Genomic DNA, 288,358 nt, shown 5'->3' with positions numbered 1-288,358 from the left:
TTTTTTACCCTTGTAGATGACTTTGTTTGAAACAATTAGTGAAATAGTCTGTTTCATATGGACATACCTTCTCTCTGTAGCCTACCACATGTGTAAGGCAATTGTGCTGTGTTAAAACCCTAATCCCATCTTTAATTAACTTCAGGGGCTCTTCCAGGAAAGGAAAAAGACATTTAGTTATTATGTCTCTTCTATCTTACAGCATCTAATTGTGCTAGGCAGGTAGCAGGGTCTCACCTATAAAATGTTAATAGAACTGAAGACTTTATAAGCTATTTCTGAAATTAACACTTAGATTCAATGATTTAAGATCCATTTTTTCTACAGTGAAAGGAACTTGTCACATTAAAATAGAATGTGCCAGAACTTTCAATAGGCTACTTTGTTTGTAATATGTAGGTTTATACTAAATATAATTTAACCTGTTATCTTTTCAGAACATTTTCCTCTTATCACATGATATATGGAGCAGACTGAGAGAGGAACAAAATGCCTGAAATTAACCCATGCTCAGATAGAATAATTAGCTTTTAAGTCCTATATTAATGAGAACATTTGCTTGTATGTTTTTAAAGTTGGGAATTAAATACAATTTTACTTTTAAAAAGCTACAAAATGCTAAGAAAGATAATGAGATTGAACCTATAACTTCTTGCTATTGTTTTTATTATACATATCCCCAGATTTATTTTGTACAGTGGAGGAGTGATGGCGCTCAAATTTAGACCAAGACACTTTGGCTCTCACTAATGAAATATTATATATATTATATATATATATTTATATATATTTCAAATATATATATAAATATTTGCTCATGCTCTAGGGGCAAAATAGAGTTGTAGAAGGAACAGATTTATGAAAATATTTAAAAGGCCTGCAGTAATATTTTATGGACAATTGTGGTATCATTATTGTCAATTAAAAGAGCTTAAACCAGGAAGGAGAAATTCTTGGCCATTCTTTTTTACTCCTCAAGAGACAGGAAAATGTACAGTGTGCTTGAACTGCTCTAACATAAGATCCTTACAGAAAGTTTCATTAAGTGATCTTACTAAGACAGAGTGTCTGTTTCTGTCATTGCAAGGAAAGCAATGACCTGTTCCTGGGTAAATCACATTATGATCTGAGTAATATGGAGAAATAATAACTTGGTAACTCAGGGTACTTGTGATGGATGTTTGCTAGTGTCACTCCAGGGGTAGAAAAACATTGATTGAATGAGAGTCTTTGGACATTCAGACATATTGTTTATGAATTACACAGTAAAACAAGAAGGATAGAGCTCTTGTGCTGCCTAACTCTGTTTTTGGAAAATTATCTCTAACAGTGTTAAGCTAAAGCTGGAGAGGAGTTCGCTTATGTTAGAGCAAGTGATATTAGAATATAACCCAAGACTTAGAAAATATTAAGAGATCCCTAGATGGACAATTAAGAATTTTAGTGAATTAGGACATTATGGCCTATAGCAATTATCAGGCTTCCCATGGCTTTCCGTAAGCTCTAGCCCTGTCAGGACATTGAAAGAAGTTACTTCTCAGGTATTTACATCCATTTTATCTTGTTTTTATAAGGTTATCAGAAGTGACATTACATTTAGTTATCAATGGTGACTATTTGTTTAATTGCATCTGGAACAAATTTTCCATTTCTCTTCTCGGAGGCCACAGATGAATCAGTGTGTTTAATATCTGATTGCCATTGAGGTAATTGATTTGAACTAGAAGAATGAGATCACAACCTACTCAATTATGAATCCATTTTTTTTTTATTAATGAACTACTGGTAGAGAAAATTACGTAAAAGTTTAAAGGCATGTAAAAGTAACACTGTTGTGTATTATCAAATTACCTATGTTTAATCGTATTGTCCTCATATGATTTGGTAAATCAATAATCTTAATCTGGTCTTTTGGTTCATCATGGAGAGTATATTTCTTCAATATCCACCCTTTTTCCTAAGGATTAAAATGAGCCTTGTAACCACAGGAAATTCCTGTGACTATTGTATGATTTGATGAATTGTTGAGAACTTTGTAAATGCAGCAGCAATTTGTCTCTGCATTCTGGACTTGATTTAGCTTTATCCTTTTTCTCACAGGCTTTCTGAAATATTTATGATGGTATACAGTGGTAATCTGATGCAGAAGTCCTGTGAGAAACAAAAAGAACTAATTACTAACCAATTTACAAGCCTTGGCACATTCTTCCAAATTCTGTTTCGACTTACTATAAAAGAAGTGGAATAATGGATTAAATAATATAAGCTTAATGCTTTGAAAAAATTCTGTTATGGTTTTCTCTCTCACTTCTTGCCTATTGCGTCATTGATCATTAACCGATCATATTAGTCCTTTTATGCAAATGTAGTGAACACCTGCTTTGGGTTTAGAGGAATTAATCATACAGTGTTGAAGATAAGTAAATTTGGCCTTGACTGATCAGGTGTTTTATGTACTAGTGTTTCCCAGCAGGCACATTTCAGTTATAACATCACAGTGAATAATCAGAAGCCAATTTGGGGTAAGTACCTTAAAATTAAATAGCTTTTGAATGAAGTACATATGCAATAATATTGATCATGAGTATTTAATAGAGCAGGGGACTGGCATTTCAATTCACTTTGATAGCAGATCTTATTTAAATTTATCAAATTAACACATTACTTTTATTCTCCTTAAATAATGTCATTATAAATTTGAAGTCCTATAAATTCTTATAGGACTAGTCATTATGTTGTTTAGTTCACCAGTACTTCATGCTTTCTAATGAGATCTAATGAGATAGGATCCAAAACACAATGAGGTTAAGTGAACTTTTGAAAACATTTCGTGTGTGTGTGTGAGATTATAATTTGTTCAATGCCTAGAAATTTTCTGGGAGAATTAGATGCTCAAATAATATAAAGTTTTTTTTTGATGTTTATTTATTTTTGAAGGAGAGAGGGGGAGACAGAGCATGGGGGAGGGAGGGGCAGAGAGAGAGGGAGACACAGAATCTGAACCTGGATCCAGGCTCCGAGCTGTCAACGTGGGGCTTGAACTCACGAACCGGGAGATCATGACCTGAGCTGAAGTGGGACGCTTAACCGACTGAGCCACCCAAGCACCCCGATGCTCAAATAATATAAATTTTAATTATTAAGATTATTAGTATAATGAGAGGATACCCCTCAGATTCTACCATAAGGAAAAATTTGTATCCTTCATAGTATTGTTTATTATTGTATTACAAACCAAATACATAAAGATGTACCTAAAGAACTACCACTTGATGACTTAAAAGTACTAATAACATTGTGACTACTTATATATCTACAAACTTCTATTTTTAATCAGAAATCTTCTGAGATAGTGAATGTATTCGAAAATGGTACATAGGGGCACCTGGGTGGCTCAGTTGGTTAAGCAGTCTGACTCTTGATGTCTGTTCAAGTTATAATCTCATGGTTCATGAGTTCAAGCCCCATTTGGGCTCAGCGCTGACAGCTCAGATCCTGCTTAGGATTCTCTCTCTCTCCTCTCTCTCTCTCTCCCCTCCTTCCTCTTACATGTGCTCTCTCTCTCTCTCTCTCAAAATGAATAGATAAACATTAAAAAGAAAGAAAATGGTAAACAGAAATTAATTTTTGTGTATAAAACTTTTCTTACTCACTGGCTTTTACTTTTGTTGCACTTCCACTCACAACCTTATGTACTAACTTAATCCTCAATAAACCATTTGATAATATATATTTATATTTGCAATTTACCAACATGCTATTTAACATTTGTTTTAAATTGCATTTTGAAGTCTTTTTCCTTTGCAAATTGTATATCTAAACAAATAGAGTTTAGCTACAAATATTAGAAGGCAATTTGAAGTAGCTACATAATGACTCCACAGATTAGCTTTAGAGAGTATTTGACTATTAGTAATCTTTATATGTAATAGTGACTGACTCTTAACCCACTTATGGGTCATGGTGACCCTTCCAATGGTCTGGAAAAGCACTTTAGAAATATAGTTCTTCATTTTTAAGGGTAACAATATATTGTTCTGGAGGCTTTCATCTTTACCCCCAATGAACAGTTACTTCCCAGTAACCTATGAAACTAGGAGTTATTAAGAGTTCCTGAAATATAGTTTTTGCAAGGTAAAATTAGCATTACTAAAATTTATGAGGTTTTGGGGTCAGTATTCCATGAAGTCTAATATTGCAAAACTCATTCTCAAGACGTAATCAGATGGTTGAATTTCCTGTACTTTTAGTGGAGGGCACTTGAATAAGGTGTCATTAGTGTTGTGACTTGGCTAAAGTTTTCAGCTGCAGCTTTCTTACGTGTTAACTTGTCAAATTATTTTTGGTTTCTTAGAAAGTGCTTTTTTCTTTTGTTATTGTTGTAGTGTTACATTTAATTGCATTTCCTTAAAGGTTTTCTGAGTTTTTCCTTCCTTTGAAAAAGTACAATGTGAATTTTAGGGTATTTCACCCTCTAGAAGTAGGAGTCCACAAAGTATGAAAATTCATACCATGAAAACTTTGCCAGATTACTCAAACTGATTTAGAATACATTAACTTTGCACTATTATAGGTTCAAAACCACACTGGAGTGTCTTCATATTTTATTCCATTTCTCTTTTCATCTATAAACCATTTTCGAGTAGTGTGGAGAGAGGATTCCCTTGATAAAGAGTTACAGGTATCTCACTTAAAACCATGGGAAAGATAGGAAAAAGTATCATTTAGCTATTTAGAGATCATATTGCTATTGACGTTGTTCCAGAATTATAATTTCTTCTTTGATTTTAGAAGACTGCCTTATGTTTTGGACTAGTTCTTGAAGGAATATAAAAATGCCATTTGCACATGCTTATTTCTCCTAATAGATGAGGCTTATTCTGCAAACTGGCATGAGAATCTCCTTGTAATAATGTTTGACTTAAGACAAAGAATTCTAATAGGAAGAAGGTTGTCAGTTGAGCTCACTATGGTCACCTCTGGTTATTTTGAAAACTAATGAATTTTAAATTAATGCACAGAAGTCAAAATGGATAAGATCTTGTTGTGGAGTCTACTGTTGATTTGTTCTGGAAGTCAAGCCTCAAGACCCTTGGCTCAAAGAAATATCGAATTTGCAGTGGATCTTTATCAAGCTATTTGTTTATCTCATAAGGACAACATTATATTTTCCCCCCTTGGAACAACGTTGGTTCTTGGGATGGTACAACTGGGAGCAAAAGGAAACGCACAGGAGCAGATAAGACAAACGTTAAAACTTCAGGAAAACTCAACTGGTGAGATTCTTACATATAATTATTAAAATTTTTTTTTAATGTTTATTTATTTTTGAGACAGAGACAGAGCATGAGTGGGGGAGGGGCAGAGAACGAGGGAGACACAGAATCCAAGGCAGGCTCCAGGCTCGGAGCTATCAGTGCAGAGCCCAATGCGGGGCTCAAACTCACAGACCAGGAGATCATGACCTCAGCCGAAGTTGGATGCTTAACCAACTGAGCCACCCAGGTGCCCCATTACATATGATTATTTATGCTGGATAAGATCTGGCCAAATTTATTTTTAAAATTAGAAGTTCAGGGTGACACAACTTAAATCAATGGAAAATGTTATCAAAAGTGTAAAATTACAATAAAATGGAGAATTGTATATAATAATCATTTTGTTTCCCAATGAAAATGTTACCAAAAGAATGTATTATTTTTAATACAGATATAAAGCTGTGAGTGTGACAGTATATTTTCTTCTGGTCTGGTTTAGCCAGATTTAATTAATTGAGATCGTGTTGTGTGCGTGAATGTGTGTATGTATGTGTATGGTTTTCTGTTTGTTTGTTTATATTTCCACTATCATGATGCTATGATCATTTTTCGCATCAGTTTCAGAATATGGTTCTTAATTGTTGCATTTCATGGCCTCTTATGGAACTATCATTACTTACTAACCCCTTCTTCATTAGGTTGTTCCCAGTATTTCTGTTATAAAAATGCTTCAACGAGCATCCTTACCCAGAAATCTTTGTGTGCATCTCTCATTACTTTATTAGCTTTCTAAAGTTAGTTTTCTAAATAAAATTTAACTTTTTCACTTAACTGAGACCAAGAAGAAGTATTAATTTATACATTTAAAAAGCTTGTTTGGTTAATAGTTTTTAAAGAAAATCTGAAAAAAAAATTACATAAACCATCCAAGACCTTTTGACGTTTGAGGGGTTGCTGTCTTAGAGTCTCCCAAAGGCCTATCTGAGCTACTGTAGAGCTTTGGTGCTGGTGTCCTGTTTGAAAGGGCAGTTGTCCCTTTCTCGGGCTATCCTGTATTCTCGATTTCCATAATAATTTTAATTTTAAACTTCTACATCACTGTCAGATAATATGTCCTAAACATCAGAGCAAATTTCCAGATTTTTCGATTTGGAAATGTAATCACTATATAACTATAACCAATTTCAGTATGTTTGCCTTAGAACAGAGCACTTATATTTGGGAATTTGCCTTTCTGTTTTTACAAAGTCTCATTTGCTTCATTTTAAATAAAGGCAATTTTATGTAGAAAAGAAGTTGGTGATAGTGAAGTTAATTGCAAGAATTTTCCTTTGTGAATAATGTAAAATGAAGCCACTGTGTTCCAGATTTAGTCTTGACTGTCTAGATTAATTTCAGCAAATCCCATAAGAGAGTCGCAGAAGCATTTCATCACTTGATACTGCTTTGAAAAGTAAAAATACATTTATAAAGATATGTAAAGTTGACTCTAAGATAAATTAGCAAAATTAGTGCCTCTGAAATCTAAATTACTCTAAATGGGTATATCTTGTAGAGAAACAGAAATGTTAACAACTCTGGATTGTGAATGTAATGCTAATCATAGCAATAATGATGATGACACTATCAAACATGTATATAGTGTAGCAGACACTTTTTTCTGTGCTTGATATCTGCTCTCCTACTTAATATTTACAGTTACTCTGTGAGGTAGACATAACCCTGCTGTTTAGATGAGGACATGGAAGCAAAGAAAGGTTAAAGTAGCTTGTCCAGAATGAATTCCAAAAATGATTCAGTAAGAATTCTAGATCAGAAGAGCAATATATTATATTTTCCTTGGGAAAATATAGATGGGCAATTAAACATTAACATTGTAACACATGTAACAAAATCTATCAAAATTGCTTTCTTTTTTTTTTTTTTTTTTTTAAAACCTGAAATGGAGGAAAGAACAGGGTTTTTTTTTTTTTAATTTTTTTTTCAACGTTTTTTATTTATTTTTGGGACAGAGAGAGACAGAGCATGAACGGGGGAGGGGCAGAGAGAGAGGGAGACACAGAATCGGAAACAGGCTCCAGGCTCTGAGCCATCAGCCCAGAGCCCGACGCGGGGCTCGAACTCACGGACCGCGAGATCGTGACCTGGCTGAAGTCGGACGCTCAACCGACTGCGCCACCCAGGCGCCCCAGCTTTCTTTTTTTTTTTTAACTTTTTAAAATCTTTGTTTTTGAGAGAGAGACCGAGTGTGAGCAGGGGAGGAGCAGAGAGAGAGGGAGACACAGAATCTGAAGCAGGCTCCAGTCTCCGAGATATCAGCACAGAGCCCGACGCGGGGCTCAAACTCATGAATCGTGAGATCATGACCTGAGCCGAAGTCGGATGCTCAACTGACTGAGCCACCCAGGCGCCCCTCAAAATTGCCTTCTATTATGCTTTGTGAAGGAGAGAGACACAGGGACACAGTTGGAAGGTTATTGCAAAAGGAAAAGGAAGATGAGCCAGAGAGAGAGAGAAAATATGAAAAAATAAACTCTGGAGAAAAAAAGGAGGAGAGAATTAAGGAACAAAGAAAAAGGAGACAGAGTTAAGGAAGGGAACAGAGTGGAAGAGAGCAAGGAAATGGAGAAGAGGCCCAGATGGTCTAAAGAAAGAAGAGCAAAGTGGTGTGAAGGGCGGAACAAGGTGTAAGATCAGAAGGTGGTGCCTGGTAGGGCCACCTTCGAACCCAAGAGGAACAGGAAAATCACTAGTAATGATCCTGTCTTCATTGAGCATTTTTACAAATGTACCTCATGGATTTCTTTGATTAATACGGATTTTTACTGTTACAGTAAAATATTATCTTGATTATTGAGTCTGCTGGCATCTCATTAAATTTCATGCTCAATATAAATGCCTCCTTGACTCATCTTGGTCCTGGCCCTACCTTCCATTCCCAGTGGTTATCAAAAGTTACTACCTGTCATACTAGGCTGTTTTATGTTAACACCTGGCTTATTCTACAGATGGTCATACAATTCCTGGCATCCTAACCCCGCAGGGCTCTCAGTGTCCTCAGTTTTCCTTTTTCCCCCAATTGTCAAAACTTCTGCTCAGAATTTACCTTCTCTAGTCTACCGAGCATCTGATAATTCTCCGTTTTGCTTTGCCTCTAACATGCTGCTTACTAATCAAAGACTAACTGGGGTGCTTGCTATTCTAAGAGTGTTATGGAAAGACGGTCAGCTTTGCATTCTGATCCCAGTTCCAAAACCAAATAATCTTGTGATTTGGCACCTCTCCAGTGACTGTACGTCTCTGGATTTTAGATTCCTCACTATAAAAAGAAGAGTTTTAATAAATGATTCATATGGACCTTTTGGCTAAAATAATCTATAATCCTATGACTGCCTTTGTTTTCATCTTTAGATCGCTCATATTTCACACACAGTTGGCCTTTGGGCTCTTAATAGCAGGAGAAGTATACATGTACTGAATTTTAGAACATTTTCTGGAGGACTAGTACAATCAAACCAAAAGTTATATTCACCCCATGGCCTATAGGTGTTCTATGACTCTGTTTTAGGAAATGAAATAAATTTATTCTCACTACTTATTGGGAGCCATGTATACATATTCATTTTGATCTGTGCTAGAAGAGGTTATTAATCTGAAATTAAATCAAATTTATAAGACAGATAACTTTATATTCTCCTCCAAACTTGTGCTACTTGATGACATTTTTCATTGACTTCTGAGTCCAGTGATTTATCAAAGGGAAACTGACTGTTTGTCACACAGTCTTGGACCTTAAGTACATGACATAAATCTATTTGCTCTGACAAATGAGTTGGAACTATTTTTTCTCCCCTTCCCCTCCCCCCCCCATTCCTTTAAAGATGTTCATAAATTACAAACTTCTGAAGATTGGTTTCAAATTCTGCCACTTCATTTCTGACCTTAATTAATTCTTTTGAAAAAACTCACATGCCTTAACTCAGAAAGGCTCTGTAGCCTGCCTTTATTGAGATATTTCCTCAGCTTCAAATAGCAAATGATTGCATCTAAAACCATCCCAGAAAACAGTTAAATAGATTAACTTTCATTCCTTCCTTATGTAAGAATTCTAGGATTGTAAAGACTTAGTGAAATTCTTCTAATCCAACCAAAGGGAAGTAAGTTTTTAGGGCTAAGATTGTTTATATCTGTATCTATATCCCCAGAATGCAGCATCATGGAGTTTGAAACATAATGAAATATACCTCCCAGAGCCTGCGATATGGTTATGTGGGTTGTACCTGCATAAGAGCAGGGGAGGACAAGGAGACAAGTGGGAATGGAAATGCAGGCTCCACTCAGCTAGATGAGATATGAGGCCACTGGGCTGAAACCCTCCTCCTCCCCCACCTGTGAGGGAAGCTGTTCTTATTTATACAAAGATGCCCATTGACTGCTAGCTCTCTGCTAAAGTGCACAGATGCGCGCATCTCCCCCGGCCGCCATCACGTTTCAAGTGGACAACTCAAGACAAGTTCTCAGTAAAAATTTTCTCTCTTTATTCAGTGGGTATATTCTAGTGATGAATGATTTATATTTTCTTCAATAAAGATTAATTAGGCATACTCAACTTTTAAGTTATGAAAGTGGTATTTTTAGTATGTAACTCAAAATATAACAATGGCCCTGAAAGAAACTTTGATTTGAAATAGAGTTCCTAGACTTAATGATTGAGTTCCAGGAGTAAGCCAGATAGGAATGAAAAACATTATATTTTTGGTAATGGATAGGAAGCCTCTGAACAAAGATCAAACCTGAATTCTCTCATAGGCACATGTATCTTCCCGACAATCCATGGTGGTCAGAATAATCCAACGGTAAATAAATAATAGGCCAACGGTGATTCTTAACTGACTCTACTGGACTCAGTTGACGAGTGGTGATAGTTGGAATGGTTAAGACTGGTACTGTTCATGTAGACGGTCACAGGATATACATTCATGAACCTGAAGAAATAGGCAATTCTGTTCTTGCACATCTCTGGATTACAGGGATTACCTCATAAATTTCAAAACTTGGACAGGTGCCATTGCTCATCTCTTATGAGAACTTTCTTAAGCTGAAATAAAAGCAATAATGAAAAGGATTGCTCATCACTGTCATACCACCATCAGTATTCATTAGTATTCTCCTTCCATAAATATCGCATGTTATGCAAAGAATGAGGTTCTAAAGATAAATTTCCAACAAGTAAGAATGAGCTAAATTTGACTATAAAAAGGGAATTTCCTTCAGCCTGTTTAAATGCACATTCTTGTTTTTGACACATTTCAAATTTACATGGACATTCTTTTTTTTCCTATATAAGAACTGAGTTCTTTATAAAATGCATATTGTATGAAGATAAACGCTTAAAATATTTATACTAACTTAGAAAGGATCGTTAGTTTTACCTAAGGGTGCAAAAAATGGTGATATGAATCAACACTTAGAAGTAAAGCTGAAAAGCTGTTGTTTTTATGTTGTTCAATATGTCAGTATACATTATAATTATTTTTTAGGAGAAGAATTTTCTGTGCTGGAGTCATTTTTCTCCGCCATCTCAGAGAAAAGGCAAGAATTTACATTTAATCTTGCCAATGCCCTCTACCTTCAAGAAGGATTCACAGTGAAAGAACAGTATCTCCATAGCAACAAGGAGTTTTTTCAGAGTGCCATAAAACTGGTGGATTTTCAAGATGCAAAGGCTTCTGCAGAGACAATAAGTACCTGGGTAGAAAGCAAAACAGATGGTAAAGTTTCCCATTTTCGTAAAATCATTATTTGCCATTGTATGCATGGTTTTTAATATCCTAAAGTAAAGAATGGTTGAATATTTTCCTGTTAAACTGTGGCTCAGAGGAATCAAACCTCCCATTTTGCTTCCCTGTTATTCAAATTAATACTAAATTGTAAAACTGAGAGAAATTGTCAGCTGCTTTGAAAAGCATACAGATTTTTTTCAGCGACGCCTATTTAGAGAATTTTTAATGGAAAACTTTTAATAATAAGTTTTGTTTAAGCATAGGTTTTTAATCTACGGCAGCCGAAGTAATATCTTGGGCCAGGTAAAAAAAGAGATCAGCCTCAACTGCCTTCTTTCCCACATATACTGTAAATAATTAACACATCTCAGTTGGATGGGTTAATGTTTAATAATAAATGTGGATAACCCTATCATAAACATGGTAATCTAAACTTTAATCTCAATATAAGCTAGCAAAAATTCCTAAGGGATTATGGAGTGACAGAGTAGAAAGAACACAAGCTTAAAGTCCTTCAGATCTGAGTTCAAATCCTAACCGGTTCGAAGCTATGCCCTATCTAAGATGAGGATACTATTAAAATATTTCAGGATTATTAGCAGGTTTGATAATAATGTATGAGAAATAACAAGCATATATCAGGCCTTGATTAACAGTAGTTTGTTTCTTTGTTCATTCATTCTGCTACCAAAAATTATGATGATATATGATGCTACCATATTCTTGATAGGAAGCGTCATTCAGGGAGGCATGGTTCAAAATGTGAGATGGGTGTTCTGAGCAGCGTTCACAGGGAAGTCCCATTGATGGGACACAAAATGAATATCCCTAGACAGCTCCATGGCACTCATTCATGCTTTTATCTCTTAACTGAACTCGTCACGGGACATAGAAATAGCCGACTGGTTGTTTAGAGGAAGAAAATCATACTAACAACTCCATTCTTGTCCGTTCCCAATGGTCAGTGGCTGTAGCCACAGGAATAGAAGGTTTGAGTGTACCACTGACTTATTAATTCTGATTGACCTGCTGGAGAAACTTGAAATAAAGTTTGAAAATCATCAATAAATATGCAGGAAGGGACATTCTGTTTTCATTCTTTCTGGCTGAAAAATGATTTAGACAAACAAGCTCGCCGAAGAGAGTCCAATAGCAGGTCTGTCCAGGTTTGCCTAAGACAATCTCGTATCTCCGGTTTCCTAGTGAGATCTCATTTGTACCTGTGTCTAAGTGAAATAAGTAACAGTGCTCCTCTTTACTCTCAAAATTGCCAAGGCTAGATGATAAAGCACCCCGTTTATAATGACCTGCAAAAGAAATTTGTGGTTTAATTCTATTTAAGGCATTCCACTGAGTCGCTCTTGCACATCTCTTTCTGCCTCCTCCTGCACCCCCTTCACAGGGAAAATTAAAAACATGTTTTCCGGGGAAGAATTTGGCCCTCTGACTCGGCTCATCCTGGTGAATGCTGTTTATTTCAAGGGCGATTGGAAGCAGAAGTTCACAAAAGAGAACACACAGTTGATGAATTTTACTAAGAAAGATGGTACAGCAGTCAAAGTTCCAATGATGAAGGCTCTTTTGCGAACAAAATATGGTGAGATGAGAAATCCTGCTTTGAAGCATTAATTGGGGAATTGCCAAGAATATTTAATATTTTATTTCTCCGTTCCAGGCTGTTTTTCTGAATCCTCCGTGAACTACCAGGTTTTGGAATTACCTTATAAAGGTGACGAGTTTAGTTTAATCATCATACTCCCTGCAGAAGATGTGAACATAGAAGAAATGGAAAAGCGCATTACTGCGCATCGAATCCTGAAATGGTTCTCTGAGATGCAAGAAGAGGAAGTGGAAATCAGCCTCCCTAGGTTGGTAATGTTATTTTATTATTTCAGTTCTTAGGTTTTCACTCATGGAGGAATTTGAATAGCTGGCTAAAAGATAACAAATATTTGAAAAGGCTATTGTCGAAAAGAAAAATGCATTTGGAAGTGTAGCTCCACTTTACGGAACCACTGTTCCATAAGCACTGTTTTGCCACGTGGGGGACTGAATTTAAGCACCCAGTATTCTCTGCAATAGATGAAGAGTTGTAAGTGTTCAAGCTAGAACATCAGGATAAAAAGGACTTTTTATTCTTTTTAGTATATAAACGTACCTTTCTCTAATCTCTTAATTGGAATTTTAAATATCTGTCTTCTGTTACATTTAAGGGAGATGAAATCCCCCAACCACTTAAGGTACCACAATTAAAAGATGTGTTACACCAGCTTTGACCACCGGTGCTCCAACAGTCATTGAATTTAAATAGAGTCCTATGGAGAGTTTTAGGTAGTTAATTCAAAATGGAAATTGCAAAGGCTTATCTCAGGAAACAAGAATATAAACACTGATTTCTAAATATCATGCTTCTAGCCAACAGGAGAAACTTCAGAGTAAGTTATGCCCAAATAACTCAATTCACATTCTATCTCAACTTTTTAAAAGAGGCAGATGTCTAATAGATGATATTCTGTTCTTTCGTTTCTAAAATTTTCTGCAGACTCATCAAAGCCTGGATGGTCTGTGCACCCCTCTCCCAGGCCTTTTGCCACTTAAATGTCTTGGCTTTTCCTGCATTTTCCACTAAGCCGGGATCCAGTCAGTCATTGTAATCATATTCGCAGATAATATTTTTTAATGCTTTTTGTTATTTTGTCTTTATTCTGCTCTGATTTCTCCCTAATCATCCTCAACCCCAAATCTACCCCAAAAGCCATTCCTGCTCCCCAACTATTAATTTTGTTAAGCAAAAACCCAGGAAGCAGTCCCTTCTGGCATCATTGAGGCTGGAGCTGGGGACTCCTTATTTCTCTTCAAAGAACTTCCTTTTTTAATACTCACACACACCACACCAAAATTTAACTTCTGTTCCGCAGGCGCTGCTTTATGTTGATTTCTCTTACTCTCAACATATGTCTCAACTTCCTGTTCCTTAAAGAAAACATATCATTAGGCAAATCTGCGTCCCTACCCTTCACCTCAAAATTCGTCTACATCTTTGATAATCTTCTCTTCCTCTACCTTCCTTGTCATCCTGGAGAAAGAGGTACCCTATGCTTTTCTCACCCTTACTCTAGGTTCTTGATCCTAATATTATTTACTATTTCCTTTTTCTTGAAAAATCTTTCTTTCTTTAACCCCTGGAGCACTCCTCACTTCTGTTTATTTTTCTCTCCATTGTAAAATTGTGCTGTTCCCTGACCTACATTTGTTTTTCTTTCTATTCCCAGCTAATATTTACTAGAATTGTTTCTTCAGAATTTTCTTCTTCTTACTCTCTTTTATTTGTCCCTTTTTCTTCATGTCTCTAATATCTGAATTTCTCCCCCAATCTCTCTTCTAATTCCCTAGCATCCCTGTATATCTCTACCTGGATGTGATTTAGTCTTTCAAAGAGTTTTGGGTGTTTTGTTTTTGTTTGTTTGCTTGTTTTGTTTTGTTTTTGCTCCTATTATGTGTGAAACATTGGAGATAAAGTGATGTGACCGTTTATCTTCTAATAACAGTTTGGGGGATTAACTTATTTATTTTCAAATTTATTTTTCTCTCTCTCTTTTTCCTTTGGAAAGATCACTGTTTGGGGCCAAAAACACTGAGTTTGAAAATTGTTCATGCCTTGTACTACAGTGGTGTCTTAGGAGAGTCATCAGCTGTCCTGAGTTGTGGTTTTATTAGTATGAAATTGGAATAATGACACTTGTAGCCAAAGTGGCCCCAGCATCATCAGCCTAGTTAACAAATGCCTAGATAATAATGCATAAGTTTCAAACTCAGTTGGCAACAGCAAATACAGGCTTTTTTCAGAATTCCCTTCTCCAACATTTTAGGAATCTTCATAAGAATGCTGCCCAGACGACAATTCCACCCAGGCTACTACATTCTGGACAGCAGACTCTTTGGTCTTATTATCAGCTTCTCCAAACTGGCCACACTTCTCATACAACTTCTCTCATAGTGTGACACAGACTTCTCTTTTGATTCCTCCAAGAAAAACGGTTATGGGTTTGAGTTATGTCCTTCCTGATTCATACGTTGAAGTCTTAACTTCCACTCCCCCCAAAATGTGTGACCTTGTTTGGTGGCAGTCTTCACAGAGGTAATCAAGTTAAAGTGAAGTTATTAGGGTGGACCCTAATCCAGCACGGCTGGAGTCCTTATGAAAAGGAGAAATTTGGATAGAGAGATACACAAAGCAGGAAGGCTACATGAAGAGACAGAGGGAGAAGATGGCCATCTACAGGCTGAGGAGAGAGGCCTAGAACAGACTTCTCCCTCATAGTCCTCAGAAAGAACCAATGCTACCCACACCTTAATTTTAGACCTCTACAATTATGAAACAATAAGTTTCTGTTGTTTAAGCCACCTACTTTGTGGTAATTTGTTGAGGTAGCCCTTGGCAAACTAATACAAGAACAACTTCAATGTTTAGCCAAATTTTACTGACAGCTTTATGTTAACAAAAGAGGCTTCTAAGGTGGAAAGTAATTTAAAAACCAGGTGCCAGGGAAGAGTGTTCTGGAGTCCAAGCCATGTCTTGTAACCAGGGAGTCTTCTCCTGTCCACTGCTGACCTTAGCCTACCGCTGTCATGGTACCAGAACCCACCCTCACCCAGAGTCTTTTTCATCTCCCTCCAACCCAGCAGTTGGAGTCCTCCAACTTTTCCCAGCAGAAAGAAGCACAGATTTTCTCCCATCTCTGAGGCCAGATTCCCAGTCATGATCAGAATTGACAATAGCAGATTCTGACCTTCAGTGGATACCTTTTCATACCATGTAGAATAAATTATACCCTCATCATTTCAAACTTCACTATTTCCATCCCACTGGTTCTATTTGCATAATGGAAATTTCATCATGTTGCTTTTCCCAAACAAATAAACACTTTGTCTTAAACGTGAATGTAGATCTTTGGTGATATGAAAGCAGAAACATTAAATGGCAGTTGTACTCCCTCCCTTTTCTCAAATAAATTCCAGGCACCAAAGATTTTTAAAAATTTTTTTTAAAGTTTCAATTATAGTACCTCATTACATAATTATATTCATAACACAAAGTCTGGCAAATAGAAGATGTTAAATAAGTGATGACTATTTTTCTTTCTTTGTTAAGATCACTGCCCAGCCAGTACCAAAGTAGAAAGTCTTCTCTGACTTCTCAGTCTCTCTTACACCTGTCCCCTCTGTCTGGCAGGCCCTTCTCCATGGTATCTACCCAGGAAATTCTCATTCATCCTTCATCTTCCCCTCACAATTAACTTTTCAGTGTACATTTCCCCAACATGCTCACATAGACTCAACCATCCCTTATCTTTATTTCTAGAACATTTTATACAAATTTATATTATAACACTTATTACATTACATTTCCATCTCTTGCTCACATTCTTGTGTATCCTATTAAAATGTGAGCTCTGGAACAGGAGATTATGTCTCCGTCATTTTGGTTTCCATAGTCCTTGGAGCATTTCATAGTATATAGTATGTGCTAAATGAATATTGTTGAATTAAATTATATAAATAATTTCAAAGAAACCAATTCTATGTTATTTCCCTTTATCTAATTTTAAATACCTCAAAACCCAGAATTCAACTTTCCAATTACACTTTAATTCATTCCCTGTGAGGATCCTGTTGAAACTTTCCCATATGTGCAGCATAATGAAAGATAGAACATCAACCATTTTCTTGGAAACCTCTCTAGAGAGATAAAATGAGTGTTTTAAATTCACAATATTGAAAATTTTGTTATTAATTATTCAATCACATTAATACAACATTACATTTAAAATACGTTCACTTTTGGGGCACCCGGGTGCTCAGTCGGTTGAGCGTCCGACTTCAGCTCAGGTCACAATCTCACAGTTTGTGAGTTCAAGCCCCGCGTTGGGCTCTGTGCTGACAGCTCAGAGCTTGGAGCCTGGAGCCTACTTCTGATTCTGTGTCTCCCTCTCTCTCTGCCCCATCCCCACTCATACTCTCTCTCTGTCTTAAAGATAAATAAAACATTTAAAAAAATCTTAAATGCATTCACTTTTCACAAAAGGATGAGTCTTCTGATTGATTAAAGGAATGATTTGATTATTTAAGTTCACAAACAATTTTAGTCCATGAGGGCACATTTATTGAATTAAGTTTCCTGAGCACTAAGATCATGGATTGGAAGTTCTGACATACATTTTCTCCCAAATGAATAATTTCCTCACAACAAAAAATACCCACTTAATATCTGTGTTCAGTACAGAGAGAGAAAACCATATAGGCTGAGTAAATACTTTAGGGTGGACTGACAATTTTAGATTTTGTTACTCAGTGCCATGGTTCTTTTGTATCTGGATGAATCCATTATGCTTTCAAATTGGTAACTAAAGACTTTAGTAAAACTGAATAGTTTAATCAGCTGTATTAGTTTCCTAGGGCTGTTGTAACAAATGACCACAAACTAGGTGGCTTAAAACAACAGAAATTCATTCTCTCACAGCTCTGGAGGCTAGACGTCCAAAGTCAAGGTGTCAGCAAAGCCACCCTCCCCGAGACTGTGTGGAATCCTTTCTTTTTCTTTCTTTTTAAAAAAAAAAATTTTTTTTTACATTTATTTATTTTTGAGAGACAGAGAACAAGTGGGGGAGGGGCAGAGAGAGAAGGAGACACAGATTCCAAAGCAGGCTCTAGGCTGTGAGCTGTCAGCACAGAGCCTGACGCTGGACTCGAACTCACAAACTGTGAGATCATGACCTGAGCTGAAGTTGGACTCTTAACTGACTGAGCCACCCAGGAGCCCCTGTGTGGAATCCTTTCTTGCCTCTCTGCCCAGTTTCTGGTGGCGATCCAGAATCTTTGGTGTTCCTCTGCTGATAGATGCACCATTCCAATCTTTGCCTCTATTGTCATATGCTATCTCTCTTCACATGGCATTCTCCTTTCTAATAAAGACACTAATGATATTGGATTAAGGGCCGCTCTATTCCATTAGGACCTTGACCTAACTAATTGTATCTGCAATGACCCTATTTCTAAGTAAGGTCACACTATGAGGTACTGAGAGATAGGACTTTAACATATGAATGGGGGAAGGCACAGTTCAATCCATTACACCAACTATGCTAAGTTCTGTTAATGTAACACAAAATAAAAGCCTCTTTGGTGGCAAAATTTAGTAAATGCCAACAAGAGAAAAATTAATCGTAAGAATGCTTGTATATTAGTAACACTAGGAAGGAACATGTGAATGACTATTTAGATTATAGTTACTATTTAAGAAACATTTCTTTTTCTTTAATGTATGACTAGTTTAGAATCAAGGTCAATAAGATATAGACTAAAAATGCTAGAGTGCTTTCTAGTGTTTATTATTTGTAACATACCAGATATCTAGTTTTAGAATTACCCCATGTTGGATAGCAGCTAAAATAATCATGTTACTTTGTCTAAATGTATACGGGATCCTGAAAACATGATAGCAGTCAAAATTCCTCAGATTGAAGAGTCTGACACACACTTTCTATATATCAGATCGTCTCTATATAAGAAACATTCTGAGAACATGTTCTTATGATTATGTGTATGGGCAAAAGTGATTATTTATACATGCAAATAAGGTAAATGAAGAAGTACCTTTCATTTATATAGCATTTTAACTTTGTAGGGCATTTAAAGTAGTTTTTTAAGTTTATTTATTTATTTTGAGAGAGACAGAGACAGTGCAAGCAGGGGAGGGGAAGAGAAAGAGAAAGCAAAGAGAAAGAGAATAAAAGGAGAAAGACGAAAGATGAGAGAAAGAGAAAGGAGAGAGAAAGAGAAGAAGAGGAAAGAGAAGATAAAAAGAGCCAGGGAGAAAGATAAAGAATAACGATGAAAGAGAAAGTAGAGAGAGAATTCTTAGCAAATTCCACGAAGCCAGTGCAGAGCCCTATGTGGGGCTCAAACTCAGGAAATTGTGAGATCATGACCTGAGCTGAAACCAAGTGTCGGATGCTCAACCAAGTAAGCCACTCAGGTGCCCCTAATTTAAAGTATTTTAATACTTAATGTTGTGGTTCTACAGTCTGACTTGGTTACATCTTGCATTTTACAGAGAAGGAAACTGAGTCACTCAAAAAATAAATTGATCAACATCCAACTAAGTGTTGGGAGACAGAATTAGCTCTTATGACTACTGTCTTACAGCCTTATGGTTTTATTGGTTCGCTACTTCCTAGAAATTTTATCTCCTGTTCAAAAGCAGATTGATTGGGACCCCAGTATGGACAAGGAACTGGAAAAGATGCGAAGTGATGGACATGTTCCCCACTGATAAGATGGTTACCACTTAGATGGAGTGGGCAAGATTTGTACAAGACATTTACTAGCAATATACAGCAGTACACAGTAAATATCAAAAGAAAGGTCCAATCAGTAAGCACTAAGGGATTCACGAAAGAGAGAGAGAGAGAGAGAGAGAGAGAGAGAGAAAGGAAGGGAGCACCAGAAACTGGAGTTATAAAAAAGGGCTTTATGGAAAGGGAAGAACTTGAACTGGGCTTTACAAGAACTGAGGGGCACCCGGGTGGCTCAGTCAAGCTAAATGTCCGACTCGACTTTGGCTCAGGTCATGATGTCACAGTTCGTGGGTTCGAGCCCTGCATCAGGCTTTGTGCTGTCAGCACAGATTCGCTCCCTCTCTCTCTGATCCACCCTCACTTGCACACACACTCTCTCTCTGTCCCCCCACCTCAAAATAAATAAACTTAAAAAAAAAGAAGAAGAATCAAGAGGGTTAAGTCCCATATGGAAAGGGGAATTATTGAAAATTTCCAAGTAGGATAGTGGAATGATGAAGGCAGTGTTTTAGAGAGAAGTATGTGGCAGTCACAATGCCTTTGTTCATGCTGGATAACTTGTCTGAACCCTTTCCCTATTTCCCACTGCCATCCCCATGTTTCTGGATAACTTCTATTGGTCCTTAAAACCAAGTTTGGGTCTTAGAAAGCTTTTCTGATCTTTCCATTCAAGGTAACACATCTTCCCATTTCCCTGCTGGGAAAACTTCTCCGAGTATCTCATGTTTATTGCTGCATAGCAGTTATATTAACATTATTATTTCACCTCCCTCACTGGACAATAAACTTCTTGAGGTCAGAGCTACGCATATTTCCTTTCTGTGACCTCAGCACAAAGCGTGCATCTGAAAAACAGTAGTTGTTCAATGAACTTTTATTGCTTTAATCTGAAGAGTAGTGACATTCAAGATGTGTTAGAGAGGGAAAGACTGAAGCCCAAAAGATCAGTTAAAAAACCACTGCAATTATATGTGGCACTAAGTAGTAAGTGTTTAAAGGGCACAGACTCATTGGGAACAGCAAAAAAACGGTGAAGTAGAAAGACATTTAGTGGAGTATTGACTGATGAGATCTGGGTTAAGAAGAAATAGATTGATTTGAGGTTCTAAGTTTGACTTACCAGGAAAATGAGAAGATTGATTTCTTATTGTTTTGTGGCAGTCCTTAGCTGGGCACCTTGGACTTCTAGAGAGTTCTGTGGTAGACTTCTGAGAGTCCTTGAAGCCCTTGACACTATTAGCAAATGTATGCATGGATCGTCATACATCTGTTTTCTTTGGGGGAGGCTTCATAGTTATCAATGAGTTTTCGGTGTTCTGGGTCTTTAAACTTGTTAAATACTACAGTTCTATTCAAGAGTATAGTAATAACTAAATAACCTCTTTGTGAGAAGTATCATTCTTCAAAAATATTGACTGATGTGGCATCTCACAGTACCTTTAGCAACTGTTGAGACGAGATCATGGCAAATAGAATATAATACTGAAGATGAAGAGCTTTGCCACCGTTTTACTGTGTAACTTTAATGAACTTTCCTAAGATTTTTCTTTAAATGTTAAATGGGACAATGATAATACACGCCTCACAGAGTTATTTTGAAGGTTACATGAAATCCTGTTTATAATGTTTTTAGTACTCAATATCTATTATTATTTTTATTATTATTCTCACTCATTTTAATACATATCAAACATCCCTTGGAGTGCCAACACTGTCCTAGATGCTGCCTCTCTTTACCACATCTCATTTAATCCCCCAAATAAATTTGATAAATATCAATTTTTATATGCACATTACAGATGAGGTACAGACAGGTGAATGCCTTGCCCGTGGTTACACAGCTAATACATGGCAGAGCCAACATTGTGAAAGTCAGAAAACAGGTGTAATGTAGGCAAGCATGAGGGAGAGCACAGAACAGAGCAAGTGTCCGTGATACAATGAGCAGCATGAGCTGTAGAGAGGCAGTGCCCAGGAGATAACACCTTCCACAGGACATGAAGTATGTTCTTACTGGGCTAGAAATCAGTCCCAGCTTTGGCCAGCTTTGGATCTCCAAACAGGTGAATGTGAACTGTATGGGTGAAAGAAAGTGATCTCAGGGTAAATGAAGCTGAATATGAGAATAGAAATGTCATGACTAACTGCAGTAATGATTACAAAATGTTCACTTACTTTAACCTTTTGGACACTGATACCAATTGGAATCTTGACTTTACATTAAACAGTGTCCACATATGTCTTGTATGTGACAGAAGGTATTTTTAGGTCAGTCCTTGAGATTAACGGAGTATTTCATACATAGACACACACAGACACAGACACATAGATACACACACACACACACACACACACACACACACACACAAAATATACTTCAGGTGATTGGTTAGAAAGTGACCAGAAACTGCCATGTACTTATATAATAATCTAGGCTCACTACTGTCCAAGAGTGGGATTTCAAATGTTGAGGATAGGGACCCCAAGGGAGACCCATCCAAGGCTTTGTGTCAATAACCAAGAGTGCTGGGTGTAAAGGGTGAGGAAGGGACAACACCAATCCACACTAGGGCCTGCAGACCAGGAGTGGATCCATCTTAAAATGGAAATGCTAATTTTTTTTCCTTCATTTTCTGCACCTGTTACCTATGTTAAACCGCTTCAAGCCCAGTGCTCCTGCCTGGCAGTAACTGTTGGCTTTTAAGCAAATAGACAATGTTTACATCTGCTGAAATATTCATTTCATGATTACTTAATTGTTAATTGTCTATCCAGTCTTTTTGCTGCTGCTTCTTTTTTTTTCTTTAGATGCATCTTTTGACAATTTTAGATGAGGGTCAAGGAAAAGGGGAAATGAACCACATCTAAAATAAATATTACGACTCACAACATTTGGAAGAGGTACATAATGAATGCTGTATCTATATTGATTGAGATTATGACTTCAAATTATATTTTGATGAGAAGGCAACGTGGGTTAGCACATTAACTTTGATTTGGAATGGACCTGAATTTGAATCCCGGCTCTGTGTCCTATCTTGAACCCGAGCCTGGAAATCCTCCTCCTCTATCCTCCACTTTCTTAATTAATGGCAATACTAACTTTCTCAGATTTTTGTGAAGATTAAAAACTATAATCTATATTAAGTGTCTAACACAAGGAAGTGCTGCTTCACACCTGGCTATTCGTGGCTCCAGTAATTATGGCTAATTAGAAATTGGCTGTAGATTATACTTTTATTAAACGGTTGAATGAGTTTCTATTGCTGTAGGTTTCATTGGGCTATATTACAGGTAGGACCGTAGCTTAAATGACTCTCCACTGATAATTAGGCATTATTAAAAGTTGTAATAAGTCTTGCAGTATTCTTGTCATTATCCTAAAACTATTATACTAAAAATAGCCTTTTTTTAGGCGAAGCAGAACATTTAGTTTCCACCTTTTAGATGCCTATCCTCCATTTAGTTGTCAAAAAGAATGTGGTAATAAAAACAGGAAAAAAAATGAAGACTTCAAACCCATCATGTTGCATATTATCTTTCTTAGCTGGAACTGAAAAGAAAGAAGCTGATTTTAAATCACTATCGGTAGAATTTAATGCCCATGTTGTACCCCATACTCAGGGCTCTGAATAAGTTAATATTTTCCAAAAAGTATATCGTATTTTACCAAGATGTAATTCAGGCCCGGTAAATTTCTGACATATCATGTTCGTTGTTTTCAAGAATTATAATTAAAAAGACTGCTGAATATTTGGCAACTGAAACAATGATGTAATCGGACTGACTGCTCAAGCTAATTTCTAGCTCCTGGTACGGGCCTACCTATTAGTTAAGCAAGGATTCCATCCTTGACCAGCCTTGTCTGTATCCAAACTGGACAGCACAGGGGCAAATGCCCATCAGTTCACAGACTGAACTCCTCAGGCAGGACTTGCTCTGGAATCTCACTGATGTAAGACATATACAGAACTTCCTGTTTTTTTCTTTCATGAAGTTTCCAACCTGGTTTTAAAAGGCACATCGATGCTTCTGGCATCTATAAAGTTGGTAAGTACTAGCTTTTCTTTTTGCTTCCTTTTTAGTGAAATGGTAAAGTGAGGGTCAGTGTTCTGTTAGCTTGGAATCACAGATCAGCCTGAGAGACTCTTTGAGAGTCTCTGGTTAAGGTCTTCACATCAGGCAAAGCGAGGTTGGAAGACTTGAGTGGAAGCTAGGGTCCTAACTTAGGGCCCTGCATTGGAAGAAGTGGCCAGCAATTTTTTTCCTCCTATAATTTTTATCTTTAATTTCCTTTCTCTGTTTTACCCCTTTCACAGGACCTGTTGGGAAGACATTAGGTGTGTCCATAAAGTGAAGGAAGTCACATCAGCTGTGACAATAGATGGGAAGAACAATAGATTATTAATGCCTCTCTGTACTTCAGTAGCCAACAGTCTTCTCCAAGGGCTGTTGGCTCCTGCTCCCTTTCCACAGTATTTTGGATGTATGCCAGGAGCCATCTTTGATGGTGTGAAAAAGAGTATATGTAGTTGCTGGAGGGAAACTTTACATTTCTAGGGAAGGAGCCAAGTAATTGAAAACTTAGAACTCTCACCCTGTTTCATTAGATAATTACAACTTCAAAAAGTATAATATTTTCTTCCCCCTTCTCACCAACCATTTATCTGGGAAGCAAGTTATTAGCAGCCTCAGAACTCGGGGAGCTCGGGGAAAATGGTATTATATATGAGAAAATGCAATTGGGATAATGAAAACAAAAGATTTCACATTATATTCTCTTCCAAGTCATCCATTTTATAGAAAACATTTTGGTAGCATAAAGGTGCACGGTTTTTCAAGACTTTTCCTCTTCATTTTTTTTTTTAACAGATTTAAAGTCGAACAAAAATTAGACTTCAAAGAAGCTTTGTATTCTTTGAATATAACTGAGATATTTAGTGGTGGCTGTGACCTTTCTGGAATAACAGGTAGTATGATAAGTATGTCTTATGTTATTATGTTAATATGTTTTCCTAGTAATTCTGTTAACTGACTGATCTGAAAGAGCATTCGGCCTCAGAAAATACATGCATGATAACTAAATGTCATAGTCATGTTGAGCCATCTGTAAACAAGCACTTTATTTTGCATTTAAGTCATTTTCCTTAATGAAAGTCAGAAAGCATTTTGGAATGTTAGCTAAGCCTTCTAACCATGCTTGTAATAAAACTATGTAGGTAAAGTATTACAGGGGCTTTTATTTCAGCCCTGTTTGGATTTCCTTATCAGAATAATGGAAATTACAACGTTGAGTCTCTCATCTAAGCAGAGCTAATAAAACTCTTATAAAGCAATTTGCAAATGTTAATTTGGTAATATTGGAGCCCATGAAATAGGCATCCACAAGCTGCTGGGTGATGAACGTAACCTAGAAATTGTGATGAATCTGAAGCTTGCAGTTTCAGCTTAAGACTAACCACACATCCCCGGGGATGGAGCTTTTGTGCTAACTCACACCTGGGAAACTGCACATGGCTAAGATGCTCACTCACACAACAAAGCCCAAGACACTCTTTTATTTTTTCTTGTCCTGGCAGTACCTGCTAGTTCAAAAATTACCAGCTAAAAAGAAAAAAAAGTGGACAAAGAGGGCTGATGTGTCCCCATTTTCTTACCTGCTTTTAAATTCAGTCTTCTGTTTTATAAAAAGGGGCCTAACCTTACAAGCTTGTCTGTCTGATGGAGTTTTGTATCATCACATGGAAATATTGTGTATTCCTATGTAAATTTCTGGGCTTTGGAGAAGTATTCATTAATCTATTCACTCATCAATTATGTGGGTAAATGAACAGAATGAGTGAGCTTTCCTGGTGGAGGAGGTGGGTGGGGTACTCTGGTGACAGATGTTCATTATTACCTTCACACATGATTTAGCTACTTGTTCTCACACTGACAGATAGATCTGACTTCTCTGACAATTTCCTCAGCATCAGGAATGAGGCAGTGAACGTTAAATACTGCAACACGATGCTATCTAAGTGTGCCCTGGAACACAGCCACCTTGCCAACCTAAAATAAACCAAGCCATTTGTCAAGCACCTCTTCCTGTTAAACTTCTTTCTGGCCTTCAGAAGCTCACTTGCTGTACCTCAGACATTTAAAACAGCCACTCACCCTGCAAATCCCCAGCAATTTGTGACTTCTATAAAATTTCCTTTCATAGGCAGATTTATCACAAAAATACCTCCAAATGCTATATAAAAGAATTTGTGCAAGACGATAACCTTAAATAGAGAAAAACAAATATCCAACACTTTCTTCTCTTTCTCTCCTGAGTTGCCTATTTGAGTTGCTTTAACTGCTTGGGTTCTGTCTTACTGCCTGAAATAAAATAGCCACTGGCCCTACATCTGGACATTAAGAGAACACTACATTCCCTGCTATCCCTACATATCATTTGTACAATAAACATTCACTAAAAGCTACTGTGAATCAGTCCAACACCAGTGCCTTGGGATATTTACACAAGAGCTACTATCCTATACTCCTGTAATTCACAAGCTTTGGATGAAATGTTTTCAGACAGTTACTTTGGAAACCTTGAGATGAATGTTTGGCTTCACACTGTTATTACTTCTTGTGTTACCTTTAGTAAAATATTTAACCTTTCTGAGCCTCAACTTTCTAATTTGTCAAATGAGATAATAAATCCCGGTGGAGGAAAAAAAAAAAAAGAAAGAATGGATGTAAATCTCCTCGTTCAACATCTGACACAGAGTAGATGCTCAATAAATGTTAAATACAAAAAAAAAAAAAGTGGGGTAATGGCACATTAATATTTATTTGGATGTTTTCTAGCAAAGCTGTAAAAGGGTTCTCATCCTCTTAATTTGACAAAGACATAGTTGGAATTATCATAGAAAAGGAAAAAAAAATATTACAAACCTGAGAAATCAGTGAGTTTATAGAGTCCAGATTCCTTATTTGTCCAGATTCCTTATTTGTCTATTATCTGTCAGGTCCCGTTCTTTTCCCAAGATCAGGCCTACTTTGTGGTAAGACAGGATACATGAGTCCAGAGGCCCAGTCTACTAGCCATGCAGTCACTTGATCTGGTACCAGTGCTAAAGTGGGTGAAATTCTCCACTCCATCCCAACATGCTTTTTGTTCTTCACTCTTGCCTTGGTATGGCACCCTAGGTCCTCTACTCTGGGCGCCATATGTGAATCTTACCTTATTTTAGGTAGTCCTTAGGAAAGAACACGCTTATTTGCCTGACCTTTTAATAGACCATTCTCTTGCATTTCAAGATATGCATGCCCCCTCTTTTCCATCTTATGTGTCTCTGTCACTGGACATGTTCATATCCTTTGATTTATTTGTTTGATAAGTATTGATTGTCTACCAATGACGTGCCAGGCAGTTTTCTAGGGATGCATGAAATGGACAGAGTTCCTCTTCTAGTGAAGTCTACATCTACTGATGAATAATTAACAAGTAATTAGTTAATTAAATAGTGAGGTGATGGATGCTGTGAATTAACTAAAATACCATCATGGAATAAAAGGGGATTAGGTCAGATAAAAGCAGACTTAGGGTGGGAAGGGAATACTGGATTGGGAAGTAACACTTTGGGGGGACCTGAAGATCAAGGGAGCCAGTCAAGGAAAATTCTGGAGAAGGGGGTATTAGGCAGGAGAGTTAGGGCTAACGCCTTGATACCTGACCTTGAGCTGGAGCTACTGGCTGAGGAGAGGAGGGTAGCAGAGGTAATCAGGGCCCCAGATGAAACATCGCAAGCGATTTGGAGTTTATTTTTAGGAAGCCATTTTTTATGCAAATATCCCTTTGATGACTTCTATATCTTACCTGAGGGGCTCTGCCTTTCCATAAGCTGTCAGAGCTGGTTACCGTTAGTAAGGTATTTCTTCCTGAATCCTTCTAAATCTGGTGGTTTGGGTGGAGTCTGCGTGATCACATCAGCTTTCTCTCCCAAGAGAGATAAAGCTCTCTTTTCTCCTTTCTCTTCAAGATTCCAGGCCCATGGTCCTTCCTTTACCTTCTGGCCACAACTGAACCCATGACCATGTTTCCGTTGTCTCTCTGGGGGACACTGTCGGATCTAAGTGGTCCTGACACAGCAGGAATGGCTGATGGCTTCTGAACTCGTGGCTTCACTTCCCCATTCTCAAGGAGACTATCCCCGCAGGTCACAAGATCAGAAACGCTTCACACACACATCAGTTCCACCAAGGGGAGATGAGGGGCATGTTCTCTCAGCTTGTATCCACACCGGAACAGAATGTTGTAAGACACTATCTTACACTGAGAAATTTGACAGGTTTTAAAGCATAGCTCTGAAGTGATTTTGTAACAGATGACACAAAAGCTCTTTAGACTTTCATAGCCTCACCAGTCTTGAAAGAAAGTAAATTTTGTTTTAAAGTCAGATCAAAACTGAATACAGAATTTGAAAGGCAAGTTGGCTTTGAGGTTGAATACATAGGGTGGGATTAATTTAAATCTGAAAAGCCTTTTTCATCTTGTCTGTAGACCATAGCTAAGGGGGCAAAACCTTCTGTCCATACAAATATTTCACTTAGTGGGATACCTGATTTGAGGCTTATCCTCTTCTGTCTTTTCTTTTGTATCTGGGCTAAATTTGATCTCTCTCTATGGGTCTCCGTATCATTTTTGCAAGAGCCAAACCTAAGCCACCGTCATCTCTAGCAAATTAAGTAACTTGGAGTAAGTTTTTTTTTTTCCTGTTCTTTGTTCATTTGAAAACGTAATTAACATGGGACCCAATAAGTAATGGCTCTGACATTTTAATCCTTAAATACACTTTTCTATTTTCCAACAGATTCAGCTGAGGTATTTGTTTCCCAAGTCATGCAACACGTTTTTTTTGAGATAAATGAAGATGGGAGCGAAGCTGCGGCATCAACCGGTAGGACAAATGGTTTTGTCGCGAGAAAAGACTCGGGGGAGAATTCGCGACATTAGAGCACTGGCGTTTCTGCATACCCAGATCTCCTGTTTCCCTCCTGCTGTCTAGTATATTATAGGAAGAAAAGAGAAATTGGCTATTTTTGCATCTCTGCAGCCGCAGCTTAATAAAAAAGGGAAGGGAAGGGATTTGGTTAGGAGATGAGGCCCATCTACTGATATTTGCTTATTTGTAAATGGGATTTTACCTGCCAATTAGGAGATAGGACCTGTGGAGGAAACTGTAGGCTGGCTCAACCAAGAAATTCTTATTATCCAGGAATGCTTACTTTTAAGGGACTGAATTAATTTCATCCTTCTATTACACCAGGCAAGTCCCTACTTTTCTAATATGGTGTTTGTCATTATCTCTATTCCAGTGGCTCTCAAACTTAGCTGCACGTTAGAATCACCTGGAAAGCTTTTTAAAATGCTATGCCCAGTCTACCTCCCAAAATAATTAAAGTAGCATCTCTGGAGATGCAGTCCAGACTCTGACATTTTCTTATGTTTCCCTAAGTGGTTTAAATGTGCATCCAAGGTTGAGAACCATTGCTTAACGGTGGCTTCCAGCCACCTGTTACTCCAAGTGTAGTGCATAGACCAGCAACATCAGCATCACTTGGAACTTGTTAGAGATGCAGACCCTGAGGCCCAACCCCAGACCTACTTAATCAAAATCTTTGTTTTCCAAGGTCCCTAGGTGATGTGTGTACACATAACAATTTGAGAACCACTCCTTTTGATGGATTTCCTTGAATTAATGGTATTTTGAATAATATCTAGGCTGCACACAAGTAATACTCAAAAATCATTGGAGGAAATTTCATTAGAAATGCAAAAGCCACTTTCATGAATGTCTCATAATTCCTGTTTTAATTCCTTAGACTACTCTGATTGTAGTCAATATGTCAAAGACATGCACCCTTTACACCGTCTTATTGATAAATTTCTGTAAATTTACATCCATGTCATTAATTTCTTGGTTAATTTGTAATGCTAGGTAGTGCCAATGGATTTTAATATCTGGGTGGGTCACACCAGACTCCCACTGCCATTCTGTCATCTCCTGAAGGACTTTGCATTACTGTGCTCAAGGAACGTAGATTGGAAGAGATGGGTTATTTCAATATAGGAGAAATAAATAAGTTGCATTGGATGAAGTTGTTGGCCTTTGTAGACAAATTTTCCAGCTGTTTTGACGTAAGAGTCTTTACAGATCATCGCCTGATCCTCTCACTGTATTGGTGAAGAAACAGGCCCACAACGTGAACTGGTTTGCCAACGGTCATACTATTAATTGACAGCAGAGTATGAACTCTAATCAGGTTCCCTGACTTCAAGTTCAGCGCTCTTTCTACTATCACCCACGGCTTCTAATGTTTAGAGTTCTCTAAGAGGCCATAACGATCACTAGGGGATCAGCAGGCCCCCTGATGTATTACACATCAGAATAGGTTTAAGTGTGAGCATTTTGACTTTCAGGCATCTGCTCAGTGGATGCTCAAGAACAAAAAAAGCTCAAGCACTCACCCAAATGAGAACGAGAGTGACACTGACTATGCTTTTTTTGTATTCTATCATCAATTCAGACATAATTTGCCTGAATACTTAATTACCTGTATTTGCTGGTAATTTGGGCATCACAGCCCTGATATTTCAGGTAGGAGAGTGCCTTGCATTTTGTATTTTGCACTTAATTCTGAAGGGCATCAGAATCAGCCACTTTGTCAGAAGAGTTGTTTTGAGCTGAAGAAAATTGAGAAACAGCACATAAAAAAGAGCTCTCTACTCTCCCCAGATCTGCCTAAAAGCAGGACGTGCGTTTCCTTGTGAAGGTGTCTCTCTTCTCTCCCACATCGGGAGAAGGAGAACAACTTTTACCACAGGACGTGAAAACTGGCACTGAAATGAGTCTGCATAACAAACCTTACTGAATAACCCTCTCATACCATTGATTTCCCCTATGTATTTACCTTCCACAAGTTATTGCCCCAGAAGCATGCCCCCCTCCTTTTTTTTTTTTTTTTGGTCTAGTCACTTCTCCACAGTTTGTTAAACAGGTAGATTAGCTCTCAAACCTGACATTTTTGGGAATATTTACTTCTTTTCCATGAAGCTTCTCTGGGGATATGAAATGAACCATTTTTTCTGTTAATGTCTTTTGTCAGTTTAATTTGCATACCCCAGTCACAGTGTAGAGGATACATTTTTTTCCTTCTCTACCATTATTTTCCAATTCTGATCACTCATGTGATATTTTTTTAATGACTTTTTCATGACTCAGAAAATTGTGTGAAATCATTGCGGTATTGGTAAAGAACACATCTGAATTGAGTGTAGACACAGGAAAAAAAATCCAGCCATTTAAATTTACCCACTCTAAATGTTGGCAAATGCTATAATGGAGCCACCTGATATACATTATTGTAGTAAATAATAATTAAAGGCAGCAAATCTCTGTTTCTAATCATATAATAAAAATCCCATACTCATTCACAGTACAAAGCCTAAAAGCTCTGAGCCCACAGAATGATTTTGGAAAAGTTAAAAAAAGAATAAATTTGAATGCAGATGTAATTACCACAAGCCTGAACAACAAAAATGAAGTGCAGACATATCTGGATAGGAATTAAGAGTTAAAACATTATAAGAATAAATCATATAATGTAAATACAAAGTGAGTGGAAAATTACTGTTTAAAAGAAGAAAATTTTCAGCTGCTTTCACTAAATTGAATCAAGAATCTGGCTTTCTTCTTCATTGAACATAAATGTGGAGTGAGAATAATTCCATGAATAATCCAATATTTGTTCTTCTGCTCTTTGATTTTTAAATTTATTCTAAATTTCCCTGTATTTTGAAAATGGTTATTTTTCTACACGTTAACTCCTGAAACAAAATGACTTTTCCTGTTTACAAAAAAGTATTATGGATATATTTTCTTTACTCATCTTTTAATGTGAACATCTAAATAACTGTTGTCTCTGTTTCATAGGCATGAACATCCCTGTGATCATGAGTCTGGCTCAAAACAAATTTACAGCAAATCGTCCATTTCTGTTTATTGTGAAGAATAGTCCAACAGGTATCTTTTTGAGAATTCTCTGGGGCAACTGCTTATGTTAAACAGACCCAGTTCTAGCTGCTATTTAGTTTTTATTTTAAGTTTATTTATTTATTTTGAGAGAGAGAATGTGCCCGAGACAGGGAAAGGCAGAGAAAGAGGGAGAGAGACAATCAGCACAGAGCCTGATATGGGGCTGGATCTCATGAATGGTGAGATCATGCATGACTTGGGCCAAAATTAAGAGTCGAGTAGAGTGCTTAACTGACTGAGCCACCCAGGCGCCCCTAGCTGTTATTTGTAATCTATATATCTGAAATCATTTATTCCTTCAATTTATTAAGTTTATTGCAATTTTTAAATTTATTTCTTCAGTGGCTATTTGTGGAGTGCCTCTTTTATAACAGATATTGTATTTTAAAGGTGACAGGGGCCTAAAAGTGGTAGTAATAGCTGCCAACACAGCTATTAAATATGGTAGCCATTTTAAATCCCCATCTCTAAAGCTAACACCATTCCAGTAGCTTAGATATTTGACAAATAACAACACAGAAGCTCAGAGAGAGGTTATATAATTTGTCTAAGGTCATACAGCTGGAACACAGCAGAGGGGAAATAGCACCTGTTTGTCTCAGAAGGTAACTCTCTGTGATGTTACAATGGGAGTAGAAATTGGGAGTTGCACAGTTGTGAAATTGGGAGTTGCACAGTCACTTTTTTGGGTAGATTCCCAAAGAAGTGACTAGCTATGGGCTATGAGTGGGATGGAGAGGTCACATATATGCAAATATATGCAAATGTATACAAATCTCCAATGTGGGCTGTTGGTGAAAGATGATGCTGTTATAGTTACAAAAGGTAGAGGTAGTAGTAGATTGGATTGCATTTGACACAATGGCAACAGGTGGAGTATTTGGCCAAGGGCTCTGCACACAATGTCAGTATCCCTAGAGACTGACAGTGTGAACGTGGGTGTCAGAGTGGGCTCAAGTCCCAGCTCTGTTAACTAATAGTTGTAAGACAAGTCAATTAAACCTCCTAAGCCATATTTTCTTCACCTCCAATTAAAATTTTTTTTTTCAACTTTTATTTATTTTTGGGACAGAGAGAGACAGAGCATGAATGGGGGAGGGGCAGAGAGAGAGGGAGACACAGAATCAGAAACAGGCTCCAGGCTCTGAGCCATCAGCCCAGAGCCCGACGCGGGGCTCGAACTCACGGACCACGAGATCGTGACCTGGCTGAAGTCGGACGCTTAACCGACTGCGCCACCCAGGCGCCCCTCTTCACCTCCAATTTAAACAGAATATTAGTACTCATCTCCTAGAGTTAAGTAAAAGAATATATGAAGACTGTAACACTGTGCCTGACACATAGTGTTCATTATGAATAAATCAATAAATATAAATGAGTGAATGAATACATGAAAGAAGGAAGGAAAATGGAAAAGTTGCTTTTTATAAATTGTTATATGGAAAAGAGACATAGTTAATTTCAGATCTGAATCTGTTAGATTAGCTCATGATGGTGCTCATACTATCGACCCCCTAAAGGATATACTAGTGTCTTTTTTTAGGCTCCATGAAACCAGTGCTGAGTGATCCTTTCGAAAGTTATATCTTGGAAACAGTGAGGCAGTTTTAGATTTGCTGAGATTGCATTAACACAACTTCAATTCCAGTGGATGGGTCAGTGTTAAAAGATATTCTGAGAATGTCATTTGATCTATACATCTTTAACCTTTGGATAACTCTAATTTCTTACAATTAGTATGTAATTGTTAAGTACGGAGAACAGAAAGAAATGGACCGGCATTGGACATCAGTGCATAAGGAAATAATTTAGAATAATGATGTTTGACTCTCAGTTTTCTAAGTTGAAGAACAAAGGCCATGTAATTGCTATCTGTTAAGCAGCAATGAAAATTCAAAACCCCAAATAATCCATTTATTTATTTATTTGTGATAATGCTTAACCATCAGACCTTAATGACAATTTCTACTGTTTCCTGATCTTTATTGTAATGAGACTTTCTAAACTAGGGTTACTCCCTTAAAGTATTGTTTGAAATGAATAGCGACTCATTCATCGAAGGCTGTAAATTGTTGCCATATAAAATGTAGATTGGGCTATTATGTTAAAACAATATACATTCAGTGATTTATTTATTTTCCTCTCACAAATGAACTGAGGAAATCATTGAGGTTGATTAAAATGGTGCCTTAGCATAGCATAGTAAACTACTAAGTGGCTTAACACTTTATATAAAATATATTCATTTGATGATTTCTGAAGTATGAGGGATGGATGATTTTAGATTTAGTGCAAATCAATTTTTATTTAGATTTAATATTTTATTTCATTCAAACAGTCCTCTTGTGCAAAATACAAACATTATTTGTATTTTTCTATCATGTTCGTCTTATATTTCAGTATATTCACCCGAAGCTCCTATTAAGCCAAACTTGCAGGGAAACGAAGAACACTTTTTCTTCTTTTGGGCTGAGGGTGTAGGCGAGTGTTAGAGACTTTCAGAAGAAAATTGTGAAAGATGCTACACGAAATGTGCCATTTCTTAGAGAGTGAATGATGATTCTGAAACTGACAGTACTCCACACACAATAAAATATATATATATATATATATATATATATATATATATATATATAGTGCGTTTAAAATTCTTTCAGGTTTTGTGTTTGAAGAAGCAGACTGAAGGATGTCTATTAAGAAATCCTTCTTCTGGCTTTGGTTATGCTATTGTACTTAGTATTGTATTAGGTGGTAAAAGTTGTTTCTATCTGATGGAGATGTATGAATATATTGCTTAAATATGGGGGACACCTCTTTGAGAAGGGGAACTGTAGAGAAAAATGGAAACAATAATTTCTGTTTCAGCCTACCTCTAGATCCATTCCTGTTATGTCCGGGAAGAGTTTGCTAATCCATCCAGTTTAGTGGAGAGTAGATAGGTGACTGCATATGGACTCCATTCAAACTGTGGTTCTCCGTGGTCAAAGAAACAGATCGAAAAGGCTAGGACAAATGGCTTTTATGTAATGTCTTCTGCTTCTGAGCATTTAAAATTTTAAACAATTGTCTTCAATTATGAGGTTAGTGTCCATAAAAGTGACTTTAAAAATATCTGAACAATTCCAATAAGCATTTTAATGCTGTAGAGTTATAAAGATACAACCATCATTGCTGATTCCTATTGTCACAAAATCCTGGGAAAGTTATTTATGTGTCTCCATCTATTTGAAAAACAGGAGTATTTGTTTTCTTTTTATTGGAGTTATTTTGAGATTTTTGAGGCAAAGTATTATTGATTATAATCACAAAAATAAAAAATCTGCTGGAGATTATGTCTATTTCCATGTTACTGGTTCTTCTAAGAGTGACTGTCTTTGGACTGAACACTAGAGTTAATGAAAACTCTCTATTATTTCAAATACATTTCAGTGTAATTTTCATTAGCTTTAAACTTATGTAAAATTTATTTTATCACTTTTGAAATTCACATTTATTTGTTTTCTTCTCTCTCTCTCTCTATATATATATATATATATGTAATTTATTTTCAAGTCAGCTAACATACAGTATATATAGAGTGTGCTCTCGGTTTTGGTGGTAGAGTCTCGTGATTCATCACTTACATATAACACCCAGTGCTCATCCCAACAAGTGCCCTCCTCAATACCCATCACCCATTCCCCCCCCTCCTCCCCCCATCAACCCTCAGTTTGTTCTCAGTATCCAAGAGTCTCTTATGATTTGCCTCCCTCTCTGTTTGAAACTATTTTTCCCCTTCCCTTCCCCCATGGTCTTCTTTCAAATTTCTCAAGTTCCACATATGAGTGAAAACATGATCTTTGTCTTTCTCTGACTTATTTCACTTAGCATAATACCCTCCAGTTCCATCCACGTTCTTGCAAATGGCAGGATTTCATTCTTTCTCATTGCCAAGTAGTATTCCATTGTATATATAAACCACATCTTCTTTATCCATTCATCAGTTGATGGGCATTTGGGCTCTTTCCATAATTTGGCTATTGTTGAAAGCGCTGCTATAAACATTGGGGTACATGTGCCCCTGTGCATCAGCACACCTGTTTGGATAAATTCCTAGTAGTGCTACTGCTGGATCATAGGGTAGTTCTATTACATATGTCTGTAAGGAACGTAAAAGTCAAGGCAACGCTTGGCACTGATCCATTCAAGCCACTTATCTTACCCTAGTTTAAAAGAAAGGTGAATGGGTTTTTGATACATCTTGTATTTCTACTTTGTCCTCTAGTTCTTAGTTCCCTTTCACCTGCAAACACAGAACAGCTGGACTCAGGTGTTTACGTGTGTGCTGTGTACAATATCACCCCAGTGAGGATTTGAAAGCACTAGACAATAGAAAATATTGTCTTTTGCAGTAAGTTTTGATTCTGAGCTGAAGGAAGACATCTGAGAAGCTGCACTCTTAACCTTAAAGACTTATGTTACATGTATAAAAAGATGACTGCAAATGCCTTAAATTAAAAACTCCACCATGCTCGTCACCATTTCATTATATTATGTTTGCCTGAGTCTCTATATTTAGAAGAATACCTCTCCACCACTTTATTTTTGCCTTCCTGTATGAAAAACAGGACTAATGCATTTTCCATGACAAGCTGTTGTCGGTGTTAATTTACTTCATAAATTACCAGAAAATGATTAATACTTATATAATTACATATTTTAGACAAAGGAGAGGGTTTCACTGTTCGACATGGTCTATTTATCTTATAGATAAATAAAATATTAAATGATTTGTTAAAATATTCAGAAAGACTAATTATTATCAACTTTTTTCTCCAGTAGTTCCTAGGTTTTTTTTTTCTTTTCCTAGACTCAATTTTATTTATGGGAAAGGTGACAAATCCTGACACCCAAAAGATGAAGGCAAGAGATTTGGATTCACTGTGAATGAAAAACACAGCCTCAGAATATAAGATGATTCCTGAAAAATAGTTGATCAGCAAAATAGCATCATCTTGCAAATACTTCCTACACATCTTTTTCTGTTTTAACTGTATCTGTATTAATCTGTACTAATACAGACATGTACTAATGAATAAGGGAAATTATTAATAAATGAAATTGTGCATTTAATTTTTCTGGTCTTTCTGTATGTTTTATAAAGTCTATATGAATCAAAAGCGGAGAGCTTACATAAAATGTTAGTGTGTTAGAACAATCTCATCAAATTTCTATCTTAGATATCAAAGTCTCTGTATTCCTCAAAAACTGACCATATGACCTCCAGGCACAGCAGCATTATCCAGACCACGTAGAAGTAAGGTCAAGAGAGAGAGTGGGCCTGGTGTGTGTCTCTCCACGTGCCATTTAATGTACAGAGATCTAGTATCTATGACTGTAGATGCACTTTAAGTATTTTGCAAATCTTAATCTTGTTTTTTTTTTTTTCAGTTTTTATTTTAATTCCAGTTAGTTAACATACAGAGTTGTATTAGTTTCAGGTGTTCAAATAGTGATTCAACAATTCCATACATCACCCAGTGCTGGTCATGACAAATCCACCCCTTAATCCCCATTACCTATTTTACTCATCACCTCACTCACCTCCCTTCTGGTCACTATCAGTTTGTTCTCTATAGGTGAGAGTCTATTTCTTGGTTTGTCTCTCTCTCTCTCTTTATCTGTCTCTCTCTTCCTCTCTTTTAATGAATGGATAAAGATGTGAGATATATCTATACATAAGATAGATAGATAGATAGATATAGATATAGATAGTGGAGGAATATTATTCAGTCATAAAAAGAATGAAATCTTGCCATTTGCAATGACATGGATGGATCTAGAGAGTATAATGCCAGGTGAAATGCGTCAGTCAGAGAAAGACAAATACCATATGATTTCACTCACATGTGGAATTTAAGAAACAAATGAGCAAAGAGAAAAATCTTAATTGTAAGTCCATGTATTACATTTACTATTTGCCATTGTTTCAATACCTTTTGGGGTATATCAATTTTTTTTCTTCTGATTTATGCTTTAAACATGTATAAGAAAGTAAAATGAGAACTTTTATAAAATTTTCCTATGCATGAAAGTGGCAGCTAAATTAGTGTGATTTAGGGAAGCTGACCTTCCAAGACTTTGTAACACTGAATGACAGATGTATTAGGGCCAAGATTGTAATCTATAAAGATTAAATGCAGAACCCTTTCTCTGCCTACTCTCAAATGTCAGATCCAAATATTCAAAACAATGCTACATTCCAATGATTTACTAGAACACGTTTCATTGTTTTTCCATTTTGATGTTAATACTGTAAAGTGTCCTTTTGTTTGTTTGTCTAGGCAGCTCTTGGTAGAGAATTTAATGATAATGGCAACCCATTGTTGAGCCTAATCACCTGTTAGGCACCGAAATAGGTATTTTATCTACATTATGTTAAACATACTAAAAACCCTGTGGAATAATGTTACCCGTGTTCCAGATGAGAAAACGGAGGCTCCAAGCCAGCATATAAATTAGTCACAGAAATAAAGCAAATAAATATGGTGGCCTTTAAAGTATTTCCAAGTTTGAAGACAAGAGTATCTGAACTAGAAGCTTGTGACCATAATCACTGAGTCATATTCCCTTCTACATAAGTCCTTCCAAGTAGTACAGATCTTCCCCCTAAAACATTGTGCTGACTAGTCTCCGAAGTCTAGGTTTCTATCTACAGAAGAATCTAGAACAATACTCAAGACATTATGAAGACAACTTTATAATTAATTATGATTGCGTAAAACTATAACATAATTGCAAGCAATGTTCCTTTTTCTAGACTGTCAACTTGAGCTTACTTAACCTATAGCACAGTAAATGCTAATCTATATGTTAATGATATGCCACAAATTTGTTGCTCATCATGGAGCTGGTTTAAAAATACGCTTCCTCGATTAAGGAAGACGAGAGTAATAAGCTGTTAGAGGACAGTGGTTGTCTTCAGGTCTGTCCACATTCCTGTTTCCTTTGGATTGTGTGAGCCTTAGGATCCTCTTCCATGTGTAACATGTCAGGTTGCTCTGGAGATTGATCTGTTCTTTCCAGAACTATTAACTGAGCTTCCACCCTGTTCCGGGCACTGCTCTGGGTACCAGGGATATACTAGTGAACAAATCTAACGGGGTCTCTGCCTTCATGGAGCTGACATTTTACTGATGGCAGAAAACAATAACCAGTGAACAAATAAAACAGGGTAAGGAAATAAGAAGGATTTTATAAGTGAGACTATGTAATAAGTTGACTGCCCAAGTTTTAAGTTAAGTAGATATTTTCATAATATGTTTCTAATGTATTTGCTTTTCTTGAATAAGATCTGCCAAATGTCTGCCTCAGGTTCCCTCCTATAGAGCCTGATTTTGCACTGTCAAATGTTTTTCTTCCCTGATTTCATGCTCTGCATCTGGTAGGTGTTACTTGGGTTTCAAAAGGAGAGCATTTAAGCTCCTTATAGAAGAGGGAGTAGCTTTCTGGTGTGGATTCAAGCTGAAAATCCCCTCTTTCCCCACTTCCAGGTTCAAGGAACATAGTTGCCATAGCACTTTCAAGATTAAAACCTGTAATCTTTACCTTCAGGGAAATTAACTCAGTAGTTATTATAGGTCCATATCACAAAGGTTAGAAATTTCTGGAACATATTTATAAAATATAAATATATATATATTAAATAACATAAGTATGAAATCATTTTCTTTGCCAAGCTATATACAATCTTTAAGATTCCCAACAGTCCATAATCTATGTGGGATAAAAATATTGTCAAATAAATACCCCTTGAAAAAGTCTAATGAATCACATACATATCACATATACATTTTTTTTTCCTCCTTGAGGCAAAATGGCCATAGTAGTATTTGGGGGGAACTTTGGAATTGGCTTTCTTGACTTCACATAGTTATAATTCATGGTATATTTTAGGGTGAAGAGTATACTATATTGGGCAGTGGGACCTAGGGGTCAAAGACCTGAGATTTCTGTTTTGGGGTGAGATTTATAGAATTTCATAAATTGCGTAATAATGATCTGGAAAACTTGAAATACACAGAGAAAAATTAGGCAGATTTCATTAGAAGTCAGTGATTTGGACTTCTGGAAATAAGGTATTTTCTCACCGGATAGCCTCAGACCATTGAGATACACCCAGTGTGCGGCTGACCCCTGAGCTGGGGATCCTGAGACTGACTCCATGCATAGGATGGAAAAGTGGGCCTACTATAATCTGTTTGTTTGTAAAGCAGGTTTTTTGTTGTTGTTGTTTCTGTTGTTGTTGTTGTTGTTGTTGTTTTCCCCCCTGCATTTCTCTTTTTCTGGCTTCATGTGTGATCAACTCTAAATAAAGTCTGAAATTCTAGAGGTCAAAACCTGTTTTATTTTCTTTCTCTTTTTGATGCTGATGGTATAATATAAAGGAAATGAAAGATGAGACATTTTTCACTTTCTAAAATTGTATTTTTAGCTTGTCACCTACCTCAATTCTCTGGGGCTTCAATGTCCTCACCAGTACAGTGAAGGGTTGGACAAATCTTATTTTAAGTCTTTATTCCAAAGTCCTATGTTTGTAAATCTTAGAGTTCTCAGTGAAGACACATTTCTGGAATAATGTCTTTTGATCATCATTGTCCACAAGCGGTTAGAGTTTTCATAAAACAAAAATTCCAGGATGTGCCTCTCACTAGGATCTTGCTCTGTTACCTTGTCCTTAATGTATTTACAGTTGTCTATTTATAGGTTTGAGATTCAATTTTTTTTTCTTAATGTTTTTATTTATTTTTGAGACAGAGAGAGACAGAGCATGAGCAGGGAAGGGGCAGAGAGAGAGGGAGACACAGAATCGGAAGCAGGCTCCAGGCTCTGAGCCATCAGCACAGAACCCGACGCAGGGCTTGAACTCACAGACTGTGAGATCATGACCTGAGCCGAAGTCGGATGCTCAACCGACTGAGCCACCCAGGCGCCCCGAGATTCAATTTTTAAAAACAGAATACATATAAAACATTTTACTCTTGTGGCAGAGACCTGTATCTGGTGATTTTTTAAAGTTTATTTATTTAGTTTTGAGGGGGAGAGGAGGGGCAGGGAGAATGAGAGAGAGAGAAAGAGAGAATCCCAAGCAGGCTCCCCATTGTCAGTTTGAAGCCCAATGCAGACTTTGAACTCACGAAACATGAGATCATGACCTGGGCCAAAATCAAGAGTCGAACATTTAACCGACTGAAGTGCCCTAGTGAAGATTTTTGACCATGACTTCCTCAGTGTAGAGCTACTGCCGGACAGTGGTGGACGAGCTGGGACCACATTTCATCCATCATTGTATTTATCTGAGTGGGCCCTTGCCATTGGTTCCCACCCATGGAATTTGAGTGGAGGTGAGTGTTTCACTTGTGAGCCCAAATGATTAAGAAACAAGTGCCCCTCTTTCACTGCTCTCTTTTGTACCATCTAGACCTCAATGCTGAAGATGTCAAGCGCTGACCCTGGGGGCTTTACTTAGGTGACAGAGCCTTTGTTAGCCTGGGTGCCTGTTACTGTGTGTTGCAGATCCTCTCTGCTGCCCAAGCAACCAGGAACACCCACTGGTATTGCAATGTGACATGAACAAGAGTTACAGTCTCACTGACATTGAAGGGATGGTTAGTGACAATAGTAAGTTAATTTGGTATTTTTTAATGGGGTGTTTCCATAACAAGACCCAAAGTATGTGGAACAATTTGAAGTTGATAGCAGCAGCAGCAACACAAACACAGCAGGCTGGAAGGCAGGAGAGTTTGTTAACCTGTGGAAATATTTAGTACAATGGTTGCCTGTAATAACTTCAAAAGTAGACCATGTGTATACTGACCCAACAGCCAGCCAGAGACTACATTCACATCTCTCTTAAACTTGGTAGACTGCTTGGTTTATTCTCAGCATATAGAATATGGGCAGAAATGCCATGTGTTACTTCTGGTTGCGGTAGTTACAAAGCAAGTTTCTCTCCTTTTCTTTCTCTTCCATCCACTCTGCTGCCTGTATATCAACACTGTATATGACCATGAAAGTCTTATAAGACATCTGGAAGATGGCAGAGGCTCCATCAGCCTGGGTTTCTGAATGATTGCATGGATCACATCTGTCTTATCCTCTGATGCCTGCACTGACCATGGATTGCCACACTGGACTCTACTGGGAGCAAGAGATACACCATATAGTGTTAAGCCATAGGAACTAGGTAACTAGGTATTTCACTCCGTGAAATAATACAACTTTGCTCTTAACACATGTTTTCCATGGATTAGCCTGTGGTGTATGTTTTCTCATCCTGGTGCCTGACACCTGGTAAAGTTCTGGAATGCTATTTCAATTTTCTTCGTTCTGTGAAAGAACTTTAGGATTGATGTTCCAGTGAATTTTGCCATGCAAATTGCTCAGTGTCATAGTAAAAATATATCTTCATCAAAAGAGAGGAAAGGATGTAAAATTCAGAATGGGGTGCTTTGCTGACTGCTACACAGCTGTCTTGAATGAGACCCTTTCCATAATAAAAAAGCAAAAAAGCAGCCTTTAACTTCTAGTTACTGTGTGTGCGTGTGTGTGTGGCAGAGGTGGGGAGCTAAAGGTTGAGGGTATCTTCTTTAAAGCTTTGTCCTAAACAGACTTCTGACTGATATAAAAATTATACCTACTTGTAAGGGATGAGGGCACAGGCTTGCTAATGATCTTTAAAAGCATGTTCTCAATGCTTCACAGAAAATGACAGAAGAAAAGCTGCTCTGAGGAATTCTCCGTAGACATTTGTGGAGACCAAAACAGATTTTTCTTTTGGATTATATATGCGTATTAAATTTGAAGTATTTGTGTACCATTATTCATATCCTTATGTCCATGAAAGCATACAAAGAAAAATTGGGGCCAGTTAAGTTCCTATTTAGTAATTAACTACAGCTTACATTTATAGAGATCTTACTGTCACTGAGTAGTGCATATACGGTATTTTATGTAATCCTCCTATCTCTGTCCCACCCTTTATAAAATGAGACATTTGGAATCAAAAGGTGAAGAAACTTTGCTTAGGATACTCATGGAGTATAAATGGTAGAATTAGTACCTGAACTCTGATTCTCTGACTCCAGATCCCACCTCTTAGTCGCTAAGCCAGCAATTCTCATACTTTTTTTTTTTAATTTTTTTTTCAACGTTTTTTATTTATTTTTGGGACGGAGAGAGACAGAGCATGAACGGGGGGAGGGGCAGAGAGAGAGAGGGAGACACAGAATCGGAAACAGGCTCCAGGCTCCAAGCCATCAGCCCAGAGCCTGACGCGGGGCTCGAACTCCCGGACCGCGAGATCGTGACCTGGCTGAAGTCGGACGCTTAACCGACTGCGCCACCCAGGCGCCCCATCAATTCTCATACTTTAACGTGCATCAGATTCACCGGGAGGGCTTGTTAAAACAGACTGGGCTCCACCTCCGAAGCTTCTGATTTGGTAGGTCTTGGTTGGGTCCTAAGGATTTGCATTTCTAACAAGTTTCCAGGTGATTCTGATGCTTCCAGTCAGGAAAGCTACCCTGCGAACCCCTGAAATAAGGTAGACTGCTTCTCTTCTGTGAAGGTTTCTTTGCTAATGTTCAGAATAATCTGATATTCAATAAAACAGTATAGAAGCTACAAAAATACAAGATTCAGTGAAGAAAGAGGCCAATGAGAAAACATTATGTTAAAAATTCAAATAAAAAAGGTAAGTGAGGGGTGCCTGGGTGGCTCAGTTGGTTAAGCATCCAACTCTTGATTTCAGCTCAGGTCGTGGTCTCACGATTCGTGAGTTCAAGCCCCCCATCAGGCTCTGTATTGACATCGTGGGGCCTGCTTGGGATTCTGTCTCCTTTTCTCTCTGCCCCTCCCTTGCTTGCTCTCTATCTCTCACTCTCAAATTTAAAAAAAATAAACTCCAAAAAAGTAAGTGAATTATAAAGATGATGTCTCCTTATTGCATTAAGAATAAAAGCGAGACTCTGGAGCCAATATTCAAGGTCTTCCATAATTGAATCCCACATTTCTAGACTAATCTTTACTCACCTGGTGCTTGGTTATGCAGCACATCTCCAATCTCTCACTTTGGGTGGGTGACTGTTAAATCTGCTTCCTCTACCTGGAAATGTTTTCTATCCCCTCCTGCAAAATGTCTGTCAAAGGTCTAATTTTGCTTCAAGACCTAGTTCAAATATTTCCTTTTCTAAAAATGTCATCCAAGTTTCTCTCAATTGCTACTTCTTTCCACTAACTCTCCCCTTATATCATAATAGTTCACCATCATGGAACAGCGGGCCCAGGAAGACTTGCATAGTTTTAATTGTACCATAATGGAGACTTATTCATCTTTACGTTTCCCATAGGACCTAGGACTCTGTTGTATTCTGGCAGTTGCTCAATGAGGAGACCTCGAACTGAAATAAATAAAGAACTTTGTTAGAGCCAACAATTCAGGTATGTTTGCCTTATCAGTCTATATGAGGTCCCCAAAGTTGTAGATAATTGTATACAGTAAGATGTGTTTTAACTGTAATAGTGACAAGCAAAAGTGGCCTAAGATGACAAAAGTTTATTTCTCTTTCAAGTAAAAGAAGTTTGGAGGTTGCCAATTCATGGTTGAGATAGGGGTTCCATGGCTTTATCTCTATGGTATTGTGTCTTAGCTCAGGCTGCTACAACAAAATGTCATACATTGGGCAGGGCGGTGGTTAAACACATTTAATTCTGACAGTTCTGGAGGCTGAGAAATCCACCATCAAGGTGTCTTCTTTGGTAATGTGATTCTGTTCTCTACCGGCTTGTCAGCAATTTTATTAGAACATGCTGTGGTTGTATTTTCGCTGTTTTTATCATGCTTGGGGTTGTTGTCCTTATTGGACCCATCAGCTAAGAGTTAATATCAGATTTGAACATTTTTGGCCATTATTCTTCAAAAACCATTTTCTTTCCTTTCTCCACTTCTGTACTGGAATTACAGGCATGGTACACTGTATCACATCCCTCCACAGGACACTGCAATGTTCACGTTTTTCTGCAGGCACTGGTTTGCATAGTTTCCATTGTAATGTCTTTGAGTTCATTAATCTTTTCTTCCATAGAGTCTAATCTTCACTGAGTTCCATCCAGTAAGATTTTTCATTTTAGATATATTTTTTAACTCTAGAAGTTTCATTTAAAAAATATCTTCCATTTTCCTCCTAATTTTATTTAGGTTTAATATTTAATATATTTATTTAAAATCTTGAATGTATTTTCATAGCTGTTTTAAGTCCTTGTCATCTAAATCTATAATCACTGTTGTTTGGGGGTCTGTTTTTTTATTGATTGATTTTCCTTTTACTTATGGATCACATTTTCTGCTTTTTTTTTTTTTTTTTTTTTTTTTTGCATTTGTAGCACTGTGATTGGATGCTGGGCACTGTAATTGTTGTTAGTATGTTGCTGTGATTCTGGATTTTGTTGTCTGACTTTAAAGAGAATTGAATTTTAATAGTCATAAAATTACTTGTAGGTCAGATTGATCTTTTTGAGATCAAAGACAGAAAATTCAACTATATACAGATGATAATAACATGAAAGTGGAGAATATGATTTGTATAAAGAAGGGTTCAGTCTTGAAAGAACTTCTGGAAACTGCTGACCAATTGCTTTTTCTGCTGGTTGTTAAAGTCATTATAAATATTTACATATTTAATTCTATATCCTCATTTTCTTTCCTTGTCTTTACCATGCCATCACTTCTTGGAAGAAAGAAGCAAAAATATGCAACTTGGTAGTGAAAGTATAGATACATATTCTCTCCCATTGCCTTGTGCAATGATTTGCTGCAGTTGAGGCAGCCTCATCCTTAACTTGATTTCCTTACTTTTATATCACCTTGAAGGGTTATACACGTGCATCCTGGAGAACAAGGAGATAACTTTAGATATCTTTGTAAATATTGAATTTAGCATGGAGATAATCATTTAAGAATAGATGGAATATGATTAAGTGAGTTCTGCTCTGGTGCCTTTTCAAAAGATTATAAGAAGAACCTTTTATTTGATCAAATTATCTAGAGATTATGGAAGAAAGAATTTAAAAGTTGATGTGTTTGAGCTTTCTCAGATATACCAAATCACAGCATATATTCTCAGCATACATTCTCCTCCTTTTAGAGATTTGTAGAATTCTGTGATTTGAATTTGACTAGTATATTTACTTACATACTTATTATACCAGTAGGTTAGGATAAAAATATATCAAAACTAAAAAAATGCTGAAAACATCCATTTCTATATGTAGGTGTTCAAAGGAAAAAGTAATGTTAGTCATCTAAGGCATTTAAGTAAGTCACTTACTAATTTATTCATTCTACCTACGTGATGATGAAAAGTTAACAGAGCAGGTTACCATAGGAATTTAAGCTTTTTCAGATTCAATTTAAATTTCCCCAAAGTATTTTATGTGTCAGCAAAATTAAAATAAGAATGAGATTTTCCCTTCAGAAGTTATTGGCATAGGATGCCCTGAATATGTGAATTTGGTTGGTTCAACTAAAAGCCACAACAAAAAGGTATTTTTTGTTAAAATATTTAGTTGTTTACTTCTTGATTGTTAGGTTAATGTTGCAATTGTATAATTCGTAGCAATACTTCTCCAAGTGGCTGAGACTCTATGAAGTCAAACTATTTTCATAATAATATCATGAAGCTATTTGCCCATTTCACTCTAAGTCTCTTATGAGTATACAGCAAAGCTTCCATGGGCTATAATATGTATGCCATTGCAACAGATTGAACAAAGAGGCAGGTATAAGGCTATTGATGTCATCAATTAATAAAGGCATAAAAGAAATATGAAAAATATAAAGACATACTACTCTTCTCTGAAACTCTATTTCAAATTGGAAAACGCAGTTTTTAAAATAAAAATATATTATTTATGTAAATGTGTAATAATTTTATTACTGCCATTTTTAAATGAATTTATTTTTAAGTGCCCAGTTTTATTTCCTAAGATGACAAATATCTAGCTCTTTGGTATGCTAAACGATTAAGTATGGAAAGATTTCTTCAGACCAAAAAGTTTGAGAACCCCTCGTATATATTTATATAGGCCATAATGGCATAAGACAGTTAAACATTAAACAACAACAAAAAAAATCTAGGTGACTAATGGGAGGGAGATGGGGAAGCATGAGTCTGGGAAAACAGGAGTATATGACACTGTGAAAAAGACACATCACAGTCAGAGATATGGTCACAATGTGGATAACTATTTCAAGTATTTCAGTCCCTCCCCAATATTTTTCTCACATCAGAAAAGGAAACAGAATAGCTCTAAAGTCTTTTACATGACAGAACAGATGTACTATAGAGCAGAATATAGCCGTAGGGAGGGCTATGGAGAATCAACGTAAATTAAAAACAAAAAACAAAAAACCATCCATATGTGTGTGGATATGTATGTGTGTGTGTGTGTGTGTGTGTGTAGATTGATCTACTATCTATCTATCTATCTATCTCCCCCTCCTGAGAAATTAGAAAATAGAAAATGTTTTTTAACAGAACATGCATTAAGAGAAAAGCAAAACTCATTTCTATTTTCCCAGTGTTTGCAGAGATCTTTGCAAGGTAAATGAGAAATTCATGAAATTCAAGTAATGTTTAGTCAAGGCTCTTTGGCTATAGAAATCTACCATGCTGAAACAGCAAAGGGGATTTATTTGAGAATACAGGGATATTTTGGTTACCCAGGGAGAAACTGCACCCAAGTTTCTGGAGGGACCAGAACACAGAAGTGACCAACATCAAATCTTCAGGACGTTATTAAATTATTCTCCTTCCTTTTAAAACGTTATGGTTCCACATCTTTGCTTCTCTCTGGGATCCTAATAAATTCATGTGTCTGTAGATTGGTGTTTGTGCTGTCTCATGCATGTGGTTAAATAGGTCTCACATAAGTTCTCATGTTTACAAGCCAAGCCATCATCATTTTAGTCCAATTCCAAATGCTTAGAATAATCTGGTTGGCCCAGTTTAGGTCATATGCTGAGCTCTGCTCAGGATAGTTATTGTCTAGAGTTAGTTACGAGCTGCTGCTCATGAAAGAATATGTTAGCTCTCAGAAAAGTGCCTTATAAACTGGACAAACACTGCTTTTCAGCGGAAATGAGATATGTAAATATATCTAGCAGATTTCTACTTATCTCTAGGAAACTTAGTTACCCTACTCAGTATTTCAGCCAATCACTCAGGCAATCACAGTGCCTCATGATTTCAGTACATGATCACCACAATTTTAGTAATTGGTGTAAAGACTCTTTTCACAAATAACATTGTAAGTTGACTGTTTTGATAGAAATCTCCTGGACAGTTTTCCTTATGAAGCTTGAAGCTCTCTAAGCAATTGCTACATTGTAATGAAATTTATTTCCTTGGGCCCCAGACTCTAACCTAAGTTAATCAAAACATATATATATATATAAATGGGTGCAACCTGAGAAAATAACCGTGGATATCCGTAGGTCTGCACTGGAAGCATAGAGTTGGCTTTTAGCCCTAGGATCAATTTCTAAAGTAGTATTCTGTCCAGAATGCTCTCTGTCAGATCATCCCATCACTGTTGGTGATGTTAGAACTACATTCAATCACACTCATAAAATGGAAAGCCTCAAGGCCACCCCTTCCCTGCAGACTGAGTCAGTGGGACATGGACCATCTGGTCTGACATGCAATGATGGACCTCTCCTAGAACAGTCAAAACACGGATCTGTTTTCTTGGTAGTACGACCCACTCCCTATGAGTCCTACCTAGAGGGTGCTGAGAAAATGTGTTACCCAGCTCTTCTTTGGCCACGTACTCTGTCTTTTATTCCTCTAGCTAATGGGAGAAATTAGAACTAGAATTCAAGGTTGACTGTGTCTGATGAGTACTGTCTCACGTGTGTCTCTATGTAAGTTCCCACTTAATTAAAGGGGAAAAAGTAATTTCTGTAGGTCCACTCTTGGGATTAGAAAGTTAGATCTTAATTAGACTAATTTAGTAAGTAGGGCAATATGATGTGTGCTGCAGTTATAGTTCTTTTTATAAACAATTCATTTGAAATCTCCACTCTCAATGCTTATCATGGCTATACCCAGAAATGATTTCTTCTAGTCTTTAACAGATCCTGAGGTCCTAATTTGATGTTCTCAAATTCCCTGCCATCATCTAACATAGCCAACAACTGATGTACTCAAAAGAATACTTACCTAAATGTTGAAATTGGGTGGTGGTATTAGGAAACAGGACCCAACTCCCAGAACTTCTCCTGGCTGGTTGCCTATTGCTGCCCTAGATTCAATATCACCCTTAGAACCAGGCAAGAGAGTTTGGGTCCCCTGTTATAAACCTCTTCTGTCTATGCTATCTCTCCAAGGAGTCAAAGTCTGCAAAACCAAGGGTTATGCCCATCCAAAGCTTGGGACTCTATCTTCTAAGCCAAGTTCTGGATACCTGAAAGCCCACAATTCACTTTCTAAACAGCCCAAGCCCACTTTCAACATATATGTAGGGCATTCCTAGAGTCTGTTTTCCCTGGGAAATAATGCACAGCTATAGGGCCCACTCCAAAACCCAAGGAAGGGCCAAAGGACTGTTTTTTGCAGGAACATAGATGGAGCTTAGATTTATAGATTGAGATAAGCATGTAACCAGATCCTTCCTAGGGTGCAGTAGAGGCAGGAATAGAGGAAAAAAGGAATGGGTTACCTCCTTTAGGGCACAAGGGACTGGCTCTCCTTATGCTGTCATCTATTGTTACAGAAACCCAGTGAATTCAAGTATTGTAAACTCTAACCTGACCTTTCAGGTTATTATGAAGGTTTATTTATTGCAGTAGGAGAATAGACATATTTTCTTTAAATTATTGGCTTGATTTACAGCTTTATTACTTGGGCATATGGTATGTGGGCCTCCATTTATATTCTTTCCAGGGACTAACAAATGTTAGGGGTCAGCATGCCTAGATTCTTAGGAGTTTCCAGAAAAAATGCAAATGCTTTTTTAAGGTATGACTTTTTGCCCTAACTCTAAAGTATTTGTTTGAGAGGCTAAGCTGGACAGGAAGAGACAAAAACGAATTCCTCTGACAACTTAAACTGGAATCAGATTAGGCAGCACAGCCTGTTTATGTCTCTTCCAAGCCCAGAGCTACATTTCTTCTCTTTATAGTCAATCTTCAAATGCAAGGGAAGGTGAATCTAAGGAAATTCCTAAAGAAGGGGAGTGGAAGATAAAGGGTTCACTTTAAGACTCAGAGAACATCAGACTAAAACCATCTCTAGGATTCTTGTATCTGAGACTGACCGTGGGCCCTGAAAGACATTTTCTCTATCTACACCTGGCTATGGTTTCTTAGTGAAGAGACACAGAAAATTACCATCGAGATATTATTTGTATTTCTTGGGCATTTATTAGGTTAAAAAACTATAGGTTGAATATTTTCTTCCATGACTCATATTGCTGTTATAATTAAGTCCAGAACAAAAATCACTTTCAAGAGTTGTCATAGATTGGCACCTAAAATTGGAAGACCTGAGGCTAAGATTATTGCGCACGAGTAGATTGAGAAATGTTCTCGAGCAGTGCCCTTTAGAGAACCATGCTTCGGTGAGATCAGCGTGTGCCCAGGTGTGCCCTAGCTTATAAACACAGCCTTCAGTGATGCATCAGCCAGAGCCAGGATTGCTGTTTCCCAACATTCAAGTAGCAGCATGAATGCTAAAAATTCAAATTTCTTACTGTCCTTCAACTGGTAAATTAATCCTGCAGTATTTCTTTATTATTATTATTAAGCGTCTAGGTATCTCACCATTCATGGAATTTTATGGAACCTAATATGAGAGTACAGTTCTGATGTTAATAGTTTGTAATGGCAATATTATTCACCACTGATCTGCTGATCAACTGCCATGTTTTCGGGCAGGTCAAAATGTGGGAACATTAGCCATATGGTCTGTTTTCAAGCTTGACCTTATACCCAGCTATGTGGCAATGTAAGTCCTCATAACGCCTGACCTTTACAGGACTCGCCCTGTGTGTAAGCAGGTTAGGTGGCTGCCTTGGACACATGATTTTGGAGGCTGCAAACCCTCCCTATTTCCAATATTTTTAAACATCTACTCTGCACCCACTATTGTACTAAAACGTTTGCTGAATGGTAGAGCTAGGAAGACGTAGACTTTGCTTTCTAGCTCATTAGTGCTGTGAAAGTTGCAGACGTGGTTGACTTGCCAAGGTTGTGGAACTCTTGTAGGAAAGGTGCTCTTTGTCATTAAGTAACTAGGTCTCTATGCTGCCTGTGTTAAAAATGCAAACATGGAAGATAAAACTCACTGGTCTATTAATATCTATATTAGTTAGGTAAAGGCTAAGCTGCTATTAAAAATGTAGGTCCCAAACATAGTGGCTTTACAAGATCCGTCAGTTCTTAGGACATGTCATTATCTGTATGAGCAAAACTAAATGGCAGATAAGTCCATGTTCTGGCTCGAGGCAAGGGAAAAGAACACGTGTTGGGGACAAGCGATTTTTTTTTAAACCAATGAAGTAGACATTGCACTTACCACTTCCACTCACATTCTCTTGGTGACAACTAAGTCACATCCCAGAGTCAGTTGCAAAGGAGGCTGGAAAATGTAGTCTTAGCTGTGTAGCCACATACCCAGTTTGAACTCGATTACTATAGAAGAATATGAGTGTGGATTTTGATAGACAACTAGCAGTCTCTACCACAGAATCATTCAAAAATGTCAGCATTTTCTGCATAGTCCCTTCAATGCAGTAGCTATTGCGTTAGTAAAATCTTGAAGTTATGGGATACAGAGCAGGAATATTTTTAACAGGGAGAGGGTGAATAAGCACTCTGCAGACTACTTGAGACTGATTGTGAGTTGAGCGTGCAGACAAGACTACAGTTGCCTAAGATAAACTTGGAGACACTCTGAGGGATCCCGTGGAACAAAGCAGAGCAGGTAGTAGGACAAGGTCAATATTTTCCCAGAGCTGTCTGCCAGCACATCAGTAATGATAATACGCACACATTCACTTTTTGCAAACCATGTTATACCTATACTTGCCTTTCCGATTGGGAAAGTAATATAGGTACGGACATTACTTTTGGGTGTTTCTTTATGTAAAATTGTTTTAGTGTTATCAGAAAAATCATTTTAAATTAATGTATTTACACTTGAGAGATTTCATACTTTTTTTTCCCCTTTTTGATATCCTTATTTGGATTTTTTTAAGAAAAATTTAAACTACACAATGAAGATTATAGGCATATATTTATACTTACTCATTAAAGGTTTTTGAAATGCTTGTTGTTTCTGGGATTCGGTAGTTATGTGATGATCTGGCGCCACCCAGCAGACCAAGCAAACATTGACTTTGTTCCCTCTTACAACACAAGGCTGAGAGCGGAGCTAGCAGACAGGAAAGCATTCCTGGTGGTGAACTGAAGCAGCTTCCACCAAAACAGCCTGTCTTGCCTGGTCCACTAGGCAGTCAGGCCATTCGGAAACTACTAGGAGAAAACTGATCTTTTGAATTAGATTATTATTATTTCTTTTTTACTATTTTTTTAAGTGTATTTATTTTTAAGAGAGAGACACTGAGTCAGCAGGAGCAGAGAGAGAGAGGGGGACATTGGATCTGAAGCAGGCTCTGTGCCGACAGCAGAGAGCCTGATGTGGGGCTCAAACCCACGAACCGTGAGATCGTGACCTGAGCCGAAGGCAGATGCTTAACTGACTGAGCCACCCAGGTGCCCCACATTCTTATTTTTTAAATGCCAAATTCTACACCCCAAATTAGAATTTTCCCACCTTTTACAATTTCCATTTCTCCCCTTCTTTTCAAGAATAAAGTTGGGATTTGGCTCTTTATTGCCACAACTTAAAGTCCTTCTTTAAGTCCTCCTTAAAGTCTTAAGGATAAACATCTTATTTATGGCACTGTAGTTTAGATTTCCCTAATATTTGCCTCTTTTCCACACACCCTTTCAATCTCCTGAGTTCCCTGGAGGGTACCTCCATTGTATAAATTATAAAGAAAAGTGTATTAAAACTTTCTACTCTTTGTTGTGAAAAATAATAAGTAGGCTTTTGCCCAAATTGCCTTTAAGTATCATTGCGTTCTTCTTTATAAATGTATCGCTTTTCGGGGCGCCTGGGTGGCGCAGTCGGTTAAGCGTCCGACTTCAGCCAGGTCACGATCTCGCGGTCCGTGAGTTCGAGCCCCGCGTCAGGCTCCGGGCTGATGGCTCGGAGCCTGGAGCCTGTTTCCGATTCTGTGTCTCCCTCTCTCTCTGCCCCTCCCCCGTTCATGCTCTGTCTCTCTCTGTCCCAAAAATAAATAAACATTGAAAAAAAAAATTTTTTTTTAAATGTATCGCTTTTCTAGACCCTTCGCACAGTGCTATTGATCACAACATAGTATCAAGGGCTAATTATCTCTGAAGATGTCACTTAGGCCAAAAATCAACATAATACAAAGGAAACTATGATAATCACTCCAGTTGGGAAGAGTTTATTGGCCACTTAAATTGAACAAAGGGCCTGCTCATCTTTCTTATAGCTTGTAGTAGACTTTTTAATTGTTGGTGACACCAGTTATTGATTTCAAGTCAGAAGTTCCTATTCAGAGTAAAAGTCAAGGTCCCCGAAAGGTTAACTTCTATTAACTTTTTCTTCACCTGCACTTCTCATTCAGTCTTCAATTCAGTATGATCAGGTTTCCATCCCTTTTCTTCATGAAAGTCATTCTGTTAAAGAGTCGGGAGAAATGTTCCATTCTCTAAATACAAGGAATGTGCTTCAGTCTCCACTGTCTTGTAACATTTAGCTCCCCTGAGTACTATCCTCTTTTTGAATTCATGTCTCTCCTTGGTTTTCTTGACATACTTTTTTCTGATTATTATCCCGTCCTTTCCTTCTTTGTCTCCATCACAGTTTCCTCTTCCTCTACCTACTGTTTCTGACACAGAGTTCAAGGGTCTGTATTTGGCCTTATACTTGTGTCTTGGTATCTTTCAACCATTCCATTGACATCAGTCACTGTGACTATCTCTGACTTTAACTATTCAGTTGCCTATGGACATTTCCCACAATGTCTCACAGATAGCAAATTATCCAAAGCGAATTCATTGCCTTTCTTGTCAGTTGTGATTCTCTTCCTTACACTATTTTGATGAAAAGCATCCATCCAGTCTCCCAGCAAGAGTCCTTGAAGATTCTAGGAGTCTTCCTATCGCCACTTCCTACCTGTACCAACCATCCAAGAACTAACTAGTTTCTATGAATGTTAGAAACTAAATACATCTCCAGTTTATTATCTTTTCTCTACCCCACTTCTTTCTTCATAAATTCAGCCCATTATCATCTCTTACTAGGTAACTGTAATAATTACTAATGAACAGTCAATCTCTCTCTCTCTCTCTCTCTCTCTCTGCCTCCTTCAAAACTTCTTTGACAATTCCATCAGAGCGGAAACTGCAAATCTGATCTTATTATTTCCTTATTATAAAGTTGTTCTATTAATTATTGGCCAAAGGATGTTGAGAAATATCCTACTAAAATTATAAATTCATCCATTTCTTTTTGCAAAAATGTTATAGCCTCCTGTGAATTTGTGTATATTTCTGTAAAGTTGTGCTTCACTTACTTTTAGGCTCCATTGTTGGGAGCATGCACATTTAGACAAATTAGATCTCTTTGATTAGTTGACTTAGTTATCATTATGAAAATCTCTATCTTTGGTAATACTCTTTGTTTTGGAGCCTACATTATCAGATATTAATATAACCATACTAACTCTGCTCTGATTGGGGTTTACATGGTATGTCTTTTTCTATCCTTTTACTTTCAAACGATCCATGTTGCATTTAAAATGCAATTCTTGTAGAGAGACCATTATTAGTATTAGTAATTGCTTTCTTAACTATTACTAATTACTATTAGTAATCATTTTTAATCCCTCTGACATTACCACTTTTTATTTGGCAGGTGTATTCCATTTACATTTAATGTAACTATTGGTATGGTTTTTATTTTTTAACACATTTCTTTACTTTTTAAATGTTTATTTTTAAGAGAGAGAGCACGGGTGGAGGAGGGGCAGAAAGAGAGAGAGACAGAGGATCTGAAACATGCTCTGTGCTGACAACAGCAAGTCCAATGCGGGGCTCGAACTCACTAATCTAAGTCATGAACCCTGAGATCATGACCTGAGTCGAAGTCAGATGCTCAATGGACTGAACCTCCCAGGTGCCCCACTATTGGTATGGTTGCTTAAAGTTTAACATCTTACTTTTATTTTCTATTTGTTTTTCCTATTTTTCCTTTGATCTTACTTTCCTGCTAAATTAATCTAGCATATTTTAGTATTCTATTTTATCTAACCTGTTGGATTTTTATTTTATCTTGTATTTTTTTAAGTAGTTGCTCTCGGTATACATCTTTAACATATCATATTCTATCTTAAATTAATGTTATTTGGAAGCTCACCAAATTATAATTCCAGTATCCCCATTTGATCATTTTTGTAATTCTTATGTATATTACTATTACATCTTACACCCCACAATATGAATGTTGTTTTGCTTTAAGTAGGCAGATGTCTTTCAAAGAAATCAGAGGAGGAAAAGTAATTAGAGTCATATTTATCTCCTTATTTATCATTTTTAGCATGCTTCAAGTCTTCCTGCAGATCTGAATTTCCAAATGGTTCATTTTTTTCAATCCAAAGAACTTCTTTTAGCATGTCTTGTAGTGCATGTTTTATGGCAACAAATTCTCTCAGCTTTCATTTATTATTTATTTATTTGTCTAAAAATATATGCAATTTACCTTCATTTTTAAAGGCTATTTCTGCTAGACATAGGAGTCTAGGCTGACACTGTATTTTGGTTGTTTTCTTTTAGTACCTTAAAGATATCAATCCATTGTGTCTGCCTTGCAGTCCTTCTAATGAGATTGTTATTTCTCCATGTGTGTTATACATTTTACTCTGGCTCCTTTTAGAATTTTTCTCTTTACATTTGGCTTTCAGTAGTGTGACAATGATATGCCTAGGTGAACTTTCTGTGAATTTTTTCTGCTTGCAACTCACTGAACTTCATGGGTTTCTAGTTTATGTGCTTTTAATCATAAGAAAAGACATTTCAGTCATTATTTTGTAAGTTTTTTTTTCCTGCCCCATTAATTCTTTCCTATCCTTCTGGGACTCCAATTACACATATATTTGACTGCTTGATACTGTTCCGTAGGTCAACTAATGCTTCTGTTTGGTGTATTTTTTTGCTTTGCTTTTCTTTTTATGCTTTACTTCTCAGAAAAGTGAGAATTGAAAAATAATACTTTTTTTTTTTTTGAAAAATAATACTGTTTTTTGTTTGTTTGTTTGTTTTGGATCCGGAAACTTTCATTTCTTCTCTCAACTGTTGGCTATAGTGAGGAGATTGTTCACATGTCAGCAAGGATTCATTTGACTGGGACTGAGTTGCAGCTCACTTCTGGTCAGCCCAAGCCCCAACATTCAGTTTCCTAAGGAAGGGCTAGTATCTTCATTCTTACCAGGATTTGATGTGGGATTTCAGGTAACTTCTTTGGTTTCCTCCATTTCAGGCATAGGGAGAGTGTGGGAGATGGGACAGATTGGTATGTTTTGTTTCTCTTTTTCAGTCCTGCCTTCACTTGCATCTTTCTTAGTAAATGTGGGAGGGGGTACAGATAACTTGCTGTGTTGAGTAAATCATTACACTTGATAGTTTTTCAGACTCCCAAACTTCCCACCATTGCCAGTAGCTCAGCTGGCTTTGTGTCCACCCAGTTAAGTTCTGGATCTCAAGCAGCTGTCTTCTCTCCCTTCATCCAGACTACCCAGGACACACTATTCTCTTATGAAGGAATCTTTCTCTGGAAATCAGTTCATCAAGACTTTCATGTTTCCATTGTTCTTTGATAGTCCCACAGAAGTATGGTTTTTGAATTATCTGTATATATATATATATATATATATATATATATATATATATTTTTTATGTTTCCATGGGAGCTAAGGTTTTCTATGTCATACTTGGAAGCAGAAAGTGCCTAGAGAAGTTTTAGGTATTTTTTTGAGACTCTACTCAAGTGTTACCTCTTAGAGATCTTTACTGAACTTCTCTTTTTTTTTTTTTTTTTTAAATTTTTTTTTCTCAACATTTATTTATTTTTGGGACAGAGAGAGACAGAGCATAAACGGGGGAGGGGCAGAGAGAGAGGGAGACACAGAATTGGAAACAGGCTCCAGGCTCCGAGCCATCAGCCCAGAGCCTGACGCGGGGCTCGAACTCCCGGACCGCGAGATCGTGACCTGGCTGAAGTCGGACGCTTAACCGACTGCGCCACCCAGGCGCCCCTGAACTTCTCTTTTGAAACCAATTTTTCTGTTGTGGCTCCTGTATATCATCCTATATTGTCAGCTGTGATTCTTTAGAATACCTAGTGGTTTATAGGATCTATCCTTCTATACGATAGTAAAATATTTGAGTCCAAAGCCTCATTTTGTTTATCCATTTAATGCCAATAAATAGTGTAGATTCTGCCTCACAATAGACACATAATGCATGTTTGTTGACTATACCATATTTTCATATATATATATATATATATATATATATATATGTATAACTTCTTATCAAATTGGTTTCCATACAACACCCAATGCTCATCCCAACAGGTGTCCTCCTCAATGCCTATCACCCACTTTCCCCTCTCCCCCACCCCTCATCAACCCTCATTTTGTTCTCAGTCTTTAAGAGTCTCTTATGGTTTCCCTCCTTCCCTCTCTGTAACTTTTTTTTTATTTTTCCCCTTCCCCTCCCGCCCTGGTCTTCTATCAAGTTTCTCAGGATCCACATAAGAGTGAAAACATATGATATCTGTCTTTCTCTGCCTAACATTTCACTTAGCATAATACTCTCCGTTCCATTCACATTGCTACAGATGGCCAGATTTCATTCTTTCTCATTGCCACGTACTATTCCATTGTGTATATAAACCACAATTTCTTTATCCATTCATCAGTTGATGGACATTTAGGCTCTTTCCATAATTTGGCTATTGTTGAAAGTGCTGCTATAAACATTGGGGTACAAGTGCCCCTATGCATCAGCACTCCTGTATCCCTTGGGTAAATTCCTAGCAGTACCATTGCTGGGTCATAGGGTAGATCTATTTTTAATTTTTTGAGGAACCTCCACAGTGTTTTCCAGAGCAGCTGCACCAGTTTGCATTCCCACCAACAGTGCAAGAGGGTTCCCGTTTCTCCACATCCTCTCCAGCATCTATAGTCTCCTGATTTGTCCATTTTAGCCACTCTGACTGGTGTGAGGTGGTATCTCAGTGTGGGTTTGATTTGTATTTCCCTGATGAGGAGTGACGTTGAGCATCTTTTCATGTGCCTGTTGGCCATCTGGATGTCTTCTTTAGAAAAGTGTCTATTCATGTCTTCTGCCCATTTCTTCACCAGATTATTTGTTTTTGGGTGTGGAGTTTGGTGAGACTATACCATATTTTCGATAGCCTCCCTGATCGTGAATATGCTGGAGTTTTCTTGTAGTTGTTCTTGTTGTTGTTTGTTTTGTTGTTGTTTTTCCCATTATAGGAAATTCTCTTCCTTTCCTTTACCTAGGAAACTACGGTTTATGCTTCAACATCCAGCTCAGTCAATCTCATTTTAGTCAGACTTTCCTGATCTTTAAGAGCACTTACCACATTGTATGGGAATTTTAATTATGTCCCCATCTCCAGCCCTAGAGTGCAAGCTATAGAAGGTACTAAAAGGAAGTAACTTAGTATGGTTGAAAGAACATTGGCTTCAATTTCAGATGGACTGGGGTTAATATGGACCAGGTTTGTCCTTAAAATTTTTGAAATCTTTACCTAATTTCTTAAGTTTTCTGAAACTGCCTATGTACTATGTAGTATAATTTTGCTTTCTTTCTGTTTTTCCCCCTCTGTTTCAAGTTTTTATTTAAATTCTAGTTAGTTAATGGGGTGCCTGGGTGGCTCAGTCGGTTGAGCGCCCGACTTTGGCTCAGGTCATGATCTCGCAGTTCCTGAGTTTGAGCCCCACGTCGGGCTCTGTGCTGACAGCTCAGAGACTGGAGGCTGCCTCGGATTCTGTGTCTCCCCTCTCTCTGCCCCTTCTCCACTCATGCTCTGTCTCTCTCTGTCTCTCTGAAATGTATAAATGTTAAAAAAAATAAATAATATAAATCCTAGTTAGTTAACATATAAGGTAATATTGGTTTCAGCAGTAGAATTTAGTGATTCATCACTTACATACAACACCCAGGACTCATTACAACAAATGCTCTCCTTAATACCCATCCCTCGTCTAGCCCAATTCCCCCAACCTCCCTCCATCAACCCTCAGTTTATTCTCCATAGTTAAGACTTTCTTGTGGTTTGCTTCCCTCTCTCCTGTTTTTCCCCCTTCTCCTATGTTTTCCTCTTCCTCCTTAGACAGAGTGTTGATGATTTCCTCCTTCTTGGCCTGGAGCCACTCTTCACAGCCCTCGTGTGCTTTCATGGTCTTAGATCTGTGGGCCCCAGCCTGGTCATCCAGAAGCTTCTTGCAAGCCTTGTCTGCCTTCAGCTTGTGGATGTGTTCCATGAGAATCTGCTTGTTTTTGAACATGTTACCCTTCACTTTCAGGTATGGACTCTGATACATGTGGCGGTCAACCTTAGACTCATGGTATCTTCTGAGCAGGCTGGCCCAGATTCTCATCCTCTTCATCAGGTTACCTTCTGAGGCTTCTGAGCATTGGCAGTGCCTTTTCTTTTAGAAATGCCCATATGCCTGCCCTTCCAGCAGGCCGAAGTGTTTTTCCAACACTGAGCTCAGGAATGGACGGCTGCAGGCTTCTGGATGACCAGCCCATCTTTGATCAGTTTCTGGATCTGATGATGGGACTTGGCATTGACAATTGCATTGGTATCATTGGGGTCCAACCAGTCCTGCTTTTTGCCCACAGTGGAGGACACTGGAGGCAAGCCTATTCTGAAGCCTGAGCATACTTATGGGTGCAGCTGTAGTGGCAAAAGGAAAGCTAAACCACATCTTCTTTATCCATTCATCAATTGATGGACATTTGGGCTCTTTCCATAATTTGGCTATTGTCGATAATGCTGCTACAAACATCGGGGTGCATGTGCCCCTTCAAATCGTATTTTTGCATCCTAGTAGTGCAATTGCTGGGTCATAGGGTATTCTATTTTTAACTTTTTGAGGAACCTCCATACTGTTTTCCAGAGTTGCTGCACCGGTTTGCATTCCCACCAGTAGTGTAAGAGGAGTGCCCTTTCTATGCATCCTTGTTATGGCCTATAATTTTAAAGTTCATAAAAATCCAGACTGAATATTTTTCTGAAGGATTGGGGACTTTTTATTTCCCACAGTAAAAACCTCTTATTGACTATGTTATCCACTTCAGAGAATCTTATTTTTTTATGTTTGTTGTAGACTGACAATAGTATATTTTACATGGCAAGATAAAATTAATTTGCATTTCTCAGTTGTAGTCAAGTCACTTCTTCTCTCTGTGATAAAATATTGAAAGGGAAAAAAAAAAACCCACTAGGACATCCTGACACATGCATACATTTCTGAAACATAAACAAAATGAAGAATTTGAGAATCCACAAATCAATTTTTCAGTGTAGATATTCGTTATCTGCTCTCTTGCTTGACTGAACAGCTCTACGACTGAACGAGAATTAGAGCTCATTCAGTTTTTTGCCACTTCTTCTAGCACATTCATGAAGCAAAGTGCCAGGATGAAATGGGCACACGACCAACTTTGTGGATTTGTTTCTCCTCTACATCAGGATGCTACCAGCCCAAATGTGCTTTGTTTCTTTTCTCTGCGACCCTTGTGCTTGATTTTCCTCATCCTCAATTTGCAATTTCCTGAGCCTAAAGTCATTCTCATCTTACGTGCAACACAGCCTTTTTTCTTTTTTTGCCAGGGCGTTTGAGTTCACTGTTTTGAAAACCACATAAGATTCAACCCCCCTCCCCACCCCAATACACCCACCACCAAACTCTGCTGACTCAGCAGGGCATTTCTCCTCTTGAAAGGCAAAGCCATTTCTAGGGAAAGTTCTCCTAAAGATGATTTGTTTTTTCTTAGCCTTATAAGTTTTGTCATCGTCTGCATTTCTCTCCGCATAAAAGGCTCCCTCCTGCCTTTCCCTTTTATTTATTGGCTGCTGTACTAACAATAGTTTTCCTGGAAGCAGGGGCATTTCTTTCCTTCTGACTTCTTGCTGGTCAACACAACTCTTCACTTTGACATGTTACATTTGGGAATGAAATATTAATATATGAGACTGGGCAGTGTTTCAAGAAAGATAAAATAAGGAAATAACATATATTTGATAATTTTTTCACATGGAAAATGTGTTGAGTGCGTGCACACGTGGATCTTGTCATGGGATAGGGAGTAATTTATTTATTTTTAAAACAGCATTATGGGGGTGCCTGGGTGGCTCAGTGGGTTGAGCCTCCGACTCTTGATTTTGGCTCATATCATGATCTCAGGGTCATGGCCCCAGGCCCTGTGCCAGACTCTGCTCTGAGCATGGAGCCTACTTAGAATATTCTCTCTCTCGCTCTCCCTCTCCCTCTCTTTCTCTCCCCTCTGTCCTTTTCCCCTGCTTGTGCTCTCTCTCTTTCTCCCTAAAATTAAAAAAAAAAACAAAGAGCATTATGGACCATCCATATAGCTTTTATGACATGACTTTGTATCTTTGCAAACCTAAGGTAATTCTCTTGCTTATCCAAATGGAATTTAGCAATTCAGTTGGTAGCTGGAAAAACAAAAAAAAACCCTGGAAAATGCAAAGGAATTGGAACGAGGGAACACAAGTGAGAAGTAGAAGGCGGTGATGGAAAGGAGCCAAATTTCTACCACTGAGAATCTTTGTGCTTAACTAATATCTCATCAGTTCTGCAAGCAAGTCGCTGAATTTTTCATGTTTATAAATGAGATACTCAAGGATTTAATGATTAGGAAAGGGGAAAAAAACGGTAAACAGTGTTGTGCTTACCATGTGAGACTGGGGGACAGTGCCTTTCTCCCTGGTCTTTCTTCTACAATAACAACAACCAGATCTGACATTATTGTGATATTTTATTTAAGTCCTGTGAAAAGCAGAGACAAGTGATGCTGGCTTAAATTTCCTGGAGATATTTGTGATATCTGTTTTTCATCATCCTTTGCTCTTATCAAGAAAAGGGCAAGAAAAATTGTTCATGTAATTTTTTCCGATTAAAATGCTCATTGACAAAAACTTGAACACTTTAGTGTGTCAGCATCATTGTGTTTATTTTGAAAGAACTTTGTCATTTGCACACTCTTATTCATAAAGCATAAATATTTATAACATGCCCAGGCATTCATGACTAGTTTCAACAAAGCAGAGCAGAATAAAATGAGCTGTTACTTCTTAATAATAAGTCAAATTGGAGTATAAAAAATAACAAAAATCTCTAGGGTCGTGATCCCAATTTTACCCACTTATTTGAAACTGTATAAGAGTCCATTTGGGGGCGCCTGGGTGGCTCAGTCGGTTAATCATCTGACTTTGGCTTGCGGTCTGTCAAGATCTCGCAGTCTGTGAGTTGGAGGCCGCGTCAGGCTTTGTGCTGACAGCTCAGAGCCTGGAGCCTGCTTCGGATTCTGTGTCTCCCTCTCTCTCTGCCCCTCTGCAGCTCACACTCTGTCTCTGTCTCTCTCTCAAAAATAAATAAACGTTAAAAAAATAACAGTTCATTTGGATATCATTTTAATATAAAAATAAATATAGGGGTGCCATCTGGGTGGCCCAGTCAGTTACATGTCCGACTTCAGCTCAGGTCACGTTCTCATGGTTCGGAGAGTTCGAGCCCCGCATTGGCTCTGTGCTGACAGCTTGGAGCCTGAAGCCTGCTTAGGATTCTGTGTCTCCTTTTCTGTTTGCCCCTCTCCTGCTCGAGCTCTGTCTCTCTCTCTCTCTCTCTCTCTCTCTCTCAAAAATAAATAAATATTAACAAATAAAAACATAAAATATATGAATAAACATATATAAGTAATATTCCTTTGTTGTACACATAAACTATGCTTGAAATGTGATCAAATTAAGATTTTCTTGGAACTTAGTAGCATATTTCTTTGAAATTTGGTTTATGGAATATATGAATCAGAATTATCTAGGTTAGGGCTTCTTAAACTATTTGGGAGAAAGGTCTTTTTTATTTTTTATTTTTTATTTGTCTTAACCCGTAGAGAGGACTGAAATTCTTGTCCTATGCTCTGTGCAATGAGACGAGTCCACTAATTATGGGGGCTTGGATGTTGCAACAATGTCAGATTGTTCATGAAGTTTCTAGTCCCTTATTCTCATTATCAGTACTTCTTTCTTCCAGGAGGATAACAAATAGTTTGGAAACTTGTGCTCATCTTCAAAGCTCGTCATCGAGTAGCACTGAGTTAGCAGGCTCGTGAAAATCTGAATCAGACCCTTGTGAGGTTGATCTTAGGGATCAGCATATCTAACAAGTCCCTAGGTGATATTTATGTAGCCTAAAGTCTAAGACCTTTTGCTTTCAGGTAAATACAAATATCAACATTGCTGTCAATCACAAGCCCATGCAACCTAGTGTTAATTATGGTACTTTATGGGGCAAATCCGTCTGTAACAGGGAATTTACTCCACAGCCAAGCACATGGTCTCCCTACAGTGTCTTTACCGGTAAATGCCCAGGGACTGCATTCATTTTTCATCATCTGAAGACCCCTACCCTGTCCCGTACACACGTTTGGTCTTTTTTCCTGCCTTGACTTTCAAAGGATTGCACCAGATGATTCATCTCTCCTACTTCTGCATTTCTTTGACTTTTTTTTCCTGCTTATTCTGCCCATTTGCCTTGCTCCAAGTTCAGTGTTATTTTTGTTATATATATTTAAAAAATTTTTTTTAACATTTTATTTATTTTTGAGACAGAGAGAGAGCATGAACGGGGGAGGGGCAGAGAGAGAGGGAGACACAGAATCGGAAGTAGGCTCCAGGCTCTGAGTCATCAGCCCAGAGCCTGACACTGGGCTCGAACTCACGGACCGCGAGATCGTGACCTGAGCTGAAGTCGGACGCTTAACCGACTGAGCCACCCAGGTGCCCCTGTTATATATATTTTTAAATGTTTATTTATTTATTTTGAGAGACAGAGAGGTAGAGAGCAAGCAGGGGAGGGGCAGAGAGAGAGGGAGACAGAGAATCCCAAGGAAGCTCCACAGCTGTCCGTGCAGAGCTGGACCTGGGGCTTGAACTCAGGAACCAGGAGATCAGGATCTGAGCTGAAATCAAGAGTCTGACGCTTAACCGACAGAGCACTTAGGTTATATTTTTATACATACTTTCTTCCTCAGTGATTTTACTCATTGTGATGTCTTCCTTCTGTCATCTAGATATTATTAACAGTTCCAGTTTGGGTGGTTAAAATTTTTTTTATGTTAATTTATTTATTTTGAGAGAGAGGAAAAGCACAAGTGGGGTATGGGTAGTGAGAAGGTGAGACAGAATCCCAAGCAGGCTCCACACCATCAGCGCAGAGCCTGATGCGGGGCTCCAGCTCATGAACCGTGAGATCATGACCTGAGCCGAGATCAAGACTTGGGTGCTTAACTGCACCACCCAGGCGCTTGCAGGTTTGGTGATTTTAATCCAGTGTTTTTTCTACTATTCCACTCTGCCTGTAAGATTATCATCCATGAAACTCTGATCCCATTCATTTCTATCTCTGCCAGTGCTAATAGCCTTTTGACTCATGCCTTGAAAATGGCCACAGAAGCTACATTCTGCACAATTGTGTTTATATGCCATTCAGTCGTACTTCAAAGTGAATGCTGTCCCCTGGAGTTGTGCACCATAGTAGTCCCGATTCTCCCAACCACCCTGGCTTATAACCATGCAGCCAGACTTCTTTACATTGTTTACATTGTCATTTATTTCTACATTCAGCAATAGAGCACAGCTGGGAGCGGCTGACACAGAGCCAGGGAAATGCATCCATCAGCAGTCAGTTCTGCACGACAGCACAGAATAGAGAACAAAGATGGATCTGAGGGCAAACAGACCCAGGATCACCATGCCAGGATACCTACATTCAGGAAATGTATTTTTGTGTGGGTTAGCGTGGGATCTATTAAGCAGAAATTTTTCCAGGAGGGGGAGGAGTTCTGAAATCATGCCCTGGCAACTAACTTCCTCTTGAGGGAATCCCTGAGTAAGCTATAAAGAGGTAAAGCAAGACAAAGGAATACCTTATTTTCACTGAGGTTTGGACACCAGTCTTCAAGTAGAACTCCAGGAGGTGGGGGTGAGCCATGCAGAAGGCTCCTTTTATGTCAAGTGAGCCAAACCCTCAAACCAGAGTGGGCCACATGGCTTTCTCTCTTGATTCTACACTTCTGCACGAGCTCTTCCAGATTTGTGACTTAGGATATGTATGGGCAAAAGGGCAAAGCGGGCCAGAATCAAAGAGAGATACAAAGAAGATCAAGAAAGTGTGTGCCCTGATATGAGACAGCTGGCTAATGTTGCCTCTTGAGTGTGGCTCAGGCCAGGCCATAGATCTAGACTTAGCTATCATGTGGTAAAGGAACGATGAGACACGGTAGGGTCGCAGTAAGGGAGCAGGCCCTGGCCTGCTGAGTACAGCCCAGCCTGTGCTGAGTGGAAGAGAATGGAAAAGGGAGACCACCCAAAACAACGTGTTGACTTGCAGCCCTTTCAAAACCTCTTACAATGTGACTCAAGTCCATCGTCTACCCTCTAGATTTGGGGAAGGAAGTGCAGTTCTGTCTCTGTGCCAGAGCAAAGGGGGCACAGAGAAAAAGGAGTCATGGTGCCTGCTCTGAGGAGGCTCACACATGTGACTGGAGGAAGCTAACCTGTAATTATTCCTCTTCCCTTCTCCAGTGTCTGTCATGAGCATGGCAGGTGCTTTAAAAATGCTAACATAGGTTGATTGATGTCATAAAAATAAGAAAGTAAAAAGCTTCCTGCTTTTTGATATTTACCAATATGGAAGCACATAGAAGTGTCATGCTAGCCAGACCAAATATTAACCTGGAATTAGACACTTTCATCTTTTAAGTACATCTCTGCAGCATGACTTTGAGCAAAGGCGTCCAGCATGTAGCGTTAATGTACATCATTACAAAACTCACCAATTATAGTGCTTGCTGCTATTTCTTGTATGCGACTTTGTCTTCCCAACTCTTTATTGATTGAAATACCAATAATATAATTGAAAATGTGAACCTGAGGCACCTGGGTGGCTCAGTTGGTTGAGCAACTGACTCTTGATTTCGGCTCAGGTCATGATCACAGGGTCCCAGGATCCAGCCCCGTGTTAGACTCTGTGCTGAGTGTGGAGTCTGCTTGAGATTCTCTCTCTCGCTCTCCCTCTACCCCTCCCCTGCACATGTGCATGCTCTCTCTCTCTCTCTCAAAAAAAAAATTTTTTTTCAAAAAGACAAAAAAATAAAATAAAAAGTGAACTTAACCAGTGTTAAAGGATGTTCTCTGAGCGATACTTTCATCATGTAGGAGTTTGGAAAAAAAGTTTCTTAGAAACAGTTTCCCAGGCTTCTTCTGATCATAACAATATCTTTGCATTTATTATAGAATACAGATTCTCAGGACTCTTGGAGATTCTGAGTCAGTAGATCTGATGCGGGGCACCAGGAAATTGGAGTTTTTAGCAAGTATCCCATGTGAGTTTTATGATCAAGGAACACAATTGTAAGGTGTCTGTCTCTGAAATCTAATATTCTATAATTCTATTGTAATCTCTTGGACCACAATGAACATATCTCTAATGGCTGTATCAGAGTCAGCATTGCACTGAGAACAAAGAGGGTGTTCAGTATTGACTTAATTGATCATTGGTGAGCATTTGACAGATTCTCAGCCTTCAATTCATATGCATATTTTTTTCAATATACAACATTTATTGTCAAATTGGTTTCTACACAACACCCAGTGCTCATCCCAAAAGGTGCCCTCCTCAATACCCATCACCCACCCTCCCCTCCCTCCCACCCCCCATCAACCCTCAGTTTGTTCTCAGTTTTTAAGAGTCTCTTACATATGCATATTTTATAGTCAGTGGCGTTTGGATGGTGACTTGCAGGTGAAAATGGATCATTAGAAACAAGGTTATTGTGATTTTCAAAGCATTTCACATTTCACAATGTCTTTTTATTATGGGCGCTCTTGCAAACCTCATTACAACCTGATAAAGTACTGATATTTTGCAAATGTAAAAGTCCTGAATTTTAAGAACCTCCTCCCTTTTTCCTCAGCTACTGCATATGGAATTAAGATTCAAATTCTTATCTCAGGGTTCTTTATGATCTTTAAGATCTTTCTATCAGGCTACTCTTCTAACACTGGCAATCTCGCCTGTTCTTGTTGTAGACCCAGCAGAAGAGAATTCACTACTTTATTGTTGCATAAAAAGACTGGCATTGAAAGTGAAACCAGCTAGTACCAAAAGTGATAACTCTTATTATGTACAAAGCATGAGGCCAAAGTGGAATATTCAAGAATGTTATTGCCTCTCAAAAAAAGGACTTTAGTAATTTCTAATGAGCTCAAGAAAATGCCCATCCAGTCCAATCTATACATCTTCATATGTCATCATTTTCCCACCACAATATTGACCTTCATTCTTCTAAGTGATGTGAGTACATGGTGTACTTTTGAGAGGGTTGGGGAATGAGCCCTAATGAGTTAGCAAGAAATTTTTAGGTCTCCCTTCAGAGGATAAACTCAAATTAGAGGGATAATTGAACATCCATTGCAGGTGCTTGTAAAATGTTCAAATTCTTGAGGTCCACCTCAGACTGACAAAATCAGAATTTCTATGATTGTGTCCTTTATGAGATATTTATGCACAGTTACAGCAGAAATACTGCTGGAAAGAGCTTGACCTGATTATGTGTATAGCGGCAAATCTTTTTTGAGGAGCTAGTTCCCTAAGTATATGTCAAACTTGTGGCAGCTTTCTGGGGCACCTCTAAGAATAGATCAACACCAATGAAGAAGGTGTTTGTTTGGGGCACATAGCATTTTGTCTCAGAGGAATTAAAATATCAGATACTTTACCTCTCTTATTTTTTTTAATGTTTATTTATTTTGAGAGAGAGAGAGCACGAGTGGGATAGGGGAATAGAGAGAGGGAGGGAGAGAATACCAAGCAGGTTCTATGCTGTCAACACAGAGCCTGACACAGGGCTCAATCCCATGAACCGTGAGATCATGACCTGAACTGAAATCAAGAGTTGGACGCTCAGTGGACTGAGCCACCTAGGCTTCCCTTACCTCTCTTCTTGATAGCAGAAAAAAAAAAAAAACAAAAAAAAGAAACAACAACAAAAAAAACCCCATGAGTTTGAGAGATGAAAGGACAGGGCAGCATTTTTTTTTAACCAAGTTAATTGTTATTTTCTATTTAATCTCATTAGTCTGAATATCTTTGGGGAAATAAGCAACTGTATTCTTTGACAGTATTATTAAATCCTAAATTGTGTCCATTTGTAGGTGGCTTGTATTTATACAATCAGAAAAGAAAATAATTCTCAGGTCAGCCATCTCCAAACGATTTCCATTGGAAATAAAATATTTTAAAAATCTACGGATAGCAAGTGTTGTTTGGCCATGTGCTCTATCAGAGCTGGGGGAAAAGTTAAAACGAAAAAGTTGAGAAACCCTGAAATGTTAAGTTATAGTACAACTCCACCTGATGGATATCTGTTGAATTTCACTTGTGTTGAGAAACACTATATATATGAGATGCCATCTGAATTTATATTTGATCACAATTATGTGACAGTTAAATGGTTAGTGATATGGATAGAGAAAGGGCTGGAAGACAAGACATCCAGATATAAACAGCTTTTGATATGTGTACAAAACTTGCAGTGAAAATATTTTGTATATTTAAAATTTTTCCATATTTTCATCTATATCTATATCTATATGTAAACTTAACAGTGAAAAAGGTCAGCAAAATACATTTTTTAAAAGTAAGAAACATTTTACAAAGTGCCGACAGGCAGTTTTTGGGGGCTGTCTCCATGATAAAAAGGTTATGCTGCTTAGCTCTTGTATCCTGTTTTTAATTGGTTGTGACTTGTAATCCAATAGTTCAATAAAAACAGAAGTGAGATAATTGCATTTTACTTCCACCTTTTCCACTAACTTGGTTTGCTATTATGGGCAAATAATTTAATATCTCTGCTTCGGTTTTCTTCAGTGAAATGAGGACAACCACATTAGCTTTTTTCTAAACTTTAGCATCAAGAATTAATTGAGGCAATGACTGGAAAGAATCGCTAGTACATGAAGAAAATGTTCATTAATATTCTGCGAGATAATATCGTTATTTCCTTGAGCAGTTTAGTAATACTAGCAACCTAAAACTTTTTTTGTCAACTAAACCTAAATAAGGAATGACAAAAAATAAAAAAAGATTTTGGTAAAATCAATAAAAATGAATAAAATAAGTGGAAATGGAGATCTGTTCAACTGAGCATAAAAAAATATTGGATATGCTTCATAAATAAGTTAACCCTAGGCTGCTAAAAAATCACATTAGTAGCTTAAATAAGATAGAAGTTATTTTTTTTTAAGTTTATTTATTTTGAGAGAGAGAGGGAGAGAGAGAGAGAGAGAGAGACAGTGCAAGTCATGGAGTGGGGGAGGGGGGGAGAGAGAGAATGAGAATCCCAAGCAGGTTCTGTGCTGCCAGTGCACAGCCTGACATGGGGCTCAAACCCACAAAACCATGAGATCATGACCAGAGCCAAAACTAAGAGTCAGATGCTTAACCGACTGAGCCACCGAGGCACCCCAGAAGTTAATTTTTTTTTGTAAGAGTCTGGAAATGGGCATCCAGACTGGTAGGGGCACTATCACTAACATTCCCTTGAGTGATAAGAATTTAGTCATAAAGACACATCCAACTTTTAGAGAGGCTTAGAAATGTAATCCCTAAGTGTTTACTATATTATTAGGGAAAGGGGTTAAAATTTTTTTTTATGTTTTGTTGTTTTGTTTTAGGCTAACTAGCATTCGGTTCATTATAATTACACTTAGCTTGGTTTCTGGTAACACTTTGTGAAATCATTGCATCATTGTAAGGAAACCATATCCTACATTTACTCCCTCCTGATCTCATCCCATCTGATTGCTTTAAATTATACCAAATGTAATTTATATTTCCAGCTTTGATCCTTGATGGAAATATACCAGAATGGTATAGTGAACATCCACTTGGACACCTAACATCTCAAATTTAACACGTTAAGTCAGTTAATGGACCAACATTCACCCAAAATCCAGAAGTTGGATTTCATTTCTCCCCTTCACGTGAAGTCAATCCCTGACATTTCCATTTTGTCTTTCTTCAACTGCTAATAGAAACTCTGAGTTTTAGATAGGCACCTGGCATCCCAGCTACAGACTAGTTTTCCAGCTTCCTTTGCAGTCACATATGGTCACATGACTAAGCCCTGTTTTATGGGATAAAGACTGAAGCCACCCATGTAATTTCCAGATCATGCTCATAAAAGAAGTGATGGCAAATGGAAATCTCATACTTGTACACAAACATTTATAGCAGCTTTACCCATAAGAGACAAAAACTAGACAGAATGAAATGTCCATTAAAAGATGAATGTATAAACAAATTGTGGTATATCTATTCAATAGAATAGTTCTCAGCAACAAAAGGGAATAAACTGCTGATACACACCAAAACATGAAAAAATTTCAGAAACATTAGGCCGAGTGACAGAAGCTTTACACAAAAAAGTACAAACTGCATGTTTGCATTTATACTGAATCCTAGAACAGGAAAAATTATTCCATCCTTCTTCCATAGTAGCAGCAAGGTTAGTGGTTTTCTGGGAGTATTCACTGCAAAGAGGCAAATAGGAACTGTTTTGAAATGATATATATTTTCCATATCTTGAGTTAATTGGTAGTTATACAGGCAGATACATTTGTCGAAATTCATTGACCTGTAAACTTAAAATGTGTATAATTTATTGTACGTACATTATATATGCCCCAATAAAGTTGGGTAAATGAAAAGATAGCCTTATTTGCAGTAGAAACCAAATGGTAACAATTAAAAATTAATCATGTTGAAAAGAAACAGTTCTCAGAAATAGAAATACAAATGGCCATTAGAAATGCTTAAACTCACTAGGAGTAAATGTAAATTGAAGATATGATTTAGACATATCAATTATCGAAAAAACAAAGAGGATTCCAGTTTCTGATCGGGCCTCTAAGCTTTGGAATCACCATTCATTCCTAACAAGTGAAAAGTTGAACAGACTGAAAACTCAACAATGCTCCTTAGATCTGTAAGAAAAGTATGCTTACCGGGCAAACCACTGCCTCTAAATTGTAGACACCTATAGGCAAATACAGAGAACCACAGCTTGCTGGAACAGAAACTTGGGAACCAGTGCCAGGGTAGAGGAACTTGAACTGTGATTGAGGAATTGCTGGAGGTGCAGTTTAACTCAGAGTTAAAAACTCCAGAGAGATGCACTTATTGGAAGGATGCCACACTTTTGTGAGCTTTGCCTCCTGAAATTCTACCAGGTTCTCACAGAGAATATTGGGTGAACATGCCCTCATGCCTCCAGTAGGGGGAGGGGAATTTTTTTTTTCAAATACATCAAAACATTCTGTTCTAAAGAAGGTCTACCCACAGGGGTTGCACCAGGGTGTCTCAGTTAGTTAAGCATCTGACTCTTGATTTCCACTCAGCTCAGGTCTTGATTTCAGCTCAGGTCATGATCTCATGGCTTGTAAGTTTGAGCCCTGCATCAGGCTCTGTGCTGACAGTGTGGAGCCTGCTTGGGATTCTTTCTCTCCCTCTCTTTCTCTGCCCCTCCCCTGCTCGTATGCACATATTCTCTCTCTCTCTCTCTCTCTCTCTCTCAAAATCAATAAATAAATCTGTGTTTTTTTTAAAGAAAGCCTACCTGCAGGAGAAATTGTTTAACCAAAGTCTAACCTGATGGCATTTTTAATAAAATGGTTTAATAAAATAGGTTTTAATAACCTAACTGATGGGAGTGAAGGGAAATGCCCAACTTTAGCTGGCTTTAGTCATCCTGTCCCCCTTAAATGGGAAGCAAAACAACTGAGAAACATATGAGAAGTCAAAGTCCAGAGGCACAGGCTCAACAAAGGACTGAAACAATTATAGGACTTGATTGTTTCCCCTCCTTCCACACTTTCTACCACATTACTAAAGGCATTACAGCAATTCCTTTTACCTAGTACACTGTGTCCAGCTGTCAAGAAAAAAGATACTAAAAGGCAAAAACAAAACGAAATAAAACATAGTTCTAAGAGACAAAGCAAGTATCAGAACCAGACTCAGATATGGCAGACATGTTTTGGCATGATCAGCTTGAGAATTTGAAACAACTATGGTTCATACACTAAAGGCTTTAATGGATAAAGTAGACATCATGCAAGAACAGATGGGCAATGTAAGCAGAGAGATACATATTCTAAGAAAGAACAAAAAGAAATGCTAGGAATCAGATATGCTGTAGCAGAAATGAAGGATGCCTTTGATGGGATTATTACTGGACTGCATATGGCTGTAGAAAGAATCTCTGAGCATGGGGATATCTCAAAAGAAACCTAAAATTGAAAAACCAAGGGGTAAAATCTGAAAAAAAAAGAACAGAATTTCCAAGTGCTATGGAGGTGCAAGATACATGTAATGGAAATAACAGAGAAGAGAAAAAGGAACAGAAGAAATATTTGAAGCAAGAGTGACTGAGAATTTCCCCAAATTAATGTTAGATACAAAACTACAGATCTATGAAGCTCAGAGAATACCAAGCAGAGTAAATACCAGTAACTATACCTGGGTATATCATTCTCAAATTATAGAAATCAAAAACAAAGAAAAAAAGCTTAAAACAAGGCAGAGGCAGAAACACCTTACCTAGAAAAAAGCAAAGACAGGAATTATATTGATTTCTCCTTAGAAACTGCAAGCTAGAAGAGAGTAGAGTTAAATATTATATTTTAAATGCTTATTTGTTTATTTTGAGAAAGAGAGAAGGGGAGAGGCAGAGAGAGAGTGGGAGAGAGAGAATCCCAAGTGGGCTCCACACTCAGTAGGGAGCCCAACATGGGGCTGTCAGAGACCCCATGACCATAAGATTATGACCTGAGCTGAAATCAAGAGTCAGACACCCAACCAAATGAGCCACCCAAGTGTCTAGATTTAAATATTTAAAGTGTTGAGAAAAAAAATCCCACCAACTTAGAATTTTGTATCCTTAAGAATTTACCTACTTGTGATTAGCACTGTTGTATGTAGTGATGAATCACTAAATTCACTTCTGCAACTAAGATTACACTGTATGTTAACTAACTGAAATTTAAATAAAACTTTGAAACTAAAAGAGAGAGAGACAGAGAGGGAGAGAGAAGCCTATGGAAAAACTGTATGCCAAAAAAAAAAAAAAAAGGTGGTTACCCAGAATCATCCTTCAAGAAGGAGAAATAAAGAATTTTACAGGCACACAAAAATTGAGGAATTTGTTTCTAGTAGACTTCCCTTGAAATAAATGTTAAAAGTTCTTTAGAGAGGAAGAAAATGATATAGGCAAGAAGCAGATCTATATAAAGAAAAGAGCACTGGAGAAAGAACAAGTGACAGTAAAAGAAAAACTTTTATTTTTCCTTTTCTTATTCTAAATTGAGTTAACAGTTAACAGTTTGTTCAAAATGGTAAGAGTTAACTTTGCAAAGTTACAGTACATATATATGCTTATATATGTATAGTATATATGTATATATACATGTGTGTATGTGTGTGCGTGCTTATATATAAATAAAATGAATGACAGCAATGGTACCATGAAAGTGACAGAAGAATTAAGATTATTTTGTTATTATGAGGTACTCACACTCCCCATCAAGTGATATAGTGTTATTTGAAAGTGGACTGGGATGAGTCGTGAATGTATATTACAAGCAGTAGGACAACTACTGAAAACATTAATTTTTTTAATGTTTATTTTTGAGAGAGACAGAGACAGAGACAGAGCACAAGTAGGGAAGGGCAGAGAGAGAGAGAGAGAGAGGGAGACACAGAATCTGAAGCAGGCTCCAGGCTCTGAGCTGTCAACACAGAGCCCAACATAGGGCTTGAACTCATAAACTGTGAGATCATGACCTGAGCCAAAGTAGGATGCTGAAACAACTGAGTCACTCAGGAGACCCTAAAAAACATTTTTTTTTAAAAAGGCATAACTGATATGCTAAGAGAGGAGAGACAATGGAATTCTATAAAATGCTCAATTAAAACTACAAAAAGAAAAAGTGGAAGACAAAAATAAGAACAAAGAACAGAGTAACAAATTTTAAGAAGAACCAGATGTTATAGATATTAACCCAACTATATTAATAATCACTTTGAATTTCTGTGGTCTAAATGTACCAATTAAAAGACAGAGAATGTCAGAGTGGATTGAAAAACAAAACCTGGGGAGAGAGGAAGATGGTGGCAGCAGAGGAGGATGCTAATCTCTCCTTGTCCCACTAACACAACTAGATAACTATCAAATCATCCTAAATATCCTAGAAATTGACCTGAAAACTGACAGAACAAACTCCACAACTAAAGGAAGAGAAGAGGCCACATTGAAGAAGGAGCAGGAGACATAACTGGCTTTTTTTAACATATGAAAGAAGGCAGAGAATTAGACAAAATGTGAAGATGGAGGAATTTATCCCAAATGAAAGACCAAGATAAGGCCACTGCCAGAGATCTAAATAAATAGATATGAGTAACATGACTGATGGATTATTTAAAGCAATAACCATAAGGTTACTCACTGGGCTTGAGAAAAGAATAGAAGACATCAGTGAGACCCTTACCATAGTGATAGAAGAGTTAAAAAAGAATCAGAGATGAAGAGTGCAATAAATGAGATTGGAAACAGGCTTGATGCAATGAACAGCAGACTGGAAGAAGCAGAAGAACAAATTAGTGACCTAAGCCTCTTGCTCTGGGAACCCAAGCTGGTGCAGCCACTCTGAAAAACAGGATGGAGCTTCCTCAAAAAATTAAAAATAGAACTACCCCATGACTCAGCAATTGCACTACAGTTACTTACCTGAAGAATACAAAAGTACTAATTCAAAGAGAGACATTCACCCTGATGTTTTATAGCAGCATTATCTACAATATGCAAGTAATGGAAACAGCCCTAGTGTCCATAGGTAGATGAATGGATTAAGAAATGTGATGTATATCACAATGGAATATTATTCAGTCATCAAAAATGAAATCTTGCCATTTTCCACAACATGGATGGAACTAGAGAGTATAATGCTAAGTGAAATATGTCAGAGAAAGACGAATACCATATAGTTTCACTCATACGTGGAATTTAAGAAACAAAGCAAATGGGCAAAGGGGAGAAAAAGAGAGAGAGGGAAACCAAGAAACAGACTCTCAATTATAGAGAACAAACTGATGGCTGCTAGAGGAGAGTTGGGTGGGAGGATAAGTTAAATAGTTGATGGAGATTAAGGAGTCCCATCGCGATGAGCGCCGGTGCCCTATCAAGTGTTACATCACTATATTGTACACCTGAAACTAATATTACACGGTATGTTAACTAACTAGAATTCAAATAAAAACTTAAAACAATTTAAAAAATAAAAAAGAAAGACAAAAGCCAGCTATATGGTGAGCTGTGCCAACAGCTCAGAGCCTGGAGCCTGCTTTGAATTCTGTGTCTCCCCTCTCGCTGCCCCCGCCTTTTTGCTTCTCTCTCTCTCTCTCTCAAAAATGAATAAACATTAGAATTTTTTTAATTAAAAAAATAAATGTAAAGACCCATACAGATTAAAAGTAAAGGGATGGAGAAATATGAAACATGCTAACCTACTCAAAATAAAGCAGGAGTATTAAATTCAGACAAAGCTGACTTCAAAGCAAGGAAAGGTATTGGGAATAAGGAGAAGCATTACATAATGATAAAAGGGTCAATTCTCCAAGAAGATGTAACTCTTAGGCATTTATGCGCCTAACAACAGGGTGACAAATTATGTGAGGGAAATACTGGTAGAACTATAAGCCAAAATATATAAATCCACTATCAGTTAGAGATTTCAACACCCCTCTGTCAGAAATAGATAGATCCAGCAGGCAGAAAATCAATCAGGCCATAATTGAACTTAACACCATCAATCAACTGGATATAAAGGACATCTATTGACTACTTTATCCAACAACAGCAGAATACACATTCTTCTAAAATCACATGGAACATTCACCAAGATAGACCACATTCTAAGCCATAAAACACCCATTAACAAATTTGAAAGAATAGAAATCATATAATGTTTGCTCTCAGACCACAGTGTAACTAAACTAAAAATCAATAAAGCATGATCGCTGAAAAATCCCCCAAATACTTGGAGATTAAACAACACTCTTCAAAATGACACATGGTGAAAATAGAAATCTCAAGAGAAATGAAAAAAATATTTTGAACTATATGAAAAAGAAGACACAACTTATCAATATTTGTGGGATACAACAGTGCTTTTGGGGAAATTTATAACATTGAATGTACACGTTAGAAAAAAAGAAAGATCTGAAATCAGTCATCTCAGTTTCCACCTTAGGAAACTAGAAAGATCAAATTAAATCTAAGGTAAGCAAAAGAAAAGAGATAATACGAATTAGAACAGGATTAATGAAATGGAAAATAGGAAAACAGTAGAGAAAATTAAGAAAATCAGTTGTTGGTTCTTCAAAATAATCAACAAAATCAATAATTCTCTACCCAGGCTACCTAAGGTAAAAAGAGGACACAAATTTCTAACATCAGAAATGAAAGAGGGGAGGATCACTATAGATCTACTGGACATTAAAAGAATAATCAATGAATACAGTGAATACAATGAACAACTCTAGGCCTACAAACATCATAGCCTAGATGAAATGGACCAATTACTTGAAAAATACAATGTGTTAAACACACATGAAGAAATAGACCATCTGAATAGGCCTGTATATATTAAATAAATTGAATCAATAATTAATAACCTTCAGAAATGGAAAGTACCAGGCCCAAATGGATTCACTGGTAAATTCCACCAAACATTGAAGGAAAAATTATACCAATCCTGTACAACCTCTTTCAGAAGATAGAAGCAGAGGGAATCCTGATTCATTCTATAAGGCCAGCATCACCTTAATACCAAAACCAGACAAAAACATTGTAAGAAATCTACAGACCAATATCTCATGAGCATAAGTGCAAAAATTTTGTCTTCGTTTCCATAAATTGTGGGATCACCCTTCATTCCTCAGCTTTTTATCTAGTCAATTCCAAGTCCACTAATGAATTTTTCAGTGTGAATACTGGATCCTTTCACTTTCCCTTTAATATTTCTTCTTATGCCCAGGCCTGGCCACTAGTATGTAATTGACTTGACTATAGCAATAACTTCTAAATCAGTCTCCTTTTGCCAGAGTATGACTCCCACTTCTTTTCTTCCCCCTTCCCCACTTACCCTAATCCCTTTTCATGTTTCAGTAATGCTGGAAATTTTTAAATTCTTTAAACTTACCATATTTTAACTCACTGTGGGGAAGTTTGCATGTTCTTTTTTCTTTCTACCCAGAATGTTCCCTAATTTCAGCATCCCCCCAGCCCACCCAAACCAGTCTGGAGCTCCTACTCAACCATCTGGGCCAAACCTAGCTAGGACATCACTTGCGTTAAGAAGCCTTTCTTGAGCCTCTACTATTGGGTTAGTGTTCTTCGTCTGTGCTCCCACAGATTCACACAGTTTTAGCAGTTGTTATTCTGAATTCTTCTCTGTGTCTCTCATCTAGACTATTTTTTTCCCTGTAAAGACAATAAAATTCTGTCTTGTTTATGTTTGTAGCCACTATATATCAAAGGACCTGGTATGTAGTAGATCATCAGTAAGTATCTGGTGATTGTCCATGGTTTCACATTAGATGTATATGGTTTTCTGAGTTAGTGTGAACATGGGTACATAGATCATGTTAACTCAAAGTGGGCATAAGAATAGTAAATCTAGTTTGCTCTATACGGGAGAGAATTGTGACAGCTCCTTTGGAATGTTTTGAGAGCAACTTCTGCAAAGGTAAGGTGGTTATAAAATGTTTCACGAAATCTGATGAAAAATCTGCCCTTGGGGATGAGAACTGTAGGAGAATAAAGTTGATGAAAGAAAATTACTGTTAGACATCTCATGTCAAACAAACCTTGTAACTCTTGTTTTGTGCCTCCCAGCTTGAGTGCATAAGAGAAAAATGCAAATTTTCCAAATGAAGAACAGCTAACAGTGCATAAATCTCCAGAAGACAGTAGGATACACTTATTAAAACTTGGCAAGGATCAGAAATGAATGACTTTTTCTCTGAAATGCCAGCTTTTTTCTTTTTAAGATTAGCTTTTCCCTAAAGCTACATCAATTATAAATAATTGTCTGCTAGAAAAACGGGCACAGCTAAACTTAAAGCAAATAAACTAAGAAATGAAACTGATTAAAAAATAAACAAGAGATTTTAGCAGTTTTTGAGAGAATGGCTTCAAAAGAATGCCAAATGGCTTTCCTATCTTTGCATATATAGCAATATTAATTTAAAATTATGAGAGACATGGATTAATATTCTACAGCTGTTTAAAAGAATTCTCTGGGAATCTACACTTGGACTTGACTTATAAAGAAAGTTACTTTTTATTGCAATTCTTCTGGCACTCATTGCAGTCAAATTTCTTTGTTCTGAACAACCAAAACCAACTAGTTTAAGTTACAAAGGAGAATTTATTTTAAGGATACAGGGGTGTATCCTGAAACCCAAGGGCTAGGATGTAGCTACTCTTTAGGAAAAGGAGAGCCCCCAGAGAATCCCCTCTTCCTGTCTTTTCCCCCACTTTTGTTTTTTTTCTTTCTTTTCTTTTCTTTTCTTTTCTTTTCTTTTCTTTTCTTTTCTTTTCTTTTTCTTCCTGTGGTCCAAATGGCCAAATATTGCAACCCTAAGAATTTCTTAGTCTCAGTTTCACACTCTTGCAAGAGTGAATCTGACTGGTCTAGTTTGGACTCCTGTCTGCTAAACCATTCTAAGAGTGGGTTGGGTTGTGCAGTAAAACATGGCTGCCACGGGGCACAGATTACTGCCGGGCAAAGGGAGGGGGATGAGTAGGGGATTATTGGTGTGCACCAGTATTGTTTATCAATCCCTGGATGGAAGCAAGAAATATTAACCTCATATTAAATTAGAGGGTGCAGCAAAAAAAAAAATGAAAGAAAATAATGTTATGCTCAAATAAAGTGTCTTTCCAAGTACCTTATGACATGAGTTCTCGATTTGCTTACTCTGGGACCTATTTACATGAATTGTATGTAAACTCTTCCTTTATCTTTGGTTACTCTCCATGTGCTGATGCCACTCTAATATATATGACCAGCCCAATCACTTTCCCAATATCAGACCTATATTTTATTTTTTTATTAATTCTTATTGCTATCACAGAAGTAAAAACTTCAAAACGGAACTACTTTCTACATCACCTCTTTGGTCCCTACTCTCTGTGAACTGTTCTCTATTCCTTGACAAGCACATGTCTTCAGTCTCCAAGTGCTGTTAGAGTTTACAAAATCTCTTGAATCTGTCTCATTTGGCCTGTCACCTCTGTATTGACTTACTCTACACTCACTGTTTCTACCTTTGACTAATATAGCCGTATTTTAAAATTGTCCCTTTGTTTCCATCTTCTCCTTTTGCTCTGTCCTCACACTACCACCAGAATTAGCTTTGAAGGATGCTGCTATAAGCATAGTAGGATGATTATTTTCTGTTTTAAAAATAATTTTGGGGTTTCCATTGTGAATTGTATAATGTCCGAGATGCTTTTAAATTTGACCACAGCACTTTTTTTTGTATCCTTACCTCTCTGCCATATATACTGTGTTTGAACGACCCAGAGATTCTGGCCATGCCACAAACATGTCACGACTCCCTATTTTGTAAATATGATATTTGCTACATTACATATCAATTGTCTGTAAACTTTCAGGTCTCTCATTAGATAGTGGGTTCCTCCAGGGTGGAGATGCTGTCTTTGTTCCTCTTTCTATCCATGTTCGGGCAGTGCCTGGGATAGAGCAGGTATTGAATAAAGGCTGACTGAATGAAGCTGTGCCCGTCCAACAAGCCTGTACATTTATTTTTCAACTGGGAAAGAACTGCACACTGCAGGAAGCAGAAATTTATCCTATGCCCTGATGATTTTCTTCTACTTGTGAAACATCAGTAATAATTGCCTTGTGTTAGGGAAATTTATTTGCTGAAGCGTTCTGTGTCATTGGTGACAGCCAGAAATTACAATGCTGAGAAAAGTTATAAAAGGACAATGTCACCTCCCAACTACATGTTTCTTCTTCCTTCTTTAAGTTGAGCCCTTCAGATGCTCTTAAATATATTTATATCATACTAATTCAGGGTTCTGAGAAATCTTTTTGTAATTTTATGTTGCCTCTAAAGCTCACTGTCCTTGACAATTTGAAAAATCCCATCCATATGTAATAGGATTTATTATATTCAGTGCCTGCCAGGGCTTAAAGGAAGAAGATGCTCCATTTCAAAGTAAGGTTATACTGCAGGACTTGTACAGTGGAGATGGGAGAAAACTTGTAGTCCTGAACCGACTACCAACTCCTGCCTAGAAAAGAGTTTGAGGAGCCAAGAAGTAGAGTGAAGGTTGAGAGTACTTTTGGAAAGCTGCTTGTATGCTGTGTCCCATCTCTCTTCAAAAGAAAAAGGCCTGGTAATATCAACGTGCAGTTATAGTAGATAAGAACATGTTCCATAAATCTGGAATGTATATGCTCCACAGTTTATTTAATTCACTCCAAAAGAAACCACTAGAATGGTAAAGCTGGTTCAAAAAATTTTGAGAGGCTGGGGTGCCTGGGTGGCTCAGTCAGTTGAGCGTCCGACTTTGGCTCAGGTCATGATCTCACGGTTTGTGGGTTCGAGCCCCACATCAGGCTCTGTGCTGACAGCTTGCTCAGAGCCTGCAGCCTGCTTCAGATTCTGTGTCTCCTTCTCTCTCTCTGCCCCCCCTCCGCCCATGCTCTGTCTCTCTCTGTCTCTCAAAAGTAAATAAATGTTTAGAAAAATTTTGAGAGGCTACCTATATATAGACATCGACACAAGATATTGGTAGAGGATTTCTAGGTTAGATTTCAAACTAGTTAATGTACTACAGGGCAATGAAACCACAACCTCTGGAATTATTTTATCTAAAGTAAGGATCTTATCTGCATCTAGATGCACATGATATGAAAGATATAGATGAAAACACCTACCAATTAATGTGTAACTTTACCCAGGCTTATGAATAGAATAGTAAATGATAAGCACACAAAGGTTTATTTTCCTAGAGAATAAGGTTATCTTTGAGTGGGCTCTTACAGTGGGCATTGAAAGGACATGTAATTATTCCTTCACCTTATTTTCATGTTTTGGACATGTCTGTTAACAGTCCCTGTCATTTCAGATCTGGTTAAGACATGCATCACTGGGGTCCCCGCAAATGGAGATCCAGCAGACTGATTTTTGACTTCCATCTGTGGAGTCATAAGTGCAACTCTTAAGCTTGCTGGTTGTTGGTAGTTGAGCTAAAGAGAGGGGATTGTGTTGGCTGTCCTGTGCACTCACAGGGTGGCGGGGCAAAGTATGCAGGAGGATTTCCTGTAGGTCAGACATGGAACATGCAAAAATGTAAGCGAAAATGGGTCACTTAAAATTCTGTCCAGTAGGATCACTGAGACCCCGCAGGGAGAAGCAAGAATGATCAGTTGAGGCCTTGGGGCTCAGTAAGCAAAGGTGTTAGGAGAAGGCATCACCTGCCTCTAGAGGAATGCAGGTGAGAGGTCCTCCGTCGATGGGGGTGGGATAGTCTCTGGAGAATGGACTACTCGTAACACCTGGCAGGCTCAGTACCATTCAGGTTAGAACTTTTCTGCTTTAAACCCTTTCCCGTGATTTCAATGTAGGTAATTACTAAGGCCCAAGCAAGAATGGATGATGAGGAACAGAGACACAAGCCTTTTGTAACCATTCTTGACTGCAGGCCTCCCTATATTCAGAAGGCCCAACCACCGCAAAGGGGAAGAACCTTAACACTACATCACATGCAGAGGTTTGAAGATTATATGGAACTGGACGTTTTTGTAACTCTTCTAAGAACGTTTATCACCTGTGAGTGACCAGAAAGTTCTGAAGCCTGCCACAATTTTCCTCCAGACAGCAGCCTACCAAGTACAAAATAAGGTTACTTAATGAGCGGGGCTTGCTTAGCGCAGGTGTGTGTGTGTGTGTGTGTGTGTGTTGTGAGAGAGAGAGAATATTTTTTTAAACATGACCTTGTAGATGCCCTTTGAATTCAGTGAGTCTGTGTCCTACCTAGGTTTTATCAGTGTGGGTAATTTTTATCTTTTTACATCGAATATCCTTAGTTCTGAAAACTTGCGTTCAAATCTTGTCTTCACACTGGTGCAATAGGCATGAATTTGCAAAAACCCTCAGGAATACTGTGCTCCTGATATAGATGTGGTAAACTTTTGCAGAATTGCCGGTGTCAGTTAAATGCACTCTGCTTCAGCAGAGAGGAAATCCTATCTCTAGAGGTGTCATTGTTTTTACATGTTTCATTTCATTTTGTCACTAATCATGGTTCTGAAAGACAAGCTCTTCAGATTTTTCATTGTACCCTGTAACTTGGCATTAGCTTATTTTTTGGCTCTGCTTTGTTTTGCATAACTGTGCATAAGCTAAGCTATTTCTCTAAATATAAGTAAGCTAATGTCTTTCCAGTGCTTTTGACAAGTACCAGAATATTGTATACATTATTTTTATGAGTTTAATTTTACGATTGCACCAGTAAGTACATGGTAAGAATTCCTTTTTAAAGTGAAAATGTGCTGTACAGAAGTGATCAGAGGTTTTATGCAAAATACTGCTATTGATTGGGTCCAGACTGAAGTTGGTTTGCTCTTCCCTCTGTCTGGAATGTTCCTGGCCCTGATTGTCCCATGTCTTCCTCTCTCCCTGCATTCTGGGACTTCCCTGACCATCTAACCTAAATGTGAAATCTTAATTATTTTCTGTTTCTTTATTCTGCTTTGTTTTTTTCAAAGCACTTGACATACATTTGTATGATTTTATATTGTCTTTCTGCCCCTACTAAATTACAAGTTTGATAACAGGGGTGCTATGTTTTCTTCGCTGCAGTATTTCCAAGGTGTAGAAGAGTGAACTTTTTTTAAAATTTTTTTTAACGTTTATTTATTTTTGAGACAGAGAGAGACAGAGCATGAACGGGGGAGGGACAGAGAGAGAGGGAGACACAGAATCGGAAGCAGGCTCCAGGCTCTGAGCCATCAGCCCAGAGCCCGACGCGGGGCTCGAACCCACGGACGGCGAGATCGTGACCTGGCTGAAGTCGGATGCTTAACCGACTGCGCCACCCAGGCGCCCCTAGATGTGTTCTTAAATGTGTATTGGCAGACACATTAATGTGGAAAACAGTGGTGCAAATTTAGTATCTTAACCATAATAGTTGAGATTATTACTCCAGTTACAAGATAGATAACACTGTGGATGAGATAGAAGCTTTTACACCAACTGACTGCAGAACCAACCACATATCCTACTTGAAGCATATAAAATAGAGATTAAAAAAAAAAAAAAAAACTACAGCATATTTAGGAAGCAAAAAATTTCACCACAGGTGACTGGAACAGAAAAGTGTGAGAAGCATGGGTTGATTATCTCTCTCTCCCTCTCTCCCTATATATTAGATTCGCACACACCATGGGTCATATATTTGGGTATAAAGAAAGCTCTTGAGCCCTAGATTCTAGTATTGGTTTTACCTATTGTGACCTTTGATAATCAGTTGAACAGAGCACATATGTGGGAGTTCTAAACTGCTTGGGTTATTCTTCTTGGGTCTGCCATTTTCTAGTTTTGTAATTTTGGGTCGTTATTCAAACTTTCTGTGCCTTGATTTTCTTAGGTATAAGCTGGGCCGTTAAGAGGATGAATTAAATATTACAGATAAAACTCTTAGAAGAGTGGTTGGAATGTGGCAGGAGCCCTTCCAGCAGGAAGCCTTCAAGGCCTGCTGGGTTTCTCAGCCCTGTCCTTTCTGAGAAGGTCCTTTCCCTGTCCCTGCTCTCCTGCATTCTCTTCTCTCTCTCCTCTCTTTCTTCTTTCAGCTCCTCTCCCTGCTTCCCACTCGCGTCAGGGCTCCTTTGTGCCCTCTGCTGGTCAATGGCGGCAGGACCAAGTGTTCTGGTTGCTATGGCTACCGAGTCAACGCGGTAACCAAGGAGACCGAGGCGGAAGCTCCGGATAGCTCCAGCAGGCGGTGGTGACGCAGGCGGCTGGGGTCTCCAGGTGGGTCAGCAGGTTGCAGATGACTATGGTGGGCGGGCGGCGGGGCGGAGTGGCGACCGACGGGTCCGCCGGGTGCGGGGAGCATGGCGGGACGGCGGGAAAGTAGACCGGGTTCCGGGTGGGGCTGGGGCGCCGGCCCTGTAGGTGTTTGCTGAGCGCTGCCGTGTGCCCGACACAGTGCCAGGCCCACGGGCTGCAAGACACGGCCTTGGCCTCAGGATAAAACTCTTTTTCTATTAACAAAGAAGTTTCCAGCCCATGAGGTGAACCGAGAGTGATCCCCCAGGCAAGAAAACCAGGGCCTTGTCAATTATACCCCCTCTACAACCTGACCTTTTCAAACGCTACCCTTTTTTTTCCATCCTTTGAAGTCAGGGGTGCCTTATGGGAAATTTGGTTCTGTGGCAATCCAGTAGGACGTCCCCTTTTGTAGCTTGCTTTCTGCCTGGGTGGCCACAGGCACCCGCTGTATTATAGAAGTCCGTGCTTCCCAAGGTGAGGGGTGGCAGATTCCTAAGAAATCTGAAGCTGTGGGAGGTTTTTTTTTTTTTTTTCTTCTGTCCCCAAATCGGCACTAGAGGTGCTCATATATGGGTTCAGTTATGTATTTTTTTTTATAGCCTGACTTTTTTTTTTTTTTTTTTACAACATTTATTTATTTTTGGGACAGAGAGAGACAGAGCATGAACGGGGGAGGAGCAGAGAGAGAGGGAGACACAGAATCGGAAACAGGCTCCAGGCTCTGAGCTACCAGCCCAGAGCCTGACGCGGGGCTCGAACTCCCGGACCGCGAGATCGTGACCTGGCTGAAGTCGGACGCTTAACCGACTGCGCCACCCAGGCGCCCCTAGCCTGACTTTTTAAATCCAGAGTTAGCAAGACTCATTAAAAAGAAGTCGTATATATTTGAAGCTACACAGGATTAAAACTATGCAAACTGTATGCTTATGGAAAATGAAAACAAAAATAAGAACAAAAACCTCACCTTATTTTGTATCACCTTATTTTATAACCTGTACGTAGAGGCCTGCCTGACCTCCCATGATATTTCCAGTTGTATTACACATTTATTTGTAGGTAGCTAAGTCTTTTGTCTATTTCTTTCAATACACTTCGTACTTCCCACAGTTATTTTATTTGCTTTTTAATTTTTTCTTACTCTTTTCACCAGACTACAAGTTCAGTGAGGATTGGTACTATACCTGTTTGGCTCACCTTGTTTTTCAGAGCTTAATCTGATACCTGGCACAGAAGAGGTGTTCCTATATTTGTTGAATGTTCACCAGAGTCTGGTAGGATACATGGAAAAAAGAAAACAAAAAGATTTTGAAGTGGGAAAGAGGGTGTTTGTTTAATTTTTTTTCATAAGATTGTGCAATAAATTCAAAGCAGTAGGAAAAAGCTAAATATTTAAAAGTTAGCATATTATTATTGGCAGTATGTTGTATGTAGGCACTCTTCTAATTGCTGGGGATTCAAAGATCAGTGGCAGGACTGCCCTCAAATATTTGGGATGCTCACGGAAACCACACCTATAAAAGCAAAGCCGAAAAAATAGCACAAGGAAGCATATAATAGCAAATGAGTGTAATACGCATGATGTTCTTACAGAAAGAGAAGTTTACTTTTGATGGAAGAAATCTGCATCGTAGAGGTGGCCTTCCAACCTGGCAATGAATGGAATAAAACTTGGTGAGCAGAAAAGTGGAAAATAAAGCATAATGCTTAGGAAAATTAGAATGCATAATTGAAGCTCTCAAGTACCAAACAGAGCAGATGAGTAATTTCTTTTTTTCCTTCTAGGTAAGGGGAAAAGTTTTAGAGAAGAAATTTATAACCTTGTATTACATAGAGGCAATTTGAAACCCAAAAGGTTTTCACCGGTGTTTAAAAACATTACTGTAAAATTTAGAAGGTAATCTGATGCCAAACAGTTCTTTCTCTACATTTCCTTTTAATGACAGGTTAAGAATATGAAAGGGAGAAGAATATGAATGATATGAATTCATCATTTTAAGGATGTAGAACAATTTAGATTTCAAGTCTTAAGAGCTAACAGGACTGGGAATAAAATTGTACTTTCTGGCTTTGTCACCAATCTTTCCTTAATTTTCCCATTTCTAAGATATTCAGAAGAGACCACTTAGGATAATAGTGGATTGTATGAGAATGGGTAGGATAGATAAATATAAAAGAGCTTAAGGTTCTGAATTTAATTTATGAATTAAATACTTTCATTGCTATTTGTAATCATATGAAGTTTTCAGTTTATAATAATTGTGTATTGATTTACGTTGTGCCTTTAAAACATTTTTTAAGCTATTGAGGAGTTTCTTTATATTAAATCTGACTCAGAGGCTCCTTATGAAAACCAATGAAGTCAGAGAAGCTGTGGTTTGAGAAAAACCTTGATGTTCCCTCATTCCCTTCTCAGGGTAGTTTCTAACGCTGCCCCTTCTCTGAACCCGGAGCTCTCTGGTGGCCCTTAAGGAGCCCGCTGATTTACAGACCATAAATTAGAGTCCTTTTGTTTGATATCCTGCAAATTGGGTGGGGGTGGAATTCTTATCATTTAATACATGGATAAACAGGCTCAGAGACCACTCTAACACAAAGGTCCTCTGAACTTAAACCTAGCATCTTTTAACATTACTTATCATTTTTAGTTGACAACTATTTTAAAAAGATACCTTGCCCCAGGGGCGCCTGGGTGGCGCAGTCGGTTAAGCGTCCGACTTCAGCCAGGTCACGATCTCGCGGCCCGTGGGTTCGAGCCCCGCGTCAGGCTCTGGGCTGAGGGCTCAGAGCCTGGAGCCTGTTTCCGATTCTGTGTCTCCCTCTCTCTCTGCCCCTCCCCCGTTCATGCTCTGTCTCTCTCTGTCCCAAAAATAAATAAACGTTGAAAAAAAAAAATTAAAAAAAAAAAAAAGATACCTTGCCCCTTGAGAGTGAAAGCAAACTTTCTTAATTGCTCTCAATGGAACCTTCACGTATAAGGTAAAAAAAAAAGAAAATGGGTGCCATGGGCACTATTTAATACCCTGAAGCAGCGTTTATCAGCTGTGTTGGTTGGCTGAAAGGTTAAGTGCAGCTGAGAAGTCAGCACCTGATTTACTTTCATGGCCTGTGCTAGTAGAAAATGGCATATATTTATTTAGTGGGCCACTAAAGCACAGGACACGCCAGGGATCATGTATTATCAGTCTTTTTCCTTAGATTTTTAAAAATATTTAAATATATATATATATTTAGAATAAGGATACAATTCTTTTTAAGAATTTAAAACTACCATTTTTATTGAAATTCATTTTTATTTAATATTTCTTGCTTGGGTATCTGATTTCTAAGTGCTATGGCAAACATATTAGTCCATCCAAGAGAGTTGGCTTTTGGACCTTAAAATATGTGTCGAAGTAAGGAAAAATTCTTATTTATTGGCTTTTGAATTTTCAAGTCTAAGATGATTTCAGGTCATTAGACTAATCAGCTAATCTTAGATAAGTTTTCAGTTACAAAAACTGTCCTATCTTGAAAACAGTGGTTTCCCAAACCTCCCATTCTGCCAGTGGTGTCATGGCAAATTCTAGAAGACTATGGCAACTCTTGATAAATACTCTGAGTTTCTACGAGTATAAATCATCATAATTTCCTTGTTTCCATTCTGTGGTAGCCGGCCTTGATGCTTGAGTTGCATTCCCAGGATGAGAACTTATGTAGAAGGAGAATCAAACCATCATGGACAATATTGGGTCATAGTATCTGTACACATGTGGGGAGAAACAGGTTGGGGACAGAAAAATGATGCAGTCTAATAAGTCAGTTAACAAGAACATTTTCCAAATAACTATTAAACCTTTGGTATTTAATTATCAGAAAAAAAAAATTGAGTCACCTAAGGACAAGTGGAACTACAAAGTTTGCATAATAGGGAGTTTATCTCTATTTCCCTGATTCCATTAAATGACTAAAGTTTTGTGCTTTGCTATTCCTCCTGCTGACATTATTATCTCCTTGCTGTCCCAAGAAAGGTGACTAATTCTCTGTTGGTTTTATGAAAGGAAACAGGCGGAACAGCATGACTCACAATTATAATCTTGCTTTTCTCTTCATACGAGAAAATTGGCTTATGTGTGTGACTTAATAAAACATTTAACTGAGAGGGAGCCTTACTAATTGCATTCAATGAAGTGAAATGCCCCCAAATAAGACCATTTATTGGTTAAATCACATTATCAGCAGAGCTATAAATCTGAATCATCTCATCCTAATGAAATTTACAGACTTTTTTTATTCACTTCAGTCTTCATGTGTACGTTCAGCTTTATGCATACGTACATATACAGCTGACCATTGAACGATGTGGGGGATTAGGCGCACCAGCACCCCACACAGTTAAAAACCCACGTATAATTTTTGACTTTATTTTTTGATAATGGTGGCAATGATAACAGTATGAAAGTCTTCTTGAAAAATTTATCACAGTAGACTTAGGGTCCAGCAGTTGGATTTCCAAATAATGATCAAAAAGAGATAGAGACTCTTTTTGAGTAGGATTATTCCTGAAGTCTTTTTTAAGTGAGACAAAGTTTTTACCTACAAGGAAGGGGTAGAAGATGATGTATCCTCCCTCTGCAAAAGCAAACCAAATCTTAGTTTTCCAGGGGTTATCTTTAGTTTTCTTTGACATTCATTTTAGCTTTGAGAGAGAGGACTTGGTACTTAAGAAACGAGTCCAAGTTAAATGTCCCTCCTAAGTATTTCCTTCTGTTGGAATGTTCCATGGTATTGTCATCGTGTGGCTTTCCCTTTGATTTTGAGTTCTTTGAGGGAAAACACTGTATCTTATTTACTATTGTGATATCAGTACCCATAAACAGGTCAGGAAGGAGTAGCTACATAAATGTTTACCGGGGGTGCCTGGGTGGCTCAGTTGGTTGAACATCCAACTTCAGCTCAGGTCATGATCTCGCGTTTTTGGGAGTTTGAGCCCCGTGTCTGGCTCTGTGCTGACAGCTCAGAGCCTGGAGCCTGCTTTGGATTCTGTGTCTCCTTCTCTCTCTGCCCCTCCCCAGCTCTCTTTCTCTCTCTCTCTCAAAAGTGAATACTTAAAAAAAAATTAAAAAAAAAAAAACAACACAAGTGTTTATTGAAGGCACAAATACACTTAGTCTTATGATGCATCTACTACTTTTCTTACAATATAAAATTATTTTGTATAATTCTATTTGAAATTATCGTCAGAAATAAATTCCTTCAGAATTTTCTCCAAGGTAGTAAAAATCTACCCTTTCAGGGTAGATTTGATTTTTTGGAGGTAGAATAACTTGAAACTAGATTTGAATGAATAAAGTATTCACTCCTGCCAAACAATATATATTTTTTTAATTTTTTATTTTTTTAAATTTACATCCAAATTAGTTAGCATATAGTGCTATAATTTTTAGTTTTAAATGAGCCACAACAAAGTAGATTTGTATGTTTGTTGGGTATATGACAGACTTTGCAGGAGGTTTCAAAGAGGTATTCCAAAAATGTCTTGATCAGTGGTTGCATCATTGAAATTATGATATGGTGTCCCAAAGAAACAAAACTGAAGAATTGCACATTTGATTATATAGACTTCTATGTGACAATAACCTTCCACTTGGTTACTCCTATTCTAATGCCTTCTCTCCTTAAGTTTTCGAGCAAAGCTTCTAGACTTATTTTCTGTTCTCCCTCTAAAACTTTCAGTGCCTCTTATTAGCTACATATTGAATTCCAAATGCCTTAACTTGGCATTTAAAGCCACTCATTATTGAGCTGCAGCCTAAATGTCCAAAGTTATGCCTACTTTTCCCCTTCCATGTAACCCGAATATCAACCAAATGGAGCCAGTCATTAGTCCCCATTCAAGAGCTGTTCTTTCTCATAGTATGAAGTGTTCATCCAGTCCATATCTTTTTATATAAGCCCCCATTCTCCTCAAAATGCCACTTTAAATGCTAGCCAGCTTGAATTCTCTCTCTCTTCTTATATTATCACATCTGTAAGTTTTATGGACTTTATAATTTCTACCCTATTTTGTGGCTTTTATATGTTGGTCTTATATGCCCTTTTTGACTCTATGCCATTTGAGCCAATCAACAGATCTCCTTGGGCCTTGACTCCATGCCTCTTAACACAGTGCCTTGCATATAGCAGAGCTTAGGAAATATTTATAGGGGTTTTAAGTACATAGGAAACACATATAAAAACCAGCAGTATCAAATGGTTTGTCCATTTAAGACTATGGACTCTATGGCAATGGCCCTTATATTTCTTTAAGGGCGTTCAGAATTTGGAAATTTTTATTCGTATAAAAACCTAATGGTTGTGCATGTGATTCAGTAATTCAGCATTACAGACTAAATTATTATAGAACCATGAATAATTGGGATACTCAGGAAATAGGGTGTTCTGAATAATTTAATTTTCTGGTTAACTTGGAGTTAGGCAGAAAATCTTCTTTGTTCATTTCTTGTTGAAAAATTCTTTCTAAATATGCTAATTTCTGATCTTAGGCAAAGAGCATCATTAAAATTTTCTTTGATGAATGAGGATATTAGAATGCCTCTGGGTAATTATTACATACCTTAATTCTCATTTTATATTACCACATGTGAACAAAAAAAGGTTTTGAGTTTGGATTGTATCTCTAAGGTTCTTTTCTTTTTCCTATATTTAGCCTTGGATATTATTTTTGGATGAAAACAAAACCTGATTTATATTTTTATACTCTTCACCATAGAAAGAGACAGAATATGTACTTGTCTTAATGAGTACATTCTTCACTTTCCTTTTTAATTTTTTTATTTTTTACATTTATTTATTTTTGAGAGACAGAGCACGAGTGGGGGAGGGGCAGAGAGAGAAGGAGACACAGAACTGAAGCAGGCTTCTGGCTCTGAGCAAGTAGCAAGCATTCAGCAGAGCCCAACATGGGGCTTGAACCCACGAACCATGGGATCATGAACTGAGCCGAAGTCGGACACTTAACCGACTGAGCCACCCAGGCACCCCACATTCTTCACTTTCAATCGACTATTTCCACAGTCTTTTGCTACATAATTATTGGTAAAAATTTAATTACATCATATATGCTATATTTATAACTTCATTAGTATATCAATATTTGTCAAACTTATATATTTAACATATGTGTATTTATTGTTTAGCCTTTGATTTAACTTTTTCCCTTCATAACAATTTCTGTTTTTAAAACCTGTCTGAATTGTATGTAGTTTTGAATTTGTAATTTAACTGCTTTACTCTGACATTATTCTTTTTTCTGCTACTTTTTCAGATGTTTTTGCAAATCACAATAATTTTTAGATAATATCAAGACGGGGGGGGGGGAAAAGGCAGTAATCATGAACACCAAAGATTTTGTAGTTCTTCCATGGGGGAAACCTGGAAATTCCGTAAAACTAAAATACAAGTAAGTGTATATATATTTATTACTTAAATAAAAATAATTGCTAACATTTCTGTAATTTAAAGTATTTTTTTATATGAGGCTGTGTAGAGTTGAACTTAAATTTTTGAGTTCTTTCCTCCATTTTCTTTACATCAGTGCATTTTTATCTATAAGAGAGTAGGTTTGAAATATTTTAAATCCCTAATAGTTTAAAAAATGAGGACTAAAATTATTTCTGCCACAATATCAAAATGAAAAGTGATAAATGAAGTTTGGGTTTATTGACTACTGAAGCAGTCAAACAGAAAGTTACAAATAGTTTTGTGACACTTATTCAGAATTAAAAAGAATCATCCTAAAGAAACTGAAAGACCCTGAAATTTACGGAGACTGTTGGGCTGAGAGACCTTTAAATGGAGAATAGAGGGTACTAACTATCCCTGCACTTCACCTATTAAGGAACAGTATGTTGAATTCATCTTTGTCTTGGAAGGGTACCATCTGTCTTGGATTGCCTTGTGAACGCATTCAGCTAGAACCAGGCAATTCTGGTATCTTGGGAATTTTATGACATGGCAGGGGTATGGGAAGTTTCAATATACTGCTTCCCTTTGAGATCATCTAGTGTCACTGGAAATTCCCAAGGCCTTCCTCTCAGAAATCAGTAAGGGTCAGTCAGTCTGGGTTGGGGACAGACTGTCAATTAAAATTTTTTTTTAATGTTTTTATTTTTGAGAGAGAGAGAGAGAGAGAGAGAGAGAGCAAGATGCGGTGGGGGGAGGGACAGAGAGAGAGGGAGACACAGAATATGAAGCAGGTTCCAGGCTCCAAGCTGTCGGCACAGAGCCTGACGCGGGGCTCAAACTCACAGATGGTGGGATCATGACCTGAGCTGAAGTTGGACGCTCAACCAACTGAGCCACCCAAGTGCCCCCAGACTGTCAATTTTTAATCTGTTTTGAGTTCCCTGAATCAGATCAACAGTCCTGTGGTTATTCAGTGTCTTCAGACTTTCCTAATTCTTCCTTCACTTTTGAGATAACTGTGTGTAAGAGCATGTGTAAGCTGGAAAATGTTATACAAATATATGGCAATCTCAGTACAGTTCACCCTTGAACAACAACAAGGATTGGGGACACTAACCCCCTAGCACAGTCAAAAATCCACACAGAACTTTTGACACCCGCAAAACTTAACAACCAATAGCCTACTCTTGACTAGAGACCTTATGGGTAGTATAAATAGTCAATTAATGCATATTTTGTATGTTATATGTGTTATATAATGTATTCTTACAAAAAAGTAAGCTAGAGAAAAGAAAATGTTATTAAGAAATTCATAAAGAAGGGAAAAGACAATACCGTACTGTATTTATCAAAAACAGTTGTGTGTAAGTGGACCCATGCAGTTCAAACTCCTATTGTTCAGTATCATCTGTATTATTTTTACCATTTTTTGGTGGGAGGGAGAGCAATCCCATTGCTACTATTACCAATTTTTCTTTTTTTGTGTAAAAAGAAAAGGGGACGTACATAATTTGATTATGGTCATATGTTTCAAGTCTGTGTTTATATACTTATAAACCATTCATCCAGCAAACATTAATTGCATGTATTCTACACACTGTGATAGGGAATGGTGGACATTAAAGTAAGAAGACACAACCTTTGCTCTCAGGTAGCTTGTGGAGGATGTGAATAGATAGAATCACATTTACAGTATGTTGTGAAGCATCGTATGATGAGAAAGCATAAACTGCTGGGGCAGGGGTGAGGAGGTCACCAAGCTTTGCCTGAAAGATGCAGTTATTTGGGTAGTTACTGGGGAAAACTTGTGCAAAGGCACAGGGGCCACATACTTTGGGAACTTTCAGACACATGCAGCAATTTATGGGACAGAGAACAGAGTTGGAGAGAAGGGAAGGATTGTATAGATAGTAAATTAACCTCTATGCCACACTAAGGAGTTTGGAATTTATTTTGGAAGGGAGGGGGAATCACTGTTTCATGGCCTTTAGGTCTCTGATCCACCCATGATCAGCAACCTACAAAAGCTAGGACAGGAACACCCACTCTATGTTAATATCTTTGGAGTTCCCTTTCTTACCCTTTCCTTATTCCAAGCCTCTGCTCATTTGATACTATCTTAATGATTATCTTGACCTTGTCTGACATTTTGGTGTTCTCCAACATTTGTCTTCCTCTTTCCCAGCCCTCAGCTCATTTCAGTAGGTTATTTCTGGCCCTTGCATTTGTTGGGTTGACCTGGTTTCTGCAGGATCAACCTTAGTTTTCCTCAGTGGCCTTACCTGCACCACATGCCCCCCCCCCCCCCCGCTCCACCCCACTCTGTGTCTGAAGCTGTTTCCAGGAGGAACGCATGTCTTATTTCAGACCCATAGCATCCCATCAACTTGAACACTTGGTCAGTAAGCTGGCTTTTTCTTTTTTTTTTCCAGTCTCATTCCTTTCCTCTACCACAGTGGGGACTTCAAAAACATTAAAAGTTTTCTAAGCAAGTGAGTAACACAATCACATTTGTACTCTTCAAACTCTTCCTCTGGAAGCCATGTGAAAAGTGTTGTGGGCCATTGAGACTTTGGGAGGGGAGACCAGCTCAGGTATCAATCCTAAACTATTTCCCCATTCCATTGCAAAGTGATCTAGGCATCATTATCCTCCTGGTTGCCCGAGTAAGAACCCTATGATTGTCTTAGATTCTTTCCTTTCTCTTTCCTGGTGAGTCCCCTGCTTCTGGTCAGTCTCCAAGTCCAGTTAATTCTATTTCCTTAGAGTTGTCAAATTCTCCCATTTTTCTCTCCATTGTCTCTATCCAGTCAGACCAGCATCATCTCTCTATTATTAGGCTTCTTGAAATAGTATCCCAACTGGCGGCCTTGACTTGCCTTTCAGCCTTACACCCTCTAATTTTCCATTCTGTAGTCAGAGTGATCTTTCTAAAATCAATTCTGTTAAAAACCTTTGATGGTTCTCATCACTTACAGAATACAAATCCTCATCATGGCCTACATGGCCCTTCATGATCTGGTCACCCTCCACATCAGCAATTCCATTTCTTGCCACTTTCCCCTCCTTCACAGAATGCCTGGTCACGTGGAACCTCTGGTGCCTTGACCCACATATCACCTGTTTCTCCCTGTGCCCACACTTTTCTTTCTTCTTAGAACATTGCTCTCACCACTTCCCTTTGACTTCCCCAAGGTCCTTTCATCCCTGAGGCTCAGCTCAGACCTCACTTTCTCCAGGAACTGCTCTTGCCATCAGCTGGGCATGTGCCCTGTGTGTTCGGGTACCTCCAGGTACTTCTCCAGTGACAGCACCATTATAACCATATTTCGTTTACCTTCATGTGTGTCTGTGTTCCTCTCTGTACTGGAATCTCCACTGGGTCTCATATCCTCTCACCTCCTATTACATGTCCTGTCAGCACAGTCCTTGTTTGTACTAAGGGCTGAAGTACTCCTTATGGAATGGATAAAGTGAAAATAGTGCCTCTCCATCAGTATCTTTACCAGCTTCTCTGAACCCACTGGCAGAGTGGTTTGCCTCCTTTAACTTTCCATGTACCTCTCTGGATTGTGTCCGCTTTGGTGCTTGCTTTTTGGTGACTGTTTATATAATTTAGTGGCCTTTTCTCATTTCCATTATTCTTATTTTGATTGCTTGTCATTGAATCCTTGGGGACGCACACTACTTGATTATAGTCAAACACTGATGTAATAACGATGAAAGAGATTTAAACTCATGATAGATAATAAAAGCTAGAGAACTAGGTTGGCATAGACCTATTGAACACAGTGACTAATACTGACAAGAGACCAGAACTGTCAAATGAAGAAAATGGCTTGTGTCAAATGTTCGATGAGCTTCAGGTATTATTATCAAAATCTCTTGCACAAGAATCTGTAAGAGGGCTCTCCTCTGTCCTCAAAAAGTTCTTTTTTTACTGCTTTCTTTCAGAGGAAACAATAGGTGAGACTTGGCCCAGTTCACATTCAATCCCTTTAATGTAATAGCTCCTGTACAGAGGCCCTCAATGGGTGCTTTCTCCCTAATAGGCCCTAAACAGGCTCTGCTTTCTCCCTTTCTTTTTCTTTCTTTCTTTCTTTTCTCTCTTTCTCTCTTTCTCTCTTTCTTTCTTTCTTTCTTTCTTTTCTCTTTCTTTCTTTCTCTCTCTCTCTCTCTCATTCTCTTTCTTGCTTTCTTTGTATTATACAACATAGAGGTAGAAATTTATTGAAGGTTTCTAAGATGATCAGGTCAGCAAAAATGTGTATTCTGTAGAGAAAAGATTAGATACTTTAAACAGTATTCTTCCAACTACTTGAATTCTTTAGAGGAAAGACAGTATGAAAATTAGAAAATGTTTTTTCTTTTGCTTTCTATTTATATAGTATAGATATTTGTGCATATACAAAGACAGAGTTCATATGGAAAGTGAATTATGATTTGAAATCTCTCGCAGTGTAATAGGAAAAACAAAAATCTGACATTTGAAGAGTTACATACCTTAAGGAGAATGTTAATGGGAGGTAAATGCTAACTTTAGAAACTGTATTTCACAGAATGCAAAGGACGTAATTAGGATACTCCATCACTTATTTACTATTCATAATTTTAATTAAGGGCAAAAGATTATATAAAATTATTTTGCCTTGTTTTTGTTTGTTTCCCACAAATGAACATTCTGTGTTTAACTAATACTCAGAAATGCTCAGGAACTGAGGATGGAGAAGATACAGTTAGAGTTGGAGAACCAACAAATGGAAAAGAAACTACAGGAATTCCAATCAATTTGGAGCAGAGAAAAGGAAGAAAGAGGGTAAGTGACATTTTTAGGGGATTTGAGAGGAATAAACTGAGTTGTGTAAGGAAATGTTTCATATATCCTTGTCATTTCAACAAAGATCTGCCTTGAATGAATGATTTCTGGCTTTTCCTGTTGAACAAATAGTATTAAATTTCTCCTACTTTTTCTATTTGTGTCCTTTATAGAAGGCATGCTGCTTTTTAAAATTACCATTACTTGTGTTTGTTTTTTTGTTTTTGTTTTGTTGTTTGAATGTTCTTTGGTCTTACACTTTCTTACTTCTCTTCTTACATGACTCTTCTGAACCATTTGTAGCCTGAGATGTTTAGCACAGCAACACAGCCTTTACTGTCATAAAAGTGCCATCCGTAGGAGATCACCAGTTTATGTTTAAGGTCATTTTTATTTATGAAAAACTTTTGGGAGGCAGGAGTTTACATGTTCGTATATAAGAATCATTCAAACCCTCAAGTATGTTTAAAATATTTTTAGATGAATGTGCTTTAGCTGAAATTTTATTAATGAGCACTCTCCAATATTGTGCTTTATATCTGTGCTCATCTTACTGAGAATTGTCCTTTATTACACAAATAATAAATCTATATGACACAAATCAAACAGAATTGATAGTTATGTAATGGAAATGATATCTTCTTTGCTCTGGGCTACTCCCAGCCCATTTGTAGCACTGCTTTTAATAATTAAGGTTTTTATCCCCCCCACAAATATCTTATCTTTGTATAAGCATATATGTATATATATGTGTCTGTATGAATGTGTGTGTGTGTATATCTGACTTGTCATTTATGTTTGTACAAGTGAGGTTATCTATAAAATGATTCATACTCTATTTTTTTTTACTTAATATATCTTAGTGCTGTTGCCACATCAGTACAAAAGTGATCTCATTCTTTTAATGGCTATGTAATATTTCTTTGCATATTTTTGATATCTTTATTTAAATATTCCCTATTTTATAATTATAAATGCTGCCATGAATATGCTTCTATATATATATTTTGCTTACATATGCAAGAGTATCAAAGGGTTAAATTCTTACCTGTGTAATTTTAGGTCAAAGTATATATGCAGTTTAGATCTTGGTAGATATTGGAGAAATTGTCTTTCAAATAGGCTTCAAAAATGTATAACTTTTTCCTACAGAGAATGACAGTTCATGTCTCATGTGCTTTGGCTGGTACTAAATATTGCCAGGCTTTTTGTATATTAAATTTGCTTTGTTTGGTGCTCCAAGGGATGATCATCAAATATCTATGAAATATCTTCTGAACCATTAAAGAAAATTCAGAATTTACTATATCTCCAGTAGTATTTATCTTTAAAGTATGACTCTTTGGAAAATACTCATGACACATACATACACTCCCTCTAATAACCAGAACATTGATTTAATCAAGCATCTCAATGTCATATGTCATCCCAGGTGACAAAGTATATTGTATATTTTGTTGCTGTTATTATAATGATCTGATGAGCTTAGTTTGCACTTCTCAATGGATAATGAAATATCTGTGAATCAGAGTTCCTGAAATCAGACTCAAGAGTGTGTTTTCATTAGCTGGGGATGTTTTTAAAAATGTTCTAAAGCTTGATGGAGTTTTCATAAGAGTTAAGTGTTTTTCTAAGGCCACAAAGATAATAAATGTTATAGCCAGAATGAGAACCTGCCACTCATTGGTCAGGAAGATAGAAGTTCAGTGTTCTGACCTTGACTTTATTATTTATTGTCTCTGTGACCTTGGCCAAGTTTTGTCTCATTATTTTTTAAGTGAGAATTGGATTTCTGCCCTGTTGACTTCAAAAAATTCTGTGAGACTCAAAAGTGCTTTGAAAGCCATCAGTAAACAGTTCGCCTTCTTTGCCTTCTCTTTACCTTTCAGTGTGGGAGCTGATCTGTAGTCTTAAATACGGGATTCATCACTTAGTACATCTGCTGTTTTCGGTATTGTTTTGCTTCCTTTTCCTCTTTATACCTGTGGACCCTTAGCTTTTAAAACTGCATGGCAATCTGCAAAATTTCCTATAAATCAGTAAAGGTATCGTTAGTCATTGTAAATGTCTAAAAAATGAAATTCTTCATCTGTGTTTGGACATTTTACTTTTATTCATTTCTTCTCAAAAGTTCCAAATATGGTAGAGCTATATTTTAGAATTACCAAGGCTATCGTGGCATTATTGATATTTCATTTTCCTTTTGTGGTGATCTGTTACATGTTAATGACTGAATTTCATTTCTTCAAACAGGGAAAATATATTTGTTTTCATTAAAAGGAGAAATGTATTTAGTAATTACATTTTGTCCTCTATTTATATATACTGAAGGTCAAGTGGATATCACTGGAAATCTGGGCAAGTGGGAAAATGGAGTAATCAATCACACATAATGTCACAAAGTAAAGGAAATATTATTAAGGTAAGAAAATACCATTTGATTCTCAGGGAATTTACCAAGTAAAGAGATATAAATTAATTTTTAGATCTTGTATTCCCTTCCATACTTAAGAACCTACTAATCTTATTTTAACAACTTCACATATTATTGGATTGTGATTAATTTTTATGGGTTAATATGTAGCTTTCATTATTCAGATATATTTGTTTCTCATCTACAAGTTGATTTTAAAAAATTCATATTGAGTAGAATTTTTCTAAACTGAATTTTTTTCATGCAGTTCAGTTTTGGTTTCAAGTATGTGAAATACAACTATGTGGTTTTATATTAAAGTGAAAGCTAGGTTATTTGATGTAACGAAGGACAGACTTTTTTCCTGCCTTTTTATTAGATCACATTTGTTTCATGTGTTTATGTTCTACTTGAATAATAATTATTATTCGTATATTGTTGATTCCATGTGTGGAGATACCTGAGGAAAGACTGCCTTCAGGTTTCCCAGCTGTAGAATTCCTTTTTCTTAACTGTGTGTCGTAAAATATAACATTAGATTATATGTAAGGTTAAAATCAGATGAGTGACTTTATGTAGGGAAAGCTGTTTTGTTTCTGGATTGTTTAGCACAAGATCCGTGACTTTATAAGTTTTAGCTTATATACTCCTCTTTATTTTTTATATACCTGTCATCCAACTTTCTTTGGGCCAGTTGGCATCTACAAACATCTTACTTGGTGCTTCTAACGTTTTCGGCTTCAAAAAAGCATTTTGTTCTTTACTGTCATTCTCTTACTGAGATATGTTTCTTTAATTTTTGGATTAAAAGTTTTATAGTCCACTTCCCATTTTTCATTATCTTTCTGAGATAGCATTCCATGTTTCAGATATTATTGAACTATAACATATTAAAAATGCTGACTTTGTGATTATTGACTTATTTATTCAATAACATTTGTTAAGTGCCTCCTTTGTCATATAGTGCATTATCCTTGTTCACAAGGAGATCCTCATCCAATGTGAAAGATAATGTGCATATGAAAATATTTATAGATTAAGTCAGTATGTAATTTTTGTCATAACTATTTAGTATATGAACCATCTGTGCTTGGGAAAAAATACTTTAGTTCTACAAATATTTGAGAGTCTCCTAGATGTCTTTGTAAGGAAAAAATGATGAATAAATAATAATGCCAGTCCCCACAAAACTAATAATTGAGTCAAAAGATGTGGAAACATGGGGTTTGGAGAGCTGTAGAAGGTGGGTGTAGAAAGTGAGACTGGGCAGGAGGGAAGGTCTTGAATACCAGAGTTAGGAGTCTTGACGTTTTCACTGTGGGAATGGAATTCCTGGACAGTTTTTGAGCAGGAGGATAGTTAAGATTAAGGTAATGACTTAAGGTGGCTGATCTTGTTTAAATATGGAGTGCATTTGGAGTTTATAAATACAGAGTATAGAACAAATGATATCAAAACTGTTTTGATCATGTCCACATAAATCAAGAATGTATTTTGAGCATGGACTTTTCTATACATGAACTTTTTATTTGTTTACGAATAAAATTTATTTATATACATAATAGTTTACTAATATATCATGTGCATTATGAGACAAAATATAGACATTAGTTAAGGATGAAATAAACATAAATAGAAATTCTCTTCTACTTTCTGGATTTTTCTTGAGCTCCCTCAAGCATGCATACATACTACTTTGGAGGCCACTACTATAGAGGCCAATGGACTATTTAGAAGACTATTAAAAGAATCTAAAGGTCAAATGAGAAGAGTCTGTATTTGAATGTAGCAAAAGTAAAATGAATAAAACTATGGAACCAAAAAAGCAATGAGAAAGAAAAGGAGGAATTCAAATGTATAAGTGATATTCCAGGCTGGATTGACTAGGAACTAGAGTAAAGAAGGAGGTTGGAAAACAGTTTGGGATTTAGAGATCCCTCCCTCTCTCCCTCCTTCTTTCTTCCCTCCTTTCTTTCCTTCGTCCATTCTTTCTTTCTTTCCTTCCTTCTTCTCCTTCTTTTCCCAGATTTATTGAGGTATAATTAAGGTAATTTAAAATGTACAACATGATGATTTGATGTATGTATATATTGTGGAAAGATTTCGCCCATAAGGTTAATTAACACGTCCATCACCTCACCTGTTTAAATCTCTTTTGTTGTTGTTGAGGACATTTAAGTTCTGCCTAGCAATTTTGAAGATTTAGGAATTTGTTTGAATTTTCATGTGTTAGTTGAAGCCAAGGGAGTAAATGTGCTTCTTAAGAACTTATAAAAAGGAGAAGAAAGGTATAAAGGATAAAGCTCAGAAAGGGCATGTGGGAAGGATAAAGCTCAAGGAATATGGAGGTAAAAGAGAACTTTAATATTTATTCACTATTTTATACCAGTCAACAGTTTAGCTGCTTTTCCTGTTTTATCTCATTAAGTGCTTGTATCACTCTTAAGAGGCAGTTGTTATTTTTCCAATTCCACAGATGAAGTAATTTAACATCAAAGAAGTTAACTTGCTCAAGGTCAAGTGTCAGGGCCAAGATTTGGAATGCAGGCTTTCGGGCTGGTTCTAAGTTAATTTGCCAGCTCTCCAGTAAAGGGAGCCTGAGAAGAGCAAGAATGGTAGCAGTAGAATCAAAGTAATGTGATTTCATAAAAAACGAAGGTAAAGGAGGGTGCTTTTAGAAAGTATGGAGATGTCAACATTGTTCTATACATTGTGTGGTGAGAAAAGTTTTGACTGTGATTTTAGACCAGTGTTTCTCAAAAGGGGACAGCTTTGCCCCCCAGGAGATGTTTGGCAATGTCTGGAGACATTTTTTTTATCACCACCAAGAGAGTTTTTGGTTTGTGGTTTTTGGTTAATGATAGGTAGTAGCTACAGGCCAGGGGTGCTGCTATTCACCCTATAATACACTGGGCAGCCCCCCAACAAAGAATTATTTGTCCTAAAATGTCAATGGTATCAAGGTCAAGAAATCCTGTGTTAGTCTATATAGATTAAGATCCTGACTCATTTCATTAGCTCTATGATTTTAGGCAAGTCACTGAACTTTTCTGAGCTCCTGTTACCATATTTGTAAACATATATAACAATACTTGCTACTTCATAGAGTTTTAAGCAATGTTGAAGTTATATGTCTGAAACCAATTGTAACATTGGCTGAAGATCACACTAAAAAATGTTTATGGAGAATGAAAATTAAAAAAAAACCCACTGATTTGATATTTGGGTTATTAGATGGAAAAATACATTTCAAGCAGTTAAAAAAAGAAAGGTGGGTGATAATGAGTAAAGACAAATGTTGCCCTGAGAATGAGAACAGAGCGCACCTCTCAAGGATTTAACAGGATCAAGGAAAGACTTTATTACAGATGACCTTTGAACAACACAGATTTGAACAGTGCAGGTCCATTTGTATGCAGATTTTTTCAATAAATGTAGGTACAGTACTTAAATGTATTTTTTCTACGTTATGACTTTCTTAATAACATTTTCTTTTCTCTAGCTTACTTTATTGTAAGAACACAGTATATAATACATATAGCATACAAAATAGGTGCTAATTGACTGTTTATGTTATCTGTAAAACTTCCAGTTAACAGTAGGCTATTAGTAGTTAAGTTTGGGGGGGATCAAAAAATCGTGCCCCAACCCCCATATTGTTCAAGAGTCAACTGTGTATTGTTTTTCAGAATCAGAGAGATGTAGCCAGTTGAGGGGCTAGTTGAGGGGTAGTTGAGGGATGGACTCACTAGTGGAGGAAAGATTGAAGATGCAAGAGAGAGAGGTGCCAATTGCTGGAGGTTAGTCTTTGAAGAGACAGCTCATTAGGGAGACCTTAACCAATGGAAAGAGAACACATTTTATCTGATTAAAAAGATGGAAGAGAAAATAGGTGGCAGTAAAGGTAAATTTTTAGAGATTGCATTTGACAAGAGGTAAGGCAGGGAGCTGTGGAAAGATTTTAATGGGAAGATCTCAACATTCTTAGTAAATTTGAAGGCAAGATCATCTGCTCACAATAAGGAAGGGAAATGGGGTAAATGTGAGTCTTTTGGAATGAAGAAAGTTTGACATAGGCACTGTGGGAATCATGATTGAGATTTAACATGAAATGAGTAAGTAGACTGCTGAAGAGCCATAAGAGCGTGGATTTGTGGGGGATCCAGTCAGGATTATTTCATCACAATGGTTGGTAGATATGGGAGGTCTAAGAGGAAGAAGGTAAGGTGATCATGGTTAGCACTGAGAAACTCTGAGTTTTGGGCTTTTAAAGGTGTGACCCTTCAGATTGCTGCTTAGGTTTAAGGTTTGGTCATAATGGTCAGGTGGCCGAAGAGGGACTCAGATGGTCAGAGTAGTCAGCATATTGGAGGGTTTTGAACATCAGGATGTCAGGTGAACATGAACATTGAAGTCTTCACGATCATCACCCAGAACTGTGATGGAGAGAAATACTGAGCAGATTGCTGAAGTTACGGTGGAGGAGGATCCTGGATGTTGATAAAGACAATAAACGAATGGCGAGGAGCTTCAGTAGAGGCAGCTTTGCTGAATGGTGAGATCAGAGCAATATTCTGGAAGCAGCACTGAAGAGCAAACAGGGAGAAAAATTTTCTTCTCTCCTGATGAGTGAGAGGGAGTAGAAATGGAATTAAGTTCCTCTGGAGAGTTCTCTGGAAAAAAGTTGTGTCTGAGGAAAGATGCGTCCGGTTAACGTGAACTTTTGCAAGAGATGTTTTTAGGAAGGGTTTAAAACATAAGACAAATGGCTATTTAATAAGGGCTCTATGCAATGGCAGGATGGAAGGACAAGCAATAGAAAATGGCAATGTTTAAGTAGCTAATTAGATTACAAATGAGAATATTTGATAAGGTGGCTCATGGGAGGAGCGTGGGACCAGCATGGCAGATTAGGACCTTGGTTGTGTTTGGAGGCATTTGTCAATGCCAAGGAGGCTGATGGTGACAGCATAGCCTGAGTCTGATGGCCCAGGTGATATGTCTGTGTGGTACTGCCACTAAACTGCCCTGTACCCTAATGGTACCCCTTCAGCATCTACTGGTGGAGGCATAAGTGGTGAATACCGCATAGACTTCAGTATATTGGATTCCTGATGTTTTGGATATACACGTATGTGCATATACATATATACATACATGTATGTATGCACGTGTATATACATATGGATGTGTGTGTGTTATGTGTGTATCTCAGGTCCAGCCCTACTCTATCCTCAACTCTTTCCCAAACAGATAAAAATCAGACTTAGGAGGAAATTCTACTTGCCTCAAAATAGCAGCTATCAGTTTGTTCACTGAAATATTTTTATGCAGTTTGAATCATTTGGAGTAAATATGGCCATGTTTACAGAGCAGAAAAATATTCATAATAATAAAAACAAATTATAAAATTTCCCTAATAATGGATTCAATTTGCTTTGGCATCTCCATTCTGCCCAGGTAGTCTATAACCATATTGATCATGTTGCAATTCAGACGTACCACTAAGGTAATAATATTGGCCAATTTTGCTATGAAAAATGAGATTAAATTATCTGTAACTTGTATAACATTTCCAGTTTAGAAGTAAAAGTGTGATTCACATAGAAATTGATTATTTCAATCCTGTTTTCTTTTCTGCTATGTTTGGTACATAGCATCTGAGCAGCCACTTAAAGAATGTGAACAAAAAAATGCCCTTTCGAGGCAAAACCACTAGATTCACTGAGAATAATTATGCCTGAATTTTCAAAGATGACTGCAGTTGGTACAGCCATCGACATAGAGGCAGCCGTTGTTCTCGTATTCTCATGGACAAAGTGGGCAATTGAGCATGCAAATTGCAAATTGAAAACTAGGCATGAATTGCCAGTGTCTGTATCAGTGTGCAGCATCCCTCCATGCTCGTTTGTGTACTTTGAATGTTGGTTTTCAACAAGACCAAGGCAAGTACGTACACTTGGTGAGTCTGTTTTATGTCTTAAAATCTTAAGATCCAAGGATTTTAAGTGACTCTTTGAAACACGTAAAGCGAACCTTATTTACTCAATATTTTGGCTACATCTTAGGAAAGTCAGGGATCACAGCAAATATATTGAAGGTTAAATCTGTGATGCTTAAACATGTGGTTCTCTGAATTAGACAAATAAGATAATATTGGCTTCTGCAGTTATGTAAGCAGAGCAGCTCAGTGAGAATTCAGTTTAGATTTGGTCTACACAAATATTAGACTGTATATGTTTCAGAAAAGTACCGAAATAGAAAAGGCTTACTGAACCTTTACAATATTTGAATATTAGTGCCTTTCTAAAATAATATTGTGATGATATATAAGGATTTTTGTTTAAAACATAATATGGCATGTTTTAAAAAATGGTTTATATATTTCCAACATTGGGAGAGAGAGAGCATGTGCACACAGATGCGAGGGAGAGGCAGAGAGAGAGGGAAAAAGAGAATCCCAAGCAGGATCCACGCTATTAGCACAGAGCCTGATGCAGGCATTAATCCCATGAACTGTGAGATCATGACCTGAGCCAAAACCAAGAGTCAACCGAGTGAGCCACCAAGGCACCCCTTGAATTTTCTGTTAATTAAAAGTTCTATATATGCTTTAATAGTGATATTCTATTAAGATTGTATTATTCTTTCAAAATGTTTGCTTCACTCAAGATGCACTAGAATGTTACGGCTTTCTAATATTTCTAATGATAGTAACTTAAACTTTCTTTGAATAAGAGATCGTATCCCTGACAAATAATATGTATTTCATTAATTTAGCTTTCTGCTGGAAAAGTGAAATTAAAATTACTAAAGGAGCAACTTCAAGGTAAACAGTTTACCACTGTATTATTAGATGCTAAAGATAGAATTTATTTTCTTTTACATTTGGATTGCATAGAAAATTAAAATGCTAGAATTGCTCATGCAGTATAAAGATTCTAAACACCAAATGATGAGTCTTTATTTTTGATATTCAAATTCATTTTGTTTTCTGGGGGAGCAGCCTTATTTTATGTCAAAAACATTAGAATATGAATATAAGAAGAACGTTTTTCAATGGTGAGGACTTTGATAGCACTGTTTCTTAAACTTATATAATTTTATTAATTTTTTTAACATTTATTTTTGAAGGAGAAATATACAGAGCGTGAGTGGGGGAGGGTGGAGAGAGAGGGAGACACAGAATCTGAAGCACGCTCCAGACTCTGAGCTGTCAGCACAGAGCTCCACGTGGGGCTCGGAACTCACAAACAGCAAGATCATGACCTGAGCTGAAGTCGGATGCTTAACCGACTGAGCCACCCAGGCACCCCAAACTTATGTAATTTTTTAACCGGGAAGATATTTTAGCAATGTAAGACTATAAATTGAAATTTCATCCTGGGAATGTAAAAGACTATTGAAAATGGCTTTATATTTTAATGAATTATTGCACAATAGCAAAACCCAAAAATCAATTTGATTTCTTAGTAATTCCAAAAGGAAATTTTTTTTTATAGAGGATAAGTACCTTTAACTTGAATGGTTAAGATAGTTTGGCAGAACAGGTTCTAAAAATATATATAACATTTATTATAGAAGTTGTTCTGTATGAGGTTCATTTAGTTTGATCTGAAAATGGGACAGGATGCCATAGGGATTCTATCAAGAGCATAGTTTTTAACATTCTGTAATTTCACGTGTCCAGTTCAAGTGAGTTTTAAATAGAATGGGTGTGGGCAGAAATGTGGGGCCCCGTGGTCACAGGGGGCTGGGAGGGGAAATGTGGCCTTCCCAGTTTCCTGGAAAGAGTGGACTTGACTACATACCATTGTTATTGGGCAATTAATACTGACATAACATTTGAGAATTTAGAAATGTGCACAATTTCGGTACTTCATGGTGCACAACTTCATTACATTCATAAAACTGAATATCATATTTTGATATGATTGGCCTGACCTTTTTTTTTTTTTTTTCTCTTCCAGAGCCAGTGAAACAACCACTTAATCATAAAATGGCCAGTTCTTCTGAAAGTGAAAAATCCAAGATAAAAGGGAAGGTTTGTGGACAGTGTGAGAACAAAGCTGCTGTGCTGGTATGTGCACTGCAATAACATAGGGGCGCGTAACGTTCACATGGCCTCATTCACCTCTCCCAAGCCAGCCTGCTTCTGTAAGCCAGATGCTTTTCCTTGGCTACCGTTGCTAAGTGGGAAGTGTGCATGCTGCCCCATCCGGTCAGCACCTGTCCAGAGAGCTGTATCTCACCTTCTCATTCCCGTTTAAGGATAACTCCTAATTCTTGTCCCCTCTCTCTAAGGTCACGCCCAGCAGCACACAAATATGCTGCAGTACTTTCCAAACCAAAAATACAACAAAAATTCTTCTTTGACCCCCACATCGCCCTCTGCACCCTTATTAGCAAAACTTCTGAAGTGTTGTCTACACTTGCTCTCACCATGTTCTCTCCTCCTGTTCTCTCACCTTTTTTTTTTTTTTTTTTTTGCTGAGGCATAATGTACTTTCTATGAAATAGATCTTAAATGTATAGTGAGATGCCTTTTGACAAATGGATACACTCGCATCAAGATAATAGAATACCCCTGAAAGTTCCCTTGCGCCTTCTCCAGTTAATTCCCACTACAAAGCCAACTACTGTTCTGATTTTCAACATGATACACTTAGAGTTCTATTTATGTACATAGAACAATAGGGTGTATATTTTTCTGCCTAAGGCTTTTGCTCCCCATGGAGATTCACCCATACTATTACATTTATTAGTAGTTTGTTCATTCAAATTACTGGATAGTACACCATTGTATTAGTATACCAAAATTTGTTTATTTATTGACATATTGAATGACATTGGGTTGTTCCCAGTTTTTTACTACTGTATTTAAGGCTGCTGGGACATTTGTGTGCAAGTCTTTTTGTTTGTTTGTTTGTTTTTAAGGCAAAAAAGTTGTAAAGGGAAATTGAAGACCCCAAAAGATGGGTTCTGACAGTTCTCTAACTTCTCATTGCTGATTTCGTGAACTTTAAAAAAAAAAATGATGGTTGGGGCGCCTGGGTGGCTCAGTCGGTTAAGCGGCCGACTTTGGCTCAGGTCATGATTTCACGGTCCGTGAGTTCGAGCCCCGCATCAGGCTCTGTGCTGACAGCTCAGAGCCTTGAGCCTGTTTCAGAGTCTGTGTCTCCCTCTCTCTCTGATCCTCCCCTGCTCATGCTCTGTCTCTCCCTGTCTCAAAAATAAATAAACGTTAAAAAAAATTAAAAAAAAATGATGGTAAAATACACCATAATTTAAAAGTTACCATTTTAGCCATTTTAAGAGTACAGTTCAGTGGCGTTAAGCACATTCACATGGTTGGGATGCCATCAGCACCATCCATCCACAAAACTCTTTTCATCTCACAGAACTGAAACTGGGCTGCTTGCACCATGACTCCCATTCGCCCCTCCTGTCGGCCCCTGGCAACCAACCTTCTACTTTCTGTCTCTATGAATTTCACTATTCTAGGTGCCTCATGGAAGTGGAATCATTCAGTATTTGTCCTTTTGTACCTGGCTTATTTCACTTGCTCTAAGGTTTTCAGGTTCCTCCACATGGTAGCATGTGTCAGAATTTCCTTCCTTTTTTAAGCCGAATAATACTCCATTGTATGTAAATAGCACGTTTTGTTTATCCGTTCATCCATCGCTAGACGCTTGGGTTGTTTCCACCTTCTGGTTTTTGTGAATAATGCTGCAATGGACAAGAGTTTAAATATCTGCCTGGTTTCTACTTTCAGTTCTTTTGAGTATATGCCCAGAAGTGGAATTGCCAAATTCTCATTCTCTCTTGATTCCTCTCCATTCAGAATTGGGTCTCCACTATGCCAGCAAGTGCTCCTATCAAGGTCACTAGTGACTTCCATATTCTTAAATACAGTGACCAGTTCTCAGTTCTTATATTAATCTATCAGTAATATTCGATGCACTCTTCCTCTTCTGTGACTTTTCACTTAGCTTTCTCTAGGACACAATTCTGTCTTGGTATCATTTTACTTTGCTAGGTGCCCTTTCTCAGTCTTTTTTGGCTTTCTGTATGCTTGACCCCTGAATGTTGAGTGCCACAGGGCTTAGTCCTTAGCCTTCTTCCCTAGTCCATCTACTAACTCTTTATAGGTAATTTCATCTACTCTCTTGGCTTTAAAGACCATCTCTACATGGATGGTTCCCAAATTTACATCTCTAACTCATCCCTCTCCCCTGAACTTTCAACTCAGACTGCCTATTTAGCACCTCTACTTGGATGTCTAACAGTAATCACTAACTTACCATGTTCAAAATTGCACCTTTAATATCTCTCCTCCCCACCCCCAACAGTCTCATAATGAGGGTCGATTCAGATGTCCCCTGCCCTGGCAGCCCTTTGTAAAGGACCAGCAGCTGAGTTGGCCTCTCCAGTTTTTTTGGAGCTTCTCCATGCATCCACATGTTTATTACTCCATAACATACATATGTGTGTGTGTGTGTGTGTGTGTGTGTGTGTGTGTGTGTGTGTATTTTCCACCCACCTGTGTAAAGTTCATGAGAGTAGAGATTTACTTTTGGTCAGTGCTGTGTGCCCACCACCTAGAATTATGCCTGCAATTTAGTAGGCACTCAACAAACATTTGTTAAAGGAAGAAAATTTTTTTTCTGTAATAAAACCTTCAGATATATCTTCCTTTTAGTTAGTATTAAAGTACTCCAGTATCTTTTGCAATTTAAAATATTACACTTAAGAAGCAGTTTTCCCCCCAAAGAATTTAATGATTATAACTAATATTTGTAGATTACTATAACTGATATTTGTTATAGTTTCAGAGAATTTGGCCATGATCATTTCTGATTTGAGACTATGTTGCTATCCTTATTTCATGGCAGTTTTAGCTGGTCTGGGAGAGTTAGAATAGCATAAGTCTAATAAAGAGCTAATTGCAATATTAAATGTAAAACCCTGTCTCTTGGTACAGGGCTCTTATATTACAACATGCTGTTTTCTTATCTTATTTGATCTCTAATGATGGGCACTAATTTAAGAAATCTTCACAAATTATACCTATTTATAAATGTTTAAAAAATATAAACAATGTTAATATTCCTGAAGTTGGAAATATGAAAGCTAAAAGGGACTTACTGGCTGAATTGAATTGTTGGGGTCCACTGTTCATGATGAGAACAAAGCATTTATGTAGAAGCTATCAATACTTCTTGTGAATCCTGTTCTATGTTGAGTACTGTTTAAAGGCTCTGGAATTTGAACAATATGACATCCATAGGTCAAACTTGAGCTAGAAACAAAGGATCTGTTTTTCCAAAGAGAAGGAAAATCAAGAAGAGGACATTCCAGATAAGATAAATGGCGCATGCCTTGGCTGGAAAGCAGATGAGAGTGACAATGTGTGTAGTGATTAAAAGGCCGATTTGCCTGAAAACTGTTATAAATAGAAGCAAGGATTTAGACCCTATACATTCTTAAAGAATTTCGCTATGATTTTAAGGAAGGAGGAAGGGCAGAGAGAGGGGAGAGCGAGAATCCCAAGGAGACTCCACGCTGTCAGTGCAGAGCCCAAAGTGGGGCTCGATCTCACAAATCACGAGATCGTGACCTGAGCCCAAATCAAGAGTCAGATGCTTAACTGACTGAGCCACCGAGGTGTCCCACAACAGTAAATGAAATAAATTATTAAAAAATTCAAGTTAGACACATCTAGTGAAGTGAAACGTGGTGGTAAACCCTTAAGTTACCTTGTGTTCTTAGCTTCCATCATTCTAGATGGTAATGCTGGTTGTGTGGAGTAAACCTTCTTGTATCTGACAATAGGGTCTTCGTCAGGGAAAACTGTTTATGGGAGGCAAGGGTTAAGAGCTGGCATTTTGGAGGTTTGAATCTCAACTTTACCTGTGATTAGCTATGTGACCTTTGGAAATGGCTTAATTCCACTGTATTTTTTGTTTTCTCATTTGTGAGAGTGGGACAATATAGATAACAGTAGTCTATACCTCGGAATTATTGAAGATAACGGTGAATGCATGCAAGTATCAAGAGTAGTTAGCGTTGTGCCTGGCACATTGAGAAGAGACAGGAAATTGTGTGTGTTTCGTTGTTGGCACATTTTCATATCTCTTAACGCATTCACATACATTGATGGTAAAAATAAAACTCCAACCTTCAAATTTTGTATTTTTAAAAGAAATTCCAGTAGCTTTAGGCTGTTTGTACATGGTAAAAGCGAAATGGATAGTTAAAAATTACATATTAATTTGGCAAATGTAGATAATTTAATTAAACTCAAAGGGATTCTGAAGGCTTAGCACAACTGATCTAGGCTTGATCAAATTAAAAAGATATTTGCTAAAACTGCACTTGGGTATTCCATCATTGAAGAAGCATCTGTGGTGGAATGGAGTCCTTATCTACATTTTTAGTACATTTCTGCCAGTTATACACACTGCCTAAAAAGATTTTCCAGTTGGCGGTCATTTTAACCCAATTTAAATCCAAATATGCTTGTATAACAAAATATATAAGCTTACTCTGCAATTCCAGCTTTGATCTTCTAGTCTACAACATCCGTTTGGCTACTTTCATTAAAAATCTGTTGTTAACAAATACTTGGCTTAGAATTCTATGTTGAAGCTGATTTCCAGTCTTCTATATTACCTTGTGAAAACAGTGCCAAGTATTTCTAAGAAATTTATTAAGATATTAGCAAATAAATGAAAATTATGCAGAATACATTTTGAAATCTGCATTAATATGATAGTATGCCATGTATGTATGTGAAATTATAGCTTTTTATTTGATTTTACACTTAAATATTATGGATCTAGGTAATGTTTTAATCATCATTTCTGTAAGAAACTAGTTCTTAAAACGTGAGTTGAAAGTGTAGGACTAATTCTGATATTAGGGGTAGTGTTTTTTTTTTTTTTCACTTGAATGAAAAATCCAGTTCTGTATAGCTAATCACATTTGAAAAAAAATGCATTTGATTTTGATAATCATTTGACATACTGGATTTTATTTAATTGCTGATATTATCAAGGTTTTTCAATAAATGATCAGTGCTGCAGTTAATGGTAAATGTGATTTTTAGTAATTTGGTTCATGGGTGAGAGCTTGAGCTCTGAGCCAGACTGTGGGATTAAAATCCTGGCTTCATTAGCTGTGTGACTGGGCAAATTCTCAATCATTATGTTCCTTGGTTACTTCATCTTCACAATGGAGACACAATGGTCGCGTTAACCTTATTATAGGGTTGTTGTGAGAATTCAATGAGATGAAACATACAAAGCCCTTAGAACGGTGCATAAATGCTCAGTGTGGATGTTGTTATGTGGTTCTAACCTTCCTTTTTAGTTTTGTTTACCTGTATATAATTTCTTGCTCTTTTAACCTTTGGTTGTTATTGTTAATGTTGTGTTAATCATCTTATATTTAATAAATCTGGCCACATTGTAGGTAACAGAATCATCAAATGGTGACTTGTAATACACTTTTAAAACATTAATGGACTCCTGTTTTTTTTTTTTTTATGTTTATATTTGAGACAGAGAGAGAGAGAGTGTGAGTGAGCGGGGGATGGGCAGAGAGAGAGGGAGACAGATTCCAAAGCAGGCTCCGTGCTGTCAACGCAGAGCCTGATGTGGGGCTTGAACCCACGAACCGTGAGATCGTGACCTGAGCCGAAATCAAGAGTCAGATGCTCAACTGACTGAGCCATCTAGACATCCTCCTGTTGGGTTTTTAATAAGAGTTTAGTCTACTTTTCCACGTCCTATACATTCTAGTGCCTGTTACTTGACGTGTGGTCTGCACACCAGCAGCTGCGTGGACGTTACCTGAGAGCTTGTTAGAATGCAGGATCTCAGGTCCCATTCTAGACTTCCTGAACCCGTCTTCACAGTAACAAAATCCCAGGTGATTCATATGCACAGTACAGTTTGGGAGGCATCACTGTATTGCACATTTCAGTCAGTCACTCACCAGTGCAAGGTAGAAGAGCTTGGTCAACCTCTCCCCACTCTTCCCTAGCTGCTTTCTGCTTAGGATTCCTTGATAGGTGGAGAGAGGAAGGAAGGGAAGAATGGTAGTGGGCACGCTAAGTGGGGAGAGGGGAAATGAGAAAGGATAGAAGGGAATGTGGGCTCTGTGACACAGACTTTCTGACATCATCCCTCCAAACCCTCACACTTTCTTATTTGTGCTGCTAGCATTCTTAACCTAGGCCAAACTCAAGAAAATGAGGGGTCTTAGACATTTGGACTGCTTTTTCTCAGGTCACAAAGGGTGTTGATGTGGCCATACAACTGCACAGCAGTAAGTGCACTTGCAGCAAAAATTCCATTTTCTTTCCTCTTTAAGTCTTACTTGATGCCTTCGTAGGTATAGGGGCATCACATCAATTTATCCATAAACTTAAAAAAATACAGTTTAACAGTGTACAGATTTTGAAAGATAAATACAAACTTGTCCATAATCATTTCACTAGTCAGAAATATTGCTGATGTGTTGATGTAGTTGCATCGAGGTCTTTTTCTTACACTTTCTTTCCTTTGAGGAATCTTCTGAGAATAATTCAAAAAAATTTTAAATGTTTATTTATTTTTGAGAGAGAGAGACAGACAAAGTGCAAGCAGGGGAGGGGCAGGGAGAGAGGGAGACACAGAATCTGAGGCAGGCTCCAGGCTCCGAGCTGTCAGCACAGAGCCTGACACGGGGCTTGAACCCACGAAACGTGAGATGATGACCTGAGGTGAAGTGGGACGTTTAACCGACTGAGCCACCCAGGTGCCCCTCAATTACATCTTAATGGGGTCAAGTGGTTGTTCCAGTTTCCATGAGCTTCTCAGTTCTTATGACATCTAGATATGTCATTGGAGAAATAAAGATGAGAACGATGACTTCTTTATGCAAACGTTTTCTCAAACTCACATTTTTATAATATTGCATTATGTTTTACTGTCTTTTAAGGTATGCCTTGAGTGTGGCGAAGATTATTGCTCAGGTTGCTTTGCTAAAATTCACCAGAAGGGGGCACTGAAGCTCCATAGAACAACTCTTTTGCAGGTATCGCTTTTTAAAATGCTTTACTTGTAGTGTATTTATAAAATGTTTCAGCACGAAGACATTTAAAACATGTTTAGTTATCTAGAATTTAGGATGATTTATATTAATTTCTAAAATTCTATTATGTACAGTCTTTACATATATCTTAAAATTATTTTACTGAATGCTAATCTGGGTTCTATTTTGCTATTTAAACTGTGTTTTAATATAGTTCTTGAAACATTCGCTTGATTAGAGTTTTTAGATCATGCATTTTATCTATGAACTTGACATTTAAAAATTAGACAGCATTTTGTATCTATTGTGGTTTCAAGAGAACATATGGTTTCAGTATTATTTCTATATAGTTTATAAAAAGAAATCTCTAATATTTTCTTTTCATGTTTTTTTTTTTTATTTAGTCTTTCATTTGTCCTCATCCATTATCATTTAAATAAGCTTATCTCTCAGGTTTCTACTTTTCTTTCTACATAGTAGAAGCTTTTATTTTTCCTCGTATAATCATTGTTTTTAAACTCAAACTCTGTCAGATGGTTTAAAAATTCTAAGATTTAAGTGATAAACATGGCTAAATATATATATGACATATTATGCCAGTTACATTTAACAATGGACTGTTATGTCATAGATTTCATTCATTGCACAGTAATTTACTCAACAAATATTTATTGAATGCCTTTTAGAAAGCAGGGGATGTGCTAGGCAGTACCTTAAACAGAAGAATAACGCTAGGATCCTACTCTTAAGGACCCGAGGATAAAAGTGGTAAACCAGGACCTAGTGTAATGGGTTAAAGATTTTAATATCTTGTAGGCAAAAGGAAGGAGATGATCAGATCTGTATTTAGAAAGATCACTGGTAGATTTCAATTTTTACATGTGACTTCAGTATAAATACTGTATTGGTAACTCTCAAGGATACTGATAACCCAAGTCATAATAGCCACAAAACATAAAATAGACCTTACTCATATCAGTATTTACCAAATTCAGTTACTTTTGAATGGCTGGCTACTCATTGGTAGCCTCCTGGTAGAATGATGAAGGAAAACAAAACTAAAAAACGCCTACTGCTTCCTGCCTCAGGAAGTTTTGTACAACTGGACAGTTAAAGAAATGAAAATTAATGTCTATAAATGTGAATGTGATTATTAACATACAAATAATATAGATTTTAAAGGCATGCCACTTTAAAGGTGAAGAGTATACCCCTTGTGAGCTCATATTAGGAATTGTCCATTCAGTGATTTTTTTCAGCATGTTTTCTGAGTTGTCACTCAGTGGATTAGGTACCGTGCCAGCTTGTATGGAAGAAAAAAAACAAAACAAAACAAAAAAGAGAAACGGCTCCTTCTCTCAACTTCAGTATTTGACCTTCAAGATTTATCTATGTCTGATTCTCTTCTCTCTCTCCCTCCCTCTTCCCCTTCTCTTTTCCTCCCTCTCCCTCTCTCTCTGTCGCATGTACATCACACAGACACACACATACTCAAAATCAATTTCAAAAGGCAGTCAAACTTTGCTGTGATATACCTCATTGTTATCCAGAGACAAATGGGATGATAAGTGTCAAGTCATGCTTACTAACACAACATAGTGTATGTTTTCTAAACATTTAGCATTTTTCTATTCCATATTAATGTCATTAAAATGGATGTCTTCTATATCTTAAAAAGGAGAACATCATCTTTGTAGATGAGATTCTTATATAATTCTAAATACAGAATGGATAAGGAAGAGAAAATTAATATTTACTGACTAAATACTTTGTATCCTATACTGTTATATACTACCAGCATCATATTTACAAATTTCGATTGCAGGGGAGGAAAGACTGGTAAGTCAGAAATAGTAAAAATGTTATTTAAGTTCTTAGTGAATCTCAAGTTGTAGAAGACACGTTCATCTCTGAAAGTTAACATAGTGAATTTTATAATATGTATACGAATCAAACAGCATAGCAGGTGACAATGAATTCTTGAGAGGTTTCAAATACAGGGGTTCCTCCCTCTTGCACTGTTGGTGGGAATGCAAATTGGTGCAGCCGCTCTGGAAAGCAGTGTGGAGGTTCCTCAGAAAATTAAAAATAGACCTACCCTATGACCCAGCAATAGCACTGCTAGGAATTTATCCAAGGGATACAGGAGTACTCATGCATAGGGGCACTTGTACCCCAATGTTTATAGCAGCACTCTCAACAATATCCAAATTATGGAAAGAGCCTAAATGTCCATCAACTGATGAATGGATAAAGAAATTGTGGTTTATATACACAATGGAATACTACGTGGCAATGAGAAAGAATGAAATATGGCCTTTTATAGCAACATGGATGGAACTGGAGAGTGTGATGCTAAGTGAAATAAGCCATACAGAGAAAGACAGATACCATATGGTTTCACTCTTATGTGGATCCTGAGAAACTTAACAGAAACCCATGGGGGAGGGGAAGGAAAAAAAAAAAGAGGTTAGAGTGGGAGAGAGCCAAAGCATAAGAGACTGTTAAAAACTGAGAACAAACTGAGGGTTGATGGGGGGTGGGAGGGAGGGGAGGGTGGGTGATGGGTATTGAGGAGGGCACCTTTTGGGATGAGCACTGGGTGTTGTATGGAAACCAATTTGACAATAAATTTCATATATTAAAAAAAACAAATACAGGGGTTCCTTTATGCATATGTTTTAAAGTTAAACACCGATAGAGAATATTTTCCACATTCATATTACTTCTCTGTGTTGCCCTCCATTCTGTGAAGGCCAAAATTGCAACTTGATGCTATTTCGAGGATAGTTCTGGGAAGTTCATTGCCTACTGAGGAAATCAAATGAGGAGGCTAAACTTAGAAAAAAAGTCTAGAGAAACTCTGCATGTTGGGAGCTAAACGTATATTGTTACTCTTTTTATATAACATGATTTCGCTTACCCAGATTGCTAATTAATGAAATACTTTGCAGGAGATTTTCTCCAGGTAATCATGTAAATTTGACCATTTATTTATTCAGAAGAACTTAAATTAAAAAAGGTTTTTTTTTTTTTTGAAAGGAAGCTTTAACAAAAAGTAAAACATAATCCCTCCCTTCTTAGTAAAGAGTACAGTGAACAACACATCCTCACTATATTTTGGTGACACCTTCTGGTTATTTTGACCACCAGCTGTTACGACAGTAAGAGGCCTCGACTAGCTGATGTAGTATGGGTAGCTACACCTTCCTCTAAGAGATTTGCTCCTCTGGTTAGTACTTCACTTTTCTTCTTTAACATGTCTTACCTATTCTCTGCTGTCACTCCTTGACTTTAACCAACTGTCCCATTAGCTGTCTGCCATTTTCTTCTTATTTCTGTTCTCTGTTTGGCCTTTAATTTTTTGCAGTCATCTTGTTTCTTTTTCTCCTTGTTTCTATCATTCTCTCTGGTCTTTCCCTAGGAGTTAAGATTCTTGATGCTGCTTTCTGCCCTGGCCTGATGACCACCGGTCAGCAGTGAATGGTGTCTCTCTCTTGTTTAGCCCTCAATAATAAGTCATACAGTATTTTTAGCTTCCCACTGTTTTGGCAACTGTCAAAGTCATGAGATTATTTTGTTGTTGACTGCTGAATTCATACCAAATTTGAGAAGTTAGAGCAGGCATTTGATATCTGACTATTAAGCATTGCTATATCAAAAGCAAGCATTCTGGGGCGCCTGGGTGGCTCAGTCGGTTGGTGTCTGACTCTTGATTTCAACTCAGGTCATGATCTCATGGTTCGTGAGTTGGAGCCCTTCACCGGGCTCTGTTCTGACATCGTGGAGCTTGCTTGGGATTCTCTCTCTCCCTCTATTTCTCCCCATCCCCTGTTTTCTCTCTCTCTCTCTCTCTCTCTCTCTCTCTCTCTCTCTCTCTCTCTCAAAATAAATAAATATTAAAAAAAATAAAAAGCAAGCATTCTTGGCTACTGGCTGTTCTACTTTATATTCTTTATGCTGACATTTCTGGATATTTTAAAGCATAGCCAAATTTGATTGCTATGAACTGTTTCAGCCACCATCCTACAGTCCAGTGAATCTTTACGAAGTTCACGGTCAACAGAGACCATTTTGTACTGCATGCCTTCTTTTACTTAAGAGGTAAATCCTTGAAAAAAATTAAAGGCAAACTATTACCATTTCCATGTTGACTGACGTAATTTCAAAGGGCTTATCTTTTGATTTATGATTGATTTATACTTGGCAGTGATTCCAACACAAGTTTTTTTGTTTGTTTTTGCTTTTTTTTTTTTTTTTTTTACCTCTCCAATCTCTGTTACATAGTTAATTATCTACAAAATAAACTGTAAATGCAGGAGAGGAATTACTAGGATGAATCTCCTATTTCTATAGTTAGAATGATTTGTAACACTTTAAGGGTTGAAACGATAGTGTTTTTCAGTGAGTAAGCCTCACATTGATGAAAAATAAGGTCTTAATCTATCAGGCATTTCTGTTTCCTTTTAACAACAATCAAACTGAAGAGACAAGGTTAATCAGAGATAATAGAAGATGGGGGAGAAGGCAAACAAAACATATTCCATTATGAAATATGACATGCGCAAAGGCAGATTGGATTAGGTAAATCATGAATAGATTCTGGTATGTATATTTTCTCAATTGAAATGGAGATTTTTCATAACCATAAAGGAGAGACCTTGGGAAAAGGGGTGTTCTCATTAAGAGAGAAGCGATAACTGAGGTAGAATTTTCCATGTTTTCTGGTATAAAGCCTTTATACATAGCCTCTTTACTTTTTTTCAAATCTCCAAAGAAAGATATGCCTATATAGATATAAATGGGGATACATGTTTGCTTGAAAATACTTATGGGAACATCTTCAGATTACTACTTATGCTTACTGACTTTACGGTAGTCTTTTTCTTTTAGTTGACAATGACTAATATCAGCTCTTAGGCTCACACTACCATTATTCTGTTAATGTTCAGAATAATACAGTATTTTTAGATCATAGCTCGTCACTTGGATAATATCATGGTTACCCTCTTGGATGATCTCAGTGGACCCATTACAGATGCTGTGTGTACATGTATTATAGATGCAATGGTGTGTCACTGATTTCTTCCTCTTGAGAACTGAGATATTCACTTTCCCAGCTGCCTGGAGTGCTGCCTGCAGATAGATGGCATTTGGATCTCTCCTCCAAGCTTACACTCCCATTCTGGGGCAGCCCATTCCGTGGTCCCGTATCTGGTTTGCGTGAGGGCACAAACTTCAGCAGACCCCTGCCTCGATTGAGAGCAGCTCTGACAGCGATCACAGCTCCTCCCGTGGAGCTGGCAACTACATCAAACCCAGCTTTCCCTTTTGCCCACATCTGCCTCTGTTTTACATCACGCTTTTTCTCCTCAGAGCACTTCCCACTGAAAGGCAGGCAGGTAAACCTCAGAATTTGTTTCCTGGGGAACCTGACCCATCAATAATGTCATTCAGAGTGGGGTTATAGATAATTTTTGGCCTGATTTCAGAGTGTGCTGCAATTTTGGAAGGTCAGTGTATAATATCTCTTCCTTCATTTTTCAGATTCTGAACCAAGGGAGAAATAGATATTAGCGTGAAAACGTAGAAATCAAAATATCAATTTTATTATTGCTGCAATCAGAACCGGTGGTTGTGGTGTGAATGTCCAGACAAATTCAGCTTCCTGATTCTTCCTGGAATTGAACATTTTTTCAGCCCCACCCCTAAACTGCAGACATTTCCCTTTGGCGTGGCAGAGGCAACCCAGTAAAACCTCTTAATGGATATCTAGATTGGAAGGTATCCTCCTCTGGACAGGCTGTGCTCAGAGGGAGAATGAAGGAGGGGCCGAGGTGAGCATGCTCACCTCCTTCTCCAGAGTCTCAGCAATAGGAGAGATGTGTAAGGACGGGGAGTAAATGTTCCCTTCACAAAGAATTATCATAAGTTCTCATGATTTTAGAGTCCAGGTAATATAAATATTTTGTATAAACTTGCTACTTATAAATTAGTTAATATTACACTAAGAAAAAACAAAAAAAACATGTATAAACAACTGATTTATGGCATGTTTTTCTCCTATTTCTTAAATATGAATCATGTTATTAACAAATATCACTTGTGCCAACAGTCTGTGTTTATTGTTTTTCGGTATGATTGTCACTTCATACGTCCTCTATCAAAGGGTTTTTTTTTTTTTTAACTATGTTGTTATTGACTATTCATTCTTTTATATCTTCTGATAAGTTTCAAATCCTGTGAGGAAAGGGTCTATTTCTGTTTTGTTCATCACTGTATTCTCAGTGCTTAACATTGTACCTGACACACATATATCAAATTTTTGAAACATGAATGAATCCCTAATAATCTGATCAAGATCCTGACATAATTTAAAACTATATTTTCACTAGCAAAGTATATTTTTCTCTGAATTTTGAAAACCAAAGACTGGGTAATTAAAGGAGTTTATGGTATGTTTTGTGTTCTGTTGGTGAAGGACCAGCAAAACCCTTTCCTCTTAAGTCTGAGAATTTGAACTTGAGTTCATTTTTTTAGCTCTTTTCCTGGGAAAAAGATGAAGGTAGTAATGTCAAGTATGTCCCTAGACAACATACTAACGGTAAACACGAGTCCTGATTGCCAACTTGCATTCAAATGTGAGAACGTAAATACTTGGAGTAAGCCATAGGTCTCTGAGTGTGGTGAGCTTTGTACTGTGGCTTCTGCTGTGGGACTCTGGATGCCGCGCAGATGAGGATTGACCTGGTGGAAGATAAGGCTTCTAAGACGACGTCATCCTCATGTTTTCGAGCTGTACTTGTGCATGAACTGTGGCAAGACTCCCACTCAAGAAGAACAACTGATGCTGTCCTGTCAGCAAACTGTTGTCCCTGTTCTTATCCTTCGCAGTGGACTGATGCCAGGACTGCTCCGATGATAGCCTTGTGAGACTGCAAATTCATTTAACCCGGGCAGACTTATTGGTAGTCACTGCCCACCAGGCAGTTTCAAAACACAAAATGGTGGGATACCTGAAAGATAAATGAAGACACTTGTGTAAGCACCATTGGCAAGAATATTTTTAAAACAGCTCACGTACTATCCATTTATCAATTCAGTTGAGTGGATTTTAGTATATTCACAGATAGTGTGTAAGTATCAACACGATTGGTTGTAGAACATTTTCATCGCTTCATACCCTTTTGCTACTACCACATGTCCTGATACCCTTCTTTCCCCGATCCTCTGGCAACCACGAATCCATTTTCTGTCTTTGTAGATTAGCCTGTATTTAATATAAACTGAATTGTATAATATGTGGTCTTTTATGACTGACTTCTTTTACTCAGTAAAAGTAAAAGGTTTCCAAGGTTCATCCTTGTACTTTTATGTTTATGGCTAAATAACATTTCATTGTATATATTGATACGCCACATTTTGTTAATCCATTGTTGGATGGACATTTGGTTGTTTACCCCCTTTGGCTATTATGAACAGTACTGCTATGAACACATATGTACAGGCTTTTATATGGACGTATGTTTTTATTTCTCTTAGCTCTGTCTCTAATAGTGGAATTCCTGGCTCATATGATAACTCGGTCTTTAATTGTTTGAGGAGCTGCTGGAGTATTTTTGAAAGTGGCTGCTCCATTGGACACTCCAGTCAACAGAATTTGAAAGTTCTGATTTCTGTGTGTCCTAGCCAACACTTTTTTTTGTCTCACTTTAAAAAAAAAGCATGCAGTGTTATATTACTTTCAGGTGTATAATCTAGTAATTCAACACTCCCATACATCACCATGTGCTCATCAAGACAAGTGCACTCCCTAACCCCCATCACCTGTTTTACTCTTTCCCTCATTCCTCTCCCCTCTGGTAACCATCAGTTTGTTCTCTATAGTTAAAAGTCTGTTTCTTGATTTTCCTCCTTTCCCCTCCTTATGTTTGTTTGTTTTGTTTCTTAAATGCCACGTATGAGTAAAATCATATGGTATTTGTCTTTCTCTGACTGACTTATTTCAATTAGCATAATACTCTCTGCAAGATTTCCTTCTTTTTTATGGCTAACATTCACATCTTCTTTATCCATTCATCAGTTGTTGGACACTTGGACTGCATCCATATCTTGGCTATTGTAAATAATGCTACAGTAAACATAGGGGTGCAGCTATCCCTTTTAATTGTTATTCTTGTATTCTTTGGGTAAATACCCAGTAATGTGATTGCTGGATCATAAAGTATTTGTGTTTTTAACTTTTTGAGGAACTTCCATTGTCTCACTTTTTTGATTCTAGCATCATTTTTAAAATTTATTTTTAATTTATTTTTCAATGTTTGTTTATTTTTGAGAGAGAGACAGAGAGACAGAGTGTGACCAGCGGAGGGACAGAGAGAGAGGGAGACACAGTTGATTCCAGCATCTTACTGGGCATGAAGTCATATCTCATTGTGGTTTTGATTTACATTTCCCCGATTACTATGCATATTGAACATCTTTTTATGTGCTTATTGGACATTTGTGTATCTTCTTCGGAGGAATATTGACAAGAAGTTTTGAGAAGCCCTAGATATGGGACAGTTAATAGCCAACACTTCAGTGAAACCACATCTGTGATGACTTTTTCAATGCTAGTACTAAGAGAAGCTAGAGAAAAGGAAAAGATGACATTTGAAAGAGGTATGGAAAGGGAGAGTAGGGCTTCTCTTATCATCAGTGAGGAGTTAGAAGAACATAAATGGTTTAGGGAGTGTATTACAAAACCAAGTGACGGATGGAGCAGCAGATATAGTGCAGAAGGTAAATACAGTGTGAAGGTGTAATGCAGATGTGGTTCAAGTCAATCCCAACGGGAAATAAGGGCGTTTCTGTAATATTTATGCAAAGGGGATCTGTAAGATAAAACTCATATATGCGAGCTCAGAAACTTGCGGGGTGGTTGTGAGGATCTGATTAAGTGACAACAGATATAAAAATATTCAGCTTATAGCAGGTGCTCCAGACATTAGGTTTTATTAGTCAGGCTATTGTATTTGAAAAAATTCAACACCAATCTAAATGTAGAACCTAGAAAACAAAGTATATTAATGATCATGCATCTAAAGAATTAATGAAATTGTTACTTTTGGTTTTAGGGCTGTCTTTGAAATTATTGTAGTAATATATATTTTGGAAAGCTTATGTGAAAAAAAACAGTGAACTGAAGTTTTAGAAAAAATACAGACCTCCTCATTATCCAAATAGAGAATAATAGAATCTCAATTTTGGAGGGGACCATAAAATTTATTAGTCTAACTACATGTCCAAAACTTTAATCAATCACATTGTTGTTGGATATTTGCAGGTGCTAGTAATACTATCTTAAAGTTTTTTCATGGAATCTGACAAGGTTTATAGCAATTTATGTTCACTGGTCTTTATAAAAGAAAAATGTTCAATTGTGATGTAACAGCATTACTATATATAAAAACCAAATATGACAAAGTATTGATTGTTATTTGTTAGGGAGTTTATTCTGCTATGTTTCAAAATCTGTTATTCAGAGCACTGCATAGAAAATCATTTCTTTCTCATGTAGCTCAAATGTGAGTAATTACTGAAAGCAGCTAACTCATCTGGATGTATACATGTAACATTAGTTGAAAACAATAGTAAGGACTTGCCAAGATAATTAATATAGTGCATAATTATATGGCATCAAAACTGCAAATGGAAAGATTGCAGGTGTGTATTTCCTATGTTATTTTTTTGTTCCTAATCTGACTTTTAAGATTGCTCTCTAAATAGAATTTTTTACTGTTGTAATAAAACTTGAAAGGCACAGCTATTTAGACCAAGATCATCCCATTTTATTATTTTTCTGGATACTAAGTGATTTAAAAATTTTTGACAATATGTCAAATATATATATATATATATACACGCACACACATGCTTTCTTGTGTGTGTGTGTGTATATATATATATATATGCTTTATTGTCTTATTTTGAAATATTTTTCCTGTGTTAAGTGTGTTTTATTTCATTATTTCATATTTATCAAGTCCAGATTAGTTTTATTTGACATTTACTATCAAATAGTAAACCACATTTATTTTTATTTTTTTTAATTGAGATAAAATTGGCATGTGACATCATATTCATTTCAGGTGTAGAAAATAATTCCAGTTTTGTATATGCTACAAGTGATCACCACAATAACTTCTCATTTTCACCGTGAAATTAACCACCTTCATCCATTTTACCCAACCTTCTTCCTCCTGATAACCACCAATCTGTTCTCTGTATTTATGAGCTTTGTTTTATTTCATTTGTTCATTTGATTGTTTTTTTTTTTAGATTCTACATGTAAGTAAAATCATACAGTGTTTGTCTGCCTGACTTATTTACTTAGCATCAAACCCTCAAAGTCCATCCATATTGTCGCAAGTAGCAAGATTTCCTTCTTTATGGCTGAGTAGTGTTCCATTGTGTGTGTATAATATTACATATATGTATATATATACATATACATATACATTTATGTACATATATGTGTGTGTATATACCACATCTTCTTTATCCATTAATCGATCAGTAAACACTTAGGTTCCCATCTTTTGGCTATTATATGTAAAGCTGCAATGAATATGAGGGTGGATATAGCTTTAGAAATTAGTGTTTTCATTTTCTTTGGATGAATACCAAGAAGTGGAATAAATAGCTGGATCCTATGTTAGTTATCTTTGTAATTTTTTTAAAAAAAATTGTTATTCATTATTTTGAGAGAGAGGGAGGGAGGGAGAATCCCAAGCAGGCTGAGCTGGCAGCATGGAGCCTGGTGCAGGACTTGATCTCACAAACTGCAAGATCATGACGTGAGCAGAAATCAAGAGTTGGACACTTAACCGACTGAGCCATGCTGGTCAGCAATGTAATTTTATAATTTTTAAAGAACGCTCTCTCTTTGTAATTTTTAAAGAACCTCCATACAACAATGTATGAGGATTCCCTTTCTTCTACACCCTCACCAACACTTATTTTTTGTCTTTTTGAGAAGAGCCATTATAACAGATATGAGGTGGTATCTCATTGTGGTTTTGATTTGCATTTCCCTGATGATGAGTGATGTTGAATATCTTTTCATGTGCCTGTTAGCCATCTATATGTTTTTTAAAAAGTATCTATTTAGATCTTCCACCTTTTTTACCCGATTCTTTTTTTTTTTTTGCTACTGAGTTTTTCATATATTTTAGATATTAATCTCTTACTGTATATGTGCTTTGCAAATATTTCCTCCCATTCAGAAGGTTGCCTTTTCATTTTGCTGATAGTGCCCTTTGCTGTGCAAAAGTTTTTAGTTTGGTTTAGTTCCACTTATATACTTTTGCTTTAAATTTTTTTTTTAATTTTTTTTTCATGTTTATTTATTTTTGAGACAGAGAGAGACAGAGCATGAACGGGGGAGGGTCAGAGAGAGCGGGAGACACAGGATCAGAAGCAGGCTCCAGGCTCTGAGCTGTCAGCACAGAGCCCGACGCGGGGCTCGAACTCACGGACCGAGAGATCGTGACCTGAGCTGAAGTCGGAAGCTCAACCGACTGCGCCACCCAGGCGCCCCTAAAATTTTTTTTAATATTTATTTTTGAGAGAGAGAAAGAGAGAATGGAGAGGAGAGGGCAGAGAGAGATGGAGACACAGAACCCGAAACAGGCTCCATGCTCTAAGCTGTCATCATGGAGCCCAATGCTGGGCTCAAACTCATGAGCCATGAGATCATGACCTGAGCCATAGTCAGATGCTTAACCAACTGAGCCACCCAGGTGCCCCTTTACTTTTGTTTTTGTTGCTTTTGCTTTTGGAGTCATATCCAAAAATTCAAAACCAAGACAGGTGTCAAAGAGTTTACTGCTTGTGTTTTCTCTTAGGACTTCTAGGAGTTTTGTGGCTTTGGGTCTTATTTTTAATCTACTTTGTGTTACTTTTTGTGTATATGGTAAGGTAATGGTGTAGTTTCATTCTTTTGCATATGGCTGTACAGTTTTCCCAACATCATTTATTAAAAAGACTGTCCTTTCCCCATTGTTTATTCTTGACTTTGTTTTATAAATTATTGACCATATATGTGTGACTTTATTTCTGGGCTCTCTCCTTTTTATTTGATGTACAAGTCTGTTTGTTTGTTGTTTGTTTGTTTTAATTTTTAAATATTTATTTTTGAGAGAGAGAGAGAGAGAGAGAGGGGCAGACTGCAAGTGGATGAGGGGCGAGAGAGAGAGGGAGACACAGAATTCAGAAGCAGGCTCCAGGCTCTGAGCTGTCAGCACAGAGCCTGACGTGGAGCTCAAACCACAAACTGTGAGATCATGACCTGAACTGAAGTCGGTCACTTAACTGACTGAGCCACCCAGGCGCCCCTACAAGTCTGTTTTATGCCAATACCATAATGTTCTGATTAGTGTGGCTTTGTAGTTTGTTTGAAGTCAGAGAGCATTATATCTCCAACTTTGTTCTTTTTTTTTAAGAATGCTTTGGTAAATCACAAATCTTTGATGTTCAGCGTCTTTTGCTGTTCCATGTGAATTCTAGAATTATTTATTCTAATTCTGTGAAAAATATCTTTGGTATTTTGATGGGGATTGCATTGAGTCTGTAGATTAGTTTGGGTAGTGTGGACATTTTGACAATGTTAATTCTTTCAATCCAAGCACAGAATATCTTTCCATTTATTTGTGTCTTCTTCAGTTTCTTTCGTGTTTACAGTTCTCAGTGTACAGTTCTTTCACTTCCTTAGTATAAATTTATTTCTAAGTATTTTATTCATTTTGGCACAATTCATTTTGGTATAAAAGGGATTGATTTCTTAATTTCTCTTTATGATAATTTATTATTAGTGTAGAACCACAACAGATTTCTGTATATTGATTTTGTATCTTACTCCTTTCCTAAATTCATTTATTAGCTCTAACAGTTTTTTGGTGGAGTCTTTAGGGTTTTCTATATATAGTACGGTGTCATCTGTAGATAGTGATCATTTTAGTTCTTCCTTTCCAATTTGGTAGCCTTTTATTTCTTTTTCTTGCCTAATGTTGTGACTAGGATTTCCAGTGATATGCTGAATATACGTAGTGAGAATGAGCATGTTTGTCTTGTTTCCAATCTTGTTTTCCAAGAAAAGCTGAAAGCTTTTCTTCTAAGACTGGAAAGATAATCTTATTTCAATTTTCATTCACCATTGAGTATGATGTCAGTTGTGGGTTTGTCATGTATGATCTTAATTTTGTTGACATTCTTTCTACATCCACCTTGTTGATAGTTTTTATTATAAATGGATGTTGAGTTTTGTCAAGTACTTTTTTTGCACCTATTGAGAAGATTATAATTTTTATCCTTCATTTTGTTAATGCAGTGAGTCATGGTAACTGATTTGCAGATATTGAACCATTCTTGCATCCCTGGAATAATTCCCACTTGATCATGTTATATGATCCTTTTAATGTGTTGTTGGATTTGGTTTGATAATATTTTGTTGAGAAATTTTGCATCTATGTTCATCAGGGATATTGGACTGTAATTTTCTTTTTTTGTGGTGTCCCTGTTTGGTTTTGATACCAGGATAATGCTTGCCTTATGAAATGAATTTGGAAGTACTCCTTCCTCTTCAATAATTTGGAAGAGATTGAGAAGGATAGCTATTAAATCTTTTTTTGAATGTTTGGTAGAGCTTACCAGTGAAACCATCTGGTCATAGACTTTTGTTTGTTGGGAGTGTTTTAAATTACTGATTCAATCTCTTTATTCTAGTAATCTGTTATGATTTTCTATTTCTTCATGATTAATCTTTTTTAAAATAAAATGTTTATTAGTTTTGAGAGAGAGAGAGAGAGAGAGCAAGTGGGGGAGGGGCAGAGAGAGAGGGGGACAGAGGATGCAAAGTGGGCTCCACACTGACAGCAGCCAACCTGATGTGGGGCTCTAACTCATGAACCGTGAGATCATCACCTGAACTGAAATCCGACACTCAACTGACTGACCTACTCAGGAGCCCCTCTTCATGATTAATCTTGGAAGATTATATGTTTCTAGGAATTTATCCATTTCCTCTATGTTGTCCAATTTATTAGTGTAAATTGTTCATAGTGTTCTCTTATGATCCTTTGTATTTCTGTGATATCAGTTGTATCTTCTCTTTCGTTTCTCATCTCATTTATTTGAGTCCTTTTTCTCGTTGGTGATTTTTAGCTAGAGGTCTGCCAATTTTTTATGTTTCCAACAAACCAGCTTTTAGTTTCATTGATCTTTTCAATAGTTTTTCTTCTCCCTATCCATTTGTTTCTGTTCTGATCTTTGTTATTTTCTCCATTCTACCAACTTTGGGCTGCTTTTGTTCTTTTTCTGATTCTTTTGGGCATAAAGTTAGATTGTTTATTTTATATTTTTCTTTTTTCTCGAGGCATGCCTGTATCACTATGAACTTTTGTCTTGGAACACTTTTTATGTATCATAGATCTTGGAATATCATTTCAGTTTTCATTTTTCTCAAGGTATTTCTGAGTTTCTCTTTGATTTTTATCATTGTCCCATCAGTTCAGTAACATGTTTTTAAATCTCTGTATATTTGTGACTTCTCCAGTTTTTTCTTGTAATTGATTTCGAGTTTTATACCATTTGGGTGGAAAAATGCTTGCTATGATTTCAGTCTTCTTGAATTTGTGAGACTGATTTTGTGGCCTAACAATGTGATCTATCCTGGAGAATGTTCCATGTGCACTTGAGAAGAATGTTTATTCTGCTGCTGTTGGATAGAATGTTCTGTGTATATCTGTTGTCTATCTTGTCTAATGTTTCATTTAAGGCTAAGGTTTCCTTATTGATTTTCTATCTGGATGACCTATCCACTGGTGTAAGTGGGGTATATTTCATCACTGTCAATTTCTTCCTTTAGGTTATTAATACCTGCTTTATATATTTAGGTACTTTTATGTTGGGTATATAAATACTTACAAATATTCTCTTGTTGGATTGTCCCCTTTATTTTTATGTAATGCCTTTATCTATTATTAGACTTTTTAAAGTCTGTTTTGTCTGATATAACTATAGCTACACCAGCTTTTATTTTTCATTTCCATTTGCATGGAATGTCTTTTTCTATCCCTTCACTTTCAGTTTGTATATGTTGTTAGTTCTGAGGTAAGTGTCTTATAGGCACATATAGATGGGTCTTTTGTTTTAATCCATTCAATCATTCTATGTTTTTTGGTTGGAGAATTTGGTCCATTTACATTAGAATGATTATTGATAAGTATGTGCTTATTGATATTTTGCTGTTCTTTGGATTTTTTTCTAGTTTCTCTCTGTTCCTTTCTTCTTCTATTGCTTTCTTCTCTTGTGTTTTGATGACTTTCTTTAGTGTTATGTTTAGCTTCCTTGTTCATTATCTGTTTTATATCTACTATAGATTTTTGCTTTCTGCTTTTTGAACTGCTACTTTTGCAATGGGTCTTAGGGTGAGTCTGCATGCAAGCCCTTTAAGAGTGGACTTTCTGTTCCCGTAACCTTTTGAGTCTCCTGGATGTAAGCCCCATTGATTTTCAGAGCCAGACATTTTAGGGGCTCATCTCTCTGGCTCTGAAAAACAATGGGGCTTACATCCAGAAGACCCAGGGTTTGAGATGCCTGATGTGGTATATGAACCCCGTTACTCCTCAGGGAAAAACTCCATAGTTGGGAGATGTCTCCCGATTGTGGGTCTGCATGCCAAGGATGAGGATGTTGGCAACACTGCCTCTCTGTTCCGACTACTTGTGTCATTGTGGCCCTTTTATCCTTTGTTTAGCTAGTTTTCAGGTCTTTTTGGTGGGAATTGATCTATACGTAGCTCTAGATTTGGTGTGTCCATGGGAGGAGGGGTGAGTTCAGGATCTTCCTAGACAGCCATCTAGAACTGCTGTCTCAGTAAACTGCATTTATAATTAGGAGCATGTGTCCCGGTCCTCATTTCTCTTTGTTCTCTATTTATGAGTCAGGGAGGAATGATAATACATGAATCTTTGATTAGCAAAATTTGTGGTTTTCATTAAATTTTGAGGAAAAGTAAATCTAGGGGTCCTTTAAGTTCTACTTAAAGTAGAATAAGCAAGAAGTTCCACTTAAATGATGCTGGAATAAGCAATACATTTCAGCCACATGAATTTCACACTTCCAGAATTTGATTTTTATCTCGCTTGCAATACGCAGATTTTTTATACCATTGATATTTTTGTCCCACTCATGCAAATACCATATCTGTTTTTAGAAATATGATGAGCAGAACTGTATTTAAAACATGATTCTGTTGTGAGTTTCCCCCTTGCAACATTCTTTCACCCTGTAAATATTTAGTTTTCTCCTGTATCTTCATGTATTTATATGGGAACTTCTACTCAAATTGTTCTTCTTTTCCGGTTTCTACTATATGGAAATTCCTATCACTTGCTTCTCTGTCTTTCTAGTTGCCCTAAAGTTAACTTTCTTTTGATCCTAACACTAGATGAAACCTTTGATGAAATCATTTGTGGATGTTTTCTTCTTTGACTTTCATAGAGAATTCATAGTTGGCTCTATGGTAAAGCCTATATTTTTAGGGAACAAACTTGAACTAAGACAATCTGTAAAGATGGATTCACCAGAGAAGCAAAATAACACTTTTTTTGTAAGAATAGAAGATATATTTTAGTGAGGTGGAAGAATTGAGAGAAAAAAGCTCATCTTTTTCATTTTTGTTTAATGGATTAGGACATCCAAACTTAGTGTAATTTTCATAAGTAAATTTTTACTTTGCAAAAGTATTTTTACTATTTTTACTAAATTTAATGGATTTACTACATATTTTCATAGATCCATGATTTTCTGAGGAATTTATCTCTTGTTGTAGTTACTAGTCCCTCCTTTCTATGTAGCTCCCAACTCAAAATGATGTAATCTGATTTGTTATTGTTGACTTTAGGAGATCCTTATACTGTCATCACGAATGTGTTCGATGCAATGTATAAAGAGAAATATGATGGCAAAATAACCTGTAGAAGTTTCTTTGGATAAATAAATCTTAGACAAACATTTTTATGATTTTTAATGAAAAAGTTTATTTTACTACAAATTATATTCAGTGTACATGCACTTCTGCCATAATATATGATTTCTGAAAGACTTTCCATTATGGAAAATTGCCCACTTAACTTCAGGAAAAATTAGGGTTAGGGGAAGGCCACTCAAACCCTATGAGATTTTGTAACCAGAGCCCTAGCAAAAACAGTTAACGACACCACTGACACATATACGTCGTGGACTTGTGCTTCCTTCTCTGTGATGAAGATCCTAGTAGCAATCCACTTCTAACAGAGATCATTTTCATCCAAATGGACAAATCTGACTCAAATTGTTGACTCCTTAATAATCCATTGTTTTAAATCAGTGGGAGTATCTTTATAGCTTCTTTATCTGCACTCATGTTTTTCTTTTTTTCAGATAGCTTTACTTAGTGGGATGTATGGTTGTTAAAGCCATTAAAATAATTCTTCACACAGGGGTGGCTTTATATAGATTTTCAGCTTTTTTCTTAAGGTCTTCCTATACTGCTTAGGTTTTGGCTTTAATTGTGAGACCGCTTGACCATGATTGTCTCAAAACAGTAATGTGCTGGGAAAAAAAAAAAAAAAACTTAAGAATCAATAAAACTCCATAGTTATACTGACATCATTCCCCTATTTACCATTTGAGTATGAGGTAATTCACATCAAAGAAACCAGAACAAGTTGTACTTGGGAAAATATTGCTGATTTGGGAGGAAATTGTTTTCTCAAAAGCCAGGTCAAAGAAAAAGCTATATATGTAATATGATATATAGCATATACAATTTTTAAATTCCTTTAGTGCATAATTTTGTGTTTCTGAAATAATTTAATGGTTAAAAGGTATCCAACTTCCACCTCTATTCCATGGTCACTGCAACCAATGAATTCATAATGGTTCTTAAGTTCTGCTTAACACAACATTTTCTCTGTTTGTATGTGTGTATCTCTATAACTACATGCCTACCAAATACAAATGAAATAACAGGCTTTAATAAAAGCCTGTGGTTGCAATAAATCTCTTCTACAATTTTGCAACTGGAAAATCAATGGAAGTTAACACCATGAAAACAGACATTTCAGCATTTTTTCCCCCCAAACTGAGGAAGTAACATAGGTCTACCTTATATGTGAATTTCTTTGAGCTGATACTTCTGGATCACATAAGGAGGCATGGATATGTCAACATGATCATTAATATTTATTGCTGGATGGCCAGGGTTTGGGATGATGATGGTACTTAAGAGTTTTGAAGCACTGACACTACCATAAAGTATATCATTTTTCTAACTAAACTAAAACTTTTACTCTTAGAGGTAAACTTCTACAAGGTGCCATCCATTCCAAAATGCTATAAAATATCAACCCTCTTTACTTTTGATTAATGATACATTGTCAGAGTGATGAATTCTTCTACAGTGTAATTTGAAAGATAATATCATTCTAGGGAGAAAAAAGTTCAGGTGAGAATTTAGAACAGTTACCAGATGAAATCCTACCATCACACAGTGTAGTGAAGGATTGGGGGGTGGGGATCTGGAAATGCTGGCAGTAAATCACATTCTTTGGCTTTAGTTTAAGCTTCTATCCTACAGTGAGATATGTGATTTACTATGCGCCCTGAAGGCTGTTTTGGTTTTATTTTTAAACATTTTTAGCATGTAGAAAAGTTACACAGGTAATTTTATTCATTTCAGTCCCCCCCCTTTCCTGTTGCTACCTATTAGTACTGTTATGTATAAATTTTAATATTTAGAGGATGGAAATATAATTATCTTTGAGCTTTAAAATTTGATGATATCTTATTAATAGATATGGTACAGGGTTTGATACTTAATATGCATAGTTCTCTATTTTTCATATTTTGTTGCAATAACTTTACCTTTTGTTCATTGGTTACTTATTAAGATGATATTTGTTATATTAGTAAGTGAAAGGTAATGTGTTTTGTGTTGCAAATCTAGATGTAACCTTCTAAGCAGAGACAAAAGGCTGCAGGGATATAGACCAAACTGTTAATAGTGGTTACCTCTGTGAAGTACTACTCATTAATTGGAAGAAATGTCTGTTTATTACGTTGAAATTATTTTCTTAATTTTTTAAGTTTATTTATTTTGAGAGAGAGAAAGAGTTTGCATACCCACAAGCAGAGGAGGGACAGAGAGAGGGAGAGAGAGGATCCCAAGCAGGCTCCGCACTGCTGCAAGCATCAACCATGGACTTGATCCCATGAACCATGAGATCATGACCTGAGCTGAAATCTAGAGTCAGATGCTTAACCAACTGAGCCACACAGGCACCCGTGTTTATTACTTGTTAATATGACGGCATTATGATTTCTTTTTACTGGGTTTCTGTAATTAAAAAAAAAATGTTGCTAATTGAATGCTAGGTCTGTGTTAGCTATTTCTCGATGGGGATGCTCTTGAGTATTTTGGGCAGGAACTTTTTTTCTTGAGCTCCACCATCCCTCAGATTTCAGAGTACTGATTGAACCTGGTTATCGTCGATTAAATAGTAGTAATGCTCTCCAGTGAGCATGAAAACCCAAACACCTCCCCACATTTTCAGATTTTCTTGCCGCAGTTAGGAAGCACTGATCCTTAGTTAGATTTCCTTGCACTAGCTTTGGCAACAAAGAATTTTTCCTGTTGTTAAAGGCCTCACAGATGCATGGGAGTAGGGGTGACGCAGCTGAGTGATACTAAGAACCAGGACTAGAAATTAGAAAGCTGTTGAGAGCCAAGGCACACTTCTTCTTCCACTTTATTTTTTTCCTGTGTATCTACTTTATTCTTTTTTTATAATTAACAAGTTGTGAATTAGATAAGAGAATGTCAGTGACAGAACAAATGTTGCTTCGTTGATTCCAAATCTAAATTTTCATGAACTCAGTGAAGACTAAGTGGTTACTCCTTGTTCAATGAACCGTGGCCCTGAGGACAGAAATATGTTGAATAATTTGTGTCTCCCATGGTGGGGCCGGTGGGGATGAGCACCACTGTGGATCAGGGAGAAATTACCATGGAAGGGGACATTACTTGGAATTGAGTATTCACTTTAATACAAGTCTCTGCTGCAGTTAGACATAGTGATGCAGAAAGCTACTTGTTCACTGATTTATTTTTTAGTCCAAACTCCTTTTATTGAGGTTTAATTTACATACTATCAAATTCACATTGCAAGTGTGCATAATTTTAAAAAAATGTTTATTTGTTTTTGAGAAAAAGAGCATGAGCGGGAGAGGGGCAGAGAGAGGGAGACACAGAATCTGAGGCAGACTCCAGGCTCTGAGCTGTCAGCACAGAGCCTGAAGTGGGGCTCGAACTCATGAACCATGAAATTATGACCTGAGCCAAAGACAGATGCTTAACTGACTGAGCCACCCAGGCACCCCCCCCCCCCAGTGTATACTTTTTAAAGTAAATTTATAAACCTGTGCAACAATCACCACAATTGAGTGTTAGAACATTTCCATCACAACAAAAAAATCTCCTGGTGCTTTTTTGCAATCAACACTTGCTCCTACTTCTAGCCCAAGGCAACTACAGGTCTGCTTTCTGTTGGTATAGATTTATCTTTTCTAGAAATTTCATAAAAGTGGAATCATTTCTATGTAATCTTTTGTGTCTGCCTTTTTTTTTTTTTACTTAGCATAAAGTTCTTCCATATTATTGCATGTTCATTGTAGGAGTTTATTCCTTTTTAATGCTAAGTAATATTCTATTGTGTGGATATATCATATTTTGTTTATCCAGTCATCAAATGATAGATATATAGATTGTTTAGGCTTTTGGTGTTTCGAAGTTTGGGCTAAAACATAAAAGGAGTTTGGTCTAAAAAATAAAGCAATAGGCAAGCAGCTTACTGCATCACCATAGAATAATGCTGTTATGAATATTTATTTGTGTACAGATCTTTGTGTAGACTGTTTTCATTGCTCTTAAATATCTGGGAGCAGAATTGTTGACTTCCAAAATAAGTATTTGTTAACTTCTTAAGGAAATTCCAAACTATCTTCTAAAATATCTGTAACATTTTCCATTTCCTGCCAGCAACTTATTAGGATTTCATATTCTCCACATCCTCACCAAAACTTGGTATTGTCAGTGTTTTGCATTACAGCTATTCTAGTATGTGTCTAATGCCATCTCATTGTGGTTCTAATTATACTTCTTTAATGACTAATGATATTGAACATCTTTTCATTTGCTTATTAGCCTTCTATATGTCTTTGATGAAAAGATTATTCCAATCTTTTGGCCATTTTATTTTATTTTATTAAATGTATATGTATTTTGAGAGAGAGAGAGAGAGAGAGAGAGAAAGGGAGAGAGCATGAGTGGCGGAGGGGCAGAGAGACAGAGTTAGAGAATCTCAAGCAGGTTCTGCATTGCAGTGCAGAGCCCGACTGAGGCTCCATCCCACGAACCATGAGATCATGATCTGAGCTGATACCAAGAGTCGGACACTTAACCAACTGAGCCACCTGGGCACCCCTTGGCCATTTAAAAATTGCCTGGTTTGTCTTTGTGATAGTGAGATTTAAGTGTTCTTTATACATTCTGGATGTAGGTCTTTATCAGATACACGATTTTCAAATATTTTCTTCTAGTCTATGGCTTGACTTTTTAAATGCATATTAAAAATATTAATTCTATATTTTTTGCATTTCCATGTGCATTTTAGAATAATATTGTCAATTTTAGGATAACAGTGTCAATTATTACAAACACACACACACACACACACACACACACACGCACACACACAAACCAAATGCAAAACCTGAAAGAATTTTGATACAGAATGTATGGTGTTCACAGATCACGTTTGTTTTGACAAAGCCTTAATTTATCAATTGTTTATTTTATGGATCATGTTTTAAGTGCCACCTCGAAATATTTTGCCTAAAATGTTTCTCCTGTATTTTCTTCCATGAGTTTTATAGCCCTAGCCCTTGGATTTAGGTCTATGATACATTTTCTTTTGTATTTGGTATGAGGTAGAAGTCTAAATTCATATTTATGCCTATGGCTATCTAATTGTCATAGCACCATTTGTTAAAAAGACTGTCGTTTCCCACTGAAGTGCCTTGACATCTTTATTAAAAATCAATTGAACATAAGGGCTTATTCCTCGACTCTGTATTCTGTTCTTTTGATCTATTTGCCTAGCCAATACTGCACTCTTGATTACTGTTGCTTTACAAGAAGCTTTAAGATTAGGGGATATAAGTTTTCCAACTTTGTTCTTGTTTCAAATTATTTTGGCTCTTCTAGATCCTCTATGTTTCATATACATTTAAAAAATTTTAATTATAAAATATACATGAAAATACTTACCGTCTTAATCAATATTAAGTATATATAGTTCAGTATGTTCACATTATTGTACAATCTTCAGAAGTTTCTAATCTTGCAAAACTGAAACTCTATACCCATTAAACATTCTACTTTGTATCAATTTGACTACTCTAGAATCTAATATAAGTGTAGTTATCGAATATTTGTCTTTTGGTATCTGGCTTATTTCATTTGGCATAATTTCCTCAAAGTTCATTTACATCGTGGCATGTGTCACTTTTTCTTTTTTTTTTCTTTAAAGCTGAGTAATATTTCACTGTGTGTGTGTGTGTATATATATATATATCTATACACACACACCACATTTTGTTTATATATTCATGCATTGATGGATGCTCGCATTGCTTCTACCTCTTGGCTCCTGTGAATAGTTCTTCTATGAGCATGTGTATGCAGACACTTCTTTTGAGACCCCACTTTTCATTATTTTGAATATGTACCTAGAAATGGCTTTGGTAGTTATGTTAAGCCCATTTTTAATTTTTTGAGGAAATTTCATGTTTTTAATGGCAGCTAAACTATTTTACAATCCCATTAATAGTGCACAAGGATTCTAATTTCTCCACATGCTTATCAACACTTGTTATCCTTTGTTTTCTTGTAGTAGCCATCCTAATGGGTATGAGATGATATCTCATTGTGTCCATATACATGGAGGGTAGGCTTATCAAGTGTTAAAAAGAGATATCCTGATGGGATTTTGTTAAAGATTTTGTGTGGTATACAGATTGATTTGGAGAAGATTACCATCTTAACAATATTGAGTCTTTCAGTCTATAACATTATTTTGTTCCATTATTTACATCTTATTTAATTTTTCTCATCAGTGTTTTATACTTTTTAGTGTCAAAGTCATATACATTTTTTGTTAAACATTTTCTTAAGTATTTTATTCTTTTGGATATTACTATGTATAATTCTTTCTTAATTCTATTTTTGGGTTGTTCATTGCTGGTATATATAAATAAAATTGATTTTTGAATATTGGTCTTGAATCTTGTGACCTTAATAAACTCACTTATTATAGTAGCTTTTTTTTGATACCTTAGGATTTTCTACATATGGAGAATTCATATTCTCTACAAATAAAATAGTTTTAATTCTTCCTTTTTAATCTAGAAGTTTTTATATTTATTTTTTCTTATCTTCTTGTGTTAGCTAGAATAACCAGTAAAATGTTAAATAGAAGTGGCAGGTGTTCACATCCTGGCCTTGTTCCTGATTAAGGGCAAAACATTTAGTCTTTTCCGTTGCTTGTGATGTTAGCTGTAGGTTTTTCATAGATGCTCTTTCCAATTTGAGGAAGTCCTTTTGTATTTTCTGTTTTTCCCCCTGTTTTCATTGTCCCAACATTTATCATGCTTTTTTTTCTTTTATTGATATGGCTTTTACAATACTTGATTTTTAGATGTTAAGATTGCATTACTGGATATAATTTCACTTGGTTGTGATTCATAACTTATGTATTTGTGGATCAGATTTGCAAATGTTTTGTGAAGGAACTTTACATCTATGATCATATGGAGATTAGTCTGTAGTTTTAGTTTCCTGAAATGTGGTTGTCTACTTTGGCATTGTGTTACATTAGCCTCATTAAATGAGTTAGAATTATTTCTTCCTCTTTTTTCCTGAAAGTGTTTGTGTTAGATTGGTGTAATTTCTCCCTTAAATATTGAACAAACTTTACCAGTGAAACAATCTGAGTCTGGGATTTTTCTCTCATGGGAAGATTGTGAATTATTACTTTCTTTACTTTATTCACTTCTGATTTCCTGTTATTTAGTGAGTCAATTTTGATGATTTCTGTTTTTCATTGAATTTATCCAGTAGATCTAAGTTGTCTAATTTATTGGCATGAGATTTTTAGGTTCCTCTAACTTCTGTAGGCCTGGAATGATGTTCTTTCTTTCATTATTGATTTTGTTAATTTGTATTTTACTCTTTTTTGTTAGTCAGTTTAGCTAAAGGTTTATACATATTCAAGTCTTTTTAACAAACTCAATTTTAGTTTTATTGATTTTTTTTCAATTTTGTTATATTTCATTTATTCTGATCTTTATTTTCTGATTCCCACCTACTTTTGGACTTTTTCTTTCATTTTTTTTCCTACTTTCTTGAGTGAGGATTAGATTTAGACTATTGATTTTATGCCTTCCTCCTTTCCAAAACAAACATTTGAAGCTATAAATTTCACATTAACCACTGCTTTAAGTATCTTATATATTTTGATATGTTTAATTTCTAATCAATTTAAGGTTCTTTCTTTTCAGGTTATTTTCTAATATCCCTTGTGATTTATTTTTTTATTGTAAGGTTATTTAGAAGCAAGTTGTTCGATTTCTAACTATTTCGTGATTTCCCAAAGTTATTTGTTGCTAATTTCTAATTTTTTGTTGTTGTTGAGGTCAGAGAACATACTTTGTATGACTTCAGTTCTTATGAATTTATTAATACTGGTCTCTTCTAAAGAATGTCCCATTTGAACTTGAAAAGAATTAATATTCTGATATTGTGAAGTCAAGGGTTCTTTCAATGTCTCTTAGGTTAAGTTACTTCATGGTGGTATTCAAGTTTTTATATCCTTACTGATTTTCTGCCTAGTTATTTCATTAATTTCTGAGGAGGGGGTTTGAAGTTTCTAATTGGACTTTTTAACTGGCCTTATCTCTTTTTAGTTGTATCTGCTATTCCTTTATGTATTTGGGGGCTCTGTTGTTACATATATAACTGTTGTAGATATAATTGATCATTAATATAACTGTAGCTTCCTGTTTTGTTGACTTTAATATTATAAAATATCCCTCTTTGTGCTATTGCATTTTTTGTTCTATTAACATAGACTCTCCAGCTCTCTTATGATTCTTAATTTCAAAGTATATATTTTCCATCTTTTTACTTCATTTATTTATTTATTTTTAATTTAATTTTTTTTTAATTTACATCCAAATTAGTTAGCATATAGTGCAACAATGATTTCAGGAGTAGATTCCATAATGCCCATTACCCATTTAGCCCATCCCTCTCCCACAACCCCCCCCCCCCCCTAATCCTCTGTTTGTTCTCCATATTTTCCATCTTTTTAGTTTTAACCTATTTGTCTTTGAATCTAACTAAAATCAGGCTCTTATCAATGGCATATAGTTGGGTCTTACACTTTTTTCCTACCAAGTCTGACAATTTTGGTCTCTATTGTGTTTAGTCCATTCACATTCAATATAATTACGATGTAATTAAATTTACATCTTCCATTTTGTTATTTGTTTTTTATATGCCTTTGTCTTTTTTGTTCCTTTTTCCCTTACTACTTTCTTTTGTGTTAAAGATATTTTTATTGTGCCATTGAAATTACTTTTTTGAGTGTGTGTGGGTGTGTGCATGTATGTGTGTCCATGTATTTATTTATCTAGTGGCTGTTCTGGGTATTACACTATATGACACTACTTCATGTCAATACTAACTCTGGTAAAATATTGTAACCTGACTCTATTTGTAGCTCCATTTTCTCTCCATTTCTTTGTGTGGGTTATATATTATATATCAATGTTACAAATCCACAATATAGTGTCAAAGTTACTGCTGCATGTTACTTTATGTATTTAAAAGAAGTTAAAAAGAGGAAAAAGGAGATATTTAACTACGTTTTATATTTACCCATATATTTATGTTTCTGGAGATACGTCTTCTGTTGGATTTAATACCTTTCAGCCTTAAAACCTTTATTTAGTATTTCTTATAAGGCACATATGCTTGTAATGAATTATCTCTTACTTTGCCTATTTGGGAATGTCTTTCTATTTACTTTCATTTTTAAAGGACAGCTTTCCTGAATATAGAATAATTTTTGGCAGTTTTTTCCTTTCAGCACTTTGTATCATTATACTGCTTTTTGCTCTCCCATTTTTTTTCAGATGCAAAAATCAGTTTGTTATTCATATTTATGTGCTCATATATGTGATAAGTAATTTTTCTCATTCCTTTCACGATTTTCTGTTTATCTTTGACTTCCCATAATTTAGTTATGATGTGTCTTGGTATGGATCTCTCTATATTTACCTTTCTTAGGGCTTGTTGAGTTTCTTGGATTTTTAAGGTAATAGTTTGTATCATATATGAGAAGTTTGGGACAATCAATTTTTCATATATATACATTTTTTCCCTCATTTCTCTCTCCCTGATACACTCACTAAATATATGTTGGATGATTGATGCTGCCCCATAGGTCTGTAAGACCCCATAGGTCTTTAATCTTTTACTTTTTGCTTTTCAAATTAGATAGTTTATCTCTATCTTTCTTCAAGTACATTGAATTTTTCTTCTTCCTTTTCAAATCTTTTGTTACTCTATTTAGGTCATAGTTAAAAATATTTATTTGGTTCTTTTTTATGATTTCCATTTCTTGAGTAGCCCTAATATATAGCTTTCTCATTTTCAGAATCATCCCACTAAATGTTTGACTGGTCCATTTCCCACCCTAACTGGGACTAACGTCTCAGGCTGTCAGAGCTGTAGGTTCATTTATAACCAGATTTAATAGCTCATTGATAATGCCACTGTAATTTTAAGATTCTGCCCTCTGCCAGGAATCAAGCATGTTTCCTGTTTAGCAAGGCCAGTCTGGCCCTGGCAACATTGACCAACTTGGGAAGGGAGATACAAGATAGGAGTGACCCCATGTAAAGAAGATCTTTGGTATTCTCCAGTAATGTCATAGTAGTTTTTCTTGAGAAAATACTTTTCAACTTGGTGTTTGCTTTCGGTTGATTTCAGAGCCCCGAAGCAGTTTTTAAAAAAAAAAATTATCCAGTTTAACATTTGTCTTATGGGGATAGACTTATTTACTGACCTCTTCACTATACCATAGTCATAAAGTCCCACTTCTGCCTATTGAATTGGATAGAGATTGTTTTCTGGATGTTTGAACTATTTCTCTTACTTACAGAGAAGTGGTATATGGTGATCTAGATAAAATGGTAGCAATCATTTGAATGCATTACTTTGTGTCATCGCTCTCCTAGGTGATTTTCATACAGGATGTATATTTTTCACAACAGTTCTGCAAGGTAGATATTGTCTTCATTTTATAGGTACAGAACACTTAGGCTTAGAGAGGTAAATGATTTTCCCTTTTGTGCTATTATTAACAGTGCCATTGATTTTGCCTGTGTTGACATTGACTTAGAAAGCTTGAGTATATGGAAGGAATGTTCAAATAGAACTTTTAGGCACTTTTATCTCAGTAAGTCAGCAAAATTTGATTCAACCAACATTTCTCAAGTACTTAACCAGCGTCAAGCAATGTTCTAGTTGCAAAGTGTGAAGGATAGGGCCGCAGGGAGAAGAATCAAAAGAAGGCGATATAAAGTATGGTATATAAGGCAGAATAAGACATGGTCCCCTGTCTCAAGGAATTCATAATCACAAAAGGGAGGATAGATGTATTCAACCAATTGTAACACGACTGAGTGGTAACTATTCTGACACAATGATTATTAAACCTTAATGAGCATTCAAGTTGCATATTAAATGGCAGGTTCTGATTCAGTGATTCTGAGTGGTACCTGAGATTTTGTATTTTCAGCAAGTTTCCAGTTGATGGTGATGCTGCTGATTTATAGATTACACACTGAGGAACAAAGTTCTAGTACTGACGTGCGGAAGGAATTATAAGGGCACATAGAAAATATATAAATTCTGCTGCTGTTAGTTGAGGAAGAAAACTTGTTTCAAAGAGATGAAATAATTTGCCCTTCTGAACTATTTTTTATAATTCCATTGATATACATTGCAACTGGATGACATTTGATCTGGACCTAAAATGCTAAATAGAATTATAATAGGAAAGCTAGCTTTTCCAAGGAGAGAGGAAAATTTTGGCAAGAGATAGAAGTAATATATTTATGTGTGTTTTTTAATAGGAAACACTTAACAATTTTATCTTTCCCTTTCCTTCCTTCTTTCCTTCCTTCCTTCCTTCCTTCCACTAGCTGAAACAGAATATCCATTTAGGAGTGGTTTCCAAATATTTAGCTACATATTAGGGTAATGCTTGCTGAAGTAGAAGAGCCCAATCTCAGTGGCTTAAAAGAGTAAAAGTTTAATTTTACTCACCTAGAGTTCAACACGGATGTTCCTACAACATCTCATTTTAAACATCCCCTCCCTCTGGTTTTGGGGACTTTAATATGTAGTACAACCGTCTTAGATGTGTTACTTCCAACATCACTGTACATCCATTTACAAAGCTTGCTGAACAGTAAAAGGGGTACTTTATTACTGCCTTGCCACTGGAAATGAAATTCATCACTACTTCTCACATTCTGTTAAGCTATCACAGAGTTCCACCCAGATTCAAAGGGAGAAACTGTGTTTGTGGAGAGATGTATCTAATAGTTAGTTGTAGATTCTTCTCTAGAGTATGTATGGGAGACTAATCTGGGTAATAGGAAGTTGCAAATCATTAACATATATATGACATATTTTTCTGATACTTAGGAAGTTATAAGTATTATAAAATGGTATGTTATAGCACTATGGTAAATTTCTAATGTTAATGATGTTGTTAAATTTTATGCCTCTTAAGAGATAGATGTTTTATAGGATAAAATTACCCTATAATTTTACTCTTCTAGAGTACTTTTCATTTTGTTGTTTGTAAGTTTTGTTTTTGCAAAGTTCACATGGCTCCCCACAAGTAAAGAAGAATCTGTTTTTGCCTTGAGTTTCCTAGTGCTTAGCAAAACATGAAAATAAGTAAGCAGAATAAGTTAGAAACAAAAAATATAAGCAATCTAATACCTGCATAAGCAACTATGTATAGATTTATAGTTTTTTTAAGTTAAAAAATTTGTTTTTAAATGTTTTATTTATTTTTGAGAGAGAGAGAGAGAGAGAGAGAGAGAGAGAGAGAGAGAGAGAGAGATTCCAAAGCAGGCTCCATGCTTTGAGCTGTCAGTGCAGAGCCTGATGTGGGGCTTGACCTCATAAACTGTGAGATCATGACCTGGGCCTAAGTCAGTTGGCCCAACCAGCTGAGCCACCCAGGCACCCCTGGAATTATAGGTTTTTTTAAAGGAAGGAAAAATGTTCATATCTATTGAGAACTATTAATATATTGTAAGTCTCAGGAATTCAAAAATAAAACACATTATCTGTGTTAGTGTAATTTAGAAGAGAGAAGGAGGCTAGAAGAAGACCTTGGTTCTAACTCAAGCTCCAATATTTTGTATCCATTTGGCTTTAACATAATCATTATGAGCTTGAATTTCCTTGTCTATGTAATAGGGATCATATCTGTTCCCTTTCTGTGCATATTTATTTTAAGAATAAGAAAGATGACATATACCACTCTAATAACTGAGAAAATAATATTTATTTTTATTTATTTATTCGTTCATTCATTCATTCATTCTTTAAATCTTTATTCATTTTTGAGAGAGGGAGAGACAATGCGAGTGGGGGAGGAACAGAGAGAGAGGGAGACACAGAATCCAAAGCAGGCTCCAGGCTCTGAGCTATCAGCACAGAGCCCAATGCTGGGGTCAGACTCACAAACCGTGAGATCATGATCTGAGCCAAAGTTGGATGCTTAACTGACTGAGCCACCCAGGCCCCCCTGAGAAAAGTAATATTTAAATGTAAGTTACTCTAGGAAAGAAAATTCCCATTTGTTGGCATTTTATTTTTACCAAATTAACAGAACTTTAAGATAATCAATTGTAGCACTTTATTTTATTATCCATGATGTTAATCTTATTTTTTATCAGTAAATTTAAAAATGAAATATTTTTTTGTGTGTGCCGTTTCAGAGTCCCTTAATATCCTACCTGAAAATGTTATAGCAATTAATTGAAACATTAATAGCAGGATTCGTTTTAGGACAGGAATAATCTTTGTTTTGTGTTAATATATTTGGATAATTCTGCGTTGATAATTTTTTATAAAATCAATACTATTGTTTTTACTACTTTTAAGAATGTGTAAAATGAAAACTAGACATTCTAATCATCTTTGAAATCAATAGATCTCTATTCTAGGGAATTTAAAATCAGGCTTATATTGGATTACTCCTTTTTAAAAAAAAATTGTTAAAATACAGATGTTTCTGTAAGGGTAAAGCATTACCTTTTTGAATTTCTTTTAAAAATAAGGATTATATAGATCTGTGTAGGCTTTTTGATGATCATTGGGAAAATTTGGAGCAGATGCCACAGGTATTTATACGTGTGTGTGTGTGTGTGTGTGTGTGTGTGTGTGTGTGTGTATCATGGATCACATTGGTCATTTTTCTTTTTTTAATGTTTACTTATTGAGAGAGAGAGAGAGAGAGAGAGAGAGAGAGAGAGAGAGACTGCATACATATCCATGCAAGTGGTAGAGGGACAGATGGAGAGGGGAAGAGAGAATCTCAAGCAGGCTCTGCACTATCAGCACAGAGCCCAATGCGGGGCTTGATCTCATGAACAGTGAGATCATGACCTGAGCTGAAATCAAGAGTTTGACACATAACTGACTGAGCAGCCTAGTGCCCCCACATTAGTCATTTTTCATATATAATTCATTAATTCAGTGTGAAATAACACTAATTAATTTTATCTTAAGGGATTTATTCCAGAATGAGATTGCAGTAAATTTTAACAGATCTAAAAAGGTCATAACTGGAAAGTTTCAGTGTAATCTTAGTTATTTAAATAGGTAACTAGATGAAAATTTAAAAATAGGAATATTTCCATGGAAAGGTAAAAAATAATTATTTCTAATCCTTGCTGAAGTTATTCTCTGTCTTGAGGACATTTGCTAATGGAGTAAGACCTATTGCTTGGTTTTCTAATACCAGATTTCCAGAGAGCCTCATCCTGGTGAAAAGTAATATTTTTACTGGCAGTTGTTTGGTTCAAGCTCAGATGGGATCCAGAATCCTGCAGACTCTTTGGGCAGACCAGGGTAGTTGCTGATAGGAGAACTCTCAGAGACTAGGGTCTTTCCAAGAGTTGTCTGTTCCTTTTCAGTTACTCTGAAAGCATGTGGAAAGGTTTCTTTTTAATCTTTTTCTCAATTACATATTTTATTCTGCAATTCTTCCTCTCCCTCCTCCCACCACCTCATTTTTACTGTATGTCATATGCCAGGCACTGTGATCACCATGGAAATATTTAAGGGAACCGCTTTTGCGGGCGAAGAGAGGACAGAGACTCCATAGAAATATTTAAGAAGACGTTATTTTTTCCTTTTGTGAACTTATGTGGTATGATGTAATAGATAAATATCAAAAGGTGATGTAAAATCAGTATTGTGTGAGTTGGTAGAGATCTACTTTGGGTATGAAGAGGGTACAGAGGATGGGCACCTCACACAGACAGAGGGAAGAAGGCAAGGCAAGGTTCCTGGACCTTGAGAATAACTTGGGATGAATCTAGAAGGAGAAGTAGGAGTCTGCCAGGTAAAGAAGATGTAGAGGAGAGAAGCCCTCCTTGGTAAGGGAAACTCATGAGCAAAGATATGATATGAGGAACAACTTGGAGTTTACTAGGGAACCTACAGATAGAGGCACTTCCTGATGTGCACTTTTGAATACCTAATACTTGCTAAAGATGTTTTATCAACAAGGGATGCTCATTACTGCTTATTCAGGCTCCTATTATTAGCTATATTTAGTTCTTTAGCTATGTTGTGCACAAAATAGCACATCTATCTATTTGGGGTTGGCCTAGGGGAAAGGCTATGAGTCATTAGAATTATACACACCTGGGGTCATTTCCCAGCTCACCATGCCACCCACTCACCATGTGACCAGTCCTAAATTATTTAAATCATCAGAGCTCTTATTCCTCTACCTTTAAAACAGAGGCAAAAATAGTTATGCTTTAGAGTTGATGTGAGGATTAAATGACATGTTTTTAAGATCCTTAGGATAATAAGAGCACAAACTAGCCCCTCAATAGATGGCAGTTATCACTATTATATTGGATGATATCAATGTTAATTTGTGTTTTGAAATATTAAATAAAATGTATTGAATTTTACTAATCCTAGAATAATAAAAATATGATTTAATGTATCTAAGTTACTTAGGCTGACATATTAGTCTTTTAAAGTCATATTTTGCTCCTTTTTTAACAGGCAAAATCTCAAATATTATCCAATGTATTGGATGTTGCCCATCAGTTTATCAAGGATATTAATCCAGATGAACAGAAAGGGGAGAATAATTCTGTAAAAGAGATTAGTAAAAGTCAGCATAAACCCAGATCTCTTCCTCTGCAGGGGAGCAATTCTGAGGTAAGCTAAGTAAAATATAGTAGACATTTTCATGTCCTACATGATCATGGAGACTGTCAGTTATAGACGTAGCTAGAGCTACGGAGTTTTGCAGATTATTTTACCACATTGTTATTTAATGTTTGAATTTGTTTCTTTTTACAAATGAAAAATATCTTGACTGTAAAAATCCTTTTAAGGGGACTACTTTGATTCCACTGAATAGTGATTTTTTTTATGAATGATTCTTTGACCATGTTGCTTTCTGGGCATTTCCACCATGTCAGGAAATGAATGAGTATTTGGGAGAAACACACACACACAAAATGCAATATAACAATTTTATTGTAGTCAGGATTTCAAAGAGGCTAAAAATACAAAACATTGCCAAGTTTTAGATGACAGGCAATTTATACTTATTTAAAATTGGATTTATGCCAATTTCTTAGTCATTATTCAGATTGGCTACTGATCCCATGATGTACTAGGTAAGCTTTCATCAGCTCATTTCTGTATTTTATATTAGACTTGTATTGATTCTTTAGAGAAACAAGCTTCCTCAAACTTGAATCTATGTAATTATCCTCACTCTTATAGATGCCACTCACCTTTGTTTCCACTGTAGTTCAGAAATAGTGAGAAACTTGGCGAAAGTCACCCAACTGTTACTTGGTGATAGAGTCAGGCTTGAACTTCAGTTTGTTGAGTTCCAAACCCATGCCTACAGAACATGAAAGAAAACATGCGTTATGCTAGTAGGACCTCTCTCCCAACAAAGAAACAGTGTTTGAACTGTCCAGGAAAGTAGGTGTTTTTACATTGATTTTACTTTCTAGTAGACCTGTCACAGGTGATTGTGAAGAATCACTGAACAAGTTATAGCTTCATTATTATAACAGTAATGTGTTGAGGACTGACTATGTGCCAGGTACTGTTCTACATATTTTACATGTATTCTCTATTTCTCGCTCTCTCTTTTAATTTTTTAATGTTTATTTTTGAGAGAGAGAGTGTGTGTGTGAGCAGGGGAGAGAAAGAGAGAGAGGGAGACACAGAATCAGAAGCAGGCTCCAGGTTCTGAGCTGTCAGCACAGAGCCCAACTCAGAGTTCGAACCCATGAACTGTGAGATTGTGACCTGAGCTGAAGTGAGACGCTTAACTGACTGAGCCCCTCAGGTATTCTCTCTTTTTGTCCTTTCTTAATTTTTCTTTCTTTTTTTTTATCAGATGAGAAAATAGTGACAAAGATCAGTTTTTATAAATTGCCTAAGTTCCATTGATAGTGGAACTTAGATTTAAATTTAGGCTGTCTCCAAATTACTTGCTTTTAGCCACTACACAGAGGCTGTGGTTTTGAGGGTTTCTCCTTCATGCCTGCCATTTTATCTAATTTATCTTATCAACAAAAATGGTGATAAATGAACAGCTAACATTTGTTAAACACCTTACACTAGTCATTGTGCTTAATCTTTTAATTTATCCAATAATCACAATAATCATATAAGTTTTCCATTATTATTTCCCCATTTAATGGGCGACAGAGGCAGAGAGGAACTAAGTATCTAGCCCTACTAGAAAGCTTACTCCTATTGTCCCCATAGGTGATGTATATGCTATGAAGGTCCTCCACTTCTTGTCCTAACTTAAAAGCTGTCAATTCAATGATTTCATCCAGATGTGTACATCAGAATTAGCTGGAAAAACATTAAAGAAACACACATGACCAAGGTCAGCCACTTCTTGGGTGGGTCCAGAGGTGTGGTTTTAACAACTGCTCAGTAATCGTGATGTGAGTACTTCTGGTTGGACGTCACTACTCTCAAGCCTTGGGTGTGCAGCTGGACTCAGTGCACACACTGAAGAGATAATTCCTTTATGTGCTTGATGCCCTTCTGGGCCAAAGAACAGTGGTTCTCTAGCTGTAACAAACATCAGAAGCACTGGGGGAGTTTGTTAAAATGTGGTCTTTCATCTAGAAAGTGGGGATAGTATAACATATCTTGCAGGGATATCATGTGGCTTAGAGGGATAATGAATACACAGCACTGGGTTCCATATGCTCTTTCTTTTTTTTTTTTTTTAATATATATATATATATTTATTTATTTATTTATTTATTTATTTATATATATATGAAATTTATTGACAAATTGGTTTCCATACAACACCCAGTGCTCATCCCAAAAGGTGCCCTCCTCAATACCCATCACCCACCCTCCCCTCCCTCCCACCCCCCATCAACCCTCAGTTTGTTCTCAGTTTTTAAGAGTCTCTTATGCTTTGGCTCTCTCCCACTCTAACCTCTTTTTTTTTTTTTTCCTTCCCCTCCCCCATGGGTTCCTGTTAAGTTTCTCAGGATCCACATAAGAGTGAAACCATGTGGTATCTGTCTTTCTCTGTATGGCTTGTTTCACTAGATGCTCTTTCAAATTTCCTAGTCTCTTCAGAACTGGGCAGAGTCGTGTTGGGCTCTGAGTGCAAGTGGCATAGGGCAGTTCTGGGCTCAAACATTTATTTATTTTTATTTTTTACATTTATTTATTTATTTATTTATTTATTTTTGAGAGACAGAGAGAGGCAGAGCACAAGTGGGGGAGGGGCAGAGAGAGGGGGACACAGAGTCCGAAGCAGGTTCCAGGCTCCGAGCTGCCAGCACAGAGCCTGACGCGGGGCTCAAACTCACAAACCGGGAGATCATGACCTGAGCCGAAGTTGGGCACTCAACCTACGGAGCCACCCAGGCACCCTGGGCTCAAACATTTAAAAGCCAATGTCCAATCCTCTGACTTTTCTTATCCTGCCACTACTGTGAGGAACCCAAGTATTCCGAAGGCTTAGCTGTAAAATAAAAATGTCTTATGTCTCCAATTCATTGGTTGGAAAGAAGCTGCCCTGGAGGAGACTTCCTGGAATCACTGCATATTTAAACCATTTTGTAAGAAGCACTGAGATTTCAGGGTTTCTTCATTAGTGCAGTACAAATACATATACTCACATACTGATTACTGGATTCTCACTTCTAAAATTCAGTATTTTCTTTTTTTTTACATTTTTTAATGTTTATTTTTGAGAGAGAGAGAGAGAGAGAGAGAGAGAGAGCGAGCAGGGAAGGGGCGGAGAGAGAGAGGGAGACACAGAATCGGAAGCAGGTTCCAGGCTCTGAGCTGTCAGCACAGAGCCTGACGTGGACTTGAACCCATGAACCGCGAGATAATGACCTGAGCCAAAGTCAGAAGCTTAACAAACGGAGCCACCCAGGTGTCCCTAAAATTCATTATCTTCACACTAAATTTACCTCTTCTCCGAAACCTATATAAGATGTCACCATGGGTGACAGCATATCTTCTAGCTTTCCAGGTGAGCCAAGAGCTCTGATCTTCTGTAGTCCCTTTTCTTCTTCCTCTGCATGTCCAGTTGGTTACCATGTCTCATATAGTTTAGCATCTAAAAACTCTCTTGAATATTTGGTTACTTCTGTCCTCATTTCTATGCCAAATACTGAAATTAGCTTTTTCTAGAAGTGCAATAGGCTTATAATGTGGAAAATGGATTTCATTCTCTCCCTTTCTAGAAATCAATAATGATTCCAATTTTGTTTTTATGTATTTCTTTACACAAATATTAATATGTTAGACGCTGCTCTGAAAATATACTTTCTACACTTAACAATGTGTTTTTTTTAATATAGGTACATTCTATAGCCTTCTCATTCCATATAGTGGTTAGAAAACACCCCATTTATTAGATATTAAAATGACTTTAAAATCTAAAAATTTAAATTTTAAAATTTCAAATTAAAATATATAATTTCCACTGACCAACATTTATGCTATTTGGGTTTTTTGCCAGAGCAAACTATAGCATAAAGAATAATTTTGAAAAATATTGTTTTGCACGTGTGTGTGTGTATGTGTGTGTATCCATATGATAAAATCCTGAAATTCCTAGTTGGAGAGGGTCATACATTTGTAATGTTGATAGATATTACCAATTAGCTGTAACATTTTAACTGGTTCCCTTGCATCCAAACTCACTAATCCTTGATTTCTCTCTCTGCCACACTACTGTGTAGGACTCTTCTGTGGCTTTGTGTTTTCATTATGTGTAAGTCTAATTTCCTCTGTCTGGCAGCAGGATCCTTTACGATCTGCCCCAGAGTACGTTTTACACTTTATATTTTCTCATATCTTAATTTTTACTATTGCAGTGAAAACTGGTAACAGTTCCATGCCACTGTGCTGTTTGACTCCATGTTTTAGCGTATATACCATTTCCTGTCTCTGGAATACTATCCCTGCCACCTTTTGCCCGTAAAAATCGTGTTTATCTGAATTAAATACCCATTTCTAGCACCTGTTTCTATTGTGGACTTTTTAACTTGCGTTTCTGTGGCCAGCAGCTGGCACAGTGTCCTCAGACTCCCAGATGCTTTTTGTTAATATTTAAAATTTTGGACACATATTTAATACTCTTTTCTCAATTATCCTCTAACAGTCTTCCCGTTTATTTTGCAATTAAGGGGTGAACATAGAGGATTCTACTTTTGTATCTAGAAGACACAGTGGAGATTTAGTAATTTGATCAGTGTAGGTAAATCCACGTTGCTAATTTAGCATCGGTGTGGACTTTATTTTGCTTTATTTTCTTAATTTGGCTGTTTTCTCTGATTGACTGGATAACTGCCAAACGCTGCCTTTATTTTCTTCTGTGTGTTCACAGAGGATCTCTATTTTGTACGGAATTCACCCTTTCCTCATCATTATGCTAAGAAGCATGCAATGTTTCATATACATTAATTAATTTGTTCATTCAACTGACTTTTAATGAGCATCTATTTCGTGCCAGGCACTGTTCTTGGCACTGAAGAAAAAGACAAAGGGCTGGATCTCATTACATTCTAATGGGAAGAGACAGACAATAAGTAAACATATAGAGTAAATTCACACAGAGATGCTGTTGGGAGAAAAATATAGCAAATAAGGGAATTGAAACTGGGGGACACCAAGGGGGTATATTTGTAGGGTCATCACCTATTCTCTGAGTAGGTGACAGCTGAACAGAGACCAGCTGAAATGAATGCAATGGCTATGTGAAAATATGAAGTATCATTCCAAGTGTTAGATATGGCTAGGGCAGGCCCCTCAACAGAGTGTGCTTCATGGGCTCCAGGAGTTGCAGGAATGTAAATTTGGCTACAGCCCAGTGGAATGAAGTGGGAATTGAAGGAAGTGAAGTAAAAACAAACAAACAAACAAACAAACAAACAAACAAACAAAGGTTATGAGGTCCGTATGGTCTTGTAGGTCCTAGTAGGAGGCTTCATAAGAGTTTCATAGAGTCATTGGAAGGTTTTGAACATAGGAGTGACACGATCAGATTCACATATTAAAAAAAAAAAAAACTGCTCTAGGGGCGCCTGGGTGGCTCTGCTCAGGTCATGATCTCACAGCTTGAAGGCTCGTGGGTTCGAGCCCTACGTCTGGCTCTGTGCTGACAGATCAGAGCCTGGAGCCTGCTTCTGATTCTGTGTCTCCCTCTCTTTCTCTGCTCCTCCCCTGCTCACGCTCTCTCTCTCTGTCTCTCTCTGTCTCTCTCTCAAAAATAAATAAGCATTAAAAAAAATCTGCTCTCTCTCCTGTGAAGGGGTTGCAGAGAGCAGATTGGAGGAGTAGAGGAGTGAGATTCATGGCTATGCCGCCTTCCAGGGAGAACACTGGTAAATGACATGATGATAAATCCTCAGTTGAAAGCTCTAGTTTTTAACAATTTTTGAAGAGACCATTTATAATTGCTGATACAGTTTTAAAGAAATCAGTAAAGCATATAAATAAGTACAAATTAAAAACATTCCATTTTAAGTTTAAAAGTAATCTATGATTCAAAATGCCTAATAATTAACGCTGCCTGTATTTTAAGATACAGAAAATTTAGTAAAGCACACTTAGATGGACTTTTAATTGGTTTAGGTAGACGTTCCAACCACAAAAAGAACAGAATGTTCAAATCCAAGAGATAGGCTCCTGTGTGAAGGGTCATTTGATGAAGAAGCTTCTTCCCAGTCCTTTCAGGAAGCTTTAAATCAATGGAGAACTGGACACCATGATGACAACGAGAGTCAGAACTTATGTGCGGCAAAAGCAGGTACAGCTATTTTTATAAAATGAATGTTATAAAATAAAGCTGAGTTTGTTTTACTTATCTCCATTCTCTGTTAGTATAACTGCAGTGTTCAAAAACTATTAGAATTGGGATAACAGTTCGCTATAACTCCTTAAAGGAGTATTCACGGTACAACCAGCGGTTAGTGGTTTAGTATTTATGGAACCCTGACCTGAGCACTGGGGAGATTTGCATTTGTTTCCTGTGTAAATTCAGACTGTCAGATGAGTGGAGAATTGAATGCTTTCAGCTCCCCAACTCCTGGAAGAAAGTTTTGTCAGGACAACTGTTCCTTTATTGAGCTGTAATTATACATAAAACAAGAGGATCTGTGAGATAAAGAAGTAAATAACTTTTTTTATATGTGTCTTGAAAAAATATATTTCAAGGATTCCTATAAACTTAAGATTTATCTTATTTTTTTTTCTGTTTGAGGGGATATTTCTTGTTTTTATTTTTCCTTGATGATTTTTGCACCCACATTCTAGATATCGAAAATTGGATGACTGAGGTGCATACTGTCTCTGCTTTACATTTCCTGGTATCTCTTGAGGAACATCATACTTTTAAGAGTATTTGGTTTATTGATTTTATTACTCAGAATCTTGTAGAGACTTCTGATAGCTTTTCACTGAAAATAAAATGTTAGGTAATAAATTTCAATCAGCTTTCATCTTCATTGACAGTATCCAATTTTATTATTTTTATTTCATTTTTTTTCAGGGCAGGAATTCTCCTGATTATTCATTCTTTATGTCAAGGTGTCACATACCACCTTCCAATTAAAATTGGACTTTTTACTGAGTAATGTTCTCCTTGAAATATTTTCCCCACACTTGTTCATGCTACATCAATTTTGTTAATATTTCCAAGATTTTATTTATATACTCTCTTTGTAGCATGTACCTTAATATAACTTTCATTGCCTATGTTATTTTATGTGCTTCTTATATGAACTTTCATATTTTGATGTATTTTTTACTTTTCTACTGTGAAAGGGACTAAGTCTTCTATAAACGTACCTTTCTGATTGTCTACTTTGAAAGACATAGAGCTTAAAATAATAAAAGGACTGATCTGATAAATCAGATAAGGTCAAAGAAGAAAAAAAATTTCATAGTGGATATAACTACATTATAAGAATAATATAATGATTATTTTAAATGATTTGGTTAGAACAAAAAGTTAACCAAGAAAAAAATGAAAATAACCCAATCCAACCATCTAGAGATAATCAGTGTTAACATGTTGTTACATATTTTTCAATAGACGCAGTGGCACAAACACACACAAGTATAAATGGGGTGACACTATATATGTTACTTGTAACTTTTTTGCTTAGATTCTGTCACAGATGACTTTACATATAAATGCAATTATACATCAATTATAATTGTAACTGTTGTATAATATTCTGTATGCCATTATGTATTTAATCAGAATTTTTTTTGATGGATATTTTGTTTCTGATTCTCACTATTGTAAAATAAGTTATGATCACCATATCGGCTATTCATTCACTTGTACAGTTACCTTAAAATAAATTTATAAATGCAGAAATGTTGTGTCAGTGGTTGCTCAGGAGAAATCATTAAGATGAGGACTTTTGTTGATAGAAGTGATTTTTTTTTTGCCCCAGAGTATTATATATGACTATGTGTTTATTATATGTATATGCTTATAAATGCTTTTCTTTTTCCAAGACATTAAATGGATACAGAACAATAAATATTTACAAAATTTGTATAGCTTATGGAGAAAAACAAAGCAGTAAGCACCATTCTTTCTCTTCTTTTCTCCTAAGAGATTGTCACTGATCTGGATTGAGTATTTCTTCTTCTTCTTTTTTTTTTTAATTTCCTTGTAGTTTACTGCATATGTGTATCTCTAAACAATATATTGTTAAATTTGGATGTAGCAAGCAGAAAGCTAGTATATGTATTCTTTTGCACCTTGTTTATTTCACTATTATTTACTGAGATTTATCCTTGAAGATGTGCATAGTTGTATTTTATTCATTTTTACTATTTGATAGTTTTCTTTTATATGCAAATACCACTATTAGTTTAAATGTTGACGGTTTGGGGAGTTGATTCCCATTTTTCCATTACAAACAATGCCGTTATGAATATTTTTGTACAGGTCTCCTGCTATGCATGTGCACACATTTCTAGGATGTCTGGTCCTGGGATTGAAATAGGTGGGTCATGGGATGTATATGCCTTCGACTATACTAGATAAAACTGAATTATTTACCAAAGGTTTTATATTGGTTTATACTTCCCTGCAGTATTTAAGAGGTTTGGTTGCCTCCCGTTATCATCAACACTTTGTCAGATTTTTTAATTTTTGTTGGTCCATTAGAGATAAAATGGTATATTTACTCTGTGTAACTCAATACAAGTGTTATTGAGTATCTATTTATATGCTTCTTGGCCATTTAGCTTAGTAACACGTTTTGAATTCCCAAGTTTTCTAGTTATTTCTGTTATTGATTACTAACTTGAATTCATTTTATGTGAACTCCCAAGGCTCATTTCCTTCAGTGTGTGGAAGGCATGTTCTTACAGTGGCCTAGAAGGTTCAATGTAATCTGAAGTCCATTATCTCTGTGATCTCACTTCCTGTTACTCCCATCCTGGCTTACTCTGTTTCAGCTCCACCGGCTGCCTGGCTGTTCCTCAAACACCTCATCAAACACATCAAAACATATGTTCACCTTAAGAGTTTGGCACTGTCTATTGAGAAAAACACCCAACATCCCGCTAATATGAACAAAGGGGAATCTCACACAAATTCTCACAAAAGGTAGCTAGAGAACCATGAAACGAGGGAGCAAACCAAAACCTAAGTTACGTATGTGGCACTTTTCAAGGGAGATGAGTTTCATAGATCCATGCGTTCTAGATTTGTTTGCTATAGGCAATTCTAAACAATGGCTATCCTGTTAAATGCATTAAACAGATAATATTCTCCATACATATCATTAATCTATTTGCCGGGTGCCCCGTTATTAACATCTTAACAAGCAAACTAACCCTGGTCACCCACCGTTTTTATTTCCTGGGAATGTACCGTTGATAATGGGAGAAGGGTGAATCCCAGGCCAGATGCTATACCTTCTTCCTACTCATCACCTGACAGATCTAGGGGATCATCTCTCAAGCACAGTGGCTTTTCTCTATGACTAAACAAACAAACAAACAAACAAACAAAAAAGCAAGTCCTCATTTTTAGTTTCAGCTATCCTGTCAAGAAATACTTTGTTTTGCCCTGGAAAGGGGGACCTGTAGTGGAGGGATCTCCTTTTGTTCATGTCCTTAACTTCTTTTCTTTCAGTTTAATGCATTCTGATGGTGTTTCTCAGAATTTCCTCCGATTGCTTTCTTCAACACAGCTCTACTTTGTGGGGAGAATAGGGATAGTGTGACTTACATTCTTTTGGTTTATTTCTCTTGCTGGTATTAGGCTATTTCTGGAAGCTATTCACTAAAGGCTATGGTATGAGGTTGGGACTGTTCTCTAGGTTCAGTCTTCGAAAATAATTTTTCCCATCCTTACTACTTCTCTTTCTTCTCCTCCAACAGGATGGTCAGTTTGGAGAGATGGGTAGTATCTAAGAGGGTGGAAAGACTGGTAATCCTGGATTTATAGTGCTTTCTTTCCCAAAAACTCCATCAGTTTTAAATATCTCTGAATAATGGTTTTAATTTAGTAGTACTTCAGAAACATCTTAAGCATCTGGAAGCGAATTGCCATGGAGTTATAAATTCATGAGGACAGTTGTCTCCTCCAGGTGCCATTCTGAGTTATTTATTTTCCATTTCCCATAATGTGTAAATATTATTGTCAGTGGCTATGATACATACCTTTATGTGTGTGTGCATTTATAGAATATATAATGAATCTGCTTGTATTTATCTTTATCATTTAAAATAATTAGTTGCTTTTAAAAATGTTATGAATCATAAGATTCTTTCATTTCAAGGGATTATTGAAGAAAAGTGTCTATACAGTCCTTTAATAAATTGCTAACATTTAATACTTGTGCATTTATTAAGCCTAGAACTATTGATTACATAGATAAATATCAAAGCATATTTGCTTTAAAATTGGTGACTGGTATATCTTGAGAGACATGGTAATTTATAGACAAGTTTACATTAATTTTGCACATTATACTTATTTTTATAGACTCGTTGGGAGAATGTGAAGTACAAACTAATCTGAAAATTTGGAGAGAACCACTCAATATTGAATTTAAAGAAGACAGTCTTTCGTATATGGAAAAATTATGGCTTAAAAAACACAGAAGGTATTTTCTGAAATTTTGCATTATTAATAAGAAATATAAAAGCTGTTTCTGTTCCTGGCTTGTGTGACATGCTTTTTTGTAGCAGTTTTATATGTGTGCTTCACATTTGCATAAATAATTTTAAAGCAATATTAAATCCCTATGAAGCTTCTACTGTTCTAATAAGGATTTAAATTTTATTTATGTATGTGATGCATCATTCATTTAGAGTTTGCTATAAACAATGCAAATGTGTATGTGAGAAAAAGACACAAATATGGTATAGAATTTAAGAATAATAGCAAAAATAATGCAATAAATGAAAGATTACTTTGAAAAGGTATTGCTCTCATTTTTTTACATTAGCATAGACCTGTGAGGCTCTATTTTTCAGAATCTACTTTTAATTATACCTTTAATATTATAGTGTTATTAACAGTATTCAATTATTTTACTCAAAGAGTATATCATTAGCTGTGACATTTCACAAATTGTTTAAAAGTCAAGCTATTAAATATTGGACTAAAATTATTACTAATTACATGTTAGAGTCATTCATAGTTGTTTTATGGTCATATAAGATCTGTATTGGGAGGTACCTTTAAAGGCTCACTTTGCCCTATAGTAGTACTGTTCACACTTCATTGTGCCGATGAATCACCTGCCGACTGTGGCAAGATACAGATTCTTCTTCCGTAGGTCTGGGTGGAGCCTGGCACTCTGCATTTCTGAATTTCTAACAGCTCTCAGCTGATATTTGTGTAGGTAATTCTGCATTTTGAGGAGCAAGGTGTTGGAGGACCAGTCTAGAATGTACCTGAGGAGGGGTCATTAAGCCCTTGCTTCACCTTCATTCATACAAAACTATCTCCTGGAATGGCCCATTCCATTTTTGGAACATTCTGCCTGTTGTAGTATCTCCTAGTGAGCTGTAATTTGTTTCTGACTAGTTTCTAAACATGGTCTCAATTCTACCAATTAAGCCAATACAGAGCAACTTGAATTCCTCCTCTCCGTGGCATTCCTTCAGATTTTTGAAATCAGCCCTCATGTCTTCCTTGAAGTTCCTGTTTGACAGGTTAATATATGCCCCCATGCCCCTTTAACTGTTTTTCATGTGGCAAATTTTTTAAAAATTTATTTCGAAATAGGGCATACAGAAGAGTATGTTCATAAAACAGTATGAAGATTTCCCACATATTCATTCAGCTTCCCATAATGGCAACATCTTACATATCCATAGTGCATGTATCAAATCCAATAAATTAACGTTGGTACAATATTATTAACTAAACTACGGACTTCATTTGTATTTCACCAGTTTTTCTACTGTTGTCCTTATTCTACTTCAGGATCCAATCCAGGATCTCACATTGCCTTTTTTGTCATAGCTCCTTATCCATTATAGTTCCTCAGTCTTTTCTTGTCTTTCAAGACCCTGACATTTTTAAAGAGTACTTGCCAGATTTTTTATAGAATATACTCAACTTGGGTCTATCTGATGCCTTTTCATAATTAGATTGAGGTTATGCATTTGGAGGAAGAATAACACAGAGAGGATGTGCCCTTCTCAGTGTGGTATCACAGGATCATGCTGTCAGTGCATCTTATTACCAGGATGTTAACCTTGAGCCCATGGTTAACGTGGTGCTCACTGAATTGCTCCGCTGCACACTCATTCTTTTCCTTTTGTAATTAAGTTCTTGGGCTGTTATACAGAATACCATAGACCACGTAGCTTATAAACGCAAACACTCATTTTTCAGTGTTTAAGGCTGGAAATTCCAAGATAAAGGTGCCAGCAGATGCAGTATCTGGAGAGAGACAGCTCCCTGGTTCATAGATGGCCATCTTCTCACTGTGTCCTCACATGGCAGAAGGGACAAGGGGTCTCTTTCAGATCTCTTTTACAAGGGCACTAATCCCATTCATAAGGGCTCTGTCCGTATGACCTGATCACCTCCCAAAGGCCCACCTCCTGATACCATCACTTTGGAGTTAGGGTTACAACACTTGAAACATTCAGAACAGAGCTTTCTGCCCTGGCCCCAACAAGGTTCATGAACTTCTCATATGCAAAATATGTTCATTCCATTCTAAGAGCCCCCAGATTTTCACTTATTGTAGCATCATCTCAAGTCTAAAGTTCATAGTCTCATCTAAATATCATCTAAGTCAGATATGAGTGAGATTCAATGTATTATTCATTCTGAGGCAAATTGTTCTCTAACTGTGAAATTATGAAATCAAACACGTTATTTGCTTCTAAAGTACAATGGTGGGACAGGCATGGGTAGATATTTCCATTCCAAGTGAGAGAAATAGGAAAGAAGAAAGGAGTAGCAGATTCTAAGCAAGTCTAAAACCCAATAAAGCAAATTCTATTTAACCTTAAGTCTTGAGAATTAGCCTCTCCATTGATGCTCTGCACTCCAGGGCCCACTGAGATAGAGGTCCCACCTTCCAGACACACTAGAGCAGGGGTCCTGCCTTTCACACACACTGAGGCAGTGCCCCCACAGCTTTACTAGGCAAGGCTGGGACCCCAAGGCTCTGGGTGGCTTTGCCCCCATGGCTTTGGGTGGCCCCATTCCTATGATGGTTCTGTGTGGGGTCACATGCTTGTGACTTTCTTGGGTGGGAATCATGTGGCTTGGCTAGCTTGGTGTTACAGGGGCATCCTTGCCCCTAGAGGTTCACTGGGCATTGCTCTAATGGGGTCTCCCTGCTGTGTGGCCTGCAGCTTTCTCTGCCTGGGATGGGAGGTATAGCCCCGATGAGTTTTGAATTGCCTTTGGAGGTCATTTTTCCATTGTCTCTGACAGTGGAAAATGTGCCTTCTATTTAGATGGCTGATCTTCCTATCAGATGACCATTTGGCCATACACTTCCTGTTCTCTCCTGAATAGGCCCTCTCATTCTTTTCAATGTGTAAATTCTGATAATATTCCAAATATTTAAGTTTTGTTTCTCTTTTGACTAACAATTCTGTCTTTAAGTCATTTCACCCTTGCGTTTTACTATGAGCAGACAAGAGAATCCAAGCCTTTCCTTCAATACTTTGCTTAGAAATTGCCTTAGCCACATAACTAATTTCATCCCTCTTAAGTTCTATCTTACATAAAACACTAGGACACAAACACAATTCAGCCAAGGTCTTTGCAACTTTATTAATTAAAATTGCCTTTCCTCCACTGTCCAATAACATGTTCCTTATTTCCATTCGAAACCTCAGCTGGATGGTGTTTACCATCCCTATTTCTACTGATACTCTGTTCAGGATTACTTAGATATTCTGTAAGAAGATTGAGGCTTTTCCTCAGTTCTCCTCTTTTTGGAGTCCTCACTGGAATTGCCTTTAAAGTTTCCTTCACAGCTATATAAGTTTTTTTTAGTATGAACTTTAAACCCCTTTCAGCTTCTACCCATCATCAGTCAGTCAGTTCCAAAGCTGCTTCCACATTTTTAGCAGCACCCCACTTCTGGTACCAGCTTCTTTCTTAGTGCATGTGGGATGTTGCAATGGAATAACATAAACTGGATGCCTTGTAAACAACAAACGTATTTCTTCGAATTCTGGAGGTCGGAAGTCCAAGGTCAAGACACTGGCTGACTCAGAGCCTAGTGATAACCTGCTTCCTGGAGGCATCTGTTTGGCTGTGTCCTCACATGGCTCTTTCGGAACTCTTCTATAAGGGCATCAGTCCCACATGGGGGCTGTGCCTTCATGACCTAATTACCTCCCACAGACCCCACCTCTTAATGCCATCACATTATGTATTGGGATTTTCACACATGAATTTTGAGAGGGGGCACAGACATTCATATCAGAGTGATTAATAAATGTCTTAGGGGAGATGCCTTGAGATGATACAAAATCTTCTTTTTACCTAAACTCTCCTCTACTAATTTTAGTATTTACCTGTGGAATTTTCCAGCAGCAGAATAACTAGTGATTTTCTATTTCCTTCATTTCTTCTATATTTATTAATTAGAATTCTTCAAGGAAGAATATCCCTACTTCCCCTTTCATTTGTTTATTCAGTTGTTTATTTGTGTGGACTCATGGATATGCATTTTTTAATTAATATTAAACACTATTGTTATTTATTTTGTGACTCAAATAGTTCCTGCCTTGACCCCTGAGAGCTGTTTCAGGTTGACTCCCCTCTTCTTTCAATGCATCCTCATCCTTTTTTGTTTGTTGATTTGTTTGCTTTTAATATACCTTCATTTTACTGGCACCCAACATGCATTTCTGTGCCCTAGCCCGGAAATAACTTCTCCAAGTAATCTTGATTCCTTTTTTTTGAAAATGGTGTTAAGAAACCAAGATCTAGATTATAGAGGTGCTCATGGCTACGCAGGTAACACAGAGCCTATTTCATCTCAGAGAACATCTAGGAAATATATGTATGTGTACTTACCACTATACTCACATAGCCAAATTTATTTCTGTATCTATATACCTGGGTATCTATTGAGGTAAACATGAAGTACGCTCCTACTTGACTCCAAACCAGCATCACATCCTTTCTTTGCTTATTTGTGGTTACTTTCACCTACAATGAGAATCCTGGCTCTCGTTATCTATGATATATTTACTCATTTATCAGCCCGTGTGTGTGTGTGTGTGTGTGTGTGTGTACAGTTGTTCCAGAATTTCAAACTAATATTACTGTGAGAAACAAATTTACCAACTAGAGTGAATTATTTGTATGTAGTGTTTTTTATATTTAGCCTACAGTATCTAGTCAAAAACTTTTTCTCCAAAGTTTCTGAGGCCATGGTGCTCATTTCTTTCCTACCTCCATTAGAGTAGCTCTGCCATTCCCTGGGTTATGTCCACATCCTGAGTACTTTTTAAAAATTGAATAGCATAAACTTGTGTACAGTTCTATGGATTTTTACAAATGCCTGGAGTCAAATATTCATCATAGCACCAAACAGCACAGTTCCATCAGCTCCAAATTCCCTTTGGCTTCCCCTTTATAGTCAACACTTCTTCTCCAACACAAGGCAACCATTGATCCATTTCCATCCTTATACATTTGCCTTTTTCTGAATGTCATGTAAGTGAGATCATACAATAATGTAGCCTTGTGTGTCCTTTATTTAGCAAAATGCATTTAAGAGCCATCCGTGCTCTTCAGTGAATCAAAATCCATTCCTTTTTATTGTGGGCCAGAATTTCATCATCCTGATGTACAGTTTATCCATTAATCTGTTGAAGAACATCCTGCTGATTTCTAGCTTTTGACAATTACGACTAAATCTGTTAGAAACATTTGCAAATGGGTTTTTGTTTGAATATCAGTTTTTAATTCCTTGGGTAAATACCTGGGCCAGGCTGGCTAGATTGCTATGTGTATATTTATCTTTATAAACATACCGCCAGACCCTGTCTGCAAAGTGACTGCACAGCTTCCACACCTTCCTGCAATGTATGAGTTCTAGTTACCCTCCATCTTTGCCAGTGCCTGGTATCTTTGGGGTTTTTTGTTTGTTTGTTTGTTTGGTGCTGGTCATTTTCCGAGGTGTATGGTTGTATCCCGTTGTGGCCTATGGTTCATTCATATACTGTTCTAGTCTAGTTATTCCTATGGAACTGCTGTCTAAGCTGTCTATAGCTCTTATAAAGTGTCATGCCCATACCAGTCTTTTAGGTCTGAAGCTCATTAGTGTGTACCTGTCAGTTAGTCTGCGTTCAATAAATACTTGTTTACATTTTCAGGAAAATCTGGTGAGGGAGTCTTACTCTAAGAGACATTTCATCCTTTTATTTACATGGCATGATCTTTCGAGCAAGCACTGGTGCCAGGGTCCCAATATCCAGAATACAGACTTATTTCATTGAGTAACTAGTTGTTTGTTCATGGGCAGATCATTTAAACTCTCTTGGTCTATGTTTTCTCATCTGCAAAATACTGAATTTAGAATAAACAGTCAATAGTTCCAGTACTCTGTTGCCTAGATTCTATAAGCCTTTGGTTCAGGGCTTTGCTCATGAAATTAAATAAATTTTTACTTCACGAAGAAGGAGTATCTGAATAATAGTAAACTTACGTGCATCTATGATTGAACTTTTTGTATACTATATCCATGTCAAACTGGAAACAGTTTCCTGGTGGCCACGTGCCAGTTTGTTTTGACCTTTACTCTTTATATTTTCCATTACTTAATTAAATTATAGATGTAAGATGGAACGCTCATGAAATTTGTCAAGACACAAAGCTGAGTAATATATAAATATTTTGGAGTGTTCTGATATATACATTATATATATTGGGAAAATTCACATAGCCATAGATTGTCAGATTATCAAATCTTACTGCCTTTGCAAATTGTGAGAGAGGCCATACAGAGTAATGGTTAAGAACATTGACTTGGGGAGGCGGACTCCTTGGGTTCAAATCCTCTTCTGTATTTACTACCTAAATGATTGTACAAGTTGGTTTACTTCTTCGTGCCTCAGTTTTCTCATACGTAAAATTAAGATAACACGCGTGCCTAATTAATATAGCTGTTAATCTTTAATACCCCAGATTCGTTAGAACAGAGCCTCGTACATTTTAAGCTTTGTGTCAATGCTACCTGTTAATATCATTAAGAAGGTCCTGACTTTTACACGGGGACTCCATGAACTGGCATGGTCTGGAAGGGCTGTAGCTATTTATATTCTTGACTAAAAGGTGCCACCTTACCAGGAATTGGGGAATAGCCTATGAAACCAATGCATAATCCTGACCTCTGACCTCTGAGAATTCCTGTGTTTTGTTGCCTTCTATACGAGATGGGCCATATCAAACTTCATTAACTGGGTGATAGATGCCATAGCTGGAACACACTACATTAATATTGGGAAAGCATATTTTATCACCCTGCTGGCTTGGTTAAAGTTCAGGAAAATGTCTTTAGTTTGCCTTGGGACCTATCAACATAATACCTAACGGTGATGCACAACACACATTCACAAATTAACTTTTTAAATAGTGTGGTATGTCAGGGACTCCATGTGGCTTGTAGGAACACTTACTTTTGTCTTAACTTTGATTTTCATCTAAATGAAAAACAGTAGGACATGCAATTGAAAACTCTTATATGATGTTAATTTGATTTACGAAATTTTTTTACTAGATGAAGACTCTGTTACACAGTCATACTTTTCTTCCATGAATCAGAAGTATAGCTTTGGTTTCATCATTAGTTTTGTATGCTCATTCATTTGTGAAATAAATCAAGATCTTGCCTGGGAAAGTTTCAGGTAATGTATTTTAGTCTTTTAATTGCTTCTCGTTCTGTAGAACTCCACAGGAGCAACTTCGAAACATGCTGCCAGATGCATTCATACCTCAATGTAACACTGCTGGTGAGGCACAGTGTTCCCAGAATGAAAGTGATGAAGACAGTGATGGTTAGTTCAGTCTTGATTAGATATTTTCTCATTTATTATTTCAAATTTCAAACACTAAGCATTTGTTAGCATCTGCTTTTTTGTTTTGTTTTGTTTTGTTTCGTTTTACTATATTACCCTCAACTGGACTCTGCACCCTTTATCTGTAGCTCAAAATCAAGCACACTCTCCTTCCCATTTGATAGATTTACTTTGCCTTAAATTAAATAGTTGGTTTTTTTAAGTTTATTTATTTATTTTGAGAGAAAGTGTGAACAGGGGAGGGGCAGAGAAAGAGGGAGAGAGAGAATCCCTAGCAGGAGAATCCCTCTGTGCCTGGTGGAGCACGGAGCTCAATGCAGGGCTCAGTCCCCGACTGTGAGATCATGACCTGAGCTGAAATCAGGAGTCAGATGCTTGATTGACTCAGCCACCCAGGCATCCCTAAATGGTTGTACTTAAACGTTGAATGTTAAGAAAATGTGTGTTTTACTTGAGCTCGGGAAACTGACAGCATATATGCATTAGTGTGGGTGCACAAGAGAACGTTATTTTCTTATTGTTGACTATGTTATTTGAAGATAGGGAATTATCAGATGAAGTATATCCTTTAATGACATTATTTCCTAATCTTATTTCCTAGTTGAGGAGACCAAACAATACCCAGCACTTTTTCTGCCAGTAGAAGAATTTAACATAGAGAGACCCGAGCCATCTCTAAATATAGTTGAACTGGATGATGTAAGTGTATAATGACTACCCTATTACTTAGCAAACAAGAAATTCAAAACATATAGTTATAACTACATATTATTTTCAACAATATTTTTTAATTAAGCATTGTTGGGGAAAAATCTACAAGAGTTTGAATTTAAACATGCTGATAGGAATAAAATGGTATGGTTTTTAATGTAGGCAGTAAATTTGTGAGCTGAATTGATATTGTGCTATTTTTGGAAACATGTAGTGTGGGAGATGAGAAGACATTTTATTCTCTTAGCTTATAGAAATGTAGTTTAGTGCTTGTTTTATTTAGCCCTTTATGTTATCAGTCTTTTAAACAAAAATTGGTCTCCTTATATGGTGTCTATTTAATATAATTTGTATATATGTAGTTTCCTGAATGTCATCTAGTATTATTTTTTATTTAAAGAAAAAATAGTACTAAGATTTAAGGGATTTAGTGTAATAACTTGAATATAAACTTTAGAAGACACAAAATAGAATCACCTGAAAGTTGAGCCAGTCAGAGCTGGAGCTTTAGGATGAAGGTTTAAGTTGGGACAAACTCAGCACATTTCTGATTTTCCAGTCATCTAGTAGCTGAATGTACTACTTGTCCTCGATATTCCTCTTCCTGTGATTGTCACAGAAAAAGGCTAGAAGGGAGGAAGTACCTCTCTAAATACTACTTTCTTCTTCAGGTTAATAGCTTCTGCTGTGTGTGTGTGTGTGTGTGTGTGTGTGTGTGTGTGTGTGTTTGTGTGTATGCACGCACGCTCCTAGCCACATTTTTATTTCCCCTCTGGATAAATTGTTAAGATACTGAACAAATAAGCACACATGCTTACATATGTGTGTGTGTTCTTGGCATTAATTAGTTGATGCACAGAGTAACCTTGTAATATGCTGGCCAGAGAACTAAAAACACCTCAGTCACTAGCCTACTTTGCACTCAGTAGTTACATAGTAAAACACCTGTTAACTGTTGTTTCTAGGTGTGATAGTAGTAATGACATGACTGACACAGCCAATGCCCCCAACAAATATTTATTGCGTTAGTTCTCCTGGAATTGTTCTATGGTACATAGTCAGAAAGCACGTGACATTGCTTGTAGGGAGAAAATTCTCTAAATATTATGTACAAGTTAGATGGTTAATGTATAATACATTTATTGAACATACTAATATTATACTACATACATTTAATAAGACTTATGAAGAGGAATTTGAAGAACCAGGAAACACAGTGCCCTACAAAGTTGAGTTAGCAGATGTAGACAGTCAACAAAGGTAAGATCTTTCTAAATCGCTTTTGATGTTATTAAAAACCTACCCAAGAAATCAACTATCTCTTTACACTTGATCTTAGCCAAAAGGCCGAGAAGCGATTCAACTATCTCTTTAAATGAGAAATTCATGGTGTAAAAAACATGACTTCGATATTAGAATATATTTTACTAAAGCCATGTTTAAATTTGTGCACAATATTTCTAACATTTGCCAATATTCAATAATTAGAAAAGTGACTATAATGATATGTGTATACTCTTACCTAATATCTGGATTATTTAATAGATACTTCTAAATTTAGCATTATTATTTGAAATGGCTTACCAAGGATGATATATTTCGTATGAGCTTTCTTTGTATTTCCATTTTCTATGAACCCTAAATAAAAACAGATATATTAATGATTAGTTTGAGAGATAAAAAGATGTCCCAGACTATAGATTACTTTCTAGGTAGAGTTTACTATGTGATGAATTAAATAAATGAAGCATGAAGCGTAACAGTTCACTTTGTAACTATTTTTATAATTTTGTCATTTCCAAGTGAAAAATAACATCTAGCTCCGTTAGTAATGTTAAAAAGTACTCCAAGTCTCCTTTGCTGTTGAAATCTTAGCTAGAGTTTCATGTATTTTGACTACAAAGTATTAAACTGGGCAAACAGCAGAGTGAAGTTCCTACTAAGTAGCCCCAACCCCATTTTTTGTTTATATGTTCAGATCAACTTAGAGTCTGTCAGCATTTTGGAATAGCAGTGGGCCTAAGTGATGCTCTTGGACCTGAAAAGCCCCATGTTTGAACACATAGACTCACATATCTAGAAGCAAATGTGCTTTTGGCAGGAGACAACCTTTTGGTCAGTAGATAAGAGATTTGTATGGATTACCTAAGGAAATGAATGACATTTATGCTCTCTAATTTGATTCCTTTATATATCCTATCACAAGTTCTGCTTTGACCTCCATGTTATAGAAGCCAGAGAAAGTTACTGATGATGGTTTGGCAATAGTTTTGCACTTTGGGTTTGGAGGTGTCCATGGAGTTTCTTCTTTCCTAAGAAGAATCATAAAGGATCATAAGTGGCACAGGAGCATAATCCAGGAGCTTTTATGGTGGTGCTATGTAAAGCTTACATAAATATCGGGTATTATTAAATATATTATTCAATTTATAGAAAATGTTTAAATTGTACATATGTTAGTATATAGTAATCATCATTAAAAACTGAAAATGTGACTCTGATAGTTCAAATGAAAAGTTTATGTAAGTACTAAAACCTTGATTTCATCAGATTTCAATGAGCTTGAAAAGGTAACTCTCCATTTTTAGAAGAAAGAATATAAGGAACCAAACATATTTCAGAATGTTTGTTTTAAAGAGAGAGAGAGAGAGAGAGAGAGAGAGAGAGAGAGAGAGAGAGTGTGTGTGTGTGTGTGTGTGTGTGTGTGCACGCAAGCAGGGGGAGAGGGGCAGAGGCGGGAAGAGAGAGAATCTTAAGCAGGCTCGACACTCAGCGCAGAGCCTGACATGAGGAGCTCGATCCTCTGACCCTGCGATCATGACCTGAGCTGAAATCAAGCATTAGATGCTCAACTGACTGAACCACCAGGTGCCCTAGAATATTTTTTTAAGGAAGCTCTTAATTGACATTGTTGACATTGTTCAGTTAAATCTGATTTGGTCCAGTTACCTGTGTCTTTAAACCCAAATACTATTTAGTTACTTGTGGTTTAGAATGTGTCCACAGTAAGGTTAAAAAAATATTGGGGCGCCTGGGTGGCGCAGTCGGTTAAGCGTCCGACTTCAGCCGACTTCAGCCAGGTCACGATCTCGCGGTCCGTGAGTTCGAGCCCCGCGTCGGGCTCTGGGCTGATAGCTCAGAGCCTGGAGCCTGTTTCCGATTCTGTGTCTCCCTCTCTCTCTGCCCCTCCCCCGTTCATGCTCTGTCTCTCTGTGTCCCAAAAATAAATAAACGTTGAAAAAAAAATTAAAAAAAAAATTAAATTAATGTAAACAAACCTATTCCTTAAAGGTTGTATTGTATTTGTTTTAATAAGCTGGGACTTTTTACTTTCTTTTTTTATCCTTTCTTTCAACTCTTTTCTTTTGCTGTCCCTAAACATGAAAGTTGCACGTTTCGTAATTATCAGAATACTTTTCTATATGAAAATGACATTCATCAACATCATGTTTTCACCAAGGGAAAAGCAGACCTCTTACATCTTCATCTGAACAACAGCTCTTCGTCCTGTAAAAATAACTCAAAAGGTAACTTTTATTTTCTTATGGATCAACATGATTAACAATGAATGTTGGTAATTTAATAAAACCAGGTAGGTATTTCACTATGTAAAAGCTTTACCTATTTTGCTGTTCATGTAAACCCCACAAGATTTGGTGCTTAGAAAACCTTGGTTGAAAATATATAGTTTTCTAGCAAATACCCTTTTCAGTCAATGGACAACAGTGTTTGTATCCAGAAGAAAAAACTGCCTGTGTTGGTTGCTACCTCTAAAAGTTATTATGGACTGAGAAAGCAGCATTTAAAAGATTACATGGATATGCCTTTAGTGACAAAAATCTAATTGGCATCCTGTTGCCCTCCCTTGTGTTAAATCTTCTCCCCAAATATTCAGTTTTGATGTAAAGTTTTACATAAGTGATAAAACCAAACCAAAACAAACCATCCTGTTTATATATCTACATTATTACTAGTAGTTGCCTTAGAATTTATAGATTAGGATGCTGTGTGCAAATGTCTGGTTTCAATTTCCAGATGGTGAGAGCACCATTTAAAGATAGTCACAGTAAATTATCCTGGCTTGGAAGTCAGATTTCATTTCCATTTCTGCCTTAAATCATTGTGTGACCTTGAACATGTCACTGCTTTCTTAGATTGCATTTTCCTAAGCTAAAACATAGGAATTAGATTACTTCTAATCTGCTTTTCAAATATTATTTCTAATCTATTTAGTATTTTCAGAAAAACTAATAAATATATCTTGTGTGAAGGACTTGAGAGATACTTGAGAGCATTATTTAAAATAGCTAGTTATAAAACTGATGATTCCCTTCTGATTGGGTAGTAGATGGTAGAGAACTGTGATTTGTGGTCATCCTTCTGGACTTGACATCTTCAGCCAATAAGCCTATAAATTATTATGACCAACTATGAGCTATATCCACATGGGAATTTAGGACTTTACAGGGCTCCAGACCTAGTCCAGAAAATATTTTTTGATCTACATGGAACATTGTGTCCCAGTTACCTTTGGGGAAATGCTGAATATAAATACCCATTAAGTGTTACTTTAGGGGAGCCTGCGTGGCTCAGTCAGTTAAATATCCAACTTCAGTTCAGGTCATGATCTCGTGGTCCGTGGGTTCGAGCCCCACCTTGGGGTCTGTGCTGACAGCTCAGAGCCTGGAGTCTGCTTCAGATTCTGTCTCCCTCTCTCTCTGCCCCTCCCCACCCCTGCTCTGTCTCTCTCTCTCTCTTAAAAATAAACATTTAAAAAAAAGCGTGACTTTAAAGATGCTTGATTTATTTATAGACTTTATTTTTTAGAGAAATTTTAGGTTCACAGCAAAATTTAGCAGGAAATACAGATTGTTCCTACACACACACACACACACACACACACACACACACACACACACACACTCTGCCTTCTCAAACTCATAGCTTCTCCCACAATCAATGTCCCAACCAGAGTAGTACATTTGTTACAATCAATAAACATGCATTGACACACCATTATCACCAAAAGTCCATAGTTCACGAGGGTTCCCTCTTGGTGTTGCACATTCTGTGGATTTGGACAAATTTATAATAACCTGTATTCATCATTATAGTATCATAAAGAAATAGTTTTAGTACCTTTAAAATACTCTGTGCCCTGCCTTTTTATATTACCTCCCTCCCACCTAATTCCTGAAAACCACTGATATTTTTACTATCTTTATGATTAAGCCTTTTCCAGAATGTCACATAGCTGGAATGATACAACATGTGATCTTTTCAGATTGTTTTTTTCACTTAGTAATATATACTTAAAGGTGACTCCGTGTCTTTTCGTGACTTGATTGATCCTTTTAAAAAAAATGTTTACTTTTCAGAGAGAGAGAGAGAGAGAGAGAGAGAGAGAGAGAGAGAGAGAGAGCCTGAGTGGGGGGAGGAGCAGAGAGAGAGGGAGACATAAAATCCAAAGCAGGGTCCAAGCTCTGACCTGTCAGCACAGAGCCAGATGCAGGGCTCCAACCCAAGAACTGTGAGATCATGACCTGTGCAGAAGTCAGAAGCTTAACTGATTGAGCCACCCAGGAGCCTTGATCCTTGTGTGTGTGTGTGTGTGTGTGTGTGTGTGTGCGCTAAGTAATATTTTATTGTCTGGAAATACCACAATTTATTTATACATTCACTTACTGAAGAACAACTTGGTTAATTCTAAGTTTTGGCAATTATGAATAAAGCTGCTATAAATATAAACATCCATGTGTGAGTTTTTGTTTGAACATAATTCTCAACTCATTTGGGTAAATACCAAGGACCGCAATTGTTAGATCATATGGCAAGAGTATGTTTAGTTTTGTAAGAAATCACCAACCTGTCTTCCAAAGTGGCTGTACCATTTTGCATTCCCACCAGCAATGAATGAGACTTCCTCTTCTCTACATCCTTGCCAGCATTTGGTATTGTCAGTGTTTTGGATTTTTGTCATTCCAGCAATAGTGGAGTGGATTTCATTGTTGTTTTAACAACTTACAATTCCCTAAAGGCATATGATGATGAGCATCTTTTCATATGCTTATTTACCATCTATTTATCTTCTTTCATGAAGTGTCTATTAAGTTCGTTGGCCCATTTTCTTATTGTTCAGATTTTAGACTTTTTTAATGTTTTAGATAACAGTACTTTATCAAATATGTGTTTTGCAAATCCTAAGTCTGTGGCTTGTCTTCTCATTCTCTTGACAGTGTCTTTTACAGAACAGATTTTTAATTTTAATGAAATTCAGCTTATCAATTGTTTCTTTCATGGATCCTGCCCTTGGTGTGTGTCTTAAAAAGTCATGACCATACCCAAGATCATCTAGATTTTTATGTTTTAAGAGTTTTAAAGTTTTGCATTTCACATTTAGGTCTACCATTCTTTTGAGCTAATTTTTGCGAAGGGAGTAAGGTCTGTTCCAGATTAATGTGCGGGCATGCAAATGTCCAGTTCTAGCACCATTTGTTGCAAACACTGTTCTCCATTGTTTTGCCTTTGCTATTTGGCAAAGATCAGTTGACTATATCTATGTGGGGCTATCTATGGGTTCTCAGTTCTGTACCATTGATATGTTTTTCTATACTTTTACCAGTACCACATTGTCTTGGGTACTATAATTGCACGGTAATTCTTGAAGTTGTGTAGTGTTGGTCTTTGACATTGTCCTTCTCCTTCAATTCTTCTCCTTCTTCTCCTTCAACAGCCAATGTGTTGGCTTTTCTGGGTCTTTTGCCTCTTCATATAAACTTTAGGATCAGTTTATCAATATCCACAAAATAATTTGCTGGGATTTTAATTGGGATTGCATTGAACCTATAGATCAAGTTGGGAAGAACTGACATTTTTGCAATATTGAGTCTTCTAGCTGTGAACATGGACTATCTCTCCATTTATTTAGTTCTTTGATTACTTTTATCAGAGATTTCTAGTTTCCCCTCATATAGATCTTACATATTTTGTTAAGTTCATTCTTTTAAGTATTTCATTTTTGTGTGCTAATGGTATTGTGTTGTTAATTTCAAATTCCACTTATTCATGTTGATATATAAGAAAGTGATTGTTGTATCTTGACCTTGTATCCTGCAACCTTGAAATAATCACTTATTAGTTCCAGAAGTTTTTTTGTGGATTTGTTCAGATTCTGTACATAAACAATCATGTCATCTGTGAATGAGATTAGATTTTTTTCTTGCTTCCCAACCCGTATACTTATTTCCTTGTTTTATTGCATTAGCTAGAACTTCTAGAAGGATTTTGGAAAGGAGTTGTAAGAGGGGATATCCTTGACTTGTTCCTGATCTTAGGGTTAAAGCATCTAGTTTATCATCATTAAATATGATGTTAACTATAGGGCTTTTTTATAGGTAGTCTTTATCAAGTTGAGGAAGTTCCCTTTTATTTCTGGTTTGTATCTATTTTTTTTTTTTATTTTTAAATGTTAACTTTTATTATCATCATCATCATCATCATTAGTTTTCTCATTTATTTTCGATAGAGCATCTTTTGGTGGAAATTGGATAAAAGATACTACTTTTCGATTATAATCCTTCTCAATAATTGATGGTATTTCTACTTATTTGTTTTCACACACAGCATTCTTCATGAGGAAACGAAAACAGCATTGGACTAGAAAACAAAATGAAAATTTGCCCTCTACACTGTTTGAAAGGCTAACCTTGGCCTTAAAGTCTGTGATTCACTGATTACATTCAACAGTAACAAAATGAACAACATTTAGATGCTTGCAGGTTAACCTCTTATGGAAAGTTTCTCAATTAAACAAGATAGTGAATTGCTTTTCGATAATCTGAACTAGATTCTTCCTGTCAGTAACACTTAACTTCAGCCTTTAATTGAATGAAAACATATATCTTGTGTCAGCTAAATGAAAAAAATTTGAAATATATACATTAAGTCAGTCATTATTCTTAGAACCTCATTTACTGTAACATTATCTAAAAAACTCTACAAAAATAAATCATTTTTTTTTTATGAAATTTATTGACAAATTGGTTTCCATACAACACCCAGTGCTCATCCCAAAAGGTGCCCTCCTCAATACCCATCACCCACCCTCCCCTCCCTCCCACCCCCCATCAACCCTCAGTTTGTTCTCAGTTTTTAACAGTCTCTTATGCTTTGGCTCTCTCCCACTCTAACCTCTTTTTTTTTTTTTTCCTTCCCCTCCCCCATGGGTTCCTGTTAAGTTTCTCAGGATCCACATAAGAGTGAAACCATATGGTATCTGTCTTTCTCTGTATGGCTTATTTCACTTAGCATTACACTCTCCAGTTCCATCCACGTTGCTACAAAGGGCCATATTTCATTTTTTCTCATTGCCACATAGTACTCCATTGTGTATATATACCACAATTTCTTTATCCATTCATCAGTTGATGGACATTTAGGCTCTTTCCATAATTTGGCTATTGTTGAGAGTGCTGCTATGAACATTGGGGTACAAGTGCCCCTATGCATCAGTACTCCTGTATCCCTTGGATAAATTCCTAGCAGTGCTATTGCTGGGTCATAGGGTAGGTCTATTTTTAATTTTCTGAGGAACCTCCACACTGCTTTCCAGAGCGGCTGCACCAATTTGCATTCCCACCAACAGTGCAAGAGGGTTCCCGTTTCTCCACATCCTCTCCAGCATCTATAGTCTCCTGATTTGTTCATTTTGGCCACTCTGACTGGCGTGAGGTGATACCTGAGTGTGGTTTTGATTTGTATTTCCCTGATAAGGAGCGACGCTGAACATCTTTTCATGTGCCTGTTGGCCATCTGGATGTCTTCTTTAGAGAAGTGTCTATTCATGTTTTCTGCCCATTTCTTCACTGGGTTATTTGTTTTTCGGGTGTGGAGTTTGGTGAGCTCTTTATAGATTTTAGATACTAGCCCTTTGTCCGATATGTCATTTGCAAATATCTTTTCCCATTCCGTTGGTTGCCTTTTAGTTTTGTTGGTTGTTTCCTTGGCTGTGCAGAAGCTTTTTATCTTCATAAGGTCCCAGGAATTCACTTTTGCTTTTAATTCCCTTGCCTTTGGGGATGTGTCGAGGAAGAGATTGCTACGGCTGAGGTCAGAGAGGTCTTTTCCTGCTTTCTCCTCTAAGGTTTTGATGGTTTCCTGTCTCACATTTAGGTCCTTTATCCATTTTGAGTTTATTTTTGTAAATGGTGTGAGAAAGTGGTCTAGTTTCAACCTTCTGCATGTTGCTGTCCAGTTCTCCCAGCACCATTTGTTAAAGAGGCTGTCTTTTTTCCATTGGATGTTCTTTCCTGCTTTGTCAAAGATGAGTTGGCCATACGTTTGTGGGTCTAGTTCTGGGGTTTCTATTCTATTCCATTGGTCTGTGTGTCTGTTTTTGTGCCAATACCATGCTGTCTTGATGATTACAGCTTTGTAGTAGAGGCTAAAGTCTGGGATTGTGATGCCTCCTGCTTTGGTCTTCTTCTTCAAAATTCCTTTGGCTATTCGGGGCCTTTTGTGTTTCCATATGAATTTTAGGATTGCTTGTTCTAGTTTCGAGAAGAATGCTGGTGCAATTTTGATTGGGATTGCATTGAATGTGTAGATAGCTTTGGGTAGTATTGACATTTTGACAATATTTATTTTTCCAATCCATGAGCAGGGAATGTCTTTCCATTTCTTTAAGTCTTCTTCAATTACCTTCATAAGCTTTCTATAGTTTTCAGCATACAGATCCTTTACATCTTTGGTTAGATTTATTCCTAGGTATTTTATGCTTCTTGGTGCAATTGTGAATGGGATCATTTTCTTTATTTGTCTTTCTGTTGCTTCATTGTTAGTGTATAAGAATGCAACTGATTTCTGGACATTGATTTTGTATCCTGCAACTTTGCTGAATTCATGTATCAGTTCTAGCAGACTTTTGGTGGAGTCTATCGGATTTTCCATGTATAATATCATGTCATCTGCAAAAAGCGAAAGCTTGACTTCATCTTTGCCAATTTTGATGCCTTTGATTTCCTTTTGTTGTCTGATTGCTGATGCTAGAACTTCCAGCACTATGTTAAACAACAGCGGTGAGAGTGGGCATCCCTGTCGTGTTCCTGATCTCAGGGAAAAAGCTCTCAGTTTTTCCCCGTTGAGGATGATGTTAGCTGTGGGCTTTTCATAAATGGCTTTTATGATCTTTAAGTATCTTCCTTCTATCCCGACTTTCTCAAGGGTTTTTATTAAGAAAGGGTGCTGGATTTTGTCAAAGGCCTTTTCTGCATCGATTGACAGGATCATATGGTTCTTCTCTTTTTTTTTGTTAATGTGATGTATCACGTTGATTGATTTGCGAATGTTGAACCAGCCCTGCATCCCAGGAATGAATCCCACTTGATCATGGTGAATAATTCTTTTTATATGCTGTTGAATTCGATTTGCTAGTATCTTATTGAGAATTTTTGCATCCATATTCATCAGGGATATTGGCCTGTAGTTCTCTTTTTTTACTGGGTCTCTGTCTGGTTTAGGAATCAAAGTAATACTGGCTTCATAGAATGAGTCTGGAAGTTTTCCTTCCCTTTCTATTTCTTGGAATAGCTTGAGAAGGATAGGTATTATCTCTGCTTTAAGTGTCTGGTAGAACTCCCCTGGGAAGCCATCTGGTCCTGGACTCTTATTTGTTGGGAGATTTTTGATAACTGATTCAATTTCTTCGCTGGTTATGGGTCTGTTCAAGCTTTCTATTTCCTCCTGATTGAGTTTTGGAAGAGTGTGGGTGTTCAGGAATGTGTCCATTTCTTCCAGGTTGTCCAATTTGTTGGCATATAATTTTTCATAGTATTCCCTGATAATTGTTTGTATCTCTGAGGGATTGGTTGTAATAATTCCATTTTCATTCATGATTTTATCTATTTGGGTCATCTCCCTTTTCTTTTGGAGAAGCCTGGCTAGAGGTTTGTCAATTTTGTTTATTTTTTCAAAAAACCAACTCTTGGTTTCGTTGATCTGCTCTACAGTTTTTTTAGATTCTATATTGTTTATTTCTGCTCTGATCTTTATTATTTCTCTTCTTCTGCTGGGTTTAGGCTGCCTTTGCTGTTCTGCTTCTATTTCCTTTAGGTGTGCTGTTAGATTTTGTATTTGGGATTTTTCTTGTTTCTGGAGATAGGCCTGGATTGCAATGTATTTTCCTCTCAGGACTGCCTTCGCTGCGTCCCAAAGCGTTTGGATTGTTGTATTTTCATTTTCGTTTGTTTCCATATATTTTTTGATTTCTTCTCTAATTGCCTGGTTGACCCACTCATTCGTTAGTAGGGTGTTCTTTAACCTCCACGCTTTTGGAGGTTTTCCAGACTTTTTCCTGTGGTTGATTTCAAGCTTCATAGCATTGTGGTCTGAAAGTATGCATGGTATGATTTCAATTCTTGTAAACTTATGAAGGGCTGTTTTGTGACCCAGTATATGATCTATCTTGGAGAATGTTCCATGTGCACTCGAGAAGAAAGTATATTCTGTTGCTTTGGGATGCAGAGTTCTAAATATATCTGTCAAGTCCATCTGATCCAATGTCTCATTCAGGGCCCTTGTTTCTTTATTGACCGTGTGTCTAGATGATCTATCCATTTCTGTAAGTGGGGTGTTAAAGTCCCCTGCAATTACCACATTCTTATCAATAAGGTTGCTTCTGTTTATGAGTAATTGTTTTATATACTTGGGGGCTCCGGTATTCGGCGCATAGACATTTATAATTGTTAGCTCTTCCTGATGGATAGACCCTGTAACTATTATATAATGTCCTTCTTCATCTCTTGTTACAGCCTTTAATTTAAAGTCTAGTTTGTCCGATATAAGTATGGCTACTCCAGCTTTCTTTTGGCTTCCAGTAGCATGATAAAGAGTTCTCCATCCCCTCACTCTGAATCTAAAGGTGTCCTCAGGTCTAAAATGAGTCTCTTGTAGACAGCAAATAGATGGGTCTTGTTTTTTTATCCATTCTGATACCCTATGTCTTTTGGTTGGCGCATTTAATCCATTTACATTCAGTGTTATTATAGAAAGATACGGGTTTAGAGTCATTGTGATGTCTGTATGTTTTATGCTTGTAGTGATGTCTCTGGTACTTTGTCTCACAGGGTCCCCCTTAGGATCTCTTGTAGGGCTGGTTTAGTGGTGACAAATTCCTTCAGTTTTTGTTTGTTTGGGAAGACCTTTATCTCTCCTTCTATTCTAAATGACAGACTTGCTGGATAAAGGATTCTCGGCTGCATATTTTTGCTGTCTAGCACCCTGAAAATCTCGTGCCAATTCTTTCTGGCCTGCCAAGTTTCAAAAGAGAGATCAGTCACGAGTCTTATAGGTCTCCCTTTATATGTGAGGGCACGTTTACCCCTTGCTGCTTTCAGAATTTTCTCTTTATCCTTGTATTTTGCCAGTTTCACTATGATATGTCGTGCAGAAGATCGATTCAAGTTACGTCTGAAGGGAGTTCTCTGTGCCTCTTGGATTTCAATGCCTTTTTCCTTCCCCAGTTCAGGGAAGTTCTCAGCTATTATTTCTTCAAGTACCCCTTCAGCACCTTTCCCTCTCTCTTCCTCCTCTGGAATACCAATTATGCGTATATTATTTCTTTTTAGTGTATCACTTAGTTCTCTAATTTTCCCCTCATACTCCTGGATTTTTTTATCTCTCTTTTTCTCAGCTTCCTCTTTTTCCATAACTTTATCTTCTAGTTCACCTATTCTCTCCTCTGCCTCTTCCATCCGAGCCGTGGTGGTTTGCATTTTGTTTTGCATTTCCTTTAAAGCGTTTTTCAGCTCCTCGTGACTGTTCCTTAGTCCCTTGATCTCTGTAGCAAGAGATTCTCTGCTGTCCTGTATACTGTTTTCAAGCCCAGCGATTAATTTTATGACTATTATTCTAAATTCACTTTCTGTTATGTTATTTAAATCCTTTTTGATCAGCTCTTTAGCTGTTGTTATTTCCTGGAGATTCTTCTGAAGGGAATTCTTCCGCTTGGTCATTTTGGATAGTCCCTGGTGTGGTGAGGACCTGCAGGGCACTTCCCCTGTGCTGTGGTGTATAACTGGAGTTGGTGGGCGGGGCCGCAGTCAGTCCTGATGTCTGCCCCCAGCCCACCGCTGGGGCCACTGTCAGACTGGTGTGTGCCTTCTCTTCCCCTCTCCTAGGGGTGGGATTCACTGTGGGGTGGCGTGGCCCGTCTGGGCTACTTGCACACTGCCAGGCTTGTGATGCTGGGGATCTGGCGTATTAGCTGGGGTGGGAAGGCACGGTGCACGGCGGGAGGGGGGGCAGGCTTAGCTCGATTCTCCTTAGGTGATCCACTTCAGGAGGGGCCCTGTGGCAGCCGGAGGGAGTCAGATCCGCTGCCGGAGGTTTGGCTCCACAGAAGCACAGAGTTGGGTGTTTGCGCGGAGCGAGCAATTTCCCTGGCCGGAACCGGTTCCCTTTGGGATTTTGGCTGGGGGATGGGCGGGGGAGATGGCGCTGGCGAGCGCCTTTGTTCCCCGCCAAACTGAGCTCTGTCGTCCGGGGGCTCCGCAGCTCACCCTCCCTTTGTCCTCCAGCCTTCCCGCTTTCCGAGCAGAGCTGTTAACTTATGACCTCCCAGACGCTAAGTCGCGCTTGCTGTTGGAACACAGTCCGTCAGGCCCCTCCGCTTTTGCAAGCCGGACTCGAGGGCTCTGCTTGGCTGGCGAGCCACCCCTCCGCCCCGGCTCCCTCCCGCCAGTCCGTGGAGCGCGCACCGCCTCGCCGCCCTTCCTACCCTCTTCCGTGGGCCTCTCGTCTGCACTTGGGTCCGGTGACTCCATTCTGCTAATCCTCTGGCGGTTTTCTGGGTTATTTAGGCAGGTGTAGGTGGAATCTAAGTGATCAGCAGGACGCGCGGTGAGCCCAGCGTCCTCCTACGCCGCCATCTTCCTGCGCCCCAAAAATAAATCATCTCTGGTTTGTATCTATTGATATGATCTTGTGATTTTTATTCTTTAGCCTGTTGATGTGACAGATTAGATTAATTTTCAAATGTTGAACCAAGATGTCTAGTTTTTATGACTTAGTGGGACTTCCATTGAATAGACTAAATTAAATCACACCTCTATTTTTTGCATCAGATTTTAAAGATTAATAAAAAGGCTGCTTTGTTACCTCTTCAGCAGTAGTGGAATTATGCAATCTTGCAAAAATATTACAGAGGTTAGTTGTAGACATTTACATATAGAAAATGGCATCTCTTGGGGCGCCTGGGTGGCTCAGTCGGTTGGGCGGCCGACTTCGGCTCAGGTCAAGATCTTGTGGTCCGTGAGTTTGAGCCCCGCATCGGCTCTGTGCTGACAGCTCGGAGCCTGGAGCCTGTTTCAGATTCTGTGTCTCCCTCTCTCTGACCCTCCCCCGTTCATGCTCTGTCTCTCTCTGTCTCAAAAATAAATAAACGTTAAAAAAAAAAAAAAGAAAAAGAAAATGGCATCTCTTCGTACCATAAAATCAACTAATTTCTATTCAAGCTTTCAAGGAAAATAGAAGAACCTTTATAAAATTTTTCTTGTAAAAGTATTTCTGTGTTGTATAAGTAACTGCCTTTCTTATAGTAATTGTGTGATTTAAGAAGTGATAGTTGTTGGAAATGGAAGTTCTAAATACTATGTGTAATTGCCCAGCTATACAAACATTTGATTGCAACGAGTAAGTCCTTTGAGCAGCAAGGCAGAATTTACATCACTGGAGAGTATTTTAGTCATAGCCTTTACTATTTTATACCATCTATTTATAGAGATAAGATATTTATATTGGAAAGAGTATAGGGACAATCAGATGAAGCTATATTCAATCTGGATAATGATATACATATTTTTATTTAAAATGAATGCAGTATGATATAAAAATTATTAAATAATTTTTATTTTTAATAAAATTTAGACCAGTGTTTCACAGTCCTGGCTGCACATTATGATCACCTGAAGAATTTGGCAGGGTGGGGGTGGGATGGGGGGAGACAGAAACAGTGCCACTCCCAGTGTCTGATTTAATTGGTTGGGGTCAGGTCCATATGTTGACAATTTTAAAGAGTACCTTCAAATGCTTCCATTGTGCACCCAGGTTGAAAACCAATGCTCTAAACCAAGTCGATTACTTAAAGCAGACATAATGAGGTGGTGACTAATATAATCTTGCTCATTTTGTAGCTTTCCCAGAGGCAGGTGTCCCAGCTTAAAGGTTTTTTTGTCCCCTAACTGGTACTGCTCTTGCATCTGGCACATTTCCCTTTGCCCTCACCTTATCACTAACCATTCTAAGGAAGAGAAGCAAAATGTGGAAATAAGGTTCTCTCTGTATTATTTTTCATAAATTGCTATTGTAAAACTTGGCTGAGAGAGGATGTAGGAAAGTGGGAATTGAGCCACAGGCTGAAATAAAAATGTGCATCAATTTCAAAATTTCATTACAAAATAAAATCATGCCTCCTTCCATTAGTCTAGCTCATCAAGGTTTGAATGTATCAGTAAATTATGATTATCATTCATGAACATAAGCAGAGTAAAAGTATTTTAACACTGATATGTCAGTAAAGAGATGTTGACAAAATAGTGCTTATTGATAAGAGTTTACACCATAGAAGTTTTCATTTATTGACAGTTTAATCAATTTATTTAACTTCGTAAATAATTGTTTTCAACAGCAGTAACTTCAGATACAAAATTTGACACCATTGTGGATCCTGATGTTTATTCTCCTGACACTGAAAAGTTAGGGGAAAGCAGCTTTTTTGAAAGAAATTTCAAGGAGAAAACTATAGATATGGAAAGTAATCAAAAGTCTGATGATTCCTGCATATCACTTGAGAGCAAGGATTCTTTGCCAAGTATAGGTTTAGAAAAACCTTCCATTAAGGAGCAATTATCTCAGGACATCAAAGAATCCTTGGAATTTAGCAATCTGCATGAGAGGCCAAACCCTGAAGATTCTAAAACTACAGAGTCACCACTGGTAAGTCTCTATTATGTTTATTATATTAAAAATGCTGTAAGAAATGTCATAAGACAATACATTCTTAAACATTACTACCTATTGAAGTTACAATGTGCTACCTTATATTATCATGAGATAGTTGAAGAATGACTCATATGGGAAAGAATGCTAATTACTTACAGGACAAATTCTAATATGGTAAATGCCATGATAACAAACGGGTTTTCTATGACAAATAACACTCTAAGGCCCACCTCATGCACCATAGTAAGAGAGCTGTTACTTTTCTAAATGAAATTTATTATTATGAATAATTTAGTACAAGAAATCCTTTCTAGCTTTTTACTGTATAGTCCCAGGTTTAAATGAATTAAATGCAGATATGTAGATAGAACCAGTTTTTGTAGCTTAATGTAAGTATAAGGTTTTAAAGGTAATTCCTTCAAAAACATGGCTAATAAAGATATATGGGTTTAGTTTGTATTTCATCTTAGAGGAAAAGTAAAGTAGCTCATTGTTGCATTATTGCCAAGTTTTGAAACTGTATTTGAATTTCTGTTCTATATATTAAAAATCTTAGGTAATCATGATTACCTAATACATTTTTTGGAAATTAGGCAAGTCAGATATTTGAACAACCCTTCAAAGTCATTTGAAATGAATGTCCGCGGTGCCTAAACTAAAGTGGGGGGACCAACAACTTCGAAGAAGGAATGTTGAGCTGCTGCCACTTCTGCTGGGGGGATTGGATTTTTGTGCCCACTTTGTGATGGGCCTTCTTCCCTGCTGAAGCGCAAAACTGGGCTGAGATCTTTGCAAAAACTTGTAATCCCTAGAAGTCTCCTCAGTCACTGAAGGACTACCCTGGGAGATGTACTCACAGATGCAACAAGATGAAGGGCAACTGATTTCTGCAGAGGATCTGGGCCAGGTCCAGAAATATCTTCCCTGAAAAACAGAAATCTTGGGCTTTCTTTGAGTGTAGGTTTACAGTTTAAGTATACATTTCTTACTTAGAAGCCCCAAGTCAACAAATTAACATTAATTTTAATCCGTGTCTATTGATGCCCTCATATGTCTGCCAAAAGAAATCCATTCCCTTCTAGAAGACATTCCCACAATTTAGCCAATAATAGATTCTCAAAAGTAAAGCCTCATCACAGATGAGCGTTTCTTCCACCTCCCACAATGAGGAAAAACAATCTTAGAGTGAATTTCTGCAACAGAACTCTAATTTTCTGATGTCCACCGCATGTGCAGTGTCCTATGCTATGGGAGAGGAATCCTGAGCATATGGACCCCAGTTCTTGTATACTGGGTGCAAGCCTGCCTGATCTTTGCCCCAGGGGGAGACCTTGTCTTCCGTAACCTAATAAAAGACATTTGGTCCAAACTCACAGATATGTAATCTGTGGTAATTTGTGTAATGGAAAGCAATCTAGCAGTTAAAATGAATGAAATAGAACTGTTTTTATTTACATGGATACATCTCAAAAATATGAGATTAAAATTTAAATATAAAAGGACACCTAGAGTTAAGTCAATATTTTTTGAAACATTGAAGATAAATGTAATTTTTTATGGATACATTCAGACATAATAATAGTCAAAAACATGCATTGGAATAGAGTATGTCCACTTCAATGCAATAATACAATTAACTCTAAAGACTGATTTTTTTGGTATGGATAGCTAAAGCAAAATTTTAAATTACTGATATTAAACTGTGTGATCAAGTCATGTTCAATTACATATCTAGATATTTAAAGTATTTCATAATTAAAATTGAAATGTTAAAAAGCTACTACTCATATTTTTATCCCTTATACTACATTGGTAAAAAAAAAAAAAAAACTGGTAAATGATCATGTCATAGAGAATGGTGCCTTATACACAGTGGTAGAATCAACTTTATTTTCATCCCTGATGACTAGACACGAACTGTTTTAATTTTTCTTCCTGCTCTAGTAGAAACCATTCCTTAAGCTACTTAAAGAGACTACTTTAAAATTTTTTTGCTGGAGTCGAAAACTTAAGAGTGAGCAAGAGTTTTTAGCAGTAGAATTTCTTAACTTCCACTTGGGTGCAAGATAGTTGAATCTGCACTTCAGTTTTCAGATATTGAGTCCTTCATAAAGGTGGAATCTATGGAATGAAGTACCAAGTTGTAGGGCAGCAGCAGTGGGGTAGAATAGGGTGCCAGGAAGAACAAAGTCTAGTTGGGAGCTCTTGGTTCTGGCTTGGAAACCACCAGTAGTTAACTCTCTGAGTTTGGGAAACAAGCAAGCAACCCCCCTTTCTTTGTTCTTATCTGGTAACTGGTGCTTCAAAAAAAACGGTTCCAGAGTGGCAGTTGTCTAATCCAATTAAGAGCTGCACTAAAGCTGAAGGGTGCTGTAAACTGGTAATCAGTGTCTGGGAGGGCCAGGGAAGATGTCATGAGCAGAGCCAACTTGGACTTGTCTTTGAAGGAGATGCTTCATCGGTCACTATCTTTGTTTTGTAATATTTTGTCATTTATACGACTTATAAATTTGGATAACGTTATAATACATTTTGTGTTGTTTACTCCCTTCAAACAGGCTGTGCTTGGGCATTAATTAGATCCTTTAGGGAGTTGTTAAATACTGAGAGCACTCTGATTATATTTTAAGCCCATCTAGAGTCTCACTTCTGAATCTCTAATCTGTTTCTTAACTAGACTCATGTATGTTTTAGTCCCATTAATATTCTTTCCTAGAATGAAAGCATGTCGTAAAATGAATTCATAGGGTGGGGGAATAATCCCAGGCTTCAATTCAGCCAGAACCTAATTCTGCTAATTTCTAGCTGTATAAACTTCTCAAGTTACTTCGCTCGCTCTTACCGCAGTTTCCTACATGCATATTTGCTTCACAATAAATATTTTGTTAACTTAGATTTTGTCTATGACCAGATTTATTTCCTCAATATTCTGCTTTCATCTTTGAAATTAGTTTCTGTACACGCAAAGATACTAATGCAAAAGCACAGCATATAGGGGACATTCTGTTTTCCAGAGTAACTTATATGTGAGGACACTAAGGGAAGAAAATATAAGAAAGGAGAAAAAAAAAACCCTTTATTTTGTTTTGTGAACTTCTGTCTTCCTTGGATCAATGGAACTTTCAGATAATTACTGTGTCATGGTTTAGATGTTTTTTCACAACTTTTACTATATATAAATGTTGTGTTATTGTCTATGTCTTCACTACTAGACCCTAAATTTGATGGGGATGGAATCTGTGCCAAGAATGAAGTAGGTGCTCAATGAATGAATGTGCTGCTTTGTGTTGATGAGATAAAACAAACTTAATTTTGTTGAATATTTTGTTTCCTAGTTGTTACGAGAAATAGCCCTCAGAAGTAAGCCTATAACTGAACAATATCAAGGACTTGAAAGATTCTTTGTTTTTGATAAAAATGAGAGACTCAACTTACTTCCTTCTCATAGCTTAGAATGCAGCTATTCCAGTACTAGGATTACAACTGCAGGTAAATTCAGACACAAAATCAGATGGCCTGTGGACCAACCTAACGGTTTCATGACACTTTTTTTAAAACAGTTCATCCTAATTTTGGGAAATACTGGGTAATTCTGTTCAGTGAATAAAGTCATTTTCTTCTCCAATTGAAATTATTAACCCTGTGTGAGTTGCTGCATATTTGTGTTTGAGGCCATTATCAGAATGTGAGAGGACGTAACTATAATGAGGTTGAGGAAAGATTATTTTTAGAATTTAGAATGTAGCCCTTACTAAATAGTGAAAGAGAAATTCTTTGAATCACTTCATTAACTGTTAAGTATTGTATGATGATTCCTAAATACCGTCTTAAAAGCAAATCTCCAAATCTCAGATTCTGTGAGATTTCTGAGACATATCTGTAGTTCCCTTCTGAAAGTTACCAATATTCTTAGGTTTCCTAAGAATTCAAATGTATTTATTCATGTAGAAACTGTTATACTTTAAGTTATCTTGTTACATACTGGAGAGAATATTTGTTTCTATTCAAGCGTGCGTGTGTGTGTGTGTGTGTGCGCGCACGCGCGCGCGCGCGTGTCTAATATGTTTGCAATTTAGAGTTTGCTTCTTTTTGTTAAGCTATGCAAATCTAATGTTGTTTATTGTATCATTATGAGATTCTGTCTCTTATAATATATACCTCACTGTTATGAATGGTCCTTGCTTAGCTAAATATTATCCAGGAAGACAATAAATAAAATAAAGCAATAACATGAATTTTCCTCCTTTTCAATATTGAAATTAGTTTACCATTTTCCATATCAGGAGACCGAGAGTGGATGCCAGGCCACAGCATAAGTGCCTCGGCTGATCACGCAGTTGTCTTGGGTGTTGTGCAGACTGCCCAGAACCTGTCCACGAGCAGAACACAGCGAAAGAGGGGTAAGGACAGCCTGAAGGCCACAGCGCCATATTGATGACTCACTGTTTTTGTTTTTGTTTTTTTTTAGTTTGTCTCAGCACTTTACTAGGTACCTGAAAATTCGTCTTTGCAGTTTCATAATGTAAACTTATTCATTTTAAGTGGCTGTCTTACATTTTGTCTCCAAAACCAAAAAACCAAGAGTGGTCCTGATTCTTCTCAAAGACATGAGTTAACTTTAGTTATTTTTGTAACAATGTATTAGTGAATAATATTTTTTTAAGTGTAGCTCAGGGTATATTGTGTATTTTGAGCAATCCTTGTAAAATACATACTTGGTTTTGTTATACTCTCAGGAAACTGTATTTATACTAGATTTTGCATATCATTCACTTGGTTCATATTATTATTGTAATTTTTAAACATGTATTTATTTTTGAGACAGACAGAGCACAAGCAGGGATGGTACAGAGAGCGAGGGAGACATAATTCCAAGCAGGCTTTTCACAGGTTGTGCAGAGCCTGGTGTGGGGCTCGAACTCGTGAGTCATGAGATCATGACCTGAGCCAAAACCAAGAGTTGGATGCTTAACTGTCTGAGCCACGCAGGCACCCCACTTAGTTCATACTATGATCGGACACAGCCATTTGTGAAAGGAATGGTTTAAGTTAAGATTGCTGCTTGTAGCTGTGGTTAAGATACCTGTGTTCTAAACCTAGCGCTGAATGTGTTAACCCTGGAATCTTGATTTCAGTTCAACTCCATTCTCTAACAAAAATAACTGCAAGATTGTCTATAGGATAACTCTTTTGACGTGTTGAGTCTCATGGTAATATTTTCCTAGGGCGTGTATGCAGAGAATTTTGACATCATTAAAATCAGTAGTTTTATTAGCTCATTATTGGCATCCAGTAATACCTGCTGCAATAAGTTTGCTTTAGGCTGAATGTCATGTGCAGTTGCTGTCGATGACTGATGAATTAAGACACTTTCTATAGACATGTGTTGAGTATGTTGGCATGAAAGCCGGGCCCTGAGGGAAAAGAGTTGCATGAGTCATGTTTCCTCATTTTTTGGGGCTCACAGGTTTGGGAGGAACAAAATGGGTTATTTACCTTCGTTTGAGGCCATCTTCGAGCCAGAAATTTAATTACACGTGATTTGTCCAAAAATGCAAAATCGATATGCCTCTCTTGCCCTAAATCCTATGACTAAATCTCCTTGGCTAGCTTAGATCCTTTTCATATGCACTTATGTTGAGAATCTGTCAGATTTAAAAGTTGTTTTTGGGTTTGTTTTTGTTTTTTTGTTTTTTTTTTTTTTTTCGGAAAAACCATCCATTTATGATAAATGTTTTTTCTGGCTCTGTAATTAGGTACCTATTCTCACATCAAAGCCTTGAGCAGCTTCAAAAATTCTAGGTGCTTCCTTCTGAGGCAGTCAAAGGAACTGTTTTAACAAATTCACATGCATGCTATGAGGAATTTGTTACCAAGACAAATCTTTGTAAATAAGTAGCCAAATGCCTTTAAGTATCAATTTGGAGTGATCTGTTGAAATCAATAATTTACTATCAAAAACATTTGCAGGAGTACTTACTTTAGGCCAGACACTGCCAGATACTGGTGATACAAAATATACCCTGGTCCCTGCAGTCCAAGAGCTTAGAGTCTAGTTCAGAGGTTCTCAAATGTTAGTCTGAACATGATCACCTGGGAAACCTCTTGTAATATAGATTTCTTGACCTCATTCTTTTTTTTTTTTTTAATTCTTTTAACATTTATTTTTGAGAGACAGAGCACAAGACGAGGAGGGGCAGAGAGAGAGGAAGACACAGAATCCAAAGCAGCCTCCAGACTCTGTCAGCACAGAGCCAGATATGGAGCTTGAACCCACGAACCATGAGAGAGAGCATGACTTGGGCCAAAGTCGGACGCCTAACCGACTGGGCCGCCCAGGGGCCCCTCGACCTCATTCTTAAGATTCTGATTTATTAAAGCTGAGATAAGGCCTAGGAATTTGCACTTATTTTATCAACAATTCCATGTTATGCTGATGTACACAGTCCAAAACCATACTGAGGGAAAACTGCTATACAGAAACGTAAACACATAAATGACCGCATATAAAGTACACATTGTATAAAAGGACTGCGGGTAACATACTTTTGGAGACGAACCGGCGATTAATAATAGCATATGTGATCAGTTATGATAGAGGTAGTACATGTGCAGCCTTTTAGGAATAGAGATGGTAAAGTAATTGCTTTGCCGTTGAAAAGGGTAGATCACCAAAGGGTTAGGGACTAGGTGACATTTCAGCTGAATCTTAAAAAATGAATAAGATTTACCAGTTGGGGGCAGAGGGAAATGACTTTCTGAACAGAAGCAGTAGGCTGAAATAAAACTAAAAATTTCTTGGCTATGCTATGAGTTACCAAAATCATATTTTCTAAACTGATGCCAACGTATAAAGGAATTCTTCTGTAAGATTTTTAAGTTTGTGAACGTAAAACTCTGATAGCTGTGAAATACAGCGGTGTTTAGCAGCAAGCCCACCGATCATCGCCCGCCCCTGCCCAGAACTCCTCCTCCCCCACCCCGTCTTCTTGTCTCCGCACAACCATATAAGCATCAGGAAGTGTCCAGGTCAGGAGCCATCTTGCCTCCGTCTGCCCACCACAGCCTCTTCATCCCTAGAGCCTGCTGATTTCAGCTCTAATACTGATCCTGAATCTCACCGCTTCTACCGCTGTTGCCCAAGATGAGCCCAAGCCAGTTGTCCATCATCCCTCATTTGTCTCTCAATTTAACTTTTTGCCTTTCCTGAAAACAAGTTTCCATAATTAATTTCCATCAAATTCTACTGTTTATAGTCAGTGGGTGAATTGTTTATAGTCATAAAATTGTTTATAGTTTAGAGGGAGCTGATCACATTTTCTGTAAACTTACATCATAAATTGCATCTTGTCAGTCTCCTGCTTGAAAGCATCTTATAGTTTCATAGACAGCAGGACAAAATTGTTTATTACCAGACATCACACAGCAGCACTGAGTTGGTCCTGCCTGTCTCCCCTAACCACGTCTTCTCCCACAATGCAGCTACGCTGGCTCTCTTTTTGTTCTCACACAGGCCATGCTCTCTCTTGCTTGTTAGCTTCGGAATTTGCTCTCCCATCTAACCTGGGATGGTCCGCAGCCTCTTTCTCCAACTTCACCCCCTTTTTCATATGACTGATTCTTTCTCATTTTTCCATCTCAGCCCAGACGCTGCCTCCTTAGAGAGGCCTTCTGAACCCCCCTTTACCTAGTCTCTTGAGACCCCCAATCACCTTTGCCTTCTTTTGTCCTTCTCATAGAACCTATTACTAGGTGAAATCATTTTACTTGTTAATTTTCTGCTCATCCTATGTTTGGTTGGAAAGAAAGCAAGGACCTACCCTGTCCTTTTCATTGGTGTATCCTCAGCGATAGAACACAGCCTGGCATTTTGTCAGCACTCAGGAAGTGTGTCTGCATGAACGAGGCAGCATAACACATTCTAACTATGTGTTAGTCTGGAGTACAACTGGAGGGTAGGAGCAGTGTCTCCTTCAGTTTTGAGTCCTCTGATCCTGACACAGTGCCTGGCAGTTTTAGGATTTGACAAAAGATTTTGTAATTTAATTAGATTAGGTATTAATTCATACGTTCTCGGAGTTAGAGGGGATTTAGGACATCATTCTGTCCAACTCCTAAATTTTCAGGTGAAATATGCATTTGCATATCTCAGGTCACAAGGTGATTTCTAATTGAGTGAGATTAGACAAGTGCTTCCCACTTTAGCCTTCTTTCTATTAACCCATGCTGCTAAATAAAATGTACGTATAGGTGTGAGAACTCGTAGAAAATGCATTTTTGTATTTAATGTATAAATTCTTAGTAATTTACACAGTGGAACAAGAATATCAAAAGACAATGATGTTTTGCACACTTTATTCGGGAATAAAATAGTAGCTCTTTGCTCAGATGTTATTTGTAATTGAAACACTATACAGAAATCGTGTTGCTCTACTTATGTTTCATCCAGTTCTAATGTTTTAATTTAGAATAACAATGACAATTATTGGTTAAATACTTTTCAGTGAGTGATGCATGCTTTCATATCCGGGTCAGCATTCTTATGCCCTTTGACAGAGCACAAAGCATCCTTCTATCTTTCCAATATTTGGCCTGGTCTCATTAGTGATCATACAGCATGTATATTCTTTCGCTAATACCAAGGACAATTTCTCTAGTTATTTTTAGAGTATAACTGTGGTCAATGGTAATTTCTAGTTTCCTAAGATTACACTGCCAGTAATGGCACAAGTTGCTTCAAAAAGGAGTTTCTGATGTGTGTAATCTACAAACTAGACTTTAAAAGAAATCATGGAATGATCCTTTCAATCCTGGCATTTTTCATTGGTGCCAGTCTTTTTTCTTTTTATTTGTTTATTTTGAGAGAGAGAGACACAGAGAGAGCAAGTGAGGGAGGGGCAAAAAGAGAGGGAGAGGGAGAATCCCAAGCAGACTCTGCGCTGTCAGTGCGGAGCCTGGCGCAGGGGTTGACCTCACAAAGTGTGAAATCATTACCTGAGTTGAAACCGAGAGTTGGACGCTTAAGTGACTGAACCTCCTGGTCACCCCATCGTTAGTGCCAGTCTTAACGGTGTTTCAAATCTTAACCCTGGCAATAACATTAATAAGCTTGTATGTTAATAAGCTTCTGGAAAGAATGATGTACTCACCTAAATAAACGACAACAAAAAAGAAATAAAATTAAGGATCAGATTGAAGCTTCCTCTGTCACTGTGTTTCAGGTACTTTAAATTACACTTTAAACATATTTCCCATAGGAAAAAATTGTCTGTTTGCTGCGTGCTAAGCATAAATCTGACCCACTCCCAGTGTACTTTTTTTTTTCTTAGTTGGCATCAATTAACTTCTAATACTGTGGCAACCAGATGTTGTTACAAGAGTTTGGCAAATGTTTGTGTTCTTCTGAATTTTCTGAAGGGCATCTACGTTATGTTAAATTTTTTCAACTCACATTTACCTGTGTTGGCAGAAGTCCAGTTCTTCCTCGTAACATCTTCCATTTATTTTATTTAATTTTTAATGTTTATTTATTTTTGAGACACACACACACACACACACACACACACACACAGTGCAAGTGAGGGAGGGGCAGAGAGAGGGAGACGAGACACAGAATCTGAAGCAGACTCCAGGCTCTGAGTTGTCAGCATAGAGCCTCACACAGAGCTCCAACTCACAAACCCGTGAGATCATGACTTGAGCTGAAGTTGGATGCTTAAACAACTGAGCTACCCAGGCAACCCTATTTGTTTTATTTTAATCAGAATTCTTCATTCCTCTGAATTTTACTTGACTGGGACACAGCACAACATAGATAGGAAGGTGGAGTTTCTCCATAGATGTAGAAGTTTCAGGGCGTACAGTTGAATTACTTTATGCTCATTGGCCTGTGCCTCCACAATTGCCGTTCTTACTATTGCTTTCTTATATAGGAATGGCAAGTTTGCTTTTTTTTTTTTGTATTATGTATTGTTATGTATTTGTGTACTTTATGTATTATGTACTTTTATGGATTACAGGTAATAGAGGAAATTATTTCCAAATTCTAGTCATTAAAGTAATCCACAGGGATATTTCCATTTATTTGTCTTAAAACATAAATACACTTTTGTCAATACATTTTCTTCAGAATTGTCTCTGTGTGCATAGACACGAAAAGGTCAGAATCTTATTTTAATTTATGCATAATTTCATTCCAACAAAAAATGTTTTCAAAATTGATTTCTGAAATGTTCATTAAAATTGGTGCCCTTTGGGACTTACCTTAGTCAGTTTTAATTGCTTATATAATTACATACTGCATTAGGATGCTTCTTAGGGTACTAGCTACATTCCAAGTAGATTTTTAAGTTTAAGAAAAAGACAAACTCAGTAGTCAGTAAATGTTTAATACATGGCAACTACCTGTAGTTACTCTTCTGAATCTTACATTTTCCTTTGACTCAAGTGGACATAATGTTATAATGGCATATGTTCAGTCAAATCATGATTTTCATGATAATGATAATAGCACTTCTTTAAAGAACCCAATTTTTACCCAAAACCAATTTGTATTAAGGGAATACAAGGTTATCTTATAAATTATTTGTATTTAACATAAATATATTTATTTAAATCTAAATAGTGATTCATTACGTATAAAAATATACCTGCACTATGAATTTCTAAATTTGTACTTTGAATATTCCCTTGGCCTTCATTAAAGAATCTTGTGAGCAGTACCAAAAGATATCTATATCTATCTACATCTATGTATCTATACATAGATATAGATATGTGCCTATATATATATATGCTCTTTATATTTATATCTATTTATATCTATATTTATATATATCTGTATGTATCTATCTATATGTATAGATATCTATAGATATATGTATCTATAGATATCTCTATATCTATATTATCTATCTATAATTAATTTATATTAGTGTAAGATTTAAAAGGATTTTTTTCTTACTATGAAAGAAACACACATGTTGAAGAAACCAACTAAATCAGCCTTTGAAATAGGTCAGGACAAAGTTGTGACTGCCTTAGTGGAACAAAGTAATTACCTGAGGTAGATCTATGTTTCTGGAACTTTTCTACTAATTGCCCTATAAAGCAACAGAGAGTGAACTCATATTTAGGAAAATAAGAAATATGATCTCAATTTCTTTAAAACCCAAATTTTTCTAAAAGCGTTTTCATACTAATATTTTGTGTCCATATTTGTTTTAGTAGAAGAATGTTAAGCACTATCAAATAAAACTCACTAGGTTCACTAGGAAGTGTACCATGTCTATTCTATGGTTTTTTTTTTTTTTCTCTTAAAAGGCAGAGTTTGGTATAATCCTGGAATTTAAGAAACAGGACACATATTTAAAAAAAGAAAAAAAGAAATGGCACAGTTTGGATGGCTATCAGGTAGATTATAAAATTGGATGTTGAATTGTTCTGGAATTGACTTGGTTCACAGAAGTTTTGCTTCAGTTAATATTAAAATCAACTTGTCTTTTTCTGAGTGTAAGAAAAAAAAAAGAGCAAAATAACCCCAAAGTGTTCTTTATGATGTAGGGAAAGTAACTTGGCATTAACTGCTCTAGGTTCAAAGGGATGGTATTTTGTATCTTTAAGCATTCATTCAGAAATTTTAAAACAGTTGATTAAATTTTTTTTTTATTTTTCATTTTAGGGGAGATATCACAGAGACCTTCAACAGCACATATACCCCTTTCCAACTCTGTGAAAAAAAGCTCCGGTTGCCTCTTCTCCCATCCTCGATCAAGAAGTGCAGCTGTTCGATCGTTATCTAGAGCTGCTTCTGAAATTTCAGAAATTGAATACATTGATATTACTGACCACACTGAGCCTTTCTTAGATGACACTGCTGATCAGCAAACCTTAGACAATTTGGAAAAAGAATTAAATGTGCTGGGAAATCTTGCAGGTAATGCTATTTTTTCTTACTGTAGACAATGCTAACTCTGCCTTCTGCTTGATTCTTTATAACATCCTCCAAGAAAACAAGGCTTTCCCTTTTTCCCTCATATAACTGTTAACCTTTGTATTTGTTTCCTTGGATATCCCCTGACATCTCCCTGAGAATGTTCCCAAATGGGTGGATGCCCACACCAGAGATGGCCCCCTTAGCCTACATAATACACAGTTAAAATGGAATAAGGAGGGGCTCCTGGGTGGCTCAGTTGGTTACGTGTCCAACTTCGGCTCAGGTCGATTTTGTGGTTCATGAGTTCAAGCCCCGCGTTGAGCTCTGTGCTGACAGCTCAGAGCCTGGAGCCTGCTTCAAATTCTGTGTCTCCCTCTCTCTCTGCCCCTCCTCTGCTCGTGCTCTGTCTCTGTCTAAAAAAAAAAAAAATGTGGCATAAGGAACTTCATGTGGACGAAATATGTTTTTTTTCTTCTTTCTACAAACCTGCTGAGTGGCTAATCTCTGTAGCTTTATTAAAGCTACTGCCCAACACCCTTGTTGGAGGATTGAGCTGTTAGATCTTTTAAAGCAGTATTTGGCAAGCTTCAGTGCCAATGCACTGAAATGCAGATTCTGGGGTGGGGCCCAGGATTCTGCACATCTGACCAGTACCCATTTGATGCCAGTGCTGCTGATTGGCATACCAGTTTGAGGAGAAATTAGACTTCTGCATTCCCTTTCCTAAAATCTCAGTGATTGTAGTCTAGCAAATCATAACCATATTCGTGAACATACAAGGGTCTGGTTCAGTAACAGACCCCAGGGGAATCAGTCCTCTTTTCATCAGGAAGTTGTTCACGCAGTTGTTCCTGCCGCACATCCAAGAAGCAGGCCGGAAACTTCCACATGTGCTTGCTTTTTGGTTTTGTGTTTGTTTGTTTGTTTGTTTGGTTGGTTGGTTGGTTTTTAGTGATATCCTCCTCTGTTCACCTCAGAATAAAAACTTTTCTATTTGCATAAAAAGAACATATCTTGGCTTTGAAAAATTCAAGAAATACCAAAAAATACTAAAAGGGAAGCCAAAATCCTCACAACATCTTAATCCTTAATCCTTAATATGAAATCCTTAATATGAAAACAACCATCTTATTTGATGAGCAAATATTAATATTTTAAACATCTGCTTATGTCATGAGTATACATATAAAAATACATAGTTAGAAGGATAAATAGATTGAAGGAAAGACAGTAGTCATTTTATAAAAAATAAATGTAGGCTCTACGTATTTTTAAATGGTTACATATTTACTCAATTAAACAAAAGATAAATAGAAATGAAACTAATGGAAATTATAGATTTCAGGTACTTTTTCATCACAAAAATATTAAGTTGAACTATATGAAATTGCTTTTTGTAGACAAGAAACAGTGGGATATTGGCAACTTTATATAGTCTGTCTTGTACTTTTGTGTAAATATCCCTTTAAAAATTAAGAAAAAGGTAAAAAAGAAATAGTAAGCAATCAAGACCATTTATAATTATCTATGATTTAGTTTTATACAATAATGATGAAATCCCTATAATAAAGATGAGGACTTATTTGTTGTGTTTTTTAGCCACGTGTGATTATAAATACTATTGAATATATTGCTATTATAGTTACAATTTTTCATTTTTTTAAGGTTTCCTTTTATTTCCTTTTTCTTCGTGAAAATTCATAAAGACTAGATGACCAGTACCAGCATTTTTATTTTGGCTTTCCAATTTTGAGCCTTTATTTTAAATATATTTTTTAATGTTTTATTTTATTTTTCAGGGAGAGAGAGAGAAAGAGAGAGAGCGAGCATGAACAGGGGAGGGGCAGAGAGAGAGGGAGACACAGAATCTGAAGCAGGCTCCAGGCTCCACTCTGTCAGCACAGAGCCCAACTGGAGGTTCAAACCCATGAACTGTGAGATCATGACCTAAGCCGAAGTTGGACACTTAACCGACTGAGCCACCCAGGCACCCCTTGAGCCTTTTATTTTGATTTAGCTCCAGAAGATTCGATTGTGACATTCTTGAGAATTTGTTTCATCTTTACGGCTGAATGGCAAATTAGCTAGATTAATCTAGAGGATCACACTTTTTTCCCTCTGCATTTAGTAGACATTTCTCCACTGTCTTCTGTGCCTCATTTTGATGCAAGTTAGTACTTAGCACAGTTTTTCCATTTACTTTTGTTTGGTTGAATTTAATTGTAGCTCTATTACTCAAGTTCTTTCATGTTTGAGAATGAGTGCTTCCTTTATATTTAAACGGCAAATTGACTGAAGGTAATATAGTTGGGGCATTTTTCTTGTAAACCTTGTACATGCTGATTCATTGTTATCTGTGTCTGAATTCTGTTATGAAGTAGTTTGAGGTCACCTTTATTTTTTTCCTCACTCTCTCTCTTGCATGTGACAGGCTTCTTTCCTGAATGGATGTTTGAAGAATTTTTTCTTAATCTTTGAAATTCAATAACGGGACCAGGAATGTGTTTCAATATCAATAATTCAGCATTTCTTAACGCAGTGGGCTCTCTTTCTATCTGTAGAAAAATTGCTCCTTATTTTCAGAGATATTTTCTGCTGTTGTATATTTGAATTGCTTTTCTGTTCCATATGGGATTATCCTGCTGACGAACCTATTTTGTCTGTGTTGGATCTTCTTTGTACAGTGTATTTACTTACATTTTCATCAACTCTTTTAACCAATTTTATTTTCCTTTGCATTTACTACTTTACCTTCAGCTTGTCTTCTATGTTGGGATTTTAATTTTCAGCTACAGTTATAATCCATTCTTTATTGACTGATTTAATACATTAGCTTTCTAAAGGTATTCTTTGATTTCTTTTTGTAAATTTTTACTTTGATGTATTATAAACTTATGGAAAATTTTCAAGAATGCAAGAATAGTACAAGGAGGGGCGCTTGGGTGGCTCAGTCAGTTGAGTGTCTGACTTCAGCTGAGGTCATGATCTCATGATTCATGAGTTCAAGCCCCGCATCAGGCTCTGTGCTGACAGCTCAGAGCCTAGAGCCTGCTTCACATTCTGTGTCTCCCTCTCTTACTTCCCCACCCCCACTCATGCTCTGTCTTCTCTCTCTCTCTCAAAAATAAATATTAAAAAATTTAAAAAGGAGAGAGAATAGTAGAAGGAATTACTGTATACTCTTTACCGAGTTCACTACTTGTCTTTTGCGCTATTTGGATATATGTATACATGTACACACACACACGCACACTGTACTTTTTTGTGAATCATTTGAGAGGAGGTTATAAACATTATGAGCCTTGATCAAAAAAATACTTGAATGTAAAAAAATACATCAGTCAGTGTGTGTTACCCACGAACAGGACATTCTTTCAAGGATCATAATACAATGATCAAAAATCAGGAAATTTAACATTGATACAATATGATCCTCTACTCTAGTCCACGTGCCTATCTAATTTTTAAAACTTGTCTCAGTGGTGTTCATTATAGCTTGTTTTTTTCTGGTATCGGATCCTATCCAGGAACAGGTGACCATTGAAAAATTTTTTTCTTGTTAACATCTGACATGACATTTGATCTTTGAGATTAGTTTTACTGTTTTTAATTAATTAATTTTTAATTGAAATGTGATTGACTTACCATAACCTTTTAGTTTCAGCGGTACATAATAGTGATTCAGTGTGTTTATACATTATGAAATGATCCCCATAGTAAGTTCACTTACCATCATCTGTCACCACACACAGTTGTTACAATATTATTGACTATATCCCCTATTCAGTACATTATATCTCTATGACTTGTTTATTTTATAACTGGAAGTTTGTACCTCTTAATCCCCTTCACCTGTTTAGCTCACTCCTCCCACTCCTTTCCTCTCTGGTAACCAACGGTTTGTTTCCTATATCTATGAAACTGTTTCTGTTTTGTTTTATGTGTTTGTTTTGTTTTTTTAGATTCCAGATATAAGTGAAATCATGTGGTATTTGCCCTCCATGTTGTTGTAAATGGCAAGGTTTCATTCCTTTTTTTATGGCTGAGTAATATTCTGGTGTGTGTGTATGTGTGTGTGTGTGTATCTCACATCTTTATGCATTCATATATTCATGGACACTCAGGTTGCTTCTATATCCTGGCTATTGTAAATAATGGTGCAATAAACATAGTGGTGCAGATAATCTCTTTGAACTGGTGTTTTCATTTTATTCAGGTAAATATCCAGAAATGGAATCGCTGGATTGTATGGTAGTTATATTTTTACTTTTTTTGAGGAACCTCCGTATTGTTTTCCATAGTAGCTGCTCCAATTTACATTCTTACCAACAGTGTCCGAGGGTTTCCTTTTTTCCATGTCCCCACCAACACTTGTTATTTTTTTTTGTCTTTTTGATAATAACCAATCTGATGGGTAGTATATCATTGTGGTTTTGGTTTGCCTTTACCTGATGGTTAGTGATATGGAGCATATCGTTTCATGTGATTGTTGTCCTTCTGTTTGTCTTCTTGGAGAAAGGTCTGTTCAGGCCTGCTCATATTTTAAATGCATTGCTTTTTTTTTTTTTAATTAAAAAATGTTTGTTTGTTTGTTTATGAGAAAGAGAGTGGGAAAGGAGCAGAGAGAGAGGCAGACAGAGAATTCTAAGCAGGCTCTACACTGTCAGCACAGAGCCTGATGCAGGGCTCCATGCCACGAACTATGAGATCATGACCTGAGCCAAAACTAAGAGCTGGATGATTAAGTGACTAAGCCACCCATGTTGTTTGCTTTTTTGATACTAAGTTGTGTAATTTCTTTTTGTAGTTTGAATATTAATCCATTATTGGCTGTATGACTTGCAAATATTCTTCTCCCATTCAGTAGGTTGCTTTTCCATTTTGTTAATGGTTTCCTTTGCTGTACAAATGCCATTTAGTTTGATATAATCTCATTTGTTTATTTTAGCTTTTCTTGCCCTTGCCCGAGGATACTAGTCCAAAAATATATTGCCAAGACCAGTGTAAAAGAGTTTACTGCCTATGGTTTCTTGTATGAGCCTTATGATTTTAGGTGTTACATTCAAGTCTTTAATCCATTTTTAATCTATTTTTATATGTGGTATAAGATAGTGGTGCAGTTTCATTCTTCTGTGTGTAGCTGTCCGCCCAGTACCATTTATTGTAGAGACTGTCTTTTCCCCATTGTATATTCTTGTCTTTTTTGTCATAGTTCAATTAACCATGTATATGTTAAGCTTTCTGTTCTATTCTATTGATCTATTGTTTCCATGCTTTGCAGTGTAGTTTGAAATCAAAAGGTGTCACACCTGAAGCATTGTTCTTTTTTCTCAAGATGCTTTGGCTATCTGGGATCTTTTGTGGTTCCATACAAATTTTAGGATTCTTTGTTCTAGTTTTATAAATATGCCATTGGTATTTTTATGGAGATTGCATTGAATCTTTGGATTGCTTTGGGTAGAGTGGACATTTTAGCAGTATTTATTCTTCTAATCCATGAGCATGTTGTATCTTTCCATTTATTTATGCTGTCTTCTTCCATAAGTATCCTACAGTTTTCAGAATACAGGTCTTTCACCTCCTTAAATTTATTTCTAGGTACTTTATTCTTTTTGATGAAATTGTAAATGGGGGTTATTTTTTATTTCTCTTTTCGGTATCTTTTTACTATGTATAGAAATGCAACTGATTTCTGTATATTAATTTTGTATCCTGTGACTTTATTGAATTCATTTATTAGTTCTTAGAGTTTTTTGGTTGAATCCTGGTTTTTCTATATTCAGTGTCATGCCATCTGCAAATAGTGAGCATTTTACTTCTTCCTTTCCAATGTGGGTGACTTTTTTTTTTCTTTTTCTTGCCTATTTGCTGTGATTAGGACTTCCAATGTTGAATATGTTGAATGAAACATGAAAGTTCAATAAAAGTGGTAACAGTGGGCATCCTTGTTCTGATCTTAAGCTTTTCATGGTTGAGTATAATGTTAACATTTGGGTTTGTCATATACGATCTTTCTTATGTTGAGGTGCATTCCTTCCATACCCATGAGTGGAGTTGGCCCAGGGTGTACCACGGTGGGGTTGTCTTGGGGACATGGCTGCAGCTGTTCTAAGCTAGGGGCCCGGGCTTGTTGGGTCAGTTCTAGCAGGCGAACTATATTACCTGGACCTTGCTTTTGTCTGTGCTATCAAGGTGGAGGGGGAACATAAAAAATGGCACTTTCAGGGCACCTGGTTGGCTCAGTCAGTTAAGTGTCTGACACTTGATCTTGGCTCAGGTCAAGATCTCATGGTTTGTGGGTTCAAGCTCTGCATTGGGCTCTGCGCTGACAACATGGAGCCTCCTTGGGATTCTGTCTCTCCTTCTCTCCACCCATCCCCCACGTATGTGTGCTCTCTCTCTCAAAATAAATAAACTTTAAAAAAAATGGCACTTGCTGGTCCTTTCTACCCCAGAGTGATTTCTAGAAGTTTCTCACCATTTAGCAGATGCACTAAGGTTAGTAAATAGATTTCTTTCACTTGCAGTCAAATTGCCTTTTAAACCACTATTTTTCCATGTGTCCCAAGGTGAGAGAGTATGTACATGGACCCCTCGGAGATATTCCTCCCCACTGTAGGTTGCCACACTGGGGATGGGGTTCTCTTCATGACTCTATCCCTATGTCCTGCCCTTCTCTGTGTGGTCTCCCTCTTATTTATTGTGCAAAAGCTCTTCATTCAGCCCTCAGTTCTTTGGGAGGAATTGTGTAGCTGTAGATTCAGTGAGTTCGTGGGAGGAGGTGAGTTCAGGGTCTTCTTACACCACCATGTTAGACTGGCTCCTTAACAGTTTTACACTGTTCTTAAATGTATTTATTTTTGAGAGAAAGAGAGCATGAGCTGGGGAAGGGCAGAAAGAAAGGGAGAGAGAAAATGCAAAACAGGCTCTGCACTGACAGCACAAGCTCAGTGCAGGGCCCCAACTCATGAGCCAAAATCAAGAGTTGGATGCTTAACCGACTGAGCCACTCAGGTGCCCCAGTTTTACACTTTAAAAAATATATATCATTTTCATTCTTTCCTTTGTAGCTAAAGGACTCATGGGGGAATTTTCTTATGGTCTTGATCTGTTTTCTACCAGATTGATCTTTTATTTAATCATTCTTTGCATGCCATGGATTCTTGGATTCTAGTTTGTTCATCTGCATAGCTAGTTGCTGTCATTTCTTTGTATCTTATGCGTTCATACTTATTGTGGGCAGCTTTGCTCATATGTTCTTTTCTGATATAGTGAGATTACATTTTCCCTAAAATGCTGTCCACCTGTACCAAGGTATGTCAGTCTTCTCTTTGGAGCTACTATTTGTGGATTGGTTATTGCATTGTTTTCTGTATCTTGCCAGCTCAAAGGCATGGGAGGATCGATGAAGGGCTGGGGAGCTTATCCTCCTTTATTGGAAGGCCTGGGCTCGCTAGTCTTCTTCTTGATTACATTAAATTTCATTGCACCTGGTTTCAGCTGCGTTCTGTCCCTGTGGGGACACCTGCAGGTTTGTAATTTTCTTGCCTCTGCTAAGATCTTCCAGTGGGTACTTAGGGGTTTTACAAATATTTCAAATTATTTCTTCTTCTTTCCCCTTCACCTACTTTTCTCCAAATTGGTGTGGTATTGGTGAGACTTGTCAGTGCTTTCGATGACTCTCCTTTTCCTGTTACTAGTTTAGTGTTCGTATCGGCTGGGGAAGAAAGTGAATGGACGGCAGTGGCACCCAGCTACACCACAGAGAGTCTTTATTTGGTTGTCCCTTGTTGAAATTTATTATGTGGACTTACATTCCTTTCTTTGTCCGATTCCTTTTATGATTTTATTTTAGTTTAGTTCTTCTGCTTTTCCTATTCATTTCATTATGGGTTGGGGGATGAGAGTCTGTGATGCATCTGTACCCAATCCATTTGCCTTCCTCTAAAATACTAAAAATCAAATGTAAGTCTCCTTGGACGTAATTCTCATGTTAAAGACTAATTCTAAAATGAAGCATGACAGGCCTGAACTAGATCTAAAAGGATAACCGTACAGCTTTTAATCAGAAAATGAAGGGTTTCTTATTTTGATAAATTGGTGAATTCCATTATTTACAAATGAAACACCAGACTTAACAAGCAGTAGTCTCTTGTGTTTGTTTCTAACCACCAGCTTCCCTATTTCCTTTATCACTTTTGTTCTTACATACTTCACACTTTTTCCCTCTGCCACTCATTTTTCCATACACTGATGCCAGTATTTTCACTAGAGTGCATAACTTTTCGTATATGAAGGCAGCATACACTGCGTGGCCTGTGAACCACCAGGGCTTTTCTGATGGTCCAGGAGCAGAACTAAATCACTTACACACACTTGACCCATGGACAGCTCTCTTTATGTTTGGGAAGATTGGCTTTGGATGAGTGCACAGCTTTGGAGACATTCACCTGGAGCTTAGGAAGGAAGAGGGTGGCACATCAGACCCAACAAAACAGTCAGTGAGGTGATAGATGCTGTGGTGTCATCAGCTGCTATTCCAGAAAACTCACGGTTTCTGTACAAGGCTTTTGTATTGTGTTTAGCATCAATGGGCAGAAAAATTCCACCCACATTTCACTACTTATGGTGCAGCCTGGAAAAACTCCGTATGAGGTTTGGTTGCACAGACGCACAGCTACACAATTTGACTCTTATACAAATGTAAATGTGTTCACATCCCTGTGAAAGCTGACATTTTGTGAGCAGCAGACGTGACTTGTTTTCTCTTAGCTCTAGGATACATCCATTTCCTCTAACTTCTATGGAAAACAACTGCGCCAGGCAACTGGGAGAAGAAAAGACAGCAAATAACTATATTCAGTGAAATGTTTCCCCATTCAGATTGCTGTGGCTGATATGAGAGCCCTTTCAGAAGCAGGCAGGGCAGGCAAATGGGCAGGGGGGGGGGGTAGAGGACAGGTGTACAGGTTGCAGACCAACTTCCTGCTGAATCAGGAGATGGGGGCAGGAAAGCCGGGCAGTTTTGAGCCAGGCTCTGGGTCCAGGAGCCTGGTTTTGAAATTTGAAACCTCTACCTCCTAGCTTCATGACATTGGGCAAATGACTTTCACAATCTCACTTTGCATCAGTTTCTGTGTATGAAAGACGGCTACAATAGGCCCTATCATAAAACTGTTCAATGATTGAATTTAATGATATATTAAATATTATATTTATGAAAAATTTCTTTCTCTTTCTCTCTACACACACACACATACACACACACACACACACACACACACACACACACATTCTCTCTTAAGAGTTAATTGCTTAGCACATAGTAAATCCTGAAAAAGAAACTTAAATTGTTTAAGGAACCAGTGGTTGGTACTTTCCACATACAATATAGGTAAGGTTCTCTTGGTAAGTCTAATTTTTAGTCAAAAACATCTAAAAGCTGTTTTCATTCTACAATGATGTTTTCTTCTGGGCCACCGTGAGGGTGATAGCTAGCCTTAGCTCATTCCATATAATTATTTCCTCCACAAATATCTTTATAAATAAAGCTATCATCACTTCCTTAGTAGGTTCAACATGACCATATAACTTACTTGCCAAGTCGCTTTGTCAACTTTTGAATATTGTCATAGCCTGAAGATATTTGGGAAACATCAGAAGATATGCAGTATGAGAAAGTATCAGTAACAATGCACATTAAGGCATTCATGTTTTCATTAGTTAAAAATAATTCATTTGTTCAAACTTATTCTGACTTGTTTAAGGGTTTGTACTTTAAGACTTAAATTCCCATGGCAATCCTATGTTTGTATAAGTCCACAGTAGTTAACTGAGCCAAGCAATTAAAAAGAGGAAAGTAATTTTCTTAAATAAGAAAGACTAAAAATCTACCTGATACTAACTGATGTAGCTATACTGTTGGAGAAAAAAATAGTGAGATAGTGAATAATTGGAGCCTCTGTTCATAAGTTGACCATCAAGTAAGATATTACACTGTATGGGGGCTAATCAGGGTTTATAGTTAGCAGATTAAGTAAGTAACCCTTGTAAAGAGAGGTTAAGATGGACTGGAATGGCAATCTTTTTGCTTTGGGTCACCTTTCAATTTCAAGGAAAAAAAATGAGTGCCACATATAAATGAAAGTCAACATATTTTTTTTAAATTCTGACATAAGGAATATGAAGCCATTCAATGAGTAATAATCACTACTTGTTTTTATAAGTAATGTTGCTTCATTTGATCTTTATAACTACTCTGTGAAGGCAAATGAAGCAGGTATGATTTTTAATCTCCCCTTCGTGGATACAGTAACTGAGGCTCTAGGTGACGTAATAACTACCCAGGGTCTCCCTTGGGTGCTCAGAAGAGACCAGGCACGAACCTGGGCAAGTCTGCCCCACATTCCTTTGTCTCACCACCCTACCACAGTGCACTTAACTAATGTGAAATCCTTACTCCTAATCAGTATTGTGACCGCATAAGAGGCAGAGGATGTGGGCAGGGAGAAGGTAAAAGGAAGAAGGTAAGAAGGGATAAACAAGGCGAGACACAATGGCAGAAGGGAAGAGATGGAGAGAGAGAAAAACAAAAGTCTGAAGGTTTGGGGAGGGGGCTCACAGGTTACAGGGTAAGTGTCCTGGTTGTCACAGCCTCCTAAACACTGGGATGTCATTGGTATCTCTGCTAATAGTCCTTTAGATGGTAGTGGTGGTGGTGATTTGGGTTCCTTATAGGAACGTAACCTGTCTGCTTTGTGTCTGTTCTTTGAAGTTTTTATCCTGTCTCTTTGTTCCCACTTTTCTTTCCTTCATTTCTTTTACTCATCTAAGTGTTCATTTCCCTGTAGAATAAAGTTTTACGTGTATATTTTAAATGACTTGAGTTTTAGAAATACACCTTAAAACTTTATATTTAGTCATTTTTTTCCCCTTTGCCATTCTTTATTATCAAATTTAAGAGGTTCTTCAATGATCAGAGAACATACACTATTACTCCAGGGATAGAAAAAGGCTTAACTTCAATCCATTCCTCAATAGTCCACTTTCTAGACAGTTATAAAGTAAATTTATAACAGCTGAATTTCCACTATAAATGTCAATCCAGTCTTCCCTGGTTTTATATTAGAAAATCTTAGGTTTTTGTATAATTGATCTTTTAGATTTAACACTAACCCACAATAGAGTTTTCATAGGCAGTTTTATTTTTCCCTGCCTTGAAAATCAGGTGATGTCACCTTTGCCCCTCTTAACTTCACATGGTACTTGGAAATACCATTTTGAGAATGAACAATTATATAAAAGTAGGCCCATTCTATCTAGACCATCCGAATTAGCTCTGCTCAGTCAGGACTGAACTGCCCTGCAGAGGTTGGATTCCTCTCCTGGTGGTGTTCTTTAGATCTAAGAGTCGTTATTGGGTTTCAGTTCTGTAGTTGCACCAGTTGCAGATCCTGAATTGATTGCTTTCTCACGGGTAACAGTCCCTATCACTGGGGCAAGTGAGGGTGCTCTGCATACCTGTCTTTTTTACCTTGTGGAAAAAGAGAAGAGAAAATAGAAGTCCACGCTAAAGAATGAGATTCTGAGATATAGAGATTTCCAACGTTGCTGAGCTAGAAGAGCTTAGGGCTAGTTGCATTTCTTCTTCTCTGGTTGTGTGACTTCCAACAAGCAACCAGTGTCTCAGGGACCTTCAGTTTCCTAATCTCCAACAACTGGGGAGGGAATAAAAATTCTAGCTGAAGAATCTTTTTGTTTTTCTCAAAATTAGTCTTATACAGAGCTCCAAATTTAAATCAGACCGAGTAAAGCCATTTTGATGATTTTGGGGTTGTGGAACAGGAGCCTCAGCCCCAAGACGACTGTATTTCTCCAGGTATCATAATTTGAAAGTCACTGGGCTAAATAATTTTAAGGACATTTCCAGTTGTAAATGTATTGAGGACTGTCTTGCAGCAGGAATAATCGAAGTTTCTTCCAGCAGGGGAATGTCTGCTTGCTCAAAAACTTCAAGTAAATACTATCCAAGAAATAATCGTAATCATAATCATAGAATAATTCTCTCAGTCCAGGTGAATGTTACACATAGTTTGGAGTGTGGGCCTTGTGATCAGGAGAATATTTGCTTGCACTTTCATCAGAGTAAGGGGAAAAGTAGCACCCGGTAATTTTAACGGTTTTAAAAGTCATGCCACCATAACCTTGGGTAAAAGTTAGATGGCTCTTCCAACTTCATCAATGATGAAAAGAAGGCATCATGGTCTTTCTAATACAGCAATCATACTTATTTTTGTACTTGACTTTTTGGTAGTTTATATAAAATATGTTTGCTTATGCATTTGCTTATTTAACTTGCACTGTTTGCCCTTACATGAGCTAAACCATAGGCCTGCTTCATGTAAAAGATTTAAGTCTTCTCCCCTTTCGCATACAAATGGTTATTATCTATCCAAACAAAGCAGAAAGTAGAAAGGGTAGCAGAAAAGAAAGGAAGCAGAAAAAGAAAGGGTAGCTTTGCCAAAAGTAACCTTCACCTCAGACTGTATGGGGGTAAAGCTTTTATTTCTTAGAAGACAAAAATAAACAATAAGGTGTTTAACATTCTGGCAAATTGAGGAGTTGCACGATATTCTAGCCTTAAAAGAGGATCCTGTGACTTTCTTTGCAATTTTGTAAATTCTCAGGACATTTAACACTTTCTTAAGTGTAGTATATATTTAAAAATCAATTAGGTTAGTGAAATAACTCAGAGGAAGACAAATACTATATAATATCACTTACATATGGAATCTAAAAAACCCAAACTCACAGAGACGGAGACTAGAATAGTGGTTACCAGGGGCTAGGGGGTGGAAGAAATGGGGAAATATTGGTCAAACAGTGTAAACTTTTGGTTAAAAGATGAACAAATTCTGCAATGTAATGTGCAGCATGGTGATTATAGCTAATAATATTATATACCTGAAGGTTGCTAAGAGAGTAGATCTTAAATGTGTTAGCTAACACTATGGTGGTAATCATTTTGCAGTATATAAATGTTCCAATCAACATCTTGTACATCTTAAAATTACACAATGTTACATGTCAATTATATCTCAATAAATTAAAAACAAATTGGGGCAATCCCTCCCCCCCCAAAAAAAAACAAAAACAAAAACATAATCCATCTGATTAAGGTGACTTGATATCCATGCCCTAATTTAGAAGCTCAGAGCAAACCTCCTTCATATTCTGCTCATCCCGCATATACTAGAAAATTGAGGTGATTAAAAATCTGTACCGACCTTCTTTGTAATGCTTATAGTTTATGCTGGGTAAACTTTCAGCACCATATGCTGTGTTTGTGTCTTGAATTTATGTGCTGACATAAAATGTTTCAGATCCTTCAGAAAAACTTTACAGTCTAACCTCAGAAGAGTTACCAGCCTTCAACAACCACTTGCTGGACATAAGTCAGACTACCGGAGATTTCCTTAAGAGCTCAAGTGCCGGAGGCCTCTGTGGAGTTGAGGAACAGAGGTAGGTTAAGCCGGCAGCTCATATGTAATGATAGCATACATGGTGAAATTTTTGACAAGCCCCAAATAGTTATCTTTACTATATGAAAAAAGATTGCACTCACGTGGGTGCTTTATATGGCCATTCTCTGTAAAATGTTTGGGTCCTTTGTCGTCGTATTATCAGGATTTAGTAGAAGGCTTATGAAGTTGTTGCTTTAATGTGAAGAGATAATTCTCTGCTGGACAATGTATGTCAGAAAAATGAAAAGATATTGGGAATTTTATAATCCTTCAGCATTTCTTCTTATATTGAAAAACAGTTGCTTTACTTGCATTAATTAACTTAATAAATTCAAACACTTTGCACTAATAGAATCTTACTCAATGTGAATAAAACTTTTAGAATAGAATGTCGAGAAGATTCTTTCTTGAAATTAGGTCAAGATTGTTAATGATAGCATATTTTAAATTAAGTCATTTCATTCTTTCCTCACATGAAAAACATTTAGGGTTGATCAATTTGAAAAGAACATAGGTTATACTAATGCTTCAAAAAAGTAGTTTATCATGTCAGTCTGTTACTGACGTGCTGGAATTTCTTGAAAAGGGAGGAAGGATCCTTGTAGAAGGATTAAGATAAATGTAAAATAGAAAGTCCCTTGAACTGTAAATTCCTTTGATTGGTTTGAAGTCTAATATTGCATTAAAAGGGAATCAAGAATCCATTATTATTCCATCTTTCTAAAAGAGAAAATCATTTAGCTGTGGCCCTTGGATTTTTGCATTTCTAACACCACTTCCATTTTTAAAAAGAGAGATCAATATAAAGTTGCTATTTTTTCCCTAAAAAGCTCTTTTAAAACAAAGTAACTAAACCTACCACATACTCTAAGCATCATTTCATAAAAGAAAGGACATTTAATACTAAAAATATAAGGGGCACAAACAGAATAAAGCAGTTCTTTAAAATTAAAAACGTCATGAAAAAGTCCTTACCTTGTCCTTATTTTCCCTTCTTAGACCAGTGAAAATTTTTATCTCAGTCAGATCTGCCCTAACCCACAGATCAGAGTTTAGGAACTTGATGATTTAGCCTCTGTGGGTCATAAAAAAGAATCCAAAAAGATACCTATCACAGGATGAAATATTTTATATTATTTAGTGGCATAGCATGGGCTGAAATTCTAGATAACTTGGACAAAAAAAATCTGAATTACACAAACTCCTTTCTGCTCCCCCACACTACTTCCTTCCCTAGACCTGACACCTGTATGCTAGACTTTCTACCAGTTCTTCTCCACAGTAAAATGTAACAAGATAAAATAACTAAATAATTGCTGCCATTAAATTTGGTTTTGGCATATCTTGATTGGCTATCCACATAGTCCTAATTTACAGTACGCAAAAGAGGTGATTTATTTGGCAATCTATTCGTTGGGATTCTATTGCACAGCCAATGTAATGATGAATGTTCTTAATGATGACCTGAGGCTCGGCAAGTTTCTGAAGTGCCTTCTGAATCATCAGTGAAAGACACAACCAGAGAGCATAAAATCGTCTCCCCTTGGTTCCACTGTGGCTTTATTTCTCGGGAGAGGGAGAATGATGAGAATTTCTCATTAAAAGGAGGCTTGGTATATTGGGCACATTGAAAATTATGGCCCCAGTCGGAGACAGCCCCCTCACATCGGCCTGCCTCCAATGACTTCAATGCATGTAGTATTGATCAGAAGATGAATGAAGGTTGAAACCTGGTTCTGTATATTGTGTATTGATCTTTTAATGTATTTCCAGCTCTTCTGAAAAAGATACTGAAATTCAGTCTTTGCTGACACTTTCTGAAAGCAGCACGGAGGAGGAGGAGGAAGAGGATTTTCTTGACCGGCAACACGTCATCACACTCCCATAATCAAAGAGTGCCTAATGATAATGATCATTTGTTCATTACGTTTTCCATTTGGTACCCAGAGTAAAGCAAACAGCTGAAAAAAGTGACCAAGTGATTACTTGTCCCCGGTGCTGGAGATTTGATTGTTAATATTTCTGATATTTCAAGATTGGCAGACTAATAAAAATCAGTGAAATTGTAAGTTCAAGGGCTTTTTCTTCCAAACGATTTATTGTATGTCAAACGCTGATCTGTATTACACACAATATTAGTAAAATTTGGTGAATTTTAAAAACGAACAGTTATAATTATGTCTCTAGAACTTATTATAGGTTAGAACATGATTGCATTTAAAGTAATATTGGATGGTTGAATTATATTTTAAGCAATTATGTCATCAGTAAGAGCATACATTTGATGGCCATAGCATTAATTGAGCCTGGAATCCGTGTTTTGCTTTGGTAATTACTGTTTCGTTTTGTTATGTTTCGTTTTGTTTCGGTTAGGGTTTTTGAAATTCACACAAGTTCTGGTAGCTTCAAAAGTTGCTGCCAGAAGAGAAAAAAGAAGACCCAAAATAAAGCAAACATAACACTTGTCATTCTAGTATGACACAAAAACTTATACTAGAAAACACAGAACCCGCCCCCACCACCTCCCACAAACATCTTACTTTGGGCGGGTCACTGTGATGGTTAATTTTTTGTCAATTTGGCCACACTGTGGTACCCAGATATTTGCTAAAACTTTACTCTGGATGTTTCTGTGAATGCATTTTTGAGGTGAGATCAACATTTAAATCAATAGACTTTGAGTAAAGCTGATTAGTCATAGTGGTGTGTGTGGATGTCATCTAATCAGCTTGAAAGTCTTTTTTTAAAAAATTTTTTTAATGTTTATTTTTGAGAGAGACAGAGACAGAATGCAAATGGGTTAGGGGAAGAGAGAGAGAGAGGGAGACACAGAATCTGAACCAGGCTTCAGGCTCCGAGCTGTCGGCACAGAGCCCGACGCGGGGCCCGAACTCACAAGCTGTAAGATCATGACCTGAGCCGAAGTCAGTCGCTCAACCGACTGAGCCTCCCAGGCGCCCCAACTTGAAAGTCTTAAGAGAAAAAAGACTCAGGTCCTCCACAGAAGAGGGAATGCTGCCTTCAGGTTGCCTTTGAGCTCAAACTGCAACATTAGCTCTTTCCTGGGTCTCCAGCCATCTGGCCTGCTCTGTAGATGTTGGATTTGCTAGGTGTCACAATTGATTCTATTTCCCTAGACAACCCTGACTAATACAAATATATCTGTAGGACTGTTGTGACACCCAGAGAAAATAACACATGCAGAGGTGTTTTGCTAGTCTTAGTAGTAGTAGATCTTGGGGTTGGTGGGTGTCCAGTGCTTTACTTGATCTTATAATTCAGGGGTTTAAGAAAAGAGCAGAAGGAAACATGGGGAGGGATAGTTTCATGGTTGTCACTTTGTGACGCTTTAGGACAGTTTCCCCTTAAAGAGATTGTTGACATCAGGAAAACATACCTGCAGGTTGGCTATGCCATCATCACAGCATTAACTGTATCTCAAGGTTCAGATTCTTTTTTTCTTCCCTATGATTCTGGGTAATAGCCCCTTATAGAAGATTGATGATTGTTTAGTGTAATTTATCTCTGATAATTTTTCCATCGGATCGATACATTGTACTGGTCATCTACTAGCAGGATAGAAAATGGTGAAGACACCTATTTCTATGCCTTTCAATATAAAAATGCACTTCATTAAAGTGGTTCACATAAATGAACAATAAACAATAAGGAAATCCACTCATACTATCAAAATTAAATTTCCTGAAAGAAATTAGTATCTTAAAATGAAGAGTGTGACTCCTCCAAAGTGTTCACTCTCCTCTTAGCACTTCCTCTGTCCCCATCCCAGGGAGTTAACAGTGAGTCACCTTCAAATCTGCGTCGTTTATGTTAAAGGCCCTTCTGTCATCTTGTCCTGAGGCTGATAGCTCTCTGACTTTTTGTATTTGTAGTTAACTGTTCATCAGTTAAAATAGGAAGGAAAATACATTATTTTTGTTTTTAGCATGTCTGCTCAAGTTTAAAATTTCTCTACTCTCCCTACCCTCCTTTGCTGTAGGACATCTTCATTCCTCTGATGAAGAAGAAAATTGCTCCCTAGGTGCAATTTATAAAAGTCCAGTGTTTTTCTCAACGTGGAAGGAGGTGTTGTCTTATTCTCATTAAGGAAGAAGGACCACTGCTATTCCTTCTGTCTTGAGTCTTGGCTTGAGTCTTTTATGAACTAGCTCAGAAAGAGATTTTATAAGATACTGTTACCTTTTACAATGTAAAAATTTTTAAATAAAAATAAATCTGAGAATTAGTTGTCATGAATGCATTTCTGGCCAGAACTTGAGATAATGCATAGACCGTTGACTTTGTCATTCGACTTCCCATATGACATTGAAATTAAACATGAGGGTCCTCGGTGGCAGAGCAGGCTCCCTTCTGCCTTTATTTGCTCCCCATATCCACACATTTAGAAAAGTTCCTTAATTCCTTTGCCATTAGTCTAATGAGGAAATAAAAACTAAATAAGATTAGAGCCTTTGCCTGAAGCAGTTTCAATGTGTTCTCTCATTTTGAAGCTCAGGCTTAGAATCACTGTTAAAGGCACGCACCTAGTTCTGACTGTGGAATTCAGAGAGTTACAGACATTCAAGAAGAATCACAACCATACTCCCAATACTAGAGTTACCACAGTGTGCCTCTAGCAACCACTGGACAAATGATCACACGGTTTTGTATGCACGTTGGGATTTAGTAGTTTATACTCAGACACGCCTAGTGGTGTGATAGTAATAGGAAATTCTATAATTTTATGACTCTGGAGATACACATAATGGAAACAAACTGACATTAAGTTATATTTGGTAGCTTGAATATATTGTTTGATATTTACTGTCATTCACATCTAGTACACTCTGAGTGTGTCACACTAGATAGGCCAATGGGGTGCACTACCCTTTAAGACCACTCAGTGCTGTGCCTTATGTGTAAAGTGCAAAGAAAACCTTTCTTGAACAAATGACTGTTACAAAATGACTCGATCTCTGTAATAGGGCACTCAGATATTTTAAATAATTCCTTGATTCAGAAAAAAAACAGGTCTCTATGTCCCTATGATTCAGTGGTTGGAAAGATCTTGAGCAATGCTTATCTCATCTTTTTTTTTTTCCTTTAATTTTATTGATTTTGAGAGACAAAGAGAGTATGAGCAGGGGAGGGGAAGAGAGAGAGGGAGAGAAGGAGAATCCCAAGCAAGCTCTGCAGTATCAGCCCAGAGCCCAAAGCGGGGCTCAAACTCACGAACCGCGGGATTATGACCTAAGCCGAAGTTGGACGTTTAACCGACTGAGCCACCCAAGCGCCCCTCAAAATGTACTTCTGAATGAGACTTTTTCTCATTTCTGTCTAAAGTAAGTCCCTGTGTTCCTTTCTCTTTCTCTTTATTCTTTCTCATAGCATCCTACTTTTCCCTTCATAGCGCCTCATAGCACAATAATGTATTGGTGTGAATTTTGAATGTATGTCAGGTAGACCTTACATTTCAACTAAACATGGATTATATCCATTTTGCTCAACACTATGCACTTAACCTCTAGCATATGCCTAGCTCTCACTACTGGTCATCAGTAATGAATGAATGAATGAATGAACATGCCAGATCCAATGATAAGCCATCTTAGTCCCTAATTTTTCCCAAGGGGAGACAGTATGATGTGTATGTATGTGTATACAGTATACACATACACACATATACGTCTCATGAGAGAAACACAGGTTATCAGGTTATATATTTACTAGATGGCAGATCATTTATTTGAATGTGTTTCTACATCACAAAATGGAAGAAAAAAAAGATACTGACTTCACTTAGTTCAGAAGAACATTGTGAGAAACAAATGTAGTAGTGAATGCGGAAACACTTTGGAAATTGGAAAGCACTCTGTCATGCTTATTACCATCACTTTTCACGAGTTAATTCTACACATTGAATATACAGGCACATTAATGGATGGATCAGTGAATTTAGGATCAAGTTAATGATACACAAAAGTCACTCAACGTAATATCTAAAGTGGAGAAAGTTTTCAGTGAGTTGGACAATTTGACTGATATGAAGTTGTTTATGTTGAAAGCTAAATATCTAAATTTATTTTATTAATATTATTTTTGAAACATCTCCTATGTTTAGGTTTCTTCTGTCATGTGTAAGTTCAGAATTTTTAAATATTAAAATTGCACTGGTACTTTTATTATAAACACTCTGATCATCATACTTTCGGAGAGGATAAATTGTAAAAACATACCATTTATACCTCCCCAAATCTGTTTTTATAGGATATTCTGTTTCATCATAGTTTTCATCCCTGGTTATTTATTACTAGCCACATTTTCATGAAAACAATCTTTATTTCCTCAGAGTTCATCTGTGCCTGTAGTTTATCCCCCACCTAAAGTCATAATTCTTTGTTAGTGACACCCTGATTGTTTGCTGGGTAAATGATTATGATGTTGCAAACAGGATTATGACTTTAGCTGGGGAATAACCAGCAGGCATAGATGAACTCTAAGGAAATAAAATCCTCCCTTTTTAATGCAAATGTCTTCCATAGTTAAGGAAAAGGAGAGGATATTTTTAATGTTCTCCATGAGGTGACAGTTATGTTTAAAATGAGAAGAATTAATTGATTGATGGGGTTAGCTTGTATTTCTTTTTTCAACTAAATGTAATATGCAATAACAGTTATGGAAACAGTTCTCAGCATCTCTATGCTCTTGCTTCTGCCAGAAGGAAGCACTCTTTCTATCCAGAAAACAAAAATACATTATTCTAGATACAAATGCTTAGGAACATTTCCAAAAGGGGAAATGTACTTCATCCCTATTTTATAATTAAGTCTTATTTATTCATAAGTTAAGTATGAAAGAGATGTTTTAGGGTAAATTTTGATATAATTTCACATTTTTTTTAGTTAATGGTCATATTTTTATAGTATAACATTTTGTCGTTTATCCAAGTGACAGTAGATTTCGTAAACAGCTTCTATACTTAAAAAGTGAAAGTGGCAAGTGCAGGCAGGAGATGAACAGATGCACATTCAAGTTTTCAAAAGTAATTACCCCATTTACTTTCTCCTCTCACCTACACCACAGCCCTGAAAGAAACCCTGGTAAGTTAGGCCATTGAATCAATCAGGATATGGTTTAATTTTATATCACAGGAAACTCCAAATAACAGTAGACTAACATAGATGATTCTCTTGTATGTAAAGTCAGGGAATAGGCAGTGTAACGCTGGTGTGGCAACTACACCTTACTGTGTTGTTTCTATCCTCAAGGTCACCTTGTCGTTCAAGACGGGGGCAGACTTCTAGCCATCAGAATCTGAGTTCAAGGCGTCAAGAAGTGGGAAAGTGGGGAGCGCGAAATAGATACCCCCTAACTGAGGTAACTTCCTTTAACTTCCCGGAAAGCTCACACATTTCCACTTGCGGATTATTGGCCAGAACTTAGCCACATCAGATGCTAGGGAATTTGGAAATGTAGTCGCTTAAGTGGGCACATTGCTACCCAGAAGAAAATTGGGCTTGTGTTACAGGGGAAGGTGGATATTGAAGGCACCTGGCTGTCTGTCACAGCCTCTAGTGTTACTTTCATTACTGGTCCACCACAGCTCACTTTCAGAATATATGCATTTTGAAGTTGATGTGGTTTGAAATATGTGGCAGAAACCAACCTTTTGAGATTTAAACAAATCAAATTTAAGAGACACTCCTATACTTAAATCACTCAAGTTCATGTATAAACCATACCTCTCTTTTAGTCTGAAAGACATGCTTTAGTTACACAAACAGAGACCTCATCATTATTCAACTTCAGGTTTTCACCTTAGGACTTCTTGAAACACATTCCACATCTCTTTAAAGTTCAGTCTTTGGGCTGATGCCCAAATCCAATCTGCTTTGGCAAGGACTTTCAATGCACTCTGTTAAAAAATACTGTGATATGAAATATTTGTCTCAAATGGATGTTCCAATATAAGGATATTTTGAAACCTGTGATGGAAATTTTTATGACAATACACAGAGAACAAATATGAAATAGTTTCTTCTTATAGGAATATTGAATACTAGTATAGGAGAGCCAGAGATTACAGATGTTCACATAAAGCAGTGCTTAAATCCTTTGTAGTTGACGTATCAAATGAGAGATTAAAGGCTTTCAAGCCAAATTCTGGGGACTCATAAGGTTTCTTGATTTGGGGGGAGGAGTATGAAGGAGGACTGAGTTCTTCAACAAAAGCATCTCTGCCAAGATATTTTTTATGTAAAGGGAGTCTCTATGAGATAGAAGAAAGAATTTTGCCACAAAAGTTAGAGATCTATGGCCTAGAGTCCCAAATCTCTGGGCCCTTCTCAGGCTGGTGTTCTATGATTTATATTGTCACAGAATGTTATATGTTGTTAAGATGTTTGGCTGGATTTACATCTTTTTTGCTGTAAGACCAGACTCCAGAGAACCATGAAGGAAGATAGGTTCTCCTTCTCAATTCACTGAAAGCTATTAAAAAATTATCCAACTTCAAGCAGTTGGCTACATTGCTCACTGACTTCTAGTTAGATGTGTGTTTCTTCAAGTACAGAAACCTAATCAAGATACTGAAAGTAGAGTGGGTTTATTTTACTAAGAAATTGAATTGTATGGAAATCTAAGAACAGGAGCTTTGGAAGAGGTGGCCTTGGTCACTCATGGGTTCCTACTTTCGGGGGGGCACATTAGCTCTATGTTTCCCTACTGACTGGCTGCTTCTGTTCACTCATCCTTTCTGCTTCTGCTCAAGGATTTAACTTATTATGGTTCATTCAAGGCCTCTGTCTCATGGTTTCCCTCTCAGTTTCACTCAGACAGCTACTTCAGTCTTGAATTGGTTTTTCAATTCTAAATCCAGAGAGAGACGTTAGATTGGTCTGGTTTATATTTTCAAGCCAGACAACAAAGTTGCCTAAGGAGGGCTCAGGGCTGGGTCAGAGTCCAACAATTGTCACCAGGCCGTGGTGAGAGGGAGTGGAGAGAAGCAAGGACAATTTGTTTTAAAAATGGTCTCTGCCTCTCAGCAGGCCAGGAGCTGTGATTTCAAAAGTGGGGTGGGTCTGGTATGCCATGGAATTCTCTGAAAAACCCTCAGGAAAGGAGTGGAGTGTCAAAGAGAGAAGTTTGTAGGACAGAGTTGTGATGTTGGGGTGGGTGTGAGGAGAGGGACAGAAAAGAAACGGTGTTAAGGGCTGATGCTCCCTCAGGGTCACCCTGATGGTGTGGGAACTGTGCAGGTAGTACTGTCAGCTTCAAGCTCTTACCAGGCCTCCTCAAGGCCATCCTCTCACTTGTGACTCACGTGTCAATAGTACTCTATGCTCAAAGAGCCAATACTGGAAATAGGTAACCTGGAGCTTCATTCTAATTTTGTTCTCTAATGTCCTCATCATAGACACTTTTTCATTTCCAGGACTGATCTACTTGACAACTATGAAGTGAAATTTCACACTGAATTCCCCTCGGAGCAGAATGTTCTCTAGAGGTCTCAGCAGACTTTCAAAAGCAATATTACAAATGTGGCAGGTGCCTTCCCTTGGCTTGTCTGGCATCCGGGGCCAGATGATTCTGACGGGAGCTCAAGCCTGTCTCACAGATTCCCCTTTATTGATTCCTGAAATGGCCCCATTTTCTTTTTTATAGGGGAGGAACTAAACCTCAACCAGATGCTTGTGATTAAAATAAGAGATAATGATAATAGAACTTTTACCAAGGATATGTCTCCTCCTGCTATCGGATAAATGCCAAGGTGAAAACAAGCCATTTATCTGCAAATAAACCTTGCCCTGGGGGTAGATGGTTTATTTTCCAAGTTTGAAACAATTATACTTTGACAGCATCACTCTCCTCTCAAGATTTTAGGTTTATTATAACATCATTAAAAACACATTTAGTTGGTATTAGTGAAACACAGTTCACAGAACTGTTGTGTAAAAGACAATTTTGACATCAAGATAGTCAAAAGCAGTCTCAATCTAATTTTCTAAAAATCCATATTTCTAAAAAAAATATTCCTTATCTTCTCATGAATTAAAGCATCTGATTTACTGACACTTCTTTGAAATAGATGGAATTTTATCTTCCTTTTCTGTAAACAATAATGATAGACTACAGTCATACCAAATGGTCAGTGTTTCATTTTATGGTATTTCCTGTTTTAGAATGTAGAAATAGAAATGCTTCAGTTTTTAAAATTATGTTTAGAGAAATTATTCCACTTGATGTTACAGCAGCAGTCAGCATGAATGCTACCTCAGAAGAAGAAAACGGTTTCTCAGTTTTCTTTATGGAATCCCAGCTGTACAGAGTTCAAATCCAGGTGAAGCATCTAATTTCTTGAAATAGATAATCTTTGAACTACCCACCACAAATGTGGTGGGAGATTTGTTTATAAAGGAGATAAAATTCCCATTCTTGGCTCAATCCAGAAAGTTCCTTAAAGAGGGGACAGCATGCTATTATATCTCCAATGAAAAATAGATTTCTCTGAACCTATATCATTAGTCAATCCCCTCACAATAGTTTTTGCTCCCTCCATGGTAAAATTCCTTGAAAGGGATGTCTAAATACCATTTTCATTTCCTGTGTCCCTTTTGACCATGAAGTTTGGCTCTTGTTCTCACCATTTGATCATAATGCTCTTGTCAATGGTGACCTCTATATTCCTCAGAGCTCTCCATAGCCTCTCAGCCTCATTTGATGTGCTTGACGACTCCATAGTCTTTGAAACTGTTCTTTGCATGTCCTTGAGGGCACCACACTCTCATGATTTTCTTTTTCTCTCACTGCTACTTCACAGTGTTGTCTGGAATGCCTTCTTTTCCCAGCTTCTGAAATGTCAATGTGTTCAAGGCCCAATCTTGTAAACTCTTACATATCTACACTCTCTCTTAGTGACCCTATCCAACCTGAAATATACAAGGTCACCTTAATAATCACCCTTAACTCCAGATTAGGATACTGACATGCCAAAAACAGAGTTGTGGACTTTTCTTTGCAAATTGATTTCTTTGGTCTTCCCCATTTTGTAAAATGGCAGCAGTGTTCATCTAACTGCTCCAGCCAAGGACACTGGGAGTGACCTTTGAATCTCCCCTTTCCTTTCAGGCTCACATCCATTTTGCAGTAAGTGCTGTTAACTCCAACTTAAAATATGCCTTGAACGTTACCTCTTCTAATTGCCTCCGCCACTCCCACCTGACCCAGTTTACCCATCTCACCCAACATCTCTACTTTGCAAAACGGCCAGAATTATCTTTTAAAAGTGAAAATCAGATCATATTCCTCCCCAGTGCCAACTCCCCCACTGGCCTTGTATCACAGTTACAAAACCTAAGTCAGAGTTTCCCGGTGGCCATCAAGACCTTTTGTGATTAGGCCCCTACTTGACTCTAGGGCCTCATAACCTACTGCTTTTCCTTGAACTCCCCCTGTTCTGCACACACTGGCCTGCTTGCTGCTGTTTGAACTCAAGAAGGTTCTAGCTTTAGGACTCTCCTTTCTGTAATACTCCTAGGCCCCTAGATTCTTGTATGGTTTTCCTTCTTCAGGTTCAGGTCTCAGCTTAAATATCTCTCAGAGAAGTTTCACTGGTCATTGTATCTGAAGGATCCATACACCTCTTCATTCTTCCCCTTGCACATGAATTTCTTCCTGACCTTTACTACAGGAAGCCTTTATTCACCTTTTTTACTAGCGTCCTTCATTAGAATATAAATAGCACCCTCCATTAGAATATAAACTTCCTGAAAGCTTATATTCTAATATAAGCTTTAACTTTAATATAAGACGGCTGAATGGCTGTTCCATTCCTAACTATGTTATCGGTGTGTGTCTGGCACAAGGAATATTCATTAGTGAATATCATTATTCATTCGTGAGTATTGATCAAGTGAAAAACTTTTGCTCTGTTCTGTTTTTTGCAAGGTGTAAGGTAGGCAGCTGAAAGAAGAAACATTCTATAGTAATTTCCTAACATATATCGAGCATCTATCATGTATTGTAAGCATTTTTCATCACCTCATAGCAACCCCAGGTGGTAAGTACTATTATTAGTCCTCATTTTACATATGAAGAAACAGAAGCACAAAAATAGTTAAATAATGTGTCCAGGGTTACAGGGCTGGTGAGAATGCTAAATTACAAATATAGGCCTTCCAATTCCAGAGTCTAAATGTACCCCTGTGTACAATACTTCCTTTCTACTTCTTTCTCCTTCAGTGAACTTTTAAAAGATAGTTTACTATTGATTTATGGAACAAATTTTAACTTTAGGTGCTAGGATTAAACCTAAGGTTTCCTTAGTAAAATATCTGAACATAGCTTTATTATAGTGAAGTCATAATTTAATTCTTAAAAATGTGTTTCTCTTAATTTTTTTTTAATCTTCTACATTGAAACTAGTAGACATTCAATAAGTCTTTGATGAACAAAATATCAAAACCAAAGTCTAGACATGTGATAAATTTATACTCTTAGAGTTACAGGGTTTATTTTTCTTCCAAAAGTGTAGTTTGTCAGTGATCGGGAGGTGGTAGTCAGGAGGCTAAAGTTACTGTGTGTCCTTTCTCTCCTTGACTATAGGATCAGGTACCACTTGGATCATCAGATTTTCTGAGTATACTTGCTCACAAAACAATTCTGTGAGGCATCTCATTTATAACAATAGTATTATCAGCCTAATAAACATTTTTGACAATCCATTATGTGCTAGGCCCTGAAGTAGCCTTTGGGGCATAAATGAATAAAGTATGAATCCTGCCTCAAGGAATTTATGGTCTGATAGGGAGGATAGACACATACGTAATTGTACTAATGAATGTAGATTGACCTCACATCTGTGAGATTTGCATTAAGAAAGGCTTCACAGAAATGATATTTAATTTGAACCTTGAGAATGAGTTAGAATTTGTCATTTCAACCAGGGTAGTTGGGAGGGGGATGAAAAGCATTCCTGGCAAAACTTATGTGGCAGAAATAGCCCACATATAGAGGGAAACAATTGTCTTTTGGGTTTTCTCATTAGTAAGTTCATTAACTATCATTCAGTTCTGTATCCAGGCAATTTATAGCCCGAAGACAGAAGATTCTGAATTACTACATGCTAACGTTATCTTAAGGTTTGACATTAGGAAACAGTGTATTCTCCTAAGCTCTGGTGACTTGATATTCTGTCCTAAAGGGACAGGAAGCAATAGAGTATTTTTCAAGTTATATATTAAATAATGATGACAGGATGGAAAAAGAGCAAGGGGGATTCCCATGATACATGGGGACAAGCTGAAGCCAGCCATAGATGGCAGGAGTGTGGCATTCAGCACAACAGCCATGCACTTACTTGTCTTCTCAAATTCCTGGAAAAACCGTCATCACCAGGCACCTCCAGCAAAATGAGTGATGGGGTCATGGGCTGTCTTCCTTTTGATTTAGTGGAAGATGGAAAGCATTAAGTGCACTGTTTGTTGAGGTATTTATCTCCTGCATTGTCATATGCAGCTTAGCACAGAAAGCAACACGGAAAGAAACATTTTCATGTCAACGTGGCTCAAACTCTGCTACATGGAGAACTGGTGGTTTCAAGAAGACCGCTGAGCATGGAGGGCATCAGGGGGCAAGGTTGTGACCCCTACCCTAGTTTCAGCAACAGAATCTCTACTTCTGTCACTCTTTTGTGTAAGATTTTTTTGTCACCGAAGATTTCTCATCTAAAATGTTTAAAAAGCAACTGTTCTAATTCTAAGTGCTCTATAGTGAGAAATGAATCCTTCTTATGACTATTTTAATTGAGTGGAATTGTACTGTGTACACGCTTAGTGCCGCATAATGCACAAATCCATAAAATAGACTGCCGAGCACCTTGTTTTCGAAAAGCTCAGCTTGACTCAGAAGCTGAGTCATTGTTCTGATGATGCACTTTATTTCATCAATTTAAGAAGGACTTTAAGTCTGTAGCCTCTAGTTTTGCTGAAAAGAGTTTGAGGAAACCTCTCAATGTGTGAAGTGACTCTACAACCTATTTTCATTCACAGTTGTAAGAAGCTGAACAAATAGATTTTTTTTAATTTAAGAAATACTCAATATCAGAGGCTTTTTTCTAGTTTTAGAGTGTTTGAAGATGTATTTGGAGTGGAAGTGTAGAAAGCAGGAAAGTCCAGGACCTAGATGGAACATGTGTTTCCTTAGTGGAACAAGCACTGGAGCTGAGAGAAGGGCCATCACCTAGCTACAGGCAACCTCTACAGACCTACTGGAAATAAAAGGGCATAGCAGTTAGCTGAGCTGTTCTGTATTTAGAACAGAAGGTGGGAGTAAGATCAAGGTAGGACCCCAGCAAGAGAAGATCAAAAATATTGAATAGATCATCAAAACAGGGCCCAGAAACAATGGGATATGTGGAGACCTGGTGAGAGAATTAGGTTGAAGTCCATTTCTTAGCTCGATGTCTCTAGAATATGGGCGAATGGGTCCCCGAAGAAATTCCAGAGAACTTTTGAGTACTATGAATTTGTAAACTTACATAATTTTGTACTGTGGAAAGAGTCCATGGCTGCTACGGAGTTTTAAAGAAGTCCACTTATGAAAAAGTTTCAGAATTGTTGCGTGGGATCCGAAGTTATACTGGACTAGGGCCAAGAGGACTTGGTGCTGAGATATCTGAATAGCAAACTACTTCCCGAAGAAGGACAGGAAGGAACCCCAGAATGTGTACAGGAGTCAGCCTACCAGAGGATTGGCTAGCCCCTGCTTTGGAGACAGTTAAAGGAAATTCTGCTTTGTCCTTCCTGAAGTCTTCTCTCTAGAGCAAGAGTTTGGGCAATTAACAGAAAGTGCCACTTGTGGACTCATCAGTGGAGATCTGTAAGCATCCCTTCCAGTGAGCAACATGTATAGTGCACAGGACCTGGATTCATCAAATTCTTAGCTCCTACAGTGTATTGATCTTGTGTAGGCATGTAATGGACTCTAGCTCTCATGAAGCTTACATTCTAGTAGGGTAGTTCAACTATAAAAAAGATAAGTAACTATAAATTGTGGTTAGAGATATAAAAGAAATAAGCAGGGTTCTGAGATTGTATTAGTTAGGATAGACTGTGTTATGCTACAGTAGCAAACATCCTACTAAAATTAGTGAGTTAATACAACTCCTGCCATATATCATGGTCAGTTCACTGAGGCTTTGTTCCACATCATCGTCATTCAGAGATGTAGTCTGATGAAATCTCTCCCATCTGGAACATTATCAGTTACTGTAGCATAAGAAAAAAGAATGAGATAATCATATAGCCCCTCTTTAAACTTCTGACCAGAGGTGACACATGCCACTTCCACTCATATTTCTTTGGTTAAAGAAAGATAAAGAATAGTTGAGCAGTTGCTTTAGGTAGTCAAGAAAGTCCTTTATGAAGAGGTGATATTTGAGTTGAGATCTAAAGGATAGAAAAAAAAAAAAAGCAGGCCACGTGAATAAGAGAATGAAATGAGGAGGGGAAGATGCTGCTAGTCAGAACAATATACATGGACAAGAGTGAGCTTGGAATTTTCTAGAAACATACGGAAGATATGTGTCATCTGAAAATAATGGAAAGTGGAGGAGACTGGTTGAAAATGAGAGCAGAAAGATAGGCTGGTATTTGCATTTGTAAGTGCAATTGTTGGCTAATGCGAGGTTTTAAGGAGTCTAGGAACAAAATTGAATTTAAGGTTCAAAAAGTTCATTCTTGCTTCTCTGTGGAGAATGTATTATTGTGGAGCAAGGATGTTAGTGGGAAGAATGGTTTTGAGTCTATATGTCTGTGCTAGTCCAGGGAAAAGGCAATAGGGGCTTTACCAGTTCTCCACTAAAACAGTTGGGCTACTTTGTTTATTTAAAATGTTATGGCCCTTGGTTAAATCCAAGAACAGTTGCAATAATCTCTCTAGACAACCATTTCTAAACCCTGGCAGGTCTGCATTCCCAATTCTCACACACAACCTATCTGTAATCCTATTTCTCGGACACTGAGTAGCTTCCAGAAGAGTTGCTCCTGTGATTTACTCTTGTTTTTGTAAGTTATTGCCAATAAAGAAGAAGTAATAGAAATAAGGGGGTCCTATCTATGGAATGTGGGATGGGTGGGCTAAGATAATCCTATAAACCCCCTTTTCTTTTTTTACTTTAATTTATACCATGGCCCTTATTAATTTATTATGTCATCCATTCACTCATTTACCCACTGTGTTCTGAATGCCTAAGATGTCTGAGGCTTATGCTGGACACAGATAATCAAAGGTGTAGAAAACCACTTTGTTTTCCTCAAGAATCTTATAATCTAGTGTGTGTGTGTGTGTGTGTGTGTGTGTGTGTTAGAGAGAGAGAGAGAGAGAGAGAGACATATAGTGCAAGATTATATCCATTATTCTCCACATGTTTTCTAATAATTGGACAAGAGATTATGGGTAGTAAATGCTAGGTCTGCCCAATAGTCTTCACCAGTGAGGTGTAACAATGCTTCCAGCTTTTCTTGGGTCACATGAGTCTCAGGAGATGGGCTTTGTCACAACTTTATAGATTAATTACCCTTTGCCTACTAATCATGAGAAACACATCATGTCATCACTTGATTATTCACAAGAGTCCAGAAAAATACTATGATGGCATTTTACTAGCCTTACGAAAAAAAGGTAGGTATGTGGAGATTACAGATCTCTAATTCTATCTATCATCTATCTATCATCTATTATCTATCTATATATCTATCTATCTATCCTCTATCTGTCTATATCCAGATCTTGGCTTGGTCATACAGCTGTTGCAGAAAGGCATCTCACATTGAAAACCCAGGAAGCCTTGAAAATTTGGTTCAAATTTATTATTATTATTATTATCATCATCATTTATTACTGTTATTTAGCAATGCTTGGCCCCTCCAGTGGGATTTTCACCAAGTTCACTCTCAGGGTTGCTATGTATGGTTGTGCAGTTGTGCCAGATCAAGGGGATGAATGTGAGATAAAATCCAGCTTGCACTCTGCTTGACAAGCTGTATCCCCTTATGAGGTATCTACATCCACCCGGATAGCTCTTTAAATTGAAAGGTGGCTTGTAGGCAATTGGGACTCTGTTCCCCTAAACTCAGGTAACAACACCTGGTATTTGTAACAAAGCACCCAACAGCATCTGGTGTCCAAGTCCCTAATGTGTTTTCTGGATCCTCAATTTGTGGAAGAAGATCCAGCTGATGAGGTACCATGGGGATGCATACAGCGACTCTCTGTTCATGGGGCTTACAAAACTGAATAGAATGCCAGATGCCTTGATGAAAGTGGTCTTGACTGAGGCTGTAGTTTGAGTAGGAAGATGCATCGTGCAGAGAGAGACGAAAGAAAATTTGAGACACCCAGATAGTCAAATCAGTCTTGCTGACCAGTGGTGTGTTATGGCCCAAGCTGGATTAATCTCCCATTTATTTATCACATTGTCAGGGCTTAGTTTCTGTGTTATTCAGCAGGCACAAAACAAGTGAGAGCCCATTAGCAAGGGGCTTCAATACCTGTGTCAAGGCTGGAGGAAGGGAATATGTTGGAGCCATCTTATTCTCTCTCATCCTTTTTTATCCCATATGTAATATACGAACAGTTATTCCTATCATTTGTGAGGTACAGCTAAGAGGTACTGTTTGCATAGGGTTTTGCAAAGTGTTCAATATGTAGCAGGCATTAAAAAATTAATCAGTGATGGTAATAGCAATGCAGAGGCAAAGAAGCAGTTGTAATCACATCGTGAAACTCAGTTTTCAGCTGGGGCCCTCTGGCCCTCTGATATGTGCTTTAACTTGGTCTAAATCCCAATCCACCCTCTTTCTGCCTTGTCTCATCCTTCTCTTTGTGCCTATTCCATAGCAACACACGTTGTTTTCAGTTGTACTTGCTCAGTTGTAACTGCAGAAGAACGACACTGCTTCCAAGGGAAGGATCCAGACATATATTCAAAGTTTCCCCTTTGCTGAAGACTTTGTGGGGGTGGAAAGGAAGTTGTAAGCATAGCAGAGGACATCATGTCTCTAGTGGTGGAAAGAAAGGAATATTAGTCTGGACTGGCAATAGCTTGGATGTCATGGACGAGAGAGAACAGTGGCACAGGGCTCTCAAGTTTTAAATCAACTGGGAAGATGGTGCTGTTATTTACAGAAATGTTATAACAAGTGACAGACTTCAAAAGGAACATTTTATATGATTATATATGTAATTTATGCTGTAATATTTCCCAAATATATATTTGCCAGGCTTAAATCTATATACTACCACTATCAACAGCTATTTTTAACTTTTATTATTATTAACTATGAAATTAGGTTAAGTGGAAATTCATACTGTTTTTCTTCTGTGGTTTGAAATCACCCAGAAATGATATATATCATATCTGTACAACAAGACCTTTAAATATGCCAGTTTATCAAAGATACATGGAATTAAGCAAATATAAATAAATTTACTTATAAGAAATCTGAAAATGATACAGTAAAATGTCTTTAATTGATTTGCATTGGAATGTGATGGCTGGTTAATTCAGAGGCTTATTGGGAAACCAATCTAGCCCTGATGTGGAGATAATGGACTGCTAATTGCCATGCATTTGAGCCTGTTAATATCTTGTTTCCCACCCGCTATGTTCCCTCCTGTTGGCACGTCTGCCAAGCAGATCGACCTGAGCTGTTGGATAAGGTTAAAGTGCTTAAGGCATTAAAATCTCCAGCCATTTCACTCTCATCTATTGCTATTTTTTTTTAGTATTTCAAAAAAGAAATGTTGGAGCAATTAGCTATCACAGAAAAATCATTCTCTTTTAATGCCACATAGTTTATATGTGGAGCCATTAGTAATAAGGACATACAAGCTGGATCATGGGGCTAAGAACACATTTAGTGAGAGTATAATAGAAAAGAAGTTATTAATGCCTAAGGACTGTAAATATTTGAACTTGGACCAAGAAAAACAAACAAAAATAATGATTTTAAGGCAAACATTTTGCCTGAGTTTCCTAGTAGACCAATGAGTTATAAGGGTTGTGTGTTCATTAATCAAACTTATGACAGAGGAGAAACAGTGCTAATAGAAGGTTAAGAGCTAGAATTGACCTGAAAGATCAATTTAACCCAAACCAATGATTTTATAAGGAAACTTGAGGGCCAGCAAGGTTAAGTAACTTGCCCAAAGTTATCAAGCTAGTTAGAGTCAGGGCTAAAACTAAATTTCAGCTCAGGATTTTCGCACAAAATCACTTCCAGGCTGTGTGACTTACAGTTGCCAAGCACATTGCTCACAAGGAGAATCTATTTGGTTCTTCATTCCTTTATTGAAATAAAAAAAAACGCTTTTTCTGAGGACCTACTGTGTTCCTAGCAGTTTTCTGGGCATTTTGAGCTTGGGAAACAAAAAGCTCTTGGCTTTAAGAGACTTACACACAACGAGCGGGTGGGGAGGGAGAGATGGTATATGATAGAGTGAACTCAAGCAGAATGTCGGTATGAGCATGGGGTAAGGAGCCTAAGGGGAAGTAGAGAGAGCCTGGGGGTTGAAGGGGAATTTCTAATGATGGGTAGCTGCTGGTTAGGTCAGGAGGGAGAAGAAGCAGGACCCACCGTTAAACTACAAACACCTTTGTGTGAGATTTACAAAGGTGTTCCCTTTGAGTAGCTTAGCCCAATGGGCATGTGGCCTGGATACTGGATTTCAACTCCAGTCACTCCCTGTGGCTGAATTCTGATGTCAGGCACAATCTCCATAACGTTAAGCAGAAGGATGTTTCAAGCCATCCTAGGAAAGCCTATACAACTTACACCTGTGAGGTGATTACTAAGGCAGGTGGCACAATTCCTATATACTTCTCCCACTCTTTCTCTTCCTAGCTGGGATTGCTCAATCTAAGTGCCAGACAGATGCTTTGCATTACTTACAGTATAGTTCAGTTTACACACATTATTGTATTACTCTGGGCTATAACAGTGTAGTTAGTACAGATTTTGAATCCTGCCTCTATCAATTACTTATTAGCTACGTGAACTGGGGCAGGTTACTTCTACTGTCCTATAAAGTGCAGAAAAAAATGTGTAATAGGAGCCTTATGACATTGTGAGGGGCAAAAGAATAAAAATATTTACAGCACTTACAAAAGTGCTTAGCATATATAATAAGTCCTGTATAAATACTAGCTGTTATTATCTCATTTGATTGATAAAGTGAATCTATAAAGTCAGCAGTAGTACCTAATGATCCCATTTAACATATGACCCAGGCTATCACTTCAGAACTCAAAACCACTTAAGATTTTACAAGATCGATCCAGGTTTGTGGAAGTCCAAAGTCCTTCCTAAAGTGTTTTTTTGTAAATTCTTCCTGCCTTGCCTTCTCCTGGTTGCCTTAGTTCTTTTTCTCCACTCTGGAGATGGACTTGCTCTTTCTCATGAGTCATCCCTTCTTCTTCCACATCTCCCAATGTTTACCATCAACAATAACAGAGAGCTCTCCAGTATAAGAGAATTGCACCTTACATAGCAAACAACTTAAAATTGTACATTAAACCTTTCTCCTGCTTGCCACAGAGATTTCTAATGCTTGGAATATCTCACATTTCCCCCACACTCTCACCATCTTGCTGCCATCTCTCTCTCTTCCCCTTTCTATTTTTTCTTGGACTTTTTTTTTCCTCTTCACAGTGTCCCTTCAATAGTAAGAGCCAAACAACCAAATTTATCTATTTATCTCATTTTCTTGTGCAAAGAAACTAAGCCTTCTTTTTTTTTTCTTTTTTTTTTTTTCCTGTCTTGGCTCCTGTTCTTAGAATCTTATCTTTTATCCCAAGTGTCTTAGTGTCTTATCACAGACCTTTGCTAAACAAAGGAAATTCTCTCCCTGAACCTAGACCAGCTAAGAAAATTGATTTTTCTTCTTTGTTACCAATACATGAGGAAACCAAAGCACAGAGAACTTATGTGGATTGCTGAAAGTTACCCATGTGATATTTAGCAGAACAAGTGCTTGAACAAAATTACTTTGACTCAAATCTAGTATACTTTCTGTTGTCTTCTTATTTAAAGAATAGTTATGAGATAGTTGAGTGTCTTGTCTTTTGATATATTTATTGAGTACACATTCAGTTGAAGGCACTATGCTAGGGACTAAAATTTCAAAGATGAGTAAGATTTAGTCTATGCCCTCAAAGTACTTAAAAATTTACTGTGGGCAACAGAATTCTTTATAGTTTACAAAGAAAATGACCTTGCATCAACTAGAGTAGTTCTCCTTTTGCCAATATTATATCTTGAGCTACTGCCTAAGACTTTTGTTGAAGAAATAGTTCATAGTTAAAAAAAAAAAAAGAAATGAAAGAAAAAAAAGAAAGATAATCATTGATATAGGTAGGTTAGTATGGAAGTCCTTTGGTTTACCGTTAATAGTATTCCTCTAATCAGATAATCCTGTTATTTTTAATGATTCATTTGTAATTGATTCAAATAGTAATTTAATTCATTCCTCTTTAAATAAGCATGCATTGCTTTAAAATTCAGAAGAATATAAGGATGAAAATAATATTAACTTTGTCCTTCAAAAAGAATGAAGTCTTGCCATTTGCAACAACGTGGATGGTACTAGTGGGTATTATGTTAAGTGAAATAAGTCAGAGGAAGACAAATATCATATGACTTCACTCATATGTGGAATTTAAGATACAAACAGATGAACATAAGGGAAGGGAAGCAAAAATAGTATAAAAACAGAATGAGAGGCACACCAGAAAAGACTCTTAAATACAGAGAACAAACTGAGGGTTGCTGGCGGGGTGTTGGATGAGGAGATGGGCTAAGTGGATAAGAAGCATTAGGGAGGACCCTTGCTGGAATGAGCACTGGGTGTTATATGTAAGTGATGATCACTGACTTCTATTCCTGAAACCATTATTACACTATATGTTAACTAACTTGGATGTAAATTGGAAAAAAAAAATCCTCTGCCTACTCATTTAATTCTGTTAACTTTTTGCTGTATTTCCTTTTAGTTTTTATCATAAAATATACACACACATAACTTGAGAAAAACCTTTCTATATATAATTGGTGTTATGGACTAAATTTTGTCTCCCCCAAAATTGATGTGGCAAAGTCCCAACCCCTAGTACCTCAGAATGTGACCTTATTTGGAGACAAAGTCTTTAAAGGTGTGATTAAATTGAAATGAGGCTGTTAGAAGGGGGCTCTAATCCAGTAGGACGGGTGCTCTTATATGCAGAGGAAGAGACAGCAGGTGTGAGCCCACACAGAGGAAAAGCCGTGTGAGGACACAGCAAGAAGGTGGTCATCTGCAGGACCAAACCTTGAAGAAGCCAAGCCTGCTGACCCCTCGATCTTGACTTCTAACCTCCAGAACTGGTAATTAATTTCTGTTGTTTAGGCCAGTCTATGTTATTTTGCTATGGCAGCCCTCACAAACTAATTCAATTCTTATGATTTTTCTGCGGTTAATAATAGATCATGAGCATTTTTGCCTTGTCGATAAAAACTCTTCATGAGATAATATGCCAGTGTAAGGAAACATCATAATCCAATTAACTATTCCCTATTGTTAGAAATTCAGCTTTTGTGTCTGTTTGCTGAAGAACCTTCAAAGTTGAGAATTATTGAAGCCACAGGTTCCTTAAGATGGTCTGAATAGGAAGCTATTGGGTTGATTCTATGGGGCATAATAATACAGTTTATTTCAACTAAGAATGGTAAAATATGCATCACACTTTTCACTGCAAACAATGTTACTTGATGACAGTGATACCTTGTTATTGCTATGATGGTTAAAAGCCTGTCCAATAACCCTCCATTTTCATGATCTTAAAACATAGCTATTAAGACTTGATTTTCAATGAAACTCTGCAGAGTCAATTTTCACATTTCCCTTTTTAAACCCTTCATTTCTGAATGTTCATCATGATTTGGTTTGAATTTCATTAACATGATAAAGGGGATTACTAGCAGGGGCTTCCTAGTTTCTGATTTTATCTTTGGATTCTTTAACAGCTTTGCTTTAAAATAGAATTTCATAGACTGCTACTTGATCATATTGATTAGTTCAGCTTACTAAGTATTTTAAAACAAAACCACAGAGATATTAAATCCTAACAATGGTTGCATATCTTCAATAACTGCTTCTCAGCTATTTAACCCACATCTAATACTACTTCTCACAAATAATCCAACCCAATAATACTTCTCACAAATCTGAAGCAAATAGAACAATTGCCTATTCTCTACTTGGTACATTATTTCCTGAGGATAAGCTTTGCCTGAAATAATTTGGAACTTTATAGAGTGATAAGAAGACCAAGGGAGTATTAATCAGGATTGAAAATCAGGTTCAAGCCATGCTTCTCTCACTAGGAAGCCTTGTGACCTTGGATATCTCCAGTGACATTTTTACATGTCAGACTGGTTACCAATATAGTAGAGGTACTGCTAACAATAGGCCCCATCCCTCTCCATCCATCACAATTATTAGGGACCAAAGGCAACAGGGCAGGCACTGGTAGTTATCATCACCAAGTGTGTAGATGAGAGGTAGTTCATTGACCTTTTCAGACTAATACATTCTTGGTGTTCTGCTTATGAGAAAATGATGCATGGCATACAAATGCAGTGAGACCTTCTTAAAATCAAGAGAACAAGAAATCTTCTAGTTAGACACCTTCAGCATTTCCATGGTGTCAGGAAACTTCTCTCTAAAAGTTCACATTCCTATGTGTAGAGTTGCATATTTTGTCTTTTTTGAGAAGTAGGTTTTTTTTTTCTTCTCCTAAACATCATTTGAAATGCAGAGACACAACAAGCAACAGTCTGCATTTCCTGGAGTTTGACTCACACTGGTATTTTTAGTGATTTACACTTATTTTTAGACACTTTTTTAAGTGGTTTACATAAAAAGTTAGCCAGTTTCTCTATTTTAGTGCAATTTACCTCATGTGCTCCTGACTCGTTTCTATCAGTAAGCTAAAATAAATAACCAATTAGCACAGTTTTGTTCGTGTTTTAGAACTGAGGACATTAGGTCTTCTTCATTTTGTGTTACTAATTGGAAACCATCAGTAATGGGGCATTTACAAATTAGTTTGGAATGGGAATTATTCTTTGACTTTTTAACTGTTTCATGGGGAATGAGTAACAGGACATTTTTTTTTTTTTTTTTTTTTTTTTTTTACTATTTATGAAAAGAAGGAAAGAAGGTACTTGTATTAATGAAAAATCATCGTGGCTAAAAAAATTCTCAGATCATTGAGTGGATCTAAAAATAACTTGTGTTATGGAAATACAAAATAGATTTCCTCTGCCAATATACTCCTACCAAATCTGACCCTAGCCTACCAAATTGACCTTGGACTGTGATGTGAACCAAATATAAACTTTGTGTTTGAGATATTGCCCATGTGGGTCTATATTACACTTTTTAATTCCTGGGGCATTTTTTTTTTTAAGAAAATGAACGATCCTGGACCTACTGAATTAGCATTCTTTGAGATGGAACTCCAGGAATTCAGGATACTGGGGACTCTGAGAGACAATAAACTTTAAGAACCACTGAATTAGATAACTCATTTATCCTTAAACAGGTTCCGATGTTTGGTCAAGTTATTCTCTTTACTGAGGATATCTTCCATCCAACTTCACATTTCTGTCCTATTGATCTTCTAAGGCCTAATTCCAAAGTTATCTCTCCATGAAATCTGACCTGAGCCTTCCAGAGCGGAAGCAATTAGTTGAGGTTCCTTCTACTTTGCTTATACACCTTTGGTGGTACATACTCTGTCTTGGAGGCAGTTTGGAAGGTGACTTCCTTGCCACTGGAGCTATCTTGTGGGGCACCTGTGTGGCTCAGTTGGTTAAGTGTCTGACTCTTGATCTCAGCTCAGGTCTTGATCCCAGGGTCTTGATCTCAGGGTCATGAGTTCAAACCCCGTGTTGGGCTCTGTGCTGGACACGGAGCCTACTTAAAAAAATAATAAAAATTAAAAAATCAAATTGTAGAACTAACTTGTAAGTTCTCTGGGGGCAGGAAGCACATCTTCTCTTTTTCTACCATCTGAGTGCCCATACTCAATATTCACACTTATGTTTATATATTATGAATAGCTCAATACTTATTAAGCAGAATTCATCAAAACTTCAGACTCCAATGGAAAATGGGGCAAACAACAAATAAGACTAATCTGTATACTTATGTAATTATTTAAAGAAAGTGGATTAGACTTCAAGCCTCAGGATAACCTGAGACCCTTTGATGCTTTTTATTAATTTCAAGCTCCAGTTTCAGAAACAGTCTGTTCAAAAGCCATGTAGAAATGAGGTAATGCTGAAGAGTCTGAATACTCTTTATGAGTAAGTTTTCCAGATAAAAATACAAAACATCAAATTAGGGGCACCTGGGTGGCTCAGTTGGTTGAGGATCCGACTTGATTTTGGCTCTGGTCATGATTCCTGGGTCATGGGATTGAGCTCTGTGTTGGACTCTTTGCTGACTATGGAGCCTACTTAGCCTGCTTAAGACTCTCTCTTACCCCTCTTCCTGCTCCTCCCCTACTCACATGCACATGCACATATGTGTGTGCTCTCTCTCCACCCCCCCCAAAAAAAAACAAATTAAATTTAAAATTTAGGTAAACAAAATTTTTTTTTTGCTTTTATTTTTTTTAATTTTTTTTATATATATGAAATTTATTGACAAATTGGTTTCCATACAACACCCAGTGCTCATCCCAAAAGGTGCCCTCCTCAATACCCATCACCCACCCACCCCCCTCCCTACCACCCCCCATCAACCCTCAGTTTGTTCTCAGTTTTTAACAGTCTCTTATGCTTTGGCTCTCTCCCACTCTAACCTCTCTTTTTTTTTTTTTTTTTCCTTCCCCTCCCCCATGGGTTCCTGTTAAGTTTCTCAGGATCCACATAAGAGTGAAACCATATGGTATCTGTCTTTCTCTGTATGGCTTATTTCACTTAGCATCACACTCTCCAGTTCCATCCACGTTGCTACAAAAGGCCATATTTCATTTTAAACAAAAAATTTTAATATAAGTATGCCCCATGCAATATTTGGGGGCAATATCCATTGTTTACCTAAAATTCTAATTTAACTGGGTGTACAGTGTTGAGATAGGTTTCATCAAAATTCGTGCCTGTGAATGTGACCTTATTTGGAAATAAGCTTTTGCATACGTAATCAAGTTAAGATGAGGTCATCCTGAATGATGGCGGGCCTTAAATCTAATCACTGATGTCCTTATAAGAAGAACAGGCACAGAGATATAGAGAGGAGAAGATCATGTAAGGTGGAGGCAGAGATTAGAATGATGCATCTATAAGCTAAGGAACACCAAGGATTGCCAGCAACCACTAGAAGCTGGAAGAATCGAGGAAGGATCCTTCTCTGAAGGCTGCATAGAGAGACAGAGACATGTTGATTTCAAACTTTCAGTCTTCAGAACTGTGAAAAAATAAATTTTTGTTTTAAGGAACCTACTGTGTGGCACTTTGATATAGTAGCCTGGGAAAACAGTACACTGAGTATCCCACAGTTTTTATTTGCTAAATCTGGCAACTCTGTGGAGATTCTCTTCAGTTTCCTAAGAATATTCATTTGGTCATATTGTCAGGCATCACATGATAGCAGGATGTGCTGTGATTATATGTTCATAAAACAGATTAGTTAATAGACCATAATTTTGATAGAAATTTGAATTGATTGTAGGACAAAATGGCTTCTTGACAGAATCTAACATTAAACAAAAATCCACTGACTTCTTACATAACCATGTGCCTATAACAAAGCCTATTTGAAATTTTGCTAGGATTCATCTCTCACTGTGAGAGGCATGATGGAAGAGCAAATTTCTACATGTGATTTTCTGGGTCAAAGGGCATAGCAGACAACTGTACTCATGTCTTCTTTGTCTACCCAGGTGGCCATCTGCATATAATTCCCATGCAGTGTGAGGATATCCTGAGTCTTGATGGCCTAAGAGTCAATGTGGTAATTAGCCTACTTGGCATCATAGAGCCAGATGAACCAGAGAGTTTATTTCATTGGAATGACCCTCAATCCACAAAGAATGAGAGATGGTAGGTAAATCTGCCAACTTCATGAGTTCTCAGTGGTATAATGAGGTACATTCCAGTCTCTCAGATGGTCCCCAGTGAGACTGAATCCCAGTTGCCCACAGAGGTAACCTGCTCATCAACACACTCTGGCTTCCCTTGCCTCCATCTCGCTTCCCCACTCTCTTATGTGCTTCCTGAAATCACATACCAAACAGTGTCTGAAACTTTGTCTCAGTATTTTTTTTTTCTTTCTCTCTCTTCATTTTGGAAAACCCAAACAAAATCAAAGTGAACACACACTGAAAAAGCTTTATGTTTTAAAATAAATACCATTAAATTGCTTTCCAGAAAGATTGAATCTGCCTGCACTCCTACTAAATGATCTTTACTTTCATTTTTTTTAACCAAGTGAAAGACTTGCCCAAACTTCTGAATCCTGTGTGACAGAGATAACCCCTGGCAGCCAGATAGGGCTAGAATACTTTTGAAGGTACATTTTGTCATTAATAATTCCAGTGGCTGAAGTTTTAATGAATTGCTCAAAACACCTAACTCAAAAACCAGTCATGCTTTTGCCCAGTGAGTTTTAAAGCTTTGTGTTTCCATTCAGATCAGATAAGTATTTTTTATTTCTACTATTTGGCTGGAAACCTGACATAATTTTAAATGGGGCCATTTAGACAAGATTCTTTTCATTTAAGCTTCCAATTCCTAAAACATAACCTCTGGTATTTTATGGTTTTCACTTTTTGAACATTCCTTATAGTCACAGGATCTAGACAAACAAATTTTTAATTGCCCTTTAAAGGAGATATTCCACCTTCAAATCTGTTTTTTCCACCTTCAAATCTAATAAGTAAAATTACTGTTAATTTTCTTGTCTCCACCCCCAGTGTTTCAAGAATGTTATAAATAAAAGTTTTACACTATCATAATAGGATATTCATTTGTCTGTAACAAAATAGATAAGAAAAAGGAGGTCTCTCTCTCTCTTTAGGATTAATAAAGCCCTTATATTCACATTCATTAAATCATGTAAATAAATAGAGCAAACCAAAGGGAAAGCAATTCTGAAAATTTATTTTTGTCATGCCAGATATATGTCCTCTTCAAGTAACTAAGATGCCTGGAAAAGGCTTATTATGTTTTCCTTCCCTTTTGGGTCTTGGTTAATTCTCTAATAATATTACAGAAAAATCAATGTCAATCTTCTAGAACAGATCCTTCAAATGGCCCTGTTTTTATCAAGCAATTATTCCTGGAAATAATACCTTCAAGGCTGATTAGCAAGATTTTTCTAAAATAGCATAAATACACTGAAACTTATATGGTGCTTACAGATTGTGCTGCAATACTTGTGCCATGGATACATTTACCTTAGTCCAGCTCCATCAGTCCTAGAGAACCAGAAAAGATGAACCCTTATGGTAAAAATGATTATGACAGGAGTTAGAGACAGAAACATCTAGATTATGTGTGTTGTTTGTATTTGTGTGTGTGTGTGTGTGTGTGTGTGTGTGTGTGTGTATGTACATGTTTATACATATCTTCTAAGGCCAGTCAGTCTGGGTAAAGATGATTGAGGAAAATATTGAGGTATCACTTGATTAGTAATTCAGTAGTACTGATTAGGATAATTGGTCAAAGAATGGCATGTTGAGAGATGGAGAAATGATCATTCTTATTACTTATTTCATCCAACAAGTGCCTTATCTTAAGTAAATGAGTCTTGATGGTGATAGTTCAGGTAGGATTTCTCATGTAAAAGAAATCCTTATTTTAAGTAGGGCAAAGGTAGTGTTATTAGAAATAATGATATGTACAAAACCATAAAATGTAAAACTCAAGAAGTTTTCCTTGCAGAAATCAGATTTGTGGTTACCAGAGGTGGGGTGGGGTTTGGAAGAATTGGATGAAGGTGATAAAAAGATAGAAATCCTATGGGGCACCTAGGTGGCTCAGTTGATTAAGCATCTGACTTTGGCTCAGGTCACGATCTCACAGTTTGTGAGTTTGAGCCCCACATTGTGCTCTGTCCTGACAGCTTAGAGCCTGGACCCTGCTTCACATTCTGTGTCTCCTTCTCTCTGCCCTCCCCTGCTCACACTCTCTCTCTCAAGAATAAATATTAAGAAAAGACAGAAATTCTTTTATTCTTCTAGTTATAAGGTAAATACCTACTGCAGATGTAATGTACAACAGATGATAATAGTTAACACGGCCGTATGGTCATTTGAAAATTGCTAAGTAGATACTAAAAGTTCTCATCACGAGGAAAAAAAATTACTTTCTAAATATATCTATATGAGATGATGGATATTAACTAAACTTATTGTAATCATTTTGTAATATACATAAGTCAAGTTATGCTGTCACTAAACTTATACAGTACTATATGTCATTATTTTAATAAAACTGAAAGAAAAAAATTTTTAATAAAAATATAGTGAAAGATACATTTTTTTAAAGAGATGGAAAACAGAGTTAACTTAGCTAGAATGATGGTCCAAGATCAAGGAAATGAAATTAATCATGATGAAATATATTTGCCCACACATACATTAAAAAAAATTAATGATTTCATAGATAAGTCTGAGAGAAACCTGAAAATAGAAATTTATATTAAAAAGTATAAAAACTCTACTGATATTACTTGACTCCCTTGTTTAACATGTGGCTATCAAAGAAAATAGTGGCATAAAAAAGTTCTTTGATAAGTTCCTTGAAAATTAATATGGATAAATAACTAAGGCATTTTACCTATTTTCTATACAGAAACAAGGACTATGTAACTTGTTATATCGTATATCTGGACACTTACTGTAATTCTTACATGTCAGTATTATTTCGTACAATTTTCATGCAAACAATATTATAATGCAATGCTCATAGTACAGCAAGACTTGATGATTATTATCCTTAATAACAACTTAATTTTTTAAAGTGTAATCTTTTGGGGGGATATCATTTGTTTTGACAGCTTGTCAATAGAACATAATTCTTTGGAATTTTTCCTATTGCATATGCTCTCATTGTTACCTGTCAGTCTAGGGTTCCATGAAGCTAACTACGTAATTTTACAGGCTGAAAGTGATGAGTTAGATCTTCCATGGAACTTGCTACAGCATAATCTGGAAACAACCAAAGGATAGAAGAATCAAGATTCAACATTAGAATCTTAGAGACTGTTCTTCCAAGTATGAGGGAGAGCATGTGGTCACAAATACAGGGCAGTAAATTCTAGCAGTGGATAGGTGGTGACATAATTATGGTAACTAGACTTCTCATGGGAATCATTTTGTAAAATATAAAAATACTGGATCACTATGATGTACACCTGAAACTAACAGGTTACTGTAGATCAACTATGCTTCAAGAAGTGTAAAAAAATTTAGAAAGTACATCACAAAAAGGCTTGCATTCTATAGTGATTTGAAAGGCTGAATTGTAGCTCTAACTGTGGACATTCCAACTCCTTAAAAAGGAGTGCTCTTGCCCATCTTTGTATAATTCAATTCTGTAGATACCATTTTTCTTTAATAGTGTACATCTAGTGCCATCAGGTAATCTTTGGCTAATTGCTTCTCTTGTACCACAAGGAAAGCATCACTAGTTAAAAAAAAAATAGTGCATTGCATGTATTTCAATATGCTAGCAGCTTTTGCTCTTATACTGTATGTTAATACCTGATTGATGTTTTGGCATTTTCTTATAATGACAATAGTCAATGAAACGGCTTTGCTGTGGTTGTCTTCCAAGGAAGAAAACAGTGATAGAAATTGTGTAAACTTAGGAAGGTTTGGGATGGCTATTCTTATTTTGGAGCTATTTTGACAAAGACTCTTTTCGCTGTGCAAATCTAATAGTATCGATTTGTTAGCCTTAGGAAGTGATAATTTCCTGTTAAAAAATAAAATTTAGGTACCCAAGCATAACTTCTTTAAGTTTTAAATAAGTTTTGGGGTGTGTGGGTAGCTCAGTCGGTTAAGCATCCAACTCTTGGTTTCCACACAGGTCATGATCTTGTGGTTTCATGAGTTTGAGCCCATGATGGGCTCTATGCTGGCAGCAGGGAGCATGCTTGGGTTCCTCTCTCTGCCTCTTCCCCACTTGTGCTATTTCTGTCCTCTCCAAATAAACATAAATAAACTTAAAGAAAAGTTTTAAATGAGTTTTAAGTAAGGTTGCCTTCTGATAAGCTGGTGATTAAAATATTCTAGCATAAATTAAATCCTGATACCGTAGGAGCTTCTTCTATCAACAGAGTTAGCAAATGGGTGATGCTAAAATTGAATTATTACTGAATGAATGAAAGTCACTTTACTATCCCTGATATCGGCACCCTGGTAATTATTAATTGTTGATACACTTGCCCTGTGGCTAAGGGTCTGCTGAAGTTATATATTTACTTTCAAATCTTATGCTTAAATCAGAAACACAGGGGATATAAATCCCAAGTACCTATTTTATCAAAAGCTTTTCAGGTGATTTTAAATACGTGAGGGTGAAATCTTAACTAAGTAGTGTCTCTGATAACTAGTAAACTGATGTGGTATGTTGAACTGCTTACACAGTAAATGGACTTTTTACAAAATAATTAGGCTGGTTTTCAGTTTTCTTCTTGCTCCAGAAATTACATTTTTGACTTTCACCATCAGTGTAATGTCTGAATCTTGATGAAATAGAACTGAATCTCTGTGTTAGTTTCCAGATTCTTATCTGGAACTGTAGTGAACAGGTGCCCAGGTGTCTCTTATGAGCTGTTCTCTTGGTCATACCACAGACAAAATGGGTTTTTTCAATGGCTGAAGAAATAACCTGTGGGAAGGCAATGCTCATCAGGACAGTTTTGATGATATCGCTATGTGATCGGTGTCAAGTGGAAGAATGTATAACAGCCATAGTACCTTTAACAATTAGCAGAGTGAGATAATATTTGGGAATGGCTTTGTTGATATCAGACATACTACGAGTGTTGCAGTGTGCATGTATCAGTTTTTACTGATTGCATACACTATGGAAGCCCAAAATGAGTCAATCTAGAGAGAGTGAAACTCCTGAGCTTCAGTGCTAAGTGAAGACTTGGGGTTATGTGATGACAGATGGTATAGACTCTGTGACAGCTCTTGATTAATTTATATTAGAAACCACTGCTTTAGTTTCTTTGGCAGATAGAGATGGCTTGAGGCTTTCTTTAGGCAATGATAAACATCAAATTTGATGCATTTAAATTCTACCATTGTGGCTTCCATTTTAATAGCATATAGGGTGATTTTGTAAATATGTTCTCCAAGAAATCCCCAAAATGATGTTGTTACAACAGATGGTGTGACTCTGCAATATAAGAATTACTACATCTACCAGGAAGAAAATTTGTTTTATCAAATTTCAGTTTGATTAGAACTGATGCAGATTACATGTATGCATTTGAAGAGCCATGGATCTTAAATTTCTTTGTAAAATATTTGGTAAGGAATTAGTTTGGCATAGGTTTCCAAGTTATGAAGAACATTCAGTGATTTTTTTTTTTTTTGGATTCTACATATTATTTCAAATGGGAAGGAAGCCTTAGGTCCATAGTTACTCTAAAGCAGAGTGGCCAACATCAGTCTCTTATTGATAGGGTCCAAGTCAATTTGGATGATTAATCTAAGAGTTAATAATGAATTTACATTCAATGATATTGATAAACTTTATTCCTAACAGTTTTCTTTTCTCATTAGGAAAATAATGCTGTGTTAGACAGGAGAAATAGATCTAAGAGGATAAAGAGTCATCAAAGTGTCCTGCAGTAGAGGGAAATCTAACTCTGATTTAATCCATCCTAAGATTACACAATTTCAGGCAGAATTCAAAGACAAATGTACAAAAGAGGAAAAATACCCGCCTAAAAGCCAATGACTTTACATAACAACCACTATCTGGGACTTTAATGATAGATTTTTGCAATCTGGCTATTATATATCCGTGCATGGTGGATTAAAAATGGCGACAAATTCTTTGTCACTCTTTCCATTGACAGGTTGACTTGATTGCCCATTCTGAGCTGGCCACTGAGTTCCTTAATTAATAGAATATGGCAGAATAGATGCTGTGCCAGTTACAGGCCTAGATTTATGAAGACTTTACCTTGAAATGACACTCTTGAAACATTTCTTAGACGCTGGACACCACACTGTGAGCACCCAGGTAGAGCCCATGTGAGGGTGCTCTGGTTGATAGGCCAGATGGGCTACTTGTTTTTGCTGGGATCCCGCCTCTACTGCCAGTCATGTGATCAGCCATCTCAGGTGGTCCAGCCTAACCAAGCCCGCAGATGACTAGAGCCCAGCCCATGTTTCATGACACAGAAACAATCACCCAGATGAGCACAGCAAGCCCACAGAAATATTAAAGATAAAATTGTTATTGTTTTAAACCATTTATCCTCGAGGTGCTTTATTACACAGCAATAGATAGCCAAAACTCTTTCATGTCTGAAAAGAAAGCCCTGATAACTGTGTCTGGACAAAGTGCAGAGAATGGGACCTGAAATTATATTTAGTCCGAATATGAGTACCAGGTGACAAACTCAGCAAGAGCTAAAAACATTTCCAGGAGACTGGCCAGGGCCTAGCATCTGAAACACATGCGATAGCAATATAAGAATGGTTAACATAAAGGAATAAGTACCTCAAATAGTTGGCATTTACATTTACATTCACCTACCATGCTATCCAGAGACAGTTATACTCCAAGTCTCACATATCCAAAGAAAGTTGTCAGTTTTTAACACTTGGTGTAACGTGCTTGAACGTTGGTTGTATTCCTTTTAAGTCTTTATTAAATAACTGTTATTATTACCATATGACCGATGGAAAAGATTTTGCATCTAGGGGATTTGAAATGTCTGAAGTTCACTTGAATTTAGAGAAGATGATCGAGCAGAAGAGTACAGTGGTAAAAGCTTTAACTGGTGGAATTGCCCACTTATTCAAACAGAATAAGGTTGTTCACATAAATGGATATGGAAAGATAATGGTCAAAAATCAGGTCACCGCTACAAAAGCCAATGGCAGCACTCAAGTTATCGATACCAAGAACATTCTTATAACTACAGGTTCAGAAGTTACTCCTCTTCCTGGAATCACGATTGATGAAGATACAATAGTGTCATCTACAGGTGCTTTATCTTTAAAAAATAAGTTCCAGAATAGATGGTTGTCATTGGTGCAGGAGTAATAGGTGTAGAATTGGGTTCAATTTGGCAAAGACTTGGTGACAGCAGTTGAGTTTTTAGGTCATGTTGGTGGAGTTAAAATTGATATGGAAATATCTAAAAACTTTCAAAGCATCCTTCAAAAACAAGGATTTAAATTTAAATTGAATACAAAAGTTACTGGTGCTACCAAGAAATCAGATGGAAAAAATGATGTTTCTATTGAAGGTGCTTCTGGTGGTAAAACTGAAGTTATCACGTGTGATGTGGTCTTGGTTTGCATTGACCGAAGACCCTTTACTAAGAATTTGGGACTAGAAGAGTTTGGAATTGAACTAAAGCCTGGAGGTAGAATTCCAGTCAATACCAGATTCCAGACTAAAATTCCAAATATCTATGCTATTGGCGATGTGGTTGCCTGTCCAATGCTGGCTCACAAAGTGGAGGATGAAGGCATTATCTGTGTTGAAGGAGTGGCTGGTGGTGCTGTGCACATTGACTACAATTGTGTCCCATCCGTGATTTACATGCACCCTGAAGTTGCTTGGGTTGGAAAATCAGAAGAGCAGTTGAAAGAAGAGGGTATAGAGTACAAAGTTGGGAAGTTCCCCTTTGCTGCCAACAGCAGGGCAAAGACCAATGCCGACACAGACAGCCTGGCGAAGACTCCGGGAGAGAAATCCATGGACAGGGTACTGGGAACACATATTCTCGGGTCAGGTGCTGGTGAAATGATAAATGAAGCTACTCTTGCGTTGGAGTAAGGAGCATACTGTGAAGATATATCTAGAGTCTGCCATGCGCACCCGACCTTATCAGAAGCATTTAGAGAAGCAAACTTGGCTGCATCATTTGGCAAATCAATCAACTTTTAAAACAGAAGATTATATTTTTCTGAAATTTCCTGGGAGCTTTCGCAGAGGTCACATTTCTAACAGGAAATTCTCACAGCTCCAAGAATTTCTAGGACTGAATTATGAAAATTTTGGAAGGTTTTAATAGGTTTTGATGGAATGGAAACCATAGCTGAAATTATTCCATTTCATCCATTTTGAATAAATTTAATATTTTGTTTCAAAAAAATAGATTTTATATGTTTTATCTCATCCCATCTTCACAGTCCTGTAAAGGGATTATTATTGCCACCTATCTATTGATGATGAAAGTTTGGTTCTACTTGGCCAAAATTGTTTAAATTGCAAATGATGTGGGGCGCCTGGGTGGCGCAGTCGGTTAAGCGTCCGACTTCAGCCAGGTCACGATCTCGCGGTCCGTGAGTTCGAGCCCCGCGTCAGGCTCTGGGCTGATGGCTCGGAGCCTGGAGCCTGTTTCCGATTCTGTGTCTCCCTCTCTCTCTGCCCCTCCCCTGTTCATGCTCTGTCTCTCTCTGTCCCAAAAATAAATAAAAACGTTGAAAAAAAAATAAAAAAAAATAAATTGCAAATGATGTAACTGTAATTGAAATGAAATGTTTTATGACTCTAAAGACTATGATCTTTTCTCTATATTACCTAGACATTATACATGTGATCTCCAGAAGTTTGTACGTGAAATGGCAATAGACTCTTGTTTGTGATAAAATGTTAGACTCTTGTTTGTGATAAAAAAAATAGACTAAAAAAATTGTTTATCATTAAAGGATTTCAAAGTAAAGTACATAACCAGAAAGTAAGGTAGGTCTAGATGGACCTATTTAGACCTATGCTTTACAAAGTCCATTTTTTTCAAGTGCATACCTGTATAAAATGGACAATATTCTGGAAATATTTGCACCTATTTATAGTTGTTGCTGTGAGATGTGTAATTCAGGGTGATTCAGTGCATGTGTGCATGTGTGTGTGTTTGGAATTCACTTGTTAGTATACTTCAAATTTGTGGTGAAGTAATGGGTGATTTTTATCTATCTATCTATCTATCTATATATATATATATACATTTTTTTTCAATATATGAAGTTTATTGTCAAATTGGTTTCCATACAACACCCAGTGTTCATCCCAAAAGGTGCCCTCCTCAATACCCATCACCCACCCTCCCCTCCCTCCCACCCCCCATCAACCCTCAGTTTGTTCTCAGTTTTTAAGAGTCTGTTATGCTTTGGCTCTCTCCCACTCTAACCTCTTTTTTTTTTTTTTTCCTTCCCCTCCCCCATGGGTTTCTGTTAAGTTTCTCAGGATCCACATAAGAGTGTATCTATATTTTTTTAGTTTATTTATTTATTTTTTAAATTTTGATATAGAGAGCTCTAGTGGGGAAGGGCAGAGAAAGGGGGAGAGAGAGAATCCCAAACAGGCTCTGCGCTGGCAGCGTGGATCCCTAAGGCAGGGCTTGGACCCACAAACTGTGAGATCATGACCTGAGGTGAAACCAAGAGTCGGATGCTTAACTGACTGAGCCACCCAGGTGTCCTGGGTAATTTTTATTTTTAAAAATGTTTTATTTTTGAAACCTCTGAGGAGTAGGATACATTTCTTATTGACATTCGTTGGTTTGGGAGACATATATTTTCATATTAACTAGGCGAGTATAAGGAAGACTGTCTAGATGCCAACATGTAGACAGAAATTTTCTCAAGTTGCTGTACAGGAATCTGTTTTCTAAAACCTCAGCCTTTTCTATGACTTTCAGTCTTCTGGAATCATGTAATCTGAGACAGGGACTTTGTCTTGCCAGGATTTTTGGCGATTTAATTGGATTCACAACTTGACACTTGCATATCACACAATACCCTATACCAAAAATAATTGAAAAATAGACCTTCTTGAATATGTCGTGATTTCTCCAATTGTAGTAATTTTCAACTTCACAACGATTTCTTTAATACATCTCTCAACCCAAAAAAGTACCAATAATCTTTATAAGGTTGAGAGAATAAAGTGTGAAAATCACCGGTAGCCTTTGTCCAAAAAGTTCTTATTTTGTCCTTTATAATTTCAACGAGTTCCTTAACACTCTTTTTGGGGGGAGGTTGCCAAAAATCACCAGCCCTGACCTTACAATCCTGAGAACATGAAGCACGCATGCTTTGCCTTTCCCACTAGAGCCTTGTTATCTGGAGGCTCTAACCTGGTCCAAGGTGAAGAATCAGACTTGTTTATTCAGGTCTTCCAATTCAAGCAGCTGGGCAGTAAATGAACAAAGGAAAGTGATTGTGTCAGTCAAAGGTCAATTGAAGTTCAGGTCTTCAGAGTCAGCCCACGGAAGAGGAAATGTTTGTGCTCTTAATAGTTTTTGTCACAAATATTAAATGTGTGATTGACTCTCAGGGCTAAAATAAAGAACGTTTATAAATACACTGTGAATTGTTTTCCCGATGCTAGTAACAAAATGATCACATTTACAAAATGTATTCATTCTTAAGGTTTAGTTTAGGTAGCAAAGCCAACCAGAAGAGTGTGGTGCCCCTCTTAAAGTCTTATAAACGTTTTCCTTGTACATAATTCTATTATAGGGCTTTCATATTTTACAATATCTCTCTACACATCATCTTTCCCACTGACTTGTAAGATCTTTTAAAAATGTATCTTTTATAGTATTTATCTTTTTATCTCAAGATCTTACCAGAGGGCTCAGAAGCAGTAGCTATTCAATGAATGTTTTAATAAATGAATCTGTGCATGAATGAATAAACTAAATCTTTCCCAATATCCACTACTTATGTCAAAAAAAAATCCCTGCATCTCTTCCCCATGCTTTCCCTCCAAGTAACTTCTTTAAAGGTAGTACCATTGATCCCACAGACCTTAGCCACATTGCCTTTAATCTCAGATTTTTTTTTTCTCTATTGTGATTGCTTTCCTGTAATCCCAATTTGTTTTCTCCTTTACCTTTGAGGTTAAGTTTGGAAAGTATGTCATTCTGGAAATCCCTGAGATTCAAGAGGGCTACTTGCTATTTTGAGCCTTTCCACTAGTTATTGTGACAGTGGAATATACTGTCGATATTAATTGGTTTCTCTGATAAGTTCCTGTTGTATAATTCAGTGCAGGAAATGGAAATCGTGAACCACTTATACATTTTCATAAATACCGATAAATAAAACACGGGACAGTTTTACGCCCAACTCCAACATTCATTTGTATCCTTTGTCACCTGGATGACAATATCCTTAAGTATATATTTTCCACTATTAGTTTGCTGCAAACTTGGTATGTGGTGGGCTTATTACAGTTTATTATTCAAATGCAAATTGGAGCTGCCAAATTCTGTGTGATTTAGAGCTAATCTTCCAAACAATGTTTGCTTTCATTTTATTAAGTTACTGCACATGTAGTATGTGGGGATTTAGTGTGACAATGGCATACAGAGCTCTGTGTCACCGTGAAAAGGGGGGTGTTTTTTGATTCTGGCCTCTCTGCAAACCTTCACTGTTCATCACCAATGATCGTGACCCAGGATTATCCCAGCCATGCACTCACGTACACACCATCCTCCTGCATTAGTAGAACTGGCTCTGAGGGCTCCAGATGGACCACCAGTATCTCATGAGCTATTCTGCGGGGGGTGGGTTAGGATGATTTTGTGCAGTACAATTCTCATATGGAACCACCAGTCTGTGATGTCGCTACTCCTTGTCAAAGGTAGATTTAATACTATTCCCGCTATTCTGCCAGAAATGTACCTGTTACATTTGCCATCTCACTTGACAAACAAAAATACCTCATTTGACTAAGATTGGTGTCACACACAGTAAGATGACAGGAGAGGGGAAGTTTAAAAAACAAATCAAAACAAAACGGCCGTTTGGGTTTATAATAGCAAAACCTCCCCTATTTTAAGCACTGTTTCCTTTCTGCAAAATAAACAATCGAAACCCTCAAAACCAAGTACATTGAGAGTTGTCACATCTTCCTGAAGAGAAATCTAGTATTCCAGTTAACAGATGATACTTCACCCTCACCTTAGAAATAAACGTATATTTTAAAATTGAATAAGCAACAGTTTGAAAAGGGAAAAAGTATGGCAAAGTGTCCTAATTCCGAGAAGAAAAAGACAGAGAGACTTCTCATGAACCTCCCTGTTAAGACGATTACTCCTTGTTTATAATGGCTCTTTATAGAGGAAGTTCCTTTCCCTTCTTTCCTTCCTCTCCTTCCAACAAATAGTTTTAAGCATCTAGTATTAGCATATGGTGGCCACCATGAAACCAATGGTCCCTGGCTTCCTTTTACTTAGAGATTCCTGTATAATTTTTCATGAATCTGGAAAGAACATTTAGGAAAATACCACTTATCCATGGCAAAATTGCTATGTTCATATATATTAAAAGTATATATGCACAGAGGATATGGATAAACTATATCTCACATGGATTTGAAATTTGAAACAAACCTTTGAAATAATGTAATCAGTGATACAAATGAACAATGGAAATTAAAGCAAAATACCGCATTTTACATATATTAAGTTGAAAATTTTACATATATAACATATATATTAGTGGATATGAGATATTATAAAATTGCACTAATTTCTGTTATCGGGGTGGAAAATAAGCAAAAATATTTTTGGAAAAATGATCAAACTGGTGAAGAAAAATTAAGTGCTCCTTGCTGTAATTCCATGCATTGAAATTTAGCCCAAGTGAAAAAAATCAAAAGAAAAAATGAGTATGTATATCAAGATGTTGAATGGAGTTTTGCTTATCATGCTAAAACATTATAATGTGGTCCAAATGTCCATTAATAAGGAAAGGTTAAGTCAGTTATACTTTAGTTAAATGGAATAATGTACAAATGTAAAATGATTATGGATATGTTTCTGTTTAAAATGGGTACGTAGACACTACATAAAAGAATGTGACATCTCAGGATGGCAGGACTATGGATAATTTTAGAAAATGCTTTAATTGCAGTTTTAATACTTTTATGGGTTATATAATAGGCTCACTGTTTTTAATTTAAAATTTTTTTAAGTTTATTTATTTTGAGAAAGAGAGAGCACAAGGGGGGTGGGGAGGAACAGAGACAGAAAGAGAGGAAGAGAGAGAGAGAGAGTCCCAAGTAGGCTCTGCACTGCCAGTGCAGAGACCAACGTGGGTCTTGAACTCATGAACATGAGATCATGACCTGAGCTGAAACCAAGAGTTGGACACTTAACAGACTGAGCCACCCAGCACCACTCACTTTTTATAGTCATAATCAGTCTTGAATATTCAGGGGTCAAACTAATGTGTCTTTTCTTTTTTTCCCATTTTCTTTATTTAAGGTAAAATTTACATTCAGTAAAATTTACCCTTTTTTTTAAGTTTTTTATTTCATCCTTTTGTTGTACAGTTCTGAGTGTTTTTTGTAAACAGCATATGGTCATGAAACCACAACCAAAATCCAGATATAAAACAAAATATTGAAAAAGTTCCAGCCTCTAAAATTGTATGCTTTTGAAAAAAACCAAAACATACAGTCATGAAACCACAATCACAACCCAGATATAGAACAAAATATTGAAAAAGTTCCATCCTCCAAAATTCAACTTACCCCTGATAGTTAACTACTAACTACCGGATCCCCAGCCTTGGTTTTTATTCCCCCATAGTTTTGCCTCTGAGAGAATGTAACGTAAGTGGAATTACAGAATATGTACCTTTTTGACTCTGGCTTATTTTACCAAGCATAATGCTTTTGAGATTTAAAAAGACTGTTGTATGTATCAGTAGTTCTTTCTTACTGCTGATTGGTTTCCTGTTATGTAAATGTACCACCATTATTTTATCTGCTTCCCAGTGGAGGGATATATGGGTTGGTTCCAGTTTGGGACAATCACAAATAAAGTTGCTACATAAGCATTTATGTATAAGTTTTCTTTTTTTGTGTATGTTTTTTAAATGTTTATTTATTTATTTTGAGAAAGAGAAAGAGAGAGAGAGTCATGAGCAGGGGATTGGCAGAGAGAGAGGGAGAGAGAGAATCCCAAGCAGGCTCTACACTTTCAGCACAAAGCCCGGCATTGGGCTTGAACTCATGAACCTTGAGATCATGACCTGAGCTGAAATCAAGAGTCAGACACTGAATCGACTGAGCCACCCAAATGCCCCTTTTGTCATGTATATTGTAATCGAGATAATATTGTTTGCGTGCACGGGTAGGAAATAATACAAAGAGATCTTGTGTTTCCCCTAATGGTAATGTTTTGCTAAACTATTGTATAGTAGGACGGCCAGTATATTTGCAATGATTCTGGGTCCTATTTGAATCTTTTATTTTAGCAAGCACTTACTCTATTAGGTTTAGCATGCAGGTCTTGGCCTATTGTGGGCTGTGTTTCCAAAGACAGTGTCATCCTTAGAGCCTTGCCATGTTGTTTTGGATTCTTGATTTGCCTGTTGCCACTGGGACTCCTGCTAGTTCCTGCTGGTGCTGCCTGTGGAGGTAGAAGAGCTTTGCCCAGGCCAGGTCACTGGGTGTGTCTGGATAGGCAGAGGGATCTCAGGGCCCTGGGAGTTACCTGGACCTGGCTGTTTGAAATGTAACTGGTGCCCTTTTGACACTTCTGCCTTCCTACCCCCTTATTTATAGGTTTTTGTGTGAAGACAGGTTTTCATTTCACTTGGGTAAATATATACCAAGGAGTAAGATTTCCTGGTCATATGGCAAATATATGTTTAGTTTTATAAGAAACTAAAAAAATGCTTTCGAAAGTGGTATACTATTATCTTACCAGAAATCTATGAGAGTTCTAGTGGGTCTGCCCCCTCACCAGCACTTCTTATTTTTTTTTAGTTTAGCCATTACAAGGATAGTGGTATCTCATTTTGTTTTTAATTTGTACTTCCCTATTTCCTAATGATATTAAGTATCATTTAGATGATGTGCTTGTTTTACATCCTTCTATATTTTTTGGTAAAATTCCTTTTCAAGTCTTTTACCCATTTCTTATAATTCTATTCTTATTTGCTTTTGAGAGTTCTTAATATAATTTGGATATAAGCCCTCTATCAATGGCTTGCAAATACTTCCTCTACTTTATGGCTTGTCTTTTCACTATTTAACCTTGTCTTTTGAAAAGCTGATGTTTTAAGTTTTCATGAAGTCCAATCTATCAATCTGTTCTTTAATGGATCATTTTTATGATCAAGTTGCATTTAATTTTTATATAAGGCAAGATGCATGAGTGAAGGTTCCTTATTGTTTTGCTTATGGATATCCAATTTTTCTAGCACCATTTGTTGGAAAGACTATTCTTTATTCATTGAATCTCCTTGCATGTTTACTGAAAATCAATTGAACTTGCAGTTGAGCTTTGAACAATATGGGTTTGAACTTGCTCGCATTCACGTATAGTCAGATCCCCCCACCCAGACCTGCAAAAAGCTTTATTGTTTCCAGTTGGTCCACAGCTTTTAAGAAGACTCCAAGGTGGTTAAACAGCGGTCTAGTAGCTGAAGGGAGAGATTCAGGCAGCAGTCCTGACATCAGGGGGATGCCTGAGGGGATTCTCAACAGACTCTGGGTTCTGGAGGCTCCTACTCCCGCTTGAGAGTGAGCCTAACTTGCACAGCCTAGCCTGGGGGCCAGCCTGCCTAATTAGTCACGTGGTCGCCATCTTCCCGGTGAGTTTCACCTGTTCCTCCCGGAAGTGGTTCTCTAGGAACTCACACGGCGGCGCAGGCAGAGCCTACGGCAAGCAGATACAAAAGGGTCCACTTCAGGTCTTTCCCCAGCGCCGAGGCAGCTTCTGAAGTGTCCAGTTTTACTCCACTCACCCTGGGATGGCTCTGCAAGTCCTGGAAGAGGGCGCTGCCGCCGCGCTGGTTTTGCATCTTCCAGAGACGCTGGGAGCCCTTGCACTTCGGCAACCTGCAGAAGTGTCCCATGCCTTCCAGAGCCACGTCATCGTCCTGGTGGAAATAGAAGCTCAGAGAAAGGTAAGTGTAGAGGCCTGTAGTTGCATGTTGATCAAGTGGTTGATGGCAGCTTCCACCTGACAGGAATAATTCTGAGGAATCTGGGAGCTTATGGTTGATTGGCATTAGAAGCTAAGCTAAAGAAAACGAAACCCTGTTGGTTGGTCCCGGAAGCAGAGGGTGGCTGAGACAATGGCTTCCAAGGTTGCAACGGGAAAAGAAATTGCAAGAAGGGGCATTCCTCCATTCTAAACACTTTTGAAACAAGTGATAGATCTTGGGGATCCCCAGGCACCCTGCCTATATGAGTATTTTTTACAGCAGAGTACTGTAAATATATTTTCTCAACATTTTTTTTCTCTAGCTTTATTGTAAGAATAGAGCATTTAATACATATACAAAATGTGTGCCACTAGACTGTTTTATGTTGTTGGTAAGGCTTCTCCATCAACATTAGGCTATTTGTAGTTAAGCTTTGGGGAGTTATAGGTGGAGGGATGTTATACCTATAACTCAGAAGTTATAAGTGGAGGGATGCCTTGGTGGCTCAGTCAGTTGAGCATCTGACTCCTGATTTTGGCTCAGGTCATGATCCCAGAGTCATGGGATTTAGCCCCTCGTAGGCTCCTTGGTGAGCATGGAACCTGCTTAAGATTCTGTCTCTCTTTCCCTCTGCCCTTCTACCCTGCTCACACTCACTTTCTATCTCTAAAAAAAAAAAAAAAAAAGTAATAGGTGGATTTTCCACTACCTGGGTATTGGCACCCCTAACTCCCACATCCACCTCCTCCCCTCCATATTGGGCAAGGATCCCCTGTATATGTGCCGGTGTGTTTCATTTTCTGAACCCTCCATCCAGTCCCATTGGGCCCCCAGGTCTTTCCTTTCTCCAGCCCTGAACTGTCTTGGCTGCTGTTTTGTGTGTAGATATGTTACTGTGAACCTCAAACTTGGTTCTGCTTTTCCAAAATTCTTTTAGCTAATTCAATTCACTTATTTTCTCATAAAAAACTTAAGATTACCTTGTGGATGTATACAAAAAACAGACAGACAAAAAAGATAACAAGAAGTAACAGCAACCCTGCTGAGATAGCTAATGGTGTGGTCCTCAGCAAGCAGCTCCAGGTGTAAATTATTTTTCTGTTCCCTGCCCCCAGCTGTAGTTCTTTGAAGTACTTGAAAGGCAACAATCTTTTGCTGCCCTAACCCCAGATGCTTAAGCCTTTTTTTCTGTGGGAGGGGTAGATGAGAAGAGTGTGGGCAGGACCTTGTGCTTTGCCACAGCTGTTTACCTCTCTGCGGCTTGCACGGGAATGGAGGTTCTCTTGGGCCTCATGTCCCGACCCAGTCTTTTTCTGTGGAGCTCAGGTAGGGTTTTAGAAGAATGGGTGAGGAGTTGTGAATGCAGCTTGTGTCTGTGGTTCCCAGGGATTCTGTATTCTCATTCCTGTCCTCACTTGGAATTTAGAAATGGATTAAAAATTTTACCCGAATTTGGCCTATTGTCCTGTGGCAACAGGCAGATTCTCCCCCTCGGTATGCAAGTTCTTGTATCCTTTTTCATCTTGGAGACTGCTTCTCTCCTTACATTTCCGGTCAGTCATTGGCTCTGAGATCTTATCTCTCTCATGGGTTCAAGAAAGTTTTGAATTTGTTGATTGCCTGGCATTTGTGGTAGTTTTGGTTGTAATGGTGAAGCAACGTGCTTGCCAGCTTTCTGCGTTTTGAACAGAAATCACAAGTTTCTCTGGTTTCTTCTAGGGTGTGGCAAAATGTTTGACTAGGATTCCAACTTTCACTTGAATGTGATTTTTGGATTAACCTGTCTAGCCAAACTGACAGGTTTGAATCATGGGCAAAATCATAGCCCTAAACACTTCATCTGTAACACTAAGGGTAAGAGCGAGTTATATCTGGTCATTTCAGTTACATCGGTCAGTTGTGCATAAATATATATATATATATATATATATATATATATATATATACATACCCACACACTATACACACACACACACACACACACACATATATATATATGTATAAATTTTTTTTGGAAAGAAAAAATAAAACCACCTTTATTCACAGATAGTGTGGTTGTGTATGCTGATAATCCTGAAGAATCTACAAAAACTCTCTGAAACTAATAGGGGAGTTTAGCAAGGTCACAGGATACACTCTCAATATACAAAAGTTAACTGCAATGAACAACTGGAATTTGAAATTCTTAAAAGCCATAAAAAGTAATTTGATATGAATTTAACAAGAACGTTTAGGATTCATATACAAAACATTTATGAAAGCAACCAAAAGAAGACTTATGTAAATGGAAAGATGTACCACACCTCTTTTTGATGCTCCTTTCTTTCATTTCCTTCATTGTGACCACAGTAAAAATCACATTGGTCAGTCTTGAAGCCTGAGGAGGGGGCAGGAGGTATGCAACAGAGGCAAAACATAATTTGATGTAAATCATTAGACATTGGTCATTAGATTCTACCAGCAGAAATTTTATACTGAGCCCCTTTATTCTTGCAAGTTTTGTGCCATGTTTTTTTCCCCATTCTCTCCTCCTCTTTAGCTCCCTTTGTATATTTCTCTTTCCCTTTCTTCTTTTCTCTGCTATCTGCTCCACGTCCCCAATTTTTATTTTATTTAATTTTTTTTTAACGTTTATTTATTTTTGAGACAGAGACAGAGCATGAACGGGGGAGGGTCAGAGAGAGGGAGACACAGAATCTGAAGCAGGCTCCAGGCTCTGAGCTGTCAGCACAGAGCCCGACGCGGGGCTCGCTCATGGAGCACGAGATCATGACCGGAGCCGAAGTCGGCCGCTTAACTGACTGAGCCACCCAGGCGCCCCTCCCAATTTTTTCTTTTAAGTTTATTTATTTTGACAGAGACAGAGTGCAAGCATGAGCTGGGGAGGGGCAGAGAGAGAGGGACACAGAATCCGAAGCAGGCTCCAGCCTCCGAGCTGTCAGCACAGAGCCCGAAGCGGGGCTGGAACTCATGAACTGTGAGATCATGACCTGGGCCGAAGTCGGACGCTTAACCGACTGAGCCACCCAGGTGACCCACTACATCCACAATTTCTAATAAATGTATTTTTTAAGCAAAACTCCCTATAGACAATTTAGAAGATACTACTGCTGACAGTTTAGTGTTAGAAACTACTATTTATGTAATCTCCCACATGTTAAAAATTTCAAATATAGCAACTCTAATTGTTACAACGTTACTTTCAGGTAGGGGTTATGGCCCACCTGCTACAGATGAACAAACTCAATCTTAGGAAAATTAAATTATATCCTCAGGTAATGGAGTAAGAGGTAGAATCATAATTTGACTTTAAGTTTAGCTCCAAAAAATGACCTTTATTTTCTTTCAACTTCAAAGTTTGTATAACCTCAGATTTCACTGTATGATCATAGATTTATTGACACTTGGAAGAGCTGGTGGATTTTAATTTTTTTGGCTGGATTTAAAACAAAGCAAAAACAACAGCCAACAAAATGAAGAAAAATTGCCGTTTGGTCTTCACTCACATAAGGATTGCAGAGGGGGAGGTGATGGTTAGAATTTTGTAATGATCAGGTTTTATCTCCATGCTTCCCAATTTTTTTTTTCATAATATAGCTTTATTTATCAGCATAACATTTACCTCTGGCAGCCACTTGGCCTATTTTCCATATTGGAATTGATTTTAATTCTTAATTCTCAATCTGTAGAAACGTGATAGAAGATTTAATGTAGATTTAGTGATTTTACCAGTTTAAAAATAAGTATAGAGATACGTTTTTAGTGAATAGAGTGAGTTTGTCATGAAGCTAATGAATACTAAGCTCTACGGTCCCTCACTGACTTCTTCCTTGGCCTAATCTTGTATTTGTAATTATTTTTATAGAGCCTCCCCTGCCTCATGCCCCCCACCCACACCATTGTATAAATTTTAGATCCACAAAACTGATACCTCCATCCCTGGGCACAATTTAAAAAACATTTTTTTAATGTTTATTTATTATTTTTTTTTTAATTTTTTTTTCAACGTTTATTTATTTTTGGGACAGAGAGAGACAGAGCATGAACGGGGGAGGGGCAGAGAGAGAGGGAGACACAGAATCGGAAACAGGCTCCAGGCTCTGAGCCATCAGCCCAGAGCCCGACGCGGGGCTCGAACTCCCGGACCGCGAGATCGTGACCTGGCTGAAGTCGGACGCTTAACCGACTGCGCCACCCAGGCGCCCCAATGTTTATTTATTTTTGAAAGAGGGAGAGACAGAGCGTGAGCACAGAAGGGGCAGAAGAGACACAGCATCCGAAGCAGGCTCCAGGCTCTGAGCTGTCAACACAGAGCCTGACCTGGGGCTTGAACTCCCAAACTGTGAGATCACGACCTGAGCCAAAGTCGGATGCTTAACTGACTTAGCCACCTAGGTGCTCCATCACAATTTTTGATCTTTCATAGTTTTAAGTATATTTCTACCAGTGTGGCTGAGAAAGGTTTTAGATAGTCTTATTTTACTTCTGCTTATCATAAAGTCTCACAGGAATCAGGCTGCTCTTTAATTAAGAGGAAATAGTATTCCAATAAGCTATCATTTGCAACAACAAAGCACTTCTGAAAAATGACTTTTGGCAAATAAATGCAAAGATATCTTTTAGATAATTACCTATCTGTGTTCAGTATTGAAAGCTTTGTGTTACAAAAAATTGAGTAAAACATCAAGAATGTGCAGGTATATTGCTTTAGAGACAACATAGAAAATGAGGGCAAAAAAACCATCTGAATATAGAGGAATGAAAAACATAAATGAATTGAGTAAATGTGACTGCAATAAACTATTTTTAGGCTATCATTGCTGAAGGCTTTTCTTTATGACTGATAATTTTGAGAAAATATGCTGTACAATTGATCAAAACCTAATATAAAAGTAATTGTTACACATTACTCTGGGTAATTCTCAAGAAGTGCATTCCTGACAATAAAAGACAGTTATGATGTACACAACTTCAATATACCACCTTGTTTGCAAGTGCCATTCATTTTTGAATACAAATTAAAATTCTCCCAAACTCAGGTAAGAATTGCCAACTTAAATTTCATATGCTGAATGAAATGTGTCTGTTTTGAAAGGCAAAATCACTTTACCAACGGTGCATTGTGAATGATGAGTTTTCTACACCTGGAAGATATTTGGTTCTATAATTGTAATGATGTTGGCCATACTTAGTTGATTTTTGTGATTTATTAAACAACTATAGTATTCTATTTGCTTTTACAAATCACCATAACATTCATTATACTCTTGGACTTTAGGATGAAAAAACCAGCGAAAACATTCTAAGTCAAAAATAGGTTATAGATCTATTGGTGGTAGGTAATGAGAGTAATCACCCTCAAAGGAAAATTTGGAGGATTTATTCCAATTTGAGATTTGACCTAAACATATATGACTTTATTTAGAATTGACTTTATGCGAAGGATTCAGTAAGAACATTACCTTATCCATCTTGAAAGTGACATTGTAAATTCTAATAACTGACGAGTCCTTCGTGATGAATATAAGATGGCAATTAAGGAAGCATATTAATGCATTTGCCAGATAGAGGTCTGTGTGTGTGGAGGAGGAGATGATGGTGGTGTGGGTCTCAGTCCCTCAGATAAGAGTCTTTGTCTTGCTGACTCTGTTAAGATTTGGGCTTCCGTTTTCAAGAAGAAAAAAAGCATGCAGATTTTTGAACTACCTCCCTTAATTAAGTGATTACATTTCAATGGAAAAGCTCATGTAACATACTTAATTTCACTCTTAATCCTTTTTATAGATGGTTTAATTTTGGAGTTAGATTAACCTCCAAGTTCTCTGGTTGATTGCAAAATATGGATATTCCACGGAAAAAGCACATACATTATTTGTTGGCTTTGTCTTTATCCCTGAAATTGTAGAAACACTTGCTAATTTACCCAGCTCAGCTACCAAGAGCTTCTGGCTAAATAAACTAATCTCCAGGGTTTTCAGTATCTGGTTCTTAGCTTTATTGAAAGCATTCTCCAAAATGTAGGGTGCACTTTTAGGGAACAAAACTGTATGCAAAAATCACAGCTCCATAATATTCTTGAAAAAAATAGTGGTAGGTATATTTTTTGGAAGTTATGTAGTTTATTTGGAGTATTATTTTTTCCTAGTAATTTTGATGGTGTTTTTTTTTTTTCGGGGGGGGGGGACGATTCTGTCAGGAGAAAGGGGCTGTTTTATTTGGAATAGGCATGCTTCAAAGGTTTACATAAATTAAAAAGAAAATACATTAAATGAAAACCAAAACTAAGGGAAAAAAAGTGGAAATCTATCTTACAATGAGATAAAAACATTAGTCTATTGTTACAATAGGAAAAACCTTCATGTACATCAAAGCATAAGTCCTGAAAAGTGCTAGGTTGACTAAGTCAGTAGAAAGAAATTTTTTGTGGTTTGATATGTGGTGGGCTGAAATTGTGCCTTGCTGGCTTTTCAACTAACTGATAGATGCATGTTGGACACAGCCTCCCTTTAACATTCATTTTCCCCACTGAGGCACTGGCTATTGAAAGATAGGTAGTAGAAGAGAACAAAGTGGTCAGTGCTGAACATCAAGTCTATTCTATTGTTTTTGGTGTACTGTGCTGAGTTTTCTCTATAGATTTAAGAAATTTTGAATTTCATATGAAATAGAGAACTATGAACATAACAAAATCTCCCTCCCTCCCCCCCACCCCCATTCTTTGTGATAAAGAATTTGGTTAGCCTTTGTCCCTGGTTCCTGGAAAGTAACCTATAAGTCCTAGGAATAGAGAATTTTGTTGGACTGTGTTCCCAGTTCTTGGGGGATGGCTTCTAAGTTCTTGGAATTTCCTAAATGATAGGGCTGTCTTTGTTATTCATGGTGTGCTTCTTGGACTATACCAAGGTGTGCTTCTTGAACTATACCTGGTAGTTTATGCTAATGAGATGACTCAGGGTGAACGCCTTGTTCATGTTAACAAGATGACTCAAGATGAGTGTTGGCCATCAGGAAAGACCAAACACGTACTTAGAGAGTTGAAGCTTTGAGTCATGTGCTGTCAGCCTGCTGGAGATTGAGTTCTGCCAAGTGGCCATTGATTCAATCAATTATGTCTACATAATCAAACTCCAATAAAAACCATAGACACTGAGGCTCAGGTGAGCTTTCCTGGTTGACAGTACTCTGCATATTATCACGTATCTTTGTGCTAGGCAGGAAATGCATCTCTGGGGACCATGAAAGCTTCATTTTGAGAGCCCTCTCATACCTCACACTATACCTCTTTCCCTTTGGCTTGTTTTGATTTCTATCTTTTTGCAATAATAAAACTATAATAGTAAGTAGAGTGCTTTGCTGAGTTCTGTGAGTCTTTCTAGTGAATTATCAAATCTGCGGGGATGATGAGAACCCTGAATTTTTAGCCTGCAGGTCATAAGTGAAGATGGCCTGGGGACTCCCAAACCTGCAGCTGGTATCTGAAGTAATGGCAGTCTTATGGAGGATTGTGCCCCTAGCCTGTGAAATTGGCCTAATACTGGGTAGCTGGTATCAGAATTCATTGTATGCCCTGAACCCAATCTTGATTTAATAATGAAAACTCAAGAACAAAGATGCATTCAGTGATATAGACTTTTGGATGAGGTCTTATGAATAAATTAAATGAATAAAATTCATTTAAATCTAAAAATATAATTAAAATTATGATATGAATCACATTTTTTTAGCAGGGCCTCAAATTAGATCTCAAAGGAATGGTTTTCATCTCAACATATTCTCCATATATCATTTAGAAACTCCATTTAAGTCAAGCCTCTTGTCGTTGGCTAGCTGTTGATTATTGTCAATGTCTGAGGGAAAGATGTGTCTCTTTTTAGATGAAAGCTGGTCAAACTTCATAGAGAATGTATTTGAAATTGAATGACAATTTACAGCTGATGGATGAGGCCTATGTCAATAGAGAAGATAAAAAGATATAAACCCAGCCTTTAAGATTTAAGAGGTGGTAATAATGCAGCATAAATCTAATGCTTGGATTTAAAATTAATAAGCAAATACCGAAGAACCTATTTAATAGCCTTGGGAGTTTGGTAGAGTGAAGGGGAGTGAATCATTGTAATGGTCAGTACTTACTGCTTAGTAAATAAACTAGATGTTGAGGTTTTATAAATAGGTCCTTCCATCTGCCTTTTTGTCGTTATTAAGGCTGAAACCCTGTGAAGTATCTCTGCAGGTTTAGTAATAGTGGATAATGTCAAACTCAGTGGGCTGGTCATTAGCACATGTAAAATGGACCAATTCTAAGAAGACCTTTATAAATTACTATGGTAGAATCACTGTCTAACTCCTAAATCCATCTTCTCAGGGGATGTGAATTGGAAATAATGATGAGTTCCACATAGTGAGGAAGCCTAGTAGATAATGGTGACAGAAAGGAATTGGCTGGGTACATGGAAAAATAATAGAAGCTGGGAATATGGTACTGAATTGTAAAGATGAGAATCTAAAATAGTAATTAAAAAATGTTCCCATGAAGGAACACTTGTATCTTAGGGTATAATAATATCCTTAGGCTTTAATAATAGTACATTTAGATTGGTTTTTCATACGTGGGAAGTAATGACTTACTAATTTTCTGATTTCCAAATGACATTTGTAAAGCATACAAATTTTTTTTTTTACCTTGAGAATGACATCACTGTTATTACAAGTGGTTTAATATATAGATAAAATATTTTGATTCCATAACTGCATATACCTGCTATTTAAAACAAAACAAAACAAAACAGGGGCGCCTGGGTGGCTCAGACTCATGCAGATAACCTGACTTCAGGTTTTGGATTTTGGTTCTTCCAAAATAGGGTTATTCTATTTCTCCAACAGTGTGGATGGTGGTGGCTTCTCTTTTGTGGATTAGTAAATTTGTGGAGATATTTGGAGAGTCTAGTCTTAGAGTTGAGTAGGTTTTAGAAATTTTTAGTTTATATATTATCACCATGTGCCTTCTTTCCATGTGGCTGACTGTAGACAGGTAGAGGTTCTGATTGATGACACTTAGTCATTGATGCAGGAAAAATGACCCCTCCCTTTCTTCTTCCTGGCCTTTAATATTTCCATAAGAGCACATGATTCTTGGGGTCATTTTACAACAATGAAAGAAAAATCATAGATGAAGTAATTCATCCTGAAAGTGCTTACCATGTACTCTCGTCACATGAGAAGTTTGTTTATGGTGCTTTCCAGCTTTTCAGCTAACCTCTTCCTAAATGATAGAACCTTCTCTTGTTCATTGTAAATATTCTCCACATTTAAGGTTTTTAATATCATGTGGATTCTAGCTCCTGACTCTATTAGTTATAGTCTATTGCAGTGACTATTAGGAGAAATAGTAAGGTATATAGAAAGAGATGTACAGAAAGATGTATATTATGAGGGATTGACTCATGCAGTTATGGAGGCTGAGAAGTCCCTCTATATGCTGTCTGCAAGATAGAGGTCCAGGAAAGCTGGTGTTGGAGTTCCAGGCCAAATTCAGTCCTGAGAACCAAGGGTATAAGTCCGTGTCTGAGGCCAAAGGCCCGAAAAGCAGGAGTGCTGACATCTGCAAGTTGGAGAAGACCGATGTCCTAGCTTAAGCAGAGAGCCAATTTGGCCTTCCTCTGATATTTTTCGTTCTGTTCATACCCTCAACAGATAGGATAAAGCCCAGCCGCATTGCGAGGTTGGGGGGGGGGGTTCTTCTTTGTCTACTAATTCAAATGCTAATCTCTTCCAGAAATACCCTTACAGACACACTCAGAAATGCCTTACCAGCTACTTGGGCATCCCTTAGCTTAGTCAAATTGACACGTAAGATGAACCATCGCATTGATTACTCCAGAGTTACATTGGTTATGAATTTCCCTCATGAAATGTGGCACCCAAAATTGAGGATTATACCATATACAGGATTTAACCAGTGCTGCTTGAGGATATCTTTCTATTACATTAACATTCTAGCCAGCTCTAATAACCTGTTTTCTCTGTTGTGGTTGTGAAGTAAAAAATAAGCAAACATAAATAATCTAATAGATAAATAAACATCAGGTCTCCGTTAAGCAATCCACCGTGAGGCCAGATTTTTGTCATTGTGTATATTGTTTTAAATAAGTACATAATATTTGGATACATTCTCTTTTCAATAATTCAAACAATACAAAGGTCAGTTGAGTAAAAAAGAAAAAGTCCCTTTTAATCCCATTATTCAAATATACATCCTTCTCAAGAAGTAACAGTTCATGGCAAAATCTCCCAGACTTTTTTCAATGCATTTATCTTTATTAAGTGTTATAGAATGTAGTATGCAGTTTTTGCAATTTGTTATTTTTCACTTCTCGTATATATTGATACATTTTCTATGTTGGTGACTACAACTGGCAGACATAGACATTTTTAATTGCTGCATCATATTCCATGACATAAGAATGTTTCATAATGCATTTAACCACTTCATTAATTGGTAGATAGTCCTGTGTTTTCTAATTTTTGCTCTTACAGTGAAACACTGAGCAATACTACCGATTTTCTTTGTGTACGCAAATGGATTGCTTTTTCTAATAGATAAATACAAGAGAAATAGTTGAAGAATTTGTGCTATTAAACTTTGGATTTATATCAGTCATAGTTCAAGTAGAAAAACAGAGCCACCAAAAGTATTATGGAAATAACGGGTTAATTACAGTGATTACAGCCTAAGTGAATGTGGGTTAGAATTTTATTTTATAGCCGATCAAGATTTGTCCTTCTGGAAGATGAATTTCATTAGGAGTGTGTACAACTAATTTGATGGTGAAAAAATATATAAAATATATATTATACATAAATATATATATATAATAGTATATATATTTTATATGAAATTTTTAAGGCATTTGAAAAACAGAACTAGGACTTGATCTATTAAAGTTGGTAAGATTATGAGTATATAGATATTTTACAAATGGGTAGCTATGGTAAAACATTGATTTTTGAACAATAAATTATATAAAAATATGAGGTGAATTAATCATGAACAGAAGCACAGCCTGGAATGCAGTGGGCATAACCAGGAAAATATTGTAGTTTGGAAGGAGCATTGATCATTTCCAGGGAAACAATAGAATACAAACCTGAAGATGAGCTCGTATCGTGAAGAACTCAGTAGCCTAGTTCTGTTATCAGGCATAAGTAATAGGGCTGGGAGAAAGGGTAGTGGCAATGAGGATTAAAAAGGCTGGAGTCAATTTGAGATTGCAGAGGTAGAACTCTGGAGTTTAGCCTGTGAAAGAAGTTCAAGTGTGAAGGAAGTCACATTTTACTGTGCCTCTACTGATGCAAATTTGCCGTAGCGGATAGTTGTGAGCCCGTAAGTGAACATCTTAAAACATTTTAAACCATTGCCTTCTGTTTATAAGTCCACAGGCGCTGTTAAAATAGTTGAGCAGAAACCAAATGAGAAATAAGGGTTAAGAACTTTATCTGCTGTCCAGACATCTGTACCCTCAGCAAGCTGTCAAAAGAAATGCTGCCTGGAAAGCCAAAGTCACCCAGGGGGCTAATCAGCTTAAACACATGACAAAAGTCATAGACAATTCCAGAGTGCTAACTACGTTAACTAACAGTGCTGCCTGCCAAGGAGCTGCACATCACTGCCAAAATAAAAAGAATGGTTCCCTCTGCCGAGCTTTTGGATTTTTTTTTTTTTTTTTTTTTTTGCCTTTTCAACTATACTTGGAGAAGATAGTGGCAGAGAGGAACTTGAGAACACTCCATCTGGTGAGATAGCCAAATCACAAAGTGTGGCTGGTTTGAGTGCCAAGGAAAGGTAGTTAAAAAGCAGGTCGAGTGTTTGGGAATATGATGCTCCTTCAAAAATGTTATTCTAGCTCCAGCTCGGTCTTGGTTTGCCTTCTTTTCTAATTCTGGCAGCATGAGGAATTAATGACTGTTCAGAAATTACTTAAGGATCACTCCTGTTTCTGACTTCTGATCTCTCTGATGCTCATATTAAAAGCTCCTAAAGGTCTTGTGTGGCTGTATTGCACTCTTTTCTTTATCAGGTTTTAATATGAAATTGGTAAAGAGCAAGCGTGAGTTGAAGTGCTCATGAGTCATTACTGTGGAGCTATTATTCCCTTGTCTTCTTGTCACTTCGTTCACTGGTGTCACTGGTTAAATTTTGCTTCATTTCCTACACTTCTCAATTGACAGGAACAATGAACTCATGACACTGAAATCTTGATTTTTTTCTGAAGATGACATTTTGTGTTGGTAACTTTATTAGTTGCTCTATTTGGAGCACTTCATATTCGAGGTATCTGGGTAGTTCATCTTACATCTTTGTTCGTCTGTAAGCTCTCAATCTGTCCATTTAAAAATTAAAAATGTGGCTTTGAGAGATCTTTCCTTTTTTATTTAAAATTACCCTGGAGTAATTTGTTCATTTTTCCTTTGTAGATCATAGTTCTAATTTACAGTTCAAATACATGTTTTTCCTGAGTTTGCTGATAGAATATAGCCGAGACTTGTATTATGATGTGCATTATGGCCTTGCAAATACCATTCTCTCATTTGTTCTCTTCTATCTCAACAGATGTTTGGCACCTGGTAGTATACCAGGCACTAGGGATTCAATACCAAACAAAATTGACAAAAAATTAGTCCCTTTTCTCGAGGATCTTACTTTTTTGTGGAGAGAGACACAGAATAAATAAAATATAGGTCAGATGGTGGTTACGTGCTGTAGAAGGGGCACAGTGAGTGCCAAGCAAAGTCAGACAGGGGTTACCATTTTAAAAGGGGCTCAGAGAATATTTTATTGGGAAAGATATTTTAGCAAAAACCTCCAGGAGTTGGAATATCAGGCCACGTGATCACAACCTAAAGGCATTTCAGTCCAAGGGAACAGCAAATTCAAAGGCCCTGCAGGGGAAAGGTATGTTCAAGAAAAAAGGAAGATGAGCATGGGTCTGTGGAGTGAAGGAAGGTAGGGGCAAAAGACGAGCTCAGAGTGCATGGTAGAAGAGGGGGAGCAGACTGGGTTGAGCTTTGCAGGACATTTTAGGGACTTTTGTAGGCTTAAGGAGAAGACCTTGGAAACATGGGAGCAGAGAAGTGACATGATCTGAGTTATGTGTAAAAGGATCATCTGCACTGATGAATTGACGATAGTTACAGCTTTGCAAGGGTGAAGCAGGGAGAGCTCTAACATGTGACCTGCCCTGAGCTGACAAAATTAGTCTGGCTCTAATATTTTTGGAAATGTCATGAAATTTGAATGTATATCTTACTCAAAAGAAAGTATTAGAGCAACTAAGGACTTGGAATTAGAAATTTGTGATCGAATCCTAGTCCCGTATAAAAGCTGTGTTTTTGACCTTGGACAGTTTGTCTAACTTCTCAGTCTGGATTCCTCCAATAACATTGTCTTTGAAGAATACATTTTGGAGATTGAATGAGATAACACGTATAAAATTCTTCGTATGGCTTCTGCAAATAATAGACACTCATTAAATATTGCTAGTTATTGTGTTTTCACATTACCATTTATGAAAGAATATTACATAGGGATTGCTAATTATTGAAGAGGAAATCATGGGCATCATTTTCAGTGAGTTAGGTAAATAGTGTACTTTTCTCTTAAAGGGTATTGAAGTACAAAAAAGGAATCTCCTTGACTGGAAGTTTCAAGAGCAGGACAGATTCTTATCTGTCAACGGGCAGCCATTTACCATTCTTAAAGCTCTGATTCTGCTTGAAAACAGACTAACATACCAGATTAGCCCTACAAAGCCATTTCACCTTCTCCTTGAGAGAATGGATAATAACCTGACTCATGTGCCACAGAATGCCAGTTTCACTCATTTAGCACTCTGCGCCTGGCCACAATGGGATGCATGAGTAAAAACACATGCTTGGACGGAAAATAGTTTTGTATGTGCTAACACGGCATAAACGTAGGACAGTTTAGGATCGCTGCCAGGCTGATAATGTTTGAGAGGAATAGGTTTAGATTCAAATACTATGTTTTCTAAGCAAGATGGGCATATTCAGCACAGGTGAGTGGAGGCTCTGTCCACAGTCCTTGCAGGATCAAGCAGGCAGGGGCTATTTCATCTTCTGGCGGGTGTGGCAGGCAGCTTCTACGATGGCCTGCTAGGACACCTGTTTTCTGATATTCCTGGCTCCCCTTGATTAGCTTGCCTCTGATCAGTAGACTATGACAACGTGGAAGGCATGCCACTTTTATGTTGGGTTATGAAATGTAGCTTCTTACTAGCAGACTTCCTTTCTTACTGCCTTTGATGAAGCAAGCTGCTGTGTTGAGAGATCCACATGGCAAGGGTGGCCTGCAGCCAGTGACCCAGCAAAGAACGGAAGCCTTGTTTCAACAACCCTCAGGGAGCTGAAACTTGCCAACAACCACATAAGTGGGATTAGCAGTGGATCCATCACTGGTTGAGCTTTAAGTTGAGATCCTAGTTCCATTTGACTTCTTTATTGCAGCTTTGTGAAAACCCTGAAGCAAAAGCCCTAGCTTCAGGGTGTTCCTGACCCACAGGGACTGGGCAAGATAGAAATGTGTGTTGTTTAATGCTGCTAAGTTTAGGGGTGATTTGTTATGAAGTACTAGATAACTAATACAATAAGGGAAGAGGTTACTGGAACATTGTGTTCCAGGACCTAAATGTTGCCACTTGGAAATGACAAAGGTCATGTCTACTTAAAGCCCTTTTACAGAATTAGTCAGAAAGACTTACCTAACTGCAAGAAAGCTACCCCCCCCGTTTAAAAATAAATAAAGATTTTTAAAAAATTGGAAAAAATAAAAGGGTGCCTGGGTGGCTCAGGGTGGTTAAGTGTCTGACTTCGGTTCAGGTCATGAACTTGCGGTTGGTGAGTTCAAGCCTGAGTTGGGTTCTGTGCTGACGGCTCAGAGCCTGGAGCGTGCTTCAGATTCTGTGTCTCACTCTCTCTGTCTGTTCCTCCCTGCCCCCTCTCTGTTCCTGTCTCTCTCTCTCCATCAAAAATAAATAAATATTAAAAAAAAACAACAAAAAACTAGGAAATGTTGAAAGAGTCCATAGAACATTTGGTATAAAATGCTCTCTCCATCAGAAATGACAAAGGTTATGCCACTGTATTTTTAATGGTATGTTCTGGTACCAATCTAAGTTCCATATGTAATCACTTAAGTAAGAACTGGGTATAATCACTAGCCAATGATCTTTTATCTCTTCTATTTTCAGCAAAATCATAAAGCTAGTCCATTGTAACAAATTGCCATTGTCTGCATATGATATTTAAAGAATTTTTATGTCTATTAAACACAATTTAAATTTTGTTCTCTCATAACACTACTTTGAATAACAGTATTATTTTCACCTGTTTTGTAGAAGAAACCAGGAGGGGTTAAAAATTCTGCTCAGATCACAGACCTAGAACTCGATCTGAAACTTAGGCCCTCTTCTTCAAAATATTGTACTTTCTTCTTTATGAGGGATACATTTGCTGGTCATTTTTTTAGTGGTAGGTTCAACAATGAGGTCTTCTAGACAGGATGTATGCTTACGAAAGAAAGCCATGCTACAGAATATTAAAACTGCTAACTTGGACGTGCGATGTGACAGATGCTCTAAAATGATGGCTATTATGACTGCGATCTTTAGTCAAATGTGCTGTTTTAACAGTGGCTGGGCTGCAGTAATCCACACTTTAAAAATAGAATTGGTGAAACAACATCTATATATAAAGAGGGATCTATACATAAGGATCATTGGCTAGTGCTACACTGCTTGTAAGGAAATTTCTTGGACTTTATTGCTGGACCAAATTCTATCTTGCTGTGAGACCTTTGGCTCCACACTTGATTGACTTGTACCTCAGTCAATCCAGATGGAAAAATGGGGAAAAAGCCAAAACTCACTGAAAACCAGATGCTGCATCTGAGCTATGATTTCCTAAGTAAATGAATTACAAAACATTGTTGAGGAGAGGATGCTTTTGAAATATCCTGGCAAGACTCAGTCTTGTCCTATGTTAAATAATTAAAATTTAAATTAAAAAAATATGCATATGTAAGCAAGATTGTGAATTCCACATGGCAATAATTTGAACATAATGACAATTGTAACTCATAGAAATGAAGTGACTTTTTTGAGGTCCTTAGTGAGACAAGAGTTGTTTAATGTTCACTTTTTTTTTTATAAATTCTTTTTTTTAACGTTTATTTATTATTTTTGAGAGACAGAGCATGATCTGGGGGAGGGGCAGAAAGGAGAGGGAGACACAGAATCCGAAGCGGGCTAGAGGCTCTGAGCTGTCAGCACAGAGCCAGACGCGGGGCTTGAACCCAAGAACCCTGAGATCATGACCTGAACTGAAGTCGAATGTTTAACAGACTGAACCACCCAGGTGCCCCTTAACATTCACTTTTTTGGGAAGGGGGTAAGTTTGTACTGTTTGAAGTTGCCTTCATGGAGGTATTTAGCTATGTGTTAACATATATGGAAAAAAGGTAAGGCACTTAAAATGAATCATGTGCAATTAATCATTAAGAAATGTATTTCCTAACAAGGCAAAAAAAAGTAAATAAAAACCAGAGAAAGAAGGAAACCTATTATTTTTGACAATATAAGTTTAAGAGAATTTTGTACTTACATATCACGTAGAGGACAAGGACAAACCAAAATCCAGTGTAAAAAAGTCATCAACACGTGGTGTTAAAAATCTAGCTGCTCTGATCTTTCTCTTACCTGCACTGGGGATGCTGTAGTGTGTAGTAAATGGAATTAGAGAAAAGTCATTGATGGGTTTGGAAATTCAAATGAAGTGCACTCCAGCCCCAGGGGAGTGCTGACATTCAATTTGGCAAAGTAGTTATAGCACCTACAGTTTGAATTACATAATTCCAACCAGAAAGAATTTTGTCCTCAGGGTAGGCTCAGGGTAGGCTCAGGGTAGCCACCTCTTTGGGCTGAGAGTTCCAATGTAAGCTGATACAGGAATGGCTGGTGGCCCAGGCATATTTCAAGAATTTCTGAGATATCACAATATACTAGTTTATGTGACATGATACAGAAATTCCTAAATCACCAAAACAGATTTTTGTTGATTTCCATTCTCTTGTCATGGGAAGAACCACTCTGGTTCAACCGACCATTATTCTCCTTGCACCTACTCTGGCCTACATCCAATTAATATTCTACATGCAGAGAAGCTGAGTTTTGAGAATGCAGATCTGATTATGTTACTCACCTGTTTCCCTTGGGGTAAAACAAACCCCATTATCATGGTTTACAAAGCCCCAAATGGTCTCCTCCTACTTTCTTCTCCATCTCCTCTCTAACTAGACTGTCTCTGCCTCTTCCTCTCCCCTTTACAACCCACTTGGACCTCTCAATCTTTCATAATTGCCTTTAGCCTCCTTTCTTCCACTGGAAACATTTCCTTCTCCACTCCTGCGTATCACAAGATGAAGTTGTCTTCTGGCCTCCTTGAGAAAGTCCAATCTCTTAACTCAAAATCTTTCATTTTTAACACTTGGAAATACTTGCCATGGTTGTGAATTGAAGTTTATTTGCATGATCACTTAATTTAGTGAATATCTTTAATCCTACTCTTGATTCTAAGCTCTGTGATAACTGTGTCTCTACTGCCTACTCAGTTACTTGAAAACATTGTTTGAAAAAAGAACGAATAAATGAATAGAACCATATGTAATACGGTATGCCTGAATAAAATGTACATGGGATCATAGCACAGTAATTATACAAGTGATTCAGTAAACATATGACTTGGGAAGAACCTCTTTAAAAACAATTCTATTTTTCAGATGATGTAGCTAGCCCAGAAGAGGAAGCTAAATTGTTTGCTTATCAGCTACAATCTATAGGCAGTGGTTAGGGCATGTTGACTGTTTAGGAAAAACCCTCTCTCTCTCCAAATGCTTGATGAAGGTGTAATGACATGATTATAGCCCATTTTCATATTCTCTCCTAACTGTGTCATGAGGTGCAGACAGAAAATGCTTCGTATTTGGTGTTCTGTTTTATGGGAATTGTATTGCTGATTGTATCTGAAACACACATGGTAATGCAGAGACCAACTGTGCAATACATATAAAATACCTTCCCTCAATAGAAGATCTGGTTTATTGCTTGAATAAATATACCCCTCCTTTCTTAAGTCCAATGGAATGTGGTATCCCTTTGTAACAGAGACCATATGGCATTGATTTCCTTCCTATCCCTTGCTTTATATCACAGCAAAAATGTCACTATTGGTAACCAGTGACTTCATCTCTTTGGAGAGTTTGAAAAGTTACTTGGAAGAATCATTTACCTTGGCTTGTGTGCATGTAAGCTCTTTTGGTCAATCTTGTCTGAAGCATGCTTTAGATAATTAAACTTACTAAATAATCCGGAATAATGATTTTTTCCTGCCTTTTAAGAAGGAATATATTTTTTGGGAAGTCTCCTGGGATCCTGACAGCCATGGTGAAATTCAGTTTTATTTTTCAGGGGATGCATTTCCTTTCTTTTTCTAGAAATTCTTTCTGGTGGTTCTAAACATAGAACACAGTAGCCAAGTGCACTGCCCCAAGAAGTCTTCCTCACCAATAAATTTGTACCTGTGGCTATTTGCTTTATACATGACATTCACACAAGAGGGTTCCAAACCAATCCCTAGGTCTGGGACATGTTCCTGTCCTGTTAAATACTGTATGTATCTCACCGTGGTTAATGGTGGAGAGAGGAACATGGAATGGTAGTAAGACCACTGAATTGACCATCAGAATACCTAGGATCCGTTTTTGGCTGTGAGAAGTTCACTCAGATAGAGTACTTATTACAGTTTCTAACAAAAAGATATTTCTGATATTGTTAGCTAGTATCAGTAGCATTTTACTTGCCTGCATAATAACCAATTTTACTTCAGTGACTAAAATGCTGTTAAGTCTTGCCAATAAATCAAGGAACCTGTGGGGGATGAGTGAATGGTGTTGATTACTGATAACTAGAAAACTTGCAAATTACGATCAAGGAGTACATAGGGTGGAATATTCTTCAGTCAGTTCAAGGTGATTTTTGGAAATCAGTAACAAAATGAACAAGAAAATGATTTTGCTCATAGACAAATGAACTGACCTAATTTAACCTGGTATACATGTAGATGCTAGAATAGGAGAGAGATAAAAAAAAAAAAATGAGTCACATACATAGGCATAGTTGCCAGTACCTTCCAACCAGTGCTTCTTTGATCATTCTGCCATTTTTGTAGCCTTTCTGCTGGGCATTTGTATCCTTCATGAAATCTCCTCTTCATCTTTGGTGTTCTAGCCACCCCGGTCTTCTTTAAGTTCCTCAAAGGCCTATTACTCCTTTGGTGCTTTTCCACATGTTAATCTCCCCTGCTAGGAAAATCTCTCTCCTATGTATTGTTATCCCTACCTAATTAAATCCTGCTCACCTTTCAGATCTCAGCAAAAATGTTACTTTCCCTAGAAAGCCTTTTTAAATGACCTTAGACAAGATTGTGTCTCCTTATCTTAGCCTATGGCTCCTTCTAATTTTCCCTCATAGTAATTATCTTTTTTTGAAAGTGTATACCAGGTGATCATTTTATCATAGTCTATTTTCCACTCTCCTGTATAAGACAGTAAGCTTCATTAAGGCAGAGACTGTGTCTGTCTTGTTCACTTTGTTATCCAAAGATGCCTAGCACACAGGGCCCAACAGATAATTGGCACTGAGGAAGTATTTGTTGAATAACTGTATGAATGAATTCCAGAATCCAAATTAATTTTGGTGAATACCTGAATGTGCTAGTATTTTGAATAATTGCACACTATCACATAGTACTTAGGCTTTTTAATCCTCAAACTGAGGAATAAATAAATGAAGTCAGAGGCCATAACCATCCCACAAACCAAATGGGAACTCTTTAGGAGATCAACACTGGCTTTCTACAGTGTCTACTGTAGTAACTTGGAATTGCTTTTGTGATTTTTCCTAACAGCTCTCTTATGCCTTGAATATCTACGAAGTATCAGTAAAATGGATTTTTCTTGGATCACAGCTGCATGTCTGATGTTCAGAGGGCTTTGTCGACTTTGCCAGATAAACCAACAATGTACAGGGGCAGAGATGAGAGGACAACTCAGATCTCCCCGGGTTAACATTGTTGATTTATGCAGCCCCCGGCAGAGAGAATACTGCTTGTTTGAGCCCTACCACTGTGGCCTGAGCCACGGCTGGAGAAGATCCCAGAAAGTAGGGCCTTACTCCAGAGAAATGCAAGAAGAGAAGGCTGTTGAGAGAGGGGGCCCCCAGGAACCCCTGAGCTAGCACAAATCTAAGCATGAAGCATGGATGTAGGGTCAATCGATAAATGACAAAATACCTCAAGAAGTACAAGAGTCAGAATAACTGACCAACTGGGTTCCAGAAGAGATAGAGGTGAAGAAATAAGGAAATAGGGGTCGAAATATAGTCAGTGGGAAAAGGCAGGCATGGTTGGGTTTTGGAAAGCTTTTAAATTTAAGATTTTGGTTTTTGTTTCTTTGGGTTATCCTAGATCTTGACCTGCTACATACTGCCGAGCTCAGACTTCAAGGATCTCTCAACCATGTGCTAGAGCCCATTTTCTAGATTATGCCAGATAGTCATTGAAAAAGAGAAGTTCGACAACATAGATAATTCCTAATTTCCTCATTTCTAATTTCATGATTTCCCAGCTCCTTTCTCACAGGTATAAACCCAATATAGAATGTCAGATTGGATTTATTATGTAGCGATCTTTGAAACACAAATGGTGTAGGGGTGCCTGGGTGATTCAGTCAGTTGAGCATCTGAATCTTGATTTTTGGCTGAGGTCATGATCTCACAGTTTGTGAGTCTGAGCAGTGGGCTCCACGTTGACCTTGCATAGCGTGCTTGGGATTCTCTCTCTCTGCCCCTCCCCCATGCGCATGCACACACACTTTTTTGAAATAAATAAACTTAAAAAGAGTGGTATAAATTCATTAAATTTTGTAGTGAAAGTGAAATAGATCAATTATCATGAAGTCAGAATTTTAGTCACTTTTGTGATGTGAATGTTCCTTTAAAAAAAGTTCATACACTTTTGTGTATACTGTAATGGACCCCTCCCGTATCCATCCCTGACTTCCACCCTCATCAGTGTTCCATGATTCTGACTTCATCTAGTATTTTCATAAGCATTTTCTTAGGGTTGCATTGGGATCTTTATTGTGACCAGTGCTGAAGGTTGAGTGGAAGTGCTGCGTGACATGGGGACTTCTTTTTATACTGTGCAGAATACTCCAGAGGGTTTACTGGAATGAGCACGTTGCCTCTTAAATGAAGGCAGGATTAAGAGATTTTCTTCAAAAGAAAGAGCCTCTGACATATCGAATCATATGCTTTTGAAATGTGGGATGCCAGGGGCAGAAAAGCAAAAGTGTTGGTTTTGGTGAGACAATAGTCTCCCTAATAAATACCAATTCTGTGCGCTTAAAATAATAAAACAATAGGAATCATACCTGTTTCTAAGAAATCTGTTTCTGCAAAGCTAAATACAAAATACAAAACACAACACAACAATAATGCTTCCTTGGTGGAGGAAAAATGTCTACCTAGCTAGCTATCTTGTCTCTCCATATATATATATATATATATATATATATATATATATACACACACACACACACATATATATACGTATATATATACATATATACGTATACATATATACATATATATATATATATATATGGCACATACACAAATCTGTACTGAATCCTCTAGGATCACCATTCAAGGGAATAATTTCCATGTTTTTAAACATCTCATTTCCACTTTCCTTTGTACCTCTGCTGGTGAACACAGAGCCTGGTACATAGCAGATGTTTTGTTAAATGTCAGTTGAGTTAATTTAGTTTGTTTTCTTGAACTGCAATTCTTCTCCTTTCTCTGCTGATTCCCCCCACACTTGCCAGCCTCCTCTTACTACCCTATAAATCACTAACATCTCATGCACGCACGTACATGCTCTTCTGTACATAACAGCACGATGATGACAAAGACAACCACGACAAATCCTTTTCCCCTTGATTTGACTTGTAGAGGAAATCTAGTCAATGAGAAGGTATTGATGACAAGGACTCTTTGAAAAATTCCTTTCCCTGAATACGAAAGTCCTTGCTATACTGCTTTGCATAACTACCTTTTAGAAGTCACATTGAGATCTGTCATTGTGGGACATGGTGAAGCCGTGCAAGAAAGGGAGATGTTTCAAGGGTTCTCCTCAAAGTGACATTTTTCTCTTGAACATCTCTGTTGTGGTAGTGATACTGACAAAAAAGGATTATTTCTATTCTCATTCTTTCTAATGAGGTGCAGTTGGAATAACTTATGGACACTAGAACATAGGAATTAAGATAATTTTCTTCTCCGTTTAATCTAAGTCAGAAGAGATTAGTCAGAAGAGATAGGTATTTGGTGGATTAAAAATAAAAAAAAGTCTCATAGTTTATTTGATATAGAGATTGGTACTCAAATTGTTCCTCCTTCCCTCCACCCCTTTAAACACAAAGGCTTACTTGTTCAAATTATTTTTAAATGGATAAGAAAATTTTAAAAACTATAATTTGTATTTATATATTACAAAATGTATGATGAAGCATTTTAAAAAATTGCAAAGATAAGTGATTATTCTTGACTACAAATGCTGATCTTCTAAAAATTCAAGTATTACTGATCTTCACGAAGGAAATAATTATTTCTTTTTGGAATTATCATGACTAACTTTGCTTGAAAAATTGCTATTAGCTAGATTTTCAGGAGGCACAAGTTATAAGCTTCTATAAATTAGGCCCTCTGAGATTTTTAGGGTACTTATAAAAGATTCTGTGTTGGAAACATTAAACTTCTTTCTTAAAGCTGGGAGTTTAAGTGTACTTTATAATAAAGTATTTTTTTTTAAAGCAAGCAAGAAAGCTCTTTTCATTCCATTTTTTTTTTTTCATTCCTTTCTGTAGATGTCACTGTAGCATAGCAAAAAGAAAGGGGACTTCTAAAAATCTAGGACTTATACATGCAAGTGAAAAAAAAAAAGGTGGTGATTTGATTTATTATGCCAGGGGTTGTCATATCAACAATAAGGTTTCCAAGCAACTAGCAGAATAAATTATTTTATAGATTTATTTGCTTAGCCTCATAAAATGGACCAAATGGAAGATACTTTTTTTTTTCACTGTGATTATGTGGTAATTAAAAAAAGTCATTACACAGAAATTATGCATTAAATTCACATTACTAAGAAGAGTTCAAAATGAATCATGTGAATGTAATCAATGCCAAAAGACTTAATGAAGATTTGCTGCTTACAAGGAACCATTGTTGTTTCATGTTTAGATATTTTCAATAATTGGTTTCTGGGGTCTATACCATGATTTGTGTAAAGTTGTTCCAAATTGAGTCTTCAAAGAGGCTGACATATGCAGCCTCACTATGTGCCCTGTAAACATCCTGCAGAATGACCCCCTAGAACCTTGATGCTCATTCTATTAGAATTCATACACATCCTTCGAATTTTCTACATATGCAAATGGCCTGTGTCAGTTCCTAAAGAGACTTCCAGAAAGTTACTGAACATATTAAAAAATGAAGAATTGAGGGGCACCTAGGTGGCTCAGTTGGTTAAGTGTCCAACTTCGGCTCGGGTCATGATCTTGCGGTTCGTGAGTTCAAGCCCCATATCAGGCTCTGTGCTGACAGCTCTGAGCCTGGAGACTGCTTCAGATTCTGTGTCTCCGTCTCTCTGCTCCTCCCCTGCTTGCACTCTGTATCTCTCTCTCTCTCTCAAAAATAAACATTTTTTTTAAAAAAAATGAAGAATTGATTTTTTTTTTTTATACAGTTGCCCTGGGGATGTTAGAAACTTGTTAGACATTCACAGTCCATATTCCCCAAACATCTTTGTGTGGCTTAAACATTTTCACTGCTGTTTTTGAGTTGCTTATGTCTCTATTTGGGAAAAGCCTGACCTGAATGTAAGAGAGCTAGAATCCCCCGCCCCCTCCCCCGACCCTGTTATCTTTTGTGAGAACTTTCTCCAAGACTTTTGATTTGCCGAAATTGCTGATGGTATGAAAACAAACAAACTGATATGCCAAACTCCTCAGCTTAGGCAAGGGAAGCAAAAACCTGCCACAGAGTCTCGGCACAAGGTATTTTATATCCATCTTCCACAGACCTATTTGTCGATGGCAGACATCATTGCTGCCTATAGAAAGTATCCTTTTTTCCTTTGCTTTGCCAGGCGTGCTTTTTTTCCCCCTCTCACTTTCTTTGTTTTTTCTGGAAACATTATTTCTTGCAAAAACCCATAGGCTGTTCATAGCCAAAGAATCGAGAAAAAGCACTTGTATTGAAAAATTCCTAAGCAAACCACAGCCATCAACTGGATATTCCTATTTGAAACATTTGACAAATATATAGCTATAATTTTCTGGGCTCTATGTGGTGGGACATTTTCTCTGACCAATTCAGATGCATCTGCTCCATTATTACTAACATCTTTTATAACCTTATAGACAATTCAGAGAGTCAGCAAGTGGAAGGAGAATATTTCTCCCTTCCAATGACATTGTCCTAATATTGTTATGCTTGTAACACGGTTTCCAAGTCGTGCCGCTTCTGCATCTTAGTCCAACTTTAGACTATGGGCGTTTTCTTCCTTTTTACTTTGTTTTATTCAAGTCACCGTTTCCTCGGAAGAAAGGAAAATCAATTTTGAGATTTATGACAATGCTGCATATACCCAGGCATTACAATAAATGCCCTTCCTATGCTGTGCTTGTTTTCTTGTTACCTGTCGATGCTCTACTTCATTGCTTCTATATCTTATTTTCAATAGCATGCTCTTAGGCAAATTTTCCCTATTATCTTCCTGGAGAAGTCCATCTGTTTTTGTCTTCCCCTGTCACAGGAAACAAATGGACAAATTTTTGAAGAACCTTATTGAGCCTAAACCTTTTTTATTGTCATTTGCCATTTTTATATAAAAATTTTTGTAAAACCGTGTCTTTGATTTCTTGATTGAACTTACAAGTGGCCACATGTGCTTTCCCATAAATAGAGAACCTGGATCTATAATGACTTTTTTGAAATAGGTGGAAGACTTGAAAATACAGGAGAATTTCTTGTTTTTCTTTTCTTTTCTTTTTTTTCTTTTTTCCAGTATGTTTTCCTTTTGGTAATGGTGAAACCATCTTGATCAGTGCTTGTCAAACTTGAATATATATACCAATTCCCCAGGGATCTTGTTATAAGGTGTATTCTGATTTGGAAGTTCTTTTTTATTTTTTTTAAATTCTTTTTTTTTTTTTTTTTCAACGTTTATTTATTTTTGGGACAGAGAGAGACAGAGCATGAACGGGGGAGGGGCAGAGAGAGAGGGAGACACAGAATCGGAAACAGGCTCCAGGCTCTGAGCCATCAGCCCAGAGCCTGACGCAGGGCTCGAACTCCCGGACCGCGAGATCGTGACCTGGCTGAAGTCGGACGCTTAACCGACTGCGCCACCCAGGCGCCCCAGTGATTTGGAAGTTCTTAGGAAGGTCTGGGGCCTGAAAATTCTGGCTTCTAACAAGCTCTCAGGTAATGTCCGTGGTGCTAATTTTTAGGCCACACATTGTGTAACAAGGGCCTATAACATTTCTACAGTGCAGGTGAAGAAGCCGAAGTCTAGAATGCTGAATGGGTACACCAAATGCCTTTTGAAAGAAGAGGTTTATTTATTTTTTTTAGTGGGGGAGGAGCAGAGAGAAAGGACAGAGCGAATCCCAAGCAGGCTCCATGCTGTCAGCACAGAGCCTGATGCGGAGCTCAATCTCAGGAACTGTGTGAGGTCATGACCAGAGTCAAAATCAAGAGTCAGATGCTTAACCAACTGACCCACCCAGGTGCCTCTGAATGCTTTCTTCCAGTTTATTACCAAATCTACCTAGAACTTAAGTGTTCCGAAGCAAGAAAAGACATGCATTTTTCTGTGCAGGTCGGATGAAGGGATGGATGGATGCCAACTTTCTCATGCTTGGAACCAGTTACGTTTATTCTTCATTGTATAAGTAGTTTAAGATTTGTTCCTCTTCATGAATGTTCCTATGTTTATTCATTGTTAAAATTGACGCAGAAGAAAGTTAAAATATCATATTTTTGAAGCTCAAAGTTGTCATTTTCCTTTAATCTGAGAGACAGAGGTTTGTGAAAAATAAGCAAATTTACATTCCAGTAATCACAGACTGTTTCATAGCAAAGGCAGGAATATTTTAACACCAGGAATTTATTGTTATGTTTTAATATGTGTTTTTTTTAAATATGAGCTTTCCGATAGTAAAATAAGTTCAATAAAACAGATGGGATAAGACATTGATGGTGCAGCGATTAATTTTCTTTGATGATTCATTTTGCTGGCAGGGAAAAAAAAAAAACCAGTAAATCTAAAGGCATGAATTTTATTCTTGGTGTCACTTAAAGGAAACTCTGTCATTTTGAAAATAAATTTCTGGACCAAAGAGAAACTGCTGTTGATACATTCTTCCCTCTCTAATATTTTCTGCTGTGGCTAGGCAACTATCGCCTTACGCCCATGCCATTCAGCATGTATGCCCTTCAGAATGTTCTGGTTGGCCAATGAGATGGCTGTTTTCAGATGAAGTGGGAGTTCCCATTCTGACTATGCTATGTGGATATTTTCGAATTTTACACCCAGGAGAGCTTGAGTAGTTGGCCTATTCCCGTTCACCAGTCACTGACACATAATCTTTGTTTTAAAAGGGAAAGTGACTAAGAGATTGAAATTTCCAAGGCAAATAATTTGTCATAGTGAATAAAAAAGTCCTGCATCTGAGTCATGTGGAATCATGGGCAATGATGGATGAAAAAGAGAATTTTCAAGACATACAGATAAATACTATGAATGAGGTTCCGGTCAAAGTTGAGCTGGTAGCCTGGCAGCGATGTTAAAGCAGGTAGGGACAGGGAACCAGAGGAAAGAGAAACTTCAAAAGAGGGCCCATTTGGCCTCCAATAGAACATGATGAACCACCCTGATTTGGCAATTGTAGTTGAATAGTTTTCCTAAGACAGATTGGGAATCTTAATTCGAGGATCAAAGAGATCAGAAAATGATCATAGATTGTATAAACAGTTGTGTGTAGGGGTGCAGTTTGTCATGTAGAAATCTAATTTCAGTGGATCCTTAGGAATGCTCATGCCTACAAAAAATGAAGGCCCAATGCCTTACAGTAAAATGCATTAGCTCCTGGGGGTCGGGGGGAAGAAATTCTAGGGAATTCATGCAAGTGTGAATTAAGGAAATGTGGAGAGGATAAGTTACTATTATTACTAAGGTTTATGAATATGACATTTTACATGTTGTCCTTGTAAATTTGTTGCTTTCAAGAAGCAGAGCTTTTATTTATACAGCATTGATATAGAAAAAATAAAATAGAAAGTATAACATAGTTTTGAGCAGATATGGTCTTTTCTGTCTATAATTAATTAGCCTGATTCAGTTGAAAAATTTAACAGGAGGAAATATAGTTCTTGTTATTTGTTTGTATTTTATTTTTATTATTTATTATTTTTATTTTATTTTTATTTTATTTTTGAGAGAGAAACAGAACATGAGTTGGGGAAGGGCAGAGAGAGAAGGAGACACAGAATCTGAAGCAGGCTCCAGGCTCTGAGCTGTCAGCACAGAGCCTGACGTGGAGCTCAAACCCACGAACCATGAGATCGTGACCTGAGCCCAAGTTGGACACTTAACTGACCTAGCCACCCAGGCTGCCCGTAGTTCTTTCTCATTTCTAACTCTTTTCTGGACCATTTGCTCGGTGTTTCTTTTTGCCTAAGCCCAGCATAGTCCAGTTTGTAATTCTTTTGTTCAATAAATATTTCTTGAAAGCTAATGACTAACCTAACATGGTCTTAAACTCTGGTGGGCAGGAAAAGTGACACTCTGATAAGTAAAATATGCTGCTTCACTCCTGTAGCAGCTTATAGTTTATTTACGGAGAACACCATCTGTAAAGAACAATATGTGGCCGAAAGTGTATGATTGCCCTATTGGTGCTACAGGAAGGAAATGTAATGGGATTTCGCAGCAGCGCTGGGACTCTGCGGGATGGTTCCATGAGTTAGTGAAAAGTTCTGCAAGTGTTTGGGAACGAATTCCAATGTGTGTTCCTTCTTTCTCTGTTGTTTACTGATTATGTTTCTCTTCTAAATTACCAAACTTTTTTATTTCTGTTTCTTAACGGAAGGGGAAAGGGGCACCAAAGCCATCCTTATTCCTGAGGTTTGAGTCATGAGGGAGTTGATTGCATCCTAAATCCTCAGTGGAAATGGCACCTTGGAAGGCTGCCATCTTCACAGAATGAAGTAGAATTAACCACACAACGTTTTTGTATTTCAGTTTTCTCATCCACAAAGTGAAGATGTCATTTATAATTGCATGTGCATGGTGCGCAGGCATGCACGCGCGCGCACACACACACACACACACACACACACAAACATCTAGTTTAACTCCATAATAAAATGCATGTTATGGGACTCATTTCAGTTATGCTCAGTGGATCCTGTTGTCCTTTCTGTTGATGTATTCATTTCTTCAGTCAACAACTAACTTTTGAGTACCTGCTCTACTGGTTACTGGGTATATAGGTGACTAAGTCAGGCATGACTCTGCCAGCATGAACTTCAGCTTTTAGTTAGAAAAGACTTGATAAGAATAATTGCTGTAGAGGAAGAAAAACAGAATACTAGGTTAGAGAGAGAGGGGTGGGCATAGAGTTGGAAGGTTGTTTTAGATAGTTTTTTAAAATAAATGTCACGGAAGTTGTATAGTCTTAACTAGAAGATGCTGTCTATATTTTCATAGGGAGGTCTTTCAACTAGGTGGGCACAGAGCCTTAAAGTACCTAACAATCATCTGTTGAGCTGGTTAAAATAGCAGATTCCTGGGGTGCCTGGGTGGCTCAGTCGGTTAAGCGTCCGACTTCGGCTCAGGTCATGATCTCATGGTCCGTGGGTTCGAGCCCCGCGTCGGGCTCTGTGCTGACAGCTCAGAGCCTGGAGCCTGTTTGAGATTCTGTGTCTCCCTCTTTCTCTGACCCTCCCCTGTTCATGCTCTCTCTCTGTCTCAAAAATAAATAAATGTTAAAAAAAAAATTAAAAAAAAAATAGATTCCTGAGCATCTTCCTAGGTAAACTTGAGGTCTCTGGGAATGAAGCCTAAGACTCTTCATTTAAAAACAAAACAAAAACAAAAACAGGGCAGTTCCAGATTCTTATACAAGTGGTTCATAGACCATAGAGTGAAAAAACACTTGCTTGAAATTGCAATAGTTTGGTTATTGCTGGTGATTTTTTCTTTCTACACATCAGTGGCCTTCTGAGTCATTGAGGCAGATTACAGCAGAGCTGATTAGAACTCTTGTATAAATAATTGTTGCCAATTTGTATAATTCATGAAATATAATAGACTTTTAATATCATTTTCCTTTGCTTTTTAGTTTAGGGTTCCCTTTACCTGCCTTTACCTACTCTGAGTGCCAGAATCTAACATTTTTAGGTTTTAATGCATTCAATCCTGATATCCGCCGATGGCAATATGTCAAAGATTTGGAGAACACACTAAACAAAAGAATTATTTGAGCATGACTGAATCTGCAGTCACATGATCTGCATTTTATCAAAGGCAAGTGCATATACCTTAAAAAAGTTAAATAAAACATCTTAGAAATGGCACCTAGGGAGGTTCTATTCCACTTAAATGTGGCATGCGCTAGTCATGGTTAAGAGATGAGTGATAATACTAATATATAAATTGTTTTTAATTTCACCCCTACCCTTTTTCTCTAGCATTCCTATATGATTTCCTCCATAGACTCTGAATTTCTTTTTTTTTTTAATTTTTTTTTAACGTTTATTTATTTTTGAGACAGAGAGAGAGCGTGAATGGGGGAGGGTCAGAGAGAGAGGGAGACACAGAATCTGAAACAGGCTCCAGGCTCTGAGCTGTCAGCATAGAGCCCGACGCAGGGCTCGAACTCACGGACTGCGAGGTCATGACCTGAGCCGAAGTCGGACGCTTAACCGACTGAGCCACCCAGGCGCCCCCCCTTTTTTTTTTTTTAATTTTTTTTTTTTTAGAATCTGAATTTCTAAGGGAAGTTATTTCCACTCAGGGCGAGAATATATACCTTTGTCTAAATAGATAGAACTGTGCTACCACTAATACACAATCCCAATAATTGAGACATAAAGTAGGTTTGTTTTTTTACCTGAAAGGTTCCTATCTTCCCCCAAATGTCAGGTGGTTTTTTCTTTCCAAATCAGTGTATCTGTGTAGGGTCACTTCTTCCTCCCTCTAAGCCAACTCTTTCTCATCTCTCATTAGGGACCTAGTCATTTACAGATTCCAAGGAAACTTATAATGGTTTGTTTGTAAAGTATATGGGAGCAGGAGTGAGATTAACGTACTTATAAGTATGACACAACAGAAGCAAAGTTGTAATAATGCCTGAGGAAACCCAGCCTGAGAGGGAATCATAGTTCTTAGAAATAAGAGCATATGCATTTTAAAACCTTATAGAATTTTTGAATGGATAGAATAATAGAAAAACTTGTATTAGAGAAATCTGTTTATTTTAACATGGTATATAAATTCTGAAAAATAAACTAAGGGAAGAGAAAAAATTTAAACAGTTTGGCTTATATATTACTTCAGAGTAGGATCAGATATTAAAAGAATAGTAGACTAAGAAAAACTGCCCATCTGGCCTCAGAAATTCCTCTGTACACTGATATAACTATGGTAATATAAAATAGATTTATTCTTTATGAAAATGTCAGTGTACATTATTATATTCTTTAAGTTCAGTTGGGTTTTGAAATCTAGGCTTTCTGTAGACTTAGATGATTATGGTTGTCATGTGGAATGTTTGCCTACGAATACAACACAGTTGTTGGTGAACATTGTTTCACTGCAGTAGATTTTATAGTGAATCACTGGCAAATCAAATCACATCATGCCTGATGGAGCCAGATGATTTTCAAGGTACTCAAGAGGAGACCATTTCCCCTCCAATTATCAGGGGTTTTCCTCTCGTTGAGCACAGAAAGAAACAGACAAACCTCCAGAAAGTGATATATTAAGATCTTTGAGGTATGTAGTTACATTTGCACAGAGCAATGAAAAGACAATGTCTCCTGGATTACCCAATATTTAATGGACACAAATATTTCTAAGGGGTTAGGAAATAAGTAACATTTATATGGGAAAAAAAAAAAACTGATCTTGCATTATATACTGCATTTGAGCTAGAGGTTGTTTTTTTTTTTTTCCCCCACCTAAATTTATGAGAAGCAGTGATTCACGGAACTTAATTTTTCTTTTTCTTGGAAGTAACCGAGAAATGAATGGTTTTTCATGATTACTTCATCTCTGTTCATCCCACCAAGGCATTAAGTACTAGTCAGGTTAGAGTCATTAATCAGAAATATAAGTGTATTCTTGGAAAAATGAACTAGCTATCAATCCTCGTATTTTACTGCACATTAATACATTTAGTGTTTGTACTCCATGCTTTTCCCATGCGACAGAATAAAATACTGTAATTACTAACAGCTTCCAGGAAACACATGACATAGTACTGGATAAAAATGGAGATTATTAGTTTAAAAGATTATCTGCCTGGATAGGATCGATATGGGTGCTATCTTTCTGTTCTCATACATGACAATGGATGGGACTTATAGTGTTCATGATGACAAAAGTGAAAATGATGCCTTTAGAAAAACACCTATGTTTGGTCAGGTACAACACCAAATGCTATGTTTCAAATGTGAATTCTATTGAATGGAAAAAATATGACCAAAGGAAAAAGTCTATTTTGATAATTTCTGTAAGACAATTCTTTATTTTAGAGGCAGTGAGAATTGAACATCTTTATCTGAACATTTTCTCATGACAAATATGGTTTTTCACTGCTCTATGAATTCTCTGTAGATTAGAACATCACACTAGGTTCTTTTGTATAGCAGAATATCTCTGATTTGTCATTTGCCACCCCCCACCCCCCGGAATTTATTTATTTATTTTTTTATTTTAAGGTTAAAACAGCATGCTCTCAAAAGTCCTTTACTGCCCCCAAATGCTATAAAATCTTTGAATATCCACTGACAGTGTTTGCTAACTGTGTGTGTATTTTGTGGTTAGAATGGAGAATGGTGGTTTTTAGAAATATTACTAAGGAGAATTTCTAAATCACTATTTTAAAAATGCATTTTTCTCCATATAACTTTATTGAAAGATGCATAAAAGCAAACATTAACAGAAACTGTAGTCTTTCAAAGAAAGATATTTCTTAAATAGAAAGTATTTCTTACAGATCTTTACATAATATGTTTATTATAAGTCATTATAAAAATCATTTATATGATCTTGAGTTATTAAAAAGTCTGATTTTAAATTTTGGTAACATACATAGTGGTGTGGCTATTCCGACTGAAAGTGTTCCCAACAAATCATTTGCTTTAGCAGTAGTTCTGATAGGAATTCCTGTCCTGATATTTTTAGTATGTGGCCAAGACTCTGAGAGGTTAAGGACTGTCCATCGTCACTTAATAAATGAAGGTGAGGAAATGGGGAGTCTTGGTTGCTGGATGTGATGTCCATTCTATTACCTGGACTTTCTCTCAGATTGAGTAATTTATTCCCACTAAGAGACAAGAATAGATAGCATGTATAAATGTTGAGAATAGAGAGCAAGGGGCCTGATAATAACATTCCCAATCCAGATATTTCAGTTACATATTGATAGGAGCCTGATTTGATCAGTGTTTTTTTTTAAACTTCTGCATTTATTTATTTATTTATTTATTTATTTATTTATTTATTTATTTATTTTACATAAAAGTGTTTTAAAACATTACATAATAAAATCCACTAAACTTTTTCTATGTAGTTCATTCAGGACAATACTTACATATTTTGCTAGAGGTGCATAACAAAATACCACAGAATGGAGGGCTTAACAGAAATTTATTTTCTCACAGTTCTGGAGGCTGGAAGTCCAAGATCAGGGTGTCAGGTTGGTTTTTCCTGGGTGGTTCTGACTGGAGAGGAAGCTACTCATTCCTGATTGAAGCAGAATGCAGCTGCAAATAAGAACATCTTCTGCAGCTGAGTAGCGTCAGGAGATGTGGTCCTGGCCAACAAGCCAGCCCTGGAGACTATATACACAGCTGTCACATAGCGATAACTTAGAAAGGTACAAAGACTTTTTAAAACTGAGGTAGAATAGACATACACCAAACTCTCCCTGTTTAAATCATATAGTTTAATATGTTTTGACTTCTATATGCACCCATGAAAACGTCACCTCAATAAGGTGGTAGACATACTGATCACCGAAAGTTTTCTCATGCTTCTTTGTAATTCCTTCCTCTTCTTCCCTCCTTGACTAGGTAACCACTGATCTACTTTCTGTCATTAAGGTGTAGTTTGCATTTCTGGAAGATCACATCCATTGAATAAGATACTTTTTTGCCTTTTTGAACATCATAATTATTTGAGACTCATCTGTGTTGTAGTATGTATTGATCACTTTTTATTAATGAGTGCCATTCCACTGTATGGGTATACCAGTTTATTCAGTCACCTGTTTGTGGACATTTGGGTTGTTTCCAGTTGCAGATTTTTTTTCTTTTTTTTTTTCTTTTTTACCAATAAAGCTTCTGTGGACATTCATGTATACGTCTTTATATAGACATCTGATTTAATTTCTCTTGAGTAAAGAAATACCTGGGAAAGGATGGGTCATGAAGTAGTTATATATTTAACTTTTTTTTTGTTTGTTTGTTTTTTTAGAGAGAGAGAGAGTGCATGCAAGTGGGGAAGAGAAGCAGAGGGAGAGGCAGGGAAAGAAAGAAAGAGAGAGGAAATGAATCTGAAGCAGTCTTTATGCTCAGCACAGAGCCTGACACGGAGCTCAATCCCATGACCTGGGATCATGACCTGAGCCAAGAGTTGGTTAATTGTCTGAGCCACCTGGGCACCCGTATGTTTGTTTGCACACACACACACACACATATATATGTACATACACACACATATATATTTATATTTGTATTATTTATATTTATATTTATGTATATTTATATATATTTCATTACCTACTGATTATGTATAATAAGTAGGTGATGACATCTCATTAGGGTTCTAATTTTCATTTCTCTAATCACTAATGATATTTAAGCATCTTTTCATGTGCTTATTGGTCATCAGTATATATTCTTTGGTGAAGTGTCCAAATTTTTTTATCTTCTAAAAAAATGGGTTGTCTTGTTTTAGGATTGATGTCTTAAAAGTTTTTTATATACTCTGAAGTTCTTTGTATGCTCAAGGATTCAGTCATTTTTTAAAAGGTATATGCTTTTAAGATTTTTGTTTCCTCTCCTTGGTTTGTCATTTCAGTCTCTTAAAAGTGGTGTAGTACTATTTATCAATTATTTTCTTTTATGGATTGTGCTTATAGTGTCCAACTCAAATTCACAGGAATTTTCTTTTTTCTTTTAGAAGCTTTATTTATTTATTTTGTTAAAAAATTTTTAACGTTTATTCATTTTTGAGAGACACAGAGAGACAGAGTGTGAACGGGGGAAGGGCAGAGAGAGAGGGAGACACAGAATTTGAAGTAGAATCCAGGCTCTGAGCTGTCAGCACAGAGCCCGACGTGGGACTGGAACTCACGAACCCTGAGATCATGACCTGAGCCGAAGTTGGACACCCAACCGACTGAGCCACCCAGGTGCCCCTGTTTTATTTTTTATTTAAAACTATGGTCACCTTTGAGTTAATTTTTTTATCATATAAATATGGCTCAAAGTTAATTTTTTTTGCTTATGCATGTCAATTATTCCAGCACCTTTTGTTGAAAAAAATGTTCTTTTTCCACTGAAGTGCCTTTCTTTTTGTCAGAAATCAGCTGTCCATATCTGTATTTTGTTTCCTTGATTTTTTGGACGCCAGACACCTGACGAGAGAAAAACTTTTTAAAGGCCTGATATATAAGGAAAACCATTTTTGATTTCTAAGTCAACACGACTGTGTATAAATTTGTTCAAAGCAAAAGCCTGATTTATGGCCCACCACAGGGACACTGTATATCTGCTTTGTGAATGAATAGCCTAAAGGAAAACCGTCTTGTCCTTGAGATATGGATCAGAGTTCCTCCCTGAATTCCTCTGTGATAGAATTTGTGATTCCTGCCTATATGCTAATCTATAAACTTTGGAGTTTTACAAGATGTAGAAAGTATACAGCCCTATAAAAACTATTCATTCTCTAGAGTACTTGCATCCCTGTCAAGAGTATGTTCCCCCAGCAGCAGTCCTAACTGGGGTTCAAATAAAATTCTCCTTCTAGCTTTTAGAGATTCTAAAAGGTTTCCTCATTGTACATTGACACACCTGTCTTGATGCCAATATAGCACTTCCTGATTTTATAATTATAATCTGTAGTCAATTTGGGAGGGACTGACTTTAATATTGAGTTTATTAGTGGAATTAATAGTAGTATTAATTAGTACTAATATTAATATATTGGTGGAGATTGATATACCCCATAGCAGGTGTTATTTCTTTATTTACTTGCATTTTTATCTTCTCTCAGCAATACTTTGTAGTTTTCAGTATACAGTTCTTTAACATATTTTGTTCAATTTATCCCTAAGTATTTCATGCTTTTGGTGCTATTTTAACTGGTATTATTTTATTTTAACTTCAATATCAGTTGTTCATCATTATTATATAGAAATGCAGATAATTGTTGTATATTGATCCTATATCTGGAAGCAGGAAGCTCAATGAACCTTGCTCAACAAATATTGCTAACTTAGTTATTAGCTTAAGTATCTTTTTTTTTGGGGGGGTGGCTTTTATCATTTTTCCACACACACATGATCATGTTGTCTGTGAATAAAGACATTTTTAATTCTTTATTATATAAGTAGGGTCTCTTATTTCTATTGTGTGACCTATTTCCCTGGCTGGCTCCCGTAGTATGCTATTGATGAGAAGTGGTGATAGCAGATATAATTTTTTTAAATCTTTTTTTTTTAAGTTTTTAAGTTATTTATTTTGAGAGAGAGCGAAAGAGAGAGGAAGAGTGTGAGTGGGGAAGAGAGAGAGAGAGAATCCTAAGCCGGCTCCACACTGTCCACGCAGAGTCTGATGCAGAGCTTGAACTCATGAACCATGAGACCATGACCTGAGCCAAAATCAAGAGTCAGATGTTTAACCGACTGAGCCACCCAGGTGCCCTGATAGCAGATAACTTTATCTTGTTCCCACTCTACTCATAGGGGGAAAGTTTTCCGTCTTTCACCATTAAATGTGTTGTTAGCAATAGGTTTATCATGGATGCCCTTTATTAGATTGAGGAAGTTTCATTCCATTCCTAGTTTTATGAGGGTTTTTAACAAAAATGGGTATTGGATTTTGTTGAGTGCTTTTTTAGTGATGCCTTAAGGATTTACAATGTGCATCTTTAACTTAACACAGTCTCCCTCATGATATAGGATTTCACATCTAGTGTGAGAACTGTATTTAGTTTCCTAGGGGTGTTGTAATAGAATACCACAAACTGTGTGACTTAAAACAATAGAAGTTTCTTTTCTCACACTTCTGGAGGCCAGGAGTCCAAGCCAAGGTGTCAGTAGGGCCATGTTCCCCATAATGGTCTGGTCAGAAACCTTCCCTGACTCTTCTTAGCTTTTTTCTGCTGGTGACTGGCAATCCTTGGTGTTGCTTACTGCATCATTACAGTTTCTGCCTGTGTTGTCACATGGCATTTTTCCTGTGTGGCTGTCTCTGTGTCTCCTCTCTTCTTACAAGCACAGCAGTCCTACTGGGTTAAGGGCCTATGCTACTCCAGTATAACCTCATTTTATATTGACTGATTAAATCTGTAATAGACTTATTTCCAAATAAGGTCATATTCCGAGGTTCCAGGAAGGACATGAAATTTTGGGAGCACGATCCAAGCCAATACAAGAACCTTGCAATTCTCTACTTCTTTTGGGGCACCTGGGTGGCTCAGTCAGTTAAGTGTCTACTCTTGACTTTGGTTCAGGTCATGATCTCACGTTCGTGAGTTCGAGCCCCATGTTGGACTCTGTGCTGAGGTCACGGAGCCTGCTTGGGATTCTGTTTTCCTCTTTCTGCCCGCCCCCCCCCCCACTTGCTCTCATTCTCGCTCCCAAAATAAATAAAAATAAACTTTAAAAAACCTTAGTTTTTATATCCTATAAAACTTTGTGCTATTGTTTTCATACATTTACTTTCATATATGTTATCTAACAGTCCTTTGTTGTCATTTTTATGGAAACAATTGTCTTTGTTTCCAAACATAGTAATTTAAATCGATACAGAGTTTATGCTTTAGTTTTCTAGGAGTGCTATAACATTTTATCACAAACTGGGTTGCTTAAAACAATAGAAGTGTATTCTGTCATAGTTCTGAAAGTCAGAAACTAATAAACTGTCGGGAAACAGTGTTGTTTCCTTTTGTAGACTCTTCAGAGAACCTGTTTCACACTTGTAGCTTCAAGTGACTGCTGACATACGTTGGCATTCCTTGGCTTGTGGTGGCATAAGTCCAGTCTCTGCCTGCATTTTAAAAAAAATTTTTTTTTAACATTTATTTATTTTTGAGACAGAGAGAGACAGAGCATGAACGGGGGAGGGTCAGAGAGAGGGAGACACAGAATCTGAAACAGGCTCCAGGCTCCGAGCTGTCAGCACAGAGCCCGACGTGGGGCTCGAACTCACGGACCACGAGATCATGACCTGAGCCGAAGTCGGCCGCCCAACCGACTGAGCCACCCAGGCGCCCCTCTGCCTGCATTTTTAGATGGCCTTCTCCTGTGTGTCTGAGTGTCTCAAATGTCTTTCTCCTCTCTCATGTAAAGACCCTAGTCATTAGATTTAGGGCCCACTGTAGATCCAGAATAATCTTATCTTGAGATCCTTAATTGATTACATCTGCGAAGACTCTACTTCCAGATAAAGTCACATTCACAGGTACTAGGGGTTGGTTCTTAAAAAAAGTGTTGGGCGGGGGGCACTATTGACCCACCTTCGTTTACATACCATAAAATTCACCCTTCAAAAGTGTACAATACAATGATTTTTGGAATAGTCACAAAGTTGTGCAAACATTATCTAATTCAGAACCTTAAAAAGAGACCCAGTATCCATTAGCAGTCCTTTTTTATTCCTCCAAATCCTGACTCCTGGCAAGCACTATTTACTGTCTCTATGGATTTGCCTTTTCTGGATATGTCCTACATTATGATCATATGATATGTGGCTTTCTGTATTTGTCCTCTTTATTT

The 288,358-nt window shown here is 37.2% G+C and overlaps 2 protein-coding genes and 3 pseudogenes across 5 annotated transcripts; 3 read left to right on the top strand and 2 right to left on the bottom strand.

Annotated features, from left to right (window-relative positions):
- Nucleotides 1-2,443: 2,443 nt before the first annotated feature.
- SERPINI2 (serpin family I member 2) lies at nt 2,444-43,942 on the top strand. 3 transcript variants are annotated; one of them, XR_004344083.1, is made up of 10 exons: nt 2,444-2,522; nt 5,022-5,276; nt 10,799-11,029; nt 12,444-12,638; nt 12,717-12,909; nt 24,271-24,368; nt 28,245-28,331; nt 31,368-31,457; nt 41,525-41,694; nt 43,859-43,942. XR_004344083.1 is itself a non-coding variant. In XM_032594697.1 (9 exons), the coding sequence occupies exons 2-9, from the start codon at nt 5,030-5,032 to the stop codon at nt 41,530-41,532; spliced, it is 1,149 nt and encodes a 382-aa protein (XP_032450588.1). In that variant the 5' UTR covers nt 2,444-2,522; nt 5,022-5,029; the 3' UTR covers nt 41,533-42,036. The 3 variants fall into 3 exon arrangements, 2 of the variants coding, with proteins under 2 accessions (XP_032450588.1, XP_030184581.1); XM_032594697.1 differs by lacking the exon at nt 43,859-43,942 and having other exon boundaries at nt 41,525-42,036; XM_030328721.2 differs by lacking the exons at nt 41,525-41,694; nt 43,859-43,942 and adding an exon at nt 36,319-36,581 and having other exon boundaries at nt 2,445-2,522.
- A 15,070-nt stretch (nt 43,943-59,012) lies between these two features.
- On the bottom strand, nt 59,013-59,662 carry LOC115522846 (annotated as a pseudogene).
- A 22,075-nt stretch (nt 59,663-81,737) lies between these two features.
- Nucleotides 81,738-210,871, top strand: ZBBX (zinc finger B-box domain containing). 2 transcript variants are annotated; one of them, XM_032594696.1, is made up of 22 exons: nt 81,738-82,010; nt 83,960-84,140; nt 85,752-85,832; nt 91,465-91,599; nt 96,307-96,420; nt 98,752-98,842; nt 105,614-105,662; nt 106,804-106,913; nt 113,822-113,917; nt 146,466-146,624; nt 152,571-152,745; nt 156,958-157,078; nt 164,362-164,471; nt 165,094-165,191; nt 166,384-166,463; nt 168,591-168,730; nt 180,886-181,193; nt 184,535-184,688; nt 185,483-185,599; nt 192,880-193,134; nt 206,517-206,655; nt 208,431-209,424. In XM_032594696.1, the coding sequence occupies exons 4-22, from the start codon at nt 91,532-91,534 to the stop codon at nt 208,543-208,545; spliced, it is 2,499 nt and encodes an 832-aa protein (XP_032450587.1). In that variant the 5' UTR covers nt 81,738-82,010; nt 83,960-84,140; nt 85,752-85,832; nt 91,465-91,531; the 3' UTR covers nt 208,546-209,424. The 2 variants fall into 2 exon arrangements, 1 of the variants encoding a protein (XP_032450587.1); XR_003971632.1 differs by lacking the exons at nt 81,738-82,010; nt 83,960-84,140; nt 85,752-85,832; ... (1 more) ...; nt 96,307-96,420; nt 105,614-105,662 and adding an exon at nt 210,658-210,871 and having other exon boundaries at nt 98,774-98,842; nt 208,431-208,722.
- A 29,702-nt stretch (nt 210,872-240,573) lies between these two features.
- LOC115523547 lies at nt 240,574-241,883 on the top strand (annotated as a pseudogene).
- A 7,626-nt stretch (nt 241,884-249,509) lies between these two features.
- Nucleotides 249,510-251,161, bottom strand: LOC115522845 (annotated as a pseudogene).
- Between the last annotated feature and the right edge of the window lie 37,197 nt (nt 251,162-288,358).

This window comes from Lynx canadensis, chromosome C2 (assembly GCF_007474595.2).
Source record: "Lynx canadensis isolate LIC74 chromosome C2, mLynCan4.pri.v2, whole genome shotgun sequence".
Lineage (NCBI taxonomy): Eukaryota > Metazoa > Chordata > Mammalia > Carnivora > Felidae > Lynx > Lynx canadensis.
The sequence above is the reverse complement of the archived record's forward strand: the minus strand, read 5'-3'. Positions and strand labels throughout refer to the sequence as shown.

Excerpts from the sequence above, each read along its gene's own strand:
- SERPINI2 (XM_030328721.2), top strand. The coding sequence starts at position 5,030 with ATGGATAAGATCTTGTTGTGGAGTCTACTGTTGATTTGTTCTGGAAGT. Across the intron at positions 11,030-12,443 it reads GGTAGAAAGCAAAACAGATG|GGAAAATTAAAAACATGTTT; the intron begins GTAAAGTTTCCC and ends CCCCCTTCACAG. Across the intron at positions 31,458-36,318 it reads TGTGAAGAATAGTCCAACAG|ACTCAATTTTATTTATGGGA; the intron begins GTATCTTTTTGA and ends TTCTTTTCCTAG.
- ZBBX (XM_032594696.1), top strand. The coding sequence starts at position 91,532 with ATGAACACCAAAGATTTTGTAGTTCTTCCATGGGGGAAACCTGGAAAT. Across the intron at positions 157,079-164,361 it reads TGGCTTAAAAAACACAGAAG|AACTCCACAGGAGCAACTTC; the intron begins GTATTTTCTGAA and ends CTCGTTCTGTAG. Across the intron at positions 168,731-180,885 it reads CTGTAAAAATAACTCAAAAG|CAGTAACTTCAGATACAAAA; the intron begins GTAACTTTTATT and ends TGTTTTCAACAG.